The sequence below is a fragment of the Heloderma suspectum genome, chromosome 1 (assembly GCF_057233095.1).
Source record: "Heloderma suspectum isolate Gila_16-S chromosome 1, 16-S_ref, whole genome shotgun sequence".
Classification (NCBI taxonomy): Eukaryota; Metazoa; Chordata; class Lepidosauria; order Squamata; family Helodermatidae; genus Heloderma; species Heloderma suspectum.
The window spans coordinates 364362308-364650665 of record NC_139458.1 but is presented as its reverse complement, the minus strand read 5'-3'; the positions used below and the strand labels follow the sequence as shown (position 1 = coordinate 364650665).

The 288358-nt window shown below is 42.9% G+C and overlaps 1 protein-coding gene across 1 annotated transcript; it reads right to left on the bottom strand.

The window, feature by feature from the left end:
• Positions 1-79855: 79855 nt before the first annotated feature.
• DISC1 (DISC1 scaffold protein) lies at positions 79856-284740 on the bottom strand. Its single transcript, XM_084819275.1, is given in 14 exon segments — positions 79856-80132; positions 102254-102521; positions 121123-121183; positions 192260-192448; positions 198571-198673; positions 212942-212996; positions 220706-220941; positions 226383-226503; positions 232854-233001; positions 260401-260470; positions 261399-261999; positions 262001-262439; positions 263851-263953; positions 284726-284740. Coding segments are annotated over 14 exon segments (2553 nt in total). The 3' UTR covers positions 79856-79988.
• Between the last annotated feature and the right edge of the window lie 3618 nt (positions 284741-288358).

Here is a 288358-nt window from a genome sequence, read left to right as displayed (position 1 = left end):
TTTACATTGCAGAGTTTACACAGAAGTAAGACCTAGAATGTACTTTTCCCATGACATTGTTGCTTTCTGTCACCTGCATAATGTCCCCAAATTTCAGCCTCTTACCACTTACTTTCTGGAAAAAAAAACTTCCCACTGTGAGGCATGAAATATCCCCAGAATGTATAGATTTTGCCATTGGGGTGTCTTTATGTCCCCCAAAGCAAGCAATGTACCAGGATATAAAAATGTCCCATGGCTTTTCCAAAAGAAAACTGCTTTAGGGAAGCAGGCTTAAGTACTCTGGGTGTCAGTAGGTTGGAATGGAAACCATGGGATTCCATTGTGGGACATTTACCTTACCAGAAACAGATTTGTTATGGGCTTAGAAAAAATACCACACAAGACCAAAAATGTTAGTTAATCAAGTTTTACCCAAAGTTTTACTTTGACAGTTTATGATACCTTTCTAGTATTTTGAGTTTAAAACATACTTCTTCAAGCACCACAGACAGATTTCTCGTTGTGGGCATTTCACCACCCCAGGATACTCTAGAAAACGGCTTGGGGTAATAAAATGCTCCCCCCTCCAGCACATTTGCATATATTTTTGATGAGTTTGGGATGTGGGTAATACTTTCCACATTTATATCAGAAATCCTTTAAACAGCTCTGTATGGATATTCCAGAAGGGTAGCTGTGTCTGTCACAGAAGACAGCCCCCCCCCCCACACACAAAATGTTACAGACTAAGGGTGCAACCCTATGCATGTTTAGACAGAAAAAAAGTTCTACAACTCCCAGCATTCCACAGCCAGGGTGGCTAGGGAATGCTGAGAGTTGTAGGACTTTTTTCTAGGACTGTGCACTGCTTCGGCTTGAACCCTGAATCCCAAAGTTGATCGGAGTGCTTTGGGCCGAAGCAGAGTTCCGGAGCAGGTTGGGAGTGGCCCAAGGTGGCCCTAAGCAGGTTGGACCACTCCCGAAGCACTTCGGGCCACTTTGGCCTGATCCGAGCAGTCACGAGCCCAGACGCACGAGCCCCCTGCCCCTTACCTAGACCCATGGAGAGCACCCTCAGCCATCACCGTCTTGAAGGGAATCGCCATGGTGACTTCTTCTGCTAAATAAATGGTGTGTAGATTGTGGCCGTAAAGGGGCCGTCTATGCAATATTTAGGGATGTACGAAATTGGCCTTACCTGGCTCCACCGGGTTCCACTGGGGCAGGGAGGCGCTCCGTCCCTCCCCCCGGAATCCTGGCCGGCCGGCTGTGCTCCTCAGGGATTCTGTGGAGCCGCCGGCCGGCTCCACCAGCAGCCGGACATCCGGCCGCTGGCTAGCAGGGATGCAAATGGCGGCGGCTGTAGCCGCCGCCGTTTGCGTCCCTGTAGTCAGCCGTGATAGGCTACGTAAATCTTTACGTAGCCTATCACGTCTGACTTTTAAAAAAACCAAACACGCACGTACGCAAATGGCGGTGGCTACGGCCGCCGCCATTTGCGTTCCTTATTTTGGCCCGTCTTAGTCTACATAAATATTTACGTAGACTAAGATGGCGAAAATAAGGGGAATGCAAATATCGTAGCGGTTTTTTTTTTTAAAGTCAGACATGATAGGCTACGTAAAGATTTACGTAGCCTATCACTTTTTTTTTTTTAACCTAGCCGTGATAGGCTACGTAAATATTTACGTAGCCTATCATGTCTTTTTTTTTTTACACGGGAAATGGTGGCGGCGGCGGCCAGTCGGAAGACCGGCCGCTGCAGCTGCTGCCGCCAAACCGCCACCGGAGCCGCCACCGGAGCCACCACCACCCGGAAGATCTGCCCCAGGTAAGTCTCGTCCCGGGGGGATCTGCGGGGGGGCAGGCCGTTCTGCCACAGATTTCGGGGGGCCGAATGCACTGGCATTCGGCCTTCCTGAGATCCGTGGTGGAATTCTCTGCCATCCCTAGCAATATTACAGGCATAAATGGGCCATTTATGCCTGTAATATTGCGTAGATAGCCCCTTTACAGCTGCAGTCTGTGCAGTATTCACTTCACTTACCGGACGGGGAAGAGTCGCCATTTTTTAAAAAGGGGCGACTCCCTCCAAGATGGCAGCAGCTGTGGGCACTCCCCATGGGTCCAGGTAAGGAGGAGCAGGGGTCTGGCACAGCTGGGCATGAGTGGTTGCGGGGCTCATGAGGCTAGGCAGGGGGGTGCAGGGCTGACGCGGCTGGGTGAGTGTGGGTGCTCACATGACTGGGGGAGGGGAGCTTTGGCTGTCTGGATCATGCTTCAGATCCAGAGGCTGAAGCGGGTTGTCCCAGCTCCGGATCAGTCTGAGGCGGGTCAGGGCTAATTCAGAAGCCTCCAGAGCGGGTCAGGGGGTCCCTGTACAGCCCATTTTTTTCTGTCTAAACATGCATAGGATTGAACTCTAAGAGAATTATTAGAGCATGAGCTTTGATGCCCCCGGGGCCTCTGCATCAGATGCATAAGGTATTACATATATTATCCACACATAGGTATAGGAAAAAGGATTGAAAGAGAGGACCAAATGGTATAGTCTGTGACATTTCTATGCAAAGCTCAAATAGGGATGGGTGAACTTACCGCAGTCCAGGTTGCATGCTACTTGCCAGATCCCCACCAGCCAGCCAGCCCTGCTCGCTGTGCGCATCTTGCGTAAAAATGGCAGTTTGGCCTTTTTTGTAAAGGCCAATTTTATGCAAATGACAGCCATAAAGCAGCCATTTACGCAAGAGTACAGGCATAAATGGTCTTATGTAAATTATCATTTTATGGCCACCATTTGCGTAAAATCGGCCTTTATGAAAAAGGCTGAGCTCCCATTTTGCTGCTTGGTGTGGGATTGGAGGTCCCATGCTTACCTGATGCAGTGCCCTCTAAGTTGGGCAAGTGCGGGGATCTATAGACTGGCGTCCGGGGCCCAAGATGGCGATTTCTCACCGGGCCTCAAGCCCCACCAGGATGCCCATGATTTCCCTTAGCTCAAATCATAGAATCACAGAATAGTAGGGCTGGAAGGGGCCTACAAGACCATCAAGTCCAACTCCCTGCTCAATGCAGGAAGTTAATCACAATGACCATACAAACCGCGGAAATCGGTGATGAAACAATTTTCCTAGCTTTGCTAGGCTTATTAAACACCTGTAGTAGAGAAGAAAACCTTGGTCTCAGTTGAGTCCAAAATGAATAGAACCAAAATGTCTGATCATTCTACTTCAGTAATATTATGCAAGAGGCATTTCTCACATTGGTGGGGAAGGCAGGATGGCTGAGGCTTGCCTAGAACTACCAAGTTCACACATTTGAAATGGTGACTTTCTGGCACTCTTAGCTAGCTCTTTATACTAGCTCTCATATACCATGTATGTAGATGATAAATCCCTGCACTGTTTAAAAACTATGTAAACTAAAGCCCAACCCAAACTTGTATGCAGGGGTGTCACTTCTTTGAGTCTGAGGGCTGAATTCAGTTTCAGAGAAGCTCTTGAGGGCCGCATGCCAGTGGCGGGCGAGGCTGAAGGCAAAAGGAGCAGGGCCAAAGCCAAAGAGGCCACTGCCAAAATGACCAAAAAGACCAGCATATTTTAGCTTATAGCTCTTGCTGTCTAACGGAAGACAACTGCCAGTGTCATTTGCCGGACATTTGCTGAACTCATCAGATTGAAATGTGGGAGGAGTTGCATTGGGAGGAGGCACTGTGGTAAAGTGGATGGGCCCTGATGGTCCTCTTGTAAAAACACCCTGGAATAAATGACATAGTGAGACTTTGTTTTTTGTAATGCTGTTCTCCGACGTTCTTTAATAAAAAAAAAAAAATTAAGCTCTTACTATCAGTAACTAAGCATTAGGAGAGGCATTTTAACCCTTTTGAATGTGGAAAAAAACTGCAAAAGTCAGGAAACCACCAAACAATCAGCAGTCAGGAGAAAGGAGGTGGGGCCAGGGGAAGGGGGCGTAGCCATCTGGGGAACCTGAGGGCCAGCTTTGCAGGCCTGAGGTTCAGTATCCCTGTTTAGGGATGTCAGAGAAATCTACAAAGGATTCAAATGAGTTTGGATTTCTATGAATCCAGCCTGTGGATTCTGCACTGGACCAGCTTCTTCTGAAACGCACAGATTCCGCAGACTGGGTTTATTTTTACTTTGGAGGAGTATTTGCACAAATTGGCACTTGTGCTGATGCACATTAGCACTAATACGCATTAGCGCCAATGCTCATTAGTGGAAGTGTGCATTAGCGTTAATGCACATTAGTTCGAGAGTGCACTCATGCTAATGTGCGCTTGTGCTAATGTGCACTCGTGCAAATGGAACAAAATTCTCATACTTACCTTTAAAAAATCTGATTCTATCAGTGAGCGAACAATGAAATGAAACACCCCTGACAATCTATGAAACACAGACAATACAGATTTGATAAAATCTGTACATCCCTACCCCTGTTGTATATGGTCTAAAAGGACTCATAGTTAAACATAATATATTGTGCCTAGGATGGCTGTGGTTTTGGAGGTGCACAATGAAGCAGCTTTGCTGCAGATAAGAAGATCTAGGGATGGTCAGTACCTGGACAGGAGATTGCTGCAGGAAATCATACACATGCCACTCTGTGTTCTATCATTGAAAAAAGGCAAGATACAAACGTAATATATAAATCCACAAAGGAAACGTATCTGAGACTGAATGTAGGGTAGTAGCTGCCTCTTTTCCTTATCTGATGGTCTCTCTTTTAATGAGGGAAAATCTTTAGATAGCTGTGTACTTTTAGCAAAATTCTGGGATGTGAAGTTAAGAAACAGATGTGTTGTTTTAACTTTAAGGCCAACATGATGGGTCATTCTCATCTTCTATTTCATGCTCCGTCTCTTTTTCCTGAGTGATCTAATAATAACCAAGGTTTCCACTCCAAAAAGCACATCCATTTATCATTTGTTGTGTCACAATCTCCATACAATTATTGTCAACCAGAGGCTTGGAATTTACTTTAAAAGTAAATCTAATATAATGCCAAAGCGCCAAAGCTTAAAAGGAAATGGGTAACCGGACCACCACGGATGTTCCAACACAGAGTACACCCTGGGATATTGCTGAACATGATCAGTTCTCAAAGAAACAACTAATGCAATCAATTTCACTTTGCATTTTCCCTTGTCTTCAAAATTGAGTCATTAATCTTTAGGGCTGCTCTGTTGTCATCCATGGAATTCAATTAAAAGTGTTCATAGATGTTTTGTGTGCATTTACAAATGCAGGACAAAAAACCAAAAAAGAACATGTCCCCTCCTACACTACTACTAGGACCTTAGAGAGAGAGTAAGAGGATAAGAATGTATCCAGATGTTTGCTTTGTTGTCTGCTTTGTTGTCATTGAGCATGATCAGGGCCACTGAAAGTTAATGGGGTTTCAGGGCTGGCATCAAAAGTTGGTCACCTGCTAAGCGGCCACACCTGAGTAGGGGCCCACTAACAAGAGCTTCCTGGAGCTGCTCCTCCTCTTCACCATTGCAGCCTTCTTGTATACCTGCCTCTCACTCTGGCCCCGGCAGTGGTGGTGGTGGTGGTGGTGGGGAGGAGGAGGAGATCCCACTGGCTACTTGCTTACTGGCTCTCTGCCTGTCAAACAAGCAAGTGGTAGCAATAATAAGAAAGAAGATGAGGAGCAATAGCAGCTGGTGATAATGGTAGTGGGAAGGTAGACTCACTGAGGAAGGGGGGCCATTGAGGGAGTCTTGCCCAAAGGCCCAAAAAACATGGAGCCAGCCCTGGGGCTTTCCTCATCTATGACCTGAAGGGAGCATGTGTAGCATTCTGCATTTCTACATGGAGTTTCCTCTTGTTCATAAGAGCAGGGCCAGGACAATAGCTTTCCTTGGCCACATACTTCATTCCCTAGCACCAGGTTCTGCAACAAGCTTATTTATTGCATTTTATCCTGCCATTACTCCAAGGAAGATAACAGCAAGATACATAGTTCTCTGCTGTCCTTTATTCTCACAACAGCCCTGTGATGTAAGTTAGGCTGAAAGAGAGTGACTGGTCCAAGGTCAACCTTGCTTCATAGCTGAGTGGGCATTTGAATCCAGCCCTCCTTGCTTCTGGTCCAACACTCTAACCACAATACCATACTGGTTCTTGTTCCTAGTAGCCTTCATTCATGAGGGAATATTATGAAGTTGCAATGTAGCCGCATGCACTATGCCCACAATATCACATGGAATGATAGGAGAACATTCCTATTTACCATCTTTATCCGCCGAGTTCTTTGTCCCTTCCATAATCTAACTTCATAGGCTGGAGTTAGATGGTCCTCTAACATTTCCTTTGCTCTATTAGCATAGTTCCAAATGGATGAGAGGTGAAAGGTCCACCAAGAAATTTTTTAAATGCTCTTTAAAGAAGAATTATACTTCTTCAATGACCCAATAATTGAGGTTAAATTAGTGCCTAGGGTCCAGTTAAATTTTTTTTGGGGGGGGGGTTAGCCCTTGCACTATTCCTATAGTGTAACAATAAAAAAGTGCCTGTCCATTCCATGTTTTGTATTTCATTCAAATTTTGTTGAGTTATGAAACCTAGTATATCTCTGGGTTACAAAGGCAAAGAAGAATATGGCACTTATGGCAGTTCATGTGTTGATAGAGTGTGAGCAGTTAAGAGGGCTTATGGGAAACACTGAACCAATGAGATGATGGATACCGATCATCCTTTTAAAAGTCCAAATCATCTCACTTATTATAGGCATGGCTTCATTGTGCCACTTTGTATGGGAATCCTGACCCTTCCAATAGTATGCTATCTGAGTTTTTAAACTGTCTTGGGTTTTTTTGCTGCAATATATGGAGTACTCATCTGGCAAATGCAGCAATGCATTTTTAGAGAGCCTTCCTCCCGATGTACACAATGTCTGCTCCTGGTTCAGGGAAATTTTTATGAGGGGTCTGGAAAAGCCAGCAAAAATATTTGCAGACTTTTAAATCAGTTTCTGTTTCTTCATTCCCCACATGGTCATGGTAATTTCATTATAATTTACAGCTATTTTCAGTATTAATGGCAGTGGCATTTGGGAAATTGTCTGCTGCAGTTTTATTGTTACTATTTTAAACTTCATGTATAAAACAACCCATGCACATAAATTAAGAGTTAGGCCTCAAACACCCTTAACTTCATTTCAGGAGGGGGGCAGGGATCTTTTAAGAAACTCCAGGATGCCCCTGGCAGATACTAAGAGCTCTATCACACATTCACCCAGTGGGGAATCTTTCCTTCCTGGTGAAGCAGGCATGCATCCCTTTCCCACTGTACATGCAAAGTCATTGATGATGAGGGCACTGTTGTAGACCTTTTAGACATTAGTGCATGGAAAAATGAGTGCACAAAGGCAGGGAGTGACATTGCAGCGGCAGTAGGGTGGCCACGTATGCATTGCCAAAAAAAGAGGAATTGCACCACCCCAAAAGAGGTCAAAAGTGGACAGCAATTTGTATAACATTTGCATAGCTAACATTTTCATATGCAAATATATACACATATACAAATTTAGGAACAATAATTAGTGACGGGAGAACTTACCCCAGATGAATTCATTATTTCCTCCGAAAGTAACAAATTCACCCATGTTTGCTCAGCTGCAAGTTGCGCTTTAATACAAACTCTCATTCCGTGTGTACGCATTTTAATGCGTACACAATATCAAAGTGCATCTTGGGAGCTGTAGTTTGGAAACCCGAAGCGCAGCATGATGTCATGTGTCACCACATTATGTGCCTTCCTGATTGTTTTTTCCCATGCCCTTTCTACTTAATGTTTACTCGCTGTCTCTTACCGATCATGGAGGAAACAGAGAGAAGAATGGCACTGCATCCTTCTCCTCCTTGTGAAGCTAGAGCTGCAGTGGCAACAAGGAGGGAAACAGCACTAGATCATTCCAGAAGGATTCCTTGCTTGAGGACCCTGTCTGTTTCTTCAAACGTGATTAGTTGCGCTTAAAAATTACTTTTCACTTTAAGCAAGAAAAGGGTTAATCCAACCAAATCAACGCACGTGCAGAAATGGCATTGCTGAGATGCAGACTGCGCATGCTCTCAAGCTCATAATCAATTCCAAACTTAATAGCGAATTTGTAATATGCCGATCCAGGCTTGCCACAAAGGTGAGCATTGCAAACGGATGACTTTCAATCAAGCTAACCGCAAAATTTGGCAGCATCACTAAAGTTAACTACAACTTAAATACAAATACAGTACATCTTACCAGAGTTATGACCAGGAGACCTGTGAGTCTGTTCAGACTGTTGTCCAGGTTCTGATTGTGGATAGGCTACTTCCAGGCTCTCCCTCCTTATGTTTTTTTTCCCTTTAAACTGGACTTGGACTGGTCAGCCCTTCAGTTAGGGGACAGTTTCATATATACGGCATCTTCAAAGACAAGACTGTCCTCTGCCTGTTCTCCATAACAGAGGACTATCTTCTGTAAAGTTGGACACCTGGCCACCCTAACTGGCAGTTCCAGTCTGGACCAACATGTGCTTGTTTCTACATCTACAATTAGCCTAGGTGTACACCTGTTGACACACATTGGTCAGGCCTGGAGCTTGCCACAACACTGAGCTACGGCCCTTCCACACTTACGTGCAGGACCAATGATACTTCTAGCTGCTAAAGAAACAACAGTTCACCAATGTTCTTTCTTTCTTTCTTTCTTTCTTTCTTTCTTTCTTTCTTCATTTAGCAGTTTCAGAGCACACCAGGAGATAAATAGCTATGCCTAAAACATAGTAGTAAAATTACTACAATTGTGCATCCTGGTGATCATAATGTACATTAGTCAGGGACACCTTTCCTGAATTACCACCACGAGTATTTATTTATTTATTTATTCATTCATTCATTCAATTTTTAACCTACCTATATATGAATACTCTAGGCGGCATGCAAAGTTAAAAACAATTTAACAAAAAAAATCCAACAGTAAAAACAACACAGCATACAGTATACAAGAGTATACTGAAAACAGAATGCAAGAGTCAACAAACAGAACAAGAGGTCTAAAAAGGGAAGGCCTGCTGGAATGATAAGAGTCTTTAATTCCTGCTTAAAAACCCTCAAAGAGGTCAGCAGGCGCATTTCAACCAGCAGGTCATTCCACAACTGAGGGGCGGCAGTTGTGGGATTTAACAGCTGTGGGCAATTTAACTTCAATGGTCTTTAAGCAGTGTATGTTTGCATATACTGTGCTATTTCTTTTACGTCAGTAAAATGCAAATATATTGGGCCATCTACTACAGGAGTCATAAGTTCTATTCAAGCATTCTTTTTGTTGTACTATCAATGTGTGAGGAGAGGGAGGCTCTAACCCTCCCCCCTTCCCTGTGCATTTTCGTCAGGGTCCTGGATCACATGGAGAGCCTCCATGGATGCAGGAGGCTCTCCTGTTCAGACTGTTGCCCTCCATGAGCACAGGGTGATGGAAATGTGTGAGGAGGAGGGTGGGGGTAGAGCACTCCATCTCCTCACGTGTTGATTGTACACCAAAAAGAAGAATGCTTGAATAGGGCTATAGTATAATGTAACTGTATTTACAGTTCCAAAAGGAGTCTAAAGGGCAGTGACCATATGTGTATGGCCATCATTTACCAGTCTTTCAGGAATTCCAAGGAAGACATTCTGGAACATTCCAAGATGGCCACATAAAGCTGCTAGGCAAAGGGCCGTACGAGCATTCCAAGCAATGTCTTGGATCATCATGATTTTCAGGGTATCAGTGATGCAACAATGCCAGATATTCTGGGGGGCGCACCAGGGCTCATGCACTTTGGCCACTTAGAGCAACAAAATGATTGGGGACCAGCCTGGCCACTTGACTAGGCCTGAACTTTGTTTTAAAAAGCCTGAATACATCCTGTGCTAGACAGAAACAAATGAAGACACCAACTGAGCCTTTCAGAACTTCAAATTTACTTAGGAATCATTTCTGAAAGCTACATTTTCAGTCAGGGAAAGAGCAAATGTAAAACAGACTGTACGTGTTTCCTTGACAACTACTCTACTTGGTAAACAAGGTCAACAAGGGGTGAACATCCGCTGAAGCAAAGGGGAGTTATGATTATTTGCCACAAGTGTTCTGGTTACGTCCTGGAATTTTGTCCTTAAAAATATATGTGACAAATCCACATAAAGAAAGCAGTCATCTAAGTCATGCTGCGGACTGTTGAGTAGCAGAAATTACTACACTGCCTCATTATCAAGTAGTGTTCTGAGTGCAGACACTCACACATCCAAAAAACCCCAAGTTTTGTACATTTTGTAATCTAAATAAAATAGATTTATTTCTTAGCATATTTAGAACACAAAGCTACTGTAGCTGGACTTCCATTGTCATGCCTAGCCCTTGTTCCAAGCCTGAGGGTTTCACAAAACAGCCGGGAAGATTGTTCCAGCATCATTTGTTTTATGTTTGATTCGTCTATAATTCTAGTTTGCCAGATAATGGGAGAACAAGGAAACAACTGTGCCAAACATTTTTTTTTAAATGCCTCAACCCCCTCCAGCCTGGTGGAAAAATAAACCTCATGGTATTCTGTGAAGAAACAACACAGTTCTAATAATTAGATGCTTCTTTTGGGCCCAATGATTGAAAATAACAGGTTCTAAAGAAAAATAGGTGGGGGTTGTATACGTTAGCGATGAAAACCTCGTTATTGTAATTAAAGCTCTGCTTCTTGCAGGAAATGTGTGACTAATAAGGGCTGCATGCCATCTTGTTGTTGTTTTTCCCCCCTAGGCAATAACAACTTGTGTAAAGAGCCTTTAAATACAGCCAGGCAGCACACCAGTGATCCGGTCTCTTCTTTATTGCCTGGCAAAATGGATTGGATTTTGCAGTTACAAAATGTTGCACCGAGCGACTTGTTTGCCTGTACATGCAAACTTCAATTTAGCGACAGTGAATGGTGTCGCCTCTGGCTGACCTGGAAACCACCCAGAGCAGGATGTGAAATGACCTTTGGAGAGAGGCCATCTTAGCTACACAAGGGAGAAACCCATTTTCCTCTTGACCTTCGGAAAGCTCTTTATTATGTGTGTCCTCAGTGAACTCCAAGTGGTTACAGGAGTGCTAGTCTAGCCTTGTGGCTAAGGAATTGCAGAGCAAACTCCAGATATTCCCGGTTCAAATGTGGACTTACTAGGTGTCCTCAGGCAAGCTTCTAACCCTCAGCCTCAGTGCCCATCTACAATACAGGAAGAATCATATCTGCACACCTTACAACAGGGGTGTGGAACCTCTTCCAGCCCAAGAGCCAAATCCAAGTTCAAAAAAGCTCTTGGGGGCCACATTCCATTGGTGGGAGCGGCTAAAGAGAAAAGGGGAGAGGCTTAAAACACCAGCATAATTGAACTCAAAGCTCTTACTGTCAGTAACCAAGCCTTAGGGGAGGCATTTCAACCTTTTAGAATGGGGGGGAGGACTGCACAAAAGCCAGGAAACCACCAGACGATGAGTGGGTGGGGGAAAGGGTGCAGGGCCAGGGGAAGGGATGGGGCCTTCTGGGGAACCTCAGAAGGCAGGATTGGACCCCAGGAGGGCCAGATTTGGCCCCTGATCCTGAGTTTGCCCACCCCTGCCTTCAAAGATTGCTGTAAGGCTTCCTGAGAAATGTGTGAAGCACTTTGCATGCACTAAGCTAGGGTTCCCCAGCCTGTGGCCCTCCTGATGTATTGGACTGCAACTCCCATCATTCCCAGCATGGCTGATGGCACCAGCTTGGGGAAGGCTGCTCTAAGCACAACATAAATGCTGACTAGTATTAGTACTGCCATTTTAGAAACGGGTGATGCAGTGAATGCAGAATAGAGGAACAGAGTAATCCATCATATTATCCAGAAGTTGAAAAGTGGACATAGATGCCTTCATTGTATGCTATGAGCACAGCAGCATCACTGTTTGGTAATGAGTAGGGTTGGCGGAGAATTTCTCCCCGAAACTTCGGGGGGCTGAGCACCAACGTGTTCGGCCCCCCGAACAAGTTTCGGGGAGAAATCCTCCGAAACCCCCCGCCCCCCGCACCCCCCTGGGACGGGATTTACCTTCGCCGAATGTCCCTCCCGGCGGCGGGTCCGGGCGGCGGTTCGGCGGGTGTTCGAGCGGGGCGGGAGCGGCAGCCGGTCTTTTGACCGGCTGCCGCCGCCGCCATTGCAATGAAAGAAAAAAAAAAAAGAACGCCCCCTGATAGGCTACGTGACGATTAACGTAGCCTATCACGGCTAGATTTGCAAAGTCAGCCGTGATAGGCTACGTGAATCGTCACGTAGCCTATCACGGCTGACTTTGCAGATCTAGCCGTGATAGGCTACGTGAATCGTCACGTAGCCTATCAGGGGGCGTTGTTGTTTTTTTTTTTAACTTTCGCGTTCACGGCCGGGCGAGGCGGGAAGCCTCCCCCCCGGCCTGAATTTCGGCCGGGCCAAGGCGGGAAGCCTCCCCCCCCGGCCTGAACTTCGCGGGGGGACCAGCGAAGCGCCTCCCCCCCACCGCAAACGTCCTTCGAGGACAGGTAAGTGACTTTCGTCCACCCCTAGTAATGAGCATCCCAAATGAAGAAACCATTTCTAGAAAAGCTGGAGGCACACCCTGCCAAGATGGTTTAGGAAATACTGATTTCAAAATCTCCAGTTTCCTACAACCCAGAAAGCACATTTTTTTTCATACTCAGGTGCCATAGCTGTATACTTCTGTGGCTCACAAAACTTATGAGAAAATACTACAATACTCAGAATATTAGAAATTCAGGACATATTAACACAGTTGTGTAAGGTCTATTTACCAAAAAGGCAGTTAGGACAAATACTGGCTAGGGATTGCTGGGAGCTGTAGGACTCTTTTCTGCCTAAACATGCATAGGATTGTGCCCTAAGTCTGGGGTTTTTTGAGCCCCATAGCTCCAGTGTTAGATGCGAAGTCAAGGCATACTAGCAACTGATACACATAGTAAGATAATACACATGAAGCTGCCTTGCACTAAGGCTATTCTACACAAGGCTGTTAATTGGCTGTTAGATGGCTGTATCTATTTTTGGTTTCGTCGCAGAATTCAGATCCGAGCATGACACAAGGTGCATTTTCTTTCCTGCTTTTCTACTACATAACATCTAGCTGACACTGTGGTATAGCGGAATAGCACAAATACACAAGTGGAAACGTTTTCTTTCACCATCATAAATATTACCCTATCTTTCCTCCTCTAAAAAAAAACTCATGGAAAATGCTGTTTACAAACAGAAATAAAACTGGAGGATCACAACATCATCTGAGGAACCCATAAACAACTGTGAGTAGGGAATGACGAGCACACAATAAATGCCTCATGTAGAAAAGCTCCTCATCACACTATTGCTCCATCTAACCCACACAGACTGGCAGCAGCTCCCCAAGGACTCATGCAGAGGTCTTTCCAAACTGGTTACTTGAGATCCTTTCAAGTGCAGATACAGACAACAGAGCCTGAGGACCTTCTAGAAGCCAAGCATGCACTCTGCCACTGAGCTATGATGACTGTCCCTCTTAAATAGGGCCTGCCGGAGAAGGATTCCTGTACTTCCGCTTTACTGATCTGTGCACCAGCTTGCATGCAGGCCTGCTTTTAAAACCTCGGGACCAATGAATTCAGACAGCCTTCCCCAACCTGATGGCCTCCAGACATGTGGGACTGCACCTCCCAGTATTCCCAGCTGGCACGGCCAGTATTTAAATTAAGAAGATAAATAGGCAAAGCGGGAAACCTTTGGGAACCTAAAATCTTTTTGGCCTTTCTATGGGCTGTTTTATCCATCCTATCAGCTGTATTTTTCTCCCGGTGATCATGTAATGAAAATGATCTGGAAAAAGGTGGCAATTATCATGAAAATCCTATGTTCCCACATACTCTTGACATCCTCCTGTCATCCTAACACTTATTAACATTATAACACAGAATCTATGTCATAGACAGTCCTGTGAAGGATAAAGTGTGTGCTACCACTTGTATGAGCAAACTGTCCCTCATTCTTTGATTTTTTTTTAATGCAGTGGTTAAACGCTTAGTGGTTCCTTAATCCATAAGCTAAATATCAAAACAGCAGAGGAAATAACCATCTCCAAACCAAGTGTGTTTGCACTAGCAACATTTACCATGGGTTTGCGCTTCTCACTGTTTCCCAAGAGAAAAGAGCTGTCAAACAGGCAGTTTGGGAAAAGTGGACTTGCCGCCTTGCCTGTGATCTCATAGCACTAAGCAATCTGTCTCCTATTGGAACTGCACTTACATTTTAAAAGAATCCTCAGTTTTTCCCTCTTCAAGTCATGCAGCACATCTTAGTTCATAAGCAGTGCTTTACCAATTTAGGAAATGGGGGGTGGGTGGAGTAGTGTGTGGGTGCTTTGAAGGCTCTTATCGTTTGTGTGGGGCTGATCTATATATATGCAATTGCGTGGGTTTTTTAAGTAACTTGCAACAGGCCCTGAGATATCATGTGTTGAGCGTCATGCAAAAATCTACATGCTGAAATACTGAGAGATGGAACATACAGGATAGCAAGGAATAAGTAATTCTGAAAAACAAAACCATTAATGCACATCTTATTATCTGCCATCTCCACTCTTTTAAGTATGTTCCCTCTAATTTTTTCCACTTTTGCTCTCTCCTCTGCCCCAGCCCTTCCCATGAGAACCAGCTGAATGGACCGATGGATTTCTTGCTTCTGCTTTGCAGGGTTTGGTTCTTCAGTATACAATTGGGGCCATCTCTACACCAGCCTAAAATCCTGCATTTAAAATGGGGCTTTCTGCTTCCATTTTAAATGCAGGATCACGACGACTCCCTTTTCACCCGCTTCCTTTCCCCCCTCCCCCCTCCCCCCTCCTTTTGCCCGTATCTGAGTCTTCCATTATCTTTAATTGATCTCACTCCTCTTCTTGCCACTTTTACTCTTTTCACGGAGGAAATTGAAGCAGAACACAATGGGGTAATAATCTGATAGCTGATTTACAAACGGAACAAAGGGCATTTAGTGCAGGAGATGCCTTGAATGATCACAGCGTCATGTAAAGAGCCTGCAAAATTCCATGAAGGAGCAATCTCAATTGCAGGGTAACAGCACAGTGTGAAGGAGGAGCAGAGGCTGAAAAAGAGAGGTTATATCAAGCATGTTGTATTGTAGACAGTAGAGAAATGTTTGCTGTTTTGCCAGATGGATGGATGGCCTCAAACGTTCACCACCGAGGCTTTTGAAACCATTTCAGACTCTTACATAGGCATGCGACACCTGCATGAAGGGGGTCCCTCTCATTCCTCGCAAGAGTATCATAGTCCACAGTTCGTACATGGCTAGTGGCCTGATCTAAAGAGTTTGGCTTATAGCAATGATGTAGTGATAAGTCTGGAAGGAGTTAATCATGACACCTCCCCATAGGCATATGCCCAAGGAGAATCCATAGTGTGTGTGTTTTCCTGCTTTTCCAGAACAAACATGCAAACTAACTAGCTAACCACTGATAAAATTTCACAGTTACGTTTATGGGGCATGCCTGCAATCCCTTGCATAGTTACCTGGGAGTAAGCTCCGTCGAAGGTGTTGCCTGCTTCTTCCAACTGGATAGGTTTGACTTGTAAGGCGCACTGGGTTTTAACAAAAGATCTTCAGCCACCTGAAATGTAGCCTTTCCCTTTGAATTAGAAATGCAAACCATGTTGCAGAGAAGTGTTACTATTTAAACTGCTGGCATGAATTAGGAACTCCATCAAAGAAAAGGAAAGAAGGATCCAGTCTCTGCTTGATCGTTTTCCTCATTCTCTGACTTCCTCCATGCCAATCTGTCACAAAGAACTGGAAAACGTGAAAGCCTCATTATCACCTCATTCAGTTGCCAATGCAAGGAAGGTCCACCAATTACCCTGGTGCTCTCACAGATGATGTCATTGAAAAAAAAACACCTCCTAGCAGACAGCGCCAGCCCTAGATATTTTGCCACCTGAGGCAAAGGACAAGATGGAGCCCCCTCCCATTCCATGTACAAAAGCTAAGTAGACAGGCAGCTGAAAATTTCCTTACAATGATAATGGGACAACTTTCTTCTACTACACCAGAAGGCAACAGCCTAGCATTGGGGGTGCAGGGCAGGCTGCAATGGTCCACATCTCTCTCATTCAACACCTTGCTGCCACCTGATGCGACTGCTTCACTCTGCCTAATGGTAGAGCCTGCCTTGCCAGCAAAGCTGCATTCCTATGCATTCTCCCTCCACTGCATCTCTGGTTTGCAGTCTTGGATGTACCCCACCCCAAACCAGCTCCTCTGTTCTATTTGGTATAAGTATGTTTGTGTGCGTGCATGTTTTTTATAGTCTGGATTTGTACCTCATTTCTCATTAGTCCAGCCTTCCCCAACCTGGTGCCCTCCAGATGTGTTGGACTATAGCAGCCATCATTCCCAGCCAATGATCAGGAATTCTGGGAGTTATTGTTTAAAACATCTGGAGAGCACCAGGGTGGGGAATGCTGGATTGGCCCCTCCTGGGTCTTATGATGCTCTTGAATTTTTAGCAAACACATGGAAAGTCCAGTTCAGAAATAATGAGCGACAAAAGAGACCCAGGATGGGATTAATGTGCCACTTTAAACAAAAGCAGCTTGGGGTGTCATCTACACTGAGCCTCGAGTGTAGATTTACTTGCATGTGGATTTACACCCTGTCCAGATGTCGTAACACTGGGGGAAGGTTAGTATCACTTTAATGAGGCGCAGCTGGCATTCCCAGTACCCAGCCCAGAAGTGATGCCTTCGTCATGGGCCAGACCAGCAGCAAGCTGCCCCAGCTGTTCCCCAGATGCTCCAAGATGTATCCTGAGAAAATCAGGTGGTGAAAAACATATCCTCAAATCTATGCTGGTTCAATTTGGGTGGAGGGACCATTTTCACTGCTACCCATCCATTGTGCTGATATAGCCCTGCAATGTTTTATTATTATTTTATTTATTTTAAAGTGTGAGTGTGTGTGTGTGTGTGTGTGTGTGTGACCCTTCAGCCTAACAAAGCTCTCGGTATAGCTTCCAACAAAGAAAATTACCTCACAATTAAAATAATAATCAAAATCTAACATTCCGATAAGTGTTCAATCAGAACCTAACAATGATATAGAACTTGGCACAGATATAGCAGTCTTGGTCTAATAAGCCACGCAGGGCCATGGCTAGGCTTCACTGGGCCTGTGGCATTCATGGGCCCCCTCCCAGCACCAACCTGGGCCCCTACTTGGCACTGCTGCAGCCCCTACTGGAGACCCTGCCTGATACTGCTGGTATGTGCTGCTGTCACAAGGTTAGTCACCTCCCTCCCCTTGGACATGTTTCCCTGTGGGCTGTGGCATTTTTGAAGGACACCCATCCTGGTGCTCAGCCCTAATCTTCAGTGGCCGGCTGCCAGCTTAGATTGCCCCAAATGCACTGCCCAACATCACAGCTTGGAGCCAAGTGCTGGCTCAACCCCCTTTCAGCTGTGTTGCTGCTGCCCACTGGAGAAAGGCATCTGGGTGACGTGAGTGACTGGTGGTGGCAGCAGCACTGGCCAGTGGGCCCCAATGGGGCAGCAGAGGTAGCAGCAGTGCCAGGCAGAAACCCTGGTGGGAGTAACAGGGTTGGCAAGGGGACTTCTGACTGAGCCTTCGTGCTGTCGGCAGGGGCCTGGCCATCTCAGCCTCTGACACTGGCCCTAAAACTATGGTTTATTACAGGGATGCAGAACCTCTTCCGGCCTGTGATCAGACTTCAGTTTTGGGGAAGGTCTCAGGAGTGGTGGGCAGGGCCAAGGGCAAAACAGGACAGGGCCCAAGATACCCCAAACATCAGCATACTTTAGCTTAAACCTCATACTGCCGGTGAGTAAACCTTAGGACAGGCTCTTCAACCTTTTAGAATGGGAAAAAACTGCATAAAATGTAGGAAGCCACCAAATGATTGGTGGTTGGGAGAAAGGGGTGGGGCCATATGGGGAGCCCTGGAGGGCCAGATTGGGACCCCAGGTGACCTGAATTTCCCTCTGGGCCTGAAGTTCTGCACCCCTGGTTTTTAAGGTAGACAACCAGGCTTCTGCTCACATGGTCCCTCAGCGGTGGAGCTAGGCTGGTCCTCAGGGTCAAACTCGAGGGCCCTGCAACCCAGGACCCTCCCCAGCCCCAAATGACCAATAAGAGAGCGTCAGGTGATGGGGACTGCAGCAAACAGCCCCAGGGTCAACATCTGAGCTGGCATGACTGTGCCGGAGCCCACTAGGGCTCATGCTGCTCACCACAGCATCCTTTCTTTAAGGGGAAGAAAAGCACCTCACAGTCAGGAGGCAGCCAGCAAGGCAGGTATGTCGCTGCATATATTCACTGCATTACATTTTCTTTAAAATATATATTACCCCTTTCTACAGTTAAATAGTGCCGCTTATTCCCGAGTAAGTATGCTTAGCATTCCAGTAGTTTTGATGGAGTTATGACTCAAGTGAGCTTAAAATGTGAAACTGCGTATGCTCTGAATACTTAAAAAAAAAAAAAAAAATCAGGGTTGCCAAACTGCGGCTCTTTTGGCATGGGGGGGGCAGCAGGATGGGACTGTTGTGTATCATACCAAGAATGCAGAAGCAGTTCTAAAGCATGGAATGGTTGTGGAGAGGGGAGAAATGTTGGTTGTGCTTCACAACTGACTATGAATGGTCATCCCACCCCCACTCCCCATAAGACTGTTCAGTCCAAGGTCTAAAATTACTTAGCTGTACCACTGTGCTTCCTCCTCTGAGCCTCCCCTTCTCTTTTCTTGTGCATGCCATAATGGAAAATGTCTGGAAGTTCTGAAAACACCCTTTCCCATTACATCCAAACTGGGGAACAGTGCTTTAATCTCTGTTTTAAACCATTCCAAACAGCAATTGTATCTTTTGATTTTCCCTCCCTCAGTTCCTTGCATGCATGTTAAAGAACACTAAAATTTATTATCCTAATTTATTATCCTAGTCCCTGCAGTGAGATACTGTATTTTATGTTGTGCTGGCATGTTAATTAGTTTTATATTGTTGATTCTATTGTGATTTTATTTGTATTTTTATCATTATTATTGTAAAAGGCCTAGAGAAATTTATTTTATGAGGCATTTAATAAGTTTAATAACTAAAATGATTGATTGATAGATAGATAGATAGATAGATAGATAGATAGATAGATAGAGTGAGTTTTCTGTATGTAAAATTCCAGGCATGTTCCAGCGATTTCATTATTTCTACAAACCACTCTGTTACATTTCCCAATAGTTCAATGCAAGTAATTTGGAAGCTTCTAGTGTTTAACTCCCTTTTTATTGATTCAAACCATAATTGAGTATCCTGGATAGTACCGACACTAGCACCCACAGTTTCTCAGTCTGGTTGAAATGGGAATCTATGGTTAAAAGAGTCTTCCTGGTTTATTTGCAGCTGATGAGAAGGGAAGAGTGAAGGGGCTGCACATGGGGGCAAAAGGCTTGTTCATATCTCAGCTGATTAAGTCAAGATATGATCAACTGAATGTGGCCAAATACACACTTTACAATTAGTGTTGGATGTTTGCCTCTTTGGCGAGTCTCGACTATAAGCCAGTCCCAAGGCACAAGCAAGAATATTTATTTTATTTTTATATTCACCTTTATGGGGTCACGAAGAGTCGGACACGACTAAACGACCGAACAACAAATGTTCATCTCAGTGGTCAAAAGACTCCTCCACTCAGTCCTCACAACTTTACAACTGAAGTAACACACATGGCTGTCTAAAGGGTGTGTGGAAATGACAGTGGTGCAGCCATGTAATTTTAGACCCTGGATATAATGGTCTAATGGATGAGGCCCTGTGTATTGCTTCAGTTGTGAAGCACATAATTAACGGTTCTCTCCCCCCCCCCCCCCCGGCCATTCCATGTTTTAGAACTGCTTCTACATATGTTAGAATAATAACTGCAACGCAGCTATTTGCCAGCCCTGAAAAAAGCACTCTTGAGCATGTGCAGTTTGGCATTTTAAGCTAGCATATATCATAGCACCATCACGACTACAGGAATAAAATCGTTGTATAGGTAGAGGGAATGACAGTATGAATCAGCAGGCCTCAAACACAACTGTTATTTCACCACTTAGCAGAAGCTCCACCCACTGCTCCTACTCCCAGCTCTACAGAGCTGCCAAGGTTCCAAACAATAACCAAGCCGCAGTACCCACCCTAGGATACATAACAAAAATGGAGTTTGCTTCTGCTGCCTGACCACCAGCCATTCTCTGGGTAGTCATGGGGGGGGGCACTGCGGGGCCCTGGACTTTGGCCCCAAGGTCCAGCCCTAGCTGCACCACTGGGGGGGAGGGGCGGCATGAGACTGTTATGTCCACTGACTAAAATTACCTAGCGGCACTGTTGTTTCTCATGTCGGGATAACCAGAAAGGGCTGGATGCACCTGATCTCATCTGATCTTGGAAGCTAAGCAGGGTCAGTCCTGGTTAGTACTTGGATGGGGAACCGCTGGGAATCAGGCCCCCTGCCTTGAGCAGGGGGTTGGACTCGATGGCCTTGTAGGCCCTTTCCAGTCCTATGATTCTATGTGGCACCAGTTTACAAAGTTTGCAGCAGCCGATATTACACCAATGGCTTCACTTTGGACACAACTAGCAAGTCGACTCATGTTTAACATGCCATTGCAAGGCTTCTCCCAAACATTGGCAAAGGGGAAATGTGGGTTGTGGTTTCCCCCCATTGTAGTGAACCCTTTCCACCAGTGGAAGCTGGTGGCCCCGATGTCAGTGGGGTGATGAATCCACTCTGGCTTTCAGTCAGAACTCTAAAGAAGCTATCTAAGGTCTGGAAGCACCTCAGTAGCTCCTATAGAGTTCTGACTGGTTCTAACTGAGAACAGATTCACTGCCCCACTGACATTGGAGCCACCAGCCTCTGCTACTCCCCATGACCACTTTATCATGAGCAGCTCAAGACTGGCAAGGCAAGTGACAAAATACCCCCCCACACACACACACACACTCAAGAAACAAAGTGGCCGGGTATTGGAGCAATCAGACAGCCAATTTGCCGCATGGCCACCTGTGAGAGGCCTTGGGTTTGCTGTACGTCCCCCTGTCAAGGAGTCGTCTGTTTTAAGTTCTTGCAATTTGGGGCACTTTAGCAGAGCCTCCATTCTCCTCTCATTTCCAGCTGGTGTGAAATTAGGCTTGTGCCCCAATTCCTTTTTATTTTGAAATGTGAGATTGCCAACAAAGATACTTGTCGCTGAACCCTGAAGCTGTTTTTAATAAATTCAATCTGGGCTAGTCTAATCCTTTTGCCTTTGTAGTTCATTTAGATTGCAATGTGCTTTCAGTCAAGATCAAACCCTTTCCCAGCATTAAGACCTTTTAAAAAGCTTCGCTTGTATCTCATTTGAACTCTAGCGGGGCTTGTTTCTCGCTGCTACTTAGCATGATTTAAGCGTTGCCTTTGTGGCTGCTGCTTTTAATGTTCATTTTTGAAGTTGGCGGTTTTCACTGGGTGCTGTGGGCCTGGCCCTGCTCCCAGTGGGAAATGAGGAGCCTTCCGCTTGATTGCTGAAACTGATGTCATGGAGCAACTATATAAAAATATGTTCTGTTGTAAAGCGAGACATTGCAGCCATCTGTTTCAAAACTGCATCCAATGTAATTATTGAATGCTGTAGTGGAGAGGTGACTGGTTTGTCCAAATATTTAGAGAGAGAGAGACTTACACTTGATGGGAGGAAGGTGACATCCAAGCATCTAAGATTGGGGAAAGGCTTCTGCAGTGGATGGTCCTACATTTGGCTACTGCTGCAGTGTCTTTTGCTGGATTCCCATTTCTATTGGCCGTCTACTCTTTGGAATTGCTGCTGCAGAGTGGAGCTGTAGGTGGTCCTTCGAGAAGTGTGTCCCTGACCTGGCCTACCTGTGTAGCAGAACAGGGCAGTAGAAAAGGTAGTACCAGTTCAGGCTACAAGTGGGGGAGATCACTTCCATATAATATTCCCATTTCTACATGGGTTCACGTGTAGTTCATCTCCCAGTCTGTCTGCAGAGACAGGAACCAGAGAGATGCATCGAAATCTTAACAGAACAGTAACCTTTATTCCACGTGCAAGGTGGCTTAGAACAGTTTTCCCCAACCTGCTGCCCTCCACATGTGTTGGACTATAACTCCCATCCTCCCCAGCTGGTGTGATGGTAGTTGTGGTCCAGCACATCTGGAGGACACCAAGTTGGGAAAGGCTGGTCTAGAATATGGCTGAATTAAAGAGACACACATAGAAAGATTCAAGAGGAACAGCAAGTAGCCTTCTTAGAGCATTTCTACATGAGGCCTTTGTTGTGCCCTCATCATTCCTTATTCACAGTTGTTTATGGGTTCTTTAGATGACAGTGTGACCCTCCAGTTTTACTTCTATGTTTTAATAGCACTTTCCTGGTGTGTGTGTGTGTGTGTGGGGGGGGTAGAATGGGGAAAACGGAGTATTTATAAAAGCGAAAGAAAATGTATTTTCCTACTTGTGTAATTGCTGTTATTCTGCTACAGAACAGTGTCACCTAGAGGTTATGTAGCAGAAAAGCAGGAAAATAAAATCTCTGTGTGTAGAACTTGGATCTCAATTCTGCAACGAAACCAAAAATAGATACAGCAAATTAACAGCCTCGTGGAAAAAGCTCTCAGAGATAAGCTTGCATATATCATGTCATCTTAAATGTTTCCCTGTGCAAAAACAACAGCAACAAAAAAATCTCCCTGCTAGAGTATTTTTTATTTACCTCCAGGGAGATGTTTCCACTTTCACCCTGTTATGGTATTGTTTAAAATTTACCTACAGGGAGATGTTTTTATACGTGAGAAGCATTAAAAAATGACACGCACATCACAAAGTTGGAAATAGTAGGCCACCCTTCCCCAACCTGGTGCTCTCCAGATGTTTTGGATTTCAGCTCCTATCCGCCCCAACCAGCGTGGCTAATGGTCAGGAATGCTGGAAGTTGTAGTCCACAGTGGTGCCACCACTGAGAATGCCCTTCTCTTGTAGCCACCCACCTAGCTTTCTTTGGCAGGGGCACCCAGAGGAGGGCCTCTGAAGATGACCTAAGGGTCTGAGCAGGTACATGTGGGATGTGCATATAGATACTCTGGTCCCAAACTGTTTAGGGCTTTAAAGGTCAACACCAGCACTTTGAACTAGGCTTGGAACTGGACTGGGAGCCAGTAAAGCTGATGAAGTGCTTTGTGGCACACCAGGGATGAAGGCACAGCCACTTGAGTGCATACCTTTAATCTCTGAAACAATTAACTGGAATGTGTGATGGAGGAACCAATTTGGAGAGGAAAAGGAGGAGAAAGTGGGAGGGTGTCAAATTAATACATACTGTGAGGAAAATTTCAGCCATTTTCAAAGAATGCGTTTCCCACATGGCTATGCTCTTGCAGGAAGCCAAGGGAAGCTTAATTGGCATGTCCTGTTCATTAAGAAGACAGCTACACAGATGGGACTTGGAGCCCTAGCGAAAAGCTTTCATGAAGTGGCATGCCTTAAGGCAGCCTTCTCCAACCTGGTGCCCTCCAGATGGATTGGATTGCAGTCCAATCCATCTGGAGGGCACCAGGTTGGAGAAGGCTACCTTAAGCATGCCTGTTCCACTCTTGACCATGACCCATTGCTCATCTCAGAGAGGCAAGCTGGAGGCCTGGCTCTTAGACTGGTGTAAATCTCCGCCTTCGTAACCGAGTCAGGCGAGGGATTGCATTTCTTCATTTGTCTGATCTTGTCTGCCAGGCTTTGCTGAATGATCTCCCGGAAGTTTGAAAGGAAAGGGGGCTTCAATCATGTCTGAGGTGAATGAAGAGCAGACACAATTAAAGCATATTAAAGGAGGTGGGGAAATGTCAGCTGAGTGAAGTTGTTTTTGTTTAAAATTAACTGTCTCCCTTTTGACTGATTAGCTCATAGTTAGCTAATGAAATAATTGTTCTGAATATAACAGCATCTCAAGCCAAGTGCTGCATTTTGGTGGTGATTTTTTTTGGCTTTGTGACAGGCGTAAATGTCACAAGGGAAGCTGCCCCCATCACAACACCTCTATGTTAGCAAAGGCTTTACCTGCTGAATTTCTGGCTGTTGCACAGCTGTTAAAGGTACAAGAGCCCTGCACCTCCCAAAAAGCTGGCAACCCTAAATGGCTTCAGCACTGTGTACCTCTCCACTTAAATTGGGATCCTATAGAAATACCCATATCAATCTGCAATTAATTAGTTAATTGAGCAATCAAGTGGGTTAATGCCTGCTTAGGGAGCTATTCCAGATGGAAAATGCCCTACAGGCAAAGGAACCTGGAAATGAATGTGGATCACAGAAACTATGGATCTAAATTATGCTACTATATCTGTTTTCAAAGCAGTACATGTGGGGGCGTTTGCTTTTAGAACAAGTTCCATTCCCCTTATTTTACTACACCAGCCTTCCCCAACCTGGTGCCCTCCAGATGTGTTAGACTACAATTTCCATCACCCCAAGCTAGTACAAATCAAAACAGGACAAGAAAGTTCTTTCTTCCTGATCTTCAAGTAGTGAAATGATCCCTTTTCTCTCACTGCCCTGCATGTACACAGTACCAAGATGGTGCACTCTCGACAAAACAGCGAGAGATCTGTGATCAGACCTCCCATGGCATTGTTGTCTTTATAGGACAAATACAGCTGCAAGAGGACAGTCCAAACTGGGTCAACGCTGTGGTGCCAGGAAAGGGGGGGGGGCTTTTTCTTTTCAGGATCTAAATCACCACCAGTGGTACGGTATTAAATTTTGAAGTGCAGGTGCTCATCATGACAGCCCCCATATGAAAGAACCGCAGGAAAAGCTGCAGTGCTTCTGTTGGAATGTGTCATTTGTCACTGAGTGGACTTCTACATGAGTATTTTGGCTTTACTTTAATTACGAGTTAATGACGGGACAGGAAAGGCATGGCACAAGCATCATCGAAATCATGGGACAGGAGCCTAAGGTGCAATCCTATGCATGTTTAGATAGAAAGAAGTCCTACAACTCCCAGCATTCACCAGCCAGCCATGCTGCCTGAGGAATGCTGGGAGTTGTAGGACTTTTTTCTTTCTAAACATGTTTAAGATTGCACCTCTAATCTCCAGACCTCTGTATGGTTACTTGTGAGTAAGTCTTACTGGAATCCATAGGATTTACTTCAAAGTAAACATACTTCGGCTCAGGCTGTAAGGCTGCAGCCATAAGCATACGTATTAGGACAAGCTTTCCCTACTTGGTGCCCTCCAGATGTGTTGGACTGCAACTCCCAGAATTCCCTGCCAGCAAGGCCATTGGCTCTGTTGGCCATGTTGGCTAGGAATTCTGGGAGTTGTAGTCTAACACATCTGGAGAACACCAAGTTGAGGAAGGCTGTAATAAATCCTAACAAATGTATTAGGACTTATTTCTGAGGAATAAACCTGTTTGAGGGTGATGTGCAAAGCCTTCTCTTTGCGAAGTTCAAAAGATCCCAGGCATGATGTGTCTTCTTATCCTATGACTCCTTCTGAGAAAGGACATTTCCCCTACTTTTGTCATCAAGGTGGGGGAGACTGTGGGGAGTCATTTTTCCTGCATCAGAAAAAAAACAAAGCAACCACTTTGAACGTGTAAAAGTGTTGCATAAACAAAGAGCGTTCCTGAGGGAACAACACATCAAAAGGGAAAAACAAAAGCTGTGACCTGAAGCCAGTGGAGAAATAAAAGCCTGATATTTTGTTGAGCTTGACGGCTAAGTGGAGCTTAATTCCAATCTGCTTCTAGAGCCAGGTGACTTACTGAGTTTTTATACTGATGAATGCCGCCTCCTGCTCCGCATCAGCATCCTTCAGTCCCTCTGTGATTATGTTGGCTTCTCTTAGGTCTTGCTGCCTCTGCTGTAACCACCTCAATGTGCCATCATCCACCTTTGTTGTTAGCTTTAATGGGGGCCATACTCCTCATGAAAGAAGGGGAGAGCAGGAACAGACTGGGGGGGAGAAGGGAGATGCAGTTTGAATACGAAGTTGCAACAAAGATTCTTCCACGCCAGCTACAGAGAGGGGTGAATGGGAGGAATTGACAGAGAAGATGAAGAGCTGAAATGGGACCAGCCTGGCATATTATTAAGCAAACAAGGGCATTACACCTGGAGATGGAATCGGGAAGGTAGGAATTTAAAATGCTGCAAGCCAGAGTGAGTCAAATTCTCTCCTTTGGTTGGTGTGACCTAGCAGGCTGACTCAGGCCAAAATGTAAATACAAAGTGTAAAAAATATCCTTATATGTGTGTATGTGCACGCACGCGCGCGCGCACACACACACACACACACACACCTATTCTGGAATGGTTTGAGGGAAATCCCTAATGTTGCCAATGAAAGCGGTGTCCTTCTGACAAAATACAATCTGTATTTTGTATTCCGGTATGTGTCCCCCCCAGTACAAAGAATACAGTGGGAATCACCTCTCAGGGTATGTTGATTGTTGACACATGCATGTTCATCACTTGATGACTGCCACCTACAGTGATGACTTGCATAAGTGAATCAGGTACCATGCATCAAACACTATAGAGGAAACTCTGATACTGTCTGATGATGCCTGAGACATGATGATTTTCAGTGGACGACGGTCACAATTGAGTTGCAGGTCATTAATAAAGAGAAATGTGTGCATATTTGAACCATTTCTCAATCACTCGTTCTCATAGATGGCATTGCTCAGTGGCAGCTGGTGACTGCAGTTCCAGAGGGGTAGTGATTCCATTCAGGGTTTTAGTTACAACCAGCCAAAACTCAAAAGGTGCTATGCAAGGTGCTGAACCCATTTTTGGGAGAAGGTTCAGGACTTTGGGTAGCACCTTTAGAGTTTTGGCTGGTGGTAACTAAAACCCAGAATGGAAGCACTGCCCCTCCAGAACTGGAGTCACCAGCCATCACTGGCATCGCTGTAAGGGAAGATTGCGTTAACATTATCATGGCACACTGGAGGAGTTGTTGCTCAGTACATGAAAGAGAACATAATGTCAAGTAGACTAGAAAACCTAAAAGGGGCAGACTCCTCCACAGAAGCACTGTGGGTAACAATACCGGGTTCCAAAACTAATTTAGTACTAGGAACATTCTGTTGTCAGCCACACAGAACGCTCAGGGTGATCATGAGATGGAAAATGAAATCAGGGTGGCCTCCAGACGAGGAAGTGTTGTAATAATGGGTGACTGGATAAATCCATGTTCCACTCATGACAAAGAGGTTAAATTTCTCAATGCCCTAAACAACTGTGCCCTAGAACAGTTGGTCATGGAAGCAACCAAGGGGAGGCGACCTTGGATTTAATCCTAAATGGTGTCACCCAGGACCTAGTATGAGATGTGAGTGTTGTCAAACCAATTGGAAACAGTGACCACAGTGCTATCAGATTTTAATATATATTTAAGTGGAAAATTTCCAAGGAAGTCCAACACAGTCACATTTGACTTCAAAAGAGGACATTTTTCTAAAACAAGGAAATTGGTAAAAAGGGAGTTAGAAGGGGGGCAGTTAGAAGCATACCTTCAAATGCTTGGAGGTTAATCAAAACCACAATAATAGAAACTCAGCTAGAATGTATACCACAGGTTAGGAAAGGCAGCACCAAGTCTAAGAGGTTACCAGCATGGTTAATGAGCAGTATCAAGGAAGCTATTAGAGAAAAGAAGGCTTCCATCAGAAAATGGAAGTCTTGCCCAAACTAGAAAAACAAAAGGGAGCACAAGCTTGCACAAAGGAGATGCAAGCAGACAATAAGAAATGCAAAAAAGCATTGTGAGGAGCATATCACTTACAACATCAAGGCCAACAATAAAAAATTATTTAAATATATCAAAAGCAGGAAACTGGATAGGGAGGCAGTTGGACCGTTGGATGACAGTGGAGTTAAAGGAGTACTAAAGGAGGATAAGGAGATTACAGAGAAGCTGAACGAATTATTTTCATCTGTCTCCACTGCAGAAGATATAGGACAGACACCTGTGCCTGAACAGATGATTTCAGAAAGGGAATATGAGGAACTGAGGCAAACAGTGGTGACAAAAGTTCTAACCTTATTGACAAATTGAAAGTTAATAAATCACCAGGCTCAGATGGTATCCATCCTAGAGTTCTTAAAGAACTCAAATATGTAATTGCCAATCTTCTAACAAAAATATGTAACATGTCCCTAAGATCAGCCTCTGTACTAGAGGACTGGAGAATGGTCAATGTAACACCAATTTTTAAAAGGGATCCAGGGGGGATCTGGGAAATTACAGGCCAGTTAGCTTAACATCTGTTCCAGTTAAATTGGTTCAAAACATTATTAAAGATAAAATTAGTAAGCATATAGAAGGACAAGCCCTGCTGGGAAAAGAATCAACATGGCATCTGCAAAGGTAAGTCCTGTCTCACTAACCTTTTAAAGTTCTTTGAGAGTGTGAATAAACATATGGTCAGGAAAGCTCCAGTAGACATTGTTTACTTGGACTTCCAAAAGGCTTTTGACAAAGTTCCTCACCAAAGACTCCTGAGCAAACTTAGCCATCATGGAATAAGAGAACAAGTCTTCTTATGGATCAGTAACTGGTAAACAAACAGAAAGCAGAGAGTAGGAATAAATGATAAATTCTTCCAATGGAGGGATGTAAACAGTGGGGTCCCACAAGGATCTGTATTGGGACCAATGCTTTTCATAAAAGATCTGGAATTAGGAGTGAGCAGTGAAGTGGCCAAGTTTGCCATTGACATCAAATTATTTAGAGTGGTTAAAACAAAAAGGAATTGTGAGGAGCTCCAAAAGGATCGCTCTAAAACTGGGAAAATAGGTATCAAAATAGCAAATGCAGTTCAGTGTAAGCAAGTATAAAGTGATGCACACTGGGGCAAAAAATCCCAACTTCAAGTATAAGATGATAGGATCTCAGCTAGCAGTGACTGAACAAAAAAGAGATCTTGGGGTTGTGATGGACAGCTTGATGAAAATGTTAACCCAGTGTGTGGCTGCTGTGAAAAAGGCAAACTCCATGTTAAGCATAATTAGGAAAGGAGCTGAAAAAAAAACTGCCAAGATCATATTCCCCTTATACAAATCTATGGTGCAACTACACTTAGAATACTGTGTACAGTTCTGGTCACTGAACCTAAAAAGTTATTGTTGAGTTGGAAAAAGTACAGAAAAGGGCAACTATATGCGTCCGAGCCCAATTCAAAGTGCTGGTTTTGACCTATAAAGCCCTACACAGCTCAGAAACACAGTACCTGACGGAGCACCTCTCCTGCCATGAACCAACCCATACACTACACTCTGCATCTAAGGCCCTTCTCCGGGAGCCTCCTCTGAGGGAGGCTCGGAGGGCAGCAATAAGGGAGAGGGCCTTTTCGATGGCGGCTCCACATTTATGGAATAATCTCCCTGACAAGGCCCACCTGGCGCCAACATTGTCATCTTTTCGGCGCCAGGTTAAAACTGCCCTCTTCTCTCAGGCATTTGGCAGCATATGATGAGTCTCTTGATTGTCTCTGGCTGATTGTTTTAAATTGTTTTACATATATGTTGTTGTTGTGTGTTATTTGATTTATGTCGTTATGTGAATAGTTTTTATATTTTATATAATGTATTTTAATGGTTCTTCTTTTTTGTGAACCGCCCAGAGAGATTCAGCTACAGGGCGGTATAGAAATATCATGAATGAATGAATGAATGAATGAATGAACTAAAATGATCAAGGGGTTGGAGCAACTCCCTTATGAGGAAAAGTTATAACTGGAATTATTTAGCTTAGAAATGAAGCAAATAAGGGGAGACATAATAGAGGTGTACAAAATTATGCATAGCATGGAGAATGTGGATAGGGAGCCATTTTTCTCCCTCTCATAATACTAGAACCTGGGGTCATCCCATGAAGTTGATTGGTGGGAGATTCAGAACAGATAAAAGGAAGTACTTCTTCATACAGCGCATAGTTAAACTATGGAATTCACTTCCACAAGACATTGGGATGAATTTGAATGGCTTTAAAAGGGGATTGGACAAATTCATGGAGGATAAGTTTATCAGTGGCGGCTAGTCCTGATGGCTATGCGTTACCTCCACTTAGAGGGAGTATGCCTACCTGCAGCAGTTGCTGGGGAACATGGGCAAGAGGGTGCTGTTGCACTCATGTCCTGCTTCTGAGCTTCATGTGGGCAGCTGGTAAAACTGCGAACAGAATGCTGGACTAGATGGAGCCTTTGTCTGATCCAGCATGCCTCTTCATATGTTCTTAGGTTCTTACCTTCTTCCGGCAGGGGCTGAACCTCAGGCCTAATCCGGCCTACCTGGAATCCCAATCTGGCCCTCTGGGGTTCCCAAGATGGACACACCCTTTCCCTTGGCCCCAGGCCCTTTTCCCTGACCACTAATCATTTGGTGGTTTCCCGGCTTTGGTGCAGTTTTTTCCCCATTCTAAAAGGTTGAGTTGCCTCTTCTAAGGCTGAGTTACCGGCTGTAAGAGCTCCAAGCTACAATATGGTGGTATCTTTGGCCCCGCCTACTTCTGAAATGCGGCCCCCGAAGAGCTTCTTCAAAATGGAATTGGGCCTTCCGGCTGAAAGAGGTTCAACACCCCTGGTTTGCAGCTTTACAATGGGATAAAAGAGCATCACCATGTGGGTTTGTATAACTGCCTCTGCTTTTATTTCCTTTGAGATGGATGGAAGTTAGTGTAAATGTGTGTCATGCCCTTTTATTATATGTAACCATGGTGTTCTTATGAACAGCATTGCCCATAATTAACTGGGCTCAGAGTACTGTTTGCTGGAATGGCCATTTGCAGATGAATATTGTAGTGCACATTGTTCTAGGCATTTTATCACACAGCTGTGCTTGATAAATAGTAAAACAAAAACAAAAAACCATCCAACATCCCCAAATCCTCTTGGCAGGATGTTACAGATGATCTAGTTACCCTGGGATGAGAAAGCTCAGCCTTCTATGCCTTAGTGATATGACACAAAAGCAGGAAAATCTTGTTTAGAAAAGGGGGGAACTACAGAAAATTTCCAAGATCGATCTATATTTTTTGGCCACAATAATGAGATGTTTCTCTCCAATGTAGTGGGGCGGTGGAGACACCTTTTCCCCAGTGTGTGGGAAGTTAATTTTGCAATTCTGAAATCATAGCAACTGACACCCAAGGATAAACGTGCCTTTGTGTTGGAGGAACTATTGGCTCACTAGTAAGAATATGATAAAAACATTTACATTAAAGTCATAACCACAAAATCATGCTCTAATGTGCTGTTGGGGTTATGACCTTGGGCTTAAAATGACCTGAACATTTGTGAGGGGACTTCTGGATGATCTTTTAAAACCATAGCCTTAGTGCTAAGAAGGTATTTTAAAGTTTGCATACATTTAGGTGAATTAGCAAGGAATCATAGCTGTTCTTTCCTTTGTCTGATAGATGTGGTTAACAGGAGAGACATTTGTTCAGTTCACATTTTAAAGTTGTATGAGAGAAAGCTAGTAGTATGACCAGGGTAGACAGATGGGAAAAAAGAGGACAGGGCTCCTGCACTATTAATAGTTGTGTAAAGGAAGGAATTTCATCCTTTTAATGCCAATGTAGCTACTTTAACACTTTCAAACCAATACGTGACGCAAAACTCAGTTATCCTTCAAAATTAGCTCTTCTGCAATAGAGTTCTCCCATTTTAAAAAAGCATACAATAATGTGAATATGAGGAGAAAGTGCACACAAAAATGCATACATTCATGAAAATAAATTTGAAAATGCATTATATTAGGAAAATCACTTGCACAAAATGGGTACATTAGGCAAAATTGTATACAAAAAGGCATATATTAGAAATGCACCCAAAAATGTGTACAAATTTTCATGTGAACTCTAAAAAAACACCCTCCAAGTTCAGAATGAATCAAACATAAGATCAGAAAAATTAGAAACTGAGAGAAACTCAAAGTGACAAATTTGTCCATCCCTAGTTACCAATAAGTAAAAGGAATCTAATTTTTGAAATGGCATGCATTTTTCATGATTTCTACAGAAGAGCTTGCAGGAAATATCTGTCTCTTGAATCATGGCCTTTGTGACCTTAGCTTAGTGACCAAGAAGTGAGCCATGTACGAGCAGAAGGCACATTGACATTGGTCCCTGTGGCAGTTATCACTATGTGGAAAGCTCTTTGTATGCAGTGGTGCAATTTGGACTGGGACATTTTACACATTGGCACTGGAAGAGGTTTCTATAGAAGAATTCCCCTCAAATACACAATTCCCCAAGTCATAGAGTAAATCCCCCAGACACACCAATGGCTTTGGATGATGGAGGCCAATGCCACAGAAAGCCATTTAAAGTCCTTCCACGTGGGGGCTGTTCTTGGTGTACCAGGAAGGCCAAGCATCCCCAACTGAATAACCTCCAGATGCATTGGGACGCAACTCCCATAATTCCCAGACAGCATGGCCAATGGCTAGGAATTATGGAAGCTGTGGTCCCAAGATATCTGGAGGACCCCAGGTTGGGGAAGGCTGAGGTAATCCTTCTGTATTACCAGCTGATAGGTATGTACTTTCTTCACACTTCACTGTCCCTCATATTGATGCAGGAAGTTTTAGTGGCACCCCGGCTGTGGAATGAGCTCAGAGGTTTGCCTGGCACCTACGTTGTATTCCTTCCGGCGCCGGGTAAAGACCTTCTTATTTTCCCAGGTATTTTAGCTTCCTAGTCTTTTAGCTTTGGTGTTTGAAATCTGTATTTTAAATCTCTGCATTGCTGCTAGGTTTTATTCTGGTTGCATTGTTATATTGTGATTTTAATGTTTTTATATTTTATATTGTTTTACCCTGTGCTTTTTGGTTTTAATTTTTGTGAACCGCCCAGAGAGCTTCAGCTATTGGGCAGTAAAGAAATGAAAAAAAATAAAAATAGAATACAATAAATAAAGGAAGTTTTGTCTGTGTGCATGAAAGGGAAGGAAGTGTTTCTAAAAGGTACCCTGCTTGGAGATTTGGCTTCAGGAATATGACCAAGAACCAGCCCAGAATGAAGGCTCTAGTAGGGACCAAAGAACTAGAGCTATTTGATAGGCTTCCTTAGGATACTGAGAAAACAACACACTTATGGAGACCAAATGCAAAACAGTACATGTGTTATGTTCCTTGGCTTGATTTTACTTCCCAGAAGAAGCACATGCAGGAAAAGAAAGAAGAAACCTTTGTTCAAGGCTATGGTTAAATATCATTAGATATTTGCCCTATAAATTATATCATTTCCTCTGAAAGTTGTAAAGAAGGGGTAATATAGTGACTTAGGAGAGCCAGATGGAAAAGGAGAACAGGGCTCCTGCACTTTTAATAGTTGTGTAGAAGAGGAACAGGGATTTCAGCAGGTTTCATTTGTCATGCAAGGTACGCCTACTGAAATTCCCACTTCTTGTTGTTGTTCAGTCGTTCAGTCGTGTCCGACTCTTCGTGACCCCATGGACCATAGCACGCCAGGCCTTCCTGTCCTGCGCTCTCTCCCGGAGCGTGCTCAAGTTCATATTCATTGCATCCGTGATGCTATCTAGCCATCTCATCCTCTGCCGTCCCCTTCTCCTTTTGCCTTCAATCTTTCCCAGCATCAGGGTCTTTTCCAGGGAGTTTTCTCTTCGCATTAGGTGGCCAAAATATTGGAGCTTCAGCTTCATTATCTGTCCTTCCAATGAGCACTCAGGGTTGATTTCCTTTAGGATGGACTGATTTGACCTCCTTGCAGTCCAGGGGACTCGTAAGAGTCTTCTCCAGCACCACAGTTCGAAAGCATCAATTCTTCGGTGCTCAGCCTTCCTTATAGTCCAGCTCTCACAGCCATACATTACTACTGGGAAAACCATAGCTTTGATTAGACGGACCTTTGTCGGCAAGGTGATGTCTCTGCTTCTTACTATGCTGTCTAGGTTGGCCATAGCTTTCCTCCCAAGGAACAAGCGTCTTTTAATTTCATGGCTACAGTCACCGTCTGCGGTGATCTTGGAGCCCAAGAAAGTAAAATCTGTCACTGCTTCCATTTCTTCCCCTTCGATATGCCAGGAAGTGATGGGGCCAGATGACATGATCTTCGTTTTTTTAATGTTGAGTTTCAAACCAGCTTTTGCACTCTCCTCTTTCACCCTCAACAAGAGGCTCTTGAGATCCTCTTCGCTTTCTGCCATTAGGGTGGTATCGTCTGCATATCGGAGGTTGTTGATAATTCTCCCAGCAATCTTAATTCCGACCTCTGATTCATCCAACCCGGCATTTCTCATGATGTACTCTGCATATAAGTTAAATAAGCAGGGTGACATTATGCAGCCTTGTCGTACTCCTTTCCCAATTTTGAACCAATCGGTTGTTCCATGTCTGGTTCTTACTGTTGCTTCTTGACCCTCGTACAGGTTTCTCAGGAGACAGGTAAGGTGGTCTGGTACCCCCATCTCTTTCAGAATTTGCCACAGTTTGTTGTGATCCACACAATCAAAGGCTTTAGCATAGTCAATGAAGCAGAAATAGACGTTTTTCTGGAATTCTCTTGCTTTCTCCATGATCCAGTGAATGTCGGCGATTTGATCTCTAGTTCCTCTGCCTCTTCTAAACCCAGCTTGTACTTCCGGTAGTTCTCGGTTCGCATACTGCTGAAGCCTAGCTTGTAGGATTTTGAGCATCACCTTGCTGGCATGTGAAATGAGCGCAATGGTGCGGTAGTTTGAACACTCTTTGGCGTTGCCCTTCTTTGGAATTGGAATGTAAACTGACCTTTTCCAGCCTTGTGGCCACTGTTGAGTGTTCCAGATTTGTTGGCATATTGACTGCAGCACTTTAACAGCATCATCCTTTAGGATTTTAAATAGCTCGGCTGGAATACTGTCATCTCCGCTAGCTTTGTTGTTAGTAATGCTTCCTAAGGCCCACTTGACTTCACTCTCTAGGATGTCCGGCTCAAGTTCAGTGACCGCACTATCATGGCTATCAGGGACATTCAGATCTTTCCTGTATAGTTCTTCTGTGTATTCTTGCCACCTCTTCTTAATCTCATCTGCTTCTGTGAGGTCCCTGCCTTCTTTGTCCTTTATCATGCCCGTCTTTGCACAAAACGTTCCCTTGAGATCTCCGATTTTCTTGAAGAGATCTCTAGTCTTTCCCATTCTGTTGTTTTCCTCGATTTCTTTGCACTGTTCATTTAAGAAGGCCTTCTTGTCTCTCCTTGCTATTCTCTGGAACTCTGCATTCAGTTGGGTATATCTTCCCCTTTCTCCCTTGCTTTTCGCTTCCCTTCTTTCGTGAGCTACTTGTAAAGCCTCATCAGACAGCCACTTTGCTTTCTTGCATTTCTTTTTCTTTGGGATGGATTTCGTTGCTGCCTCCTGAACAATGTTACGGACCTCCGTCCATAGTTCCTCAGGCACTCTGTCTATCAGGTCTAATCCCTGAAATCTATTCCTCACCTCCACTGTATATTCATCAGGGATATGATTGAGGTCATACCTGAACGGTTTAGTGGTTTTCCCGACGTTCTTCAATTTAAGCCGAAATTTTGCAAGAAGCAGCTCATGATCTGAGCCACAGTCAGCTCCAGGTCTTGTTTTTACTGACTGTATGGAGCTTCTCCATCTTTGGCTGCAAAGGACATAATCAATCTGATTTCGATATTGACCATCTGGTGACGTCCATGTGTAGAGTCGCCTCTTGTGCTGTTGGAAAAGAGTGTTTGCTAAGATCAGCATGTTCTCTTGGCAAAACTCTATTAGCTTTTGTCCTGCTTCATTTTGTACACCAAGGCCATGCCTGCCTGTTATCCCGGTGATTTCTTGACTTCCTACTTTAGCATTCCAATCCCCTATGATGAAGAGGACATCTTTTTTTGGTGTTAGTTCTAGAAGGTGTTGTAGGTCTTCATAGAACCGATCAACCTCAGCTTCTTCGGCCTCAGTGGTTGGGGCATAGACTTGAATTACTGTGATGTTGAATTGTTTGCCTTGGATTCGTACTGAGATCATTCTATCATTTTTAAGATTGTACCCCAGTACTGCTTTTCCCACCCTTTTGTTGACTATGAGTGCTACTCCATTTCTTCTAAGGGATTCTTGCCCACAATAGTAGATATGATGGTCACCTGAATTAAATTCGCCCATGCCTGTCCATTTTAGTTCGCTGATTCCCAAGATGTCGATGTTCAATCTTGCCATCTCATGTTTGACCACCTCCAGCTTACCTTGATTCATTGATCTGACATTCCAGGTTCCTAAACAATATTGTTCTTTACAGCATCGGATTTTCTTTTCACCACCAAACACATCCACAGCTGAGTGTCCTTTCGGCTTTGGCCCAGCCGCTTCACTCTTTCTGGCGCTACTTGGAAATACCCTCTGCTGTTCCCCAGTAGAATATTGGACACCTTCTGACCTGAGGGGCTCATCTTCCGGCGTCATATCTTTTAGCCTTGTGATACGTTCCATGGGGTTTTCTTGGCAAGAATACTGGAGTGGGTTGCCATTTCCTTCTCCCACTTCTGCACAACAGTAAAAGGTGCAGCCAGAACTCTGTCCTCTTTTGTATCTGGCCACCCTATCCAAAGAACAAAGCATCCCTGCTGCTCATGCTTGCTCTATTTGTCGCTCCTGGGGTCAGGCAGAATCCCATACGCAGACTCTCTGATCAGAGGCGCCTCCGTTTTGAGGTGAGAGAGAAGCTGTTGTCACAGAGTTGAGGGAGAGGGAGTTCATGCAGCAGCCATTCAACAGGAGCTTTTCTAGACAGCTTCCAACCCCTCCCCAGCCCTTTCTTTGCCCCATCAAGCACAGGGAGTCAGGTGCTGTCTGGGGCTTTCCTCAGGGCTGGTTTGGAAACTGCATCTGCACCCCGCCCCCAACTAGTGGAGTCTGGTGGCTTCAATTTCGGTGGGGCTGTGAATCCATTCTGGATTTCAGTCAGAACCAGCCAGAACTCTAAATGGAAGCCACCAGCCTCTACTGCTCCTAATTGTGGGCCCGTTGTCCAAAGTATACTCCCTTCTATCTGGGTTTAAATCCCTGTATATTCAGCCCTCTTCGTGGTACTGAATTGCAGTTTCCAGCCTCTTTTTTCTAACAGGCTCCTCATCTTTAACAGCTTGGTACAGCTAGGCTGGCAGGTACAACACGGTCCTCTCCCTGCTGGGAATAATTGTATCTACTGCATTTGGCTGGGGCAGATGGGTGAGGATTTTATTTGGTTCGTGGTTTGATAAGACCGTACAAAATTCTCAAATGTCTTCATAAACTGGATGGGAAGAACTTGAGATTTAAACAAATTGAGAGGTGGGAGAAAGCCAAACTGAAAGCCAAATGTCCGTCCCTACCCCTTCCCCTACAGTTTTTCCCCATACAGAAAAATCACAGCTATCATTCTAAGAATCTGTATCGTGCTGACCAACTTGTTCCTTTCCCACAGAAGGAGAATTTATGTATGTCAGCATTTAACTTGAGGAGGCGCTGTATGTCTCTTCTCAGGCAACAATCATTCAAAAATATCTGGGGTCAAATACCAAGTTGCTCATTCAAGCAAAAGATTTCTCTAAAGTCCATGGGAGTCTCTCCTGAATGAGGCAAACGTCAGGACCGCCTAGTAGTTCAGGGCTGACCCTTCAAGTTATGGCATGCCCAATTTTGCTGTAAGTAACATGACACATGGCTTCTGGCACTCTGCAGAGTTTCGAAATGAACAAATATTCTATGGCTCAATCTCATTCTTTCCTGCATGCAAAACTGAGGCTGCACTGCTATGCATATTTACCTGGGTGTTAGTTCCATTGAATTCAGTGAAACTTACTTCTGAGTAGGGATGTTTAGATTGTGTAAAATCCATTCCGTATGTGTTTTGCAGATTGTCAGGCACCTTTCATTCCATCATCTGCCCATCACAGGAACCTGATTTTTTTCATTCCTGAATTTGTGCAAATTCTCATTTACTCAAGTGCACATTTGTACAATTTTGCATGTGTGAAAATGTGCAAATTCCCCCCAAATGCACATTTTCATGCTTTAGCCTATGTGCATTTTGGGCCAAAAAAAAATTATTTTGTGTATTTTCCTGTGATGAAATTTGTGCAAAATTCAGGAAGTTAGAAAATTGGTCCACACAAGTCTGCAGAATCTGCCCAACAGGGGAAAAGCCAGTCCACTGCAGAATCCATGGGTCAGAGTCATGAAGATCTGAACTCGTTTGGTTCTGTTGTGGATTTCTCTGATATCTCTACTTCTGAGTAGACATGCATAGGATTGCACTGCAAATATAGGAAGGATATTCAGTCTAGACTGCTTCAGTTCAGTATTTGTCTTCTTCCCTTCTAAATCCTGTTACAGTTTAGATGGGTTCCCAAATCAAATCCCTCTCTTTGATTCACAAACAGGATGAATGGATCCTGGGCTGCAAATGAGTGGAGACAATGTGTCAAGGAGTTCCACCCATTCAGAGGATGAAATCACCCTTTGTTACAGAAACTGGGAGTCTTCTTTTCATGTCCTCCCCCCACCCTACACACACACTAATTTATGAGATTTCCATTTTAGACACCATGCTAAGGAGGTTATTAGCACACACACCTCTTTCTATCTTCACTTGCATGCTTGTACCTGGATTTAGCAAGTGTGAGGAAATGCTGTTTTCTGATTTTAACTGGAAAATTCTGAAAATTATCAGATCAAAAAATACTCTGCAAAGCCCACCCTTCCCCATCCTTGTGCCCTCTGGATGTGTTGAGCTACTACTCCCATCATTTGTCTAGGTATGATGGGAGTCGTATTCCAACCTATCTTCAGGGCATTGGGTTGGGAATGCCTTGTGTAGTCTACAGCTTAGATAATTTCCTTTGACTTCTTTTGCAACGACAAAGGGTTGGAAGCGGTTTATAAAATAGGGCCACATGATGAAAAATGTAGAATGTGAGTGCTTTCCAAAATAATTACGCTTCACCCATGCAGTGGAGGGGTGAGGGTAATTCATATGGCATTCAAAATGCAGTTCAAGTTGTATGTGTCCTCTAAAAATGCTAGCCTTAGAGAGGTTTTTGGTTCAAAAAACTGCGAACCCAGTCAAAAAGGTGACCCTGATTCATCTTATCCTACCCATCAAGAAATGCTGCGGACAGTCCAGAAATCCTGTACATTACATAACTGAAATGTACGAGGGAGTATTCTGAAGAACCAGTCTTGAATTAAAAGGTATAAGGTCAACGATTCAATGAACTTTACCATAACAAAAGAATTATATATGCTACTCCTGGATTAATTTCCTTGCCTTTGCTATTGTATTTATTCCTCCAAACTGCATCAGCCCAGGGAGGTCTAATAAGCGTATCATAGTGACAGAATGCAAACACATTTCCCAGAACCACCGTCTGGACCAGCTTCTGGGACTCCATCTAGGGAGAATGGAAAATTTACCACAGTGGAAATTTATCACAATGGAAATTTACCAGATTCCAACACTTTCAGACTTTATTTATTTATTAGATTTATTAGCCACCCATCTGGCCGGCTACCCAGCCACTCTAGGCAGCGTCCAATACAAGTAACAGCACAGAATACAACAGATCAACTGAACAAAACAACATTACTCTAAAAAAAACCCTAAGCCACCCCAAATGCCCACCTGAACAGCCAGGTTTTCAAAGCCCAGCGGAAGTTCATCAAAGAGGGAGCATGGCGGAAGTCACTAGGGAGGGAGTTCCACAGAGTGGGGGCAACCACAGAAAAGGCCCTCTCCCAGGTCCTCACCAGACTAGCTGTCCTGGCTGATGGGACAGACAGAGAGAAGGCCTTCTGAGGCCAATCTCGTTAAGTGGCATCCCTGGTGTTGCTGTAGGCACTCCTTAAGATAGACTGGGCTGGAACCATATAGGATTTTAAAGGTCAATGCCAATACATTGAATTGGGCCTGGAAAACAACTGGTAACCAGTGCAACTGCTTCAGCACTGGAGTGATGTGGTCTTGCCGACAGCTCCCTTTAATCAGACGGGCCGCCACGTTCTGCACCAGAAGCCAGGCTTCTCTAGCCTGGGATGGAAGGACCAGGGATGCTCAAGATTCTCTGAACTCCACTTCAAAACTTGGTTCACCTCACTCCCATTTTCATTTCTGACCTGTTTTTCTTTCTGTTTGATTGAGAGATGTGCGCATTTCTCAATCAATTTCTTTGAGAGATGTGCGCATTTCTCAGGGTTGCATTTCTGCAACCCTGATACACACTTACCAACCCTGATACACACTTACCTGGGAGTAAGCATCATTGGAATCACTGGGACTTAAGTCAACATGTTTAGGATTGCCCTGCTAGCGGCAGTTCTAAGCCCTGTTTTGGAGACTATTCTGCAGCCTTCCTCTATCTGGTGCCCTTCAGATGTTTTGAACTACAACTCCCAGCATTCATGGCCATTGGCCATGCTGGCTGGGACTGAAGTCCAAAACATCTGGAGAGCTCCAGGCTGCTATACTGGATTCTGGAAATCCAGGATTCTGGATTCTGGAATTGGACCTCGGGGGGGGGGGAACCTGCAGTCAAAGTGACCTATTCTGCACCCCACCCATTTCTGCATAGATGTCTACAAGGTGGATTGATTTAAATAAAGGGCATTTAAAAATCACCAAGGAAAAGAGCCAATTTAAAATAAGTAATTGAAATTCGTTCTTGTTCATGCTTGTTTGCAACTTTCTTCTATCCTAAACAAGCCTGCATACTCATTAGTTGCTATAACAACTAAAATACATATTTGCAATGCCTTTATATAACTCTGGAGCATGAACTAACCCCATTCATATTACCTCCAGTTATATATCCAACATCCCTTTTGTACTATAGGGTTTGTATTTGCCTAGAGCAGGTGTGGGTAGACTTTGATCTTGTGGATCTACTTTGCTTTTTACTAGAACCTTGAAATCTACCAACCATAGTCAAGTGCAGAATTAGAATTAAAGAATCCTGAGCTCAAAAATGTGTTTCAAGTACCAGAACTGAACTGAGCTCACAGTCCTTCCATGCAAAAATCCACTCCTGGTTACCCCAAGCTTTCATCATTTGAACAGTATAATTTAGGAGTCTCATTTTGTTGTTGCTCGCTCTTGTTGAACAATTGGAAGTCGGCCTTGCTAATCTATACCAGATCACACAGAAATCTACCAGTAGATCCAGATCTATCTTCTGCCCACTCCTAGCTTCTGTGTGGCAATCTAGATACCCGTGAAAGGACACTTTGCAAAATCACTTACCTGACTAGGTGCCAGGAACTTTCCAGAAGCAAGGACAGAACACTATGATATGAAAAATAAGCATCCTTGCTGTTGAGATGAGAGAGTAAATATTCATAATCTCCGCAGTGCTAAATAAAACACATGACCTATTTGTTGTATTTATAATGCTTAACCTCAGAACTCACATATTTTTGCTCCTAGTTAGTTCTTTTCCAGAGAAAACTATACTTTTGAACTTAATGCATTTGATAGAGGGTTGCATATATAGTTTTAAGAGATTATACCTTTAGAATTGGATATGTGCATGTTTGTATTACATTCAGCTATTTTAGAGTAGGTTATTTTTAAGGGATCCTCGTGAAAGTGTTTTTCATGTATTTTATCACCCCTGGAAGTCTACTAACATATTCAAATGTGTTCTATTCTGAACCTTTATTTACAACCCTCTTCCTTTCCATTCATAGGAAAGATCTTTCCATTTCAAGCACATACGTTTTGATGGGCAAATTACTGGCCATGTCTTTGTGCTTCCTGTTAGAGTTCCACTGCTGAACCAGCAACAAAGGAAAATTAAATTAGAAGTCCCAACAAAGGCAGGATGACATATTTGTGTATATACACCAGTTTCAGACTGGACATTTAAAGGATTGAATTTGAAAGCCCCTTGCTTGACTTACCCCTACCATGTGTCAGTTTGGGACTGCTTTGTGTTTTGTAGTTTGTTTTTCTTGTTTGTGTGAGATTGATTTCAGCCATTCACTTTGTACTTGAAAAGGATCTTCAAAGGCTGACATCTGCTCTGAAGTTTGGATTTAAAGCTATTTTTATAGTAGCTTAACATCATGGTGTGCTCCAGTAGATTATCTGCATCCAGCTGTGGCCTAACATTTCTAGCAGTCATGTAGTGTCGGAAGGTTTATGGAGGCAGTCCATCTTAATCCAACTTTTTGCAGGTTTTCTCATAAGCAAAAACAAAACAAAAACAAAGCATTGTAAAATTCAAAAGCCTTTAGGGCTTGGTTATACATGGTGCTTCTAAAACAAAGAGCACTAGCCACTGAATGTGCTTAGCTTATTAAAAGAAAAGACCGGTGTAAACATAAGGAATTCAATGAATAATTACTCTAAACGTGCAACTTCCTGTAAATTATGCGGCACAAGTTTTACATTTATCTTTTAGTCACTTCCTACCTATTTACACATGAGATAATTTAGAGGTAGGCTGCTACATACTGCAAGATCCAGTGTCAGATCTTCCAGTCCCAGCCCTGCCATTAGTCAGAGTGAGGCAGCCTGCCTGAATGTTCAGTGGCAGATGCTCAGGACAGGGGAGGAGACAGCAGTGGCACTCCCCCAGGCCATTCCCTATGAGGCCTTTGGCCATTCCCTTCTGCTGGAGGACAGAGATGTATGTGCCACATGGCCTGTCCAGCACCCCATCAACTAGGCTACTGACCTCAGGTACAGTGGAGATAGCTGTCCTGTTGCCAGTGTCGAAGAAAGATTGAACTGCCAGTTGGGTTGTACATGGAAGGTGAGGGTGGGGATTCCATCTTGTCCTTTGCTGCAGGCAGAAAAATACCTTGGGCCAGCCCTGGCTAGAATTCATGAACAATTCCAAATCTGTCAGAAAGCCTATAGCTTGTTTGGTTTTGTATGGGCAAATTCTGATATAATGATTTGCTCAGTGGGTGTGCATTGTGCATGATCTTTAGAAGAAAAGAATACCCATGTGAAATGGTGCACCAGAATTATGCCCTGCTGTCACGCCTGGCTCTGGCCCAAGCCAGGAGGAGTCCTCTTCAGACAAGGACCCAGATACCCCAGAGGCAGGAGAACCTATGTGGCAAACGGCATCCCTCAACTCCAGCACTGACCAAGAAGATCCCAGTATCCAGCAGGCCTGTCTCCACAGGATGCCCTGGAAAGACCTTCGGCCGGAAGAACCCCTTTCCAATTCAGAAGAGGGAGTCCAATCTGTCTCCCTGGTCCCAGAAAATCTTTGAATTATAGTGATATAGCAGAAAGCAGAGGAAAACCTTCTGATACTAGTTTTAGTCTCCGATGGAAAGAAAGAGAAACGTCATCCCCATCTCTGGGATAAAAGATGAGATTGGGCTGCACTTATAGCTTTGAAGCATTTGACCATGCTGCTAGCCTGGCACTTCAAGTGGAAAAGGGCACTTCTGCTAGAAGAAGTCATGGAACACTCTGACTCTGCTAGATGGACTTAGCGCACAGTTGATTCAGCACTGATATACTTTAACAAAGAAAAATTATCTAGCACTGATATCATCAGCTCTTAGAGGCCTGCGGTAGGCTGAGGGCAAAAGTTGTTTGGGGAAGGGGAACTGCCTCCCTTCAGGAGACTGACAGCCAAACTAGATGTAACATCAATTGTGTGAATGTAATTGATGTACGGAGCAGCCTTAGAACCCCAAGTGGGATGGGGAAGGAGAGTTTAACAAACGTCCCAACAAAATTAGTATGACTACATTTATAGCCCACCTTTCTGCCCTCCAAAAAAGGCACTCAAATCAGCTTACCCAAGTAAAATTGTAATAAAAACAGAAATACAATTAAAACATAAAAACCAGTTTAAAATACAATTAAAACACATCAATAAAAAGAAATGACACTATCCAACCAGTTAGAAGAACCCCCTTGAATAGCAACCCCACTTAAATGCCAAACTTCCCTTTCTTCCAGCCTCTCCCCTCCCCATATTCCAGGCATTCCCCCTTCCTTAAGTTGCCCCTCAGAAGCTCACATTTGCACCAGTGGGGCTTCCCTCCATAGGCAAATAGCAGCTAGCTGGGGGGTGGGGGGAGAAGGGGGAGGTTGTCAAAACCACAGTGGAGAGGAGGATGAAAATGTCCTTCCCCACACCTCTGCAGCCCCGCTGCTACCCAGGCTCCCTTGCAGCTGTTACTTACATTTTTTACTAATGTGCACATCACTTGCATCCACGTGATCACCCTCCAGTCTAGCTTGGCCTTAAGGGTGAATTCAAATATTGCATACTCAGGTAATAATCACATCAGGCGATCATGAAACAGCCATCCCAAACCAAAAGCCACAAACATCAGAGTGTTGTCTGTCTCACATGGCCTCAAACACAACGAGCCAGTTCTCGTGACAGGCTAGCAGTGTGGCTGCTGTAAAGGATACAAAACAGGTGGGCTCCTAACCGCACAGGGCAAATTGTTTATGCAAAGTAGCGAGCTTTGAGGGATGGCTCCCTCAAAATCAAATCCAGGAATAATCTGGGGTAAGAGTAGAGATGGGAAGGCTTAGGGGGAAACTGCAAGGGGGAAATTTTCCCCCATTTTTTTTCCCAAAGGTCCCTTAGAGAAAATGGGGGGAAACCTCCCCCCACACACACACACACTCCATTTTTCCTCCAGGCCTTCATATCTCAAAGTAAGATTTTGGATTGGTCCCCTGAGCCCTGGTGGTATGCCAAAGCTTGGAGGTTGATAGAAGTTCATATTAGAAATGGGCATCTCCCTCTTATTAATGTTCATACAACATGCTAACCCACACCCAGTGGTTGAATGTGGGCTGTTGTTGAACTGTGGGTTAGTGTGTTGTCTGAACCCAGGATATATTTCACAGGGTGGCTTGTTAACCACCTTGAACAACCCAATAACAAACCATGGGTTCTCAAGGCTTCTTCAAGAAAAATAAGCCACACTGCATCTTTAACAAGTCACGCTGTGGAAAATGTCCTGGGTTCAGACAACACAGTTCAACAAACAACCCACTATTCAACAACCCACATTCAACCACTGAGTGTGGGTTAGTGTGTTGTGCAAACCCAGTCACTCACTGGAGTTGCGGGGGGCGGGGGTGGATGGCTGAGTGTGCTGTTTATGTTGTGAATGCTTTGCCACATATATAATGCATCCAGGTAGGATAGGAACCACTGGAATCCATCTTGTTCAGCTCAAGCAGAGGAGCTCTTAGCTGTAATGAGGGAGTTCTTAGCAGCTGAAACTTGATGGCAAATTCTGGGTTCATTTCTACAGAAAAATAATTTTTGTACATTTTTAGTTACTCAATAGCAATAGATACATTTCAGTGCTTTCCTTTAACCTACCCCCCTTTTCATATGAAAAGATTTATGCAGTTATACATTTTCAGTGAAAGTTTAAAAAGCCTTTCCTTGCATTAATAAACAAGATATTTATTTGTGACATTTGTATACCAGTGACTATAATAAAATCCCTCAGCAGTTCACAATAAATATTAAAATACATTTAAATACAATATTAAAAACATAACATTAAAAGCACAATTGAAACAACTACAGTAAAAACAATTCAAGGAACAGCAAAATGGAGCAGCATGATTAATTTACTTACAGTCCAGGGAAAGCCTGGGTGAAAAGGTTTGTTATCAGGAGGCGTTTAAAAGATGTTACATTTTCTGCCTCCCAAACTGCATGAGGGAGGGTTTTCCAGAGGGTGGGTGCCACTGCAGAGAAGGCCCGCCATCAAGGTTCTTCATGGCGACATTCCGTTTGTTTTGGAATGACCAGCAAGACCTCCTTGGCTGATCTTAAAGGTCCCCTTGGCATGTGCAAGGGAAGGCGGTCTGCTAGTTATCCTTGTCCCAAGTTGTTTAGGGCTTTATATTATGATAACATAACCTTGTACGTGGCCTGATAGGCAGCCAGTACAGTTCTTTTAACACAGGTGTTATGTGACCACAGCTAGGTGTCCTAGTAAGCACCCTAGCTGTTGCATTCTGTGCTAGCTGCAGCTTCTGAGCAAGGGTAGCCCCACATAGAGCACATTGCAGTAGTCTAATCATGAGATTACCAATGCATGGATCACTGTAACTAGGCTATCCCTATCCAGGAACAGGCGTAGTTGGTGCACCAGCCAAAGTTGGTAATGGGCACTCTGGGCCACCGAGGCCACCTGGACCTCCAGTGACAAAGATGGATCCAGAATCACCCCCAAACTATGGACCTGCTCCTTCAGAGGGAGTGCAACCCCATCCACAACAGGCAAACACCCCAGTTCCCGGACCTGGGAACCACCAACCATAGGGTCTCTGTCTTATTGGGATTCAGCATCAGTATACTGGGCCTCATCTAGACCATAACTGCATCCAGGCACTGGTTCAGAATGTGCGCGGCCTCTCCCAGTTCAGATGTCACAGAGAAATAGAGCTGGGTTTCATCAGCACACTGGTGACACTTTGCCCCAAATCTCCTGATGACTGTTCCCAACAGCTTCCTATAGATATTAAATAGCATTGGGACAGGATGGTACCCTGTGGTACCCCACAGTTCAGAGGCCATGGGGCTGAGGCGAAGTCACCCAGTCTTATTCTCTGGCACCAACCCTGCAAGTATGCTAGTTACCACTGTAGAACAGTGCCTCTAACTCCCATCTCATGGAGGCAGTCCAGGAGGGTACCATGGTTAATGTTAGGATAATGTTATTAAAAGCCACTGAGATATCAAGAAGTAACAGGGTCACACTCCCCCTGTCCCTCTCCTGAAGAAGGTTATCCATCAGGGCAACTAAGGCCAATCCCATTCCAAAACTGGGCCTGAATCCAGACTGGAATGGATCCAAATAATCAGTTTCATTCAAGCGCGCTTGCAGCTAAGACGCCACCACTCTCTTGAGCACCTTGCTCAAGAACAAAGTATTTGTGACCAGACAATAGTTAGCATAGATCTCTGGATCCAGGGGGGATTTTTTTCAGGAGTGGTCGCACTACTGCTTCCTTCAAGGCAATAGGGACCAGCCCATCATGCAGTGATGGGTTCAAAATTATGAAGAGTTCTATATAATAGGCATGAAAAATACATGTGCAGTGTGTGTGTGTGTGTGTGTGTGTGAGAGAGAGAGAGAGAGAGAGAGAGAGAGAGAGAGAGAATGTGTGACATCTGGGAGAGGGGATCTATCCTAAGTAACAAATTATGGCAAGGAGGGAGGGGACAGGGCCAGTCCTACCATTAGGCAGAGTGAGGCTGTCACTTCAGGCAGCAGATGCTGGGAGGCAGCAGCAAGGTGTTGGAGGAGAGCAGTGTGTGCCCTGTGCCCCGCAAGCTAGCTTGCTCTCACACTTTCCGTGTTGAAGGCAGATTCATCTACCAGTCCAGTCGCCTTTTGCACCTGAAATGGGATGGGAGCCACCTTGTCCTTTGCCTCAGGCAGCAAAACATCTTGGACTAGCCCTGGGGTGGGGTGAGAGGCTAAAAGACTTTTTAAATGTGACATTTTATGGCTGGTCCTAGAGGCTGAGCTAAGTTGCGTATCCACACTTGGTACCAAAGTGTTGCTTTTCCAAGCTACTACGCTTAGTAAGACACATGTGAAACTGGCATAGGTGGTGGTGGTGGGGAGTGATCAGTTTAATATCTGAACAACTTCTTATATACCTGCTGTCATCTTCTCTGAATATTTTCTGTTACCCTTTCCCATGTCTGTCCCTATGAAAGTAAAGGGGAGACAGTGCTCTGACCTTCATTTCGCATTGTCCATGAGCTAGACTGAGTGTAATTCCTCACAGATAAAAAGTATCAAATGTTGTCCTCAGCAAAGCCCGCAGTGATATTGTCTGCAAAGATCAGAATAATGGGATTAGAGGCATGATCATACTACTGCGTGGAGCTAATGTGCAGAGATTTCAAGAGACCCATACAGATGGATAATTCCATTTATATGGATTAGTATAATCCATGAACTTGTGACCCCCTGGGACCAGGTCCACCAGGGCTAAGGAAACACAGGTTTTTTCCTTCTGCTTTTTCTGAAGATTCCAAGGGTTATTTTAAGCGCTGTGGTGAAAATGAAAGTAAAGTTTATGTGTTTATTTCTGTGCTCTTCTCTGTAATTAACCAATTTGTTTCTTCCTTTGGAGGGTAATATTGTTGTAAGTTCTATTAAAATATTTTCTGTTCGTTCTACACATGAGATCCTGTGTTCTTGCATGAGAACCTTGCATGGATAGAAATATGCTACCAGGGCACCATTTAGGGATGAGAGAGGGTAGTTTCCCCTGGGTTTTCTTGGGGTGGCCAGGTGTCCTACTTTACAGTCCTCTATTTGAAGGGTCAGTCCTCTATTTGAACCTGGACAGCAGACTGAGGCCCCATGGTCCTGGTCTTCCCCACTATCCTGAGATCTATAGTATTTGTATTTAAATTATAGTAATTATTTCTAAATGTTCCAACAGCACAAGAGGCAACTCTACACATGGACATCACCAGATGGTCAATATCGAAATCAGATTGGTTATGTACTTTGCAGCCAAAGATGGAGAAGCTCTATACAGTCAGTAAAAACAAGACCTGGACCTCAGATCATGAGCTTCTTGTTGCAAAATTTCGGCTTAAATTGAAGTACGTAGGGAAAACCACTAAACCATTCAGGTATGACCTAAATCATATCCCTTATGAATATACAGTGGAGGTGAGGAATAGATTTCAGGGATTAGACCTGATAGACAGAGTGTCTGAGGAACTATGGACGGAGGTCCGTAACATTGTTCAGGAGGCAGCAACTCAATCCATCCCAAAGAAAAAGAAATGCAAGAAAGCAAAGTGGCTGTCTGATGAGGCTTTACAAGTAGCTGAGGAAAGAAGGGAAGCGAAAAGCAAGGGAGAAAGGGGAAGATATATGCAACTGAATGCAGAGTTCCAGAGAATAGCAAGGAGAGACAAGAAAGCCTTCTTAAATGAACAATGCAAGGAAATCGAGGAAAACAACAGAATGGGAAAGACTAGAGATCTCTTCAAGAAAATCGGAGATCTCAAGGGAACGTTTTGTGCAAAGACGGGCATGATAAAGGACAAAGAAGGCAGGGACCTCACAGAAGCAGATGAGATTAAGAAGAGGTGGAAAGAATACACAGAAGAACTATACAGGAAAGATCTGAATGTCCCTGAGAGCCATGATAGTGCGGTCACTGAACTTGAGCCGGACATCCTCGAGAGTGAAGTCAAGTGGGCCTTAGGAAGCATTACTAACAACAAAGCTAGCAGAGATGACAGTATTCCAGCTGAGCTATTTAAGTTCCTAAAAGATGATGCTGTTAAAGTGCTGCACTCAATATGCCAACACATTTGGAACACTCATCAGTGGCCACAAGACTGGAAAAGGTCAGTTTACATTCCAATTCCAAAGAAGGGCAATGCCAAAGAGTGTTCAAACTACCATACAATTGTGCTCATTTCACATGGCAGCAAGGTGATGCTCAAAATCCTACAAGCTAGGCTTTAGCAGGTTGTGAACCGAGAACTACCGGAAGTACAAGCTGGGTTTCGAAGAGGCAGAGGAACTAGAGATCAATTTGCCAACATTCGCTGGATCATAGAGAAAGCAAGAGAATTCCAGAAAAACGTCTATTTCTGCTTCATTGACTACACCTTTGATTGTGTGGATCACAACAAACTGTGGCAAATTCTGAAAGAGATGGGAGTAGCAGACCACCTTACCTGCCTCCTGAGAAACCTGTACGAGGGTCAAGAAGCAACAGTAAGAACCAGACATGGAACAACCGATTGGTTCAAAATTGGGAAAGGAGTACGACAAGGCTGCATATTGTCGCTCTGCTTAATTAACTTATATGCAGAGTACATCATGAGAAATGCCGGGTTGGATGAATCACAGGTCGGAATTAAGATTGCCGGGGGAATTATCAACAACCTCAGATACGCAGACGATACCACCCTAATGGCAGAAAGCGAAGAGGATCTAAAGAGCCTCTTGTTGAGGATGAAAGTGGAGAGTGCAAAAGCTGGTTTGAAACTCAACATGAAAAAAACAAAGATCATGTCATCTGGCCCCATCACTTCCTGGCATATAGAAGGGGAAGAAATGGAAGCAGTGACAGGCTTTATTTCCTTGGGCTCCAAGATCACCGCAGACAGTAACTGTAGCCATGAAATTAAAAGACGCTTGCTCCTTGGGTGGAAAGCTATGGCAAACCTAGACAGCATAGTAAGAAGCAGAGACATCACCTTGCCGACAAAGGTCTGTCTAATCAAAGCTATGGTTTTCCCAGTAGTAACGTATGGCTGTGAGAGCTGGACTATAAGGAAGGCTGAGCACAGAAGAATTGATGCTTTCGAACTGTGGTGTTGGAGAAGACTCTTACGAGTCCCTTGGACTGCAAGGAGGTCAAATCAGTCCATCCTAAAGGAAATCAACCCTGAGTGCTCATTGGAAGGACAGATACTGAAGCTGAAGCTCCAATATTTTGGCCACCTAATGCGAAGAGAAAACTCCCTGGAAAAGACCCTGATGCTGGGAAAGACTGAAGGCAAAAGGAGAAGGGGACGGCAGAGGAGGAGATGGCTAGATAGCATCACCGATGCAATGAATATGAACTTGCTCCGGGAGAGAGCGCAGGACAGGAAGGCCTGGCGTGCTATGGTCCATGGGGTCACGAAGAATCAGACACGACTTAATGAGTGAACAACAATTATTTCTAAATGTGCACCTATACATATATATTGCCATATACAAATGCTATGCAAATCCTCTTTTGCCCTCTTTTTTAGAGATGTGTTTCCTCTTTTGGGGCAATGCATAAGTGGCCACTGTACTATCTAACCGTTTGTGATGACTGGAGCCCTGGCCAGAATCAGCTCCTGATTCTATACACTGAGAGTCAAACTAACTATGAAGTTGTTCATGTTGCTTGCCCTTATGTGTTTTAAACAAAGAGCTGGTTCGAGGTGGGTGGGGCAAGCCAGATGGGGACTGTGGCATGCTGCATTAACCATTCACCACCACCCCCCCAGGCCTCAATGAGAATTGGGCCTTCTTGTACCTGCAGCGGAAGGAAAATTTTCATTGGCATCAGTGGGAGCGTTCCTCCATTGGAAATAGCAGCACAAGTTCTCATTGCGACCATGGCAGGCACAGAGGCAGTGGAGGCTGGTGGCTCCGATGTCAGTGGGGCAGTGAATCCGCACTGGGTTTCAGGCAGAACTCCAAAGGAGCCATCCAAGATGCTGGTTCTGAGTGAAACCTGAAGCGGATTCACTGCCCCACTGACATCGGAGCCACCAGCATCCACTGGGCAAAGGGTGGAAGTGTCACTGCGCCCACGCCATGGACCCAGTCTGCCCTCCTGCATGCTGCCTATTTGCTAAAATAAAACTCGCATGCCAGGTTGGGTCGGCCTTGAGTCACTGCTTTGGCCCTGTGTGACTTGCTATAAATGTTTAGACAGGTCTGTGCCAACAGCCTGCCTGGCAAAAGCACGCCTCCCTCAGTTTTAGGAAAATGGTGCCCATATGGCCTGTGTTGACAATATTGATATAGTGACAGTGAAGCCAAAGATGGTAACCATTAAAAATGCTCTTAAACAGACTGGTTTCATTTTTTTTTTAAAAAAAATTGCAATTGCTCTTGAAGATGTTTATGCGCAAGCATTGGACCCTTTCTGTCAATCCTGCTCCTGCAGTGAGAAAACTGCTTTGTCTCCCCAGTCCTCCGAAAAGGTGCTTCTGAATGCCACTTTAAAAACAAAACAAAAAACACCCTTTCATCTCCCTTACATGGCAAGTAACCCTGCACCGGCGATGCTGAAGTGAAAACGGAACTGCAAGGCTGCTTGTCCACTGGCACCTCTAGACACAACCCGTCATGGGCACCCATATAGCTTCCTCAGGGAGGATTCTGTCCACCCCATTTCCCTGGGGAGGGGCTGCCCCATAGCAGGGGAGAGGGGCAGTGGCATGGCTCTGTCCCCGCCCCACTTCGAACTGTACCAGCTGGTTAGAGAAGTCTGCCACCTAGTAAGTGAAAGTGCTACTACAGCCTTCAAGCACAGAGACACATTAATATTAATTAAAATTAATCTGTTTTAAAAATGGGAAAACCCTGAGATGAACACTCCTAGGGTCCTTAGTATGCATGCCAAGTTTCAGGTGTCTCGATTTCACCGTCTTGGCACGATAGCACTGACAGACAGATACACATCCTCTTTTCACGTTATAGAGTATATTATTATGTTGTTGTTGTTAGCTGCCTTAGGCACTCTAGTGAGAAGGTGGGATACAAATGCTTCAAAGAAATAAGTAAGCAGATCCAGCTAGTAGTTCCTGGGGGTGAAGAACAAGTTGCAGGGGGTTTTCCCTATTGGGAGGTGGGTGGGGTGACAGCGGTCCCACGGTTATACATTTGGCAATATTAGGAGCAATATAAGGGTGCTACTTTGTGTTAGGTTCTTCTTCATTTCATTCCTGCAATCTAAAACTCTGTGATTAACAATGCTGTACTTTAACATGCTTCCAATTAACTGGTTAATGTAAAAATGCTTAGGACCCCTTCCCCCCGCTATTCTTATAAATGAAAATGGAACTTATCTGTTTCAAGTTAATGGTAGTAATTGGAAATGTGTTGAAATTCAAAAGTTATTATAAGCTATAACTTGTAATAGCCTGTGTATTATGTAAGCCTTGCTTGATTTCTTACCTCCCCAACTTGTTATAAACAAGCAAATTGGTGGGGGAGTTTACCTTTATCGCCAACATGATATAGATCATAGAATCATCGAATAGTAGGGTTGGAAGGGGCCTACAAGGCCATCGAGTCCAACCCCCTGATCAATGCAGGAATCCAAGTCAGAGCATCCCTGACAGATGGCTGTCCAGCCTCGTCTTGAACGCCTCCAGTGTGGCAGATCCCACCACCTCCCCAGGTAATTGGTTCCATTGTCGTATTGCTCTAATAATCAGGAGGTTTTTCCTGATGTTCAGCCGGAATCTGGCTTCCTGTCACTTGAGCCCATTATTCCGTGTCCTGCACTCTGGGATGATCAAGAAGAGATGCTGGCCTTCCTCTCTGTGACAACCTTTCAAGTACTTGAAGAGCACTATCATATCTCTCCTCAGTCTTCTCTTCTCAAGGCTAAACATGCCCAGTTCTTTCAGTCTCTCTTCATAGGGCTTTGTTTCCAGTCCCCTGATCATCTTTGTTGCCCTCCTCTGAACCCTCTCCAGTTTGTCTGCAATCTTAAAGTGTGGTGCCCAGAACTGGACACAGTACTCCAGATGAGGCCTAACCAGTGCTGAGTAGAGGGGAACTAGTACTTCCCGGGATTTGGAAGCGATGCTTCTATTAATGCAGCCCAAAATGGCATTGGCCTTTTTTGCAGCCACATCACATTGTTGGCTCATATTCAGCTTGTGATCGACAACAATTCCAAGATCCTTCTCGCTTGTAGTGTTGTTGAGCCACGTATCCCCCCTCTTGTAACTGTGCATTTGGTTTCTTTTTCCTAGGTTCAGAACTTGGCATTTATCCCTATTAAATGTCATTCTGTTGTTTTCTGCCCAGCGCTCCAGTCTGTCCAGATCACTTTGAATTTTGTTTCTGTCTTCCAGGGCATTAGCTATCCCGCCCAATTTTGTGTCATCCGCAAATCTGATCAGCATTCCCTGCACCTCCTCCTCCAAGTCATTAATACAAATGTTGAAGAGCACTGGGCCCAGGACTGAGCCCTGCGGTATCCCACTCGTTACCTCTCCCCAGTTTGAGAAGGTCCCATTGACATATTAACATCATTATCATTGATATTGATGTTAATATGTCCTATCATATTTTCCTGTTTTGTGGCAAACCTTCTTCATGAGACGGTGGTTACTACATGGAAGATATTGCAACTGTGGTCTCCACCCAGGGACAAGTCTGTCACAGCAGCAGCATCGGGAGGGTGCTCTGCTGTTCTGTGCAAAGTAGTAGACCAGGTAACAAAAAGGTGACAGAAGGTAGCTGGCGGATGGAAACTGCAGCAGGAAGTCACCTGGAGGCCATCAGCAAGCGGGCAAGGCGGCAGGGGGCCGAGGGGAGCCACTCGCCAAACTCACAGATGCGAACAGCACCTGTCGGAATTTGCACTCCGTCTGTGATCTGTGTCAAGGAAGGCTCTTCCTTCATGCTCATCGAATTCCATATCATGTTTCTGCAGTAGAGAAAATACAAGAAGAAATGCCTGCAAACAGTGTCTGCAGGTTCAGGCTTCAAATTCGGTGCCTCCGCCTTACCATCACATTATCTAGCAGCAATGATGGAGGCTCACTGCTGAATTAGACGCTGCTGTTACCTTGTGGATGGTGTGACGCTTCTGTACACTGTTGGTCTGCCATGATGCTCCGGTGAAAGGCACGGCAGCGCTCCGCAGCAGTTCAGAGGAACACAGGAGGTGACATGTTGTGGAGACAGGCAATTGCTCCATCTCCAGGGTTTCAGGCAGGACTTTCCCAGTCCTAGCTAGAAATGCTAGGAATTGAACCTGGGACCTCCTGCAGTGAAAGCCTGCACTCTGTGGGCAAGCCAGCGCTATTCATCCTTTTCTGCCCTCCTCTGTGGTTTCGCTGCACTTTTCATAAGCACATTTCATACCCCACTGTTCACAGTGCAAAAGTCACGGTGTGTTATGCTTTATGTGACTGCTTTGGACTAAAGGCAGGGTACAAATATTTCAGACAAACAAACAAATGGTGCCGCAGATAAAGCAGATCTTGTATATACACAACGTGACCCCTTCAAAATGGTGAATTAGCCTGCTCTGGAGAACAATACCTTAAAACTTGTTTTTATGGGGAATTATGCCTTGATGGAATGGTACTTCTAGGACGCAATCCTATGCATGTTTAGACAGAAAAAAGGCCTACAATTCCCAGCAAGGCTGGCTGGGGCTTGCTGGGAGTTGTAGGCCTTTCCTCTGTGTAAACATGCATAGGATTGTGCCCTTAGACTTGCAGCCTGAGCCTCGGCACGTTCGCTTCAAAGCAGGCCCATTGAATTCAGCGGGATGTCCTCTCTGAGGAGGATGTGTGGTGTTGTGGTCTTCTTGTCCAGTTGCTGCTCTTTCAGCTCGTTCTGCTCCTGCAGTATTTCCTGCATCTATAGAGACATTTTCGGGGAAGCCATAAATCTCAGGCATTGGAGTAATTGCGCCGGCTGCCCGAGCAGAGCTGCTAGGGTAGCATGAAACACAGCAGGATCCCGCCTGTGTCATGTGTGCCACCCGCTGTCAGTAAACAGTGACCGGAGGAAGCAGCAGCGCCACAGATGGCCATGGCCTTGCACTCGCAGATGGGACTGCTGTGTGGGCTGCCCCCGAGGCATGGGGCTTTGTACCTGATTTGCTAACCAGCTGCTAGACATACGGCCAAACTATTTTACGCCCTGCAAGCATTTTTAGTGAGGCAGAGCGCGGCATGAATGAAATGGTCAGTACAAGCATTGGCTCTGCAAAAAAGAGCGCAGCTGCTGCCTTTCAAGGGGTTGCTTCCCTTGGCACCCAGAGTTTAAAAAGCACCTTTTTGACACCTTCCTTCATTTCAGCACAAGGCTGGTCCGCCCAATTGGCTGTGCCAAGCTCAGGGGTCTGCGTATGTAGCCTGGCTAGCCAAGAGCTGTGCTTGCCAAAGACTTTATCCCTCCCCTAACCCAACCTCCCCCAACCTGGCCCTCCCCAGATGCTTTGGACTACAACTCCCAGCATTCCTGATCATTGGCCATGCTGGCTGGGGCTGGTGGGTGTTGTCGTCCAAAACGTCTGGAGGGCACCAGGTGAGGGAAAGATGCACTAGGCGAAGAGGTGCCCAGAGTGTCTCTGAGGCTCAGCGCTTGGAGGGCAGCATGGCTGCGGGTGCCAGCCCAGCCCCCAAGGAATCACAGCCTGGTCTTACTAGCTTCAGAGACACTCAGACCAGTACCAGATTTCACTGTTTTCGGAGTGCCTCTAAGGCCCACTGTGATGTTGAGGGAATGTCCCCACCATTTCCTAGAGTTGGACCCTGCAGCCAGCCAGCCCTGTGTCCTACTTCGCAGAAGACGGTCCTCTATTGGAAGGTGTCCTTTGTTTGAATGACATTGCAAGGACCCTCAGGCAGGAGAGCAGGGGGCCCTTGAAGTTGCCCATCAATAGTTGGCCCCTGGACAACAGACCCGGGTCCCCTGAGCACCGTCTTCCCCCACTATGGCGAGATATATTGTCTAATTCTATTCAAATTATAGTCATTATTTCTAAATGGGCATCTAGACAGATAAATAAGCATAAGCAAATTTTATTCAAATCTGTGCCATCTTTTGTCCTCTCTTTTTTAGCGATGTACATCTCACCATAGTGGGCAAGACTAGGGGTTCCTGAGAAATCTGCAATGGATTGAAATGAGTTTGGATTTCTATGTATCCGACCTCCAGATTCTGCAGCAGGACGGTATTTTCCAAGTTGCACAGAACTGCAGACCATTTTTTTATTTATTTAGGGAGCAATTTGTGCAAATTTGTGCTTGTGCTAATGCACAGTAGTGGAAGTACACAGTAGCACTAATGCATTTTAATGCTAATGTGCACTTCGGCTAATGCATATTAACACTAATGCACACTTCCGTTAATGTGCATTAGTGCTAATGTGCACTTGAACAAGTGGAACTAAATTCTCGTATGTCCTTAAACTATCTGATTCCGTCAATGAGTGGACAAACAGAATGAAAGACACCTGACAATCCACAAAGTACAGATGCAAAAGATTTAGCAAAATCTGTACATCCCTAGTGAGGGATGGGATATTTAAAGAGAGGTCACTGCGGGCGTGGGAACCCAGCTTCATCCTTGCCTCACAATTTGCACAACAGGCATCCTATATATTGAAAACAAACTCATTCTCAGAGTGTGGATACTTATATAGTCAAAACGCCACTATCGGCACACAGGAGGGAGGTGCTGGGCTTGAGAGAACCCTGACGTACAAAAAATCTTTAGAAAAAAACTCTTAAGTTTGTGGGGGGGGAGGGGGACACATATAAACAGCACAGTGAGAACTGACTGAGCATGCTCATTAAGCACAGAATGCTGATTGAAAGTGAAGATCAGAAAACCAGAGCGGGGGCAGGAAGAGGGAATGGAATGGAGTATCCTGCAAAAGGACATGGCTGACTGGCTGGCTGGCTGGCTGGAATCCTGAAGGGAGCACCTGTACGTTCCCACCTGTACACTCTTTCATCAAATGCTGGTCAGCCATCAGTCTTCCAAGACATCAGGTGCACACTGCCTGCCACTTTTTGAAAGCACCACACGTACATCGATCTATTGATATTTTTGTCCATGCCCTCTTTTCTTGAAAAGAAGAAGAAAAGAAATGGTAACGCTTTGAAAACAGTTGCAAAATTCGAGGACTTGGTCTTAGTAATGCAGCCTTCCCCCAACCTGGCACCGTCCAGATGTGTTGGACTACAACTCCCAGCATGTTGGCTGGAGATGCTGGGAGTTGTAGTCCAACACATCTGGAGGGCACCAGGTTGGAGAAGGCTGTAGCAATGTCTTGGGCATTATCCAATAGTACCATTGCCACTGGCATTTGTTGCACACTGGCAGAAGCACTTTTTCTATGGAGCCTTTCTACTCTATGCACACTTGTGATTTCATTGTGCGCTTGTGATTGCTCACTCACCATAGGCTATGGGTCCTTTACACGATGTTGTGATCCTCCAGGGCCTCTCCTGTGCTTTTATCATAGGTTTTTCTTTCTAACAAGGAAAGTCTGGTATATCCTGATTGGTGCCATGAAATCCTCTTTGGAATTGTGCAATTCCACTCTACCACAGCATCATCTCATGGCTGTATAATGAAACATAGAGAAGGGCAAAGAAAGGAAAAACACCTGTAAAAAAGCATGTGTAAAAGAGCCAACCTTAATCCCGCAAAGAATCCGGAAAAAAGCCTCATGTAGAAAATGCCCATGCTCAACCCTGGAGAGACAAAGGTATGTTAATACTGAATGAAGTCAGGGTGGGGGGATTTCCAAAGTGCCCTTGCTCTGTTCAACCAACATTACATCTGTCACCCTGATTACAGTTTACCAGCAACAGTGAAGGCTGGGTGGATTTGGTCTGTGATAACAGAGTGGTTTCTTGTACCATAGATATCCTGCCAAGAACATCTGTAGGAAAAATTATAAAGAGTTGACGCCACTGGATATTGGCATCTCACCTCAATAGATCTTCTACATACTATTCAAACCTCTGGTCAGTTTGTGGATTAAAACGGCATAGGAGCCAGGGCTAATGAGAAACCGTGATCAATCCATCATCCAGAAGGCAATATCAGCCTTTTGTTTCTTCCACTACATAAATTCAATGTTATATTTAAAGGGGTTATTAAATACTGACATCCTAGCAGAATGGATCGATACTGCATTTCCTACTGTATGCTGCTAAAAAGCTCATGTGAAACGGTGGCAAGAAGCAGCAGCTGAGGGAGACCCCTCTGTTGCCTGGATGCCCAGTTTCCATGACACGGCAGCATTATTACAGTGTCCTTGTTTCTGTTTATTGGGATACTGCCCTGGGAACATAGGAGATGAAATCCCAAGTGGGTCAGTCGATTTACTACAACTATGGTCTGTGTGCTTGCAAGGAGAAAGGAGGAGGACCGGGGTGGTGGTGGAATGCAGTGATCTCAGTTCCAATAGAGAGATGGAGCGTTTGTTGCTGCAACAGTATGAATGGCTTGTTAACCACCCTGAACAACCCAACAACAAACCATGGGTTCTGAAGGTGGCTTGTTTGAGAAAAATAAGCCATATGCATGATTAACAAACCACCTCGTGGAAAATATCCTGGGTTCAGACGACACACTAACCCACAGTTCAACAGCAACCCACGCTCAACCACTGAGCGTGGCTTAGCATGCTGTGTGAACCCAGTCATTGGCTACATTTGCATAGCATGATAAGCCTTCTGAAAGGTTTGTGAATGGGGCAACTCTGCCTGATCACTCCTGCTGCAAGTGGTAGCAACTAAACAAACAATCTGTGGTTTGTTTATCCTGACATGCCAGCCAAGAACTGTGGCTTGTCTCTTCCCAGACAAGCCAGTTTCATAAACCATGGCTTGTTATTGGCTTATGACTTTAGCTTGTCTAGGAAGAGACAAGCCACAGTTCCTGGTTCACACGTCACAACAAACGAAGCACAGACAGAAGGTCCATGGTTTGTTTAGCCACTTCTCCTTGCAAGAGGAGCCAAGTGGGAGCAACTGAGCAGCATGCACCAGCTCACTGGCTTATTATGCCATGCAAACTTAGGGTAGGTTTCTGTCACATGCGCCACTTAGATGTCTGTCTGTTTGTCTGTCTGTCCTCCTTTCATAGTCAAAGCAATACTATATAGGGCTGTCAAACTCAGATAATGACATGATTTTGATGTCTGCAGTAAGGACCCTGCAGGATTAAAAAAAAAGTGGCTCCCTGCCCATGAAAAAACAGCCAGCTGTTATTTGGAAGCTTTTGCTCCTCAGTGGAATATGCGAGTACGCTGAAGCTGCTAACCTCAATGTGTAGGAGAGATGGCATCAACCTTTTTGCTTTCGTTTAAAATGCAGGCCTTGAAGGTTTCCCCTTTCCTCTGTCAACCAGAATCATCTATTAAACCGGAACCTTTCTCCGACTGGTGGATTTGCAGCCCTGAAACCTGTCCTACACACCACACTGTTTAAGTCATACCACTGTCTTAAAGGGGATCTCTGCCTTTTGCTGGCCAGTCCACATGGGACTTCAAGTACAATTAGAAGCTATGTCAAAAATGGTTTTCTTGGCGTTCCGTCCTCATCTGTGTGCCAATGTTTGTGTATTTGATATTCTTCCCTGCAAATCCCAACATGGCTCCTTCATGATAACTTGCTTATTATTTTGTTTTGCCCTTTGATATCTTGCTCCCCTCCCCATCTCCCACAAGCCATTATTTATTCAGTGTTTGTAGTGGTATCGTGCCTAATCAAGAATTAGCTTTTTATAATTGATCTAATCCAATTCCATACCACTCGCTCCCGATCTCTTGCACTGTACAGCATTTTGGCTGAACAGAATGCGGCCTCATAAGAACAGACTTTTGCTTAATTGGAGACTTGTGATGTTTAGAATTTCATAGCAGATTTTCCCAAAGGGAAGGTTTGGGACTGACTAGCTTGTCAATGGGGAGAGCATGTTTCTAATCCTCCATCTTTCATCCCTGTGGTGTTGGGTTTTAAAAAAAAATCTATCTCCCTTGACAGTGCAGGAAAAAAATCCCCATCTCTCTGCACACATTTCAGAGCTCCTTTTAGTAAATACTAATCTCTGAGACTAAACATCTTCAGGTCCCACTCTCACTTTTAATAGGATAGTAAACTAAGAGGATACACAAGGATTATTCTAATCCAGCCCAGTAGTTCCTCCCAAGAATTGTGGTATCTTTAGGTAGCCATTATATAGGGGCCTTCTCGATCCTCTCCAGAAAAGAGGTGCTTATCTTGATTTAACAAGCAAGGAAGTAAAATACTGAGTTGCCAAGTCCTAGCAAAACAGAATTAGCTAATTGATTGAGAACAAAAATGTCAGGATAGATCACAAGTATCCTCATGCAGGTTTATCCTCTCTCCTCTGTCGCTCAAAGCAAACAATTTATTCACAGTGTTTCTAATCTGTTTGATAGGAGCCCTTCAATGTGTTTTCCCCTTTTTTGGTAACTGTCTGTTAAAGTGATTAAGAATTTATAAACCAAACATGTAGTTGCAATCACAACTTACATACACTTGAAGACCTATTTTACTGAGGTGGCGGATGGAAGGAGAATTTGGGAGAGGGAAAGTGGAATTTTTCTTCAATGGAGATCAAAGTTCTCATTGGAGATCTGGAGGATCAGACTACATGCTTTGCTTCCTGCATAGTCTGATTAGCTATGTCTTTTCTTTTTCTTAAATTTATTACAGGCACTGGGCGGGGGATTTGTGGGGAGTATCACAGTGCAATGAGAGAAGTTTAGCTCTTCCTTTCTCAGCCATGACCTATCCTACAACTTGGCCCCCTCTGCAGCTTTGGGTGATAGTAAAAGAAAGAGAGAAAAAGAACCCATTGGCACCATTGGATTTTTTAAAATTGTTGATCATAATAATTGGGGGGAGGGATTTAATCAGTGAGACTGGGAGGGGTAGTTTAATCAGCAGAGGGAAGCCTCCAATGGGCTTCCATTCACTCCACTGAGGCTTCACTCCCAAAGAAAATAGCAACTTGTGGGGCAATGTTGGTCAGGACCACAGCAAGGGTGGGAGAGAGGAATGAACTCCCCTCTGCTACTCGGGCCCTCCTGCAGCTGTACTTACAATTGTTAAAATGCATGTATTAATTACATGCATTGGAATTCATGTCACATCTAGTTTGGTGCTTGGCCAAAGGGTTCAGTAACTCTGAGGTGAACAGGTTATCAATATCACCTTTCAGCCTCCATTCTTTTATCTAGATATAGTGCGTAGTTTAGGCTTTGATAAGGACCTTTGCTACCTAGAGCCTTTTTCTGTGTCTTCTTGATGCATCATGGCACCCACTGACTCTCAATCATTTTTGGGTCCCCTCAAGTACTGTATGTTGGAACAGAGTTTTTGTGAAGCGCCCAGAGAGCTTTGGCTATTGAGCAGTATAGAAATGTAACAAACAAACAAACCAATAAATAAAACACATGGTCATGTCACAGAACATAATTAGACCTCAGCTCTGCGCTTTTCTGTAATCCTAAGAACTCAAACGGCAGACTTTCCACTAGACCACCTAAAGTGTAGACAATGTAGCCTGAAAGCAATGTGGACCATAGCAATGAATGTGTGCAGTGAGGACAAACTCAAACATAAACATTTTGATCAGGCATCATCTCCCTTTAGGATATAAATACTGAGCAACTCTATTTTTGTTCTCTACCTTGAGGGGGGGTATACAGGAGGCCTGTTTTTCAAATTCCTTTCTCTGTATCTATAAAAATTATGAAACCTTTTCATAAAGACAACTGAAGTATATGAAAAATGGACTGTCTCCAGTAAATATTAATCTGTAATCAAATGTACTGTTATCCCCAAGTGAACATGTCAATTTATTGTTGTTGCTGTTGTTAGTATTGAGTTTTTTTAACCTGCTTTCAGGGCACACTGCCCTCACAAAGCAGCTTACAGTACTACAAAACAATGAGCATACAGTTACAACTAAACACATATATGCTGACACATCAGTAGTAGTAGTAGCAGCTGTTGCTGCTGCTAATGGTTTTTAAGCTCCAAGTGCAGCCTGGAACAAATGACTCTTTGGGGTTGTGTTTCATTTTAAAAGTCAGTGATGAAGCCGTACGTATCTCCTTGGGCACGGAGTTCCAAAGGTATGGGGCCACCACTTAGAAAGCCGTTTCCTTAGTATCCACCACCCTAATGGCTCTTGCTGGTGGGCCAGAGAGTAGGGCCTCTGACACTGATCGTAATGCTTGGGCAGGCTCATACAGGTGTAGGTGATCCTTCAGTGAACATGCTCCCAAACAGGCCAAAACCAGCACCTTGAATTGGGCCTGGAAACTAAGAGGCAGCCTATATACGATACAGAATCAGAATGATACGATCCAAGCACCTAGGCCCCACAAGCGTTCTAGCTGCTGCATTCTGTACCAGCTGCAGCTTCCAAATCGTCTTCAAGGGCAGCCCCCCACACAGCGCATTGCAATAATCTAACACGGGCATAACCAAGGCATGTGTCACCGTTGCTTTCTCTAGATAGGGCTGCAGCTGCCAAACCAGCCTCAGGACAGAGTCCAGGCTCACTTCCAGACTGAGTACATGGCCCTTCACGGGGAGTCAGGTCTAGATCTCCATCCAGATTAGCAAATTAGCAAAAGAGCCAGTGTAGTGTAGTGGTGAGAGTGACGGACTGGGAGCCGGGAGATCTGGGTTCTAGTCCCCACTTGGCCATGGAAGCTCACTGGGTGACTTTGGGCCAGTCACAGACTCTCAGCCCAACCTACCTCACAGGGTTGTTGTTGTGAGGATACAACAGTGAGGAGGAGGATAATGTAAGCCGCCTTGAGTTCCTTGCGAGAGGGAGAAAGGCGGGGTATAAATGCAATAAATAAATAAATAAAAATAAATAAATTTCCCAACCCAGATTTCCAATTAATTTGAGGCATGGGGCCTCCAACTCAGCACTAGGCCACCCACTGCAATGCTTCTCAGCCCCATGGCCCCTTGACTCAGCATTGCCTCCCATGCCTTCCTGTTGCCAACAAAGGAAAGAGACATGAGGCAAGGAGCACCTTGGTGACCGCAATGGCAGGGGTGGCCCTTAGACATGTATCACTTCAAAAACATGGAAGGTTTATGATGAGGCTGGCAGTTGACAGGTTGTAGTCCCTCCAGGGTGTCAGGTGAGACAGGACCTTAACGAGAATGGACATATGAACCAGATACTGATGGACAGCCACATACATAAAGCTGTGGACATAACGACAGAGAGAGAGAGAGAGAGAGAGAATACTTTATCAGCTGATGCCTCTCTTGCACAATGCCAGGCTTAAGTCTTTGCTCAGAAAGATTTCCTGTAACTAGCTCTTTTCAGTAGCACACCTCCTGAGATTTGTGGGGTTTAATTTATGCATCTGAAGTCTGTTTATACATGTATTATAGTATTTAAAAATATTCTCTTTTATAGAAGATATATAGTACTGTATAGCTCTCGTATCCTGAATCAGCCCAAGGATGCATTTAAGACTTTTACAAAGCATCAGTTTTTATATTTTCTTTTTTAAAAAAAGAATCAAACTATATCTGACATAAGCAATATTTTAAAATAGGATGGGGATATACCTCTGAACTCTTTAGCCACAATTTAGCCTCCCCAAGTACTTACTCCCCATAATAACAAATACTTATGAAAACAGTTACATCACTTTTTTAATTTAAAACAGCAGCAGCAAAGTGTAGGTTGTACAGAGTACAAGAAAAACAACTGAAAGGTAATAAAGAATATGAATTTTATTACTTTTAGTATTTGGAGGGTTAGAAAAAGAAATACTTCTGGTTTGGGTGTTAACTCATTCGATAAACAGGAAAGGAAATGGAAAAATAAAGGGAAGATGTCAATTTCATAAATTAACAACTCAGAAAAGAGAATGTTACATAGGAGTAATGTATCAACTGATATTAATTTTAACTTCTAGAAACCAGTATTTCAGCACAGTGGTGTAATAATACATTTAGCACTGAAATAATAAGTAGCAACACAAACCAACAGGGTTTTTTTCCCCTCATGAGTTAATCCTGGCCATCTGCCTGATCCCCAGCTCTTAGCAACCCTGGATCAAGATGCCTGTATGTCAGCAGTTGCTTGGGAACTTGAGCCATTATTAAGGTATACTGGCATTTTTGCAAGAACTCTTCAGTGCTTTTTCGGCGGCCTCTGCATGGGATCCTTCTGTGTTCTCTCTGTTGGCGCTCCCATTGGAGGATGGCAATTAGTGTCATGCTTTGGAGGCCTAGCCCTGCATTCTCATTGGGCCAGGGTTAGAAAACTTGTGGCCCCGCCAGATATTTTGGCCTAGAATTCCCAACTGGCTTAGTGAGGGAGAATGAGAGTTGTAGGGCAAACATCTGGAGGGCCACAAGTTGCCCACCCCTGCATTAGACACTTGTGTTGTGCCAGGATGTTATTCCTCCATGGCTGATAGCAGCTTCAGAGGAACCATTTGGATTGGTGCCCTGGCACAGGAGGAAGGGTTAGACCTCCCATCCAACAGTACAGTGGGCAGGAGTGAAATCAGGGGCTTCCATGACTATTTTTAGCAAAACAAAAGGATGTCGGGAGAACTTCCTGCATTCAGTTCAGTTGGTCCCTGGCCTCCAAGGTGGGCTCGCATTCACTCACCCCTGAGCCCCTGAGTTAGGGATGTACGAAAGTCACTTACCTTTTCGCAGCTTGGTTTCACGGTGGGGGGGAGGCGCTTTGCTTCTCCCCCCGAAGTTCAGGCGAGGGGGGGGAGGTGTCCCGCCTCGCCCGGCCGAAATTCAGGCCGGGGAGAAGCGCCCCGTCTCCCCGGCCGCGAAACAAAAAGTAAAAAAAAAAAAAAAAGACCCCGTGATAGGCTACGTGACAATTTACGTAGCCTATCATGGCTAGATTTCCAAAGTCAGCTGTGATAGGCTACGTAAATCGTCACGTAGCCTATCACGGCTGACTTTGGAAATCTAGCCGTGATAGGCTACGTAAATTGTTACGTAGCCTATCACAGGGTCTTTTTTTTTTTTTACTTTAGGGGTTTTTTTTTGCAATGGCGGCGGCGGCAGCCGGTCAGGAGACCGGCCGCTGCCCCCACCCGCAACGAACTGCCGCCAAACCACTGCTGGGACCCGCCGCCGAGTGGGACATTCGCCGAAGGTAAGTCCCGTCCCGGGGGGTGGGCGGAGAGCCGGCGGAGAATTTCCCAACCAACTTCGGGGGGCCGAATGCGTCGGCGCTCGGCCTCCCGAAGATTCGGGGAGAAATTCTCTGCCATCCCTACCCTGAGTTCCCTACATCAAATAGTTCTGTAGATCAGATTTACCCAGTGCTTAGTCAGAAAAGGAAGTCTGATGATTAAGGCTGCAATCGTTTTGAGAGTCAATTCTATTAAACCCAGCCAGACTTTCTCCCAGGAAAACATGCAAAGGCATTGGCTGCAACAGCCTCAGTTTGGCTATGGATGATAGTTATCAGTAACAAACTGCAGTTCCAAACGTTGCCATGTTTGGCTTTTGATTCTTGGCTTATAATTTGGTCTGTGCAGCTCAAGAGCCTCTTAGCCTTTATCTATAGGCAGGCCGTAATCTACCTTTCTGAATATGGCTGGATGTCAGCAACATACTAAAATAAGGTTTTGTCCACACTAACGAAGAAAGTGGATCGCAAGAAGGAGCTGTTGCCACTGTCCTGGAGGTGCTCCGATTATAAGAGTGCTGGAAGTTTGGGCAATGGCACCTTAATTTAAGCAGAGTTCATGCACCAATTTTTTCATCAAGTAACAACATTGCCCACACTAGCCTTCCTCAGCCTGGTGTCCTCCAGACATTTTGGACTTCAACTCCCATCAGCCCTAGCCAGCATGGTCAATGGTCAGGAATCCTGGGAGATTCAATTAAAAGCCTCTGGAAGGTACCAGGTTGGAGAAGGCTGGCCTACATTTAGGGGGGGGGGTGAGTTTTACCAAAGAAACTTCACCCCATCTTACCTTGTTTTTCCTTTCTAATGTAGACTGAATCCCTCTCTGAGAGAACATCAGATACGATGCTGCCTTCTCTGCTACGCTGCAGCACAGACTGCAGACCATGAAGGTGTCAGGATCAATTCAGTCAGCACTAGCTGAGATGGATCTGGATGCCCCAGTGCTCTGAATGTCCTATGGAGCTTTGGGGTTCAATAGGGTTCCAGAATCAATAGGCAAAACTACTCTCAAGCTGGGTCCCAAGAGCCATAGGAACAGCAATGTTGTTGTGATGAACTTAGCAATAGATGGACACCTGTGTTTAGCACACTGTGGGTGGCACTAAATAAGTGTCTGGAGGTAATCAGGTGTCACCACTGAGCTCATTGGAAGAGTAATGAAAGCAGAGGAAGCAGGATAAAGAAACCGAAATGTGGAGAGGAAGGAGTGTGGGAGAAAAGAAGACAGCAGCAGCAGCAGCATAAACAGGCCTCAGAAGGAACATTTGCTAAAAGCTTGGGTGTAAGATGTGAAGAGGACATGGGGCTCATGCAAGGCTCTGTGCCAAGATTCCCAGCCATAACATATTTTTCAGAGATAAAAGCCAGTCATATTATAGGGCTTTAATTCCACTCAGTGGAACGGATGACTACACAAACCACTTGAGCTTTGCCCTTACGATCTGACATCCCCAGTTGGAACAGTAACTCTCCCTCAGCACAGCTTCCTGGCATTATTCCCAATCAATGCTTCGAGGTAGAAAATTTAGTGCTAGATTTCAGCTACAGATCAAAGGAGTGGCAATAACAAACCTTGGTCCCCTCTGTGACTTGCAATGCAGCAGTTAATACAGCAGGAACAAGCATCCCATATTTGTGAAGCAAGCGATGACAGTGCACAAGTAGAAGTGACTTTCCCCAAAATGAATGAAATAAAATAAAATGTAAAATACTAGAGATTTCAAATAAATTATATATCACCACTATAAATACTTTCTTTCAACTAATGATTTAAAGATAGGCTGAGCAAGTTTGAAACCTCTCAATTTTTAGAAGTTTTCCACTTCTATGGAAGTCCAGAGATTAATTATGATCTCATTAAAAATGATATATAAAGGAATGTCAAGTACACGTAGGAACGTTTCCAACTCAGAGTGCATCACTTACTGAATAGCAGTCCATTTTTCAAACTCCTCCACTATTGCAAGCACATTCAAGAGAGCTGACTTGGGAACAGTATTTTGAGACTCAAGAGAATCTCAGCATAGCACTGTCTTATACAATCTTAGTTCACTGGAACATGGTTTCTGCTGGATTCCTGTGCAAGCTTCTTCAAACCCTCAACTGCTCCCCCCTCAATTTAAATTTACCATATCACACCTTGCTTTCCCATGTACGGTTTGCAAAATATTCCCCCACTTTTTTTTTTTTTTGGTCATGATCACCTGTTTAACTGGTTTAAAGCTCTCAAGAACATTTCTTGTTCCCAAGAGAAATGGCTTTACTAATTTTCTAACTATTCCAATGGAACATATTTGATAGGCTTCCCTGGGGAGAGCAGTGCAAAAAATGGAACATGCCGCCACCAAGACACCTGTTTTCTGGTGCAAGGCAGAAATCTTGCTGCAGATGGCGGTGGGACTCAAAGTAGGTCCCCGCTTGTGGATGTCAACTCACCAGAGGGCTCATGGGAGAGTGAGTGCTCCCTGATGTACCCCTAAACCCTGTCTATTTAGAGCAGGGATAGGCAGCATGTGGCCCTCCAGATGTTGTTGGACTGCAACTCCCATTAACCATAGCCAACACAGCCAAGAGTGTGGGAGTTGAAGACCATCTAAAGAAGTTGCCTAGCCCTAATTTAGAGGTCCCCCACCTCTTAGAATTTTAAAGGCCTTTTTTTAAGCAAGTTTTTCAGAAACTGACAACTCCTGCAGCTCACTGTTGCTTTCCTGAGATGGGTACCAGACAGAAGCCACGCTGCCACATTCTGAAGCCACTTAAATTCCTGATCTGTCTTTAAAGGTACCACTCTGTAGAGTGAATTATGGTAATTTGACCAAGACATGCGAGACCCTGGCTACGGGCATCTCTACACCAGCCTAAAATCCTGCATTTAAAACAGGGCTTTCTGCTTCTGTTTTAAATGCAGGATCACAACAACTCCCTTTTTCACACGCTTCCTTTCCCTTTCCCCTTCCCCCTCCCCTTCCCCCTCCTTCTCCCTGGATCTGAGTTTTCCATCATCTTTCATGAATCTCACTCCTCTTCTTGCTGCTTTTCCTCTTTTCATGGAGGGAACTCAAGCGGAACACAACGGGGTAATTTGATAGCTCATTATCTGTGATCTATTAAAAACAGAACAAAGGGCATTTAGTGCAGGAGACACCTTGGATGGTCACAGCATCATGTAAAGAGCCCACAAACGTCCGTGAAGGAGCAATTTCAATCGCTGGATGAAAGCTCAGTGTGAAGGAGCCCTACATCTTTCTCCTTCTGCTTTTTAAAGGCTAGATGGCATTTTGGTCACTTCCTGCTAATTGGCCCTATACATTTTGATTTGATGATACGTGAGTGAAAATACACCCAATTTAACATACCATCAGCTTCTTCTTTTTTAAATATACCATTTGTAGAAAACTTCAGAAGAATAGCACTATTGAATACCAGTTTTTATATAAAAAGCACTAAAGCGTTTGTGCAGTTTTTAATTACACTAAGCGTCATTAGAAGTTTCAAGTATTCATTTTTTCTTTTTAAGAAAAAAATCATTGGTTATTGCTTTAAATACTTTTTGCCCTTAACAAGCATTTGCTCTCACTTTGCAACACTAAATGAAAATAATTGAAAAGCGATTATGCTCTCCTTTGATGTTAATTATCACTGTTATATTGAATGCCAATGGGTACGTGCGGTCTTCATTTCATTTACTGAAACTTGGTTAGTAGCTTCAACTTCAGCTTAATAGTTTCCCTTTTTCTCTCCTTCTCTCTCCAACATAAAATGGAGAGAAGCAATATTTTACCAAGAGATACAACAGAGCACATTTTACCTACATTTTTAAGGGCTTTCCCAGATAGTGCTGTTTGTATGTGGGGAATACATTGACATCCGGCTAGCTCGAGCCCCCGTTCTTGGGAACTCAACCATTTCCTTGCATTCAAGGAGCAGCATAGTGTTGCTGGGAAAATGCAATGACACCTATCCCTCCCTTCGGACTATTATCATAATAAATGACACCTGGATAAGTGTTTGCGCAAGTGTCACAAGCATCTATTGGCTGTGAGCATGAACATACATCGTTCCTCACGCACTCACTCGCTCTGGGAGTTTAAAATGCCCTGACATAGAATTACCTTGTTTTCCTCCATTTCCAGAGGGTAGCCATGTTAGTCTGTTGCAACAAGAACAACACAGAGTCGTGTGCCACCTTAAAGACTAATACATTGATTCTGGCATACACTTTTGTGGACTATAACCCACTTCATTGTGCCAGAATCAATGTATTAGTCTTCAAGGTGGCACACGACTCTGTGTTGTTCTTGATTTCTTCATTCGTTGCCCCGCTTCCCTTTTCCTAAGTTACGTATTCCTGTTTGCCGGTGCTGGTGTGCCTATCACCCTCAAAATGCAACCCTGCCCCTAAACAAAAGGTCAGTCTCCTGGCAGCCCTATCTGGGTGCCATGGGCACGGAATCAGGCCTAGGACTCCTTTAGCACCTGCAAGAGCCACTGGACAGGTTCTCGTGACTTCTGCACACACGGATTTCCATGTTACATTCGCCCTGAGAAAGCCTGGTCTGTGACTGCGCAGAGAGTTCTACTCATGGTCAAGCGAACCTGAGTAGAATTCCCTTTCAGACCTTGCCAATTCAACACGTCCAGGTCTGAACGGAGGGAGGTGGGCCCAGCCCTCCACCCACTGCCAGCCTTCACACGTTCAGGCAAAGGCCTGCCCTGAACGGGGCTATTGTCAGGTGTGGGGGGAACACCAGAGCACCGAGTTCACAAGCAGATCGTCATGGCTTTGTTATAAAAACCGCAGCGCGAGGCATCACTTCAAATGTATGACTTTGGAACTGCCACACTTCGGAGCAGCTTTGAAAGCTGTTTCCAGATCTGGGCCAGCAAATGTGCAACTGACAATCCTTGTCAGGCGAGACCTCCAGGCTCCATTTTTTTCTATAATTGATTTAGTTGTTATTAGTTATGCAGAGATGAGAGGGATCCTCGAGCAACATTCCATTCTTGAAAGCAACCCCTGTGAATTCAGCTTCTCCCCGCCGCCTTCCTCCTCATTATTCCTTGCTTAAGCCTTGCTTTCCCGGACACCAGCTGTCACCACAGAAGTCTGCGACAGTGGCAGCATCTTCTTCTGCCTTCTTATCTGGTTGGAGCTGCACCAGCATGGCCTGGAGAGTTTCCTTCACCATCTGGATCTCTCTCTGTAGAGACTGTATATGGTTTATTCAGGAATAAATTGAAAGGTAATTGGCAGCTCCTTTCCCCTCTCCAAGTTATTTAATAAGTTGTTGTTGTACTGTGCACAACAGATGGGCATTGCTAGCTAATTGCAGCATCAAGTTCATCCAAATTGCTTGGATTAAATATTAATACGTATTTCACACTTTCTTTCCTCCCCCACCCCCTCCCCGCCCGCCTGCCCGCCCCCACCAGTCTTGTTGGGCCTGTAGGCAACAAACAGCTTTATGTCCTGTTTTTGCTTGAGGTTATAAAATGAGCAGCATATTTATTTATTTATTTGTTGTGTGTATATGTAAGTGTAAGTGGCTGTAGTAAATCCCAATGTGTTATACAAAGAGAATATTGCAGTCACTATTCAGAGGAAATAATCTTAGATCTCAGCTTGAGAGGAATATAAATGAATATAAAGGGCTGGTTTTGTCACTGTGTCAAACCTTCAGGTCATGGATGGTAATTCTCACTAACATGAGAACAGATCACCTCTCTGAGTTCACATATATAGTGCCCTCCCATCTATATGAGGCTAGGAGATTCTCTGTGTGTGTCTCTCTCACACACACAGCTTTCCCCATACACTGTAAGATCATTCCAAGACTTTTATCTATAGGAAGAAAAAGCAGAACATAGGCTTGCACTTTGGTCCTATTTACCCAAATGTAAACTAATTTCAATAGAACTTACCCCCAGTTAAGAGCACTGAGTCTTGAAGACTGATTTGGGAATCACTTCTTCTACAGACCCAGCCCTGCAGCCGGATCAACATGTACATAACAACTTATCTTAATACCAACACATTTCATTATGGAACAACAAAATGCAAACTGAACCCCAAAGCAACCCTAATTAGTTCCGTACGGGAACAGTCAAATAATGGCTATTTCACATTTCAAACATGGATTATTATTAATAATGATAACACTAATAATATGAGACTGTACTTCACAGAAAATCAAAATGGCTTCACTTGGAACCAAATCTTTAAAAATTCCCTATACTGAGTGAGGATAAAGTAGTAGGCACTGCTGTGCTTCCCTGCTTTTTACCTTTCTTCAAGCTCCTGATCCACTAGCGAATGCTGCCGTACCCATGAATAATGTCAAGATGATGTTAAGACATCCTTAGGTTATGAAGCAGATAAAGCAACATCAACACGCTTTTCTTTAACTATAGGGAAAGTAACTGTAGGGAAACGTGGGAAAGTTATTCAAATATCATCAGTGCCAGACTATCATACTTCACACATACCAACTTGAAAAGCCCTTTGGCAGCTTTTGATTCTATTAAGACTTCATCAAGATTTTTTTCCCTCTAATTTATATACATTTGCTGTAATGTTTCACTCTTTCTCTTTTTACTTGAAGGGAAGCTAATACTTGTAAAAACCATATATAATAAATAGCCCTAATTTTTAGACAGCCTTCTCAGTCTAGAGGCAAGAGACAGAGAAGCTGCTGAACAAACATCTGTGTGCTAAGCTCTTAAAGCTCCATACAAAGTATGAATAAATGAACCCTTCCTGACACCTGAGAGGCAGCGAAATGGGTATAACACTGTATTAGGGCTCCCCTGATACACAAAGCTGTAGTATAATCATCAAGTTTGGCTGAAATCATGAGCAGCAAGAACAGACCTTTCAGCAGTGTATGAACATGCAAGTACCTCCTGAGGTTTAATTACCCTTGATATACACTCTGAGATTATGTGCTACATCACTTGTGGGTGTGTAATCTGCTAAGTGATTACCCCCTCCCCCAAAACGGGTATTTAGCTACAAAAGGGAAAATTATAGCAAGAAAGGAACAAAACAGAACTAACCTTTGTTTAGCATCAGTTAAATGGAAGGGAAACAAATTACAAATTGTGTGTGTGTCTGTTTGTACGTGTGTGTATGTAACTCACAATGTAATCCTATACATATCTATTCAGTAAGTCTCACTGAGTTCACCCAGGCTTACTCCCCAGGTAAGTGGACTGCAGCCTCAGAGTTGCTGATGGAGACCCACTTTTGGGGAACGAGTAATGAACTCAATTCACTGCTGGCTCAAGGTTTTGGTGGGCCATTGGGCAAGATGTCATCAATGGTTCACCTTCCTCCTCACTGCTGTTGCCGCTGCGCATTCACTTGCCCTTTCTCTGGGCCCAACCCAGAGGAGGGACAGGGCAAGGGCTGTTGTTCAGTGGTGGAGCAGCTGCTTTGCATGAGGCAGGCAGGTCCCAGGTTCAATTCCCAGCATATCCAGGTAGGGCTGGAAAAACTCCTGCCTGAAACCCCAGAGAGCCATTGCAGCAAGTCAGTGTCGACAATATTGGGCTAGATGGACCAATGATCTGACTCAGTATGAGGCAGTGTCAAGATTCCCTTAGCCCCCACTTCACTTCAATGCCCAAACATACGCAGATGAGAGGCTTCAGTCTACAGCTTTTAATCCATTACTTCACAGGGTCAAACAGATGCAAATTCTCAGAGAAACTCTCCACCTGCAAGGAATGCTTTCAGGGGATCCAAATGGAATTTACTAGAGTTGTCCCCCATTTTAAGAGAGAAGTGGTCTCGCTAGCCTAACTTAAGGGGAGGAGGTCCCTCTCTTGTCGTGAAGCCTCTAGCGCAGCTTCTCATGCAAGGCCAATCAGGTACAGTCTAAGTTCCGCCCCTGCCTTCTCCCTCTTTGCTCTGTGCCTGCGCCTGGCATCTATTAGGTCAACCTCTTGTTCGCTGCCTCTCACGGGGGGGAGGGTGAGGAGGGACCCTCAAGCTCAGCCATCTGTACGTTTGTAACCTGAGAAGCAGGCCTACTCATATCTGGACTAGCCTGGGAAAACATCTCCCCCATGTCTGATGGTTCTCCTTCAGAACCTGAACTGCTATCCCACTCTCTGCACTCAGAAACACCCCTGACAAGCAGCTTCCTAGGCTGCTGCTGCTTCTCCTTCCTGTCACTGCTCACTCACTAAGAGAGGGCAGGTGAACAGGCAGTGACAGCAAGGAGGATGAGCAGCATGGCCAAGGGTTTGGGGGGTGGGGTTAACAGTGGGCCTCCTGCTGGACTTGGGCCCTGAGGGATGCCTGATGGTTCCAACCTCTGACACCAGCCCTGACTCAGTTGATAATGTGGAAGAACCTCTCTGGAGAAACAGGGAGGAGATGAAATGCACCTCTTGCTTGCTTATCTCTCCATTGGCATTTCAAATGGACTATTGAATGCTTCAGCATCATTAATGGAAGCTTGTTTTTAGCACAGGGTAGAAAAGAAAGGACTATTTTATGCATGCAGAATTAAATGGCCAACCCATTTCTTGCAACAAAAAGGCATTTTATCTCAGACAAACTATTACAGGCACTCAAATTGTCTGTCAAAACCATAACTGCTAATTAAGACCCAAAATTACTGTGAAATTGCAATATAAAATCTATTTAATTTTACTGGGAATGCTGGGGCTTTCCTCTCAGTGAAGTAACACCTCTCATCAACTCCTCACACACCAGCAATGCATCACCTCTTGTCTTTGGTTCTTCCAATTAACAATTCAGAGTACTTTCATATGCTTGCCATTGATTAATAGTCCTTGGATCTTTTGTGGGTTTGATTCACAATGCTAGCTCTTTATCCAACAAATTCATCAGATGCAGAGATACACAACTTTCACCATTGCAGTGCAATCCAGTATATGCCTACTCAGAAGTCCCATTAAGCTCAATGGGGCTTACACCCAGGTAAGTGGGTATAGGACTGCAGCTTTAATTTGGTTGTTTGCCAACCAGACATCCATCCACCAAATGCAAAACCTACTGCTTAATATTTGCTTTGAGAAGCTACAATATTAAATAGAAATCCCTAGTGGGTCTGTGTAAATATTCAGTGCTAAGTATTAGTGCTGGCTTCTGGCTTCATTTGTGTTGTGTGTTATTCATCTCCTACTAGCAGGCTGGTTGATTCCAGTATTCTGTGCCATAAAAATGTATAATGAGAAACAATGACATCTGGGATTTATTTCTTCTAATAGAAGTTTAATTATTAATCAAAGCCACAATGTGTGTTTAAATATTGGCAGAAGTGCTTCCTTGATAGCACCAGGAAGTTAGATCTCTCAGAAGGAACCTTTTAATCTCTCTCTCTCATATTAAAGACATAATGGCTGCAAGTAGCCATAGCTACACTTACAAGGATTTGGAAGCTCGTGTTCTTGGGCACCTTCTCTTTGCCTCCAATTAGGGTGTGCCTACTTTGATGGGTGATTTAGATATGAAAATACCTAGGAATTATTTTAAGTCACACCAGAAATGTTCTTGGCAGTTCATATTGCCTCACTTTAAAGAGCAAGCGACTGCTCTTGCTGAGAGCCAGTTTGGACATTATTTTTGCCAGCTCTTCTGTACATTTTACTGCTCACGCAAGTCATCTCTTGGTGTGAGCAATGTAGCCCTGGCAGATGGCACTATGCAGATCAGTTTCCAAGGCCAGGTTGTGCTCTGAAAAAGGAAACTCCTGCTCATGGAAACTGATCTGTTGAATTCTGAGCCCCCTCTTCCTAGGTTACATTGTTCAGACAGAGATAGGTGAAAATAACATCTGAAACACTTTTAAGACTTAACACAGCATAAACATGTGTGGAGGCCGTCTGTTTCCCCATTCCTACTTCTTCACACAGCACATAATTAAAATTATGAAATTTACTAACCCAAGATGTGGTGATGGCCACCAATTTGGATTAGACAAATCTCTGGATAATAAATCTGTCAATGGCTGCTATTGCACTCGTGTCCTACTTGTGGGCTTCCCACACACGCAGTTGGATGGCCACTGTGTGAACAAGAGTGATCCAGCAGGGCTCTTCTTATGTTCTTATGAGCGGACTTTATCATCAGCCACGGTGGCTGTCCTACACAATCCAGTACTATCTTCTCCTTCTGTCCTCTCCTGCAAGTGTCCATCCCATCAGAACAAAAAGGAGATTTTGCCTAGATGAGCCCATTTGCCCCCAGATTTCAGGGTGTTGTGTTTTGGGTGCTCTTAACAAAACTGTGAAAATCCTATTCATTTGGCCAAGGAATGGTCTGAGGGCAGATGCTGCTGCTATGTTATTATGGTGTCTGAACAGGAGACTGCCCGGGGATGGGGTGGTGGATGGCAGCAGCTCTGAGCTTCTCAAAGGAAGAGCAGGATGTATAAATGTAATAAATGAAATGTGCAGCATGTGCACTGTTTCAGCATCACAATTTAATTCTGTTAGATGTGGCTGGAGTTTCTACCAGGGTATTTTGGGGACTACTAGAAATTACAAAAGACATGGAGTCACTGCTGCTCCCTGTGTCTGTCTGTCTGTCTTTCTCTCTCTCTCCCTGTAACATCTAGTTTTGCAGTCAATGATTTAAGGCAGGGGAAACACACCGCGCAACAATGCCACAGCACACGTTATGCAAAGCGAGACATTGCTGGGGAAAGAGGAGACACAGAGAAGTGGCAGCTAGACCTTTAGAAGTCCTATTAGTAGGGTTGTTTTTGTGTTTCTGGCTTTTAAAATATTGCAATCTGCCCTGAGCCTTTCAAATAGGATTTGATTACAGATTAAAATTGCCTTTTCTTGCTCACTTTCCTGACTATGTTCTTCCCTGTCCTTTTTTCTTCTCGTCTTGTCTGACACGTCTAGCTCTACATTTCTGTATGCATCCAATTTTAAAAGGCTCTGTCCTTAAGGGCACAATGTATGTGAAGAAGAATTTCGGAAGAAAAAGGCAACAGTGATTCCCCCATTTTTAATGTTCCACCTTTCCATTTATGTAGGCACAACAGGTGAAGATTCCGCAAGCTTTCCCTAGATGCCAGCAGATTTCTGTTTTCTCATTCAAAGGATTTCATTTGGAAGAGAACCAAATGGCTGTCCTGCTCTGGCTAGTTGCACTATACAGCATTGTCTGCAGAAAAATTATGCTACAAGATGTAGTCACTGAACATTTTAAGGGGAAAATATGTTGTCAAGATATGCATTCTGTGATTTGGCTGTAAATTATAATTCACTAACAGTGCAGTCCTATACATGCCTACTTAGAAGTAGGACCCGTTGAGTTCAATGGGAATTACTCCGAATGTGAATAGGACGGCAGCTAAAGTTTGGCCAGGTGGATTACGTTTGTTAGTGCACATTTCTGGATGTATGGTACATATAACACTTTTCACACATTCATCTGAACATGTGAAGGGAGAAGTGGGATCACATGCACTGTCCACCCCACTCCTCTCATTCAGCTGAATGTATGCATAGATCCTACTACATGCATAGGGATCTTACCATGTGACTGGGAACCATTGAAAAGCAGCATTCCCAGCTGCATGGCAAGAGCCATACATGTGTAACACCTACGTGCATGCTCAGCTGAACAAATGAAGGTCAGGAATGGAATGTGTGCCCCTGTTCCCCTCCATTCACATGTTCAGCTGGAAGCGTGAAAAGTGATCATGTCCCCCTAGATGTCTCCTGTAGTGAAGGTACTATAAACAGGATAGCTGAGGATGAGGATAGATTTCAGGATAGATGAGATTACAGGATAGATGATAGATGATAGATGATAGATGATAGTTTTAGCACGTGTGGGGTTAAAACAAACAAACAAACAAACATATTTGCATCAGCCTAAATTGAATGCAAAAATTACAATACATTATCAAAAATGTACCTTCAATTCCCATTCTTAATTTTCTCCTGTATTACCATGTGACACAGCTAGCACAAAAGTGGCTCAAATGCATTTTTCATGGCACGTATGAAAAACGTCTTAGACATCTGTTCAGTCTGACCTAATCTGGGATCAAGTCAATGACAAGGCTCCTCTTAGTTTCAGCAAGTGCACGATAAATGGCTGTTCTCCGAGGCCTCGCCTGCACAGGAGTGTTCTTTGATACCTGTTTGGTAATTTAGCACTAAATTGGATGCCTAAATTGGATACCTGAAAAAATATATAGGTGCAGTATGCCAAGCTATAGCTGCAATATGCCAAGTTGGTGCAGCTCGGACTAGCCGCACACTCAGGGAGTACCAAGATCTATATCAACGGAGCACATAGTACACCAAGCTGCCATTTTAAGGGGGATATTTAATAAAACACCATCTTTTCCTTTTTTTTTTCTTTGCCCTTAAGATGGCAACATGGACCTTTTTCAGGCTCTGAGGCCCCAGCGGAGGAGTAGAAAAAGGGCTCCTTCCCTATCTGTCTCTGTGGTGTAAGCAGCCAGAGCATTTGCATGGATGTCTGCCTGGTTCTCCGGTGGAGGAGCTTGGTGGTAGCAAGCTGGAGGCCACTGCTGACTGGACAGCGGCTATCCCGTTCAGATGTCATGCCTTGTTTGCTCTTGAAGTCCCACCCTGTTAAGCAGAGACAGTGGAACAGACTGCTGGACTGCCGTCGTACAGGTTCAGTCTGCCTTTACAAAGAGCTCTGGCCAGGCCTGGCTGAACGAGGGAGGGGTCAGAGGGAGTTGAGTATCGGAGGTATAACTTATCTGAAGGGGGATTGGGACTGTTGGGGCTCTCACACTTTCTCTGCCTTGTACTGAAGTTTTTTGCCTTGAGTAACCCGCTTGTCTCTCAGCTCATTCACTTGCTTCAGTAAAATGGATGTTGCAGAAGCAAATGTCACAGGAGTGATGTCGGGTTTGGGGCTCGGGCCTGGCCGCTGCTTTGCGCTCCGTTTGTGACCTTGGGCAAGCCACTTGTCTCTGTCTAGTTCCGCACTCAGAAGTCTTCCAAACGCCTCTGGGAAGGTGACAAGCAGGGCATGAGGGCAAAAGCATTGGCCTGTGATATATGTTGCCTCCGGGCAGGGCTATTTCACTTAGCTATTGTGGCTGAGAGGAGGCACTTCCACTGGTGAAGTTGGGGTGGAACAGATAGGAAGAGCCTAGGGAGGATGGAGGCAAACAAAAGGCGTGGTGAGAACAGTGTTGTAGAGTAGATGGGACCTGGAGTTCACGCGGCCTTTTTGGAAGCACCTCCGGTAGAGGACCCATAGGGCTTGGGCTAAGCATATTGCGCAGTGCCCCCAATCTGGATGGTTGGGGAGCAGGGTGGTTGTAACTCTTTTTCTCCACTATGGGTCTGATCCAGATCATGTGCTTGCAATTTATATTGGAAAACAGTGATCCATTTACTCATTATTTTGCAATATAAATTGAAGGCAAGGGAGCCCTGATTTGGGCCCAGCCCAGCCCACAGCAAGGGGGGAAAAGGTTAAAGCTCCCCCTCCACCCTCCCTACTAAGGTCCCAATCCAGATTAGGCCACTGTGTTTATTATTATTATTTATTAAATTTCTATACCACCCCATAGCTGAAGCTCTCCATTTCACACTACAGTAAAAATGGTGGTGGGGGAAGATAGCTGCTACATCTTTAAGGGATCAGTCCTATGCAATAGGCAGCTGCCTCCGAACTCAGAGGCAACTGCCTATCCAGTGCAGGGCAGGAAAAGCACAGAGGGGATCACTCCCTCCATGCTTCTCCTGCCCTGCATTTTCAACTAGACAGTCGATTGCGGCTGTCTAGCCACGGGAGGGCTGAGCAGGGGAGGAGACTGCCATATGACACATTGGATACCCCCTGAATGCCCCCTGGGAATGGCCCATTTTGGCCGCTCCGTGCTCCTCCTGCGAGCGTAGAGCACGGGGCTTTTCCGTGCTTCCTGCAAGGCAGCGTGGAAGTGGGGCAAGATCACTTCTCCAGGAACCGACCTCAGAGCGCGAGCTCTGAGGTCGGTTCAAAGAAAACCAGATATCCTATGGCTGTCTAGCCGCTGTCCAGCGGCCATGGGATTGCTCCCTCCAGTAACGTCTACTTTGACCCTCAATCTGTAACATACAGTGTAAGCCAGGCTTCCCCAGCCTGTTGCCCTCCAGATGTCTTGGACTACAATTCCCATAATCTCTGACTATTGGCCATGCTGTCTGTGGCTGATGGGAGTTGTAATCCAAAACATACATTTGGTGTAAGCAGCTTGGTCCACCTTCCACAAGGATTTCAATAAATGACTGTTAAATCAACTTTCACTGTTGCTGAGTTATTACTTTATTAGTGTAGTTTTCTAGAGAACAATGCTCTGTAACATACCTCTCTTAAGCAGGATTGACACAATGCCAGTTTTACCTAGCCAATGACACCCAGACCTTTAGCTGGAGCATCTAACACAGCATATCAAAAAGGATATGAGCAAGGCCTTCGTCAGAGCTGCAGATGGCTACGTAAAGTTGATCTTCCAGGTGCATCAGCTTCTCACTTATTTTCTCACACTTTTCTTTGAGTTCTGTAGAAAGTATATGGAATTCCTACAGATAAATAAAAATAAATAAAAAGAAAGTGTGCATGCTTTTGCTTGCCATTAGCATGACTGAAGGTCAAACTGAGCAACAATAGCTGTTTTAATAATATTTCTTTACTTGGGGGCAAAGTCAACATGATGGCAGCAGATCTGTCTCTCCGGATGCAGTTCTGCCACAGTCATGTATAAAGTGGGGTCCGAGGGGCCTATTTTAAGGACAAAAGTGATCCCGCACCAAAAGAAACTCACAGCATACATCCTCGCAGAATAATTTTTCTCTCAGCTGGGCTCCAATGTCGGTCCACCTGGAAAGAAGTGCCTAGGCCAGCAGTTTCAAGGAGTTAAACTGTGGGGTGAGAGGAACAGCCCTTTCACTCTTAAAATTAGGCCTACCACTCACACTTCGTCCATGATTGGGCAGAGGGTTCTCACTGAGGTGGCAAACCTGGATCTGAGCTGTACCACTGGATCACCCTTCCCAAGCTGGTGCCCTCCATATGTGTTGCACTGCAACTCCCATCATTCCCAGCCAGCAAGGGGATGATCAGAGTTGCAGTCCAACGCATCTTGCTTGGGGAAGGCAACCGTTTGGTAATTTACAAGCCAATACTCTATCTCAGACTTTGGCTACTACAGCAAAAAGCATTACCGCAAATTCAATTCCATGCTTGTCAAATGAAATTATTTTGATAGCTCTGCTTGTTGGAACTGTTGAGAGATCTTCCACACATGTGTTGGGGCTGGAAGGTAATTTGTGGTTTGGGAAAAGATGTCAAGCAAAGAGCCAGGCTCACACATGGTGCTGTCTGTGAATTGTCATTTGTTAACTTGGTGCTTAATTACACTCTGGGCCCTAAATAATATATGTGTGTGGCTTGGATTCAATGAGCTGCCTCAGTTGCTAAAAACTGACGTTTTGAGCTTGGAAATCCCACTCTCCACCTGACTCTGGGCAGAATCCAATGGGACGCTTACACCCCCGCTGATTCCTTTCCACCCCGATTCCCTTCTGCAAGTGGGTGGTCCCACCAATTCTGTTGCGCAAGAGGGACCCACCGCTTATGCAAGGGGGATTTAGCACTTCCTAGGGGAAGTCCTGAAATGAGCGGAAATACCTTACACAAGTTTAATGACATATGGGATGCCATTCTGGGGAGCTTTGACTACAGTACTGCCCCCAAACAGCAACTGTTGTGATCTGATAGTCCTAGCTGACACACAGAAACTTAATCTCCCTCCCTATCTCTCATTGTCCTTTTATCTTTTCCCATCTTTTTCTGATCTTCCCACTTATCTCACTGTCAATAAAGGTTTTCAATAATTCCACAGAGGTTCAAGACTGTAACAACAGGGCCATAAAATAATTATTAGAAGCCCCTTCTGTTCCCAATAGTTTGTACCCACCAAACCTGTTGTTCATTCTCCTTTCATGTCTATCATTGTTTATTGTTACTAATAATAAAAAATCTCAACTATGGATAATGAACAGTTATGAAATGCACTGCACTGGATAGCACTGGGAAAAATTCAACACTTGCATATTAGGGGACAAAGATGGAAGGGCAGGACATCTTCAAGCACCAATGGACAGAAAAGTAAACCTTTCACCATTCCCAAGAATGGGTTCCACAGAATTTGACAATAAGCACATTTGACTGAATGTCTCATTGCAAAACTCTACTGAAAATAATAACTTTACATCAAGGATCAATATGGCATAAGCTTTTAAAACCATGGACAGTCAAATTGAAGAGGTGGGGGAGGACCTCCATATATTGGCTGTAAATGTCCTTGTGTCTGTATGGGGTGAAAGAAGGCAACAAAGAACAACTCATCCATCAAGCTGTTAAATTGTTATTCAATACCCAGCAGGACCCTGCATATTTTAGGGAGAGAGAGAAAAACACACCTGAGCAATTTGCAAGATTGGAAAGCTATTAGAAAACACCTTTGTGACTGGCATTAAGAGATGGCTGCATTGTAAGCAAACTTCGCTGTCTTGCAGGCTTGCAAGGCGATCAATCGTGAAATCATTTATTCTCTTCGCTCTGAAAATACCAGATTACCAAGTGGATTACTGATTACCAGCTGGAGTGCTCATCTCAGAATAGCAATTTTATTTAAGTTGCTCACTATTCATTTACAAAGTTAGATTCGGATAGAGCTATCTTCTTATGTGTGTGTGAACTTTGCTTCATGCTACAAAATAACAAGAGTGCTTAGGAAAATGGTTCTATCCAGGTCTATTCTTTTAAGTGAGTAGCTGATTTTAGAGAAATCTTTGCAGGGAAAGCTTTCAAAGGCAGCACAAATGTTCATACATGCTGGTCTGTTTTGACAAATGAAAGCTATGAAAGAAGGTTCTCCAAATCTAGCCATTGTTCTGCAAACTTCTGCAGAGTAGAACAATTACAATTCAAAACATGCAAGGGGATGTTTTTGTTTGTTGCAAGCAAAACACCAAAAACAACAAACTCTGGCGGGTTGATTTATTGAGTAGTTTAGCTGAATCTGACTTAATTGCACTGCTGTAATTAAGGGCTATTAAGATATTAGGTTTTAGGTCACACTCCTGCTGCGACCAGCCATCAGACTTCCAAGGCAGATTTGAAAACATTAGCTGGTGCACATGAGTTCCAAATTATTGTGAAAATTCAGGGATTTGAAATCCTCTGCTATCCTCAGCAATAAAACTCATACAGAAAACAAAAACCCAATCAACAGTATTTGAGAATAGTGTTTATATCTGAGACTAATACAAGAAATGCAGGCATTTGATCTGTCACTTTCAAAGAGTTATTCAGATATTCTAGAACTGCTGCCCATACCCCTTTTCTTGTAGCTGCTCGCTCCTTCTCCCCACAGCTTTCTACTTCTACACAAAGCATTTTCAGGTTCACAACCTTAGGGCCATTTCTAACATTACATTTGGCTACTTGTATTACGAAAACAGCCCAAGATGCAAATCTTTGTAACGTAGAAGCAGTTGAGGATTCATCTAAGAAGTGCAAATGGTTGAGAATATCCTGAGAATTTTTCTGGACATCCATACAGCTTGGGCCTGTGGCATTTATCAGAGCTAAAGGAAACAATACCTGATAAGAAATTGACATGGTGCAGGGTTTAGCAAATTGGTATCATGTGTTTTGACATGTGAGCTGTGACAGTCATACAGTGCAAATGCACTCATTAATGGAGCAGAGTTTATTTTGTAAAAAAAAAAAAATCACCTTCAGGGAGTAACTACTGAGCTTTAGCAAAGTTGTGCAAATCTCCCTGAAAGTTAAAAAACTAAACAAAACTAAGTTACATTGCACAAATATCCTTGAAGGTGGAAAAACGTTAACTATGCATTTAACGAATTTCCCGAAGGTGAAAAAAATACTAAATTTGGGTAAATCGCCCTGAAGTTGAAAAAAAAAATGTTGCTGCCTAGGGAGGCAATGATGTGGAGGAGTAAACCAACTAGTGTCATTGCAAGGCATAATAGAGGCTTCTGCAGTCGTGCAGGCACCATGTTGGGGACCCCTTTGCGGGCACCATTGGAAGTGCCTGTGGGAGCTGCATTGGGGTAAATAAAAAGTTTACAATTTTGTCTTTAAAAGATCTGCAGACCAGATAAATTGCCCCCCTACCCCGCCCCCCCACACCCCGAACCTTTAGTTTGGCTACGAACCTGGCACAGAACTGATGTAAGGAAAAAATGCTAGTCTGAGCTCAGGGACCTGTACTGGTTTTCTGTTGAACTCCCTCCCTCCTGGCTGTATTTTGCTCCTGAAAGTGCAGTTCAAATAGCATTGTCGAGGGCAAAAAGCAACCAAGTAGGGGGGAATGCTGAGCAGAAAATTGGCACGAGCCTCTTATTTGGTTCACGAACACATTTCAGACTGGCTGTTTTTTTTTCTGAAACAGAAGTGGCCAGATTAAGCAAGCTCATTTGAACATGTGACTAACATCACATGTCGTTTGGGACTCAGAGGAGGGCCCTATCCCTTCTTTCTCATGTAGGAGGGAATGCCTCTTTTAAGACAAACACATGCATCATTTAAAACAGACAGTGAAGCCTTGTTTCCCCTTCCAAACTACTGGTTGATTCATGCACAGTTTTACATAGATTTAATCAAGTAAGAGCGCAATCCTATGCATGTTTAGTCAGCCAGCATGGCTGGCTAGGGAATGCTTGGAGTTGTAGAAATTTTCTGTCTGAACATGCATAGGACTGCGCATTAACTGATTGATCAGTTAAAATTCATACAATTGACCAGGTAAAAGCTTTAATAAAAAGGTTGTTTCACTTTTTGTGTGCCATATCAGAAACCCCACAACTCTCTCTTTCTCAAAAAACAAACAAACCTAGAAAAGGATAATGGCTCATTTTAACTTTTAAAAAGATGGAGAAAAAATGCCTCTCAGCATCTTCCATGCCTACTAACGTCACCGCTAATATTTTTATCTGACACATATATGGAAACAGGGAAAACGCTACCAGTGACACAGAAACTGTTTAAACACTTCCTGGTTGGAATGCTGCTTGACAGACACTGAGAAACACTGAGCATGTATCTGAGAACGAACGAGAGAAAGCTCCCTGCCTCCAGCTCAGTGCATTAACCAGACCGCCATTCTGAAGCTGGCAGGTTGGCCCAGTGCTACAAGCAACTATCTGTCGCTCCGGAATCCCTTCCAGTCTTGTTTGGTTCATTAAAAACAATATTTTTGTACTGACAGAAGTTTGAGAAAGCAGAATGCTACTTGCTAGGGGGAGCCAGATGTGTCAGGAGAAAGCAGAATGTTTGTTTTTATAAGGGAGTCAAGCTTCTGATGGTCTCGATTTGACAAAGTATTTCCCCTTGTAGTGTAAAGTGCAGACAACCATTGGAAGGTTTTGTTGACGGCAAAAAAAGATGCTCTCAGCTTTCCACTGTGAAGTGGGCATTCCCATCTTCCTTCTTGACATGCAGCATATGTTGCTTCTGATGAGAAACTATCTTAATGGTCTCCACTATACTTTCTAAAAATGACTATTTGTGAACCACCACAGGCAAATATCAGGACACTCATTTGCTTTGTGTGCAGATTATCCAGAGCCTTCCTTTTTTGCCCTGGATTCTTTCTTCTTCAGCTTTTTATGCCCAAACTCATCTTTAGACAATATTATTCATTTATTTTTTATTACAAACATTTTTTATACCACCATTCATTGGATCAGAACTCAGGGCTGTATGCAATAAAACAGTAACATTAATAACATAATAAGAGGCACAAAAGAAAAACCACAAAAACAATGCTAATTGTATCTATATAATATATAATGCCTGGGTGAATTAAAAAAATGTCTTAACCTGGCATCTGAAGGCTTGCAAAGAAGGTGCACCTCCCTAAGAAGGGCATTCCAAAGCCAGGAATGCTGGCTTTGGAATTCCAAACACACACAGGATTGTGCCCTAAGTTGCATTAGGCAAGCCACAATAGCATCAGTCCTTATCTTCAATACAGGCCTATCTCAAGGTGGGGTTTTAAACATTACTAAGATAATGTGAGGCATTAATGCTTAATATTGTTAGCATTACCTGGTTTTACTCTGCAACAATAAGACCTAGAACCTATGTGTGTTGTTGTTGTTTTTATAAAAATGTTGAATTTCTCAAGCTGCTGATGTTACCAGATTCAATGCTTGCATGGTGATCATGCATTCAAACAACATATTCTGTGGTTCATATTAAGACTTGTCAGTACTAAATGTCATACATCTTTTTATTTATTGTGATAATTCATATGATATAGATCTGTTATTTCATTATTTGAGATCATTTATACGCTATCCCATATTTTGTTGTGGCCTGTTGCTAATACAGAAATAAAATTGAATTTATATTGATATTGGTGAAAGTCATGCAAGTATAAGTGAAGTCCATTCTGCCAGACATTTCTATGCGTGCTGAATCACAAATGGGGTTGCATCTGATTCCAAAATAACTTTTTAGTGGCAGGATTTTATTCCCCACCCCGCTTTCAGATTCTGCTTCATTTTGTAGAATGTTATGACTTGATTTATCAAAGAAACTGAGTTTGAAATGCTGAGAGTTCTGTGTACCTGCCCATTCATCTGTCAAGTGAAATGGGGGGGGGGGCACACACATATTTTTCTATCAGAAAGTATATGCCAAAACTATAACTATGCCCTAAACCACAAGGACAGTTAAAGAACAAGAAGCAGAGTCTAGGAATAAATGGGCGGGTCTTGCAATGGAGGAATGTAAACAGGGAGGACTCCCAAGAATCTTTGTTGGGACTGGTGCTTTTTAACTTGTTCATAAATGACCTGGGCTGAGGGGTGAGCAGTGAGGTGGCCCAGTTTGCTGATGACACCAAGTCACTTAGGGTGGTAAAAACAAAAAAGAATTGCAAAGAGCTTCAAAAGGTTCTCTCCGAAATGGGTGAATGATCAGTAAAATGGCAAACATGGTTCCATGTAGTTAAGTGTAAGGTGATGCACAGTGGGGCAAAAAACACAACTTCACATATACACTGATAGGGTCTGAACTATCCTTTTCCTGGAGGGTGTTTCCATGATAACAGAAGGAGATGTGAATGGAGGAGTACGGGATATTTTAAAAAGGAATCAGCTTTGCTGCGCTTTGGTCCATGCAGGGTTCCACGAGTGAGTGCTCCGCACCAGTAGGGATGGCAGAGAATTCCGCCACGGATTCCAGTGAGGCCGGATTCTAAAGAATCCGCCCCCCCCCCGGAATCTGTGGCGGAACAGCCTCCTGCCCCCCGCCCCCCCGCAGAATTCCCCCAGGAAGGCACTTACCTGGGGCGGATGCGGCAGATTCGGCGGCGGCAGTGGTGGCAGCGGTGGCGGCTCCAGCAGCTGGTCTCCTGGCCGGCCGCGGCAGGGCTGCTACCGCCGCCATTGCCATCCTTGCAGCCGTGATAGGCTACATAAGAATTTACGTAGACTATCACGGCTAAAAAAAAAAAGGTAAAGGTGTCCCCAACCAGTCATCTCCGACTCTAGGGTGCGGTGCTCATCCCCGTTTCTAAGCCGAACCCCCCCCAAAACACACAGCATATGCAAATGGCGGTGGCTACGGCAGCCATTTGCGTATTATTTACGTAAGATAACCGTAGAGTAGTGGACGTAGCCTATCACGGCTAACCCCCCCCAAAAAAACATGCAGCATACGCAAATGGCGGTGGCTATGGCGGCCGCCATTTGCGTTCTTTTATTTTTCGCTGATTTATCTTACGTAAATATTTACGTAAGATAACTCGGCGAAAAAAAGGGAACGCAAATAGCGTCCACTACGCTATTTGCGTTCCCCTTTTTTTCGCTGAGTTATCTTACGTAAATATTGACATAAGATAAATTGGCGAAAAATAGGGAATGCAAATGGCGGCCGCTGTAGCCGCTGCCATTTGCGTACGCTGCGTGTTTTTTTTGGGGGGGGTGTTAGCCGAGATAGGCTATGTAAATTCTTACGTAGCCTATCATGGCTCCCTGGCTGGACACAAATGGCGGCTGCTACGGTGGCCACCATTTGCATCCGCACCAGCGAGTCCGCGGCCGGAAATCCAGCTGCAGACAGCCCTGGCCCGGCCGGCTGCACCACGGAGCTGCTGTGGAGTAGAGCCGGCCATCGAGGAATCCGGGGGGGAGGAATGGATCGCCTCCCCCTCTGTCAAGGATTCTGGGGGGAGGGACGGAGCGCCTCCCCCCCCATGAACACAATCCGCGAAAAGGTGACTTTCGTACATCCCTACGCACCAGTAAAAATCGCTTCACAGAACATACTTCCGGGTGGGGATTGGAGTGAACGTCTTCTTACTGGCAGGGGCTGCTCAACCAATAAGAGAGGCTCCCCCTCCTTCCTCCTTTCCCCTGAAGGTCTAGATGCACCTGCATTTCAGGAGCAAGCCTCATTGAGCACAATTGGGGTTACATCCAAGAAGACACACATCTGTTTAGGTTGGGAAAGGGATGGGGGAAAACACAGGGATGGGGAACCAGCTCCCTTTCTAACCAAACCGATACTGTGCAAGATCTCTATAATGAAGCTGTGAAGTAGTTACTTCCTAAGGCAATAAACCAAACAACGGAGAATCGGAGCCTCAAGATTGCGCTTTACCACAATTAGGGAATTGGGCTTTAAACTATGCCATCTCAATTGAGGGAAATCTCTGTACATTCTGATGTGGGCATTCAGAGGACAAGCCTCGTTGAGCACAAATAGACACTAATTGGTTTGTGCAGGGACGAGAAACATACAGGAAACACCCCTTGACTGGGGTCACAGCGAAAGGCACACCCCTGGGCAGGGCTAGCATACCCGAGGTCAATGCAGGGCTTGGGGCACACAGCAGCTATACCAGGGAGAACCCGACTTGAGGAAAAGAATCTGACTTTAAGCAGTCTCAGGAAACCTGGGTTTTCCCTGTTAAGCTCCGGGGTGGCTGCTGAATGGTCATAACATCACGTATCCCTAACTACCTCAACACGCAGCCAGCTCGGAGTAAATCGCTGGTTGGTCACAGCTAGCTCAGACCGATCCGTGTATATATGAAACATAAACACTTTATTTTACCACATATTATTTACAGAAAGAAAATGATTCCTTAGTATAAGCCGAACCCCCCCAAAACACGCAGCATATGCAAATGGCGGTGGCTACGGCACTGGCTGGTGCTCCCTAGCACTGGACCAGCAGACTGGTGGGAAATGTTAACCCAGTGGGTGGTAGCTGTGACAAATGTGAATCCCATGCTCGGGATCATTAGAAAAGGGGCTGGAAATAAAACTGCCAATATTGTAATGCCTTTATACAAATCTGTGGTATGACCTGCCAGGATTCATGGGATAAAGTCGTCCTGCTTGTCTTGCTGAAAACACCCAGGCAGCAGGGGCTGAGCATGAAGGTGAAAGGGAGCCCTGCCTGTGGGTGGCTCCAGCCAGTCAGGGACGGGCGCCACAGCTGTGGGAGAGTGAAGCCTCAGCAGCAACAACTGGGTGTCGTCAAGCTGCTAAAGAATCCGCCCCCCCGGAATCTGTGGTGGAACGGCCTCCTGCCCCCTGCCCCCCCGCAGAATTCCCCCGGGACGGCACTTACCTGGGGCGGATGCGGCAGATTCGGCGGCGGCAGTGGTGGCAGTGGTGGCGGCTGGTCTCCTGGCCGGCCGCGGCAGGGCTGCTGCCGCCGCCATTGCCATCCTTGCAGCCATGATAGGCTACGTAAGAATTTACGTAGCCTATCACGGCTAAAAAAAAAAAAAGGTAAAGGTGTCCCCAACCAATCGTCTCTGACTCTAGGGTGCGGTGCTCATCCCCGTTTCTAAGCCGAACCCCCCCCCCCAAAACACGCAGCATATGCAAATGGCGGTGGCTACGGTTCATTCAAGAAATCAGCTAATTCACACTCGCAAGCCAAGAAATAAGAAACAAAACCCTTTTCCTTTCCATCTAGATTTTGCGCTGTATCTAGGAGCTGTCTTCTGTACATGGAAGGGCTCCACTCATGGAAGGTGCCTCTGCCTGACTTTTGGGACCCTCCTACACCATCACTCACCCCATTCAGCAGAACCCCCCAACCTTCTGTGTAACATTTTCAGCTGACTGGAGCAGTGCTGTGGGAAGTCTGGGGAAGTCTGTTTCTGCCAGCCCAGTTGCATCCACCTAAATCTGGATCCAAACCCTTTTCTTTACCGGTTGCCAATCTCAAGGGTACACTAGCAGCATAAGAATTGGTCAGGCTATGTTGTGGTTCAGACCTAACTGTAAGAAGGCCTCTTTGATTATGAGGAAAAGTGCTCTGGATGTCAGATGCTCCTTGTGGAGGAAGAGATCAGGACATTTCTAAAAGGTGTGATGACCCTCTCTTCTACACTGCTGAAATTTACTTTAATGCCTCATGTGCTGCAGTTTGACAGTTTGGTTTGCTTTGTGGTGGGGTGATTTGAGGAGTTCCTCTCGGCTCCTGAGCTGTCCTGCTGTTTTCTGTGAGCATCACAGATGGGTACTAGTTTGCTGGACAGGTTTGACGTTCTTTGTCTCGGAGACCATATGCTTCCTCCCCTGTTACCTTACACAGCACATGCTCCCTTGGCAACTGCCAGTGGCTGATGGCCAGACACCATCCATGAACAGTTATCATTCTTTTCTGACAATACGTGTTTCCATTATCTTGATGCCTATGGGACTGTGGAGACTTGTCTTCACCTTGTGCTTCGTGGGCATCTTTATGTCTTCACATGAGCAAGACATGCTATTGGTTCCTTTTGCATTCATTTTCTGATATGACTGCAATACTCTCACCTCAAGAACATTACTGTTCATATTACATCTTTCCACGTTGTATGTGGATGAGTTTCCCTTAGCTTGGGTAGTCTATTGGATTGAAGAATGAGAAGTTGTGACTTTACATCCTGCCAATGAGCTAAAATTTATATTGGTCCCTAGAGTTATTTCACACTGATGTTCCTGTTTGTACATGACACCAGCAATCAGTGAAATGAATATTATCTCAATAGGGAAACGATCAACTCAGCATTAAATGCTTTTTTAGCATTTGTGTATTTAGTTAACAAGAGCTGCATTCATTCACACTGAAGGTAGAGGGATTTAAGCAGCCTCTGTGTAGGGTTTATTTATTAATTTAAACGAATTTTAAATCTGCCTCTGCATGGCTCAAGGCGGCTTTATGGCATATTAAAATTTACAGTAAAAAATCATTTAACAAACCAATAAACCAAGGGTGGAGAACACAGGGCCCTCTGAATGATGAGTACAACTCTCACATAATCATACAATTCCCACATGTATTTTAATGTTTTCTCTTTGTAAACCGCTTAGAGATTTTTTTTTTAAATATGGTAAGTGGCACATAAATTTCGTAAATCACCATCATCATCCCAGACCATTGGGCGTGATGACTGGGGGTGATGGGAACTGGAGTCCAACAACATCTATAGGGTCATAGGTTCCCCACCCCTGCAATAAACAAACACAACAGATTAATACAATTAGTAGTATCAACAATTACAGTTAAGGGATGAGTCTTGAACTAGCAAAATAAATACTTTTGGTGGATATAAAATATCATATGCATACACTCCTCAACTCCTTGACCTAAATTATCCATAGTCCAAGCTTTGGCCCGCTGGGCCTCAATATGCAGTTAGATTCACAGCAAATTGGTTTTATTCTTACATTTTAAATCCAATAATCCAATTCATAAAACAGAATATGCCTCACTTAAGGAAAATTTGTATCTATCTACTTTCTTATTTCAGTTCTATTTCAGGGTTTTTTTCATAGGCCTGGGCTGATCTTTTCAACCACTTACTCGAAATCAATTTTAGCATCAATAGGACAATGTTGGAATAAGTGATGAGTGAACTATGGCTGCAGTTTTCAAGATCTGATCTCTTTGCTTATGAAAACACCTTATAGAATCAATATATATTAACTTGTTCCATACAGATATCATGCAGATAACTAAAATGGCATGGGGACCACAACAAAACAAATCTAGGGATGGGGACCATTCTTACAGTATTATTCTTAACGAGACATGAAAGGCACTTTCAGAGAATCAGCTTTATGTCTGATTATCATCTGAGTTTTCTAGATGTGACTTCCAGCAACACAACTGGCGCCAAACTGGAATTGATGATGGTGGGGAGAAGGGGTACCACCAGGAAAGTAACTGGCGCAGGCAGGGGTTTGGAACTACTGTTACTGATTTGGGACAATAACTGTGGTGCCACTCATGTAGATCTTGCTAATCCATCCAGACCACCAAGGATCAATGTTCACGGCGCAGTTTGACACCTTGTGTTTGTGTGTTATTCCTTGCAGTTAGGGTAATGTCACAATCCTGTACCTACTCTAGAGAAGCTGAGTAGATGAGACAAGAAGAAAGTACAGAACAATGGAAGAGGAGGAGAAGAAAAGAATTAGGAACCAGTTCTAGTGACAATTCCAGATTATCTTTTTTTATGGATGATCATCACGCATTTGTTAACACCTTCTACCCATTGACACATATGTCAGGGTTTGTAACCATCTTTTTTACCATTTTAAAACTGCATTTGAATTTCCAGGTGCATTTGCCAGGCCTAATAGGCTCATTTCAAACCAAATCATACATTTATTCTGCTAACAAGAACTCTTTCTCAACAGCCACCACCAAGGATATAGGTGGTTATATCTTTAATTCCACCAAGGATATAGGTACCCCTGGATACAACGAATGTTCCCTGATTCATTGCTTGGTTTGATGGCAGTACCAAGTCAGGGCCCAAGACTTCTATACATGTTCCAAAAATTATTTGATAAAAGCCATGTCAGAGTCTCCTGGATGGCTTGGATCACACAGCTTCTGGTCTCTCCAGCCCAGCCATAGGTCCTCCAGCAGGCATATGGTAGAATGAGGGAGAAATGAGGGAGATCCCCAGCCTTTCCTCTTTGTAAAAAACTATACCATTCCTTATTGGGCAAAGGGTGTCTACACACCTTTGTGACGTCAACCTCTCAATAACTGAAAGAGGCAGAATTTGTGAAAAGCCAGTCAGGGAAGCCCACTTTCATAACAGGATCACACATATCTGGGTAAATTAGAGCTGGGCAAGGCATGGATGATATTGTTGAAACCTAATTCTGCTTGCAAATAAACTGATTAAATTGGAATTCCAGAAGTGGAGACAGAGAGACAGAAAGACATTACACAAACCCTTATTCCAGTTATGACTGTCTGGCTTCCAGACAGCAGTCCTTTCTAGTTCCTAAAATGGAATTTGGGCTAAATAAGATGGCAGAGCCATGTCAAATGATTGCAGGACAAATAGACTGTATACAGTCTATTTGGCTGGCTTCCCAATGCTAGCCTGGGAACTTCTTGAGAGAAAATTTCCCTGTATTTCTCGGGATGCTTCAGGCCATAAGACTTCCATGAGCCACATTCATGCCCAAGTATGAGTCCCTCTGATTACTTCCACCGTGCCAAGGAGTACTGTTGCTCATGTAACCAGGACAAGTGGGAGCCCTGGAATATAGAACTTGTATCTTTAGACCAGCCTTTACCAATCCGGTGCCCTCCTGAAGTGTTGGCCAACAACTCCCACTGTCCCCAGCCAGCCTAGTCTATGACTGGGGTAGGTGGGATGATGGGACTTGTAGTCCTCTAGGGCAAGGGAGCCTGCTTTAGACCAAATGTCAGGTACCTGTGGCCCTCCAGGCATTGAACTACAACATCCATCATCACTCACCATGCAGATTGGGGCTGATGGGAAATTGGAGTCAAACAATATATGGAAGAGCTCAGGTTCTCCACCCCTGCTTTAGACCTTCAGCTAAATGAGTTCAAAACTCCCCATGTTTAATTAAGGAACAACAGAAACTTTTGTATTTCAGGTGGCTTAAAGTGTTTACACTAGAGTTAAGTTTTTAATACTTTTTGCTTCCCATATTAATTTTTAACACAAGTGGCAGAGGTGAATCAAGAAAATTAATACTAATACTAATACTAATAAGAAAAATAATATCATCATCATCTCCCAAGGATAAAATTGAAAAGGTACAGTGGTGCTGGTAGTAGCTGGCACCCAGCAGGTTTTCTGTATAGCGAGAACAAGTAACAATGATAACATTCTAAGTATGACTGTGATGTAATTCAGAGAGCATTTTGGCTTTCGAGTGGCTCTCAGACCATTGTAAACAAGCCAAGCACCTTCTTACCAAAGCCCTTTACAATACAGGGTTAGTGTATTGAAATCATATTTAGATACTGACCTTCACTAGTGCGCAATGTGGATGTCTAAGAAATAAAGACATGCAGAGCCTCAACACAATTATTTGGTGTTCTATAAATATGAAATTTAATTAAAGTAAAAATAAAAGCACATGGATTTCTTAAATGCTTTGCCCTTTATATCCTGTGTATCAAATCCCAGGACTAAGGGCTATTTTAATCTATAGGAATGTGCTGTAGTCTGCTGACAAAAGCACTACAGCTAGCTAATAACTACTAAGTACTGCAAGAGACGACACAGTTTTCTTTGCAGAGAGGAATGAAAGTCATGTCAAAACCTTTACAGATTCCAGGCCTATTTGAGCCCATCTCCTTTTCCAGGGGATGAAAATTCATTTCCCACCATGAGATGCATTCTGCCCTACAAAGCCAACTGAGTTGTTTTTACTGTTTTTCTTTATTCTGTAGCATGTGACTTCATTTGCTTCCTTAAGTTGTCAGAAAATGTGCTTTAGACTGGCAGAAATGTGAAAAGTTATGTGATGTATAATAATGTGAAAATAAAAAATGGCCATCTTCTATCAAACAGGAAACTCCATCAAACAGGTTGAGAGGTTAAAAAGCCACACTGATAAATCCTACAGATCGGCAACATTTTTGGCACTGGATAGCTACACTGCTGTTGTGTAAATTGCACAAGTTATAATGACTATATTGTAATTAAGAAGCAGTTTTCAAAGTAGGCTTGGACACAAAACTATTGGAATAAAGGGTGTGCAAGACTATGGCCCAGTTCACACATTACAATAACCCAGACATTTTTGAATGAGTTTGTTCCTGGTTATTTTTTGGCTTGTTGGGGAGAGACAAGCCAGACTTCCTAGTCCACATGTAACGCTATCCAAACCACAGAGAGAAGGTCTGTGGTTTGTTTAGCTGCTCCTGCTTGCGCTAGCATGCTGCCTCTTTCATAATAACCCAGAGTTTTAAAACATTCTGGGTTATTGTGATGTGTGAACTGGGTCTCTAAATCAACACTAAGCAGTAACAGGCAGCATTGTGCAGTCTCAAATTAACAATAGAAAAAGTGTGCATAGTTATATCGTGCATTGAAGATACTGACAGAGATTAATTAAAGGAAAGATCTCATGAAGTAGTATGGATCATTAAAGTATCTTATGCTCAAAATAATCTTTGGTTTAGGAGTAGAGGCTCTTATAAATTCACTCATGCAAGAAAAATGTGGGATGTGTAAGTTAAGGCTCCCATCTTAATTTCCATGCCATCAAGCAGTAAAGATGTTGGACAGTCTCACATATTACATTTGGTTACAACATAGGCTCCGTGCATCCATACTTTGTCATGGTCTTGTATCCCCAGTCCTTTTCCTTGGTAGGTTGGTAGCAACCTCCAATTTTCCCCCAAAGGATGAGATGGGGGAGTTTGCCCCCCCCCCCATGCTGCAGAGACATCTTCTGGTCTGGATCAGAGAAGCTCTGATCCAGCCTCTGCCACAGTTCTGTAGGGGTTTAAGTCCTCCCTCTCTCCATACTGTACCAGGCTGGCTTTGTGGTTGGGTGTTCAGTAAACTGTGCATCCAACCAAAAGCCTGTGCTGGGACTGGAATTGAGGCCTCTTCCCCCACTGAACATTGGAAGGAGGAGCTCTGCTCAGGGGATGCACACCCATTGGCAGACAATGCCCAAGTCCAATTTCTTCCAAAATACCCCATCAGACTCAAGGGAAGCAATGCCATTTCTCCTTCCTTGACCTGGCTTCAGTTATAAAGTGGGGCATTTGCTGGATAATGAGTCCTTACTTCTCTGTCCACTTAGTAAAATGGGAATTTTTAAATTTCGGAACTAACTAATCAACCCATCTTCACCAAAGCAGCAAACGGTGTAAATGTATTTTAAAAATAATTTCAACTTCCAAAAAGATGACTGTAAGGTACCTTATTTCTTGGTTTTAAAGAAAGTGTCAGAAATATCATATTTCTCCTTTGGCTGCCTTCCCAATTTCATTCTCTATCTCAAGATACCAAAAAAGTTTTGGTCAAAAGGTCAAGTGGACAATAGTATGTTCCCAGTACTAAATCACTTCTCAGCCTAGTATTTCCACTCATAGAGGTTCTATAGAGGGGTTTATTCTTCTTAAATTTTCTAGTTTTGGGGGGTGGGGGTTAGATTCTATGACCTTATAGACATATACAGCAGCACTATTCCCACTATGTCCTTCCTTACCCTTTCTATAATTTTTATACCCAGAGATAACTGCATCCCATGGATTATCTCTGTTTTACTGCAGCTTTCATGGACAGTCCCTTTAGTAAGTATTTACATTTAAAATAACAACAGGATGACAACTTTATGTCACCATGGTATATGTATTCATTTTCTCATAATCTTTTTCACAATCACTTTATGAATTTATCAAAATGGACACGTTGCTTTTAATTTCTCAGAGATTTCTTGGAGTGCAGGGTGGCAGTGGTGAGGAAGAGTCAAAACATTTCTCACTAGACTGTAAAATATTTAGACAAAACATGAATACTTAATGCCCATGAAATCATGTTGTGCAGATTCTTGGAAACATCCACTTATAGCCTCATTAATGAAAAGCCAAGCAGAATATCAAGCACTTTTGCAACAGGGATAGTTAATTGTATAGAATATATTTAGGTTATCAATTCATGGAACCAGGGAAAACTTAGCATGCGCTAGCTATCATTTATATTAGACATTTTGTGCTCAGAAACAGATTCCTCAGTACAAAACTGCATTGGTTATGGAGAGTTTCCTCATGTATACATTGCAGCTTTCCCTTTCAAAACATACATGGGGATCTTCTGGTGCACATTTTGAAATACAAAGTTGTGATTTATATATGTGACCACCCCTCATAACAAACATGATGCCTGTATATTTTTGTAAAGTAGTATAAACATGTCTGCCTTTTGAATTTGGGGAGATTTGGATCAACACCTCAAAAACGATGTTATGTCAACAGTAGAGGAAGCAAGAATATTGTGGTCATAACTGAAGCAAGAAAATCATAATAGAAACAATAATTCTATGAACAAATGAATAATGTATAAATATATTGCTATAAAAGGTATTTTGACCATACAGTTATTAAACAATGAGAAAACGGTATATAAGGAGGGGGAAAAAACCAAATCCTAGTAATGATTGTACAGTGAATGTAGGACCAGGTTGTTCCATTTGATCAAATTATTCTCAGAAGATGTGAAGGTATTCAGTTGTTACCATATAATCTTGATTCGGAAAATAATTTCAGCGCTATTACCAGTAGCTGATTTGATACCAGAGGATTTTTTTTAAGCTCAGCACTTAATTTTGTATAGGAAGGATGAAATATAGCCATGTCACAGTTGCCACCACCACCAACAGGCAGAGACACGGATGGGTGGCTTGAGGGGTTTTTTGCTGTTTCTGTTCATGCAAGCTACATTATGTATAGTGGAGTTACGCTTTAAGTAAGCTAGAGGGAAATGGAATAGTAATATGGGAGATACTGAGCACTCAGTATAAGCAGAACGAAAAGGATTACGGTCTGTGCAAGTAATATGGTCTTATATACCGATACGAGACAAATGTTACATGATAAATATATGTATTCACACAGAACGTTAAAGTAACTGCACTTTGTGAACTGCACGGGACCCATACTGGAAAGCTTAAGTTTTCAGAGAAGGCATCATATAAATTCAGGGTGGGATATAAATTCAGTCAGTCTAATCTAAAACTAAAATTCTGTAACCTAAAAGAAACAGCAACAACAACATAATAATAGGTAGCTGCTGATAAGACACCAGCTCCATTAGCAGAAGGAGAATATTTGAAATTCCAATATCTATATATCCATATCTACAGCTATCTATGTATCGGAATTTGAAATATCCTTCTTTTCCTATATGTCTTAATTCTTTCTAAATAAGGAAAATTAAAATTCAGTCAAACTTCAACAGAAATTTAATTTCATGTGTATTCCTCTTAAAATTGATTGCCCTGAAACTAGGCTCCACCTTACCATGGGTTGGATCTGGAATGTTATTTTGCTGGAAGGAGGATCCCTGAACGGAGCTCTGCTCAGAATAATCCCATTGGCAGAAATGGGAGGGGAGGGGATTTTTGCTGATTCCACCTCCCTCCCTTCTCCCAGTACTCCCTCCCCATTATGCCAGAGGGTCCACAATCCTCTGGAGCATAATTCTGGAAGACAAGGAGACTGCAGGGGAAAGGAGGAATCAATGAAGATCACCTCCCCCATTCAGCCAGTGGGGAAGCTATGCCATCTGCGGGCAGCTTTTGCTGGGTCCAATCCAAAGTTTGCTCCAGGTAATGAAGTAAATGTCTGCACATTTAAAGTATTTTAAGTAGTCATGGAAACTATAATTAAAGTACCCAATTCTTAAAAAGAGATAAATTCCAGCACTTCATGTGAATATGAACAATTGTCAATATCTCCATCAACAAGTGTTAGCATGTAGCCTGAAATATACACAGGCCAATTTCCTTTATGATGTTTAGAGCGAATAATTCTACAGGCTCAAAACAGAGGTTTCCTTTTCTCTCTTACCTATTCATATTGGTTCATCTTTGACAAAACTAATGATACATACATCACATCAATATATCAACAGTGCGGGGAAAATATAGCTCTTGTTAAACACTTCTTAAGGAATCAAGTCAAATACATGTTATTGTTGTATGATCTTCAGTTACCACCACTGTGATCTAAAAGATTTGTAAATTTGATCCTAAATACTTGCCTTCAATAGCACCATAACGCTAACAGAAACTCACATGGCTATTTCTGTGTTTTCCGCCATGGAGCTAGTAGCAGTTTTGAAGGGGTGTTTTAGAATAGAGAAACAGCACAGAGGTAAAAGGTTAAACCCCGGTCCTTCTGCATCACTCTCGACTTTGTAATTAGCAGCTACTAGTTATTAAAACAAAGCAAAAATACCCTGTAGGAGATCCTGAACACAGATCTCCCATGTCATATCTAGTTTGGCCCTTAGTATCAGGATATAAATATTTAGCTTTGCATTGCTTGACCATGGTAAATTATAATCCCATCCTGTTATACAATGAGTTCCTTGTACAGCAATGAATTCATAACCATGGATAGTGCCATATGCTTGCTCAGTAATAACGATCATTAAAATTATTCATAACCGAAATCTCATTGTAATAAAATATGAAGCTATTGATTTTGTTTGGATGTCACAGTACGCCAGAGGTTGGCTGAACAGGCAAGTGTGCTGATGCATACTGCTCATTCGCTCTCACTTGGCTCCTTCTGCCAAAAGCCAGGGACTCTCCATCTATGGTATGTTTAGCATGGTGCCTGAAATGGGAACGCTGGCTTCATTTATCCTGGGTGATCTTTCCCTCTTTCTGTTTGATACCAACAAACCAGAAAGGAGTGCAGCATGAACAGTATTAAACAAGTACCTGAAACATGTTTCAGGACTCAGAGGGCTTACTTGTGTCATTCAAAGAACTGTTGCTTCTTAGTGCACCAGTACCACCAAGACACACAAATGTTTCCCAGAAGAAGATCTGTGAAGCCAGGGCAAAGGCCATGGCCCAAAACCTCATGAGCCAGCTCCCACAGAAGCCTGCTTTGGAAGGAGAGGGTAGGGTCCAGGGCAGGATCCAGTGAGGACCTACCACTGGTGGCAAGTACTGCACGGCTCCTGGTGTGCGTACAGCCCCTTCCGCCGGTGGCAGTGATGTAGCACTTCCGGGGGCAAACAACCAGAAACACATGTGTCTGGAAGGCATGACCTGCCCGTTCCAGAAACTTGCATTTCTGGTTGTTTGGAGGCTTGCCCCCAGAGGCGCTACATCGCTGCTGCTGCTGCTGCTGCTGCTGGGAGTAGCTGCGCCCACCAGGAATGGGCGGTGCTCACCACCAGTGGTAGGTCCCCGTGGGATCCTACCCAGAGTGTTGTGGCAAGTGCTGTAAGGAAGTGTAAATGTTCAGACAGCAAACACAAAAGGGCCAGGGATAACAGACTGCAGTGTTAGACAACTTTCATGATGCTCTTATTTGTTGAATGAGAAAAGAAGATGCATTTACTGTGAATTCTTCTTCTACTCAGTACTGGGAGAGCAGTCACTCTCTTTCATGCTCAGCACCAAAGGCAGGTATATCAGTTCTACCCCTCTCCCTGTAGGCAACAAGGACTGCTTGGCGATGATCCTCTAGCTCTACCCATTATTTACCTTATTACATTATTAACCTTATGCTGCTTCTTTGACATTGTCACTGTTTTTGCCTTTGGTTACGAACAGATGATTGCTAATGTTTTTGTGTGCAGAAGGCTGGCTAGATGAAGTATATTCCAAGAACGGTTTGCTCTCCCATCACAGAACTGCAAGGACAGTTTTCTTATATTTTCTGCCTGTTCAAAAGCCCCCTGCCAGTAACTCTATCACTGCTGTGCCAATGAATGTTTCTAAGGGCACAACCCTATGCATGTTTAAACAGAAAAAAGTCCTACAACTCCCAGCTTTTCCCAGCCAGCCATGCTGGCTGGGGGATGCTGGGAGTTGTAGGACTCTTTTTTTGTCTAAACATGCATAGGGTGGCATCCTAAGTGTTGGAATGGCTCGAAGGATGGCTGGATGGCAAAGGCTAATGTTTAGGCCTCAAACAGAGCTGACATGGCTTCCCAGAGGCAATTAAAGTCATGTCCATGGCAGACAGCCTGAGTTAAAGCCAGCAGCTCTGGCTCAAATGAAGCCCTAGTCATGCAGCACAGCAACAAGAAGGCATAAAAAGGTACCGACCATTATACTTTTCTGCTGAATTACTAGCTATAGTTCATATGTTCACACAAACACATGGGCAAGTAGCTGGAGGGGGAGGGAATGATGCTGATTCTGATGTAGGGTCATATAAGTAAGGCATAATCTATTTCCTGTCCCAACTAATCCTGGAGCTTTACTTAGGCCTAAGGGTCATTACAACAATTATCTGAACTTTTGTTCCCTGTCAAGATGCGAAGCGATATTGTTACTAGCACCATCTTTGCAGGTGTGAGAAGAGTAGCAGGTAGAAACAAGATGCAATGTACCACAAGGCCATCTATGCCAAACTCATTTGCCAGAAGCACAGTTACTTTTCCCAGAAGCTTCCCACACATTGACTAATGCAATAGGAATCACAATAAAATGTGATCTACTGCCTATGCAACCAGTTTTCTCCTGCTGCTATATTTTAAGAGTTTCTCCCTTACTAGTTTTTCACTGCTTAATTAATCTTCTCATTCTTAAGAAAACAGGTGTGTACTGATCCTTGGCAACTCCACTTCAAAGAGATAGTACGAATGCATCCACCCCACTGACAGGCAGGGTGCTATGGAACATTTATCTTACCCATTAAACGGCAGCTCCTGCTGACCTTGTCCCTTTCCTTTCCCCAAACCATACCACCAAGCAGCAATGAGGGTGACACGAAGGGGAGCTCTGTGCCTTGGGCCATCATTAGGCCTGGCCTAAACTTACCAACAGGAACTTCACAGTGCATCGATTCTTCGAAACTATAGCTTGATGGCAGGGTTTCTCAAGGAAGCTGGGAGCCTTACTGGCAGCAGGTTTCCTCCTCCCCTGCCCGTGTGCAAGGCAAATTTGGAGAACAGGAATTGGAAGATTGGGGATAATGGAGGGTGGCATGGAAGCACTTGGAATGGCCCCCAGCTTTTTCCAAGCATTCCCTGGACAAATTTGAAAAGGCTGAGCCCATTCTGAATTGAGATGGTGGCTGGCTGGCTGGCCCAGGTCTACACAAAAGCTGACATAGTGTATTGTGCTCTTCAGCACGAAAAGAGCTACCGCTATTTATAGTGATATGCCAAGGGCCACTTCATACGTTACCCAATTCCTACACAGAAGCTGCTTCCTATCTGTGGCAAATCACTGCACATGAGGCTGGTTACATGTAAGGTGGATTGTCCCATGCACTGTGATCTGTACATGGGTGACACGTTATTTCCAACGTGGAAGTGACTTCCATACAATTTAATTGCTTTTAGCTGTTTTAAATTGTTTTAAATCTTTGTCTGTTTTAACCCCTGCTACAAGACGCCTCGACTTTTTTTTTTTTTTTTTTAAGAGAAAGGCATCTAATAAATTTAAAAAATGAAATGAAAATATAGGAATTTGGTCATGTGTGACGCAGCCCCCTTTGGCTTCACCATCTGATTCCAAGAGTAAACCTCAGTCTTTAGTGAGGGCCGCTAACTTTTAAGCCCAGGCGCAACCTTCGTGTCAAAGCTGAAAAGAATGACGTCAGGGGAAAACAAACTGAGAAGCAAAGCAAAGCAAAAGAAAAACCTTGATACCTCTTTCAGTTCCCAGTGTGTACTTTGGTGTTTGCTTTGGATAACAGGGCACTGGAGAGCACTCCACTTGGAGTCTTTAATTGGAATGTGTTTTGATTGTTCCCACTTCGTGCTCAGAGAGGCATCAGCAGTATCCTCCACTTCATCTGTTTGGCTCTCTTCTCCCTCAGAAACACAACCACCTTCTTTCAGCTGAAACCCTCGGATCAACAGCTGACAGGCCTCTAAGTCAACTTCCCACACTCTTTCGAGAAGCTGGCTCCCACAGCTGAAATAAAAGCCAAAAAAAGAAAATAAGAATTCTGTTCAGAGAGAAGGGTTCATAACTTATGTAATGCTTTGGGCCTCTCGTTTTGTTTTGTTTTTGACTAAGACAAAGATGATAGTTCTCATAAAGTCTATCCACCCCCCACCCCCAATAGTAACTGCAACCTGAGTTATACTAAAATGGTTTATTACCAGTTGGATATCAGTGGAGATATCCAACTGGTAATGTTTCTATTAGAGACAATAGGATGTCTCTGTTAGGATGTTGTTGTCTGCTGCTTATTAGGTTACGGAGGGCTTGACTTGTCCTCCAAATTCTACAGCTATTTCAAGACTTCTATGCCTCATTCATTCATAATAGGCAATTAGTTGCACAGTAGTCTAAAATGACCCAACATAATTTCATCCTGCTCATGCAATGGCTATGAGCTAATGCTCTTCGGGACTTTGATGTGCAGAAAGAGCTCCACAAAAGCAAGCTTCCATTTTCACGTCAGTGAAGGATATTGCATGTGAAGCATGGGTCAGGCCCTACTTGTATGGAGCTCTATATGTACACTGGAGCTCCTCTGTGCATGTTGCACCTGCTGATTCAGGTATAAACCCAGAGTTCTCTACACAGTTATGTCTTGTGTGCTATGGTTTTCAGGCTTCTTGGAGCCAGTGGGCAGAAGGACTCAGCCATCTTGATCCCAAAAGGACTTAGGGAAGCCTAAGAGTGCATGGAATTGCAGCCAAAACTTGTTACATATAATATAGCTTAATTTCAACCAGCAATGAACAAAAACTGCTTTAAAACACAGGAGCACAAGTATATGCCTGCTATGAAACAGTGTTTGTTTAAACATCTTATTTTTGGGGGATATGCCTAATAAAGCGCTGATCTTACAAATCCTTTTCTGAACTGAAGTGTATATAGATAAAACTATGTCACCAAGAAAAAATCAGGCTGTGCTATTTTGGGCGTGCATGTGTGAATACCTATAATTCAGTTAAGAACCACTGCATTCTACTGTTAATCTATACAGCTCCTCTTTTAAAGTTGGTATGTAGCTTGAGACCTCCAAATTGCTGCCTGAATCCCAGTGGGATCAGAACAGTGCTACACAGAAATGGGAACATTCTTGAGCCATATTAGTAGCCTGTATTCCAGAGGGTAAATAGACTAGCCATATTGAAATGACAATAAAGAACCCATAGTCCATGTGCCATTCATATAATAAAAATGCGTACAGCATTTTTAACTGTGCAAAGTGTGTTAGATTCCTCATTTAGGTTATCCATTTTTGGGAAAGGAAAGAACTTCTCACTCATTGGACTATTCAGTGACACTGGCAAACTTTGACAGCTGTGTAAAGGTATAGCTCAGCTCACTTGCTCGAGTCACCTACAGCAGGGGTGGGTAGAAAGTAGATCTTCAGATGTTTTGGTCTTCAACTCCCAGCATTCCTGACCATTGGCCTTGCTGGCAGGGGCTTCTGGTAACTGAAGTCCAAAACAACTGGAGATCTACCTTCTGCCAACCTTTGATCTACAGCTATCTGATCTGCTACTGCGCTGGACCTACTATCTTTTTTTTTTTTTTTTGCATAACTCTTTCCAACTCTGTGCAATAATCCTATATAATATGATTTATTATTCATAGCGAAATTCCTCTCAAAGTATATGCTTTTCATCCAATATTCATTATAGGTTAAATATTTCCTCCACAAAATTGAAATTATATTTGAATGAAAAGTGGTGCATCAAACACTTTTTATTGTACTTCACAACTGTTTTTGATTAGATCTAAATTACACAACACACATTCATCTTAAAAATGGTTTATTTGTCAGAACTTTTAATTGGATTCTTTTATAATCTTGTAATAAGCTTTGTGATATCAGTGTATATGAAGGGTGACATACATAAATGGTAGTACAAAAGTATGCAGTAGGGGAAAAATAGATTAACCCAGCATATTCTTTAGTATAATGAGATTAACTTCTGGAGGCAAAGGACTTGCACAGTACTACTGTTATAAATGTATTTCATAACTGTGTTACAATTAAATATTGATTTTCAAAGGAATGTTCTAAATTGCTGGACTCATCAGTTGATAAAACATTGTGAAAGTAGTAAATAGAATGCAGTTCCTTGGCTGTGTGTTATAGATTTATGGTTACTACAATCTGACAGAGCCTATGGGATTTTTTCGGTTGAAAATTTATCTTTATTATTCAGAAAAAGGCAAAGATGACACTGGCAATAACTGGAATGTAAAACAAGCATAACATTTATGTGAGCAGATTTCAACGTTCAGATGTTAATGTTACAGTAGCCATTCATATTTTGACTGCCAATTGGAAATTTTGATGACCTTCTATGGACGTGGTTTATTTTATTTTATTTTAAAAACAGCTTTGTTTCCCTCTTGTATAATTGGTTTCCAACGTTGCCTAACCTCAACTTCTAAAGTCACTAACATTCAGCAAGCAGAAAAGTGCCAAGCACTATGACATGCTTAAGGCACAACCTTATGCATGTTTAGTCAGAAAAAAGTCTGTCTAAACATGCATAAGAATGTGCCCTTATATAACTTCTGCTATAAAAGTCAATAGGCACAATTGACTAGAAGGTGAGAAAGTAAGACTGCAATCCTACACACATTTACCTGGGAGTAAGTCCCATTGAACTCAGTGCCTAAGCAGACATATATAGGGGGCTACAGTGGACTACAATGAGCTACAATCAGGAACACACTAGAGAAGTGGCTTTTATTCCTATATTTACTCGACAGTGAAAAACAGTTTTGTGGAGCCTTCCTGAAACTGGTGCCCTCCAAATGTGTTTGACTACAACTCCCATCAGATGATGAGAGTTGCAGTCTAACCCATCTGGAGAGCAACAGCTTGGGGAAGCCTGCCTTAGAGTTACACATTTAATATCGCATAAGCTTTTGTGGACTCAAGTCCATTTCATCAGCTGCACGAACTGTTACCCTGCATCACAGGTGTGTGTATATATATATATATATATATATATATATATATATATATACATATACATTGGCGTGTGGGGTGTAGGTGGGGAATTGTAAATATGGAGGTCAGAGGGAAATGAAATGCAGAGAGTGCAGTCAGTGACAATTATGTTATGAACAGTGGCCATTCACAAGAGTTGTGGTGATAAGATAGAAATCCTGCAGTGTGATTAAAAACAACAACACCCAATTTTATCCTGATTCAAGCCACAGGAGAGACAACCGAATCTCTTACTCAATTGTAATTCAGCAGTTGTATGTTGTAGTCTGGATGATCATCATCATGGCGATCACTCGTGACCAAGTAAGATTGTCTTCCAAGTTGTTGTTCAGTCATTCAGTTGTGTCCGACTCTTCGTGACCCCATGGACCATAGCACGCCAGGCCTTCCTGTCCTCCGCTCTCTCCCTGACTGTGCTCAGGTTCATATTCATTGCATCGGTGATGCTATCTAGCCATCTCATCCTCTGCTGTCCCCTTCTCCTTTTGCCTTCAGTCTTTCCCAGCATCAGGGTCTTTTCCAGGGATTTTTCTCTTCACATTAGGTGGCCAAAATATTTGAGCTTCAGCTTCAGTATCTGTCCTTCCAATGAGCAGTCAGGGTTGATTTCCTTTAGGATGGACTGATCGGACCTCCTTGCAGTCCAGGGGACTCGTAAGAGTCTCCTCCAGCATGTCTTCCAAGAGTAGAGTCTTAACAGTGGGTCTGCAGGTGGCTGTGAAGGCCAATTCTGGATCCACACAGCCTCCCACAGTGAGGACATCGGTTTCCAGGTGGAAGGCGGTCACGGTGAGGGTTTGCTTGACGTGCCTTCCGCTGAGCTCGTTTCTCCCTTTCGCCCTGTGCTCGTGCTTCTTCAAAGTCCATAGCACCTTTAATATAGGCTGACCTCCAGGTGGAACGCTCATGGGTTAGAGCTTCCCAGTTCTCAGTGCTTATGTTACATTTTTTTGCATTAGCTTTGAGAACATCTTTAAATCTCTTTTGCTGTCCACCAATATTCCGTTTTCCATTCATAAGATGGGAATAAAGTAGCTGCTTTGGGAGACGATGATCAGGCATTCGAACAACATGGCCGGTCCAGTGAAGTTGATGTTGGAGAATCATTGTTTCAATGCTGGTGATCTTTGCTTCTTCCAGTATGCTGACATTAGTCCGTCTGTTGTCCCAAGTAATTTGCAGAATTTTTCGGAGGCAGCGTTGATGGAATCTTTCAAGAAGTTGGAAGTGGCGTTTATAGATGGTCCATGTTTCACAGGCATACAGCAAGGTCGGTAGTACAATGGCTTTGTAAACAATCATTTTAGTCTCCCTGCAAATATCCCGATCCTCGAACATAGCAGACAAAGTATACAGGATTAAAAGAATGGAGACAGTGAACAAGCCGTTTCTCAGATCTTTATAAAATAAAGTCAGTTCCATTGAAATTAGTGGGTCTTACTTCTATAGCCTGACAGTGCCGTGGAGCCCATTCACACCTCAGGCTTTCTGCTCCCCTTGAACTTGATGGAAAGCCTTTGTCCAAGAGGGGCTGGGCACATGAATCTGAGTAGTTAGTTCACATCTAGTCATCCTGCTGCAATTTGTTGTGGGCACAGGGCCTCTAATGCACATTTGAAGCTGTCCCACCCACCAGAGTTTCCATATATTCCTCAAAGGATGGAAAAGGAAAAGGAGGCTTGCAGAGAGCTGCCATTTCCACTAAAGTGAATGGGAGGGAGTGGTACTGCAGAATCACCACATAGATCGGGGCAACACACTGAGGATCAGAGTGTGCCATTGCAAACTCTCATCAAAATCAGAAGTTTTCATATGCATGTAAATGGCAGAGGCGGTGCGTGTCTCTACAGGAGCGATTCATTGCACGCTTGTGATTGGTCACTCATGGAATTTTGCAGGTCCTTTACAAGACGTCGTCAACCTCCAGGACGCCTTGTGCACATTTTCCTCTTTATTGCACTTTCAAAAAGATCTGAGATTAACTAGTAATAAAAGATAATGGTGCCATATCAACAGTGTGTAATGCCGGCTTAGCACCATGCATGTGCTGAGGAAGGATTTTCCTTGATTCAAACCACGTGTCTCTCAATTGCTGATCGGAGGGAGAAGAGAGTAAAATGTCTCCCTGCAAAAAAGGGAGACAGATCTGATCCCCAACCCCACCAAGCTCAGAATCAATGTCCTCTGTTGATTCAGAGCACCCCATTAAGTTCAATGGGGCTCACCCCCAAGTAAGTGTGCCAAGGATTGCAGACTTACAGCGTGATCTTATGACTACTCAGAAGTAAGTCCCATTGACTTCAATAGGGCTTACTCCCAAGTAAGTGTGCTGAGGGCTGTGGGGAAAGAGTACAGCACAAGTTAAGCAATGAAAGCAAGACTCCCCCCCCCCATTCCTTTGCACACATGCCAGGGAGGGAGGGAGGGATTTCCTCTATGCAAACCCCATGTCTGCTGTGTAAAGAAGCCCATCCTAATCCCACAAAGAAAGCGAAAGCAGAAAGCTCCATAAAGGATGCAGGGCTTTTTGCTTAATGTAGTGACATCCTGTATGTGAATCCCAACAATGGAACAGTATTTTATTGTGAAAGCAGTTTTCTAATTTTGCTTTCAAAACATGCATCACACAGTTGATTCTGGATGTCTGACCATGTCTTCTTCCCTTAGTAAATATTAAACATATCAACAATTAGTATCCTCAGTTTCCTAGCCTATCATAAAAGGCAACTTCTGCACCCACAGAGTACAATAAAGAAGCACTGAAATCTAAATTGAAATCTAAAAATAGCCTGACAAAATCTTTTCTTTCTTTCTTTCTTTCTTTCTTTCCTTCTTTCTTTGTTTCTCTTGCCCTCAAAAGAATGAAAAACAAAACAAAACCCTGACATCAATATCTCGAGGGCAGAGCAGACTCCTTGGATTTTATGTGAGAGTACAGATTATGTAACCACTCTTTATGCTCTGCGAGGACATTTGAGAAAATAAAGGGGAAAGAACAATTTTTCTATTGCTGAAAACCAATAATGGATGTTTGATTATGGTTATTAAAAACAACATACCACATAATACTGGGCAATAACAGTCATAAAAAAGCATTTGAGCAAGAATCAGGGATGGGAATTAGGAGGGGGGTGTTGTATTCTTTTCATCTGCCAGACATTCATTTCATCTAGGACAAAACTTTAATCACAGCCTGTCATTTTCCTATCAATGTTCAATGTCAATGTGTTATAGTTAAATTATCTCCATGGGAAACACAAAATGACAGGCTGCAGTAGCTGATTGTTTTTCCTTTGATTTCTTTCTAAGGTGACGAAGATAAGCTTGCAGAGTCGACTTGTCAAAGACAGGAAATTAACTAATTTACAAGGAAATCAGCAAGGAATCTTGTAAGAGCTTACTATCTAATTGGTTTAGTTGATATATACTGTATCTTTTTAAAAGGATATTATCTAATGTATAACGTACAAAATTTATTGCATAGAGAGTTATTTTCTAATCCTCTCATAAAAATATAGAAAAATGCAAGTGAGACCTGCAACAGAATGAGCCAGCCAGGCAGCTAGCTAGTCCTGTTTCCAGGATATGCCATTCCATTCCACCAGCAGCCCCTACATTTTCCATCAATCCCCCATCTGCAGTGTTCTTTGGCCCCTGACCATGCTCTGTCCCCAACTGGGCTGTTTTGGGTGCCCCTCCCCACACTTAGAATTTTTTCCTAATTTTTTTGGTACTTTTGCAGATCTTGGGGTTCTCCCAAGCCCACTGCGACCTTCCTCTTGTGCAGGGATGGGCAACTTGTAGCATTCCAGATGTTTTGGACTACAACTCCCACCATCCCTCACCATTGTCTCTGCTGGCTAGGGCTGCTGGGAGTTGTAGGCCAAAACATCTCGAGGGCCAAAAGTAGCCCACCCCTGCTCTTCTGCATGGATGATGCCATTTTTGGCTACATAAGGATCAGCACTCAAGAAATGAGTTTACTATTATTATATATACTAATTAGTATATTAGTAAGGCACTTTTCTCCCCAGAAAAGCTTGTGCTACAAATATATTTTCAATGAAATGATTCTCTTAGGATTTTGGTTGGGGATGATTAACATGCGATCATTTTCACACCTTTGTTTTACAAGAGTTCCACCGACACTGTCCCTTTCAGTTTAGCACCAACTCAGAAGGCTCCATTTCACTTGATTTGGTTCCTGCAATGAAGGTGTGCAGGATAATATCAAACAGTAAATGTTATTGGGGTCAGATTCACTATAATACTGCACTGCGGTATACTATACAGACACCTATAAATGACATTCACAAGTTGCTTGGGCTGCTCTTTCTAGTGTTGCTGCTGTGACTAGGGGCTTCTCCACACCAGGCTTTTTATCACACAACTTAACTGGGCTTCTGCATCTAGATTCTTTGCGGAATTAAGACCAGCTCCTTACACAGGCTGACACAGGGTTTTTTTCCGGGGACCTCCTTTGTTTGCAAGTTCTACATTTTTCACTATAAACCCACTAGCTGGCGCTGTGGTAGAGTGGAATTGTGTAATTACACATAGCCATTAAAGCAAATTAACTTTTATTACCACATTATCCCTGTTCTTTTAAAAACCGGGATAAAGGTCAGAAAGTGTGGGAAATGCTCTGGAGGTTAATGACATCATGTTAAGGACCTGCAAACTTCCATGAGTGACCAATCATGAGCACGTAATAAAAGCCTCATGTAGAAATGCCCTATGTGACTGTTCCAATGCCCCCTTCCTAGAAGTCACAAGCTCTGGGAACTCTATTTCTTGACTTTGACTGGGTGCTGCTATATCTTGGTTGGATACGTTTTATACTTCAACTCTGTGCAATTTCCTCTTCACATTTTCCAGAAGCAGAATGCATCATTTGCTCTACCTGTGGAAACATGTAAGCGGGTTGGATAACCTCCCCTATCCTTATTTCTCCTTTAACTCACAATTGCTGCATGCTGTAAAAATGTGCCCTCCCGCCCAGAACTATTGTGCTGCAGAAACAAGAATGATCATTTCTCACATGAGGAGGGGATATGTCAGCTGCCACTCCACAGCGCTTTGGATTTTGTCAATGACATAAGAAAAAAATATTTGGATTTCACAAATTAGAATAAAGTCACATCCCAAACCACTATGTCTTAAGCAATCAGTATTTCTTGGGAGATCAAAAAGCAGAGATAAAAGACAACAAAAGTCAATTCAGTAGCCTGAATAAAGCTAACCTTGGACCAGTTTTGAAAAATACAGAGTTAAGTAAGCACTGGGTGGCTGTGCTTTGCTACTTTATAAACTTCAGAGGGCACAGTCAAGGGCAACCCATCCAAAACTGTGACCTACTTCTTGTATTGATTTAAAAAAAAACTGTATCATTGCCAAGAACGTATAAGCAGTATGGATTTTCTAGCTCTGAGCTGCTTTAGTGCTCTTTCTTTATTTTCCAAATAATCAGTGATGCCAGTCTGGTATTCATGAATTTGGGACACCGCGGGAACAAACATCCGAGGTAGATTTTTAAAAGGGGGAGCTTGTAGCGGGGGGGGGGGGCGCTTCTGCATTAAATGCTGACAGGGAGGGGGATGATTGCAGGGGCTGGGGAGAGGCAGTGCCATCCATCTGCCTCGCTCGGAGGCAAGAGCAGACTGCTGAAAGGTAGTCAGGTCTCAAGATTTCTGAGAAGCCTCCCAGCCACTGAGACCTTGAGCAAGGAAATCTCATGAACGCCTTTCCCTGAGACACCTCTAGCCCATCCCTCTAGTGACCAAGCATGGGTCTGGGAACCCTGCAGCCTTTGAATGAGAGGTTAGAGTTGCCAATTTGTCACCTATGATTTTTGGGCTCAAGCCTGTTTCCTGAAGGAAAACAGAGTACCTTAACATTTCCAAAGACTGGACTAGCCAGTCCAGGACTACATTCTACTGTTCTGAAAGTTCCCAAACACCTGAAAGTTCCTGACATAGGTGGAATGTGTGGATGGGGCCAAAGACAAGCAGATGTCCCTTTCCACCGCTATCTGCCAAGATGCCACAGCTCCTGAGCCACCGATACAGGATCCCTGCTGGGCTCCAGCACCAATTCTGAGAACCTGTGGAGCCGAGAGACAATGCATTCACTATCTCATTCTCTAAGCCAAGAATGTGTCTTGCCATGAATAGAACAAGTTCTATTCTTGATCTCTGAGCCAAGGATGCCTTGCCAAGACAAAATACCACACTAATTTCATTACTTGAGCATTTCTTTGATGATTGAGAGTCCCCCACATGTACTATGGCCTAACTGTTGCTCCAGAACAATCCTGCCTTGTTATGAAAATTTTCCTTCCCCGCATGTAAATGGCTACTAGGATAGGAAGAATTCCAAAAATGTCAGCTGCTGTGCAACCGTGGAATCCTCCCAATCCTGTGGCCAAGGCTCTCCAGAACAGGCCACAGCCCAATGCTCCCCCACCCCCCCGGTCGCTGTGTCAGACTGGATTTGCAGCTTGGCTTCTAGCCACGCAGACTCCCCCCAGAATGAACCTCCATTAGGGTTTGTAAGCAATGATCCCCATACGCCAACTCTTCCTTCACCCTTTTTGTTACACAGATGAAGTGTGGGTGTTCCAGACCTGTCCTAAGGCTCTTAGTACAGGGACAGAGAGAGCTCCCTGGGGCTGAGACATGTGGGGCGAAGGAACCACACAGCAGGTCTTGTTGGCTGCTGAGGATGGGACCAGCTTGTAGCCTAGCTATGATATGGCTTGGCCTATGGCTTCACCATCGTCAGATGGCTCAGTCTTGAGTGTGGCACCCAGGGGACGTTTGTGACTGGGTTCTGATTAAGCAATAAAGCTGTGGCTAAAGTTTAAACCCAAATATTGATGTTTACTTATTCCTTGCTAACCACAATTGTTGTTTGCCTTTTAGTTTATTCTGAAGTTTTGAAACAAAATGGTGGCTTTCTATCTGGTTCAAGAGATAAAGAGAGTCATGGGGCGGGCATGGTTGGGGGGCGCTGACACTCTGAAGAAAGGGCTTGGCACTAAGTAATTTAAAAAGCCAAATTGGGGAGCTCCTGGTTAAGCCAAATTTGTTCCAAACTAATAAAATTACACTCATCTCCTTAAAGCCCAAGTGATACAAGGAATCACCATATGCTCAGATACTGAAATGGACTATCTAACCCACTATCATCAATGCTGATGAGGCTCTCTAGGGGCTTAAGCAGATGTCTTTTCTAATTCTGCTACCTAGGATCCATTAACAGGGGATCCTAGACATCAAATCAGGGGTCTCAGTCCAGTCATTTAGCCACAGTCCCTTTAATCATATGAAGATATACAAGATTTGGGAAAAGATACTCTGCAACCTACATTAGTGCTCCTTTGGTAAATCTGGATGTAAGCTCTCTTGAAAAGATACACACCTTTTATGCCTTATAAAGTACACATGCACACGCTGTTTTGTTTCAAAACTGAACAGTGTTGTTACAGACTGAAGAATTGACAAGTACGCTAGTTAAATTAAATAAAGATAAAGCTGAACAGATATAATGAAGACGAATAGTGAGGAAAACAGTTAAAAGAGGGAGGATTTATATTCATTTGCAAAGCTACAGGCTACTGAATCACTGTCAGCCTTTGGCAGCAATGCCAATGTATATCACAGTGTTGGAGCATCTGAGAACCCATAGGCATTCATTCTCCCACTTTCCAAATTCTAAAATGGAATATCTAAGTAAGGCACCATTGTGCATTGACACTACTTATCATCCTTCAGTGTAATTTATCCCCTAAATAAATGCATGATTTCTATCTGGGAATTAAGAAGTGCAGCTAAATATACCCCTCCCCTCCGCCGCCTCCTTTATTTCTTTTCTTTTTCTTTTTCCAATGAATGGAAGCCAAAAAATAATCTTTTTGAGATTTGGGGTAGAGTATAGTCACATTACATTTCTTCAGCCAAAAAAAATGTGATATTCATGTTGACTGATACAAATAAAAAGTAGTTTGGAGCCTGAGGCAACTGTGATAAGGGATTTAGGACCGATCACCATGTGGCCCACGAGATATAATAGAATGAATGCTGTTACAGCATATAGAGTGGACACTGATCTCTGTTTTGTGTCTAATACTCTCAGTGCTGTCATCTGGTTAGGAATGGTTCAGATGTGATCTTTGTTGTTATTATTACTGTTTTTATGATGTTGGTTGTGAGCAGCCTTGAGAGGGCTTTTTTTCGCAAAGAAATAGTGTTATCAATTAGGATTTTTACCCACATTATTTTAAAGACTTAGGGTGGGTAACAGTTAGGGCAGCATTTAATTAGGCTGGCAACAGGTAAAATGGAGAGGAGGGAAAGAAAAATTGAAATAGGTACAAATATATGGAATAATAATGGGTTGTATTACCCTATGTTCAATACACATTCAACCATATATAAATTTAATGCCAAGGATGAAGATCAGTTTATGACTGGGCATGCATGCGTGCATGAATAAATAAATAAATAAATAAATAAATAAATAACCATAATTGTAAACCTTAAGGGTTGGATCCAGCAGAAGCCTCCCATCGATGTCTGTCAGCAAGAGGCTTTTGATCCACGTTCCCCCCAAAATCTGCTCTGGAGTTGGGATACACCCCAGAAAAGTGGGGCAGGTGGCACTGGGGGCTGCAGCGGGCAGGGGAATCGATAAGAATCATCTTTCTTTCCGCCACTGAGAACCAAGAATGCAACAGAAACCCTACCAGCATAGCCTCACCCTCTATCTACAAAACTCTGACCTGGGCTGCCCCATTTCTGACTATGGTGCTAGAGTATGCTGGAACCCTGGAACTATATAGAGGCAGTGTGGTGTAGTGGTTAGAGTGCTGGACTGGGTCTCGGGAGATCTGGGTTCTAGTCCTCACTCAGCTATGAAGCTCTCTGGGTGATTTTGGACTAGTCACTGACTCTCGGCCTAACTGCCCTCACAGGGCTTTGTGGGTACAACACGGAGAGGAGGAGGACCGTGTAAGCTGCCTTGGGTTCCTTGCAGGATGAGGAAAAAGCGGGGTATAGAAGTAATAATAATAAGGCGGGATATAAAATAATATTGATGAGACTGTTTGTCAAAAGCTCCCTTTTTGTTTCTCTCTGCAATTCTCTATTTCCTTTCATGATGACGCTTTCATAAATATACATTGTGCAATCCAGGACTGCCAGGATTCCTCTGTTGCCAGCTCTGTCTGTGATTCTTTGTCTTCCATGGCAGATGATGGAATCTGGCTATGTGCACAGTTTCATCAATGAAATAACTTTAAAGCAACTTGTGATTCCCCACAACCCAAATACAGCCCAACAACCTAGCAGTGCGTCCTGCCAGGTGCTTGACAGCAAACTACCTCCTGAACTACCATCTACACAGTCTGAGCATTCTCTGGGACTTGGCCCTGTCTGTGCAGGTGCAGGTGCCTTTGGCGGCTAGAGGTGCCTTTAACCAGCTTAGGCCAGTTCACAGATCTCGCCTCCATTACACACGTGTTCTAGCTACATCCAGACTAGACTACTGTAATGCACGATGTGGGTTGCCTTTAAAGATGGGTAGGAAATAGCAACTGGTACAGAAGGTAGCTGCTAGAATGCTTATGGGGGCCAGGCACTCAAAACGTATTACACCAATACTGTACCAGCTACGCTGGCTCCAAAATTATTTCCTGGCACCATTTCAGCCGCTGATTCTGACCTTTAAAGCTTGAAATAGTTTCGGGTCAGATTATTTTGGACTCGATGGTCTTATAGGCCCCTTCCAACCCTACTATTCTATGATTCTATTTGAACCCCAAACCACCTGAACCCATACAGGCCTTAAGATTGGCCTTAAGAGGCTGTGCTCTCAGGCCCAGTGTCAAGGCTTACCAGGCTGGCAGGCAATAGAGACAGTGACGTGGTTCACACATATGGGAAGCCACCATGGATGAACTTCCTCATGTGGCTTCTTGTAGCAGTGGTGGCTGCCATTTTGAATATTCGAGACATGGCTGGGGCATGCCATTGCTTTTTGTTATGTGCGAACCTGGCAAGGGTAGTTGTTGGGGTGGTTAACAAGCCACCCAGAACCCATGGCCTGTTTTAGCATTGCGGGTGGCTTGTTAACAACCCCAACAGCCCACCGTTGCCAGATTCACATGTAACAAATTACACCGTGCCCCTGCCAGAGCTTGAGTATACAAAATGGTGACCACAACGAGAAGCCCCATGGGGAAATTCACCCACAGTGGCTTCTCAGTACATGTGAACCCGCCCAGTGACCCAATTTGCACAACCACTGCAGCCGACAGTGAGTTGCGGTGCATGCCGGCATGTACCAGGTGCTTTTGCGTATTCAAGTCACATATTCAACCCTAAAAGAGCCATGGGTTATGGGCGGTTTGTTAATCATGCCAACAACCCATCCTCACTGGGTTCACATGACATGATAAGCCACAGTTGTGGCTTGAATATGCAAAATGGCTGCCCACCCGCACCACTAATCTCTGGGCGTTAATTAAGCCGCTGTGGCTTAGTGTGATGTGTGAACTGGCAGAAGTCCTTTTTAGTAGGGGGCCCATATCTGTGGAACTCTCTCCTGAAGGAAGTATGTATAGCCCCATCTTTTCAAGCTGTTAATCAGACTTAAAAGCTTGTTTTGGTTTTAGATTGTATTTTAGTAAAAGTGTTGTGCTGGACTTCTAAACTGCTGCTGTTTTTAGTTTTCTAATTGGATTGTTTTTTACAGCATTTTTTTGTGTTTTAATTATAATTGTAAGCCACCTTAGAAGGGCTTTGCCCAGAAACACAGCATATAAATTTATTAATTAATAGCATATAAATTTATTAATTAATAATAAATAACATTTTACAAATAGAGCATAGAAAGTGACTAAAAGAAGAAATCAAATGAGTTGCTTGCACAATAATCTTACAGTTGAGAAACCAACTTGTTTATTTTACTATATATATTTCTTCATAGACTTTTACTTTCCACTCCTACAACTTTTACTTCTGACTCACATGGCATATTCAAGCACGTAATTTATGTGTATCAGATGTGCCACATGTATGTTTTAGGAGCTGATAATTGCCATTAGCACCTTTGATTAGTCATGCTTAGAGTGGCAAGGGAAGTGAATAACATTCACACATAGCAGATTACCATGAAATCTAGGTTGAGGTATATTTGATCCATGAAAGAATTGCAACCAACAGATATCACTCTCAGGATTTGTAAATGCATGAATGAAAAGTGCTAAATTTATTTTTTAAGTGGTGGGAGTGTATATATCCAGAGCTTTAAACAGTGGTGCCATCCTGGTCATCAACACTCATATGGGTGTTTAAGATAAACAGCTAAGCCTGTTGATTATTCAGAGGTTTTACATTATGCAAAAATAATCACATTTGAGAGACAGATACCAACAATTTTACACATGCAGCAGACAATAAAACCAGGGTGGTGTGGATCCACAGACTTTTAAAATAAGGTGTAAAAAAAAAAAAAAAGGATTAAATGAACAACTCTTTGGGAAAAGATTGATACAAATGATCTCAAAGTTTAATTCTTGTGAAACATTTCCTTAATTTTTAGTTTTTGTTATTTATTTGATTGATTGATTGATTGATTGTTTGATGCCTTGTCTTTCTTCCAAAAAATGACATTCAAGGTGGCTCCCAGTACTGGCTGAGGAATGCTGAGAATTATAGGACTTTTTTCTGCCTAGAATTGCACCCTTAGGCCCCTTCTGATGTTATCACAGGGGATCTCTACACCTCAAGTTTATTGAGCATTCATGGTTGCTCGCTCACTGAATTGTGCGGGTCCATTACATGACGTCGTCGTTGTCCAGCCATTATTCCACTATTTCCTCCCACCTATCCCATGTTTTCCACAAATGGAAAAATTGGGTATTTTTCCAGATATGCACAAATGGAGCGCCACGTCCTCCCTGTGTATTTCTCCCCTAGCGTGAATGAAGCGCTGAGAGTGGTTGTTGGGGGCGTGGTCATGATGTCGAAGGTGGTGGCGAAGGTCTGACGGGCGTTCAGCCTTCCCACTCCCGCGCCATTTTGGCTCCTTGCCATTTTCAGCCTGCCTGTTCAAAACAGAGCGGCAGAATGGCAGCGAGGGGGGGGGGCGACACAGCGGAGGAGCAGCAGAGGGGCTGAGTGGCAAGGACTGGCCAAAAGCAGTCCCCATCCACCAGTAATGTGCAAGGGGAGGGAAAGGGGCAGGAACCCAGGAGCAAGTATCGCTGAACCTGGGGCGTGTGTAATGCCTCTTCACGGAAACATAACTCTATGGGAATGGCCATCTGCAGAGAAGGAAGCGTGTGTAAAGGGAATCAGTTGTGATCCTGCATTTAAAACGGGAGCAGAAAGCCCCGTTCTAAATGCAGGATTTTAGGCTGGTGTAGAAATCCACTTGGTGAGGTGGAAGCTGCTGCACCACCTGCAGAATATTGACTAAAGTGCAAAGTACCTATAGTCCCCATGCACAGGTGCCCAGTGTCATGCTGATCTATTTAAAGCTTTAACACCAACACATATTCCCAAGGGCAAATTTGCTTCTCACCAAACTGCTGTATTTTTTCAGGGCAGTAATACTACCCTCATATAACATACCAGCTATACAGATAGCCCTAGTCAGACATGGATTAGTAGTAACCCTTGCTACATATTTAGCATAGACAAACCAGAAATAGTTTGGCCTCCCCAAAGGTGTGTGAACACTTATCCCTTTACTGTTAAAAACGTAGTTTCATTACAGAGTCTAGTCCCTTCCAAAATATAACCTGTAGCATCTGAGGAACTTTTACAAAATGTAAATACCTAGAATAGATTATCCTGTTATAAAAGCAACACAACACCAAGTGTTAAGCCTTTTAAGAGGCAAGCAAGGCCTTGAGGGAAGCAACAGAGCTCTTCAAAGCTCTTCAAGATTAAACATTAATCTTGGCAGTAGCTCAAAAAGAAAAAGAAAAAGCAGTGTTCTGAATAAGGATTAAACAATAACATTGTTTTCTTCATTTCTATATTTGGAACTGGAATACGAAGACAAGAATTCTTCATGATCTCCAGAGTTCTTCAGAATTAAATGGAGAATTACTTAATGTTATGATACAACCAATAAGCCATGGAAAAGTTTGTCTGAAATATGCTGAGTATAAGACTAATGGTAAGGAGACCTGGCAGATTTTCCAGTGCCCCAAGTTATGTGGATATTTTAGGCCCCCATCTAGTTCCTTCCCAAAAAGCAAATCAGGCATTTAAACTTTCCGCTAGTGTGACATTGGTCTGCCATCATGGACCTCAACATGGCCCTGAAGCACAGCTGCTCTGACCTTTCCCATGTCAACACTGGCACTGTCCTGAAAGGGTTAACAGCAGCAGCAGCAGATGGTACAGCCACATCCCAACAGGCCCACCAATCTGTACAGGAAGGCAGATGCACTACACTAGGGGTGTTGAACCTCCTTCAGCCCGAAGGCCGAATTCCATTTCGGAGAAGTTCTCAGGGAGCTGCATTCCGGTGGTAGGAGGAGCCAAAGGCAAAAGAGGCAGGGCCCAAACACCAAAAATGCCAGCACATTTCAGCTTAGAGCTTTTCCTGCCGGTAACTCAGCCTTAGGAGAGGCGTTTCAACCTTTCAGGATGGGGAAAAAGCTGCACAAAAGCCAGGGGACCCCCAAATAGTCGGTGGTTGAAGGTAAAGGGATAGGGGAAGAGGGCAAGGCCAGGTGGGAACCCTGGAGGGCTGGATTGAGATCCCAAGAGGACCAGATTATATAATGGCACTGATCGCAGCAGCACCAGGCAGGCTAACCGCTCATGTAAACTGGTGGAGTGATGTGAACCAGAAGATTTCTTCCATACCTATCCATTTTCTTAAGCAGCCAGAAGACTGGTTTAACAAAGATGCTTTGGTGTGGTGTCAAATGGAAACTCACCAACAGCAGTCCAGAACCCTTCACCAGGAGCTACAGACCAACAACAGGAGCAGGAGAAGCCCAAGAAACAAGCTGCTAACTGCTTCCTGGATGCTGTGGACCAGAATAATTTCTACCCTGTTTTTTCTCACCTTGGTACTGAACACATCCACTGTTGGCTCTCTGGTTTTGTGTGGGAAATGCCTTGCACCCCATCAGGTCTTGAATAGTTAATACAATCTTTAAGCCTCCCTAAGGTAAGTGAATGCCAAGAGAAAACTGAAGATAAGGAAATAAAAGGAAAAGGAGAGAGTAGGACCACCGGGTAGGCCTGCAGCATTCTTTAAGGTCCAGAAGGGAATGGCAAGTTCATCTACATAGTCTCTACTTCTTGGCCAACTCAACACAGAGAGAATAATAGCTGTAGGGAATTTAGGAAGGAGGTTGTTCTTCTTCTCCTATAAACTTTCCAGATCTCTCCAAGGAGACCTCTCTCACTCTTTGGAGACTTCTACATTGCAGAATCTTGAGACTTTTGACCTTTCAGTACAGTTTTTGAAAATAAAGTTTTGTTTTGTCATATTTGAAATTGAGACCTTAAATAAAATCAACATACAATAATAAGGCATGTTGTCTCCAACCTGTTTAAGAGCATTATAAGTCTAAACCACTTCTGTGAATTAAACCCAGGCCCCATCTACACCAGGCTTTTACTCCGGAGTGGGTATGAGTCGAGGTCCGTCATGACAGATGACACAGTTGCGACTTCACAACCATTCATGGTTTTTGCCCGGAAAAAGTGGAGTCCCAAGGAGTCATTTTACTACGATTTTTTGTGTTTGCTGCGGGTTTCCCCGCGGTTGCGGGCCGTCTGTTTCTTCCCTGAACTGACTTCGCATCTTACAGTGGGCATGTTGTAGGCATGCATAGTGCCTGCGTCACTCTGTGATGCCCCTTTACTCCCCCATCCCTTCGCAGCTACGCAGTTACCGAGGCACAGAGGGGCGTTTTCATTTATTTAATCACAGATTTGCACGGTTTTGCGGGTTCGTATCTTCACAATGGTTGTGGACTGAGTACCCAAGGGCCAGGGGGGCGGGGTCTTGAGGAAAGACCAGCATCGTTCTGTCCACCATTTCGGAGCAATGGCTAGGGACATAGTGTTCATGCTTGTGAGTGCAAATGATCGCAAGAGTCTCGGGCTGGGGAACTGACAAACTGATGGTGCAGAAATGAAGGAGCACAAAACACTCACTTTTTACCTAAAAAGGGATGGAAAGACACAGCAGAGCCCCTCAAATACAAAACAGCCTCTCAAGTGCTGCACCCTCACACTCACAGGACTGCATAGCTGTGCATTTCAGTAAAATGGCCAAAAAAAGGGCACAGTGAGTTTGTAAAGGAAGCACGCAGTACATCGCAGGTGTATCGCACGGCATGGTGATTCGAAGCCGCATTGCTGTGCAGTTGCAATGGGGTGGGGGGTCAAAGTGATGCCATATAGATGGGGCCCCAGAAGACCAAAAGTAGATGGTACACACAGTAGAGTATAACTGAATCCAAGGAATACTGTGTAAGGTAACACACTAAAACTAACACATTTTCTAAACATTTTGAGGATCCTATGATGCCTTTACCTTTGCAGTTCTTCCTCCAGCACTTCCATATATCTGAGAGTATTTTCCTTCAACTTCTTCTCTATAAGACAAAATTCAATTTTTTTTAAATTAAGAAAAGAGACAGATCTTATAGAAATTACTTTGAAGAGAGAATTTTGCTAATTTTTACATCACAGATAAGCAAAAGTTTTATTGGATTTTCTCCCTTTTAGGTTTCAGACCTAAAGTTAAATAAATGTATTTATTTAATAAAGCTCTGTTTCAAAAACAACCAGCTGCTGAACACTATAGATGAAATAGGAGAGTGAAAGGGGAAGGTGTCCATTTGTTGAGTAAGAAAGAGGCAATGGGCCAATTCGCATGATCATCACAGCCCACCATGATATATCAGCAGGGGGTTGTCATGGTTTGCTGTGTTGTCGAAACCTGGGCAGCAGGAGTTGTTTGAGTTGTTTGCACCATGGTTAAATAAACCATGGTGGGCTGCAGTGATTGTGTGAACCCGGTCAAAGAGACAGAGACAAAGAGAAAGGGAGGGGAGAGAAGAGAAGAGAAGAGAAGAGAAGAGAAGAGAAAAGAGTGCATAAGCCAAGATCATTCTTCAGTTTTAAATATTTCAGCTTTACATAGTAGTCTAGCAGGAGAGCCCAACAATTATCTTTAGAATGACTTGAAAAAAATTGACTGCATCTGTCCTAGGTTACCACAATCTTGAATAGAATGAAAGCATTCCAGAGATTTAATTAATCCACATAATGTCTAAGAATTTGTTACACTAACTAGTCCCTGAAAAGTTTTTTAAAACTACCAATCCATTCCCAAGCAATTTACATTATTATCATTAGCAAAATTTATAAACAACTCTACATCTAAAAAAGATTCCTGAGCAGAGAACAGTGAAGGAAGAAAAAAATCGAAATACAAAATAATACAAATATTTACAATAAAATTATATCAGTAAAACCGTGGCTGGTCATTCAAGAAAAGCTTATTTAAATAAAAATGACTTCAGCAGACACATTGGCACCTGCTTGACATCATCTGACAGGGAATTCCACAGAGAGGGAGCAAGTATACTCAAGTGAGTACATATGAATGGAGTATGCTGCATTCTGCACTAGCTGCAGCTTCTGGAACAACCTTAGGGGCAGCTCCACATAGAGCAAATTGCAGTAATCTAGCCTTGAGACTACTAAGAATGTAAGAACATAAGAACAGCCATGCTGGATAGTCCAGCGTTCTGTTCACACAGTGGCCAGCCAGCTGCCTGTGGGAAACCCACAAGTAGGACATGTGGGTTTCCCAAAGGCAGCTGGGAATCGCACCCTCTCAGTCACGTTCACCAGCAGCTGGTGTACATAGGCATACTGCCTCTGATATTGGAGGTAGCAGATAGCCACCAGGACTAATAGCCATTGTTCACCTTATCCACCATGAAGTTGTCCAATCCCCTTTTAAAGCCATCTAAGTTGGTGGCCATCATTGCATCTTGTGGTAGTGAATTCCATTTTATTTATTTTATTTATTTCATTTCTATACTGCCCAATAGCCGAAGCTCTCTGGGTGGTTCACAAAAATTAAAACCAAACAGCACACAATAAAACAATTTAAAATATATAGAACATTAAAACCACAATATAACAATACAATCACAATAAAACCTAGCAGCAGTGCAGGAGTTTAAAATACAGATTTAAAACAGCAAAGCTAAAAGTTTAGAATGCTAAAATGCCTGGGAAAATAAAAAGGTCTTCACTTGGCGCCGAAATGAATACAATGTAGGTAGGTGCCAGGCGAACCTCACTAGGGAGCTCATTCTAGAGCCGGGGTGCCACAGCAGAAAAAGCCCTCCACCTAGTAGCCACCCGCCTCACTTCCTTTGGCAGGGGCTCACGGAGAAGGGCTGCTGACGATGATCTTAAGGTCCAGGCAGGCAAATATGGGAGGAGGCGATCCTTCAGGTAACCTGGCCCCAAGCCGTTAAGGGCTTTAAATGTTAATACCAGCACTTTGAATCGGGCCTGGAAATGGACTGGCAGCCAGTGCAGCTGAAAAAGTACTGGCTTAATATGAGCTCGCAGGCCAGTCCCTGTTAACTTTACAGCTCTCCCCTCTTCTGGTTCTTCCCCCAACCATAATCTAACTATGCGCTGTATGAAGAAGTACTTCCTTTTATCTGTCCTGAATCTCCCAACAATGAGCTTCATAGGATGACCCTGGGTTCTAGTATTATGAAAGAGGGAGAAAAATGTCTACTAATGGTTGTATCACTGTGCCCAAGGTATCCCTGTCTAGGAAAGGCCATAGCTGGCATACCAGCCGAAGGCACTCTAAGTCACCATGGCCACTTTGGCCAACAGCAAAAGACAGATCCAGGAGTACCCTAAGACTCCAGACCAGTTCTTTCAGAGGAAGTGTAACCTCACCCAGAACAAGCCTATTTCCCAGACTCGGGAACCGCTCACCCACAGGGCCTCTGTCTTGCCAGGATTCAGCTTCAGTGTACTGATCCTCATCTAGACCATCAATGAGTTCAGACACCGATCCAGACCTTGCACAGACTCCCTTGATTCAGATCTCACAGGGAGATAGAGCTGTGTATTATCAGCATATTGATAGCATGCTGCTCCAAACCCTACTGACCTCTTCCAGCAGCTTCATATAGAAACTGAATAACATTGGGGACAAGATGCAGAACCCCACAGCTCAATTGCCAAGGAGCTAAGGAATAGCTACTCTAAAATCAACCCCACAGGTAGGACAGGAACCACTTAACGAAGTGCCTCTAACGCCCAGCTCACAAAGCAGTTCAGGAGGATACCATGGTTGATGGTACCACATGCCAATGAGAGACTGAGCAGAATGAATAAGGTCGCATGCCCCCTGTCCCTATCTTGATAAAAGGTCACACAAGGGGGCACATGGTCAGTCACATTGCTGCCAGCACCTTGACTACATCATCAGGCCACAACAACTGAAACTAATCTCACACAATCAGGCACATGGTGGTGTCAGACATCTCCACTAGAACTGCACTAACAGTATATGCTTGGTTGTCATCCCTTAAAGCCTTATGCCATTTGCATTCTAGCCAACATCCAGCCTATTTCATTGTCTGCAGCGCCCCAGCATACCAAGGAGCAGAGTGGCCACTACAGTGCCAGAGAGGGTACGTGGGTGTGATCAAGTCGACAGTCCATTGTATCCAACCTTTCTACAGCAAAACTAGGGCCTCAGCTGCATCACCATTTCTCTCCACTGGAAAATCCCCAAGAGCATTCAGAAATCCATTGGATTCCATCAATCTTCTGGGGGTCCAAATGGCCTTAATTCTTCTAAACATTTATCATTCTATCTTTCACAGGATTGAAACTGCAAGGACATGGCAAGAATATAATCACATTCTTGAATCACATGATATTCTTATATAAAAGTAATTAATCAATTTGTCAGCCTATACTTATGTGTCAGATGCAAACACTTTCACTTAAACATGTGATAAGTTCTTTGATAATAGGTAGATTTATGCTCCTGCCTTTGTTGCTGTTCAACCGGATCCCATTATTATACAGCCTTGGAACATTACACATTCTAGCTCAAGAGTTTCTCTCATCCTGATATAAAATGTCAATAGATATTAATAATTGGAGGGGAAGGGATGGAAACTCTTTCACACTTACTTTGTTTCCAACTAATACCACAGTGTATTATGTTACATGAATGATAAACCCTAGTTCCAGTTTCTCCTGCTGTGCTAGCTAGATTTTAATTGGATATTATCTGATACAGTAATTCTCACTTTTCACAGTTGTATCCTATTCCCTACGTGAAACAACGCCCTTGAAGCACATAGCTTAATAAATCAGCAGTGTTCAATGACAAAAAAGTAACAGGTAAGAGACCACCGCTAGGCAAAAGTAGGTCAGCTATAAATTCTCTGGGAAACACAGGTAGAACATACACACATCTCCAGCAAACATTTTAACTAGATTAAAACGACTAAGAATATCATGTAATTCTCTCTACTCACAGGGAATATTTGTTGCCACCCTTAAGTTCCAGTATATGTAACTGGGCACTTTCATTTAAAACTTCTCCAAAATCCTAATAGTTTTACTTTCCCACCAACACTTTGGACAAAAGAGCCCTGGATTTTTCTCAAGCCACTGTTATGAAGATTTAACTGTAAACCCATACCTGCTGCTTAGGGAAAAGGACGGGCTACAGCACAAACCTCCTAAATCTAGCCAAGAAAGAATCATGTAAAGGTGGTAGGACTTAGGTTGGGGAGAATTATACAGCTGCGTTCTGTAAACATGTCAAAGGCTTTATTTTTAAATAGAAACTGTATCTGTTTTTTCCTGTTCCTATCTCCCCAGGTATATGTGTTCAGCTCTTATTAGTACAGAAGGGAGTTATCCATATAAATATGATTAATATTGGTGGAAGAAGAGCTCTCAGTGCATTTGATGAAATAAATAAATAAATAAATATATTCGTCTGTCACGAAGTCATAATTGGGGAGGGGGAATATGTGTGTTTACTTCTGCTGTTTCACCTACTACTTTTATTTCTGTTGTTATACTGGAGAAAGCCAAGCTGGATAGCTTCAATGGTTACAATGAAACAATATTGTGAGACAGAAGGTCATGGTTAATTTACTTAATTTTGTTACACATAAATATAAATTTATGCATGATATGGCTTCACCATTTATTTGTGGTGACTTTTATAGTGTTTATTTTTCCGGAAACAATACTGCAATACTGAGAGTAGCTTCAGATAGTAAGGAAGAAAGACAACCAGACCAGAATATGGTCACTTCTTTATTGGGTGGTGGCACTTGTCCACAGGGAATACTACACACATTCTAGCTTATTCTACACACATTCTAGCGTAATACTACATTTGTTCTAGCTTAATACTACATACATTCTGCATACATACATTCTACATACTACATACATTCTAGCGTATCCAAGTTCTCCTTTAAGTAAGACAAACATGTACCACCAGCCAGATGTGGAGGTGGCTGAACTCATTCATCATGTCCTGGCTGCTGAGCAGTAAGACATGTCAATTCTGATTATCTGAATGTTCCAACTAACTGGACTGAACCCCAGACTTTCTATGTAATCATGACTTAGCTCCTTTAATGTATGACATAGGTGCTATGGTCTAGGGTAAATCTCAAAGCTATTTGGTTGTGTGCTAAGGCCCTGTCATGTGCTTTAAACCATGCCTACCAGAAACTCCATCAACATCTATGAACTATTTATTGATTAAATGTCAATAACATTTCAGCCTTATGCAAAATGATTACTTATGCAGGTGACTTAGGTACTAGCAACAAACCAAATGAACTGCACGGGACCCATCCAAATGTCTGTGGTGTAGCTAGAGTAACGCACCAAAATCCTGATTATTTCTCCAGTTTATAGTGCTTCTGAGCCCTTTTTGGCTGCTCAGTTCTGATTCTCCGATAACTCCTGGGGTTTGTGGATATGATAATGAGAACACTCATCTATCTGTTGCACCTCCTGTTTCCTTAAATGTATTATAATGGCACTGAGAGCTACTCTATGATATGAAATTAGCCAGTTCATTGAGATATCATGTGTGCCTCATGTCATGCCTCACAATACAAACATAAGGAGATAGCAAGAGTCCTGCAGTATCAAAATAAAGGCCTATTGAGACCTGCTTACTGTTACCAATCTAGGCCCCCAGGTTCCAGGGAGGCACTGGCTGTCACTCCAGTGAGGCAGGGGCATGGCTCAAATCTGGAGTGGGCAGATTCCAGAAAAGGCCAACAAGGATTCGAGGGACCAGAGGCAGGTGCGCAATCAAGGTCAAGAGAACAGAAAATCAGGAGGACCACAAGCAGGTAGGTATCTCATTCTCTTAATCAGCCTTCCCCAACCTGGTGCCGTCCACATCTGGAGGACACCAGGTTGGGGGAAGGCTGCTCTAAGTACTCAAAGGTCCCTTTAGAATCAGCCACCCATTGGAGTAGTCTTAAATGGTCAGTATGAAGGACATCAATTCAAATAGACGTGTGTGGGTGAGAAGCACATGATTTTGATGTTTTTGGTGCAGCTGAGCCCACTGCTGAAAACGCATCCTGCTCTTCAATTTATAAGGTGGCTTGCCTCTTCAGCTATCATAGCTGAAGAGAACGTTTTCATAACTTAACCAATGGCAACCTTGGAACCTTTTCATGCAACACCTGCATAAATATTCTATTCATAACTGTTCAAGGTACTTGTTGCTGTATCAGCTGTGTTTGTGGAACAAGGTGCCTGAGTGCCATTTTGGTTTAAATCCTGGATTACACCATTACACATGAATGACTGTACAACAGTCTTCTTGTTAAATACAAGTCACAGTCAGAAACATCCCCTCCAGAAATTCACTCAAATGAAAAAGTCAACTGTCAGAGTCTCATGCCAAGTTTTCTTTTCCCCCTCTTGAGACTTGTACTGCTGTTTAGTGGCTGGCTACTCTTGTTTATGCATTTGGGGAGATTCCAGGCCCTAAGAGGCTCCTTTTCATTCAAGAGAACAACGTGCAATTTTGTGCTGGAACATTACTCATCCAGAAGATCTGAATTCATTACTGAGTCATGTCAGGAATGATGACGCCAATAAGAAGTGTGAAGGAAACAGATCATTCCCTGCTTTTCAAATCCTAGCTATTCAAGGAGATATTGAAGAACATGAGCCCAAGTGTAGCATATGAGGAACTGATAAAGGCAAGGCTGTCACTGTCAACTAGCAAAAGACACTGACGCATACTTGTCCTTGCCCAAGGACAGAAAATGGCAGCAAAAACACTGTCTCTTGACGTTACTTGAAATGAGTAGAATCTCTCCGAGATGTTTCCTGAAGGTTAAAAGTAATATGAATTGTGAAGAGCTACATCTCTAAAAAGCTGTAAGGAAAATGACATTATATATTGCTAATTACTGGGGACAGGAAGGGGAATCCTTGAGATAACATCAAACCAGTGCTTGAATTATGGGGTGGTCAGAGGGGCTCCACTCCCCTTATCATTTGTGATGGCCCCCTTAGCTTCCATTTTTAGAAAGTTACAGGGAACCATGGATTGGTTAAAATTGGAGAGAGTTGGGAAGGAGGCTGTGGAATTTATTAACATTTCCTACCTTCTCCCCTATAATTTGAGCACTGAATCAACCACAGCAAAGATGTTCATGACCTTAACTAAAAGCCCATTGCTATTTATTTATTTATTTATTTACTATGTAAAACATACATTTCCCACCGTCCAGCCTCAAATGTCCACAAGGCAGCTCACAACAGTTAAAACACAAAATCAGCACGAAGCAAATATATAAGCCTATAAAGAATTTAATAACCATAAAAGAGAACTGGATAAAACCATCTCAAACTAGCAGGTGAAGAAACTCAATTTGGCTATTACATTTCTGCAATAATTTCTCCCAAAGGATCCAAGAAATATAAATAAAATTGTCCAAATCCATTCACCCGTTTCTGTGGTGCATGGCTGTGAACAATCAGCACCTACCACTAGGCAGTATTATGGGTGAATGGAATGCAAACTGACAGCCAAATGTAATTGAATAAGTTTCAATATTTTTCAAGTGACATTTTTCGAAACAGCTTGTGAGATGTTACTAGCATCACTGGCCACTTTATGCTTTGTGCTGTTACCAGTTTTACTGCCTGTACAAGGAGCAACAATTTATGCTGGATGAGATTAAAACAAACCTGAATTTTCCTATCTTTCTGAAATTCCACCCAAATGCAGAAACAATTGTGTACGGAACTTGTCCATATACATTGTAATGAAGGTGATCCTTCCTTCATATGGAGGTTGGGCAATGCAGGTGCAAAGTGGTACCTAACAGTCCTTTGTTTTTCCATGCCAGGGCGAGGATCTTTAGACCTGATCAGGCTGTGCGTTAACACGGAGCTGAACGAGGGGTAGGTTATGCAAATATTAAAATGCTCTTCACAACGCACCCCCCATTCTTGGCAATTATTTTGTAGAACACTTGAAAGGCATCAAAATGTTTGGGAGGAAGATTTTTTGTTTAAAATCCAGATACAGCAACATGACTCTAAGAAGTCTATTGGCGCACAGCAATATACTTTTAGAAAACCCAACAAGATTTCAGTCACGCACTTGTCTTCAAAGTCAGGTGTTTATGAGCATCATAAAAAAAGCCTTTTACTGTGCCTCAGCATGTTTATCAGCTCACAGCAATGGGGCTGGAAAAAAGAGTGCAGGCAATGTCCTTTCACACACACACACACACACAATCAATCACACATAAAATGGCAATACGGCTACAGCAGATTGGGACAACAACCGCTGGAAACAGATGTGAAAAAACATGTGAAAGAATAGAAGGGGGAGGACTTTTTTCCTACGGACCTTTTAGCATGCTTCAAAATGGCAGTTTTCACATAAAAAAAACCTCCTGAACATTCAGTACGTGTGTACAATCAGGGTGCATCCCATGGGCTGAGAAGGTGGCAGGTAGGCCAACACCAAATGGCCTCTGAATCCTCTTCCTGACACAGGAACCCGATTGCTGCTCCCAAGGAACAAATGTTGGTGAAGGTAGTGCTGCACACCCAGCCTTTCCTCCCTTTCCAGGTCCTTTGTGTAAATAAGAAGCTCCATTCCTACACTTTTGTGCCACTGCCAGGGGCTGGAAGTGCCCAATGTCAAATCAACCAGAATGGCATTCTGTATGTATGGAACTCCAGATATGCAGAGTTCCCGGTTAAACATCTATTAAACAGAAATAGATGGTAGAAGCGCTCTATGTTCCTGCACCTGAGATAAGATCGGTAATGTACCAATAATTTAATATGTCCTGGGAAGCTCTTCTTGTGTGGATGTGGTAAGGTCTGATTATTATTGCTAACTGTATGGGTGGGTGCTATCACTAGAACATTTTGCCATGTTGATATTGAAAATGTAAACCTTGCCGTATCAAAGATGGCTCTATAAACCAACAAATCTGTTGCTCAAAGGTAAGTAAGAAGTGTTAATAAAAACAACAAAGTAGCAGCCACTGTTATTGCTGTATCCTCTAGTGTGACTGCTGCTGTGAATGGGTAACTCTGTTCTTACCTCATATACACTTGTCTCTGCGTAGAAATGTGATAGGCCAACTGCTTCCTTTTTCATTTTGTGGCCTTTTGTCTCCACTGAACAGACTTGTTTTCTATGAACCAATGCATATAAAATTTCCTGCCAAAGGGGGCAAGTCTTCATGCATCTGAAGTGGGCTCTAGATCACATTGCATCTGAAGTGGGCTCTAGATCACATTGTATACTACAATACATCTGTATCTCTTTAATATGCCTCAAGATTCTTTGTTGTTTTTGCTACAATGCTAATGGTGACTACCCTTTGGGAAGAAGTGTTAATGAGACCTAAAATTTGCTAATTGTATTCATGCTTCTCAATAACATAAATAATGGATTTATAAGCCAGAGTTCACATACAAAAGTATTTAGCATACAAACTGCTTTTCAAACATACCCATGCATGTTCAATAATCAGCTAATTTAAAAAACCAATACTCTAAACATATTCGTAACATACTTTTAATTATGTACCTATAGATTGAAGCTGCTTTAATATGAAACAGTTTAAAGTGGTTTCTTATAAGACCATAACATGTATTTAAGAAAGGAAACCTAGATACCATACTCAGCCTGTGTAATAAAACAAAGTAGTTTTAATGAAAGACAGAACTAGTGAACTAGACACTTGTAATTACATATAGTTTCAACCTGGATTGTTCAATGGAGGAATGTGGAGTCATCCCGTCTTGATACACAGAGGTAAGTTTGCAGTTTTCCCTTATCATGGGGGATAAAATATTTAAACTGCTTGGTTTAAATATTTGACCTTTGCTTGGTTTGACCTTTTTGACCAAAAAAGAAAAAAAAGGAAGGTAATAATATTTGGGTTTAAAGAGATAATGAAAGAAGAAATCCTCTTCCATGTTTTTTTTAAAAAAATCTTCCTCTGGATTGTAATGGACAGTTTCAGGGCTAGCCAAAAATAATTTATTTGAATTACACCACAAAAGCTCTCTTACAGTAATATCCAGGAGCCGAACAAATCCAGGAAAGAAAGGAAACAGAGACTGGAAAATGAAACCCTGTCCTTAATATTGTGTCAAGGGCAGCCAGTGAATTGTGGTAGATAAAGTCACTTGCTGTTATGAAATCTCTCCACATATTATCAACAGTTCTGTTTCTTCTGCACACTTCCAACATTTGTGAAGATATTGAACCTGAGTAACTCACATTGTTGCTGTCAAAATAGTTCCTCATGCTTATTTCCTTCTACATAAGTCTTGACCCTGGTTTGTCTTTTGAAAGACTTTATCATTTTGATTTCTTTGTATATATTTGAAGGGTACTTCTCAAGAAACCTTTAATTCAGTTAAACTTTAACTATCAGACAGAGCACTCATATTCTGTATTCTTTAGGGCTTTTGTCCTTTGATTTGGGGTAAACATTCAAGCCTAAATCAAGATTGACAGTGACTGGGTTTGCACAATTACCACAGCCCGCTGTGGCTTATTTAAGCCACAGTGGGTTGCAGTGTATGCCAGCTGCCATTTTGAATATTCAAGCCATGGTAGGCAGTCACTGGATCTTTTCATGTTATGTGAATCTGGTGAGGGTGGCTTATGCAAGGGTTAAACAACTCTAAAATATGGACAGTTTTAGGGTTATGTGAAGGTTATTTAACCCTCGCATAAGCCACCCTCACTGGGTTTCCACGACATGACAAGCCATGGAGCTGAATCAAGAATGGATGTGTATATACAAGAACGATGCATATTTTACTGTTTCTTGCAAATATGGGAGCTATTACAGTGCCTGTATACATGGGGAGAGACACTGTGAGGCAGTGTTCACATGGCACACTAAACTATGGGGCTGAGCAGAAACAAAGTGCAGCATGCCTTGGACTTGCACACTCTCCCCTTCAGTCAAGAGGAGGAGTTGGAAGGTTTTGCCTCTGCTTTTGCTTAACCCTGGTCTGGTCTGTCATGCTATCTGGGCTGGAAAACTGTGGTTAACATTTACTATGGTTAGTTTAAAGCAAGCCAACTTCAGTTATTGAAGCTGGCTTGTTTAAACAAAGTTCTGGGTCCCAACAACATGGCAAGCAGTACGTAAGCAAAAGGGGAAGTGAAAGATTCTAAACTCCTCCCAGCCACTCGTGAGAGTGAGTGAGCTCGAGCCTCACTAGCCCTGTTCAGATGCACATTGAGGAAGGGTGGTTAGGCTAACCATGATGCACGGTGGTTACCACGAACTACTGCAAGTGCTGCTGCCACACATGCAAGTAACCATGTTCCACAATGTGGTTAGACTGATCATTCTCTAACCTCCCTCCCTCCCACAGGAACCACAGTCCTCTTGATGGGCAGCCATGCATCCCAGCAGCCTTTGTGCTGTCAGCCATTTTGGTGCTTGGTCCTGCCAGCCATTTTAGCACTCAGCAGTCCAACAGCCTGCTGCCCCTTGTGCCATGGCACATGGCCCTCGGTACATTCCACAGCATGGACTCACATGGTCTGAGATCTGTCTTTCCCGTTCCAGAGAAATTAACACTCTCTGGAATTAACACTCACCATTAATTAAAGTTAACATTAATTAACACTCACCAGCATAATCTGCCACCCTGATGCACAGCACATTCAAGCGTCCCCTGCAGCACAAACGGGCACAGGCAGCCATCAGAAATCACCTTCAGTCATTTCTGTCAACCGTTTATGCCACTGCAGGTACAGTACTGGAGTCCATGCTGCCCCTGCGGTCACATTATAACAGGCGCCATCGCACATGGTGGTGCTTTGCTGTGCCCATAGCAGTAGCAGCACAAGTAGCCATGAGCTGCAGCTCTATGCTCACTTCTCTGCTGGTGTGTAGTGGGCTGTTGCCAGGGGCACTGCATCGGTGGGCTTGCAGCAGCTGTGTCCCTTGTTGCTAGGCAGATCATGACCATAGAGATCTGCCACTCAAGCATGAGCAGCCACTCCTTCTTTGGCTGTTTTTTCTGCAGACCTCTATGGCCACTGTCAATTAATCATGGAGACTGTTCAGACATCATGCTGAGCCATGGTACAGCCCACTAACCACCTTGCAGCAAATGGTTAATGAGCATAGTTAGCCCATGATTAATAAACCACCATGTGTCAGGGTGGACACTGAGCCCATAGAATCCCAGAGTAGTTCTGATTCTGAGGAAGAGGAGTCGCTCCTGGGAGAGGAGCGCGCTCCCCTTCGCCAGGGCCAACAGCTGATGGAGATTCCTCCCACCGGCATTCCTAGCTTAGATAGCAGTCCCGGGAGTGACAGAGCGTGGGAAGCAGACTTGCTGGACGTGTGACGCTGACGCAGAGAGCAGCGCCAAATGGAGGGCGCAGAAAGGAGGCGCAGTGCCCGGTTGGCGCGCAAACAACGGCTGCGCCCAGAGGATCCAAGGGAAAAGGGGAGGGACTCTCCCTAGTCCTTAAGTTCAGGGGTCTGCCAGTAATTCCCTTTCAAACGGGGACCAACTGTTCCAACGTAGGGCATAGGTACTCTGCTGCTCATATCTAGTTGCTAACGGTAGAGTTGTTAAGTTGTAAAAGAGGAATAAAGCTTTGAAAAGAATCCCTTTGTCTGTGTCTGGACTTGGCTACTGGATTAGACTGAGAGAGGCCTCCAAGGAGCCCTTGACACCATGGTTGAGACAGCCAACATAGTTCAAAACTCCTAACCATTATGGCTTAGTGTGATGTCTGGACATGGCCACTGAAACTTGTTTCTACTCACTCATGACTCAGGGAATCACTGCCTGAGATTCAGAAACATACAGGTCTATGGCCCCTTCCTTCCCGACCACCTGCTCCCATCGGTAGTACATGCCCTGGTCTCCTCTCGTTTAGACTACTGTAATGCGCTCTCCGTGGGGTTACCCTTGAAGACGGTTCGGAAGCTGCAGCTGGTACAGAATGCAGCGGCTCGCCTGATTAAAGGCAGCCGCCAGCGAGATCACATCACTCCAGTGCTGAAGGAGTTGCACTGGTTACCAGTTGTTTTCCGGGCCAAATTCAAGGTGTTGGTTTTGACCTTTAAAACCCTATATGGTTCTGGCCCAGCCTGTCTTAAGGAGCGCCTCCAGCAGCACCAGACAGGCCGCTTAACAAGATCAGCCTTGGATGGCCTTCTCTCTGTCCCATCAGCCAGGACAGCTAGACTGGTGGGATCGAGGGAGAGGGCCTTTTCTGTAGTGGCCCCCACTCTGTGGAACTCCCTCCCTAGGGAACTCCGTCCCGTCTTTAATGAGCTTCTGTTGCGCATTAAAAACGTGGCTGTTCAGGCAGGCATTTGGGGTGGGTTAGGCTATTTTAGAAAATGTTTTTATTGTAGAATTTTATTGTTTTATTGTATGTTGTACATCGCCCAGAGTGGCTGGGTGACCAGCCAGATGGGCGATTAATAAATTAAATAATAAATAAATAATAAATAATAAATGGCTACTTTACACTGCACATTTTTAGGTGGTGTATTCCTAATGTTTTACATATATATACCTAAAAATGTATAGAATGATCTCAGTACAAATCCAAGGCAAACCATTCAGCATCACAGTAATTCAAGTCTATGCCCCAACCACTGATGCCGAAGAAGCTGAGGTCAATCGGTTCTATGAAGACCTACAACATCTTCTAGAAGTAACACCAAAAAAAGATGTCCTCTTCATCATAGAGTATTGGAATGCTAAAGTAGGAAGTCAAGAAATCACCGGGATAACAGGCAAGCATTGTCAAGGGCTCCTTGGTGGCCTCTTTCACTCTAATCCAGTCGCCAAGTCCAGACACAGACAAAGGGATTCTTTTCAAAGCTTTATTCCTTTTTTACAACTTAACAACTCTACTATTAGCGACTAGCTATGAGCAGCAGAGTACCTATGCCCTCAGTTGGAACAGTTGGTCCCCGTTTGAAGGAGAATCACTGGCAGACCCTGAAAGTATGGGCTAGGGAGAGTCCCTCCCCTTTTCCTTTGGATCCCCTGGGCGCAACCATTGTTTGCGCGCCAACCGAGCACTACGCCTCCTTTCTGCGCCCTCCATTTGGCGCCGCTCCCTGCATCGGTGTGGCGCGTCCAGCAAGTCCTCTTCCCGCACTCTCTCACTCCCGGGACCACTATCTATGTCAGGAATGCCGGTGGGAGGAATCTCTGCCAGCTGTTGGCCCTGGGAAGAATGAGCACGCTCCTCTCCCAGGAGCAGCTGCTCCACCTCAGAATCAGAACTACTCTGGGATTCTATGAGCTCAGTGTCCACCCGGACAAGCATGGCCTTGGTGTACAAAATAAAGCAGGTCAAAGGCTAATAGAGTTTTGCCAAGAGAACATGCTGATCATAGCAAACACTCCTTTCCAATAGCACAAGAGGTGACTCTACACATGGACATCACCAGATGGTCAATATCGAAATCAGATTGATTATGTCCTTTGCAGCCAAAGATGGAGAAGCTCCATACAGTCAGTCAAAACAAGACCTGGAGCTGACTGTGGCTCAGATCATGAGCTGCTTCTTGCAAAATGTCAGCTTAAATTGAAGAACGTAGGGAAAACCACTAAACCATTCAGGTATGACCTCAATCATATCCCTTATGAATATACAGTGGAGGTGACGAATGGATTTAAGGGATTAGATGTGATAGACAGAGTGCCTGAGGAACTATAGATGGCGGTCTGTAACATTGTTCAGGAGGCAGCAACTAAATCCACCCCAAAGAAAAAGAAATGGAAGAAAGCCAAGTGGCTGTCTGAGGAGGCTTTACAAGTAGCTGAGGAAAGAAGGGAAGCGAAAAGCAAGGGAGAAAGGGGAAGATATACCCAACTGAATGCAGAGTTCCAGAGAATAGCAAGGAGAGACAAGAAGGCCTTCTTAAATGAACAATGCAAAGAAATAAAAGAAAACAATAGAATGGGAAAGACTAGAGATCTCTTCAAGAAAATCATTGATCTCAAGGGAATGTTTTGTGCAAAAACAAAGTTTGCTGTATGTCATGAAGGTCTACTGTTCAAAGGGTAAAAAAAATAAATCCACTGGTTTAGCACAGTTCTACTGCATGAGCCTAGGCAGCTTTTTGGACCCCAGCCCAAATGCCCAGAACTTTCCCAAAGCAGGGTCAGGTAATTACTGGCATAACATTGTTTCTCCATCAATTGGAAAATACATGTCCATCCTGTTTGGGTGGTTAAATCAGAAATGTTCATTCAATAATAAATGCAATATATGATCATATTCTATTTATCATAAGAAGGACCTTATAATATTCAGCACTGGTGCCAGAGTTTTCTTGTTTTCCTTTATCTTCCCATTCCCTTTTCCTTTTTGTGTCGAGTCTTTTGAGATACTAAGCCTGAGGACAGGGACTGTTTTGTTTCTGTTGATCTGTTAGCCACTCTGGGAGCCTATCTGGCTGAAGAGTGGGGTATAAATACTTTACATACATACATACATGCATACATAAGTAATGTTTGACCTCATCTCAGAAATTACAGAGGGAGAGAGCGAGATTACACAGAGGGGAAGGAGAGAGAGAGAGAGAGAGGGAGAGAGAACATCTCTACACCAGCCTAAAATCACACATTTAAAGCAGGGCTTTCTGCTTCCGTCTTAAATACAGGATCACGACGGACTCCCTTTACATGTGCTTCCTCCCCCCCCCTTTCCCCCTTATCTGAGTCTTTGATATGTTTCATCATACAGCCACTAGATGGCGTTGTGATCTAGCTCCTCTTATTGTAGGTTTTCGTCTTTTCACGAGGGAACTCAAGCGGAACTCAAGCGCTGTAATTTGATAGCTCATTATCTCCAATCTTTTTTTAAAAAATGGAATAGAGATCATTTAGTGTGGGAGTCATCATTTAAAGGACCTGCAAACTTCCATGAGTGATGTATAGAAGCTCAGAGATTGCTCTTGTACACAGAAGAACAAGGTTTGACTCAATGGCCCAATTCTGACGTGACACTCTTGGGCCAATAAACCATGGTTTATTGGCCAAACAACAAGCCGTGTCCTGGCATGCTTCCTCCCCTCCTTCTCCTCTGTATGCCCACGTTAATACCTTCAGACTAACCAGAATATGAAACCAGAACCCAAGGCTGGTTTCATATCCTGGTTAGTAAGCAGGGATTAAACCACACAAGCATATGGCCTGAGATTATTATGTCTGAACTGGGCTATAAGTTTGAAAGACAGTCATGGCTTGGCTTTAATTCAAAAGAGTTCAAGTGTAGATTTTAACAAATTATGTGAAATTCAGATTTCAGTTTTAACCAGGCTATTTAAGGTAACTGACATCATAAAAAAATCAGGAATCCAATTCTTAATTATTATTTTTTATTTGTTTTACACACCATGGTACATAGTGCTAACTCACTAGAAATGCATGCATTTCAAGATAAGCATGTGAATTATAGCTGTGAAATTCCAAGTATACTCAAATGTCCTAATATGGCTAAATCCCCAATGAGCCATTCAGAAATGTAACTTATATTTAAGGGACTATTACAGAGCAGCATTTTTAAAGAATTTTCATTGTAACATTACAGATCTGATTGTATGCAAGAAGAGGAATAGTTATGGAGAAATTATATGCTTGGTAGCAATATTTTTATCCAATTAAATTGGCAGCTTTATCTTGTATGTACATATATATTCATACCCTCTCCATCCCAAAGGATCATATATATTAAACACAAGTTAAGCCTGCTAGGATTTAATCTATGTTGATTTGATGTTTCTTATGGGGCTTACTCTACTATTTTGCTTAATTATTTTTCTCCTCCACTCATCTGCAATATTAAATGGCAGTAATAATGAACTCAAATCATTGTACAAACCCCAATAGTAACTATTCATCGTTTGCTAATAAGACATTATATTTGCATTAGAATGTTCTGTTCAAAGCACAGTGCATAAATTAGTTCAGAGGGTTACAACCACAAATCTGAAACTAGAACATCGGGTCAATTAGCAGCTAAGCCAAAAAGAGTTGAAGGAGAAAAGAAATGTATAGTGATTAAAATTCAAATGAGTGTTCTCGGAGCCAAATCAGACATGAAGGCAACATCTGTATGTTTAAACGTGGGCCTGTCATATTCCCATAGAAAGGGGCAGGGGAGATGTGTTTATAAGGAGCATGCAAGGGAGAAATGCAGAAATCTTTCAACATCAGCAGCTTATCTGAGAGCCACTGTGGTGCAGTGGTCAGAGTGCTGGGCATTCTCTACATGGCTCTAGCCCCGCCCCTCTCATCGCATTTGTCACCCTCTGCTTGTGGAGGGCAACAGTCTGAAGAGGAACCTCCTCTATATATAGAGGCTCTCTATGTGAGCCAGAATGCAAATTTTCCAGCGTTCTGGCTCATGTGGAATCTTTCCATGGATAGAGGAGTCTCTGACAGTCTGAAGAGGACTGTCACCCTTCATAAGCTGAGGGTGACAAATGTAATGAGGGAGCTGCTCCCTCTCGTGCGTGTTTGATTTATCCAGATATAGAACACCTGAATAGGGCTATAGATGCAGGGAAATAAGTTTTCATAAATACGCTCAAATATGTTAAGGCATGATCTACAATTTAGCCTCATTTTTTTTCCTCATGGTAATGAGGCTGCAGCCTGGACTGGGGGCCTGTGGCAGGGCCAGCCCTACCATTAGACGAAGTGAGGTGGTTGCTTCAGGCGGCAGATGCTGGGAGGTGGCAGCAAAGTGTTTGAGGAAAGAGCTATGTGTGCCACACAGCCTGCTCTGCACCTCCTAAGTTAGCCGGCTGCCTTCAGGTGCAGTGGAGCTTGCCAACCCATTGGTAGTGTTGAAGTAAGATTCAACTGCTAGCCAGTCGGGTTTTGTACATGGAAAGGGTACCATCTTGTCCTTTGCCTCAGGCAGCAAAATAGCTTGGGCCAGCCCTGCCCCGTGGACCTCTGGTCCCAGTAAAGCATAACCATTTTGTTTTCCATGTTTAGTAAATGACATGGGGGAGGGGGGGTGAATCATGTATGAACCTTGAGCTTTTTGAAGAAAGGGTAGCCTGAATTTCTCCCCCTGGGAGCTGCCCAGCCCCTCAGAGGAATACCTGTGTCTGTGAAGGAAACTTCCTTCATCTTCGCATGAATAGCAGAGACAACATCAGCCTAGTTACGCCAGGAAGTCCAAAGTGTGGCCCTCATCCCTCCCCCACCCCAATCTGTAAACTGAGGATCCTTATAAGCCAGAGCTAGTAAGTCAGTTTCATGTTTCATTTTATTTTTAAAGCAACTGACTACTTCCAAAAGTCCCTCTGCTGGGTTCGTATAGAATGGTAACTGAGTTGACTGGATTATTTTGCCTAGCCTGGAAGTTAGCCTATTCATGCACTGGACTGCTTGGAAAATACGCTAGCCTGGTTGTTAAGGAGGTTAAAGCAAGCTCTGAAAAAGGGGTCTGTTCCTTCTCCATGTGAAAAAGCAGAGCTGGATATGTCATCCACATATTGATAACACCACACCCTAAGTCCTTGGATGACCTCACCAAGCCTCATGTAGATGCAGAACAGCATGGGGATAGGAGAGAACCCTGTGGGACCCCAAAGCATACATTTCATTAAATCGAGCAGCACCACAGCTATCCAGTTATGAGCAGAATCACTGAAAAGCAGTATCACTGACAACTAACTCGGTCAACCTCTCCAGGAGGGTGCCAGGGCTAACGATATCGAAAGCCACTCAAGAGGACCACGAGAAACAACAGGGCCACACTCCTCCTTGTCTCTCTTCTGGCAAAATTCATCCCACAGAGTGACCAAGGCAATTTTAGTACCCAAACCAGACCTAAATCCAGATTGAAATAGAGTGCCTGGCCTTTGCTGGCAACCACTTGTTCGAGGACCATGCCCAGGAAAGGGATGTTAGCCACTGGCCTATAGTTGTTCACATCTTCTAGATCCAAAGTAGGTGTTTTTTTTCAGGAGCAGCCCTACCATAATCTCCTTTAAGGAATCCTGCAACTTCCCTCTCTCTCAGTGAGGCATTTACCATCTCCTGGTGGTTTACAGTGGCAGCCTTGCATTTTTGATCTGCCCTTAACTTTTATAATTTCAAGAAACAGGTTTTTTTCTCTGCTGGTTGAAACCTGTATATTTATTCATTTCATTTATTATATTTCTATACCACCCCATAGCCGAAGCTCTCTGGGCAGTTCACAAAAATAAAATAAAAACATTAAAATACATTATATAAAGTATAAAACTATTCATGTAATGACATAGAACAAATAGCACACACAACAACATATATGTAAAACAATTTAAAACCATCAGCCAAAGACAGTCAAAGAGACTCCTTATATGCTACCAAATGCCCGAGAGGAGAGCATTTTTCATGTTGAACCAATGGCACTAATCTTATTGAGAGAACAGTGTTACAGTAACACATATTATGTAATATTTCTTTAATCTGAATAGTGTATTTTCTGTGTTTGCAATAATAACACAAGAAATGTGGTTGTGCAATTTTATTTTCAAGTGCAAGTAGCATTACCATTTAATCATCCAGAAAATGAAGTCAAAGACAAAAAAGAACCTGAGGTAAGGAAAGCTCTGTTGTAGCTTTCAAGTTAGTAAGTAAGATTTAACACCATTTCTCTCAAAACTAATAGCGCAGATGTGTTTCACGTAGCCAATACTAATACCTTTTACAAATAAATTAGGAGGAAAATCTGCCTTGGCTAATCTCTTGATGATCATTTGTTTTAATCAGCTGTGATGCTTGTAACAAGAACACTCTAAGAAAAACAAAATCCATGAGTTGTTAAACACACGGCTGTGTGTGTGAGATGCAGAAATTAAATCAGGTTTTTTTTTTCCCCAAAAAAGAAACTGGATTAAATCAAAACATCAGTACAAACATTTCTAATCATTTATACAATAAAAAGTCCATTACAACTTGAGAGGAGGTGGAGGCGTTGGAGGTTGCCTCTCAGATCAAGAGGCCACTGCAGTCTACGCAGCCTTTTCCAGTAGTTTTGAGAAGACAGAAGTGCCATGGGGATTCATAAAGATGTCTAACAAATGTAGAATTGCCCCCTTCATCCATCTCTAAAGCTTTTCAAGCACAGGCATTACTTAATTTAAAGAGATTGGTGGATAGTTCCAATGAGCAACTAATGAATGGGATGCATTATCCCCCATTAAAGGTACTAGAGTCATGAATCTATAATTTCCAGGCGGTTGCCATTTTATTCTCTGGCAGCAAAAGTAACCAACAGTCTTGTGCCACCTTAAAGATGAATGAATTTATTTTGGCATAAGCTTGTGCCAGAATGAATTTAGTATTCTTTAAGGTTCCACAAGACTCTTCATTGTTTTTCAGAAATGGCTTTCATTATTTTTTCAGTTGTACTGATCATACTGTTTCAGTTATGTATCCAGTCCTGTTAACATGGAATATTGTAGTAAACTGATAATGATATAATAACTATGTAATTTGCCATTCACCTGGACCCTACAGGAAGTAGCAATTGCTCCCCAAGACAAGCAGCAAAATGTACCTATACCTGCCCATTCCCAGGTAGCAGGGCTGGGACATTGGAAAACTGCTGCCAGTTGGTGTAGATAGTTGCTTTACCTTCATGCTTGTTAACATTCTTAAATAATTCTAAATGGGTAGCAAGGCAGGGCTTTCCTTTTCAAAGGCCATGCTAATTCTTCCTCAGCAAGTCTTGTTCTTCTTTATGTTTAAAAATTGTAGCTCTAATAATGCTTTCTAACAATTTACCAAGGTCAGATAGTCTTGGCCCCTTCCTTGATACCTTTTTAAAAAAATGCTGCTATGTTGATTACTTTGCATAGTGTGGGCATAGGGGCACATTCATTCTTCTATATTTATAGAAGTTGCCCAACATGAAAGACAGCCCTGAAAGAAGGAATAAGCAACCTGCAGCCCTCATTCTAATTTGATGCAAGTGGGAGAGTTCAGATGGAGAGAAGAAGGGTGGGAAGGCAAAATGGGGGGGGGGGAGCCAAACAGACAGAGTGATGCCCTCTGTAGGTTCAGATCTTCAGCAAGAAGGGGGTATTGCGGGGAGCCAAAATAGATGTAAAGGCGGGGGGCGGGAGAATGAGAGAGAGAGAGAGAGAGAGAGAGAGAGAGAGAAGGGGTTTGGCAGAGAGAGAGAGAAAGTAGGTTCACATGATCACAGAGGGAAAATAACAGGTTGTTGTGTCGTCTGAACTCGGCAAGGGTAGAGTGGTTTACAAACCTGAAGGGGTCAAACTAATTGTTATTTCTAATAATTTGCATGCAGCTATGGCTGTTTAAAAGTAAATTATCCAATCCAGATTGGGACCTAGCAAGGGGATAGAGACCCAATCCAGATTGGGACCTAGCAAGGGGATAGAGAGGCACTAACCCTTTTGCCCGGTGCAGTGGTCCCAGTCTGGAACATCCCACCCTGCACCTGCAATTTGCATAGGGAAAAAAGCCTCCATTCATTTCAAACTGAAGGCACTGCGGACCACAGAGTGGGCAGAGGGTTAAAGCCCCTCCATCTCAATGCGGATAGGGTCACCCATGGTATTTGTCAGCACGAACAGCCATAGCTGCATGCTCCGTATCAAACATGTACTTTGGTTCTAAGAGCCAGCTCTCAAGGATGAACAGAATTCATGTGATTCTTCCTGAATGCCCCTCCAAAAAGGGCACACATGAAGAAGTGTGTTGTATGAATAGCACTCCATGGATATACTCTTGCTGCAATTTCCATGACTGCAGCAGCACTTTTTGAAGCCACTGTAACCAAGGGTATATCCCTGGACTGCCATTTCAGGAACAGAATGAAGGGAGCATGTGGAACAGTTAGTCAAAAGGGCACATATAGAGCCTTTCTACATGAGGCATTTATTGGGCACTCATGATTCTTCACTCCCAGCAGTTTGTGGATACTTTACACAACATCGTCATGCTCCAGGGCCTCTCCCATGCTTTGTGTCAAGGGCTCCTTGGAGGCCTCTCTCAGTCTAATCCAGTAGCCAAGTCCAGACACAGACAAAGGGATTCTTTTCAAAGCTTTATTCCTCTTTTACAACTTAACAACCCTACTGTTAGCAACTAGATATGAGCAGCAGAGTACCTATGCCCTCAGTTGGAACAGTTGGTCCCCGTTTGAAGGAGAATCACTGGCAGACCCTGAACTTATGGGCTAGGGAGAGTCCCTCCCCTTTTCCCTTGGATCCTCTGGGTGCAACCGTTGTTTGCGCGCCAACCGAGCACTACGCCTCCTTTCCGTGCCCTCCATTTGGCGTCGCTCCCTGCGTCGGCGTCACGCATCCAGCAAGTCCGCTTCCCGCGCTCTGTCACTCCCGGGACTGCTATCTATGCTAGGAATGCTGGTGGGAGGAATCTCTGCCAGCTGTTGGCCCTGGGAAGGATGAGCGTGCTCCTCTCCCAGGAGCGGCTGCTCTTCCTCAGAATCAGAACTACTCTGGGATTCTATGGGCTCAGTGTCCATCCTGACACTTTGCACCATTTAGCGGGTTTTTTTCCAACAAGGAAAGTCTGGTATACCCTGAATGGCACCACGAAACCCTCTGTGTATTTGCACAATTCTGCTATACTATTGCACCACGTAGTGGTTGTGTAAAGGAACATAAAGAAAGGCCAAGAAATAAAACCTCCAGAAAAAAACAGGAAAGGGTGGAGCAGGAGAGATTTAAAGAGGAATAGGTATGGCATGCAAAAGTTGATATAGGAAACATATAAAGGTACAGTCATTGTGACCTCATGGCTACAGATGATTTTGCTTTTCCTGACAAGTGAATCAGAACTCTCTAAGGCAAAGCGCACAATTTGACTAGAAAATCTCCCCCCCGCCCCGCTCCTCTGGTGCAGCCACAAGGAGGAGATCAGAAGCATCAGCTTCTGTTTTCACCTAACTGCAGTTTGTTGTTATATCCGAACTGGGAAGTGCAGTTAGTGTTAATCATGGTTAATTGAAACAAGTTATGAACCATGGTTTGTAGGTGGCTTGTTTCAATAAAACCACAGTAAACATTAACCATAGTTTGTCCAGATTCAGACAAACTATTTTGTTGAAAACAGAAGCAAATGCTTTCAAACTCCTCCTTTTGAGCACACCAGAAGGGGGTCGGGGTCACACAAACCTCAGGCTAAGCTATCGTTTCATGTTACATGCAAACTGTATTGTCTATGAATTCTAGAGTCCATGTATCAACCCGTGTTTTTCACTCAAGTCTTTTCTGTCTGCACATTTGCTCCCAGGGCCCTTTAAAAGACTTTATGTGGCCATGGTGTTCTTTGTTCTGCCATTTGGGGGCAAGGGCTGAGAAGCAGAGTGAGCTCTGTTGTCTTTGTTACATCTTAGGGTGCATCCAGATGGTTGTTTTGAAACAGAACGTGTGCATGTCCATCTCCTACCATGTGCACACAACTTTAAAATACTAAAGTATCATGCAAAAACACATGGCATCAATATTTTTTTTCATACTTCATTTGATACTTTATTATAAAGGCTTCAGCAAAAACGATGGAGATTTCTGATGTAGATGTCGGCTTAAATAATCAATCTCATCCAATGGGTAAAACGAGCCATTTTTACCTGATAGGTCAGGCATATTTTTTGCTGGAGGAAGAAGAGTCTTCAATAAACATAACAAGCAATGTCGGGGGGGGGGGATTTAACAGTTTGCATTATAGTTTTTGCTGCATTTATGGGTGGTTTGAAGTTCATGTGAAATTCTAATCCCCACAATGGGAATAATTAAAATATCTGCTTCTACTCTTGTTCCAGTTGCTTGAAGATAATATTACAAAAATATATATATTAATATTACAAATATATATATATATATATATATATATATATAAATAAATAAAAGAACTGGGGCTATTTAAAACAACAAATTAAAAGTGACTACAAAAGATGAAATATGCTGGGTGCAGAATGATGACAGCAGCCCAGATATGGAGATTACATAATGAACTTCTGCAAAAAGGAAAAGAAAAGAGAATAGAGAATTCATTGCAAGAGAAAAGAACTTCAGATAATATAAATTTGCTGAAGGCTGGAAAAAAGACTACGGAAGACTAGAAAGATACAGTCAGCACATTGTATGCAAAAGTAATGACCAAGACTTAGTCCAAAGACATTTTTTTTCCATTCAGCAAGAAACGGTCACTATTACCTACAACAGGAGAATTAAGGCTAAAAACATAAGAATGCTAGCAACACCCACAAACACACATGCACATATACATACACATCAAAACAAGAAATAATGATAAATAATAATACATTGGTTGGTATATAAATTGAAACTTGCTAAAGTGCAATAAAACAACTTCCCCCATGCATAACTTGTTTTAGCATTAACAATTCACAGCACAATCCTGCATATTTACAATTGTGTTCAGGGGGGCTTATTTACACAGATAAGGGCACAATCGTATGCATATTTAGACAGAATATAGTCTAAATAATTCCCATAAATAATTATACGTCCATTAAAATAATTATAAGTCCTATAATTCCCAGCATGGCTGGCTGGGGAATGCTGGCAGTTGTACGGCTTCTTTTCTACCTAAATATGCGTAGTATTGCGTCCAAGTGTGTATAGGATTTCAGTATTCGTATCCTTTGAGCAATGTTGCAAACTTTGCTTTATGGGAAATGCAAACTAGAATGATGATATTGATTAAATAAAAGTATATGCCAATCTTAAGGGTAAAGTCCTTCCAAGGCATCATACAAACACAATTAAAACTAGATATAAATAGATGAATAGTATGCCTTTTAGGAAGGAAAGCCAAGTAGATTCACGCTTTTTTTAAGTTTTAAATTTTAGGAAATTGCTGGGTTCAGTGGAAGTGTACAACAAAATAATTAAGGCTGCAGTTCTATACCTACTTTCCTGGGAGTAAGCCCCATTCAATGGGACTTACTTCTGAGTAGATATTTATAGGATTGCACTGTAAATGTGATTAACTTGAAACTCCAAGAAATCATAACATCTTAGAAACTTCTGCACTCTGAACAGAATGGGAACTCTTGGCACTCTTTGTCCTGAACAGAGCAATCTTTATAGGATGTAATACATTATAATAATTTCAATAAGAAGGTAATGATGTGACCTTTTACTTCTACGTTTCATTTTCAACTTAGCATAACTTCAACCAGCACAGGAGGGTGACCTTATCCCAAGTGAGAGTGGGAAAGATGGCAAGTAGGTGGTGAGAATGTGGATAAATTAGCTTCTGGGATGCACCATTTTAATGATAATTGGATGATGACAATATACTACCCCCTTCATGGATCACTGCCTTGTTGTGGCGAAGGGGCTTGCGTAACTCAGTGAAGCCATAAGCTATGCCGTGCAGGGCCACCCAAGACGGACAGGTCATGGCAGAGGGTTCTGACAAAATGTGGTCCACTGGAGAAGGAAATGGCAACCCACTCCAGTATTCTTGCCAAGAAAACCCCATGGAACGTATCACAAGGCTAAAAGAGATGACGCCGGAAGATGAGCCCCTCAGGTCGGAAGGTGTCCAATATGCTACTGGGGAAGAGCAGAGGGTATTTCCAAGTAGCGCCAGAAAGAGTGAAGCGGCTGGGCCAAACCCGAAAGGACACTCAGCTGTGGATGTGTCTGGCGGTGAAAAGAAAATCCGATGCTGTAAAGAACAATATTGTTTAGGAACCTGGAATGTCAGATCAATGAATCAAGGTAAGCTGGAGGTGGTCAAACATGAGATGGCAAGATTGAACATCGACATCTTGGGAATCAGCGAACTCAAATGGACAGGCATGGGCGAATTTAATTCAGGTGACCATCATATCTACTATTGTGGCCAAGAATCCCTTAGAAGAAATGGAGTAGCACTCATAGTCAACAAAAGGGTGGGAAAAGCAGTACTGGGGTACAATCTTAAAAATGATAGAATGATCTCAGTACGAATCCAAGGCAAACCATTCAACATCACAGTAATTCAAGTCTATGCCACAACCACTGAGGCCGAAGAAGCTGAGGTTGATCGGTTCTACAACACCTTCTAGAACTAACACCAAAAAAAGATGTCCTCTTCATCATAGGGGATTGGAATGCTAAAGTAGGAAGTCAAGAAATCACCGGGATAACAGGCAGGCATGGCCTTGGTGTACAAAATGAAGCAGGACAAAAGCTAATAGAGTTTTGCCAAGAGAACATGCTGATCATAGCAAACACTCTTTTCCAACAGCACAAGAGGCGACTCTACACATGGACGTCACCAGATGGTCAATATCGAAATCAGATTGATTATGTCCTTTGCAGCCAAAGATGGAGAAGCTCCATACAGTCAGTCAAAACAAGACCTGGAGCTGACTGTGGCTCAGATCATGAGCTGCTTCTTGCAAAATTTCGGCTTAAATTGAAGAACGTCGGGAAAACCACTAAACCGTTCAGGTATGACCTCAGTCATATCCCTTCTGAATATACAGTGGAGGTGAGGAATAGATTTCAGGGATTAGACCTGATAGACAGAGTGCCTGAGGAACTATGGACGGAGGTCCGTAACATTGTTCAGGAGGCAGCAACAAAATCCACCCCAAAGAAAAAGAAATGCAAGAAAGCCAAGTGGCTGTCTGATGAGGCTTTACAAGTAGCTCACGAAAGAAGGGAAGCGAAAAGCAAGGGAAAAAGGGGAAGATATACCCAACTGAATGCAGAGTTCCAGAGAATAGCAAGGAGACACAAGAAGGCCTTCTTAAATGAACAATGCAAAGAAATCGAGGAAAACAACAGAATGGGAAAGACTAGAGATCTCTTCAAGAAAATTGGAGATCTCAAGGGAACGTTTTGTGCAAAGACGGGCATGATAAAGGACAAAGAAGGCAGGGACCTAACAGAGGCAGATGAGATTAAGAAGAGGTGGCAAGAATACACAGAAGAACTATACAGGAAAGATCTGAATGTCCCTGATAGCCATGATAGTGCGGTCACTGAACTTGAGCCGGACATCCTCGAGAGTGAAGTCAAGTGGGCCTTAGGAAGCATTAGTAACAACAAAGCTAGCGGAGATGACAGTATTCCAGCTGAGCTATTTAAAATCCTAAAAGATGATGCTGTTAAAGTGCTGCATTCAATATACCAACAAATCTGGAACACTCAACAGTGGCCACAAGACTGGAAAAGGTCAGTTTACATTCCAATTCCAAAGAAGGGCAACGCCAAAGGGTGTTCAAACTACCGTACAGTTGCGCTCATTTCACATGCCAGCAAGGTGATGCTCAAAATCCTACAAGCTAGGCTTCAGCAGTATGCGAACCGAGAACTACCGGAAGTACAAGCTGGGTTTCGAAGAGGCAGAGGAACTAGAGATCAAATCGCCAACATTCGCTGCATCATGGAGAAAGCAAGAGAATTCCAGAAAAACGTCTATTTCTGCTTCATTGACTACGCTAAAGCCTTTGATTGTGTGGATCACAACAAACTGTGGCAAATTCTGAAAGTGATGGGAGTACCAGACCACCTTACCCGTCTCCTGAGAAACCTGTACGATGGTCAAGAAGCAACAGTAAGAACCAGACATGGAACAACCGATTGGTTCAAAATTGGGAAAGGAGTACGACAAGGCTGCATATTGTCACCCTGCTTATTTAACTTATATGCAGAGTACATCATGAGAAATGCCGGGTTGGATGAATCACAGGTCGGAATTAAGATTGCCGGGAGAATTATCAACAACCTCCGATATGCAGACGATACCACCCTAATGGCAGAAAGTGAAGAGGATCTCAAGAGCCTCTTGTTGAGGGTGAAAGAGGAGAGTGCAAAAGCTGGTTTGAAACTCAACATTAAAAAAACGAAGATCATGTCATCTGGCCCTATCACTTCCTGGCATATAGAAGGGGAAGAAATGGAAGCAGTGACAGATTTTACTTTCTTGGGCTCCAAGATCACGGCAGACGGTGACTATAGCCATGAAATTAAAAGACGCTTGCTCCTTGGGAGGAAAGCTATGGCAAACCTAGACAGCATAGTAAGAAGCAGAGACATCACCTTGCCGACAAAGGTCCGTCTAATCAAAGCTATCGTTTTCCCAGTAGTAATGTATGGCTGTGAGAGCTGGACTATAAGGAAGGCTGAGCGCCGAAGAATTGATGCTTTCGAACTGTGGTGCTGGAGAAGACTCTTACGAGTCCCCTGGACTGCAAGGAGGTCAAATCAGTCCATTCTAAAGGAAATCAACCCTGAGTGCTCATTGGAAGGACAGATAATGAAGCTGAAGCTCCAATATTTTGGCCACCTAATTCGAAGAGAAAACTCCCTGGAAAAGACCCTGATGCTGGGAAAGACTGAAGGCAAAAGGAGAAGGGGACGGCAGAGGATGAGATGGCTAGATAGCATCACGGATGCAATGAATATGAACTTGAGCACGCTCCGGGAGAGAGCGCAGGACAGGAAGGCCTGGTGTGCTATGGTCCATGGGGTCACGAAGAGTCGGACACGACTGAACGACTGAACAACAACAACAAATATACTACTAGATAGATGCCATTAGACGTGGCTGAGCTCACATGCATGCATAGACAATAATCTGTCTTTTAGATGGATAGACTGTGCAAATGAAATATGCTGAGCATATGTTAAGCATGCTCAACACAATGCTATAGTTATTCTCATTTAACTGAGCAAGAACTAAGGATGAAAAATAGGTGTGCCATCTAGCAGCTCCATGGTTGAGGTGCAATGGGAGTTTGTACACTGGGATCCAAAAATGAAAAGTAATCATAACTTCAGTCAAAAAGGGAAAAGTAATTATAATCAGCAATAGAAATGCTGGATATTTTAACTATATGAATCAAGAAATAGCAGTATTTCATGAAAATGACATTTATGAAAAATGTTTAAATTTCTGAAGAAAAGTTTAAAATAATCTGATCTGCATTATATTTTGCCATGAAGGTAATTTTTTTGCTTCTTACAAACACTAACAAATGAACAAAGTTATTTTGTCTAGAGAAAATAAAAATATTCACAAATATTATTTAAAACAATAAAATATAAAATAATTGATTAAAAAAATCCACTACATGCTCAGTTAAAAACATTTATACACATCCAAGCATATGAAGTAGCAATGAATGAACTCATCTCATCTGGATTTAGAATTTTGGTGAACCGCCAGGAAGAGCTCACCTGTATTTTGAGAATCTCTCCTGGGTCATAGTGCTGGCATGTGTACACTGATAGGACAGTGATGAGACACATGCACTTTATCATATTACTCCCTTGGAATTATAATGTCATTTTACTTGTCCAGCACCCACCCCCATGACACTAGCCATGATGGAGAGCCACCTGGAAATTCAACCCTCCACCCCACCACATACACACAGAGGAAGAAGATATGGATGTGTTTGCAAATCATGATCAAGAGAAGCTGTTAACCCAAAGAGAGCAGCTACAAAAGAAAAGATTGCATGGTTGGATGCAGGCCCGGCACTGGCATGATACATACTTGGAAAAAGCTGCCACTGCTGCTGATGTGGCTCAGCTGGGTAGCAATGGGGACTGGGGGAACAGCCAGACCAACCAAAAGTGGTGAGCAGAATTCCAAGGCCACATGATGGCCCCAGTCCAGCTCCCAACATAAATAGGATGACAGCACTTCATCCAAGCTGAGGCACGATGGCTCCAGGCTTGAGTACCTGAACTTGCTAAGATTATCTTAATATACTGATGGACCTCTGTTGGGGCAGAACAGGCATAATTAAGATGGAGGTGCTGGTGAATGCAGGTGCACTGCACAGGCTTGGACCACCAGGCACAGCCACTATAGGCAGGCAGCTTTCCTGCCAACTAGAAAGCTGGGTGGGGTGGGTGCCAGGTGCCAGTGGAGAGAGCCGACCAAGGGCAGCTTGCCCACAGGACCTCAAGACCTGGAGTTGGGCCTGGTCTAGTTCACATCAACCGATGAAAATTACACTGAAAGTAAAGAACCTGGATACCTGGTTTGTAGAATGCTGACTGCATGAGCTCAGAAACTTGCTTGCCATTCTGAGTTGGGAAAAATGTCTCCTGGAAATGGTCCTCTATTTGTAACAAAACTGAGTCTTAGAAGATAGTTGTATCTTCCAAGTGAATTTTGGCAACATCTCTAATATGAAGCAACTGTATCAATGTTTCCTGTCTTCATGGGTTAGCAAAAATTTGATATTTTGCTGATTTGACCAATAGTCCATACGAAGGAGGTGTTCCACGCATAGGTTGTGCCAAGGGGAGGTAGGGTCTCCCCCAGACAAGGAGCTTCCCCCTACATACACACACACACACACACACACACACACACACACACACTTTCAAGCAATCTAACATGTGGGACAAAGTACACCACAGCCAGCAATGCACTTTGCCCCTAATGTGCCTCCCAGTCTTTTTTCTGATGCTGCCACTGGTACAAGTGTTAATGGAAAATATTAATATAAATTAAGTCTTTGTTTCTTTGTAATGCATCAATAGGTGTTGCTTATTAAAACTATTGTGCCAAATTTCCGATTCAATAGATCATACAGGCCTGGTTCAAACTATTTTGCTGCCCTAAACAAAAATTAACTCCACCTTCTTCCCTGAACCTACATCTTGTTTCATGTAGCTGGGTGGGGGATTATGTTTTCTTCTTGAGGATCTTCCTCATGACAACCCTTTCCCCCAGGGGCACTGCTACTGGGAAAAATAAAAGAGGGAGAGAACTGTGTCTTCCCTTGAAATATTTTCTTGATTACAGCCCCTTTCAACTGCTCCTGTGGGGAGGAATGTTCCCCTTTGAAGTTTTTATTGATTTTTATTAATAAAATAAATCTATTTTGTTTTATTCGCCTCATGCCCCTGGAATTCTGCTACCCCAGGCAGCTGCCTATTGGGTTGGATATGAAGGTAACTTCTGTCAGCAAAACGTTTTCCCAATCAGTGAGAACAATTACTTTGTCATAGGAATGACAGCAAGTGATGCACCTCATAACAAAACAGAAAGAAGGAATGCCTGAGGAATTTGTTCCCTGATGGACTGACCTGATCTGCACCTCCTGGACTAATGTGCAGATTGGGACCCAACCATTATTTGGATTTTGCACTTCTCCGAATTCGGCAATGCAGTTCTCAGCTCAAAATAAGTATCAAAATATAATAATGCTTATTTTAGAAATGCATATTTCATGATAAAATACATTCAAAAGCAATCACTGAAATAAAAAAAAATTGCACAATTTTTTTGTGCAAATTTTAAGAAAAAATGTAGTTTGCATAAATTGATCAGAACAGATTTATGAAAGAATACACACAAAATGGCTATAGACCAGAAAAGAGACTGATCTATTCATCCCTACCTCCAAGGCATCATTCTGTATATGACAACAAGTATATCAAATTGCATGCATCAGTTACTGTGGAGGCAGACCTGTCTCTGCAGAGAATGTTTTTCCATTTTTTCCATGATCTACCAAGGGTGTGGGGAGACAGAGGTGTTGAAATTGCCCTTGCAGCATATAGCCTCATAGGATGAATCACTGGGCAACAAAGAAATACTGCTATGAGAACTGCAATGGAGACATAAAATGCTGAGCATAGCATCCATAGAAAATCTAGGATAATCCCTGGGGGGGTGGGGGGAGACATATTAGCAAGTGCAGCTCACTAGAAAGTCATCCAAAGATAGCAGTGAATAAACACTGTGCATTCCAACAACGTTGTTTTATTCTGCAAATATATATATATATATATATATATATATATATATATATACACACACACACTATTTCCCACTTTTTATTTTTATACAACTATAATCTTTTCCTGCCTAGTTGTAATACTTTTGCCTTCTATAATCTCTGATCTAAATTCTTAGATTCAGCCATTTGCTGCTTCTGGGATACAACTAACATCTTTGCTGGGGAATGAAATTCGATCCTGGTGTTCTCGTATTCAAGCTGTGTTGCATTCGGAATAATCAGGCAAGAATTCATTCCAACTGACCCACATATAGATGGCTTTCAGAGATGTGCTGTATTAAACGTTACCAGTTGGTCTTTTAAGGATTACCATCTATCAAACAAAGTCCTACAGTATAAGCTAACTGAACAAGGCATTTTTTAAAAAATCATGAAGTGTTAAGTCTAAATTATTACTGTTCACTTCAAACATATTTTAGTATATGTGCATTTAATTTGTCTCTACAACTACCCTGTGTAATAGGCTAGATTGAAAGTTAATAGCTTGTCCAGCCCAACCAGTGAGCTTCATAGCTTAGTAGAAATTTGTACCTTGGCCTCCACTGTCCAAAAGTAAAACATCCACTAGTCTACATATATATAACAATTTTTAATTATCTTATTGCATTTGTATTCTGTGCACTTGCTAGATATCAGTGTAATTTAAGACTGACATAAGCAAACAATTCAAAATCATTGATAATTTAAACATCTGTATCCAAAATTTGTAGAAGTTTTAGAAATTTAAGTGGAAAGTAATGCAAACCAATCTTCTGTAATGATGTTCCAGATATCTTCTAGTCTATCTGCATGTTTTGCCAAGACTGGGAGGATTTACACCATGGGCACAGAATCAAAATGGGGGATGACCTCCCCAATGCTATCAACCCCCCACTCCCCAATAAGTTTCGGATGGAAGTCTGGTGGCAGAGAGATCTGGCAGTTAGGAGCTTTGAATGGTGTAGTGTTGAGCCCATTACAACTGGAGCCTGAAGCTAAGAAGTGTCTGAGCCTGATCTATAGTGCGCTATGGAGGCCAAATCCATGAGTTCATTATTCCACCCTCGCTATTACAACACTTGGGACCATAACTAGCTATTATGCCATTCCCCATACTCATCCTAGGCTTATATGCATGTCTATTAACCAGCATATCTCACACTAAATGAGCTGACAATCTGGAGACACAGCAACGATCAATTCAGCCAGAAGCTAGTCATCACTGGATAGGCAGGCTGGGGACACAAAGCAAAGAAGGTTCTGGGCAGGTCTCTAGTGGATTCATAGGTGAGCAGACACAGGCAGTCTGTTAGGACTTGGACTTTCATGCTCAAGTTACTCAGATTGAGGAGCCAGGCCAGAGACAGAAGTTTTACTGGATCAAAGTAATCTGCATTGGCCTCGTGTGTCACTCAACTACTCAGTCAGTAGATGCAGTATATCATTCTGGCCAGTTGTACTGATGGCCAGAAAGAAAGGCACTGAGCGCAGCCTCCTGCATTCAAGACCCCAAGTGCATTATACACAATTTATCAGGTATAAATTGTGACATTATGATTTCAACGGGTGAGACATAATTGCATTTGGGAACAAAAAATGGAGCTGCAGAATTTGTCTTTCTTAAGAGTTCACTGCAACTCTTTGTCCAATGTGTTCCTTTCTGGATTCAGTTCCTGACTTCCTGAGTTTTTTATACTGAGCATAATGCTGTTGAATCATGATATGGTATTTTTCAGGCCTGAAAAATGGTTTGTATTTTGCCTGTGGTGTTAACCAATCCCTGAATGGAATGGATGTTTTGTGAGACTACACCTTTAGCAACCATCCTTCTATTCCTATCAGATAAATATGAACAGGGAAAGACTTGGGAAGAAGCATTGTTTATGACCATGAAGTGTGGCCAAAGAGGGCAGAGGTTCCAGAACTGTGGTAGTATTTTTTAAATTTTGTGATTTATCATTTCTTGTGTTCTCTTTGCTCTTCTCCTCCATTCCCTTTCCTTCCAGTACTAAAAACATCCAAAAAATACACAGAAGTAAAGCTTTAAACCCTATGGAAGTGCGGACATAGGGACCAATGTATAAATCTTGGAATATCAAGACTCCTTAGAAACATTAATTTGCTTTCTGTAGTAGGCCATTAACTGCAATTTATTACCATTGATGAAATGTAGTATTGTAATTTGTCCAATGGCATTAGGACACCAACACAGCTGATTCTAATCATATATTCAGAAAGAAAAAAAATGCATGGGCATGAGGACATAATTCACATAACTGGACTACTGATAATGGGAATTCTGCTATATCAGAACTGACTGTGTACTCAGAATACTTAGTCTGACAGACCATCTGTCTGCCTTATTAAAGCTATTTCTGTATTTATTATCTACAGACTTTCATGCTTATAAATAGGGCCATGAACCCAAACAGTTTAGTTATTCTTTGTGGGAATACACTTCAGTTTATGTTCACAAACTCCACACTGACTGTCATACTCACAATACACTACTGACATTTAGCCATTTAAAATACACAGCACTGTTGCTCTGCCTAAATTTCTATGGCTCCAAAACATTTAAAGAACAGTCTGTTTCACAAGCATTCATGTGAATTCACATTTGCATGGACATTTGTGTGGCACTAGCATAGCCACAAAAATATTTCAGACCTTTCTTAGAGGTTTTGTTCATGAAAATAAGAGAGATACGAATGCAAAAATTACAATCTAGCTTTAAAACTCAGATTTATGTACTGGGTTTTGCTTTTTGTCATGGCCTGCTATGAGACCCAGTGTCTCACATAAAACCCAGTTTCATTAACTTGTCATGGCTTGCTATGAACGTTAAGGGTTCTCAGGGTACAAGATGGGCTTCCTGTAAGAAATTGCAGATAGGGTGGCTATGTGTCCTATTTTTATAGAGGACAGTCCTCTATTTGGAAGGCTGCCAGAGAACAATTCTCTATTTGAAGGTGTCCTATAACTGAAGGGCTATCCAGTCCAAATCCAATTTAAAGATAAAAAACCATCAGAAGGGAGAGCAGGGGGGCCTTGAAGTTACCTATCAACAGTTACCACCTGGACGGTAGGCTGAGCTACCACACAAGTTACCTGGTCACAATCTTCCCCACTAAGGGGCAATGCACTGTGTTTTTATTTAGAATACAGTAATTAATTGCACATATGCATATATACAAATAAATGTTTTATTTGGGGGTTGGACTCAGTGGTCTTATAGGGCCCTTCCAACCCTACTATTCTATGAAATTGGCATAGATAAATTTTATTCAAATCTCTGTCCTCTTTTGTCTGCTTTTTTGATGATGTATAAGTAGCCACCAGGACATTGGGTAAATAAATGCTCATTCCTGATCACTCACCCTGCCACCTCAACTTTCATGTACATCCTGATAGGGCTACAAGAATCCCCAAGGGCAACTAATGGGAACTGAAGCCAAATCATCTGGAAGACACCATGTTGGAGAAGGCAGTATTAGTGGTAGAGAACTTGCTTTGCATATGTAAGACCCCCATGTTCAATCCTCCTTATCTCTATTTTGGGTTGTGTGTGTTTTTAAGGATCTCCAGTAATAAGGCTGTGAAAACCAATCAGAATACACAGGATTAGATGGATCAGTAGCCTAACAAATATTATGCAACATCTTCTAATAACTAGCAATCCTGAGCTAAAAATGCTGATGGAAACACATCCCAATTTCTGGGATCAGAAACTGTGAATTCTAAAACTGGAATGGTTCATGCATAAATACTTAATTTGCAACCTCTGCTCGAATTGCAAAATCTTTGGTAATATTTAGCAAAATGCATTGGCACCAATGGAACTACTATAATTCTTAAGTAATATTCCTCTTATAATAGGAAAAAGGTTTTCAAAGGCTTACAAAGGCTTCTTGAGAAAGAGGCATCAGTTTATAATATAGATAATGTGTAACATCTAGTGTTTTTTCAAAATTATTCCAGAGGAGCAAAGATATCATTTTTAACTTTTTAACTTTAAATCTTGGTGCCCAGAATATACACTAAACTCGATTATAATTGTTTGGTGTTGTCAAGACTAAGGGCTAGGCACTCCTTAAATTTCTTGCAATAAATATATGTCAAGAACTCTTTCAAGAGAAGAAAGTTAATTATATTTCAAATTCCAGAGGTCTCTGCAAATAGTTTCACAGCCTTAATCTCATCACTATTTGACAGGAAGGCAATAACAACATAGAATTTCTCCTAAGAACCTGACAGTAAAACGGAACAACCGGTAAAGGCCACATGACACTGCTATGAAAATTCTTTGTATCTTTTTGTTTAACTTCGCTGCGCTTTTCTGATGATTAAATAGTTTCATGAAAAAAGAGAAAATGCCAGAAATGTCTGCTTATATGAGGGGAGGGGAGAGGGACAGAGAAACTAGACACAGTAAAAGAGATTATCAGCTGGAAAACGTACGGAAGAGTTCCTATTTCTACAACACAGTTATACTAAGCGGCTGATTAAGGGAGAGAATCTTTGTATGTGTTCGGTGTCAATATAGACACTACGGGAGGTGGTTTTAAGCATAGTGGACTGAAAGTGAGAATGAGCAGTCATTTCAGAGCAGGAGACTTCAGATGGTGGAGGATGGGAGAACTGGAGGAGTGAAGGCTATCATTACATAAACAATGGGAAAAAACAGGACGTTCTTAAAACTCATAAGAACATAAGAAGAGCCATGACCCCAGATTCTATGAAGCTGATTGGTGGGAGAGTCAGGTCAGATAAAAGGAAGTACATCTTCACACAGCGCATAGTTAAACTATGGAATTTGCTACACAGGATGTAGTGATAGCCACCAATTTGGATGGCTTTAAAAGGAGGTTGGGCAAATTCCTGGAGGAAAAAGCTATCAGTGGCTTCTAGTCCTGATGACTATGAGCTACCACCAGCATCAGAGGCAGTGAGCCTATGAACACCAGTTGTTGGGGAACATGAGTGGGAGGGTGCTATTGCGCTCATGCCCTGCTTGTGGGTTCCTGGTCAAGAGCTGGTTGGCCACCGTGTGAACAGAATGCTGGACTAGATGGGCCCTTGGTCTGATCCAGCAGGGCTCTTCTTATATTCTTATGAGTTTTAAGAATGTCCTGTTATTTCCCATTGTTTACGTAATGATGGCCTTCACTCTTCCAGTTCTACCAGCCTCCACCATTTGAAGTCTCCTGCTCTGAAATGACTGCTCATTTTCACTTTCAGTCCACTGTGCTTGAAACCACTTCCCAAAGTGTCTACACTGTGCCACTGCAGCATATCTCTTGACTTCTCATAAGAAGATAAGAGCAGCTGTGGTGGATCAAACTAAAGGTCTATTTAGTGCAGCATTCTGTTCCCACAATGGCCAGCCGGATTCCTATGGGAAGCCCTTTGGAGTATTATTTCTGAAAGTAAAAGAAAATGTATTTTTCAGTTGTGTAATTGTATTATTCTGCTATAACAGAGTGCCATCGAGGCGTTACACAGCAGAACAGCAGGAAAGGAAAAGGTCTTTGTGTAAAGCTCGGATCTCAGTTCTGTGACAAAACCGAAAGTAGAGATAGCAGATTAACAGCCTTACGTAGGAAACCTTAATACTCCATTTTCCCCGCTCTAAAAAAAATGAACAGGAAAGTGCTCTTAAAAGCTGCAACAAAACTGGAGGGTCACGTTGTTGTCTAAAGAATCCGTAAACAACCGTGAGTAAGGAATAAGTATACAATAAATACGTCATGTAAAAAAGCTCTAAGTGACACTCTGTGCAATACACTGGATAGTCCCCACAGACATGCTATCTTTCTACCTTTAAGCTATGTTTTCTTTATTGAGTTTGTTTCTCTATGTTCCATTCTCAAAACCTAACTTTTCTGTGAAGCCTAAGCCTACCCCTTAGTTCTCATTCCCAAGCAAAATAACGCCTATTTGACAAACTGTGTTGATCGTTGTCTTAAAGTCAGGGTCAGCCCAAGTTATTTTGTTTCCTGAGGCTTAGGCCAAGATGGCACCTCCCTCATTCCATATACAAAAGCAGACCAGACTAGCACTTGAATTTAACTCCAACACTTGTGATGGCACAGGGCAGGCCACGTGGCACACACAGTTCTGTTGACTTCTTGCTCCTCAGAATCTGCTGCCTGCCCTGAATAAAATCATAGCTTGTTTTACTCCCAGGTAAATGTTGGTCTGTCTGGTCTTCCTGCTCCCACTGTGAGCTCATATAGGCAGACAATTGTAATATATGAATTGCCCCTAAACTACAACGTTTTTTCTATTAGTGCAGTTTTTTCTGCATCTTTTGGAAGCTAGCTATGAATAATATATTACCATATATCTCTGGGTGACAGATACTCCAGTAGTTACAGTGATTGATTTTACAGAGCATTTCTATCAGTTAAGCAACAGAAACGTAAAAACTGTCTTACTACAATACATCAAAAGGTCCATATGTCCAGTAGCCAGATACCAGTGGAAAGTTCAGAAGTAGGGTATGATTGTGACAGCCATTTTTTCTTGTTTGGTGATCAGAGGTGTACTGCGTATCAATATCCTTCATGGGTTTGGCTAATCATTTCTAAAAAAAACCACAGAGTGGTAGGCGGCAGCATTGAAACTGAAACTCTCCCCACAACCTGAGTTCGATCCCAGCGGAAGCCAGGTCTCAGGTAGCCAGCTCAGGTCGACTCAGCCCTCCATCCTTCCGAGGTCGGTAAAATGAGTACCCAGCTTGCTGGGGGAAAGGTAGTCATGACTGGGGAAGGCAATGGCAAACCACCCTGCTACAGTCTGCCATGAAAATGCCAGCGAAAGCGGCGTCCCTCTAGGAGTCAGCAATGACTCGGTGCTTTCCTTTCCACCTCCATAGCTTGTGGCCATGAATGCCATAAGTCAATCATGCATTACAGAAAGATATACTTCCTTTCAGGGTGGGAAGGGCTGAACCTGTCTACTACCAACCAATGTCATTGGCTGACCCTGAGTTCCAGTATTCTGAGAGAGAGAGTAGTTACTGTCTATTCTCTCTGTCCAGATAGTTTAGAATTTTGTAAGCCTTTTTCAGAGAAACATTTAGAAACACCACTGTAGCCTGTGCAAAAAGTCAGAAAATGAAAGATCAAACAAAAAAGAGCACGCTAAAATAACCTTAAAATATCTATTGGGGTGGATTAGGGTAGATTATACATTTTAACAACAAACTCCTGTACTTCATTCTGTATCAGCTGCAGAAAGAGCTCTCTTATAAGTCAAAGTCGAGAAAGAATAAGATAAGAATCAGAGTATTATATAATACTATAATTATGTATTATAGTCCTTTCTGGCTTGCAAGAAGGGACTATAATACATAACACTGAATCAATGGCTGACATTTGCAAAGCTCTGATACAGTAAAATCAATAAAGTGGATTTGAAAATATATGAAAGAATAGCTGTACAATAAGGACTAATATGACACTTTTTCATTACTAACAAACAAAATGAAGAATCATACTGTGAGGATAAATAGATGTATAATTCCACATATTGTGCCAAATAAGTTTTGAAATAAATGATTGTCCAAGATATTTGTACTGATTCTCACAGACAATAATACTTCATCTAAAACATATTTCATATAATACATACAGATCAAGGGAGGTCATGAATCAGTTGCCAAGTCTTCAAGCCACACGTGTAGACTGTATAAATGTCTCAAGTTCAGAAACTAGGAGACCAGCATATGTCAGGCAGATAGAATCTAGATTAATCCCAAGAGCATGTTTCTTCCTTTCATACTGACATGATGGCTGGAACAGTTTGAATAATTCTTTAATTAAGTTTATCTGTCTTACTATGACAAAACTTTCCCAGATGTACTTCTCCAGAAATTCTGGACAATATTAATCATTTTAATAGTGTCATTCTTCTCCCTTTTATGTTTAATCCTAATGCTATGGAACAGGCTACTAGAGTAAACATAAGAACAACATAAACGCATCTATATTTGCTGATCATAGATACTATATTTCACAAATATTAAGGCACAGCCAATGAGAGAGTGGAATAGTTAAAAAGGAACCTGAGTGACCACTAAAGCAGCAGAAGTGTAAATTTTGAAGGTGTGCAGTAATATCATGTGTCCAAGTTGCTGTTGCAATCTATAAGGGTCACCTGAAGTAGAAGATGAAAGAAGTTGCTCAGATTTATTTTAAAGGTACACATGACGTCTTCATTGCTACCTCCAACAAAGGATAAAACGGGCAGGTGAATAACCATGCATACTGCCCTGAACTCCTTGGATCAAGTGCAGAATTATGACGATGATGATTGATTAATGGCATACAGATGCTCCTCTTAATAATTTGCTTCTCCTTCACCCAACACAATTGCTTTCATTTTTTAAAATGAAACACATACCAAAATCATATGTGACAAGTGACAGTGCAGTAATATTCCGACTTGGGGGCTCCTCTATACCACAGTCTGTAACAAAGCACCCATTTTAATTTTTTTCTTACATGTGAGTCCTTCTCCTTCTCTCTCTAAGGTGACCTCATGGAAAGGAAAGCAGGGCTCCTATACTTTTAATAGTTGTGCAGAAGGCAGAATTTTGCACCCTTGTCAGGCAGGGGTGGAAAAACCACACCTGCTGATAGCTGACACACAACTATTAAAAGGTACTTGAACCCTGTCTTTCTTTGCATCTAATAATCTCTCCTCTCTCTTCCCCCTTCCCCACTTCTCTTCATTTAAAAAACTAAACAAAACGACAAAAAGAAAAACGTTGTGTGTCCCCTGATAAAATCCCCCCTTAGGCTAACCCATGACCCACTTGCAGGTTTCAGTCCACCAGTCAAAGACCAACATGGTTGTGAATCCCTGTGGATCCAGTCACACATCACTACGGTCAGAGCAGCACGATGATGCATCAGATTTTTGAATTAATAGAGGCTTCTTCCCTTCACCATCTCAGATTTTCTATACTGCAGTAGTTTCCAGTATGTCACTCAATATAATAACTTGATTTTAAATTGGTCATTTCCTTTCCTGAAATTGCGCAAGTGCTGTGGATGGAGCTGCAGGTGGATACCATACGAATTTAAGGATTTAAATAGAACACCCTCTATTACCATTCTTAATTCTTATCTATTATTGTTAAGACGACAGTATTACAGCAAGGTGGGTATTAAAGCAGAACCAACACCAAAATACACTGTAATTTGAAACAAAAGATCATTGTTCTGAAAACATGCCTTCAAGAGAGAGAAACAGTCTTACTATCAGAGAAGAATGTAATTGTGAAGATGTATCTGTTCTTTCTTTTCCCTCCCCCCTTATATTTTTCAGGAATCAAAGCTAGCTATGAGAACTTAATAAATGAGCAGCTACTTTGAAGTTTCATATGATAAGCCCATCTCAAATCCCCAAATCATTTTAAAATTTAAGTCTGCATCTATAGTGCTACAACAGTGCCCCCTGGTGCACCTCTGAAGGCAATGACATTTCTCTCTTTTACTCTGAAAACTTATTAATGCTTTAATTACAGAGTCATTACTACCTTCCAGCAAGGTCAGGCAGAGTATTTCTAGAGACCAAAAAGGTTATGATGAGATGAAAGCTCTACAGTTCAAAACTCTCTAAAAACTTTAAAAAATGCAAATCTCCATTTTTCGCTCTGGTGAAGAAAAAAATCTAATGTGTGTATAATTTCATATTATGCTGTACTGAGAAATAATGTGTGAATGCCCCCGCAGTAATAATTTTTTAATGCACCAAGAACTTCATTACAAGTATGATCATTATCATGCTACATTTAAGAAATTACTTCCAGAATGTGTATGCAACCGGGCAAAATATTACCAAAAGGCAAACATGCATGGGCTATGTAGAACAACATCACATTCCAAACTTGTTCTGTTTTGCCTAAAGGTAATGTTTATCACTGTCATAATCCATAACTGTCTTTGTTAAAAAAAATATTTCCACTGCCATAAAACTCCAGGATGTACAAATGTAGTAACATACATGTACCTCTAACCACAAATGGGGCTGTAGTGTATATACGAAGTGCAGGACATGCATAGGCTCGCTCTCTCCCAATTTTTTAAAGAAAATGAAACAGGGCATGAACATAAGCCAAAGCTCTGCAGAAGGTTTAGCTCTTCAAAATCATCAAAGCATACAAAATAAAAGAACGTGCAAAATACTAAAGATCAAGAAACCCAACTTCCAGTCACCAACATAAGCCATGCTGGTTCACACAACCAAAGTGAGGGAAATAAGCCATGGTGGCTTATTTTCCCTGCCATGCATGCCGGTCATATGCTGGCCAGATTTCCCTAATTACTTTCACTGGTGTGGCTTGCCATATGGTCAGAATATGGCTTGTTTGTGGGGGGCAGCAACCCTCGAATAACCCAACAACAGCTCATGGGTTATTTGGGGGTTGCTGCCCCCTCAAACAAGCCATGCTGCCCGAGTTTGGATGACATGATAAGCCACGCCAGCGAGGGTAATTAAGGAAATTTGGCCAGCACGTGCGGTGAGATTAACCCAGGGCTGTGTGAACCAGGTCACTAAGTTGTATGCTATTAGAAGCAAAAGAATGCTAAAACTCTAAATTACTGATACTTTCAGTAGCAAAGTGGCATCATATCAGCATTAAAATCAATCCCATCTGGAGTAGTGAATTTTGACTAGCAAAGAGTTGAATCAAATTTTCCTCAGTAAAATCTCACCTTGGCAAAGTTATTCTTGGACAGAGACCAAATCTCCAAAATATTATTTTTGCCTCCTTTATTTATATAAACCCTTTAACAGCAACTATTGGAGTAACCCCGTTGAATACTTCACAGAATGGGACAGAAAACTGAATTTCTTCTAACAATTTTTTTTTCTTATGAAAGTGAAACTAACATTATTTCCTGAAATATTTCCTGGGAATACAAGTTCCATCAAGCAACAACTGAGATTTTATTAAAATTCTATAAACTAAAACCAAAATTAAATAAAAGAATGAGGTTATCATTATATAATCATCATCGTCATATCTGAATGTATATATTATGTTTCTGCATATACCACCCAAGACAGAACTGCAATTATAATAAAAATGCAATAAAACCATTTTAAAAGTTAATGGCAATAAAATATAAAAGTAGATAAAACTAATCCAAGACACCAATGGAGGCCAAATTAAAACACACTGATACAAGCCATTAATTAAAAAGTCAAGTCAGCTTGAGATCCTGTCTAAATAAAACAGTCTTTACTTGACAGCAGAAGGATATCAGACAGGGGTCTAAGCAGGTCTTTCTAGGGAGAGAATTTCACATCTTGGGCATAGCAACCAGGCAGGTCCTTTCTCGTGTCCCTGGCAAACATTTCTAAGATGTGCCTCAGATACTAACAGTACTGAGAGATGGAATGCTGCATCCATACTGTTGACTAAGGGTGGTTATAGGAACCATGTTACTCCCATGTTACAAGGGCACTCACTCCCAGTTCATTTCCAAGCACAATTCAAAGCGCTGGTTATGACTTACCAAGTCCTAAATGGCTTGCAACCAGGTTACCTGATGGACCACCTTCTCCTCTAACAGCCTGCCCAAGGCAGTGGTCCTCCAAGTAACCTAGTCACAAGCAATTTAGGACTCTGCAGGTTATAACCAACACCTTGAATTATGCCTGGAAATGAACTGGGAGCCTGTGCTACTGCTGTAACGTGGGAGTCACACGCTCCCTAAAACTGGCTCCAGTCAACACTATGGCTGCAGCATTCCAATGTAACTTTGCTGATATTCCCTACAATTTATCCATGAAAAGACAGTATTCCCCTACAGATTATAGACAGCTGACTGTTTACCAAACATATAAAATATATAGAAACAAATCAAGAATTCTCTTTCTGTGATCCAGTGAGGAGGGAAATGGACTAAACTTAGTTAAAATATGCTTTAAAAATATCTTGTAAAAGGCCGTTGTGATCTCATATCACATGCCATTCAACAAATCCATTATTGTTATTAACGGTTTACTGGAAAGGTACAATAAAAGCTAAAACATATCATGCTCTTGTAATTCTCAGAACACTCTTGTAAGCCTGTCCCTGCATACTTCTCAAACAAATAATCCATCTTTACATCTGGAGAAGGGGTGGTGCTAAAAGCTGTAAGGAGTTATGCCACAAGTATTTTACATGGGTCCAATCATGGCTAAAATGCTGAAGGGACAATACAGTTAGATTAATGGAGTCCTGCTGCAAGAACGGGGCTTCCCACTCTCCTCCTCTCAGATTTAGCTTCCTTTGTACACACACACACAGCCATTGACTAAGCATCTGGTGACCCTTGAGAAAAATGTGAGATGTGATGAGAGGGGCTGTCATCAGAGCGGGAAAGTGGCAGAAATCGTGTGTGTGTCCCCAACCCCGCCCTTGCATGAGCAGAAATGCCTGAGCAGAAATTTATGCTAGGGACCATTTGGATCCAAGCTATAGTATTTAGAGAATGAATCGCTGCTTTATTTCTGTTGAAACTTGTTACATTCTCTGCACAGGATAGAGTTCCTAGAGATATCTCACTCTTCTGCCTGGAACGAAGCAGAAGCACAATTAAAAAATAGTCAGTATTTGACAGAAAGTATGCAGCACTGGAAAGCCTGCAGTGGTACTGGTGCGGACTCTGCTTCATGCCACATGTCATAATAATTTTCCTACTGGGGGGCAAGAGTTAGGGAAGTTAGGATGGTCAGATGCACCTCAGAGTAGACCTACTATAGATATGAATCTCTTATGTGTCTGGTGCAGATGCACACCAGGACAGCAACAACTCAACCGATAAAAGTATTTGTCCCCCGTTCCAACACACACACATTTGCACACACTCTTGAAAAAAATTACACAAGAGTGTTTAACTGCAAGTTACAGGTTTACTGGAGGGTTGTTTCCCCATCAAACAAGTTCAGGCAACGTGACACGCTGCACCTGGGCAGCGATTATAGAAATCACACCTGACAATCACGGAATTTAAATAAGTCGCGGTGGCTTATTTTGATTGTGCAAACCAGCCCATTCTGTATACAAAGAAGTTACTAACAGAATGCATCCAAATGGCCTTCGGCTGCAATCTAGCACTCAGATACACATGAAGTAATTAATTCTGCTCACTTCAAAGGGATCAAGAAGGCATGACTGGGTGAAAAACTGTAGCTCCATAATGCAATTCACAGAAAGTTAAGCACAGTTAAGTCCCATGGAAACCATTAAAAGGAAAAGTCTGCCAGCAGGTAGATATAAGCAACAAAATTTTAAATCATGATTATGTTAGCAAGGACTCAGAAGCAACAAGATCCAGAAAAGAGAAAGTTGGCAGGACAAAGTTGGATATGTATATATGCACATATATGCAGTAGCAATGTAAACTCAGGCCATCATAGGCAACTTGTCCATACAGCTGTGATCCATGCTTTCAAGTTCAGCACTTCTTAGCTGAACTAGAAATATGAGAAGTGGGCCAAAGGCAGTATCTCAAAAACAAAACAAAACCAGGTACCCTTTATCATATGCTGGTGGCACAGCTCCTGCAAAAATATTTTTTTTAATTCTTGAAATAATAGGAGATTTGATAATAGCAGGTGTTGTCTTTCTGCTGCTTGCACAGTCTACAAAAACATTAAAAGTCGGTCATTTTGTTAGCTATATCGTAGAACACAAGAGCTTTCTTCTAAAACTTCAGGCACCAGATATTCTTACACAATCCACTGAGAAGCATGAAAACCACCCAACTGTTTATTATGGTTACAGGCCAGTAACAGCAAGAGAAGGTATCTTCTATGGATAATGTTAACCTTATACACTTTAGCAAGCCCTGACCTATGTCTACCTTTACTCAACTGAATCTTTAACATCTGAAATACTAGGCCATTCCTTTGGGGAAGTTGGGGGAGGGGGCAGGCTTTAAGCATGTAGATGGTCCCAGGAAATGTGGCGATCTCCTGGGACTCTAGCCCATTTGCAGATAGTGATGAAGACCACCCTGTAAGCCTCCAGGCACCTCTGGTTTAATGCATTCCAGTGGGTTCAGCCATTTGGAGACGGTTATGTAAGCAACCACTTGGAAGAACTGTTATGTAAGCAACCATTTGGAATTGCTCCCTAAAGACCACTCTGTAAAGCAACTATTTTCATTTGCAGATGGTCCCTAAACACAACAAACAATTTCCTATGGCCATTCAGAAGGAACCAATGCATTGCAATGGTCCTTTTTAGTACATCCCATTTAATATGCATATCAAAGCAAATGTTAGAGCTGTGCTGAATGTTCATTGCTGAAAATGTTTGGATTAAAAGAGGAGTTGGAGGACGAAATGTTCTGCAACAGGCCCTCATTAACTTGGTCAGAATCCCAATTGGCAGCTGCTTCAGTTATCTTTTTTATTTTAATTTGATAATTGAATTATTCAATTAAATAATTGAATTATTTAATTCAAATTGGTCGTCTTTTTTTCTGGGACCAGTTACATTATCATTTAGGTCATAAGATTTGGCTATGTGATGATGTCACCAGGAAGAAGACTGGTTTGCATAAAGAATTGGTCCTGAAGCAGCAGCCAGTCAGGGCTGTGTGAAGAGGCTCACTCTGGAGCACTGCCACCGCTGCTCGAACACGTCATACTGGGGTGGGTGACAATGCCCGAACGTGTGTAAACAGAGGCGCATAGGCATGGCTGTGCTGCTACGCTGCAAACACTTCCACACCTTTCTTGCCTTCCCAAAGCACTGAAAAGGATGGAAGAAAATGGTCATGAAATGAACCCATCCCTACTTTGTGTTAATATTTTCATATAATCAGTACAAATCATATGAATGCTTTTGTTCTGTGGTATTATAATTCCATGCCTTTCTATTCTAAGTAACGATTCAAGCACATATATAAAGTAGCATATGAAGAAGGCAAAACAGCATAGCTGGTAAAATGTCCTATCAGGCAAGGGGATTTAGTGAACTTTAAATGCCATTCACAACAATCATGTCTATGATAATACCCAATAACAGAAAAGTACTGTGAAATTAGTTGTGAATTAAACCATAATTCAGAAAAATGCTTCACTACCAGGTTTATATGTATTTATATTATGGCTATTGGTCTAATGGTGATGGGACATCCAGGTTCAAGTCATTATTGGTCTTCAAAGAAATCACTGGGGCTGTTCGTATGACATGACAGCCTTAACCCACAGCAAGGCTGCGGCGCGTGCAGGGTTTATGAAGCTGCCATTCTGAATGTGCAACCTCCATTTGGGGGTTGACATATTGTGCAAACCCAGGAAGTGTGGGTTATGCGAAGGTTAAACAACCCTCACATAACCTATGGTTTGTTTTAGGGTAATGCGCGAGTGTTTTAACTTAGAGAGTGAAGGCAAGTGTGCCTTAGGAAGCATTATTAACAACAAAGCTAGCGGAGATGACAGTATTCCAGCTGAGCTATTTAAAATCCTAAAAGATGACGCTGTGAAAGTGCTCCACTCAATATGCCAACAAATTTGGAACACTCAACAGTGGCCACAAGACTGAAAAAGGTCAGTTTACATTCCAATTCCAAAGAAGAGCAATGCCAAAGAGTGTTCAAACTACCGTACAATTGCGCTCATTTCACATGCCAGCAAGGTGATGCTCAAAATCCTACAAGCTAGGCTTCAGCAGTATGCGAACCGAGAACTACCGGAAGTACAAGCTGGGTTTCGAAGAGGCAGAGGAACTAGAGATCAAATCGCCAACTTTCGCTGGATCATGGAGAAAGCAAGAGAATTCCAGAAAAACATCTATTTCTGCTTCATTGGCTATGCTAAAGCCTTTGATTGTGTGGATCACAACAAACTGCAGCAAATTCTTAAAGAGATGGGCGTACCAGACCACCTTACCTGTCTCCTGAGAAACCTGTACGAGGGCCAAGAAGCAACAGTAAGAACCAGACATGGAACAACCGAGTGGTTCAAAATTGGGAAAGGAGTACAACAAGGCTGCATATTGTCACCCTGCTTATTTAACTTATATGTAGAGTATGTCATGAGAAACGCCGAGTTGGATGAATCACAGGTCGGAATAAAGATTGCCGGGAGAATTATCAACAACCTCAGATACGTGGACAATACCACCCTAATGGCAGAAAGTGAAGAGGATCTAAAGAGCCTCTTGTTGAGGGTGAAAGTGGAGAGTGCAAAAGCTAGTTTGAAACTCAACATTAAAAAAACCAAGATCATGGCATCTGGCCCCATCACTTCCTGGCATATAGAAGGGGAAGAAATGGAAGCAGTGACAGATTTTATTTTCTTGGGCTCCAAGATCACTGCAGACGGTGACTGTAGCCATGAAATTAAAAGACGCTTGCTCCTTGGGAGGAAAGCTATGGCAAACCTAGACAGCATAGTAAGAAGCAGAGACATCACCTTGCTGACAAAGGTCCGTCTAATCAACGCTATGGTTTTCCCAGTAGCAATGTATGGCTGTGAGAGCTGGACTATAAGGAAGGTTGAGTGCTGAAGAATTGATGGTTTCGAACTGTGGTGCTGGAGAAGACTCTTACGAGTCGCATGGACTGCAAGGAGATCTGATCAGTCAATCCTAAAGGAAATCAACCTTGACTGCTCATTGGAAGGTCAGATACTGAAGCTGAAGCTCAAATATTTTGGCCACCTAATGCAAAGAGAAAACTCACTGGAAAAGACCCTGATGCTAGGAAAGATTGAAGGCAAAAGGAGAAGGGGATGGCAGAGGATGCGATGGCTAGACAGCATCACCGATGCAATGAATATGAACCTGAGCACACTCCGGGAGAGAGCGGAGGACAGGAGGGCCTGGCGTGCTATGGTCCATGGGGTCACGAAGAGTCGGACACGACTTAACGACTGAACAACAACAACTTAAAAAGAACTCCACATCAGAAAAAGCAATGCTCATAACCACATACATTTGTTACAATGTAAACACGTATCAAGGCAGACCAAGGCAAGCAGTTGCAGGTTGTGGGAAACAGGATCCAAATGCACTGCTAGACTCAGAAACCAGAAGGCACATAACAAAACAGTGGATACTCTTCTAGTTTATAAAGTCATGTGATTTAATGCCCAACAAGTGTTTGATGCCCAACACGTGAGGGGAAAGCAGGGTACTCATTGGCCCAACCCTCTCTATAGCATTCCCATCACCTGGTGCAGTCATCTTCAACTCACTGGAGGGCAAAAGTCTGCAGGGGGTGATCTTGTTATATGCATTTAGGCTCCCCAGGGAATTTGAAATCTGATCCTGCAGGGTTCTAAATTGTGCTGGGAGTCTCTACACACAGAGCAGGTTCACTGCTGCAGACTCCAGCCCACCAGTGTATGGAGGGCAACAGGACCGGGGGATGCGGGTGGGGCCAGCGAGTGCAGTTCTGCTCCTCCCTTCACACCATAGCTGTTGCATGAAGGCAAAATGCCTGATTAGGGTTTAAAGAAAATTAGAAACCCGGAGTTTAACGGGTTTCAGTCTGTTGAAACTCCTATGAACCTGTAGCTCTAGTAGCCAATTTGCCATCATAAAATCTGGCAAAACCTCTATTTCATTTAGACTGGTTTCCGATGAAAGCAAGAAAACACCCCTCCTTGATCAATCCAATTGATCAATTTTGATCATTTCTTCTGCATGGCAAGGGAAATGCAAGTGAACAGCCTCTTTCAAATTAAAAGTGGACAAAGAATGTGACTAAAGGCCTCAGGACCAGCCTTAGGAGAGGGTGGGTAGGACGATTGCCTGGGGTGCCGAGCTGAGGAGGGAGCCAAGTTGAACTGAGGGGGGATGCCAAGCTGAGCTGAAAGGACTCCAAGCTGAGCTCAGTGGCTGTGACTTTTGGATGTGCTGTCTGCAGTGAGCTAGGGTGACAAAAAGCAAGTGTCTGTAATCTTTCTTTCAAGGTTCTATAAGTTGTTTGGGTAGTAACTACAAAAATGATTTTTCTTCAGTTAGCTTTAAAGTATGTTTCTTTTTCAATTTCCACTTCAGTGTCTTTTGCACTAGGTAAAAATCGGTGGAAAACAGCTTTACTTTGAGGCAGCGTTACCGAGCACTTCACACTTCGAATACTGTAAACACTATATGCACTATATAAATAATAATAAAATGAAGCCGTAAGCTGTACGAGGTCAGCTGGGTACCTTTTTTATTTATACCTTTTTTACTTATTATTTTCGTACATAAATAATGAATATTCTAAACTAAAAAGGCGTACCAAAATATAGAAACTTCTACAAAACAAAAAAGAGAAGTAAAACTTGTGATAGTTCTGCAGTGTTGCATAGTACACTGCCGCTGGTCAGAATGCGGCTTTTCGAACTTTGGCTTGTGCAAACTGTAGCACAGTGGCTGAGAGATAAAGGTTTTGAGCAATGTTGTTCTCAGTGGACATCACACCGGCACCAGACCCCATAAATCCTCTGGGTGGCCCTGCAAAACTGACTATGGCGGGCAGGCACCAGAGGCACTCCTTGCCCAGGGTGCTCTTTATCCTAGGGCCAGCCCTGAAAGACCTTCAGATGGAAACCCATCGGTTATGTGTCCTATGTGACTTTGTTTTACTTATTTATTTAGGCAGATGCAATCAGATTTATAATCATTTAAGTTTAGATCAGATAGCTCCTGTCAAACAGAAAATAAAATCTAGGAAATGAAGATGTGCTGCTAACCATGGGCAGATGCTAAAACATATACAAGCCACTCTCAGTCAGTGAGAATCCACATATAAATCAATAACGCTACCCTTGAGTTATATTCACCACAGTGTGATAAACCTAGCTTCAAACATTGAAACTTCAATAGCTCATATTTGTTTAGCTTCAAAAGAAGCTTCAGATATTAAAACACAGCTCATATTTGTTTTCTTAAATAATTTTGACAACATTGGAAACTATACAAGGATTCAAAACAAGGATGTGTATTTAAAGGCAAGAAACCAGGTATGACACCTAAAGCCCTGTCACTTTTATATCTATGATCAGATCAGCCTGTCAGTTTCACACATTCATTCATAAATCTCTTCCATCCCATTTCCGCATTAATCTGCAAATTATGAATGTATTTTCTCACAAAATACACATTTCCAAACATCTTTTATCTCAATATATACATTTTAAATCACATTTGATATTTCTTTGAGCTAAGAACTGCACTACAAAATTTGGAGATATGTGAAATCTAAAGGATAACTGCATTCTGATCTGCACATTCATCCAGGAGATGCAGATCAGGCTAGTTCATATCGAAATTCACAAAAAATGAATTTCTCAAGCATCCCTTTTAAAGTCCTATTACGATGTCTGGGCATCTTTCATAAGTATGGCAAACCTTCTATTTAGAATGGCTTGGGGGAGCAAGATTAATCCAGAAGGCAGGGTAAAAGTACCTGCCTGTCTCCAGATACTTCCAACTCTACCAATTTTTTGCTGAATATGTAGCTCTGCCATAGGCTGCAGTCCTGAACCCCAATACTATATGTACACAGAGGTCCCATTCCCATCAATGAAATGGCAATGAGCAGTGTGCACGGGGGAAACTGTCATTGTCCATAGCTAACTGTGGAAAAATCCTTGTTGCAGTTACAGTTCCTCTTTACTGGAGTGCAGCCTAAGTCTATATACACCAGCTAGTTTCATCCTAGTTAAAACAGATTGTTTCATGCTATGCATATCAGCAGTGAAAGCACATCACACATTCAAACACAAAGAAGAGACCTGTGTCACCTCAAAGACTAACAGCTTTATTGGGTGGCATAAGCTGTTGTGGACTACAGCCCTCTTCCTCCATTAGATGCATGAAGTGTTACTATCGGTTGCCATACATATGTAAATAGGTATAAAGGGGAGAAATGTAAACTGTGGGCTCAATGAAGTCCTAAATCAATAAACTAAAATCTCATAATAAATTCTAGTTCAGCAGTTTCACACTGGAGTTTCCTTTTGAAGATTTTTTGTTGGAGAAAAGGTGACTTTCTGTTTAGCAGCACAGTGTCCTGGGAGACTGACATAGGATTGTCTTAATTGCCATCTGCTAATTTTAGTTTTCTTGAGATCTTACTGCTGCTTTTGATTCTTTGGTTTTGATGTGGTTTTGATGTTTTATTGCTGATATTTTATTTTTATGCTATTTTCAACTGATGTTAGCTGTTTTGAACCCCTCCATTTGTGGAGGGGGAGAGCAGGATATAAACCTAAATATAAATAAACAAATGCAATGGTACAGCCTGGCCATTTTAGACCCTGGACGTAATGGTTACAGACCACCCCATTTAGAGTCTAGACAGCCATGTGTATTACTTCAGTTGTGAAGCACACAACCAACATTTCTATATTCAGATACGTTAGAACAACAACAAAAAACCCGTTTGCCAGCTCTGAGATTTATTTATTTATTAAAGGAATACGCTGTATAACCTTCAGTTGTTGCTCCCAGCATTCTTAGAAGAATGGTAAATCTAGCATAAATGTGTTTGCCGGCACTGGGTAGGGTTATTATCCTTCCCCCCGCCTTTCTAGAACCAACTGTTGGAGAATGCTCAGTAAGTACTCTTCTGGGAGGGCAGGCTTGAGAGGATTCCAGCTGTTGCTCAGGAAGAGAAAGCTGCTGCAGTGGGAAGGCCTGCAGACTCTATGTTATTCACAGGCCTGCTTTACTTGTTTATAGGTATGTGTTGGGACCAAATTACTTATTAGGGATCAAAGATTATTTGTGGGAATGGTTAGTTTTGGTAGGATTAATATAGTAGACTTTAATAGCAGAGTCATAATTTGGTAATATTGTAAAACAAGTATCTGCCTATATTAGAAGACATAGTTAAGTATTGTTAGATAAATAGAATCATAGAATCATAGAATAGTAGGGTTGGAAGGGACCTACTAGGCCATCGAGTCCAACCCCCTGCTCAATGCAGGAATCCAAGTCAGAGCATCCCTGACAGATGGCTGTCCAGCCTCGTCTTGAATGCCTCCAGTGTGGGAGAGCCCACCACCTCCATGGGTAATTGGTTCCATTGTCGTATTGCTCTAACAGTCAGGAAGTTTTTCCTGATGTTCAGCTGGAATCTGGCTTCCTGTAACTTGAGCCCATTATTCTGTGTCCTGCACTCTGGTATGATCAAGAAGAGATCCTGGCCTTCTTCTCTGTGACAACCTTTCAAGTACTTGAAGAGTGCTATTATATCTCCCCTCAGTCTTCTCTTCTCAAGGCTAAACATGCCCAGTTCTTTCAGTCTCTCTTCATAGGGCTTTGTTTCCAGTCCTCTGATCATCTTTGTTGCCCTCCTCTGAACCCTCTCCAGTTTGTCTGCATCCTTCTTAAAGTGTGGTGCCCACACTTATATATAATTGAATTATGTATGTAAGGAGAAGATTCCAGCAGTCCAGCCTTGCTCAAGCAGAGAATGCTGCTCAGGAGGGAAGGCCTATAGATGCTAAGTTATTCACAGGCCTGCTTTACTTGTTTTTAGGATATAAGCAACTAAGGGCACAATCCTATCAAGATAGGTGGCCGCCTCCGAACTCAGAGGCAACCGCCTATCCAAAGCAGGGCAGGAGAAGCACAGAGGGGATCATTCCCTGCCCTGATTTTTCTGCTAGACAGCTGATTGTGGCTGTCTAGCCGCATGAGCACGGAGCGGGGAAGGAGGCTGCTGTATGATCTCCCCACCCCGGAATGCCTCCCAGCCACGCCCCTTTCCGGCCCCTCTGCACTCCTCTTGTGAGCGCGGAGCATGGGGCTGTTCTATGCTCCCTCCAAGGCAGTGCGGAAGTGGGGGGAGGTCAGTTTCCTGCATGGGCTCCGAGGTCGGTTCCTGGAAAACGGCAAATCCTATGGCCATCTAGCCACTGTCTAGAGGCCATAGGATTGCTCCCTCTGAATGAAGATTTAGATTCCTGTGTTAATAGCTGAAGGAAACTGTGACTTCTTTGCTGCTATGGGGCAGTAGCAACCAGACTGTCAATAATATCTAGGGTATTACTATCACTTGACTGTCTGGGTATCAATGAGAATTATATCAATGAGAAAACGTATACTTCAATATACGTTTAAGTTTGATCTCTGCTATTGTTTCTTTTCTTTGCTATTGCAAATATGGATGGGAATCATACTGTCAGAGAAGACTGAACCTGCCCACTTCTCCTATCTAATGCAGAGATATTATGGGTTATATCTGCACATGTGCAGTTGTGCATATTAAATTACCTTAAATCATAGTTCCATCATGAGTAGAGGAATAAAATGGCATATGCTTCTGCTGATGCTAAATTCATTTACTTGGAAATAAGCACCATTCTGTTGTAGAAAAGAATAATGAATTTTTAACATAAAAACTTAAACCATATGCCTGCCCAGCTGACTCACCTGACTATAAAATGTTTTTTTTGTTTTTTAAAAGAGAAAAGATGAGCAACAGTAGCCCCAGTGGTCCACCATCATGCCCGTTCATCATTACCCCCATCACCTGCTACTCTCTGGATAGTCATCTAGGTCCCCTTGAACTTTGCACCTAAGTACCAGCCCTAGCTGCACCATTGAACAAATGCCCTCCAACTGGTTCATGAATATTGCCACACTTGGCTCAACAATACTACAAGTGAGAAGGATCTTGGAATTGTTGTAGATCACAAGCTGAATATGAGCCAACGATGTGATGTGGCTGCAAAAAAGGCAAATGCTCTTTTGGGCTGCATTCATAGAAGCATAGCTTCCAAATCCTGGGAAGTACTAGTTCCCCTCTACTCAGCACTGGTTAGGCCTCATCTGGAGTACTATGTCCAGTTCTGGGCACCACACTTTAAGAAGGATGGAGACAAACTGGAGAGGGTCAGAGGAGGGCAACAAAGATGATCAGGGGACTGGAAATAAAGCCCTATGAGGAGAGACTGAAATAAGTGTTTAGCCTTGTTTAGTCTTGAGAAGAGAAGACTGAGGGGAGATATGTTAGCTCTCTTCAAGTACTTGAAAGGTTGTCACAGAGAGGAAGGCCAGGATCTCTTTTCGATCTTCCCAGAGTGCAGGACACGGAATAACGGGCTCAAGTTACAGGAAACCAGATTCCAGCTGAACATCAGGAAAACCTTCCTGACTGTTACAGCAATATGAAAATGGAACCAATTACCTAGGGAGGCAGTGGGCTCTCCCACACTGGAAGCATTCAAGATGAAGCTGGACAGCCATCTGTCAGGGATGCTTTGACTTAAGATTCCTGCATTAAGCAGGGGGTTGGACTCGATGGTCTTATAGGCCCCTTCCAACCCTACTATTCTATGATTCTGTGACATACTGCTGACGTGACAAGTCATCCTCCTCCAGCAAAGGACCATGTATATGTGCATACATTTGCCAAGTGAGTATAACACTGATTAACTTTCCTCTAGTCCACAAAAGTTTATGCCACAATAAATCTGTAAGGGCACAATCCAATGCATGTTTAGACGGAAAAAACAACTCAGCATGCCCCAACTATGCTGGGAGCTGAAGGACTTTTTTTTGTCTAAACATGCATAAGATTGCATCCTTTGTCTCTTAAGGTGCCACAAGATTCTTTTTCTGTGTTTACTGCAACAGAGTAACATAGATATCTCTCTGAAATTTTTGAAAAGAACATGGATTAAGTGAAAAGTCCAAACAGGTTTCCATTCTGTACTGAAATAACTGAACTGGATTGTACCCAAAGTTCATAGTTATACTTGTGTGCATCAATAGGCACAATACAGAAGAAATGTATCTTTTGCAAGCCCTTTGAAATGAAAACAGTGCACATTCTTTTAGTGGGACTTGTGCAACAGAAATGCTTGCTTGCTTGTGCACAATCAGATGTGTACATTTGACTATGCATTTATACTGGTTGATTCCTGTATCTTTAAATCACGAGTTGGTGCCATACTTCAAAAGGAAGTAAAATACTTCAAAATATCACAGGTTATTTTCTACAATGCATATACAAATTAGAGGGCAAACATTTTTGCAAAGCCACATCTCTGCACCTCTGCTTCTGCAACCTTTTATACATAGCAGCTGGCAACAAGAGAAAAAACTCATTAACATGTTAATGATGTGTCCCATTTAAAATTCCAGCCCTGATTATTATGTGATTAAATCTCTACCCTTGACTTCAGCTTCCTTCTATCTGAGTAACAGTAAGGCATCAACAACAGAAAAGAAGAAAGCCTGGTCACATATACACACACCTATTCGCCACCATTTTAAATAGAGAGAGGCAACTCCCTCTGTTAAAATCAAACAGTGATTTGGAATATTTTATGGACACCTCAAATTAATATGTTCTTTTAATATATTTATTCCATTTCAGTGACACTTCGAGGCCTTGGTTTGCTCCCAATCATATTATCAAAGTGCAATGGAGCCTAAAGGGTGCCCTACAGCCTGAATCTGCCTGGATCATCCGCCATCTCACCTTATCCGAAATTACAATGAGGACTAACAAGGCCTCCTTGAGGCTTTGGATATTGCCATATGTTTGTAGCATATGACACTTGAAACCACAGGAACCGTTGTTCCTATAATTCCTGGTGTCCCCAGAGACTGCAGTGTGTGCATGGCGGAATCGTATGATGCTGGGTATCACAAGAAATGGTATCTCATTTTTGTCCTGCATAAACGCCCAGTGTATATGGGATTATTCAGTGTTATCATTGCAACCCTGTATGGACACAGCCCTAAAGATCAGGCTTAGAGAGTGACTGGCTCAAGACTTTGCCCACTGACATTCACACAGCTGAGCAGAGATTTGAACCCCACACGTTATGGATGGGAGGGGGATGGTCAAGCCCTACTATACAAAGGTTCCCCAAAATAAGAATATCTGACAGGCTGCCATCAGTCAGGCTGAACTTCTTGGCACACCTTAGTTTGTCCAGATGGGGGGTTCTGAGCCCCTCTGCCAAGGAGCCCTCTTTCCTAGATCAGCCCAGATCTAGGAAAAAATACATGAAGAGAAAGGTGCTTTGGGTTTTCTTGCCCTAAAGCCCAGAAACACAGAACTTAACGGAGAACAAAAGTGGTAGCTTTGTAACCACGCTGTCCCTCATATACTGAAGAGTGCTGGACCGGGACTTGGGAGACCCAGGTTCAAATTCCCACTTGCCATGAAGCTCCCTGGGTGACTTTGGGCCAGCCACTGACTCTCAGCCCAACCTATCTCACAAGGTTGTTGTGAAGGTAAAATGGAGACGAGGAGGGTCATTTAGACCCAGTTTGGGTTCTTTGGAGGAACCCAAACCCAAACCATTAATTTTTAAAAATATGAGGAAAGGGTTTAAGCGATAAATTCCTTTTTAAAACAATGTAGCCAAATGGCCAAATACAACAAAGGAAATTATTTGAGGGGGAGGGGAGGGGAGGAAAAAGGGGGAAACAATGGAAGGCAACAATTACACACACAGAATTCCAAATAAAACCAGTAAAACTACATAACTAGTTACATGTTATTATTTATTATTATTGCATTTATATCCCGCCTTTTTTCCTCTTGCAAGGAACCCAAGGCGGCTTACATTATACTCCTCCTTCTCCTCTCCGTTTTATCCTCACAACAGCCCTGTGAGGTAGGTTAGGCTGCAAGTCAATAACTGGCCCAACATCACTCAATGAGCTTCATGGCAGAATGGGACTACAACCCAGATCTCCTGAATCCCAGTCCAAGACAGTCTAACCACTACATCACACTGGCTCTCCACTGGAGTTGAATCTTTGGTTTCAGAGCCTATGCAGAGTTCCTTGGAGGCAGGACTATCTGAGAGACAGAATCTAGGTCTCTGATTAGAAGTTATTAGAAACATGAGGGGGGTGAGCAACCTCTCAGTTTTATGGGATTCTGAGCTCAGTCAAAGCTGGCCCCTTAGCAGAAACTGACTGTTATTTTGTCCATTAGAGCGATTTCTGATGTCAGTGGCCTAACAAGCAAATCAGGAAATTACTTACTGGCTGGACTTTGTAATGCCTCCACACTTGAATTATAAAAGACTGACCAGTTTTAAATGAGTAAATCATTGTGCAGAAGAGCCTACATTTTTGTGTACTGGGGAACAAAAAGTGAGATCTAGTGTATTCAGCCGTCGCAGCAACTTACTAGAAGCTTTAGGAGGCACTGTTGAATTACATCAGAAGTAGGGGTCTGTCCGTCACACCAGGTCCCCCAGTCTTAAGTGCAACATTCTATCCACTACTTAATCATGTATCTACAAACCTTGCATCTATTGAAAGGTGCAAATTATTTCAATGCATCTTTTCAAAAGAACAGCTTTATGTTATTATTACCCAGTTTTCTGCTTTAGAAAAATTGAAGTGATACTTTGCTTATTCTCTGATCAGGCTGTGAAAGGTTTTATTAAAATAAAATGGAAAGAATTCTTTTGAAAAATTGCTTTTTGCAGCAACTAAAATGCATTGAATAATACGTTTTTATATATTCTTGGTTCCCTGTCACCTATGGAATTTTTTTTAGCATTTCTGAAATACTAGTAGTTTTGGAGCAGTGTTTTTTGTGCTTCTGCTTCATAAAATAATTAGCCAGTCAACCCCATTTAAGACTCATTAAAAAGAATGGAGGTTATCCTGTAAAAGTGTTTGAAGCCCAAGTTCAACATCTGAAGACTGATTCACACAACCATTTTCCCTCCAAAGAGTGTCACGTTTGGCAGTTGCTTCCTGGCACATGAATGACTTTTAATCCTTGATTGGCATATGGTAGAAAGGCAGATAGATACACAATAAACCTATTTGCCACACACAGTTTTACATGCATCTCTACCGTGAAATAACTGCCAAAAACATGTGTGAAAAAATGGTTATGTGAAACACCCGCTTGCTAATTCTTGTGACTAGCTGAAGTTTTAGAGCTATCTGATTCCTGATCTCCTTATACAAATTATTGTAACTCCAATGATATAATTTGGACACTGAAAATTTTTTAAATTTCTATTCCTCCTTGTGTAATATTTGTCATGCTAATATGTATTGTCCTATTCTCAATATTTCTGCTTATAATTATTCAAAAAGACTGTACAGAATGGAAGTATAATAACCTACTTATCAACAAAGACTGAACTATACAAGATTGGGCTTGCTTACTAGTCCCTTATATAACGTGGAAGAGATGGAGAGAAGCTATGCCTTTCCACTGTAAAGATAGTTCTACTGTCTCTCTAACAGGAATCTGGTTGGCCACTGTGGGAACAGAACGCTGGGCTAGATAGGCCCTTGATCTGATCCACCACGGTTATTCTTATGTTCTTAATTAACTGGTCCTGTGTGCAAGGAACACATTTCTGTCTTGTTGAAACCAATTAAAGATCTTCTCTGTTGTTCATGCTGCTAATCCATTTTACTGATTAAAGCCTATACAAAAGTCCTGTCAACAGTTTGGGCAACAAGACCATGAAAAATTCTTCCTTCTAGTATCCATCCAGATCAGGCGGAGTTCATTACTGGTAGAAAGGGCTCTGATACCTTCCCAAGGAAGTGCCTAAGATGTATCAGTGATTGAACGCAGAGATGGCCTGCTTTTGGCTCATTTACCTGATGAGAGAAGGCATTTGATCAAATCTATCAGAGTTTTCTATGAAGTGTTTTAGCAACATTTCTTTTTCAATTGATTGGATTAAGTTTAAATAAAAACATCCCACTTCTAGGGTTTGTGTAAATGGGACCTTTTCAGATTTTCTTTTGGAGAGAGAGATACAGGCTTCTTTCACCTCTGTTGTTTGATCGTGTAAGTGGAACCTTTAGCTTGCATAGACAGCATGGAGATATTGAGGAGACCACAGTTTGAAGAGGACATGAACACAAGATGATTCTGTATGCAGATGACGCTCTCGGGGCGAAGGGTTCCTTTGAATCATCAGTTCCAATACCATTGTGTTTGATTAAAACAATTTGGGGAACTCCCCCTGGGTTTGGAATCAAGTGGAGCAAAATTCATACACCGAGGATGAAAATCTTATCAGCTACAGGAAGACTGGAAATTTACATGGATCTCTTCTCACATTTGGCTTTTTCATCCCCAAGACCTTCATGAAATAGCTAGAGTTAGGGTGCAATCCTATACCCATTTGAACTCCAATGAGCTCAAATAAAGTTACTTCTGAGGCGACATGTATAGGACTGTATTGTAAACGGCACTGCTTAGTTCAAATTTCAGCTGATTCAATGAAGAGTCATGAACAGCCTTCCCCAACCTTGGGCCTTCCAGGTGTGTTGGGCTACAACTCCCAGCATCCCCAGCCAGCCAGCTGGGGGATGCTGGGAGTTTAGTCCAATACCTCTGGAGGGCACCAGATTGGAGAAGCCTGCCTTAAAAACCTAAGAAGAGCTGTGCTGGATCACCCTAGCATTCTGTTCCCACAGCGGCCAACCAGATGCCTATAGAAAGCCCACAAGCAGGATATGAGTGCCACAGCACCCTCCCACTCATGTTCCCCAGGAACTGGTACTGAGAGACATATTACCTCCGATACTGGAAAATGGATGCCATACTATACAAACAGATGCCATACCAAGGATTTTATCAGGGGGCAGGCGGGAAACTTCCAGTTTCTATTCCTCAAAAGTATTTTACAAGAAATTTTGAGATCTTACTTTACGGCTAACCCCCCCCACCACCACCACCACCACCAAAAGGAGTACATTAAATAACTCCCACTAGATGGAGGATTGATCCTTCTAAATTTACACATTTACCAGAACGTGTTCTGATTATCAAATGTAGAAAACTGGAATTTAAAGGAAACTTCTATGTTTCCAGGTTGGATCAACTTAGAATTAGTACAATGACTTGCATTCAATGGATGGGCAGTCTTACTTCCATTACATCTAAATTTCTGAAATACCTCTAATCTTGTCAAATACTAATAGTTAGGTAAGCTAAGCAATCAAATAGTCACTCTTCTCTGTTCTGATTCTTTATACTCATGTTAATCTCTCATTATGTAAACATGCAGAGATCCAAATTGGCCACAGGCAAATCTTTTGGAAGAATTTGATAGAGGGTGTATTCAGATGCTATCACATCTAATTGACCCTCACAATAAGCTATATTCTTTGATGAGTTGTAGAGATTTTATCAACTGTCTAAATCTGTTGAAAGGCAACATCTCTGACTGTGTCACCATTTATTAATGAAATCTGGTGCTGAGACACTCAAAAATCTCCAGAAATTTTGGCTCTTTTTAATGAACCAGAAATTGTACTATATAAACACTGTTTAAATAGTGTGAAACCAGAACTGGATCATTTAACAGTCCAATGCATCCAGGAGCTGTGTAAAATACTGCATATTCACAATTGAAAACAGCACTTAAAAGGTGTAATCCTAAGCATGTTAAGACATAAAAAAAGGCTGACAACTCCCAGCATGCCCCAACTAGCATGTCTGGCTGGGGTACACTGGGAGTTGTAGGTCTTTTTTCTGTCTAAACATGCATAGGATTGGACCCTAGGTCAATTACATTTGCCTCAGTAGATTTACAACTCCAGCTTTTATTGACTTTTGTTGTTGTTGTTGTTCAGTCGTTCAGTCGTGTCCGACTCTTCGTGACCCCATGGACCATAGCACGCCAGGCCTTCCTGTCCTGCGCTCTCTCCCGGAGCGTGCTCAAGTTCATATTCATTGCATCCGTGATGCTATCTAGCCATCTCATCCTCTGCCGTCCCCTTCTCCTTTTGCCTTCAGTCTTTCCCAGCATCAGGGTCTTTTCCAGGGAGTTTTCTCTTCGCATTAGGTGGCCAAAATATTGGAGCTTCAGCTTCAGTATCTGTCCTTCCAATGAGCAGTCAGGGTTGATTTCCTTTAGGATGGACTGATTTGACCTCCTTGCAGTCCAGGGGACTCGTAAGAGTCTTCTCCAGCACCACAGTTCGAAACCATCAATTCTTCGGCGCTCAGCCTTCCTTATAGTCCAGCTCTCACAGCCATACATTACTACTGGGAAAACCATAGCTTTGATTACACGGACCTTTGTCGGCAAGGTGATGTCTCTGCTTCTTACTATGCTGTCTAGGTTGGCCATAGCTTTCCTCCCAAGGAGCAAGCGTCTTTTAATTTCATGGCTACAGTCACCGTCTGTGGTGATCTTGGAGCCCAAGAAAGTAAAATCTGTCACTGCTTCCATTTCTTCCCCTTCTATATGCCAGGAAGTGATAGGGCCAGATGACATGATCTTAGTTTTTTTAATGTTGAGTTTCAAACCAGCTTTTGCACTCTCCTCTTTCACCCTCAACAAGAGGCTCTTTAGATCCTCTTGGTTTTCTGCCATTAGGGTGGTATCGTCTGCATATCGGAGGTTGTTGATAATTCTCCCGGCAATCTTAATTCCGACCTCTGATTCATCCAACCCGGCATTTCTCATGATGTACTCTGCATATAAGTTAAATAAGCAGGGCGACAATATGCAGCCTTGTCGTACTCCTTTCCCAATTTTGAACCAATCGGTTGTTCCATGTCTGGTTCTTACTGTTGCTTCTTGACCCTCGTACAGGTTTCTCAGGAGACAGGTAAGGTGGTCTGGTACTCCCATCACTTTCAGAATTTGCCACAGTTTGTTGTGATCCACACAATCAAAGGCTTTAGCGTAGTCAATGAAGCAGAAATAGACGTTTTTCTGGAATTCTCTTGCTTTCTCCATGATGCAGCGAATGTTGGCGATTTGATCTCTAGTTCCTCTGCCTCTTCGAAACCCAGCTTGTACTTCCGGTAGTTCTCGGTTCGCATACTGCTGAAGCCTAGCTTGTAGGATTTTGAGCATCACCTTGCTGGCATGTGAAATGAGCGCAATTGTGCGGTAGTTTGAACACTCTTTGGCGTTGCCCTTCTTTGGAATTGGAATGTAAACTGACCTTTTCCAGTCTTGTGGCCACTGTTGAGTGTTCCAGATTTGTTGGCATATTGAATGCAGCACTTTAACAGCATCATCTTTTAGGATTTTAAATAGCTCGGCTGGAATACTGTCATCTCCGCTAGCTTTGTTGTTACTAATGCTTCCTAAGGCCCACTTGACTTCACTCTCGAGGATGTCCGGCTCAAGTTCAGTAACTGTACTATCATGGCTATCAGGGACATTCAGATCTTTCCTGTATAGTTCTTCTGTGTATTCTTGCCACCTCTTCTTAATCTCATCTGCTTCTGTTAGGTCCCTGCCTTCTTTGTCCTTTATCATGCCCGTCTTTGCACAAAACGTTCCCTTGAGATCTCCAATTTTCTTGAAGAGATCTCTAGTCTTTCCCATTCTGTTGTTTTCCTCGATTTCTTTGCATTGTTCATTTAAGAAGGCCTTCTTGTCTCTCCTTGCGATTCTCTGGAACTCTGCATTCAGTTGGGTATATCTTCCCCTTTCTCCCTTGCTTTTCGCTTCCCTTCTTTCGTGAGCTACTTGTAAAGCCTCATCAGAGAGCCACTTGGCTTTCTTGCATTTCTTTTTCTTTGAGACGGATTTCGTTGCTGCCTCCTGAACAATGTTACGGACCTCCGTCCATAGTTCCTCAGGCACTCTGTCTATCAGGTCTAATCCCTGAAATCTATTCCTCACCTCCACTGTATATTCATCAGGGATATGATTTAGGTCATACCTGAACGGTTTAGTGGTTTTCCCGACGTTCTTCAATTTAAGCCGAAATTTTGCAAGAAGCAGCTCATGATCTGAGCCACAGTCAGCTCCAGGTCTTGTTTTTACTGACTGTATGGAGCTTCTCCATCTTTGGCTGCAAAGGACATAATCAATCTGATTTCGATATTGACCATCTGGTGACGTCCATGTGTAGAGTCGCCTCTTGTGCTGTTGGAAAAGAGTGTTTGCTATGATCAGCATGTTCTCTTGGCAAAACTCTATTAGCTTTTGTCCTGCTTCATTTTGTACACCAAGGCCATGCCTGCCTGTTATCCCGGTGATTTCTTGACTTCCTACTTTAGCATTCCAATCCCCTATGATGAAGAGGACATCTTTTGTTGGTGTTAGTTCTAGAAGGTGTTGTAGGTCTTCATAGAACCTATCAACCTCAGCTTCCTCGGCCTCAGTGGTTGGGGCATAGACTTGAATTACTGTGATGTTGAATGGTTTGCCTTGGATTCGTACTGAGATCATTCTATCATTTTTAAGATTGTACCCCAGTACTGCTTTTCCCACCCTTTTGTTGACTATGAGTGCTACTCCATTTCTTCTAAGGGATTCTTGCCCACAATAGTAGATATGATGGTCACCTGAATTAAATTCGCCCATGCCTGTCCATTTGAGTTCGCTGATTCCCAAGATGTCGATGTTCAATCTTGCCATCTCATGTTTGACCACCTCCAGCTTACCTTGATTCATTGATCTGACATTCCAGGTTCCTAAACAATATTGTTCTTTACAGCATCGGATTTTCTTTTCACCGCCAGACACATCCACAGCTGAGTGTCCTTTCGGATTTGGCCCAGCCGCTTCACTCTTTCTGGCGCTACTTGGAAATACCCTCTGCTCTTCCCCAGTAGCATATTGGACACCTTCCGACCTGAGGGGCTCATCTTCCGGCGTCATCTCTTTTAGCCTTGTGATACGTTCCATGGGGTTTTCTTGGCAAGAATACTGGAGTGGGTTGCCATTTCCTTCTCCAGTGGACCACATTTTGTCAGAACTCTCTGCCATGACCTGTCCGTCTTGGGTGGCCCTGCACGGCATAGCTTATGGCTTCACTGAGTTACGCAAGCCCCTTCGCCACAACAAGGCAGTGATCCATGAAGGGGTTTATTGACTTAGCCAGTCATAAATTTACCAAAGCAGATGAAATCGACTTAAAAGCTGTTATTCAGAGAAATTGAATCTAATTTGGTAATAATTCCTAGAGGTATACATAAATTGAGATATCTGAATGTTCTTTAGCTCATCAATTATATGTGGGGCTGCTCCTTTTTTTCTGTGCTTTTTAATTAAAAATGGAGGAAAGGAGGGTTATGATCACAGGAGTTGGCATTATTATTCTTTTGTTTATGTATGTTTTAATATTTATTTTATTTACTCCTGCATTTTATTAAATTTACAGATACAAATAAGGACACCAAGACTGCTATTGACATCCCTACCAATCCACCATTGATTGAGCTGCAGGCCAGCACCAGCCCACTGGGTTTTGCTAAAACTTCCAAATAAATGTTTCCATTTTCATGACATGAAGTTTAACTTTAATCGCTTTTATAAAAAAAGCATTTGGTAGAATTACTAAGTTTGTTACACCCATCAAATGATTAATGTAATGATATTAAATAAATAATTTTATATAATTTACTGTTAATTTGAAAATTATGTTGATTTAATAGGATCATGTTTTATTTAATTTCTGGCCTTTTGGAAAGGCATTGACTATATCTTGTAAATAAAGACAACACATTATTCTTCCATTAACAACTTTTCTAACAGTGCAGTCCTATCCATGTTTACTTGGAAAGAAGTCCAACTGCGTTCAGCGGGGCTTACACCTAGGTATGCTTAGAAAGGATTGCAGTGTAGATATATGTAATCATAGGCTATAGCTAATGACACTCGATATATTGTCCCTGTGTTTAATCCCTTTTGCCTTTTCCTTCTAGACATGTTTCTGAACAAAGAACTTGCCTCTACATCTGAGGTTTGACATTTCATACGCCGTGACTACGACTTGTGTTAAATAGGTACATGCAGAAATCACCTGGAGAACTGTAGGGGAAAGCGACCATGTTGTACTTGAGTTCTTGGTTCTAAGGGAAGCAAAAGCCAAGTGTAGTAAAACGCGTACGCTGGATTTTAGGAAAGCTGATTTTAATAAACTCAGAACAATGATCAGTAAGGTCCCATGGCAAGCGATGCTAACGAGAAAAGGAGTCCAAGATGGGTGGGAGCTTTTAAAAAAGGAAATTCTCAAGGCACAATTACAAACAATTCCAACAAGACAAAAAGGTGGAAGACAATAGAAGAAGCCAATGTGGCTTCACAAAAAGCTTAGGGATGACCTGAAAACAAAAAAGGACACATATAGGAAATGGAAAGAAGACCAAGTAACAAAGGAAGAGTACAGGCAGGTAGCGCAGAATTGCAGGGATGGCGTCAGGAAGGCTAAAGCTGAGAACGAGCTGAGATTAGCGAGGGATGCTAAAAGCAACAAAAAGGCTTTCTTCGGCTATGTGCACAGTAAAAGACAGAGGAAACAAATGGTGGTTCAGCTATTAAATAAGGATGGCAAAATGATAACAGATAACAAAGAAAAGGCAGAAGGGCTCAATTCCTACTTTGGCTCAGTCTTCTCCCAAAAGAGGGTCTATGACCCCCCTGGCAAAGGCGAAGTACAGGCTGAAGGGGCAGGATTGCAGCTTGAGATCGATAGGCATATGGTCAAGGAACACCTAATTACTTTGAATGAGTTCAAATCTCAAGGGCCAGATGAACTGCATCCTAGAGTAATAAAGGAACTGGCAGAAGAACTCTCAGAACCGCTGTCTATTCTCTTTGAGAAATCATGGAGGACGGGGGAAGTGCCAGATGACTGGAGGAGGGCTAATGTTGTCCCTATCTTCAAAAAGGGTAAAAAGGAGGAACCTGGCAACTACAGACCAGTCAGTCTGACATCAATCCCAGGGAAAATTCTGGAGCAGATGATAAAGCAATCCATCTGTAAGCACCTTGAGAACAATGCAGTGATTACTCGAAGCCAACATGGATTTGTCAAAAACAAGTCCTGCCAGACAAGTCTGATCTCATTTTTTGATCAAGGAACCTCCCTTGTGGACTGTGGGAATGCTGTAGACATCATATACCTCGACTTCAGCAAAGCTTTCGACAAAGTACCCCATGATATCCTGATGAGCAAACTAGCTCAAAGTGGGCTAGATGAAACAATGATCCAGTGGATCCACAGTTGGCTACAGAATCGGACTCAAAGAGTGCTTATCAATGGGACCTTCTCAAACTGGGGAGAGGTAACGAGTGGGGTACCGCAGGGCTCAGTCCTGGGCCCAGTGCTCTTCAACATTTTTATGAATGACTTGGTGGAGGAGGTGCAGGGAATGCTGATCATATTTGCAGATGACACAAAATTGGGCGGGATAGCTAATACTTTGGAAGACAGAAACAAAATTCAAAGTGATCTGGATAGACTGGAGCGCTGGGCAGAAATCAACAGAATGACATTTAATAGGGATAAATGCCAAGTTCTGCACCTAGGAAAAAGAAACCAGATGCACAGTTACAAGATGGGGGATACGTGGCTCAACAACACTACAAGCGAAAAAGATCTTGGAATTGTTGTCGATCACAAGCTGAATATGAGCCAACAATGTGATGTGGCTGCAAAAAAGGCAAATGCTCTTTTGGGCTGCATTCATAGAAGCATCGCTTCCAAATCCCGGGAAGTACTAGTTCCCCTACTGGTTAGGCCTCATCTGGAATACTGTGTCCAGTTCTGGGCACCACACTTGAAGAAGGATGCAGACAAACTGGAGAGGGTTCAGAGGAGAGCAACAAAGATGATCAGGGGACTGGAAACAAAGCCCTGTGAAGAGAGACTGAAAGAACTGGGCATGTTTAGCCTTGAGAAGAGAAGCCTGAGGGGAGATATGATAGCACTCTTCAAGTACTTGAAAGGTTGTCACAGAGAGGAAGGCCAGGATCTCTTCTTGATCATCCCAGAGTGCAGGACACGGAATAATGGGCTCAAGTGACAGGAAGCCAGATTCCGGCTGAACATTAGGAAAAACTTCCTGATTGTTAGAGCAATACGACAATGGAACCAATTACCTAGGGAGGTGGTGGGCTCTCCCACACTGGAGGCATTCAAGACGAGGCTGGACAGCCATCTGTCAGGGATGCTCTGACTTGGATTCCTGCATTGAGCAGGGTGTTGGACTCGATGGCCTTGTAGGCCCCTTCCAACCCTACTATTCTATGATTCTATGATCAGGTCATCCCCAGCACTGATTGGTCAGACTGAATTTCCCTCTCTGGGAGTTGCCCAACCCCACTGAAACACCATTTTGGGGTGAAATCTCCCTTTGTCTCTGAGCAGCTGGCAAGGGGTTAAGACTAAGCCACACTGCTGAGTCCCAGGTGGGCCACATCCCTCTCCAACCTGCAAGCTGCTTTGGTGAGTTAAGTATGTTTTAGTTAGCTAATTCTATGTTTTGTTTTAAAATTCACTATTTCTGAACATCTCTCTGCTGGGTTCTTGAAAAAAAATATACTCAGAAACTGGAATTGATTTTGGTTCTTTTGTCTAGCCTGAAGGTTGGCCACTTGGCCAACATCCTAATCTGGGTTGCAAGTAGTTTAAATGAAGCCCTAGAAAAGGGGCCTATCCTTTTCCCTAAGTATAAAAGCCAGGATTCTCATATGGCCAGGATATAAGAGTTATTAACCATGCAACTGGTGGCAGTCAACTTCTCAAAGATACAATAAAGGGGGTCTTGCTGCCTGTCCTACCTTGCCCATTCCATTTGTCATAGTCGCAAGACACAAAGCCACAAATTACTCAACCTGCTAGAAATAAATATCGGCAAATGACGGTATTAGAATAAACAATATTGCAGTATTCTAATTCAGTATATGCCTAAAACTGTTAAACAGGAAGGACCTAGTTCAGATCTTATTATGAACTCGCTAGGCGGTTCAAATCTCATGATGAACTCAAATCTCATTACTCACTATACTAAATGTTTTTTTCAGTTGACCCAAAAATAATCTTTGTAAATGGGGAAACAACTCTGGCCTACCATTCAGGGTTGTTGTAAGGATTATGGATCACTGACGTGAAGTACTTTGAACACTATGAAGTACTATTAACTATCAAAACCAATGAACAGTCACCTATGAAGCTATAACACACCATACCAATTACACATCCATATGATATAGTGGCCAATTAATAAAATAAAACTTATTAACAACAACTCTTTCCTCCAACTAAATCTTTATATTTTTCTTTAAAAAATAAAATACATTTTTTGGTGTGTTGTGTAAAAGAAAAACTTTTAACAGGAAAAAATCAATGACATTAACATAAAATTACAATATTGTACATAATCTCATATTTAAGAATACTTAAATGATACCATAGGTTTGTTTTCAACTGAATTTGTTACACCCATCATATGCTTAATGTAATCAGACCTAAACAAATTACCATAGCCTAAAGAGAGACATGCTGTAGATGACAGAGGAAGCAAAGGGACGGTGGGGGAGGAAATCACACATTTTAATTATTTATACTGCTTGGAGCAATTTGTGCTTCACTGGGCTTTATTATACAGGAGGGAATACTTTCTATAGTCATTCTTTGAGAATCACAAAAAATTGAAGGTTCATCTTTACATACATACACAAAAATGTAACAGATATGTTGTGTATTCTATAATTTGTTTAAAACCCTAACCAACAAGTGATAAGACTTCAATAAAAGCAAACTGAATATGATCCAAACTGGCCCGCATGCTGTAACCCAAAATTTGCCGAGTTTTTTACTCTCAGAAGGCAAATCTCCCAGTTTTATAAATTCCCCTGAGTTAAAAAAAAACCGGTTTGGGAATGTGCACCACAGCTTTTGCAGGGAAAACTGGGCTAGCATGTGCTTGTTTCCTCTGAAAAAATATTTCACACCAAATCAGTTTAAAGAGTGATTTGGAAGAGGTAAACTCTCCGAAAACTGAGAATCCATCTGTTGAAAGTACCCTTTCGAAAATTTTACAGAACATTATTTTTCTTTTACAGAAAGTATCTAGCAACAATAGGGGTATCATCAAAGACCACGCTTTCAAGCCAAACTAATTGTTATATTCTGAAAGATTGCTACTAAAACAGTGGTTCTACTGTTCTTTATCATTACATTTTTCAAGTATGTTTCTCTACAAAAGCAGAAAGCATTTAACTTCAAGTATTGAACAGAAAGTGTGTGAGTGTCTGTGTCACTGTGTATTGCGCATAATGTATTATTTATTTTAATGAATCAGAGGCGGCAGCAACTGACTGTATATATACAAAAATCAAAAGGACGGTCATATTACAACTTTTTAATAATCAGCAGAACTGCCTTTGTCTTGACTGGTCACTTAGAAAACATCTTAGCAAACTTCATAGAGAACCATCCTTTCCCTATATAATCTGCATTTTAAAAAATTGAGAAGAAATTTAGATTCCCAAGCCACTTCAAGACTTGAGGCTACCTGAATGCATGAAACAGACCTATTGGCCATGTTGTGTCCAGTCGTTGTGTCCAACGTTGTGTCCAAGAGAACCCCATGCATCAAGACTGCTAGACACGTAGTACAAATGAGTCCCGGTTGAAGTCCCACATAATGGTTGATTGGATCATGGCCATTTAACAAGCCATAATCGCACAGAAGGAGGAATTGGCCATAGCAGCAACGTTTTCTTCACTCATTAATATTTAAAACATCAGATAGTGTCAGACCAGTGCAACAGCCAGGTTCTTGGCTATCAACGCCTTAACAAGTAGATCTTTACCCTTTGATTCCAGTTACCGCTCTTCCCCTGTGAATGGTTCAGTTGTGCTCACTTCCCGCTACCTTGGCCTTATTGCTTGCCTCTCAGTGACCTGTTCTGGCATAACAACCCTGGCTACCTCACAGATGACGCCTTCTGAAGCACCAAGTAAAAACATAGAAGAGATTTTCTGCTTCACAACTTGCCCTCTTCATATGATTATAGATTTAAAAAATATCCTTAACACTGTCGACATTTTAAAGACAGTTCTTTTCACTAAACTGATTAAATCCACCTTAATCTTTCATGTAAATAAAGACTTACTGCTTTCAAAACATTATGCATGCTGTGGATTACATCCTTACACAACACGCTTAGAGAACAAAACCCCAATGGTGCTAGAGGCTTCTTGTTGGGCTTTCTATTATTGCATGCATCTTGTACTTCCTATGGATTAAAGGATGTGTGATCACATGTACAGAGTGCTGTTATAGTATGCAAAAGCTCTGAATGCACGGGACATTCTCAGCGTCAGGCAGCAGGCTCCACCACAGGTGGCCATGCGAAAATGAGCCAAAGGAGATCAAGCATGCGACATCATCAACATATACAAAGCCAGGAAGAAATGCCGTTCGGGAATGACAAAGACTAAGGCTGACAGCATATTCAACATAGTATACATCAAAGGTTCTGCCAGAATTGCCCATCAAAGAACATTTTTTAATGTCATATAAATTAGATGGCTGCTCATCAAATCAGAATGCTGCATGACACACAGCACAGAAAATGCCAGGCTTCTGTCACCCCTCAACAGCTGACAAACTGTTCTACTTACTAAAGGCAGATTCCCCTTGATCCATTTCTTCCTTCAGCCTCTTGTGACCTTCTTTCATTCTTTCTAAGTTTTGGACATTTTGGGCACTCAGCAAGGACCATTCATTGAGAAGTCCCTCCAGCTGTTCTCTTTCAGCCGTTAAGGATTGAATTTCATCTACAAGGCCTTTAGCAGCACAGAAATCACCTCCTGTGGATTCATTAGAGGAACATTATAAAGAGAGGAAGACAGAAACAAAACACTGAAACCTCAAAGTAGGTTATTAATGAAAATAAATACCTAATCATTTGTACAAAAAACACAACCTGAACAATGAAAATTAAGGAAAATCTATCTCCACTGACTTCCATTATTTAAAACCTATATAATGACTATAACGTAATTTTGTTATTTTTTGCTCATTCAGATTACCAACTTCCCTACTTTCTTTTTAAAAAGTGATGGTGAGCTGCAGGGTAATGAGATGGTTAGTATGCAATTTTTAAAAATTAAGTAACAAATAATTGCATACTGGCTGGATCATCACCCTGTAGTCCATCACATTATTTTGCTACAAGTAGTTATTTACATGGATACCTTTGAATCCTTTGCACACTGTGCTACGCATATATTTTACACACACACACACACACACACACACACACGTTCTTAAAATTAGTGAGAGTGGTCCAGAGAGTCAGTGGCACTCATGTAGCTCTTGCTCCCCCCATCCCCCTGCCCACAAGCAACTGAAAACTGAGGTAGCCACTTAAGAACATACAGTAAGTGCACTGGAGAATGCTGTCCTGTCATTGTAACCCCTATAGTCTGGATAGTTTCGTCCTTTAGGGGTGCAGTCCTCACTCAGAGGGAGGGCTAAGAGGAAAAAAAAACTAAGGGGGCAATCCTATGAATATTTAGACAGAAAAAATTCCTACAACTCCCAGCATGCCCCAGCACATTGGCTGGGTTGGGGCATGCTAGGAGTTGTAGGGCTTTTTTCTGTCTAAATATGCATAGGATTGTGCCCTGAGATCAGCTTGTTCTGCTGGGAAGCTGAATGCTAGAGAACTGATTTATGATTATGGGCCCTTATCACCTTGTATAAGGGTGAATACTTTGAACTACAATGTATAAGCTACCAATTGTGGATTGTCCTGTGGTTAAAGTATCTAAGTTTAACCTAAAGTTAAAGTATCTACAAAAAGACTACTGAAATGTCCACCATCTTATGAAACCAAAGACACTTCAGGACTGGCCTACAGTAAAGTTGCAAGCAAGAACTCCATATTTTTGTTTGGACTCGGAATGACTTTGTTACATTTATTTGTACTAGGAAATTGTTTCATGTTTTGTATAATTTTAATTCTTACTAAAGACATGTTTGTTCAGTTATATCTTTACAAGTTTTATTCTAATTAAGTCCCATAGGGCCCACACAAGTTGAAGTTATATCACCACTGCTAAAGTAAGATTCAACTGCCAGTCTAGTTGGCTTCTGTACATGGAATTGGGGAGTGGGGAATCTTACCATTTGCCTCATGCACCAAAATGTCTTTGGCTGTTCCTGGCAAACCCTAGTCCCACCTACACACCCTTGTCTCCTACTCCTCTATACCTCCCTCTCTGCCTGCCCCTCTCCATCAGCAGTTGGCAGCAGCATGGCATCTCTAGGATTTCCCCTCCTGCCACTTCCCTGAAGGATCCTGGAGAGGTTAGATGCAGCAAAATCTTCTCCAGAAGTATCCTGTCCAGCAGCTGCTAGTAATGCCTCAGGGGAAGAAAGCTATGCTTGTGTTTCCTCAGCCATACAATCTCCTCCCTCAGCAAAACTGGGGATGCCACCTGTGTGCTCCCTTCTACTGCTGGGATTATTCCTCCCTAGGCCCTTCAAAAATTAATTCTTAATTAGAAGTTGCAGCCTAATCATTATTCTTCTTTTTAAAGATAGGAAGAAGATGCTATCCTATCTATTAACATTTTATGCTTACTGAATGATTACTAATTCCCAGAGGGAAGGTTAATACCAAAACCTGAAGCTATGATGAAATAAGCACCGTATTTCAGTTAATAATTCATAAGCATTTTTTCCTCTAATATATGCCCAGGAGGCAAATCTGCCCTATGTACCCTTATTTTTTCTTGACTAAGAGAATGTGATTTCATCTGAGATGAAATATCAAGAACTCAGCACACACCACTCTCTTAAAGTGCCAGCGGTGAACTCCTGACCTCAATCACAGTAATTTAAATTGGCACTTTCTAAATGCCACATGAGGATTGCATTTTAAAAGATACATAAATCTGTCTCACTGTCAAAAAATCACGAAATAATAATGGTGTTCTAGATTTTAAAATATATATATTGACAACGGTAATTTTTGGTAGATGAAAATATATTCTTCATGGAAAATGTCTAGTTAATAAAATTTAATTACTACAATTTTTCATTTCCATGACAGATTCATGTTTTATGTAAACAGCACACTGTAATTTATTCTTGACTTGCTTGTTTCAACAACTCTACACTGTATCAACACAATTGCTGTGTCAGATCTTGCAAGGTAAGCACTCACCCTTTCCCAACATTTGAAAAGAAAATACCTTCCACAAAACGGAAAAAGCTGATGAAATAAAGCTCAGTATAATTTTTAAAATGACAATTTTTAAAATGGCAAAAACTAGTTTTGAGAAAAACAAGCTTCAAGCTTCCTTTATCAATACTCCTTTCGCATTTGTACAAGAATGGACAGTAACCACTATCAATCTGAACAAATTCCAGTTAAAATATCTACATAAAAGTGACCTGCAATTTAACTTTTGCTCTACCATTCTTCATTTTGTGAGAAACAATCATCTGTCTGTCTGTCCAAATGTTGACAGGAACTAACTAAATATATCTGTATCTATGGATATACATATACACAGGTACATACATATAGGGTTAGTTCATGTTCAGATTTTGTAGAAACACAGTGGGATAATCAATGTGATGGCACCAGTTTCCATGAATATATATATATCTAGATGTATTTAGTTCCAAGCTACTGATCATGCAGTAAAAAACAATCCTCTCCACATCTATGCCCTCAGGATTACATCCACCAGAACTCAACTACACTGCAGGACTGTGCTGTTTTACTGTCGAAAGTATTGTATATGGGCATTCTAGGACCAGGAGATCTCAAAAGAAATGTCCCCAAGGAAATGTCCCCCAAAATGTGCATACATTTTTCATAGGGAAAGGGTAAAATTTGGTTTTGTTGTTGTTGTTCAGTCGTTAAGTCCTGTGCCCAGTGTTAAAAAGTAAATGTTAGGTAAAACTATGTGCTTTGTATTATATCAACTGCAGAAAAGGCCGAACTGATGTATTTAATTTTTATTAAAGCTACTCCAAAATATGACTTGAAAACCAAGTATACTTCCATAGTGTTTTAGAAATTAAAACAAACCCCCTCTTAAAGTCCATTTTATTCACATATAAGTACCAAGCGAGAGGGAAATTAGCTCTCATAGTTGCTGGGTTGCTGTTGTTAACAATGCTTGTTCTTCTATTTGTTGGAACATATATTCTCAGTACATTTTTAAAAAACAAACAAAATAAACACACATTTCAATCTCCTGAAGCAGTCTTCCCAGTATTGTAACTGACAGTCTGATACAGAAAGGTACTGTGCTTCTAAAGGGTGCAATCCTATGCATATTTAGACACAAAAAGTCCTATAATTCCCAGCATGCTAAATCACTATCCTTATTATCCTATAAAATAAAGATGACCTTTTAGTTATCCAGAGTCATCTACATTTAGACAAACATTCTAACATTCCAAACATTTTACTTTTCTAAATGGTGCAGAAAGCTTAAGAGGTTATACTTTAAAAACATTATTGTAAATTTCAGGACTCTTTGGAGAGTTAGCAACCACCATCAGGTGTCACCTGAGCGTATAAATAAAGCAACACTATCAGAAATCTACACTCATATTTACAAAGTGTAAAGCTATACAAAAATGATTCTTTCATTGTTAATTACTCCATATTACCTTTTAATCTGCATAGAAGATGCTGCTACTAATACAATATTGTAGGGATGCACAAATTTTAGAATACTCTCCCCAGAGCAATCCATCTGGTGTTCTCCTCCTCTCTTTTAGACAACAAATGAAAACAATTTTGCTTGGATGTACTTCAGGGGGAGGGGAATAAACAGCTCCAGGAATTTTTTCCCCCAGCTTTTTGTATTTTAACTGATATTTTATTTGTTCTTTTCGTGATTTCAAATGTTTTTAGTGTTTGGAATTGATTAGTTAGCCATCTTGGATACCTTTTTTAATGAAATGTAGATATAAATAATTTTCAATAAAACAAATAATGAATAAATGAAATAAAAAACAGCCTGAGAATTTGATGGATAGGAGAGTACACTAGGATATAGGGGGCTTGGGCCCAAAGTCTTGTCCATGGCCAACCCAAAGACAGGTAAGTCACCATCAATCAGCTATCAGTCAATGTGGACTCTGAGCCATTCAAAGCAAGACACCAGTCTGGGACCAGATACAAACTGCATGATGAAGACCTACATAATTCTGCTGAAGTAAACTATTACATATAGTTCAGCCATGCAATTCACCACTTGGCAGGTTGCCTGGAATAAATAGCAGCTGCCCTTAGGCAAGCAGCTGAATGATAAACTGCTTTCTGACTGCCTCCACCCCTTATTAGCCATCCATTTGTAATAATGAGAATTTTAAATATATATATATATATATGTGTGGCACCTAAAACATCTGGTGCACAATATACTTTATAAACAATAGATAGATAGATAGATAGATAGATAGATAGATAGATAGACAGACACTGCTAACTGACATAAAAGAAAATAATGTAAAATATTTTAATAGAGATTTTATACTAAATTATACTAGAGAAACCAGAAGTGATCCCTCCTAATTGCATGCAGAAAATACAAGTGTAAAGATAAGAAGGAAAATACACAAATATCCAGGAGTAAATCTCAAATATAACTGTCCTATGCAATTCAGACCATGAACTAACAGCAAAATCTTCACTTTATCCACCACCCTATAGGCAGCCAATGCCCCCCAAAACAAAAACCATCTTTCAGAGTGCCTGTAATGTGATCACCATGGCCTAGATCTAGAATCAGCCAGACTTGTACACAGCAGAAGCCAGTGTAAGAAGGAATTGCAAAAGTCAAGCCCTGTGGTAACCGTAGCAAATGCGTGTGTAGTTCTTGCAAATTAAACCACACAGGATACTGACATCTCATAAAAAGAGCATAGTCACAGATCAGTCTTAAGTCTCTGAGCCTCAGACCCATCTGCAAAATGGGGATAATAATACAGGTCTGCTTTACAGAACCATTGGACTGAGGGCCAAACATACTACATTAAGTGGATGTTTTCTGTGGTGTGTGTTTAGGATTAGCGTTGCAACTATCAATCCAAATCCCCTCTGAGAGATGCAAGAGCCTCTCTCCAGAGACAAAGTTCACTTGAGAGGAAAGGAAAGGTGTCATTGTCCAGGAAGTGGGTTGGCTGTGGGAAGAGGCCTGGTGGGCAGCAGGTGAGAGACAGCAGAGAAGGAGTAGAAGCCTAAGTAAGTGGTGAGATTGTAGGTGAAGAGCCACTCCAAAATGATTTTCAAGGTTGATGGTGTAGCTCCTCATTTCATTTCAAAATTACAAAGCACTATTGCACAATGCTACATAAGCTGGCTAGTACAAAAAGCACAGGCTATATGTACCCCCTTGGGAAGCATAAAATACATCATAACACTGTTACTTGGTGGAAGACTTCTTGAACCACACACCCATTCATGGTGCTGGCTCTTTGCCTAATGGAGAGATGTTCTGCTTGTCAGCTCTGCAAATTGTAAAACACAGCTCTGCATAATTCTAAAAAAGTTTTTTTTTTTTTAAAGCAGGGGAGCATAGAAACTGAAAGTTCATGGCAAAAAAGCTGTTATGCATAAAAAATCATAACTTATTATGCCACAAACTTCATATTCACATATCAGTATTTTGCTTATGAACAATGTACCGGCACTCTCAAGACAAATAGCTCTTTTGCTGCCAAAGTAGCTGTTTATCGATCTGAATAAATAGAAGCTGCCAACACCTGTATTCTACTGAGAAGTGTCATTTAAACCAGATACATGTTAATTCACGTACGCCTTTGTGTTCGTTTATGAAACAGTGCCATTGTAAACTACAAGAATTCACTCCTGATTTCTTTACACATTTTGGTTATGATGAAGAATTCACAGCCATAAAACGTTATTGCATCTTCTTATTCCATCAAAAATTACCTGATGCAGCAAGCATTTTGGCTTCAAGAAGAGCTGGTAGTTGAGTCTCGATATCACTCACTTTCCTCCTTAAAGTGCTGCATAGCTTCTGACTGGTACATACCTAGATTGAGGAAGACAGCCATCATATATAATTCATTCATGTAAAAATATAAGGAAATATAAAAGGCACCTCAAATTTTTTTGGTTTACAGACATGACATATCATTACACAGCAAGACAACAAAGGCTAATAAAAAGTGATGTGTGATATTGCTGCAAGACAACAATATTCTACAATTCAGTGGGTTCGCCACACAATTCACGGAAAAAAAGCGACTCTGTTAGCAGTTGCCTAAATATGAAAAAAGTAATCACGAACAAAGCAGAGGGGCAGATACTCTGGGACTGCATTTCAGGCAAAAGGCCAGGGCTGGCAAACCAGTGCAGATGTTTGATCTTTGTTTAAATATCTTGTTGACAGACAGTAAGTGCTGAAGTTCAAAATAAAAAAAGATTTGATTCACATTAACAACCGAACTATACTCTCTACTTTAGCTGCCACACAATGGAACAGCTAAAATAGCATCTTACCATAAGACATATGGGGCAAAGCCATGCAGGTTGGGCTTACATTCCTTGAAAAAGCTCAATTCTCTTACTAGCACAAATATTTGCCGATGCTAGGGAACTGGGATGTTCGAATGGCTCATGAGATGCAGTATAAGATGCTTGCAGAGTTGGGAACCAAGCGCAGAATCAGAATGCAAGAAACACATAACATTTCATGTACGAAAGAGAATGTTTTCCATCCTTTCTCATCTGGGGACACCAATGTGCCCCCCACACACCTTTCTTGGCACCCACTGAGGTGCCCTATCCTTCCTCCTTTTTTTATTAAGAAATTTGCTTACTGGCAGCTGGGATTCCTACAACGCAAAGTGAGGGCCTCTGCCATCTGCCATCTTCAGCCACTGCCATCTTCATGTCCCATGAATGCCTCTAGGCTGCATGTGAGGCTCAGAAACATTCTTAGGAAATGGAAGATGGCAACAGCATCCCTAACTACCAAGAAAAAGAAGGGGGGAAAGAAAAGGGGAGCCCTTTAATCTGTCAGGTATGCTCGGAAGATTAAAGAGAGCAGTGGGGGTCCTAGTAAGGGCAGCAGGAAGCTGTCAGGAGCGCCCTTGCTGCCTCCTGAAATCCTCAGGTAGCCAGAATCAACACGCAGACGGATAGGGCTCTTTTCCAAAGCTTTATTTCCATTCAACCTAATGACGCTTACAGATGCTAATTGCCTGAGCCTAAGAGGGAAACTTAAGAGAGCTGCCTACCAGAGGGTTCTAGCCTTAGTGAATCAGTTGGTCTCCGTTTGGAGGGGAAGGCAGGAAACCTCTGAACTTAAGAGCTAGGAGGAGAGAGTCCACCCCTTTCCCATGGGGCATCGGGGCGCAGCTGTTACCGTTGCGCCAAGCAGGCTGAGCGCCTCCTCTCGGCGCCCTCCATCTCCCGCTTGTCCCTGCGCCAGTGCCGTGCATCCAGAAGCTCCGGTTGTCCCTCCCTCTCCCTGCCAGGGTCACTTTCACTCTCAGGAATGTGGTCAGGGAGGGGGTCTCCCTCTGGTGGCGCCTCTGAACAGCGTGCGGGTTCCTCTCCCACGGTTTCTATCTCTTCCTCAGAATCAGAACTGCTTTGGGGCTCTCTGGGCTCTGATCCAGCCCTGACAGAAGCCAGCAAGGAGAGGGGTAAGGAGAGCAGTAGGAAGCCAGCAAGGACTGGGGGACCCAACCCAAAGCAACTGGGGCGGGGGAACCTTGTACATCTGCATGGTTACATATGTGTGAGAAAAAGGGTTGAGAGAAAGGGTTTGGGGGCATTTTGGAGGGATCCTGAAAAATAGTGAGTGTTGTTTTTGTATGCTTGCAGTGTGGCACAGGGAGGGATGTGTATATATGCATGCATGGATGATGGAAACATGAGGTGCTTGTGTGTCGGGTTGAATGGATGGTGTTGTGGTGGGTGGGAGGGAGGGAGGGAGGGAGGGAGGGAACACGGGTCTATGGTGGTGATTCAGAGTGCGAGAGAGAAAGAGATGGGGGAATGAGTTGGCTCACAGAGGGGGTGGGGAGAAAAAAGAGCTTGCCTTCCGTGAAATAGGTTTCTGTTGGTGCTGAAAACTAGGTTCACAGGAGTTTAGTGAGCTGAGGTTCAAATCCTACCTTGGCCTTGTACTCAGTCTTTTGGACAGGTTACTTGTCTTTTCTGACTAGCTATGCCTCCCATATCAGCCATTTTGTGGTGGTGCCCAGAACAGTTTCTCAAAATGGTGAATGTGCCTATTGGCCCCAAAATGTTGCCTACCCCTGAAATAGAACAAGGATGTTCAAACCGGTAGGTTGAAACCCACAAGTGGATCATGCCCTGGTTTTTTATTATGTGTTTGATTTTTTCCCCCCTAGTGTTTAAAAAAAAAAAAATTAAGAGAAGGAGATGAAAGAGAGGCGGAGACAGGAGCCCAATCATCCTTTACATATGATCACCTTCATGATGGTAAAGGGAAGACATGTATCATTAAAAATTAAATGCTGCAGGTTGGGATTAAACATTAATCACAGAATGAAAAAAGTTTACTATAGTATTTCCAATGAAAGACTTCTAGATGAAAGAAGGAAAGAAAATGGTAAAGATATGCAAATCTCAGGAAAACGGGTAACGTGTTTGTAGAGGACAAACATTATATGAAAATAAATATAAAAACAAGACATATTCTGAGTACATTGCATTTTATATGAAATACAAATGACACTGTTCTGGATTCCTGAAATAATCTGTAACCATTCCAGAGTGCACCATCTTCTATATAATTCTGAACTTGGATGAAGAGTTTTCTACTCTGTCAAAAAATAGTACTCTGCAAAAATTTAGGCTAGCATTTGATGGCTAGTATTAGGTGGAGTAAGATAAAAAATACAAGTAAATCTCTGAAGGCCAGACCCAAAATGAAATTTCAAAGAAAATTCCAGGTTTGATATTCGTTTAGTCAATGAATCTATCCTTCAAGCTGTCATTGTTAACTGTATAACCAGATCTTAAATCTTCTTATTTAATTGTGATGCTGAATGTTATTGAACTTTCAGTTTCTAGATACTCAGCTCTGGTTTTTGCTGAAGAATTTTCTATCTAAATATCCCAGTAATTGTTGTCGTCATGATAGGGCCATAAAATGAGCTCGAGTAAGCATTAAGAAACTGAAGATGGGTGGTTTTTTTCTCTCTTCAAGTCACCAACCACTGTCCTCTTGTATGCAGACTGGCTATCTAGAGAAACTAAAGAAAGTCTTGCTAAGACCAGGCCTACCATAGGCAGAGTAAATAGATACCACTAAGGGCACTTGAGAGAGAGAATACTAGTCTGTGTTGTGATCAGATGATCATAAAGTACTTATTTTAAAGATCTTTCCAAATCAAGGTGTACTCAGTTGAATTCACATAATTTAAGGTTTACAGCAGTGGCCCCTTGCCAATGACACCCATGAAGCTCTCCCCTCCCTGCACCTTAAATTTTTTTTTAAAGAAAACCCTTGGAAAATGGTAGGGCAGTCTTCTTTCTTGCCTCTAGCCTTGCCCTTGCTCTTTCTCTCCCTTCTACCCCTTTGCCTTGCTATTTCCCCCTCCCTCCCTCCCTCTAGCCTCTCTATTTCTCTCCCCCTGACACAGCTCTTTGGCTCACTTTTGACTAGCCAGGTCCCCACATTAGGTGACTAGCAAAATCCACTGTAGAAACCATTTTGAGGTGGTGTCCATAGCAGTTTTTCAAATTCCCAAATGCACCCATGTGTCCGAAAAAGGTTGGGAACCCCTGGTTTACTGGATCAAGTCCAATGAGAGTAAAATCTGATGCAGTATTTACACCATTATATATAGCCATTTCGGTAAGGTAAGGGTAATTTAAGAGCATGAGACTGCTTCAGGAGAATAACAGATATTTAAGTTAAGTTGTCCACATTATTGCTGTTGCTCCAACACCGTTACCAACTGCCCTCTTTCACATTACTGCCACCATCTTGACATTTAAAGAAGACAATCAGAGAAGGACACTTAGTGTTCTAAGCCTAGTGAGACAGGCTCAGTACACTGTCTTATCTGTCTGTGAAGTTAATCAACGGTGGCAGAAATAGAGAAGGCAGTAGTGTGGATTAGACTACTAAAATTAACTCCTTCAAAATGCCATGCTACTTCCAATATTTGCTGTAACCATCTCTTAGAAAAATCAAAGAGATGGAAGCTGTCTGCGCTGCCCATCCAAGTGAGGCACAGAAGCATTACTACTTTGCATTAGACCAGGCATTGCTTTATTCTTAAGAGGATGGAGTAGTTCAGTTTATTAGCATACAGTACAAGGCTTCACTCAAATTGATACAGCGTAAATAGTGAAGATTTCCTGTCCCTGTGTAGAAGAGAAAGGCTTAACTAGTTACTTATTTGAGGGGGGCACTTTTAAAAAAACAAAGGTTTTAAATTCTTAGTTTGTAACATTTTTTAGTTCTTCTGTCATTAGTACATTTAGGACAGCCTCACACAATACAAAGTAGTGAATCTACTGTGTTTTTACCATGTTTTCAAATTAGAGTTCGTTACTGACCCTAGTCTGTGGGGTGACATTTTACGAGTGTCATCCAGTGGGGTTTTCTGGATGGTTAGAAGCTTGTTGCAATCTGGCATTGGGAAAGATAAGGTGGCACACTGATAGCACACTGTGACAAATCTGTGAGACACAGGGCTCTGTTTTATCCTCCATGCTGTTTAAAATCTACATGAAATTACTGGGGGAGGTCATCTGGAGATGTGGACTGGAGTGTAACCAATATGTGGATGACACCTGGCTCTACCTCTCCTTTTAATCTAATCCAGGTGAGCCAGTGGTAACGGATTCAATGAGGCCAATAAACTGAGAATTAACTTACGATGGAAGTTCTGTTAGTGGGTGGTTCATCTCCCTAGCTAGGGGATGTTCAATCTGTTCGGGGAGGGGGGGATGGACTCTCCCTAAAGCAGGAGTGGGCAACTTGTGCCCCTCCAGATATTCTGCCCTTCAACTCCCATCATAAGAACATAAGAAGAGCCATGCTGGATCAGACCAAGCGTCCATCTAGTCGAGTATTCTGTCCACACAGTGGCCAACCAGTTGCCCACGGGAAACCCACAAGCAAGACATGAGTGCAACAGCACACTCCTGCCCATGTTCCCCAGCAACTGGTATATACAGTCATACTGCCTCTGATGCTAGACGCAACATAGAGCATCAGGACTAGTAGCCATTGATAGCCTTCTCCTCCATAAATTTGTTCAATCCCCTTTTAAAGCCATCTAAATTGGTGGCCATCACTACATTTTGTGGAAGTGAATTCCATATGCGCTGTGTGAAGAAGTACTTCCTTTTATGTGTCCTGAATCTCCCATCTATCAGCTTCATGGGATGGCCCCAGGTTCTAGTATTCTGAGGGAGGGAGAAAAATGTCTCCCTATCCACTTTCCCCACACCATGCATAATTTGTACATTTTGTACATTGTGTGGGGGGGCATCTATTATGTCCCCTCTTACTCACCTTCTTTCTAAGCTAAACAATCCCACCTGTTGCAACCTTTCCTCATAGGGGAGTTGCTCCAAGCCCCTTGATCATTTTAGTTGCCCTTTTCTGCATTTTTCTATCTCCACAATATCCTTTTCTGGGTGCAGTGACCAAAACTCTACACAGTATTCTAAGTGTGTTTGCACCATAGATTTGTATAAGGGGAGTATGATCTTGGCAGTTTTCTTTTCAATTACTTTTCTAGTTATACCTAATATGGAACTTGGCTTTTTCGCAGCCGCTGCACACTGGGTTGACATTTTCACTGAACTGTCTACCACAACCCCAAGATCTCTTTCTTGGTTAATCACTGCTAGCTCAGATCCCAACAGCTTATACCTGAAGTTTGGATTTTTTACCCCAGTGTGAATCACTTTGCATTTGCTCACATTTGCATTTGGATGCCCATTCTCCCAGCTTGGAGAGATCCTTTTGCAGCTCCTCACAATCCTGTTTTGTTTTAACCACCCTAAATAATTTGGTGCCATTGGCAAACTTGGCCACCTAATTCCAGATCATTTATGAATAAGTTGAAAAGCACTGGTCCCAATACAGATCCCTGTGGGACCCCACTGATTACATCCCTCCATTGGGAGAATTTTCCATTCTCCAGTCCTCTGGTACAGAGGCTGATCTTAGGGACATGTTACGTACTTTTGTTAGAAGATCAGCAATTTCTTATTTGAGTTCTTTAAGAACTCTAGGATGGATATTATATGGGCCCAGTGATTTATTAACTTTCAATCTGTCAATAAGACTGAGTGGTGAAATCTTTTGTCACCAATATTTGCCTCAGTTCCTCAGACTTCCTTCCTGAAAACATCCATTCAGGCACAGGTATCTATCCCTATATCTTCTGCAGTGAAGACAGATGAAAAGAATTCATTCAGCTTCTCTGCAATCTCCTTGTCCTCCTTCAGTACTCCTTTAATTCCATTATCATCCAATGGTCCAACTGCCTCCCTAGCTGGTTTCCTGCTTCTGATATATTTAAAGAATTCTTTATTGTTGGCCTTGATGTTAGTGATATCCTCCTCAAAATGCTTTTTTGCATCTCTTATTGTCTGCTTGCATCTCCTTTGTGCAAGCTTTGCTCCCTTTTGTTTTCCTCATCCCTCCTCGTTGGCTATGCTGGCTAAGGCTGATGGGAGTTGTAGACCAAAACATCTGGAGGGCCACAAGTTGACCACTCCTGCCCTAAAGGATCAGGTTCACAGTTCCAAAGTGCTCTTCAATCCATTCTCATTGGAGGCACAAGTGGCTTCCATGGCTAAGAACACTTTTTATCAGCTTAGGCTGATATATCAGTTGAGACCCTATCTGGACAGTTGCTACAGTTATACACATTCTGGTAACCTCCTGGTTGGATTACTGCAATCCATTATATGTGGGCTGCCTTTGAAAACAGTCTAGAAACTTCAGCTAGTCCAGAACAGGGCAACACGACTGTTAAGTGGGACTGGATGCTATGTTCGTATTACTCCAGTGCTTTGTAATCTGCGCTGGCTTCCAGTCAATTTACAGGCCCAATTCAAAGTACTGGTATTAACTTTTAAAGCCCTAAGCTGCTTTGGGTCAGCTTACCTGATGGAGCATTTCCCCTACATATACTAACTGGACTCTTAATGCCATCTTCTCAGGCCCTTCTCGGGTTCCCCCATTAAATTAGGCAGGGCAGCTGGATATTAGAGAGGGCTTTTTCAGTTGTGGTGCCCTGGGTATGGAATGCCCTTCCCAGAGAGGCTCACCTAGCACCTACATATCAGTCTTTTTGGTACCAGGTGAAGACCTTGTTGTTCTCCCAGGCGTTTTAGTATGAAAGTATTAAAAACACATTAGTGCTTTTTAGATCCTTGCCCTGCTGCTGTCCTCTACTACTGGTTTTACTTTGGTTTTATTCTGTGGGTGTTTTAATTTGTTCTAGATTTTACATTGTTATGTGTTATTATAGTTATGTATTTTGTAGTTTTAACCTTTGTTTTGTGAACCGCTCCAAAAGCTTGGGATATTGGGTGGTATAGAAATACAGCAAATAAATAAATAAAAACATCCTCCCTGCTCTTGTGAAGGAGTGGAGTGCAGGATTGGGCCCAGGACTCCCAGAACTCATGCAGAAATGGTCTTGCCTCAGTAGAGGGAGCCAGGCCTACCTACTACACTATGGCAATAGCAGATATTGGTGCTATTGTTCCAATGCTCTGAGAAAGCTCTAACACGGTGGAGTAGGAGTGCGCAAAGGTGATTTTCTCAGGTGGGGAGAAGACGGAAAGAGTGGAGGGCCACTGCCTTTCCCTTTTCAATCTACCCTAAAGGCTGCTAGCGCTCCTAATACGAGAACAGTTTTGTACCAGTTAGGAGCTGTAGCAATTGCACCCACTGTATTTACTAGGGCCCCATCTACATAGGGGATTTACTCCGGAACTACTGCACCTCACAAACAGTCGTGGCACATGCATACCCCTCTCCACAGCAAAAGCATTTTTCCTACCGTAACAGTCACATTTTCAGAAAGACTTTTGTGTCATATTTTCCCTTTAATGTGGCTTCTGTGCAGTTCTGTTTGAGTGTGCCCTGAATTCCTGAAGTAAATGTGTGTTAGTGGGCATGGCTAGGGGTGTGCCTGTGCCCTGATGTTGTGTCACCAAAAGCGGACTGTCCTTTTTTTTACACACACACCCCAGTCCTGCACTTCTCCGCTTTGCCCATTCGCAGCGGCTGCACCTTCAGCGAGGTTCAGTGAGCAACGGCTACAGCATCTGCGTAGCCACCCCTCTGCAGCCCGTGTTCGCCATTTATCGTTTCCCGAGAGTTCCTTCCTATGGCTTGACCTAAGGTGACACACACACACACCCATGTCAGGAGATCAACAATTTCTGAAATTGCAACTGTCGTCATACGAAGCTGCGGAGGAGCGGAGGATGGGGGAGGAATTTAAAAAATCACATTGTCTTCAGCTACGCTTACTCAGCACAGGAGAAAGGGGCTGGAATGGGAAATTGCTTTGGGATGACTTTTCAACCCCCCCCCCCCCCAGTGTGGATAGTTTCTGTAGGACACATCTACTCGGAAGTAAATCACATTGGCTTTAACTGCAATTACTCCCCCTCCCATAAGGTGACTCTCATCAATGCTCTGATGCAGACCCAGGAGAGCCACACAGAAATGCCGCGTGCGGCGGCTTCCTGGGAGGAGACAGAGCCACCAAAGCGGTGGTTGGTGCCTGCACTTCCCTTCCCAGCCAGTGACGGCAGTGGAGGTGCATCACTGTAATCTTTTGGGGTGCGCTACGTTGGAGGGAGGGGGGATGCACTTTTCCTTTAATTTGAGAGTGAAATGGCTGGGCGGGAGGGGTGGCTGTAGGAAAAGAGAGAGGATGTTGGAAAGAAAGAAATGCAGCTCAAATAGGATCCTTTGGGCTACATTTACTGCCTGCACAGTATGCCCAATTGTATCACTGGAAGCTACGTGCTCCTGTTTTAAAACCCAGCAAATCCAACCTAACACACAAAGACCCAACGTGCCACTCCTTCCAACACTGAGAAGCAATGCTGGGGTTGTGAATGGCTTTGCCTTTAATCTACGGAGGAGGATGCCTGCGTATAAGGGGTGGGGGTTGTGAATGGCTGTGTCTTTAATCTCCGCTTATCTGAGGAACGTGCCTGCGTATGGGGGTGGGGTGGGGGTTGTGTTGCCTTTTGTTTCTGCATCTTTGTTGTTCAGTCGTTCAGTCGTGTCCGACTCTTCGTGACCCCATGGACCATAGCACGCCAGGCCTTCCTGTCCTGCACTCTCTCCCGGAGCATGCTCAAGTCCATATTCATTGCATCAGTGATGCTATCTAGCCATCTCATCCTCTGCAATCCCCTTCTCCTTTTGCCCTCAGTCTTTCCCAGCATCAGGGTCTTTTCCAGAGAGTTTTCTCTTCGCATTAGGTGGCCAAAATATTTGAGCTTCAGCTTCAGTATCTGTCCTTCCAATGAGCACTCAAGGTTGATTTCCTTTAGGATTGACTGATTTGACCTCCTTGCAGTCCAGGGGACTCGTAAGAGTCTTCTCCAGCACCACGGTTCGAAAGCATCAATTCTTCGGCACTCAGCCTTCCTTATAGTCCAGCTCTCACGTTACTACTGGGAAAACCATAGCTTTGATTAGACGGACCTTTGTCGGCAAGGTGATGTCTCTGCTTCTTACTATGCTGTCTAGGTTTGCCATAGCTTTCCTCCCAAGGAGCAAGCCTCTTTTAATTTCATGGCTACAGTCACCGTCTGCCGTGATCTTGGAGCCCAAGAAAATAAAATCTGTCACTGCTTCCATTTCTTCCCCTTCCATATGCCAGGAAGTGATGGGGCCACATGCCATGATCTTCGTTTTTTTAATGTTGAGTTTCAAACCAGCTTTTGCACTCTCCACTTTCACCCTCAACAAGAGGCTCTTGAGATCCTCTTCGCTTTCTGCCATTAGGGTGGTATCGTCTGCGTATCTGAGGTTGTTGATAATTCTCTGGCAATCGTAATTCCAAGCTGTGATTCATCCAACCTGGAGTTTCTCATGATGTACTCTGCATATAAGTTAAATAAGCAGGGCGACAATATGCAGCCTTGTTGTACTCCTTTCCCAATTTTGAACCAATCGGTTGTTCCATGTCTGGTTCTTACTGTTGCTTCATGACCCTCGTACAGGTTTCTCAGGAGACAGGTAAGGTGGTCTGGTACTCCCATCTCTTTCAGAATTTGCCAGAGTTTGTTGTAATCTACACAATCAAAGGCTTTAGCGTAGTCAATGAAGCAGAAATAGACGTTTTTCTGGAATTCTCTTGCTTTCTCCATGATCCAGCGAATGTTGGCGATTTGATCTCTAGTTCCTCTGCCTCTTCGAAACCCAGCTTGTACTTCCGGTAGTTCTCGGTTCGCATATTGCTGAAGCCTAGCTTGTAGGATTTTGAGCATCACCTTGCTGGCATGTGAAATGAGCGCAACTGTACGGTAGTTTGAACACCCTTTGGCGTTGCCCTTCTTTGGAACTGGAATGTAAACTGACCTTTTCCAGTCTTGTGGCCACTGTTGAGTGTTCCAAATTTGTTAGCATATTGAGTGCAGCACTTTAACAGCATCGTCTTTTAGGATCTTAAATAGCTCAGCTGGAATACTGTCATCTCCGCTAGCTTTGTTGTTAGTAATGCTTCCTAAGGCCCACTTGACTTCACTCTCGAGGATGTCCGGCACAAGTTCAGTGACCGCACTATCATGGCTATCAGGGACATTCAGATCTTTCCTGTATAGTTCTTCTGTGTATTCTTTCCACCTCTTCTTAATCTCATCTGCTTCTGTCAGGTCCCTGCCTTCTTTGACCTTTATCATGCCCGTCTTTGCACCAAACGTTCCCTTGAGATCTCCGATTTCCTTGAAGAGATCTCTAGTCTTTCCCATTCTGTTGTTTTCCTCGATTTCTTTGCATTGTTCATTTAAGAAGGCCTTCTTGTCTCTCCTTGCTATTCTCTGGAACTCTGCATTCAGTTGCATATATTTTCCCCTTTCTCCCTTGCTTTTTGCTTCCCTTCTTTCCTCAGCTAATTGTAAAGCCTCATCAGACAGACACTTTGCTTTCTTGCATTTCTTTTTCTTTGGGATGGATTGAGTTGCTGCCTCCTGAACAATGTTACGGACCTCCGTCCGTAGTTCCTCAGGCACTCTGTCTATCAGGTGTAATCCCTGAAATCTATTCCTCACCTCCACTGTATATTCATAAGGGATATGATTTAGGTCATACTTGAACGATTTAGTGGTTTTCCCTACATTCTTCAATTTAAGCCGAAATGTTGCAAGAAGAAGCTCATGATCTGAGCAACAGTCAGCTCCAGGTCTTGTTTTTACTGACTGTATGGAGCTTCTCCATCTTTGGCTGTAAAGGACATAATCAATCTGATTTCGATATTGACCATCTGGTGATGTCCATGTGTAGAGTCGCCTCTTGTGCTGTTGGAAAAGAGTGTTTGCTATGATCAGCATGTTCTCTTGGCAAAACTCTATTAGCCTTTGTCCTGCTTCATTTTGTACACCAAGGCCATGCTTGCCTGTTATCCCGTTGATTTCTTGCCTTCCTACTTTAGCGTTCCAATCCCCTAAGATGAAGAGGACATCTTTTTTTGGTGTTAGTTCTAGAAGGTGTTGTAGGTCTTCATAGAACCGATCAACCTCAGCTTCTTCGGCATCAGTGGTTGGGGCACAGGCTTGAATTACTGTGATGTTGAATGGTTTGCCTTGGATTCGTACTGAGATCATTCTATCGTTTTTAAGATTGTACCCCAGTACTGCTTTTCCCACCCTTTTGTTGACTATGAGTGCTACTCCATTTCTTCTAAGGGATTCTTGCCCACAGTAGTAGATATGATGGTCACCTGAATTAAATTCGCCCATGCTTGTCCATTTTAGTTTGCCGATTCCCAAGATGTCGATGTTCAGTCTTGCCATCTCATGTTTGACCACCTCCAGCTTACCTTGATTCATTGATCTGACATTCCACGTTCCAAAATAATATTGTGCTTTACAGCTTCAGATTTTCTTTTCACCACCAGACACATCCACAGCTGAGTGTCCTTTCGGCTTTGGCCCAGCCGCTTCACTCTTTCTGGTGCTACTTGGAAATTCCCTCTGCTCTTCCCCAGTAGTATATTGGACACCTTCCGACCTGAGGGGCTTATCTTCCGGCGTCATATCTTTTAGCCTTGTGATACGTTCCATGGGGTTTTCTTGGCAAGAATACTGGAGTGGGTTGCCATTTCCTTCTCCAGTGGACCACATTTTGTCAGAACTCTCTGCCATGACCTGTCCGTCTTGGGTGGCACTGCACGGCATAGCTTATGGCTTCACTGAGTTACGCAAGCCCCTTCGCCACAACAAGGCAGTGATCCATGAAGGGGTAGTTCTGCATCTACTCAGACGTAAATCACATTGTCTTACTCAGCACTGAAGTGAGGGAAGGAGAATTGGGAATTGTGCTGGGGATACTCTCCACTCTCCTACTGCACCATACCTACGCAGTTGATGACGCTTCGTTCTCCTTATGGGTGTCCACCCACCCAACCCCAAACTCATTCGGTTTCAGGTGCCATTTGCCCCATGAAAGCAGGTTTTTCCCAATGTATACACCGCATTAATGGCACCGTGTGCCACAGTTGGAACAAATTCACATTCAGGAAAAACTGGTTTTAAACGAAATTGCATCTGTGTAGATGGGGCCTAGCATTTGAGACCAAGCTATTCAGCTGTGCTTGCTATGAACAATATTATATTAACTATTGCTACCATGGCTTCAATCAGGGATAGGAGCAATGTAAAAGCCAGTGATTTCTGACCAGAGCCTATAATTCCATGTAGCTGCAGCAGAGGCAGATGACAGAGCCAGGCCCACTCCATCAGTTCATCTGAGAGACCAGCTCCATTTGGCTCTTCTTCTCCGCACAGTATTTGTTTCCACTCAGCTTTTGTAACTTTCAGAATTGGTGCCTGGCTTAACTTGTTTTCCTCCTCCCTTCCCATCCCATTTTCCATTCATCTTATGTCTTTGAGACTGTAAGCTTGTAGGCAAGCATTATCTTGTTTGTCATTATTTTTATTGATCTTATGTAAATTGTTCTGGGAGCCTTTTCAGTTGGACATAGGGATGTCAGAGAATTCTGCGACGGATCTCAGTGAGGCTGAATGCCAGTGCATTCGGCCCCCTGAAATCCATCGCGGAACGGCCTGCCCCCCCCGCCCCCCGTGGATCCCCCCCGGAACGAGACTTACCTGGGGTGGATGTTCCGGACGGCGGCGGCTCCAGCAGCGGCTTCGGCAGCGGCAGCTGATCTTCTGAACGGCTGCCACTGCCGCCATTTGCAGTCTGTGTCTTTCCCCCCGCCCCCCATAGACATGATAGGCTACGTAAAGACTTACGTAGCCTATCACGTCTGGGTTTAAAAAAAAAAAACAAAACGCGTATGCAAATGGCGGCGGCTACGGCCGCCGCCATTTGCGTCCCTTATTTTTTGCCATCTTAGTCTATGTCAATATTTACGTAGACTAAGACGAAGAAAAGAAAGGGGAACGCAAATAGTGCCCACTACGCTATTTGCGTCCCCCTTTCTTTTCTTTGTCTTAGTCTACGTAAATATTGATGTAGACTAAGACGGCGAAAAATAAGGAACGCAAATGGCGGCGGCTGTAGCCGCCATTTGCGTACGCGTTTTTGTTGTTGTTGTTCTTACCCAGAGCCCTCCGCAGCCGGAAATCCAGCTGCGGACAGCCCTGGCCTGGGCCTGGCCGGCTGCTCCATGGAGCCGCCGCGGAGCACAGCCGGCCGTCGAGGATTCCGGGGGGAGGGACAGAACGCCTGCCCCCCACCATGAACAGAATCCGCGAAAAGGTAAGTCACTTTCATACATCCCTAGTTGGACAGCAGGGTAAGATTGCTTTAAATAAACACTTCCATTTCATAGAACTGAGAATATTTCAACTTGAAGCTCACTGATTAGCTCTCCTTCTTAGCATGAGCCAAGAAATTGATATTTAATGCAACACTCCACCCTCTTTCCAGCTGATGCATTTCACTTTTAAGACACTGACCAGATTAGCATAATGCCAATGTTTCCATAATCATTGAATATTATATTAAAAACAAGATTTTTAGAAGGCCATTCACAGTCTGCCTTCTTACACTGATGTAACTAATTGCCTCATTAGTGCCTTAAATTTACAGGAAAAAGTATAGCAGTTAAAGTACACTTACTTTGGCAGCAGTATCTTTAATAGACATATTGAGCAACTGCTCTTTTTCTTGAAGCCTAGAAAGATTAAATTAATATTAAAAGGTTAGCATAATCTGATGATCAAGTTCTGTTAAACAGTACATAAACCAAAATAAATATCCCAGTTTGTTTGTCCCAAAACATGTATCTCAGACATCTGGAATAAATCTGCTTCAGCTGTTACACCAAAGTTCCCATTAATTTGTTTTAATATCTAAGGCACAATTCATCCAAACTGAGTACTTTTAAATTTTATTGATGTACAAAATTATTTATATGTTGCCCTTTCGCCCTAAAAAGAGCCACACAAAGCACATTGATTTATATGGAAGATATAAGCATGTGCTTAATTTATTTCCCTTTTGAACTTAAAAGTCCTTAAGACTGGGTTGCCTGTGCTTAAAGTGCCTCAGTTCGCATGCAGTGGTAACCCAGGGTGTTTTAAAACTCTGGGTTACTGTAAACCAGTCAGCATGCTAGTTCACGCAGCTCAATCGCTCCCACTTGATTTCTCCTGCCAGTGGGAGTGGCTAAACAAACCAGGGATACTCCATCCCCTGGGTTGTTTAGTGTGATGTCTGAACATGGAACTCTGGCTTGTCTCTCCCCTGACAAGCCAGAACTGGAACTCAATAATAAACCTCTGGGTTCAAATGTCACGCTGAACAAGCGTCCCTCGTTTGTTTAGCTGCTCACACAGGCAGGAAGAGCCAAGCAGGAGCGATCAAGCCACAGTGGCTAGCATGCTGGCCCGATCAAGGTAACCCAGGGTATAAAAAACCCATGGGTTACCATTGTGTGCGAACTGGGCTACTATTTTACATTTTAAGGAGTATATTATTTACATTACTTTAACTGGATATTTAAGTGTTCCTTTCCATCCAGAGCCTTTGGGTTGGAGAAGGCTAGAATTTTAAACAAACCAATCTTTAAAAAAATTGTTAGCATTATTCCTTCAAAAAAATAATTTCCAATTGAACTCTGTTTAGGGACACCAGTGGGTGGGTATTGCTTAGCCAAGCTAGAATGGACAAGAAGAAACATAAATATATCAATTATGAGGATTCATGAAAACAGATGTTAAAGTTAAGGATACTGGGGAGCCACCACATGGCAGTATTTTGGGGTGGCTTCTACATGCAGATGCAACGTTTAGCCTGAAAACTGTTAAGAGTAGGAAGTCTGAGACGCATGTTGCCTGTACCCACATCCTAAGAGTCTTAAGAGTTTAATGCTATACACATTTATTCAGAAGTAAGTCTCACCAACTTCAATAGAACTTATTTCAATGTTAAGTGAGGACTTAACTGTCAGAAGCTTTAGGATCTTAATTACTGGTTGAGTTCCTTTTTAAAGCTAAGCAGATCTGGGCTTGGTAGAGACACAACCTGGTAACCTCTTCTATACAGCTCCGAGCTCTTCCGGGGAAGATTAGAATACCAATTTAGTAATAACAACGAAAACCCCATGATAATTCACCATTGTGGGACAAATATAGAAAGGAGACTCTTCATTTCTGCACTTGCCCTTCCCAGATAATGGAGCAACTCAACCACCATCTTCGCAAGTGCTGGTCAATTACAACAATCTTCCTGCTTCCCCTGCTGCCCCTCCTCCCTGCTGCCCCACCCAACAACTAGGAGTAGCTGGTGAACAGAAGGAAACCAGGTGTAGATGACTGATGAGGGGATTGGATTTTACTTGCTCACGGAGACTCTAAATAGGAATGTGCACAGGTTAGACAAAGATGTTTGATATAGCTCCACAAATGGCATTTTGAACGCCATGACCTTCAAAATAGATCTAATCCAACTCCTTTGAAAGAAGACAAGTGCAATACTCTAGGGGATTCTATCTGCTGAAGCTTACACCAATGGAAAATATATAACAAAATTCTATTAAAAGTTTGAAATAGAGTGATTTCCTTGGCTTTCAGTGAAGTCTGCACAATATGAATCCGTCAGGGAATCAATAATTCCTTGACACTGTTATAGTTCCTGTCTGTGAGTCTCTGTGCTATTTTGCTCACCTTTTAGCAAACAAACGGACAACTGCTCATTACAGTTCAAATTATATTTTGAACTTAGGTACTGTTCGGTGTACTTTTGTACATCATAGGTTAGACCAAAAAGAGTGCTTCTTGAACAAATTTTGTATTGTGAAAAAGCTGTAAGAATGAAGTAAAAACATACTGGACTCTGTGCAGCTATTTTCACTAACTCAACTAATCATTTTAGTCTTTGAAAAAGTTACTCTTTGATCCAAATAGCATTATTGTGGCCCTACACACACACACACACACACACACACACACACGAAATGAAATGAAATGAAAAACAGCACACACAAAAGCACGAGGGCTCTGGAATATTAGCAAGATTCAGTCAGTCAATCAATATATATTTCTAAAATGGCACTGGGAGCTAATGTAAGTAACTGACAAAACAGAGACCAGCATAAAATTATGATGTTACATGTTTCTGTTTCAGACATTGACAGTAACACAGACTTACTAGATCTCTAAATGGCACTTGGAGCCAATGTGACGGTTCTTAGAATTCCAAAATTGAAAAGAATTCTCAGGAAGATGACATGTTTAGAATAGAATTAAAGCATAGGTAATAGTTTATGTATTACTCTCCAAGTTAAGGTCATAGGGTGTTATGACTGTTTGAACTATATATCTCGAAGTTTTCGCTTACAGAACAGGGTGGCTTTTCTATGGGAAACACGTCCAAGTCTGTAAGTTTGTGGGTATCTAAATGGAAATGTCTGGCAACATACGACCACCGAAGCAAAGACCTGTCATGGTTTTACCAACATGTGGCATCCAGGGCAGTCAACATGGTATAACATATATAAACAAACTATACTGGATTTACAGCTATTTAATATAGTAGGTCTTGCCCATTATTCTGCTGTTGAAGTCAACCATTTCCCTAAGATAAGTACCAGTGATAGATTACTTGATTCACAATTATGCCATCCAGAAATGATAGTAAGTGGTTTCCAGTTCAGTTCTTGCAAGTAATTTACATAGGTTTTGCTGGTGGCAAAAAGAGTGAATTGTAAAGCTCCTTAATCACAAGGTGATAATTAGGAGATGCTGGATGGAAGTCAAAATGCATATGGTGATCCTTGTTAGTATCTTTCTCACTGTGGGATTCACTAGATATGACAGATGCCCAATGAATGCCCAGAGGAGAATATCCTCTATGGAGAAGGTGCTTTTTAAATGTGTTGGTTCTTTTGAGTTAACTTTCATAGTTGTTGTAGGTAAGTTTAATTCTGACTACAGATGACGTTCTTGAAACGTTCAAGATGGCAGGAATTCTGTTTAAGTAAACATGAACACCAGCAGTTTCACTGCACAACTCCATTTTTAAAATTTATTTTTATTTTATTTTTTGCTTGAGGGTTTTGAGAACATCAAGGAAAGGAATGCATGAATTTTTGATGGCATTCTTGCATGCAAATTTTGATTGTAGGATAGTGTTAATATAGTTATTTAGTTGTTCCAGATTTGTAATATCACTGATACCATAAAAATAATCAAATCCACACTGACACAATGTTCATTTTACTGTTTTTGTTAGAAAGAAAAGAAATACAGTGTTTGGAGTAAAATGTTTTTAATATTCTGCATTTTTCACTTACAGTTTAGGATATTCTGGACTTTTGTAAAACCTCATGGAAACTTCTCAACTGTCTGAAAGGATAGTTCCTTGAACCACCTAAAATACAATTATCCATGCTCCTCCCATTTGGACTACTGCAATGTGTTATATGTGGGGCTGCCTTTAAAAACAGGCTGGAAACTGCAGTGGGTCCACAATACAGCCAGTAGATCACTGACTGGAACTGAGCCATTTCACCATATTATACCTGTGCTTTGTCAGTTGCATTGTCTCCCAGTCCATTTTTCTGGGTCCAGTTCAAAGTGCTGTTTTTAACTTTAAAAGCCTTAAATGTATTGGGACCACTTTCTTCCATATCTAGCTACCTGAACCTTAAGATCTTCTTCAGAGTCCCTACTCCAAGTGCTCCTGCTGAATGAAGCGAGGTGAGCAACTACCAGCGAAAGGGCCTTTTCTGTAGTGGCATCAAATAGAACAGCTTTCCCAGAGAAGCTTGCCTGGCATCATCCCTGAGGTCTTTTCCAAATGAAGCACCAGATGAAGACCTTTCTGTTCACCCAGGTCTTTTAAATAACTCATGTAGTCTGGCCCTCTCGGTTTTAAAATCTCTGTGCTTAATTCGGGGGTGCTACAAGTTTTGTTTGCTTGTATTTTATGTTGCTTTTAATTATATGGTTTTATGTTCTAAGTTGTTGTTATTACTACTACTACTACTACTATAATTAATAATAGTAATATTACTATTATTGTTGTATGCCACCCAGAGAACTTTGTTCTGGGACAGTATACAAATGTTGTATGTAGGTAGATAAATAAATAAATATTCTTAGCCATTGGCAATAGATAATGGCTCAGTCAGTGAAATATAAAAATGAAGTGAAGTGAAAGACCAGCTGCAATATTGTGAACCTTGTTTGCTTGCTGTTTAATTGACTGAAAATGCCATTGGCCAGTCTTTAGATCTTTCAGATGCTGTGCTTCTGTATGTGAGGGCAAAGGCAAGAAAAATGACCTTTTAAAACTAATGCACTATGGTTAACAGTGTAAGGCTGTCACCTACTGTAATGCTATTTAATACTGGTCCACCCAATATTGGTGCACAATTCCATACTTGATGTTAGTAAATTTCATTATTCTTAAAATTCTAAAGCTTCTATAAGCTGAGAGGAAACAAAAATATTTGCTTATATACGACAATGCAAATTTATCATCTGTCAGCAATGATTCTGAGCATGTGTAGATAGTTAACAGCTCAGACTCAGAATGAGAACAGCCAGAACTGGGGGAGGTTTCCTACCTAGTGTGCTCAGATATGGATAGGTGTTATTCTCAGGAACTTGGCTCACAGATGGCTTGACCTGAAGGCCATGACCTTTCCTCCCCCATGAGAATTTATTTATTTATTTATTTATTTATTTCATTTCTATACCGCCCAATAGCCGAAGCTCTCTAGGTCTCGGAGGAGGAGGAGGAAGAGGGTGCAGGGTATAACCTGAAGGGTGCTAGAATCTGGCGCAGAGTGAAGTGGGAAAAGTTAGAGGTGGAGCTCAGACGTTCCACCCGGTTGGCTATGCATGATAGCCTATGTAGGGGGACACAACTGTAAGGGAAGGACATCCCCCCCTAAGTTATTCTGGCTGGCAAGTTCTTGTTCAAACTGCCGGCAACGTCTCTGATTCCTACTTGTCTCCTCTATTGATGTTCATAATTGTGTGGAGTAGCTGTTTTCCTTTGTAGCCTGAGATTCTCTGAGGATTTGTATTTGTAAAGGACCTGGCAGCTAACTAATAAAGTAGTGAGTCTGAAGCCTGATGCCTTGGAGTGTGTGATTGAGAATTGAGAGGACCAAGGAACTTGACATCATCTTCTATGAGAGGGATAAATCATGCATGCAAGTCATGCATCAAAGTCATGAAATGACTGCAAATGCAATAAAAAATAAAGCATTCAAAAGTAGAACAAAGGGAGCCAGGAAAGTCACCTAAGATGCTCCTCACCAGCAAGGGATGGGCATGTGGCCTTAGTCTGTCCCTGGATGGAGAGTAAAAGTACGCTAGGAGGAGGCAGAATACTAAGCCTAACTGTGCTTCCTCAGCAGCTGGGGAAGAGAGAATCAAGTAAGGCCCAAAGGTGAGTTACCAGAGAAAGTTGCAGCACAGCCTTACGAAGCCAAGTACAGAAGTGAGAGCAATCCAGTAAGTGAAACAGCTACCAGAGAAGTATTCCAGGCAGAGAAAAGTGGAACCCTGAACACCACTCTAACTGACAGCCCCATATGAAGTCTGAATATTCCAAGTGTGGGCAGCCAGCATGTCAACTGTAAGTCCCAGAGTGAAAGTCCCTATGCTTCTTCACAACTGCAGGGTGAAGAACCATAGGTGAATCCCCTTATAGCTTACACATTTTGCTGTACACAGCTGTGCCCAAATCTGAGTGAAACCAAAGTGCCTGTATATTTCAAGCAACAATAAGCTCTATGGAAACAAAACACTCCTACTGACACGCCATATATTTATTCCGAGCAAGCCAAATGGCACTTCTGTTTTCATAGGGCTAATGAACATATTGAACAATCATGGTTCTCTCTCCATTCTAATAACCTCAAGCAGCTCTTCTTAAAACAAAAACAAAAAATGTTTTGGGCTCAAGCTGGCCCTATCTCCAACGAGAATTGTTAAGTGGCTGAACAATATTCTTGCAAATAAGCCTTTAAGACCCTGAGCATTTAAGCTTCTATTTGAATTAAGCTCTATCAGACAGGTCCACAAGTGCAACTGCAGCTGAATGGACTGGTTACTGGAAACATCTAGACAAATCCTTCTGCCAATGACAATATTAATCCAGATTGCCAAAAAAAATGTTCATAAGGAAGGCATTTCACACTGTGCAAACAGTTTTTACCAGCAAAAGCTTAGCTTAAGATAAATGAGGAAATGAAAGCAGACTGTTCAAATCCTTTAAAAATGATGGCCCTGATCCAGCCCTCAAGGCACCCTTTTAGAACTGGCATTTAGATTCCCAACTCCAACCCAAAGTCAGAGTTTTGGCACTCATTTTGGGTATAATACAAGGAAAAACAAGCAAGAGCAAAGCAGAATACATTTAATGAGAGAAATGTGAAACCTAAGCAAGACATATACAGATAAGCAAAGTGAGAGATAGTCACCATTTATTTTACACGTGTAACCTTCTTAATAGAAACATTCCCTTGCTAATGACTGCAAGTATTTTCATCATGAAATGAAAAAAAGATGTCCTCCTAAGTAAATTGACTTGTATCAGTAACAAACACAGTGGCAACCACAGCAATTGACTAATCCAAAGGCTATCACTTCATTTACTGATTTTGTTATTAAAATTGATAAACAGCAGCCAGAATTATTTAAAAAATCATCAATATAATATGCAACTGATTTATCTGAACCTGAAGTCCATTCTATTTTTTAAAAAGAAATCCTATTTCTCCACTTCTCTGCATGGTGGGCAGAAAGATCTAGAAAAGGGATTACCGTATCAAGATGAAAGACCTGCACTGAAATAGACTGTCGGTATGTTTAGCTATATAAAGAAGCCCCTGGCATGGCACATGGGGAAAGCACCAGCAGGGATGAAAAGGGCACAAAAGACAGATGTGTTGCTTCTAACTTAGCACAGGGAGAGGCAAGAGAACAAAAAGACTGCCTGTTAGTGCTGTCCCTACACTACATAAATTTTCCCCTACATATAATATGGGAACCTCTTGAAAACACAACCACATGAAGGCTACTCCATGTGGGAAGGTGTTCATATGAAGTAACTTCCCCTACCACTGGCAATTTTCACTATGTCATCACAACTGCATCTAATTAATTAATGGCTTATGGGACTACTGTTTTAGCTACAGAAACTTCGGCTCCTATTAAAATATGATGTTGCACCTACATCGCTCCAATGCATTAAAACAGCTTTTTTGAAATCAGGCTGTAAAACAAATAACTATATTTTTCCTATAAAGGTTTCTGTATGAGCAGAGGTGCCCTCTAAGCGTACAAGGAAAGCTATATCAGACGCAAAGCAATAAATCAGAGTTTATAAAAATATTTCAAAGTGTCACCCAATAATAAATACCTTTTTATGGACCCTGGAAAATCTAAACTGTTTGGAATTTTATGTGATGCTTCTGAAGTGTCAACCAAAGCTTTGCCTATTGCTTGCAGTTCTCGAAGTGACACCCAGCTGAGCAAGGTAGACAACTCACAATCCTCTGCCTGAATGAGCTGCTCTTGCTCTTGAATTTCTATCTTCAACTGTTGATCTTTAGCTTCCAGAGCAACCAGCCTTGCTCTAAGAACTTCAATTTCTTTCTGCATAAAGTAGAGACAGAAGGTATTGTATATCCTTATTTTTAAACGTGTACAATTAATGATACGAAATGGCCAAGATCCTGCGAAACTCAATCGCTTGCACACACGCACACGCACCCCCCCCCCGAGTCAAATGAGAGCCACTTCTCCGTGGTACTATCCCACACAGCAATAATGCATTTATGAATATCATGGGTCAAGCCAATCAACCAAGTCTTTTCCATGAAATAACCCCACAGACATGGGTGTGATGTGTAGGATGTACTTTCTTAAAAGTGGGGCCAATATGATTAAATAAATACAAGCTAACACCACGACTTCAAAGAATCCACTGTCAGTTACTTTGTAGAAGCATATTTCTGAAGATATGCCAAACGTTTAAAGCTAATTTAACTTCCTAGTTATATTTTGAACTGGAAGACTTGGTCCAAGAAATTCAATTTACACTGATGTTGCCTGAAAGATATGCTATTCATTGTATAGCTCCCCCTGCTTTAAGATTCAGCAGAAAGAGAATGGAGGAGGGGGGGAATGTTTCAACACACAGGGATCTGTCAAAAGAGATAACAAAGGTCTTCAGGACAACATCAGGTCTGTTACTCTGAGTATAAAATCAGGCTCGCAGCACAAACAATTCATTCTCTGTACTACTGATTTGGGAATACTGCCAGATATTCAATAGTCTTCAATTAACAAGTGGTACATCTCCAAATTGTACTGTGCTAATTACCATGAGCTGAAAAAGTGGAAGAAAGAAAGAAAGAAAGAAAGAAAGAAAGAAAGAAAGGGTGCACATTATTTTTTGTATCAAGCAATAAAACATTTGATAGTCACTGCCAATGCAGAGGGAGTGGAGGAGCAAACTCCAAAATTACAGTCCTGTGATGCAATATAGAAGTACATGCAGTAACCATTTCGTTGTTATTTCAGCTCTACAAAAATCCAATGGCCTGGACATAGCATGTCTTCAGGTATGTCTCTCTCATATGGGTCTTCCCATCCTGTAAGAAGCTCTTTGTAAATCCAGATTCAAATCCTGCTTAACAGTGGAGCCTGGTTAGCACCAAAGTTTTAATACTGATTAGGAGAGGATAGTGGGAATTTATGTTGGAAAGGGAAGGGAGCACACAATACCATGGCTCACTCCCAATCCTTTAGCCATGGTGGACCACGCTACATCTGCACTGACAGACGATCAGGTAACTCTGCTGATTTGTTGTGGTTTGGTCATCTTTCTTCAATAAGAATAAGAACTAAATTAATGATCAATGAAGAACTTGGGCCTATTTTGAAAACCTATTACACCATAAGCCACATCATGAGTGAACATTTCCAGTTTACATTTACTAGACATGACCATAGAGATACTACCAGAAGAGGAAGAAAAAAACTACCAGAAGAAGAAGAAAAACTGGGAGATGTTAAGAGTGTATTAGAAATAGTGCTGATAAAACAACATATTGACTGGGTTCAGACAACACAATAATCCAGACTAAAGGGTTGAGTATGGGTTGAGTGGGCATTGTTGTTGAACCATAGGTTGCTGTTGAAATGTGGATTATTGTGTTGTCTGAACCCAACTATACTAGCAAACCATGATTTACCATGAACAACCCATGAAGAGAACCCATGGTTTGTTGTTGGGTTTTGAACTGTGGGTTGTTGTTGGTTAACAAACTATGGTTTGTTATCGCATCTGGGTTCAGACAATACAATAACCCACATTTCAGCAACAACCCATGGTTCAATGACAACCCACACTGAACCCTTGAGCGTGGGTTATTGTGTTGTCTGAACCCAGCCACTAACAGTAATCATTGCATGCCAAACTTTTAAATAACCATTTCCAGAACTTAGATCATGAAGCCGGTAGATCAAATCCAACAAAAATCCAATCAAGCAAAAACGATCTTCTAAACAAAACTCTCTCTCAACTAATTTCTAGATAAATTTAGAGAAAGTAAATAACACCAGTGAACATAAAGAGCATATTTGAAAAATAATAAGAAAAGTAAAATATATGCAAGAAAAACAGAATCTTCAATAATGTCCTACCTTTCATGAGACTTACATGACTGCTGTGGTAACAATTCTCAATTTATTTATTTTTTGGGATTATCAGTTGGGGCTATGTATTGTTGTTGTTGTTCAGTCGTTCAGTCATGTCCGACTCTTCGTGACCCCATGGACTATAGCACGCCAGGCCTTCCTGTCCTGCACTCTCTCCCGGAGCGTGCTCAAGTCCATATTCATTGCATCAGTGATGCTATCTAGCCATTTATCCTCTGCCGTCCCCTTCTCCTTTTGCCCTCAGTCTTTCCCAGCATCAGGGTCTTTTCCAAAGAGTTTTGTCTTCGCATTAGGTGGCCAAAATATTTGAGCTTCAGCTTCAGTATCTGTGCTTCCAATGAGCACTCAGGGTTGATTTCCTTTAGGATGGACTGATATGACCTCCTTGCAGTCCAGGGGACTCGTAAGAGTCTTCTCCAGCACCACAGTTCGAAACCATCAATTCTTTGGCGCTCAGCCTTCCTTCTAGTCCAGCTCTCACAGCCATATGTTGCTACTGGGAAAACCATAGCTTTGATTATGCGGACCTTTGTCAGCAAGGTGATGTCTCTGCTTCTTACTATGCTGTCTAGGTTTGCCATAGCTTTCCTCCCAAGGAGCAAGCGTCTTTTAATTTCATGGCTACAGTCACCGTCTGCCGTGATCTTGGAGCCCAAGAAAATAAAATCTGTCACTGCTTCCATTTCTTCCCCTTCCATATGCCAGGAAGTGATGGGGCCACATGCCATGATCTTCGTTTTTTTAATGTTGAGTTTCAAACCAGCTTTTGCACTCTCCACTTTCACCCTCAACAAGAGGCTCTTGAGATCCTCTTCGCTTTCTGCCATTAGGGTGGTATCGTCTGCGTATCTGAGGTTGTTGATAATTCTCCCGGCAATCTTAATTCTGAACTGTGATTCATCCAACCCGGCGTTTCTCATGGTGTACTCTGCATATAAGTTAAATAAGCAGGGCGACAATATGCAGCCTTGTCGTACTCCTTTCCCAATTTTGAACCAATCAGTTGTTCCATGTCTGATTCTTACTGTTGCTTCTTGACCTTCATACAGGTTTCTCAGGAGACAGGTAAGGTGGTCTGGTACTCCCATCTCTTTCAGAATTTGCCAGAGTTTGTTGTGATCCACACAATCAAAGGTTTTAGCGTAGTCAATGAAGCAGAAATAGACGTTTTTCTGGAATTCTCTTGCTTTCTCCATGATCCAGCGAATGTTGGCGATTTGATCTCTAGTTCCTCTGCCTCTTCAAAACCCAGCTTGTACTTCCGGTAGTTCTCGGTTCACATACTGCTGAAGCCTAGCTTGTAGGATTTTGAGCATAACCTCACTACCATGTGAAATGAGCGCAATTGTACAGTAGTTTGAACACTCTTTGGCATTGTCCTTCTTTGGAATTGAAATGTAAACTGACCTTTTCCAGTCTTGTGGCCACTGTTGAGTGTTCCAAATTTGTTGGCATATTGAGTGCAGCACTTTCACAGCATCATCTTTTAGGATTTTAAATAGCTGAGCTGGAATACTGTCATCTCCGCTAGCTTTGTTGTTAATAATGCTTCCTAAGGCCCACTTGCCTTCACTCTCTAGGATGTCTGTCAAGTTCAGTGACCACACTATCATGGCTATCAGGGACATTCAGATCTTTCCTGTATAGTTCTTCTGCGTATTCTTTCCACCTCTTCTGAATCTCATCTGCTTCTGTTAGGTCCCTGCCTTCTTTCTCCTTTATCATGCCCGTCTTTGCACCAAACGTTCCCTTGAGATCTCCGATTTTCTTGAAGAGATCTCTAGTCTTTCCCATTCTGTTGTTTTCCTCGATTTCTTTGCATTGTTCATTTAAAAAGGCCTTCTTGTCTCTCCTTGCTATTCTCTGGAACTCTGCATTCAGTTGCATATATCTTCCCCTTTCTCCCTTGCTTTTTGCTTCCCTTCTTTCCTCAGCTACTTGTAAAGCCTCATCAGACAGCCACTTTGCTTTCTTGCATTTCTTTTTCTTTGGGATGGATTAAGTTGCTGCCTCCTGAACAATGTTACGGACCTCCATCTATAGTTCCTCAGGCACTCTGTCTATCAGGTGTAATCACTTAAATCTATTCCTCACCTCCACTGTATATTCATAAGGGATATGATTTAGGTCATACCTGAATGGTTTCGTGGTTTTCCCTACGTTCTTCAATTTAAGCCGAAATTTTGCAACAAGAAGCTCATGATCTGAGCCACAGTCAGCTCCAAGTCTTGTTTTTACTGACTGTATAGAGCTTCTCCATCTTTGGCTGTAAAGGACATAATCAATCTGATTTCGATATTGACCATCTGGTGATGTCCATGTGTACAGTCGCCTCTTGTGCTGTTGGAAAAGAGTGTTTGCTATGATCAGCATGTTCTCTTGGCAAAACTCTATTAGCCTTTGTCCTGCTTCATTTTGTACAACAAGGCCATGCCTGCCTGTTATCCCGGTGATTTCTTGACTTCCTACTTTAGCATTCCAATCCCCTATGATGAAGAGGACATCTTTTTTTGGTGTTAGTTCTAGAAGGTGTTGTAGGTCTTCATAGAACCGATCAACCTCAGCTTCTTCGGCATCAGTGGTTAGGGCAGAGATTTGAATTACTGTGATGTTGAATGGTTTGCCTTGGATTCGGACTGAGATCATTCTATCGTTTTTAAGATTGTACCCCAGTACTGCTTTTCCCACCCTTTTGTTGACTATGAGTGCTACTCCATTTCTTCTAAGGGATTTTTGCCCACAGTAGTAGATATGATGGTCACCTGAATTAAATTCGCCCGTGCTTGTCCATTTTAGTTCGCTGATTCCCAAGATGTCAATGTTCAATCTTTCCATCTCATGTTTGACCACCTCCAGCTTACCTTGATTCATTGATCTGACATTCCAGGTTCCTAAACAATATTGTTCCTTACAGCATCGGATTTTCTTTTCACCACCAGACACATCCACAGCTGAGTGTCCTTTCGGTTTGGCCCAGCCGCTTCACGCTTTCTGGTGCTACTTGGAAATTCCCTCTGCTCTTCCCCAGTAGTATATTGGACACTTTCCGACCTGAGGGGCTCATCTTCCAGCGTCATCTCTTTTAGCCTTGTGATACGTTCCATGGGGTTTTCTTGGCAAGAATACTGGAGTGGGTTGCCATTTCCTTCTCCAGTGGACCACATTTTGTCAGAACTCTCTGCCATTACCTGTCCGTCTTGGGTGGCCCTGCACGGCATAGCTTATGGCTTCACTGAGTTACGCAAGCCCCTTCGCCACAACAAGGCAGTGATCCATGAAGCGGGGGGGGGGGTATGTATTACACAGCAGCAAATCAACTTTACCCTACTTCCCATTTGTTTCCACATACTGGTGTATCATGTTCTTCTTACCTGTATCCACTCCTTTTCTTCAAGCAGCTGAACTCGTTTCATGGTTGAAACATGTATATTTTCATAAGGAAGACTTAAAACCTTCTGTTCACTTTTCTGCTGTGTGTCTTCTCTGTTAAACCTTTCAAAAATGACAGTAATTACAAACACTGACATTTGCTATATTAACGAACTTGCAGTTATTTCCTAAACATCTAGCATGCCAGTCCTCAGTGTTTATGCTGATATATCCATCTGCCTGTCATGCAACAATAATTTATTGTCTCCTCAAAGGTAGCAGAATGCCATGTTGTGAGGACGTGCTGAAGGGTTGTTCCACAATACCAAGAAGTCACTTTTGAAAGTAAGGTTACAAAACTGTATTTAGTGGCTTGCATACAAGCTTAACTGACGTTAATGGTACTTACATGTGGGTTACTGATACCAGAGTTGCACACTGAAATGTTTTTGCCTTTTTAATTGAGAGAAGCCCATCTTGCCAACAAGTACTTGACGCAAGCAAGAACATTAGCCTAATTTAAAACAGCCAGACTGGATAATCTTCCCAATTTATTCTTTACACCAGCCTTCCCCAATCCAGTGCCCTCCAGATGTTTTGGGTTTCAACTCCCATCAGCCCTTGTCCACATGGCCAATGATCGGGAATCTTGGGGGTTGTAGTCCAAAACATCTGGAGGGCACTAAGTTGGGGAAGGCTGCTTTACACACTGTAGGGTACTGAAATCATACCATCTGAGTCTCACTGGATATTCACACGAGCACAATGTTTGAATATAGCATACTTGTTTAAAATCCAGCACATGTAGGCCTGTACAGGATGGTCAATATCTCAGATACAATCCAGGAAGCACTCACATGATTCAAGCACTTCGCCAAAACATCAGTGTCCAGAGATCTCTGGAACATGTTGAGCAGACCAAGTAGGTAGGACAGGAATGCACAATCTAGGTCCTCCATCACACAAAGGGAGAAGATAATCTAATCCAGTCCATTACCTATACTTTCCCACCACCACTACCCAAATCCTAAACATATGGAGCAGCCAGATTGAAGTATATTATAATCTCCATATTCAATCAGTAACAGTCTTGATGGTTCATTTCACAAGTGCAAAATATATGGGCACACACTCAGTAGCAGATCCCCAGTTTTCTCGCAATGACCAACAAAGCACAACTATCTGCCTGTAAATATCCATTTTTTAAAAAATTAAGCATTTAGTGGCCAGGATGAGAATTTCTGGAAATGATAAGGCCATAGAAAAAAAAAAATTTTTTTCCAGAAAATTGGAAATTTTGGAAAATTGAAAAATAAGCAGTACTTATTTTTAGTACTCTTTACATATCTAAAGTCACTTTGTTGCTTTAAGACATCCTTCCCCAACCTGGTGCCCTCCAGATATTTGGGACTTCAGGTCCCATCAGCCTCAGGCAGCATGGTCAATGGTCAGGAATGCTGAGCACTGCAGTCCAAAACATCCAGAGGGCACCAGGGGCGTGTCTCCATGAGCGATTTACTCCGAGCTGGCTACGTTTGGAGGTCATTAGGGATATATGACGTTGTGGCCATCCAGCAGCCACTCCAGAGCTTATCAGGGAAAAACCGGATTTCCTGAGACTGCTTAAAAGTCCGATTCTTTCCCTTAAGTCGGGTTCTCCCCAGTATAGCTGTTGTGTGCCCCAACCCCTGCATGTACCTCAGGTATGCTAGCCCCGCCCAGGGGTGTGCCTTTCACAGTGACCCCGGACAAGGGGTGTTTCCTGTCCCAGTGTTTCCCAGCACAAACCAATTAGTGTCTACCCAGAAGTAACTCCCGTTGTGCTCAATGAGGCTTGTCCCCTGAATGGGACACCACAGATCCCCCTCAACTGAAATAACACATTTTAAAGCACCAGGTGAGGCAGTGGCTGTTCTGAATCAGTGCCTGGACATGGTAATGGACTGGATGAGGGCCAATAAACTGAAATTCAATCCAGACAAGACAGAGATACTGTTAGTGGGTGGTTCGTCTGCCCAGCTAAGTGATATTCAACCTGTTGTGGAGGGGGTTGCACTCCCCCTAAAGGATCAGCTTCGTAGTTTTGGGGTACTCTTGAACCCAGAACGGTCACTTGAGGCACAGGTGGACTTAGTGGCACAGAGCTCCTTATATCACCTTAGGCTGGTATACCAACTACACCCTTATCTGGACAGAGATAGCCTAGCTACAGTTATCCATGCTCTGATAACTTCTCGTCTGGATTAGTGCAATGCATTATACATGGAACTGCCTTTAAAAATGGTCCTGCAACTTCAGCTGGTCCAAAACAGGGCAGCAAGATTGTTAACAGGGACTGGCCAACAAGCTCATATTACACCAGTACTTTTCTAGCTGCACTGGCTGCCAGTCCATTTCCGGACCTGATTCAAGTGCTGGAATTAACATTCAAAGCCCTTAATGGCTTGGGGCCAGGTTATCTGAAGGATCGTCTCCTCCCATATGTGCCTGCCTGGACCTTAAGATCATCCTCAGCGGTCCTTCTCTGTGAGCCCCTGCCAAAGGAAGTGAGGTGGGTGGCTACCCTAGTGAGGTTTGCCTGGCACCTACATTGTATTCCTTTTGGCACCAAGTGAAGACCTTTTTGCTCACGCCTTTTAGCTTTCTAGTCTTTTAGCTTTGGTGTTTTAAATCTGTATTTTAAATCTCTGCATTGCTGCTAGGTTTTATTCTGGTTGTACTGTTATATTGTGGTTTCAATGCTTTTATATTTTATATTGTTTTACTGTATGCTTTCTGGTTTTAATTTTTGTGAACCGCGCAAAGAGCTTCAGCTATTGGACGTTATAGAAATAAATAAATAAATAATAAAATAAATAAAATAAAATAAAGGCTCTAAAGCGCTTTCCCCAAGCTGCAATTCTCCATTATTTGGTTTATTGCCTTTGGAAATAACTAATTCACCTTCGTTCCTGCGCAGCATTGGGTTAGAAAGGGGGCTGGTTTCCCCTCCCTTTGTTTCCCCTCCATCTTTCCCAGCACAAACATATGTGTGTCTATTCAGAAGTAATGCCCATTGTGCTCAATGAGGCTTGTCCCCTGAATGCGGGGCAGCCTCTTTTATTCTAAAAAGAGAAAGTGGGGGAGAGCCTGGGGGGGGAGCCTCTCTTATTGGTTGTGCAGTAAGATGATGTTAACTCCACACACACACCCAACCCGGAAGTATGTTCTGTGAAGCAACTTTTACTGGTGCGATACACTTGCTTGGAGAGCCCTGCGCAGACCAAAGCCGGCTCCTTGAAAAATCCGGGTAAGCCACGATTGGCTTCTCCTTCCATCTCCTTCCATTGTCGTGGAGATGCCCCCCAGGTTGGGGAGAGCTGATTTAGGAACATAAAGCAGCCTTTCTATTACTAAAGTTATTTTATGTATGATTTAGTTTGCTCATAAAATTATCATTATATTTTAAAACTTTTAAAAGTAAACTCAGTTAGTAAATTTTTAATTATTGTCTGAATGGATTAGAACTAAATTAAATGACTGCTACAGCATCAAAAACACAGGACTCAATAGAACAAAGTGCAAGCTGTCAAAACTACACATTTACTGTCAAGAATGCACAATGGGGACTCTACTCACATGTTGGGAAACTGAGCATAAATGTCTATCAGTAAAATGTACTTTAGGTCAATATTTTTAATAAGGAATGAAAGAACTAACTATGCTGGGAATCTTACAGAGAAGATTAAAAATATATATATTTTTCCCATGGCTTCGTATTTCCAGACATTTTACATTTCTAGCCTTTCTATAAAAGTGTTCTTATTACATAGTTTTTAGAAATCATTTTGGAGAGAGTAAAGGCTGGGTAACAATATACAAATATTTTGTCTTAAATTCTAAAATAAAATATTTCATAATCCAAAGCTGTTCAATTTTTCAGGAAAAAAAAAATAACAGTCCTTGGAAAAAAACAGGAAAAAAACAGTTTTCCCCAAATTTTTCCAGCTTTTTTCTGGGCCTTCACATCTCTAGAAGGGTGTATCTAAGGAAAGTGAACAGACAGATTACACCTGTTTTCATGCTGAATCCCAGCTTTCCTGAATCCACTGATTACAACTAAAGGTGTTTCCAGACAAGACTTTTCTTGTTCAATCACCCTGTCTCACTCATGGAATTGAAGTGTAGTCCAGATGACAATGCCTTCTATTTGTAACCCTCCCATGTTTTCCCACCACTTCTTTTGTCTTTTTTCTTACCACAGAAAATCTGTTAAGGAGGGAAAGGTGGAATAGCTACACCATGTCTTTTGAATGGTAGTGCTAGGAGCCATCCATCTGGATGCATCCTAAATCTTTTTGTCACAATTTTATGAAAAACCTGCATTTCCAACATTGCTGTAAGGTAACAAGAGCATCTTCCTACACAACAGGCACAAAGTCCACAAAAACACCACAATCACCTGTGCGCGGCTTTTTCCAAAGTGTCAACCCTGTGTGAACCCTGTGTGAGCCTAACACAAAGCAATTATGAAACACTATCTCACTGCCAGCCAATGATGACCCAGGAGTCCCCAAAGCTCTTCTGTGATTGGATTTTTGAAGCTTAAACAACTTTCAAAAAGATAAGATAGGCTGCAATCCTATGCACATTTCTCAGAGAGCAATTCCCATTGAACTCAATGGGACTTATTTCTGAGCAGACATGCATCGAATTGCACTATTAGTCAAACTGTTTGGTGAGGACTTGTGTCCTGTTTCTAGGAAACACACTACACAGTAACAAGGCCTATTCCTGACAGAAAAAACAATTAACTAGGAAGATTTTAAAGCTGACATTTTTCTAGCTATTTACTACCTTATGAAACCGCTACTTATTTAATGCAGAAAAGGTCCCAGAAAAACAAAAACAAACTCAAAGTAGTTGTCTGACCCCCTTGGGTCAGACAACTTGACAGCCAGTTTTCTGTTGCATGGGGGTGAGGTGGGGAGGTCTTTTCCATTATTAGCATGTGAAAAATAAGAAGAACCCTGAAAACATGTTTATTCATACAAACTTTAATACATATTACTTCTGGTGTTCTTTAATTTCTCCTAAAAGGCAACTAGAATTAATTCCAGTTACTGTTTCAAAGTTCAGTCATATGCAAGTAACTTATGAAAGCCACATGGAACTTGATTAGTTTGCAAACCAGCAAAATCAAGGTTTCTTAGAGTGGAGTGTTTGACATGCTGAGATGAAATGAGAATACAACATGGGAAGCAGGGGTGTGGACAAACAAAAAGAGGTTGCTATTGCATGCCTTTCCCACTGAAGCTATGAATCTTGCTAAATTAATGTGGAGAAGCTGTAGCAGTCATACAGAGCTACAAGGTAGGAGACTTGAAGACACAAAGGCCTAGTTCACATATAAGGGAAACCCAGAGTATGGGTTGAGTATAGGTTGTTGAATCATGGGTTGTTACGTGCAAAACCTGTGCTATGGCTTAACTATGGGTTGTTAACCACAAACAACCCAGGAAGAGAACCCATGGTTTGTTGTTGGGTAGTGAACTCTGGGTTGTTCATGGTTAACAATCTGTAGTTAAATCACAGTGCAAGGTTCATATGTAACAACAACCCACAATGGAACAACCCACAATTCAAAGACATACTCTGGGCTGTCACGATTCAAAGACATACTCTGGGCTGTCATTATGTGCAAACCAGGCCATGAGATAAAACCATTTGCATACTAGAATATAATGAGATAAAACCATTTGCATACTAGAATATAAGACAATTTTGCACAATCAAGAATAAAAATCCAGGACCTGTTAAATGCCTGGCAGTAGAGGAAGATTTTAACCTGGAGCCAGAAAGATAACAATGTTGGCGCCAGGTAGACCTCACTGGGGAGAGCATAATTCAGGGGCCACCACCTAGAAGGCCCTCTTCCTTGTTGCCACTCTCCAAACCACCCTCATAGGAAACACATGGAGTAGGGCCTCAGATGAAGATGTTCTGAGATCCCACTGGGATGTTCTCCTATGCAAGCCACAGTGAAATATATGGGACCTGTGCATGTGCCTCAGTAGCGCTTGCAAAGAAAAACCTCATGTCCAACTGTTTACCCCAAACAGTAATTATCATCATCAAATGCTCAGGATTTATACAGAATTTTTTGAGTATTCAAAACAGTTAACGTACATTATCAATCAATCATAGGTTTGTATTATTATCCCAAATTGCAGATGAGGGAGCTGAAGCCAAAAGAGAGTGGCTTGCTTGCCTTAAGGTCATCCAGTGAATTCATGGCAGAGGAAAGACATGAACAACAAGCATTCTCGTTCACAGCTCAGCCTCTTAGCCACCCACTATGCTGCACGAGCTCTCTTTGTTCTTGTTTTTCTAAGAGTGCAAGTCAGGATTCATTGATTTCAATTGCTGGGTAACATCTCACGTTCACAACTTCTAATATATTTTTTCAGAAAGCCATAAGGAGTCAAACTTACCTATGAACATCCCCATATAATGTCACTTGAACTTGTGCTCTGAATCTATCCAAAAAGCTGCTAATTGAAGGATGGTGTGAAGGAAGCTGAAATGTTAGTGAACCTTTCTCTTTCTCAAGCTCTTCACGTTTTCTTCTAAATTTGTCAGCTGGAAAAATAAGGGGAACAGCACATCATCAAATGATACTGCGGGTGTTTCAGACAAGGCTTTTATTGTGCAATCACACTGCCTCATTCAGTCCTATGTTCAGGCAACATAGTCTTCAGTTTGTAGCCTACCCATGTTTTCCTTCTGTTTCTTCTGCCTTTTTCTTACCTGAAAAAATCATTGAGAAAGAAAAGATGAAATAGCTGCACAATGCCTTTTGAGTGTTACCACTAGGAGCCCTCTGTCTGGAAGCACCCTGGGCTATACATTCATCTGAAAGGAAGTCTGGTGAAAAAACAAAGAGCAATATTATAGAGGAAAAATGTTCCTCTCACGGAATATTTTAATTGATGGTGACATTATTAAAAGTACAGCTGAAGTACATGAAAGTTAAGCTACTTTATCCTGTAAAAAAACAAAAAATAATCAACAACTGGCAGCTTTCCTTTAAAACTTGCTTAGTTTGTTGAAAATCGGAATACTAATTGTAAAACTTTGCATAAAATAAGAAACTTTGTTTCACACGTATCAATAGACAAACTCTTAACGAGAAAAATTAGATACGACATTAATCGTATGATTGGCCCTTGTGTGTTTGTTTTTTCTTTATTAAATAACACCTACGGGGTGTTAGAGGGAAATCTAAATCAGGATCTGCAGCATAGGGAAAGCTGGTCCCAGTCCAGATCAGGATGTCCACAACTGTTGCAAATAAGAAAGTTGCTACTGGACCTCCGACAACCCCCCACCCTAGAACATAACATGCAGGGCAAGCTCCAGAGGGCAACAAGACATTTAATGGAACCATACCTCTAGCAAAAAGCTCACAGCGCAGTTCTTTGCACCTATGAAGGTCAGGAGCAGTGAAAGAATTCTTAGGCTGCATGTCCTGCCTCTTCCAGGTTAAGGGGACCACATGGAAGCTGCCTTGCCCAAGGATCCTCCAAACCCAGCACAAGCAACATGGGCCCTAGTGCCATTAGAACCCATGTAACCTACACCAGAGCCTGATGAGCAGCACTTATTTTTGTAGTTTGGGACCTGGCAGCCCAAACTGGAGACCAGCCTTCCCCAATCTGGTGCCTTCCAGATGTTTTGGACTACAATCCCCCACATTCCTGGCCACTGGCCATGCTGGCTGATAGGAGTTAAAGTCCAAAACATCTGGAGAACACCAGGGCTGTGTTTCCACAACAATGGAGAGAGAAGGTAATGGAGGAGTATCAGATTTTTTTAAAGGAATTGGCTTTGCTGTGAGCAGGGTTCCACGAGCAGATTCTTTGGACTAGTAAAAATAGCTTCACAGAACATACTTCCTGGTGGAGGCTGGAGTGAACGTCATCCGACTGGCAGGGGCTGCTCAACCAATAAGAGAGGCTACCCCTCTCCCCCCTCCTTTCTCCTCCCCCCCCCCCGAAAGTCCAGATGCACCTGCATTTCAGGAGCAAGCCTCACTGAGCACAACTTCCGAGAAGACACACATATGCTTGGGTGGGGGAAGGGGCGGATGACGACACAAAGACAGAAACCAGCCTCCATTTTAACCCACAGGACTTCATTGACCACAATGGGAGTTACTTCTGAGGAGACGCTAATGCGTTTGTTGTGGGAAAGATGGAAACCAGACCACACTTTAATACACAGGATCTCTATAAGGAAGCTGTGAAGTAGTTACTTCCAAATGCCTGGAGATCGAGCTTAATCGCACTTAAGGAATTGGACTTTAAAATGTGCCATGTCAGTTGAGGGGCTTCTCTGTAATTTATGTGGGCATTCAGATGGCAAGCCTCATTCAGCACAATGGGAAGAAACACCCCCTGACCAGGGTCATGGTGAAAGACACACCCCTGGGCAGGGCTAGCATACCCGAGCTAAATGCGGGGGTTGGGGCACACAACACCTATACCGGGGAGAACCCGACTTAAGGGAAAAAATCAGACTTTAAGCAGTCTCAGGAAATCTGGTTTTTCCCTGATACTCTCCGGGGCGGCTGCTGGATGGCCACAGCGTCATCTGTCCCTAACGACCTCAACATGCAGCCAGCTTGAAGTAAATCGCTGGTGGAGACACCCCCCAGGAAGGCTGCTGTAGCCTAACAACCTACAGTTATTGATATTGCAGTAACAAATGTGAAGTTTTAAGAGTCTGGTAGTTTGTGTAACTGAACTGAACTATTCCACCAGTTTGTCCTCTATGGCTATATCCCCTGTGATCTGTTCTCAGTCCTGACCCTCTTCTAACTATATCAACTCACTCTGGGTAAGTCAACTCTAAATTCTCCATCTGAATACTTATCATTTATGCACTCAATTAACATTGGTGAAACTTTGAGAAAGTGGATCAAAGGCATATCTGAAAAGAATATTCATATACCATTGTATAAAGAAAGTGCCTATTTTCCTTTAGCGACCAATACTTTAAAAAGTTTGTGTCCTTTTTGTTCTTTTATAGAGGCTTTATGTTTTTATACTGCTTTTTAATATACTCCCTTCAAACACAAGTAAAACTAATTTCTTTTTCCTCTTTGAGCAACAAAAGACGTTCTAACTCTTTTATCATATACAACCACAATCATTCCTTTTTCGTTTTGATAATATGCTTATCAGCTCAGCAGCATAGCTAAACTCAGAACTATTGTTGCTTTCTTAAGAGGCGAATCTGGCCAGGTGCTCTGTGGAAATGAAGACATCTGAACTAGGGGTGATCTGAAGGGGGGAGCCCAAGTTTTGTGAGCATTTTCATCTGATGCAAAAAGTACCCCCAATTTTGAGGACGGCTCCGAAAAGATCACAATGTAGATGCCAGGCAAGCCTCTCTAGGGAGGGCGTTCCACAATGAGTATGCCACCACTGAAAAGTCCCTCTTCTTAAATCATTTGGTGGGGGCACCTGGAGGAGGGTCCAGGAGAAAACAATCCCTCAGCTAACTGAGCAGTTCTTTGCACCTATGAAGGTCAGGAGCAATGAGAGAATTCTTAGGTTGCATGTCCTGCCTCTTACAGGTTAAGGGGACCGCATGGAGGCTGCCTTGCCCAAGCCATTTAGGACAGGGGTGGAACCTCAGGCCTAAGAGCCAAATCTGGATCTTCTGGGTTCCCCAGATGGCAACACCCACTTCCCTTGGCCCCACCTTCTTTGCCCCAGTCACCATTCATTTGATGGTTTCCTGGCTTTTGTGTAGTTTTTTCCCCAGTCTAAAAGGTTGAAATCTCTCTCCTAAGATTGAGTTACTGGCAGGAAGGGCTTTATGCTAAAATATGCTGGTTGGTTGGTAGGAACTTTTGGACCTGCCCCTTTTGCCTTCAGCCCCACTACCTCTGCCTTCAGCCTCGCCCACCACTGGAACGTGGCCCCTGAGAGCTCTTTGAAACGGAATTCAGTCCTTGGACTGAAAGAGGTTCCCTATCCCTTGTTTTAAAAGGGCTTTAAAAGTTCATACCAGCTCTCTGAATTGGGCCCAAAAATGGACTGGAAGCCAGTGCAGATTGCAAAGCATAGGCATAATATGATTATATCAGCCAGTCCCCGTTAACAATCTTGCTCCCCTATTTGGACTAGCTAAGGTTTACAGAAGTAAATCCAAATGGGTTTTATTTCCAAGTAAACCTGCATAGGGTTTGCCTGTTAGGCTGCAACTCTATGAACACTTACCTGGGTGTAAGTTCCACTGAACTCAGTGGCAGGCAAATTCAGAATAAAAACAAATTCCACATATTTTTTTAATGCAAACGACAAAATACAGCAATTCAGCATAAAACATCAGCAGTAATAAGTAGCTTAAATTTATTTTTAATCAATTATGTATTATCTTTCTTCTCTGTTTATTTAGAGTATTTATACCCAACCTACTAACATAAGTTTAATAAAATAGATATGAATAGAGGGGGGCAAAGATATACAAAGAAGTTTCACCCCGGTCCTCAGATGCTCCAACTGCCACTCTGCTTCTTAATCTCTGGACCTTAATCTCTTAACCTCAGAGAAAATGGTTGCTGGAGCCAGGGCTGGTGAAAACCCCAGTGGGTCCCTGGCACAGAGCTTCTGATGGGCTCCCAGCTTGCACATCAGCCAGCCCCCCACCCACCACCACTTCTGCCATGCTAGTTAGCCCTCCTTCTTCTTTTTTCACCTGCCCCCTCCCCGCCACTGCCAACAATACTGCCCTGCCAGGTAGCCCTCCCTCTTTTTTTTAACCTGATGGTGGTGGTGGCCCCTTCTCCTTTTCACTGAGCTGGCCCTGCTTCAAACGAAGTGCTTCAGCAGCCAGTCAGCTGAGCCTGCAGCCCCCACCCCCTGGATGCCATTTAAAAAGAAAACCTTAAAGAAAAAAGTATGTCTTTAATAGCAGCGATCTGAACTAGCTGCCTTTGGGGGGGCACAGCCAATGAGGGCACAGGAACAACGTAAAGAGAGGAGGAGCCACAGCAGCGCCAGCCATAGCGATCCGGTCCTGGCAGCGCCACTGGTGAGGGTGGCAGTTGCGGCAGGCTTCATGTCAGCAGGGCAGGGATGGGCCCTTCTCAGCCTCCAGGCCCACGGCTGCTGCCCAGCCACGACGACCCCTGATGCCAGGCCTGGCTGGAGCAGCCAGATGTTAGTCCCTCACAGGATAAGGCTTCCTCACCAATGCTGCTGCTATCTCTCACAGCCCAAAAATCCTACTGAAAAAGCCCAGTTTGAATTTGGTGTCTAAGAGCCGAGAGGGACAAAGCAAGCGTTCACAATCTCGATGCCACTATTGAAAACGCCCACTCTTGCATAGCCACCCATCTCACCTCAGTTAGTAACAGTGGGGGAAGCAAAGCAGGACCTTGAAGATGACTTTAGTATGCACGTAACTGAAAATGCCATGTGTAAGGTACCCTGGTTGCAGGCCATTTAGCCCTTTAAAAGTCAGAACTGGCACCTTGAATTGATACCATAAACCAACTGGGGAGCCAGTGAATTTGCCACAGAATCAGAGGAATTTGCACTGAGTAGCCATAGAAAGGCACTATCAAACATATTCTAGGAAACAATTACCGAGGTCCAATTAAAAAAGAGAGAGAACTTGTTAATTAAAATAAAATGTCTCACAACAGTACATCTAGTCCCCATTTCTGTGCCATCAATCCCCTTGTAATGACTGCTGCATAAAAGGCTTGCCATGCTATAGCTACGGGGTCCACATTTCAACACATATATCCTTCCAAACAATAAGCTTCTGTCAGGTTAACATTCCATCAAATCTGTCAATTACATCTTGTTTTTTGTGCTATGGGACAAGATGACACATTGTGTAAAGGTCAAGTGGAAAAATGTCCCTTCCACTACATCCTCCTCTTCAGCTGGTAAAGGTCATTCCGCCCAATAGCTGCTGCTACAGAAAACAAACATCTGCATGATGAGGAAACTATCCAATACCTTTTGTTTCATCCAAATGTTTGTTCAGGACCAAGCCAACATTCCCATTTCTTTTCCTACATAGTTATTTATAGAACTAAGTCTGTGTAGAATGGATCGCATCTACGGTATGTAATATTTCAACAAGTACGGTTCATTAGGATATCAAAGGTTTCCTCTACTTAATTAATTTATTAATTTATTAAATTTATTAATCGCCCATCTGGCTGGTCACCCAGCTACTCTGGGCGATGTACAGCATATAATAAAACAGTTTAAAACAATAAAATTCTACAATAAAAACATTTTCTAAAATACCCTAACCCACCCCAAATGCCTGCCTGAACAACCACATTTTTAATGCATGGTGGAAGCTCATTAAAGATAAATATAATTATCTCATATATAGAGAAACACATGTACTGCTGGACACTCGGAGGACAATTCAGTCCCTCCTCTACACATGGCAATATGCATACACAGTTCTGGTATGTACTCAGTGCTCTGGGTGCAAAAGGTGTGTGAGGGGTGAGGGGGTCACCAGTATGGGAATCTGTTGTTGCTGTTATAAGAGTACTGCCAATGGAATGCCAAGTAGGGGCATTCTGGAAATATTCCTGGGGTGGCCTGAATCGACCAGATCCAAGGCCCCACAGTCTCCTGAGAGGCCCAAGAGTGGACCTGGTAACTATGCCACCCTGGAGCTGGCATAATTAATCTCCCATTGTTTTCCATAGGAAGTTGGGAGGGAAACAAAAAAAACTACAGATCTGCCAGGCATATATTCAGGGAAAACCTGTACCCCCTCCTACCTTGGCTAGTGCAAATAACCAGGGGTTTGGACACAGTGAATCATCCATCACTTCACTCCCCCTCCTAATCCTTTTTGGATTGCTCTGTAAGTCTTTTAGATACATTACTTCTTCCCGCAATACACAAAGAACTGAGAATTAGTTAGCATAATCAAGTTCATATTTCCAGATCTTTGGAAATATTTTTTGACGAAACTATAGAACCCTACCCCATTCTTCTTTCATGGGCTTTTATCAGAAAAACAAGAGCCATATACGCAGAACAAATGGTACGAGAAAAATACAGAATTTTCCCCAAAGGTCAGACTCAGCACAGCCATTAGACATTTGTGATTGCAGGGGATTTGGCCCTCTGACATCTGCTTATCGTTAGGTACAGTTAATTACGCATTCAAAGATTCTCATTCATAGCAACACCGATGTGCTGTCAAGCTAGGAACTGTTAAAAAGAAGCTGCCGTTTCCCACTGTCTCTGACAGCCCAGTGGATTTGTTCACTTGATTAGACCGCAAAGTATCCTGCATGCAGGCCCAACATCTGTGAGATTAAAACACTTTTTCTTTCTTCCTTCAAGATAGCAAGGCAGGACAGGGAATGGAATTTTCATGAAAAACACTCAGATTTTTAGGATCTCTTATAACTGCATTTGCAAAATTTCCCCAGAGATGCGGTAGTGGCAGGGGAGCAGGTTATAACAGCAGTATTGCCTCTACAGAAAACCACTATTCCTTATTCTGGCTAGATAATCAAAATTTACTTGGGAACAAAATTAAATACAATACGTTTTCAAATAAAGAAAATTTCCCTTGGGGCAACATTTTCAAATGTAGATACTCCAAGGTGGATACGTACTATAATACCTAATTAGACATTTCTCTTTAACTATGTATAGTTGGTGAATACATAAGGTTTCCAGTGAATTCAAAAGGTAGTTCAGGTGCCCAGCTAAGATTTGAGAATCTAAATACTGATAAAGCTGTATCTTTCACACACTTTTTAAAGAGCACTATACGTCAAGAACTTTGCAGACACAAAAATGAGTGCTAGTTTTATTTAAGAACTCAAGTATCGTTCATTTTAGTGAGGTTTAAGCAATGTACAACTCCAAAATTCTTTATGACTACAAAACAGAGTAAGGCCATCAGAACTGCAAGTGCAATCACTTTTTTCATCCATTAAGTATGGTTCATTTCATCACTGCATAAGAACACACTAGGGTATGTGTAAGTATTTATACAAGGGCAAGATCACAACACCCTAGCCTTAAAAGGACAGGATGTGCCATTCCAAATCAGATTACGGTTCACTCTAGTTCGGTATCCTGCCTAAAGCAGTAGTAAGTTCTGAATGTTCAATACTTCAAAAGAAAAGCAAGGAAAACCATGCCAGCTATTAAACTACCCTGCTTGTGTGATATGTTACATGGTGCTAGTAGTGGGAATTTCATTCTAAAACCCTTCAGGCTCTTACTTGACGTCCTAAATTATGAGCTGCAAATACTGTAAAACTGATCAAAGAATCCAAGCAATCTGCAAGGGGGTGGGGGAGGAACCAACACATGTAGGCCAAAGCAATCAACTTCCCATGGTAATGTGGTCCAAAACATAACAAAGCAATAAATCATGTTCAGATCCTGCTGTTATCTGGCTAGGTGTTGGTACCAGCTCCAAGGTTACAACTTTATAGTCTTTCCAGAAGATTTTTTTTCCACATGCCTGGGCCCTGCTATTTCCCTTGCTCACAGTCCACAGTTACTGAGAGAAATTTGATGTTTACCTAACAGTGCAATTCTATACAAGGGTAATATCCAGTGCTGCCTGTCTGCAAGTTGGGCCCGCCACTGCTTCTGTTCCACGAGCGGCCAGCCCCGCCAATTCCCTTTCGCAAGCGCTGCCCACTGCTTGTGGAACAGAGATGTAGCGCTTGCAAGGGAAGAAATGCTAGTTTCTGGAACAGGGCAGGTCGGCAGCATTCCCTCTGCCAGCCTGCCCCATTCCAGAAACAAGCATTTCCACGCATTTCCAGTTGTCCCTGGAAGCACTAAATCTCCTTTCCGCAAGTGGTGGGTGCCACTTGCAAATGGGACTTGGCGGGGCAGGCCACTTGCGAGTGGTCTCCACTAGATACTGCCCCATGTCTACAAAGAAGTAAGAGCATAAAAAGAACCGTGCAAAGTCATACCAAAGGCCTATCCAGTCCAGCATTCTGTTTCCTGCAGTGGCCAACAAGATACCTCTGGAAAGCCCACAAGCAAGTCATAAGTTCAAGGGGGCTTACTTCCAGGTAAGTGGGTATAGCATTGTAGCCTAAGTGAGCATTCTTTCACAGACTTAGTTGTAAATATTTAAAAATATTTGTAAGGAGCTATGGAACTGATTAAGTACTTTTTACTTGATGAATCACCTGCCTTTTAACTGGTTACTCTTCGCATGTTACGACGGCATTCAGCAGCAAATCATAGGTTAATTCATCCACAATTTGCAGGGACGTGCACCACGTGCAAGCCAGTCCAAATTTTTGTTAACAACCTATGATCAGCTTGTTCGTAGATTGTTAGTGTGATGTCCAAACCCAGACACTTCGGTTATTCATGGGTTAAGCAACCTGAAGTTAATCTAAGAACAAACCATAGGTTTACTTTGGGTTGTTTAACCCATGAACAACTCAAAGTGTCTGGGTTCAGACGTTACACAAACAGCCTACAAATGAGCCGAATGCAGACTGCTGTTTGAACGCAGAACTGGCGCACACACGCATGAAACAGCATGCCTGCTCTCTTTTGCTCATCCACGACAACCCATGGGTTGTTGTTACAGGTGAACCAGGTCATTGACTCAGTTGCAGGCAATTAGCAGAGCAATTGGGGGTGGGAGTAGTATCCATGATGGAGGAATGATGGGAGCTGCAGTCCAGCACATCTGGTGGGCACCAGGTTGGGGAAGGTTGCTCTAACTCATGGACCCACGTATTAAAATCTGTTCTTACTTCTTAAGTCATCTCAATGCTGAGGTAATTAATTTACTGGTTTAATCAATTAAAGCATACAGTCCTGACTTTTGTGCTACAAGAAGTTATCCTATTAACCACCTGCTTGATCAGGTTAACAAATATAAATACCTAGGAGTGACATTTCAAAGTTCAGGATCTTGGTCGGAGCACTTGAAAGCAATACCCCTGACAACTAATGCAACTAGTAATGCCATTCTTCGTTTTGCTGCTGGATCAGGTGGTAAGATGGTGGCCCCTTTAATAGAGCTATACAAGGGCAAATTACTTCCTCAAATATTATATGGGGCACCTGCCTGGACCCATGCTAACATTGCTTCATTGGAGTCAGTGCAGCATAAATTTCTATCCAGAGTACTCAGGGTTCCCAGATCCACTTCTAAGGCCATTGTCCGACTAGAAACAGCTTGTCACTCAGTGGGAATGCTTGTCCAAAAAGCTGCCACTTTCTTCTGGTTAAAGATAATGTTCCAACTGGCCTCCCCCTTGGTCTTATTAGCAAATGAAGCTATGGGAAAGGGCTCATGGGCAGACAAGATAACCACATCTATCTCTGAGTTGGGCTTTTCACAATCATATTTGCTTGCGAGGGGCTATGATAGAGCTAGGGATGAGATTTCAAAGAGGTTACAAGATGCTGATATTCAAACAACAATGGCTGTTGCTGCTGAAAGTCGCTCTAACAAGATCTATAAAAGCATCATGACCTCTCCGGGGAAGGCTCCCCCATACTTGATTTCCATCACCTCACATGAATTGAGGTGGCTCATGACTAGGTGTAGACTGAACTCACTCCAATTGATGGAGGTGAAAGCACGTTATAGGATCCATCATGGCATGACTGCAGATTGCCCAGCTGGATGCCCCAAGGTAGAGGGCATGGTACACTTTCTAGCAGAATGCTCATTGTATATTGATTTGAGGAAGCAATACCTTGAGCCCCTATTAGTTGTGCTTGAGGATACTTCTGGTGCAAGCATAACTCGATTATTATTAACTGGAACAGATCACTATGCATCATATAGGACTGATAAATTTGTCAGTCGAGCCCTGGAGAGGCGAAAGTCATTGACTGTTATAAAAAAATGAAATCCATAAACATGGTAATAACATTCTGGCAGATATAGTTTTAGGATTTTAAAATGTTTTTAACTTGCTCTTGTTAGTTATTTTATTAATAATTTGTACTTCGGTCTCCCTTTTGGGTTGATGTGAGAATTCTATTTGTTTTGTGTGTGGATGGCCTGATTGGCTAAAAAGCAATAAACTGTAGTAGTAACTGTAGTAGTTATCCTATGGCCTACTTGACTTGGGAACTGCTTACTTTCTAGCACAGTCTTGATGTCCAACTTGATGATATCCTTCATGCATTAACTACAACAGATTTGTCACACACTGTTTACCTGTGATGAATAGCAACTGCTCCCAGGTGAGCAGGACAATGGCAAATTGCATCCCCAGCAAGAAAGAGTAGCTTGCTCCTATCCCATCTGCCTGTCTCAGCCATTTAAAATTAGGAAAAGCAGCTAGAACAACCCCAGGTTATTCTTTCCAGCCAAAGGACAATGCCAGTATTGCTTTCTCTCTTACCTTTTAAGGCTCCCTATAAAATTTTGTGAGATATTCCATCCACCCATATTGAACTGTTGTAACGTATTAAAATTCTATGCCTATCGATAAAAATCAGAGGCAGTACTAACTACTAGAATCATGCTGAAAGTATAGAGAGAAAGATGCCACTGGCAACCTATAGACTATAATTGTTATGATAAGGTAGAGGAGGAGGGTTTATCAGTGGGATGCTAAATATTCCGCAAGGCCTTTTCTAAGAAAGAAAAGGTAATTAGATCTCTAATTTCCTGGATTTGATTCCTAACAAGACTCAAGTGACTGGCTGAGAACTTCACTTGTCAGTATTCTTCACTACACCTTCTTTAACAGTAAATTTTTATCTATACATCACAGTGCTTCAGGTAATCCTTTATCTATAGCGTGAAAGACTTTAATCCAGTTCTTTATTCATGATTCCTTTGAGCCACAATTTAGACTGTTCATTTCTTTCCAGCTCATATAAAAAATCTGCAAAGTGATCCCCTTTCACTAGTACTGAGCCCAAGTACACCTTATCTACTAAGAACCTAAGTTTTCAGTGTAACCCATTATCCTTGTAAAACACCACATCTACTATTTTTAACTCCCAATAGGGTGAGCAAATGCTCCTGCTTTTGATGCTTAGTTGCCCTTTGCATCTGCTCACGCCAGTTCCCAGGTAAGGGCTGTACATGATGTTTTACAGGTTTTGTATAAAACAAAGCCAAGGGAGCAGGGCATGTGTAACTTTTGGCCACTTTCTTCAGTTAAAGGAGAGGTCTTAATCAGGTAGAGCTGTGTAATCTGTGAGCCAGGAGCTCATATCCATCAGGTGAGGCAGCCCTATTTTATCTAATTACCTTATACAGATTTATATCCTGCCCTTCTGCAACAAGTATTTCTACGGCAGCTAAGAATAACAAAATGAAAACCAATAAAACAATAAAATCATAACAAAAAATAAATAAAATTACACAAGAATAAAAGAGCAGATCCATTTACAGGATAAAACCAAAGATTTGTTGCTACAATTTCTCATCATAAAAGCAAAGTACCCAGCAGGAAAAGGGAAGCTGGGATATTTATTATTATCATCAACATCATCATCATTATTAATAATAATAATTACATTTATATCCCACCTTTTTTCCTCCTTAAGGAACCCAAGGCAGTGTACATAATCCTCCTCCTCTCCATTTTATCCCAACAACAGCCTTGTGAGGTGGGTTGGGCTGAGAGTCTGTGACTGGCCCAGTCACCCAGTGAGCTTCCATGGCCAAGTAGGACTAGAGCCCAGATCTCCCAACTCCCAGTCCAACACTCTCACCACTACACCACACTGGCTCTCAGTTCCATTTACTCTGGAATACAACTTCAGCAGGCAGGATCATCCATTAGAAAGTTATATGGATTGCCCATTGCGGTCAAACATGTTCATGGGTATGCTTTAAATGTCTAAATATTACATCAGAACTAGTACTGAGTTATGTTCAAGATCTCATTATGGCAGGGGTAGACAACGTGTGGCCCTCCAGATGTTTTGGTGTACAAATCCCATTAGCCCTAGCCAGAATAGACAACAGTGATGGATGATGGGAGTTGTAGGCCAAAACATCTGGAGGGCCAAAGAAATTGTCCATGCCTGGATAAGGGCAAGAGGTGCGATAGAGTTCTTTTTATTTTGTGCATTCCTTCAAGGGTGGTTTTTGCATCTTTGCTAAATTTATTGGAATGTATGCTGGCAAATTCTCATAAATAGAAGCTGTGGGCACTAGGCTACTTTCCCAGACGATTTAGCAAACTCTTACATGCCTCACGTGTAGTCTGTGAAGTACAGCTTCACCACATAAATATAACTAATGCCCCACAAGAGTCAATAGCAGAGAATGGAAACCTCAGGCCTGGAGGCCCAAATCCTTGGGACCCAAGGAACCTCAGGCTCCTGAGAATGTGGTCCTCTGGAGGTCCCCAGATAGCCACGCCCCTCTCCCATGCCCCATCCCCTTTCCCCTGGCCACCCAGCATTTGGTAGTTTACTGGCTTTTGTGCAGCCTTTTTTCACTTTGTAAAAGGTCAGAATGCCTCTTTAAGCTACAACATGCTGGTATTTTTTGTATTTTTGGCCCCACCACTTTTGCCTTCAGCCCCACCCACCACTGGAATACAGCCCCTGAATGTTTCTCCAAAACTGAATTCGGCCCTCAGGCTGAGAGAGATTCCCAACTCCTGGTCTGTAGCTACAGTGGTGCAGAGCACCGCCAAGTCTGCTGCATATTTCCTCATTTCTGAGTGTTCATAAATGGTGCCATCAGCTGCACACGACTTGAAGAATTCAAGCAACTTGTTAATTTGTCATGTTTATCCTCATCACTTTTATCTGATTGCTTTGTGGATAGGATGGAAAAAAATGCCAAAGAATTATAAAATCTGCTATCTAAAAATATACCATTCCAAAGGTCCTGTGAACACACAAACGCAAACACACACACACTTTTAAAGAAGCCACCCGCCAGCCAGGATGCACCATGCCGAGTGGATTGCAGCTAACTAATCACTACTCCTACTGAAATACTAGTGGAGAAGACATTTTGTTAGCTAGAGAAAATTATGATTTTGCTTTAGGTTTTAAACTGGCAGCACACATCATTTTATGCTACACAGCTAGCATTACTGAATCCAAAGGAGGGATCCAAGAATGGAACAACCAATCCAATCATGGCAGACAGACCATGAGCAATGAGGGCTCTAGAGCTGCCCAGGAAACTGTGAATCCCAACACTTTGCAAATTAAGTACTGTTTTATCTGTATGTCTTGAGAAGAAAGAAAAAAACATTTTCTTTACTGCAAAGATATTCCTTCAATGTGTCAATTATGGATCATAGATCACTTTTTGTGGATAATTAGATTTCACTTTAAGGCTGCAATCCTATACCCCACTTACCTGGAAGTAATCCCCACTGACCTCAGTGGGACTTACTTCTGAGTAGACATGTATAGGATTGTGCGGTAATCATAGAATCATAGAATAGTAGGGTTGGAAGGGGCCTACAAGGCCATCGAGTCCAACCCCCTGCTCGATGCAGGAATCCAAGTCAGAGCATTCCTGACAGATGGCTGTCCAGCCTCGTCTTGAACGCCTCCAGTGTGGGAGAGCCCACTATCTCCCTAGGTAATTGGTTCCATTGTTGTATTGCTCTAACAGTCAGGAAGTTTTTCCTGATGTTCAGAAGTTTTTCCTGAAATCAGAAGTTTTTCCTGATGTTCAGCCGGAATCTGGCTTCCTGTAACTTGAGCCCATTATTCCATGTCCTGCACTCTGAGATGATCGAGAAGAGATCCTGGCCTTCTTCTCTGTGACAACCTTTCAAGGACTCAAAGAGCGCTATCACATCTCCCCTCAGTCTTCTCTTCTCAAGGCTAAACATGTCCAGTTCTTTCAGTCTCTCTTCATAGGGCTTTGTTTCCAGTCCCCTAATCATCTTTGTTGCCCTCCTTTGAACCCTCTCCAGTTTGTCTGCATCCTTCTTCAAGTGTGGTGCCCAGAACTGGACACAGTACTCCAGATGAGGCCTAACCAGTGCTGAGTAGAGGGGAACTAGTACTTCCTGGGATTTGGAAGCTATGCTTCTATGAATGCAGCCCAAAAGAGCATTGGCCTTTTTTGCAGCTGCATCACATTGTTGGCTCATATTCAGCTTGTGATCAACAACAATTCCAAGATTCTTCTTGCTTGTAGTGTTGTTGAGCCATGTATCCCCCATCTTGTAACTGTGCATTTGGTTTCTTTTTCCTAGGTGCAGAACTTGGCATTTATCCCTATTACATGTCATTCTGCTGTTTTCTGTCCAGCGCTCCAGTCTATCCAGATCACTTTGAATTTTGTTTCTGTCTTCCAAAGTATTAGCTATCCCACCCAATTTTGTGTCATCTGCAAATTTGATCAGCATTCCCTGCACCTTCTCCTCCAAGTCATTAATACAAATGTTGAAGAGCACTGGGCCCAGGACTGAGCCCTGCGGTACCCCACTCGTTACCTCTCCCCAGTTTGAGAAGGTCCCATTGATAAGCACTCTTTGAGTCCGATTCTGTAGCCAACTGTGGATCCACCGGATCGTTGTTTCATCTAGCCCACTTTGAGGTAGTTTGCCTATACAATGGGCATCATAGGCTAAAATACAATGTTAGCCTATGAACTGCCTACAGAATTTTACAGCAATTAAAATGTACAATTTGGATCTTAACTAGGCATACATGAACTGAAGGAGCCCTTCCATTCACAGACAGACCAAGATCTAGCAGAGTATCCCACTGGTGAAAGGAAGGGAAGGCAATTGTGCCGATTCCCCCCTCTCCCTGTAGCCCCTCCTTGCTATTCCAGAGGGGCCCAGCCTTCCCAAGAAAATTTCAGGGGCACAAGAAGCCGCAAGGGGAATGGGGGCGGGGTAATAAGTGAAAGTTGCATTTCCCCTTTGCAATGGTGGGAGTGTCTACGAGCGGAGCTCTGCTGAGGGGATGCTCCCACCAGCAGGAGCATACTCTGGAACCCGGCAATTATGTCACTTTTTGCATATTTTTTTCTACAGTTAAATAGTCAAATGAACTTCTTATGTGATTCACAAAAACCTTTTACACTGGAAGAGAAACTATAAATGACCATGCATTTTCTCATATCCACTTGCAACAACAGGGAGCTTCAGCTATGGGGCAGTATAGAAATATAATAAATGAAATGAAATGAAACAGAGAATTGTTCTGTGTTGTTAAAGCATCTGTTTTGAGAAATCCATTCTCTCAATAGATCCTGGGCCCTGCAGGATAAGTCAGCAACCTTATCAAGTCAACAAGCAATTTCTAAAATTTCATCCATGAGGAGACATTTATATTTTAACCTACAATACCATCACTTCATTTATGTAGATAGCTTGGGAAACATCTCAAAAAATGCACATAGTCAGAAATGTGGATAGACAGAAACTATGATTCCACAGTACTGCACTGACATGAAGTCTACCTGACAAATACATATCAAAATCTGTTAACAGGAAGATCAGAGATAAATGAATGTTCTAAAGAATTTATATACAACATCAAATGTTTATGTATTGTGTGGCTGCTCTAACTATATATTAATAAACATATAGCAAATGCCTTTATTCTGGAACTTAAGATATCACTCTCTCTGCTCTCATTACCAGCAATCACATAAGGCATTCAGTGTTACCTGTAGTTGTAATAGCCTGGATACAAAATGCAGCGATGTTTCTACAAGCTTCCATTAGAAATCCAATTAGAATGAGTCTCTCGTGCCTTCTTTCTTAATTCAAACCACAGCTGTCCCTAAGCACTTAGCAGAAATTTCTTCCGCTCATCTCTAACAATATATATTCTCCAACAGAAACTTCTCTCTCTCTTTCTCTCTGTTAACTGGGCCAAGCAACTACTGTGACTTTACTGTAGCTCCCTGTTGAATACCTAGCACCTATTACTTCTTCTGTAATAAGAGTAAGTTCCTTTTAACGTAATATAAGCTACTTGCTGGAGTCAGATTCTCTGAATCTTGTTTTGATGTGAACAAGATCCAGCCCTTATAAATGGGGTCCAGGTGATGCAAGTGTGTTTACTGGTGCACTAGTCCCTATGCCAGAACAGCCCACGGAGGAGGAGAGACCACAGGGATAGAGGGTCCACCAAGCCTCCTGTACTTGCTTGGCTGACAGGGACAAGGAAATAGCTGACCAAACCAGCATGTTCTGGACCCAAAGGCCTGATCACATGACTCCAGTCACCTTTTTAAGGAGGCCTAGTAAGGTCTAGAGAGACCCCACCATAAAAATACGCAGCTGCTCCCCAATACACCAGCTGGGGGTGGGGGGCTTTGACCCAACATAATCTTCCAGTAGATATTGGAAGAAGTAGCATGATTCTTTTCAGAGAAAGAAATGTGGAACTCACATTTTGCCAAGAGCCAACATGAAAGAAATGTTCTCCCTGCCCCCTTGCACTCTTATTCAAAATATCAGGGGCAAACTATGGCTTTCTTCACACGGAGCTTTTATCCTGCGATTGAGATTGCTCCTTCATGGAAGTTTGCAGGCTCTTTACATGACACCGTGTCCCTCCAGTGCATCTCCTGCACTAAATGCCCTTTGTTCTGTTTTTAAAAAGATCGCAGATAACGAGCTATCAAATTACGAGCTATCAAATTACCCCGTTGTGTTCCACTTAAGTTCCCTCCGTGAAAAGAGGAAAAGCGGCAAGAAGAGAAGCAAGTTCAATGACAGATAATGGAAGAGATGGAAAGAAGGAGGGGGAAGGGGAGGGAGGAAAGGAAGCTGGTGAAAAAGGGAGTAGTGATTCTGCATTTAAAACAGAAGCAGAAAGACCCGTTTTAAATGCAGGATTTTAGGCTGGTGTAGAGATACCCTATATGTTACATGCAAATGCATACAATTAACCCAAACTTTTAAAAAAATCAGCCACAGAAGGTTGTGATTTTGAACAGAAGATGTGGAGGGATGGTGTATTTTATACTTTCCCTGTCAAACATTTTTCTGTTCAAAATTGCCCACCCCACCCTCGGCTGCTTTTCCCCATGTAGAGTTCCAGCTGCACGTTTCCCCACAAGAAGAAAGCAGCACAGGGGAGCACTTTTGACTGAGGGAAAAACTATTCACTTTTGTGCCCTTCTCTGTTCAAAATCACAGCATCCTGTCCCAACACTGATTTTCATTTAAAAAACTACTCGGGCTTCATTCATATGCATGAATGGGCAAATTAGAAAGTTGTAAGTAAAAGTTGGTTAGAGGAGGAAAAATAATGATGGGAATGGAGTATGCCTTCACATTTTTGTGTAGAGTGACTTTGTCATGTTAATAGGTTTGCTGACGGACATGTATTCTTGGCCAAGGATTTCAACCGTCTTCATGAATCCTGTTTTAGATAGACCAAATCCCATTATAGGAGGACCACTAAACTCAGCAAAATCCCCTAAATACTTTAAACAAGTTAGAAGACTCCTGGAGTCTTCTATTGTATATCACTATTATAGTATATTACTATTAATATTCGTATTTTATTATTATAGCTACCAGTAATAGTGTATTACTATTATAGTAATATAACAGACTCCTGGAGAAGCCATAATATAGGAACAAAAAATTACAAAATCGGGTTCACATGATCATGGGGGCAAAGGACCATCATGGGTTCTTTCGCCGGCCCTGTGCAACGAGGTGTGGGTCGCGTGACCCCATTTGCAAAGTTACCTACAATGAAGCACGGGTTGCCGTGTCGCCTGGCAGGGATGGCTTTGTACCCACCCCACAACCCCTACTGCATGTTGTGGGTTGTAGGGTGAGTATGAAGCCTCCCCTGCCATGCCACGTGCTGGCTTCAGACGACACAGGAACCTGTGCTGCATCACAGATAATTATGCAAATAGCGGTCATGCAACCAGCATGCACGGGGGCAGGGGAAGAACCCAGGATGGGTCCTTTCGCCCCCATGATTGTCCATACCCAGTCTACAAGTTTTTCTTTTGCCCTCTAGTCTGATTCTAGGATTGATACCTTCTCTTGTTTACTATCACAAAATTGATTTGTTAAAAAATGTATGAAGATCATACAATTTGTCCAAAAACGTATAAAGACCATGTTCCATTTATGGCTCAAGAGATAACAGGACATCTTATCTTTAATGGACTGTCTTGGAAGGTGGATGTTTTTATTTAGAAAATCCATTCTTGAAGCATATGATAAAAAGGGGCCAAATCTTTATTTTTTTCTCAAAATCTGAGCCATACAAATGATATCCCAGTTAAAATTGTCTGGGATAAATACAAGGGGCAGTATCCAATATTGTCACTGTTTTTCTGCTCATTCCGTTGCACCAGCAGGACCCGCCGCTAGTACAACAAAAAGTGAGTGCTGCTTAAAGCAATCCCAGAAGTGAGCAAAAACTGTCATTTCCAGAACAGGAAAGGTCAGCAGAGCTCCCTTCTGCAAGCTCTGCTGACATACCCCATTCCGGAAACATTTTTGCTAGTTTCTGATTGCGCGAAGAACTGCTTCTTCTTCCCTGTTGCACCAACAGTTGGCCCCACTTCCACACAGGCAGCATTGGACACACCTTGATTAGTCATATCTCTTATCTGAAAAGGAAAAAAAGGAGAGAAAGAGACAAAACAATACAAAATATTAGGGCTGTGTGAAACAAACAAGCAAACAAAAACACCACAGTTTGGTTTGTATTTGTTTACCTGTTTGGAAAGCTGTTTTGTTTTGTTTTGTTACTTCATGAGCATAGTTTGCTTCATTTTGCTCTTGCTTCATAGGATTGCTTTGTTTTGTAAATGGTAAATAATGGACCATGCTTCCTGGTATTCATAATCTACTGTGTTCTATAAAATCTAATTGGCACCCCAGCACCTAAATTATACCCCTTCTACATCTACATACTGCTAGAGACCCTAATAAAAATAAAACATCTTAAAATGTTTATGCCCTCCAAAAATCCTATACAAACATCCAAGTTGCTACAAAAATACAAGCTACCCTTCCCATCTACCTCCCACAGATATCCTACTTAAAAAGAAAATCTCAGCAGTGAATTTAACCTTGGAGCTGTCAAGTTCTGTCACGAATAATGAGCCATGACAACACTCCAACATCCTTGGACAACAGAAAAAATTCTCTTCTATGCTATGCAAAGCAAAAGTGTTGTTTTCATGTTCCCATAGCATTCTACCTGCTAGGAAAATGTATGGTAATGTGGCCATCAAGAGGAGATTGCAAGTAAATGCAAAGACAAATGAGACATTTCATTATGTTTCATCACACAGACTGTAAATTAAGTAATAAACTGTGTAATAAATCCTAACACCTAAAACGTTATATATAAAACTAAAGCAAGGAGTGGAAAAATCCATTCCCCTAATATGCAGTCAACCACATATACGGGGGGGGGGGGGGGAATCTGCATATGAAAACATATAACTACATTCAAAAGAAGGAAAACAATTTGACAGTGTTATACATATTAGTGATAATGAGTCCATGGGCACCATCCAGCATGCGCAATTCCCATTCATTTCAATGAGGCCTGCCAAGACAAAGCCTCTGGCAATATGGACTCTGCGTGTTTGCTGAAAATAAGAACATTTATATTTATTTAAAATATATGAGTTAGAGAATTCCTATTTAATTCAAATTCTGATGACTATATAAACCCCCTTAACTGTTTTAAATATTCACAGCATTCATGTAAATTCAATCAATAAGAACTGTAATTAAAGGAGCAAGTATGAAGCAGGAATTATCACTCTTGTGAAGCTCCTGATAATGTACGTTTCCTATAAAATCCAATTAACTTGTGATCGTTTAGTTGGGATGGAATTCATCACTTCAGTGGGGCTTGCAAGTCCATGGATTACATCCTAAATTAACTCTTCCAGCTCATTAATTTAGACAAAACAAGGGGCTGCCCTTAAACTACTGCAAGTTTTCTAGAACCCAGTTCGCATGTTGCCAACAACCCATTGTTAACAAACCGTGGGTTGTTGAAAATGCAGTGGGAGCTAGTTCCCCCACATGCGGCTACTTCCACTGCAATAAACAACCCAAGGACACCCCATCTCTGTGTTATTTATGTGAGGTCCGAACCCAGAACCATGGGTTATTTGTCCCCCAACAACCCATAGTTCCAGGTTTAGATGTCATATAAACAACCCAGGGATACAGTGTCCCTCGGTTGTTTATCACAGCAGAAGTGGGCAAGCACATGGGAACCAAAATGCACACTCAGTGCCACTGCATTTTCTGCAACCCCAAAACAGGGTCTGTATTCCTTTCTATGGCCTCACCATCTCCATTTCGCAAAAAACTGTGAATAAAAATAGCACAATAGCTTAAGGAATTAACATAGTCTGTACCTAATCTTTCCACTGAGTGATGGTCCTTGACCAGTCTTCCTGCTAGGCTTGTACACCAAAAAAAGAGAATAGTTAGTACTTCATTTAAAAAATACAAATTCACCCATGATTAAAGGGTTGTGTGGACTAGAAGAAAAGCCTTCATGGCTCACAGGCCTAATGTTATTTACCCAACTCACCCCATTACAGCTCAGGCAACTAATGTCACCAAAATAAATCAGTCCCATATTGCCACATGGGGCTATCACCATTCCATCAACATTACCTGGGGAACTACTTCAATTTACATCAGCTGCAATTAATTAATAATTCATTACCATGGGATCTTATTACCAATACCTCAGTAACAGCAAAGAAAACAAAGCTCCATTAAACTCACCAAGGGAGCGAGGGACAATGATGGGAGAAGGGGGAGAGAAAAAAACTAAATCCATTGCCTTTTGTTACAGCAGAAATATCCTAGGCATGGAATGGCATCATAGACTCCAAAATGAATATAATGTTGCTCAGAGGGAAATATCACCCCAAATCCACAATAACAAAGCATACCGTTACTGTCCAGGAAAATACTTAACAAGCCATATAATACCTGGGAGATCCCTGCTTGCTAATTAGAAACAGTAATACAAATCCATCAGAATGTATTTACTCCTCTGCTGCTAAGAAGCTGAATCTCTAAGCAATCTGCACTAACTACTCCCCAAATCTATTAGCCTGTAAAAACCTCTTCCAGAAAGGTTAGTAATTAATCAGTCCCTTCAAATACAAATACAAACACTTCTAACAGGCTGGGAACAATGGAAGGGTCTCCCCAGTGTTGTCCAGGTGAAAACAATCTCAATTGTTTAATTTTAATTTGCTCTTCTCAAGAAAACCATACCAAGATATGTTACTTTATACCTTTGGGAGACAATGATTGTGTGCATCTGGATTAGGGAGTTATCCATATACAGGAAGGTCCAATATTCAATATGACAGCATTATATAGATAATTGAGAGAGGATAATGAAAATAACCACATTACCCAGAGAGATTTCCAGATGTCCATCAGTTATAGAGAATAAATACCTATTTTGAGGCAGGAATTATTCTCCATGGTATCACTAAAAATAAATAAATTTTAAATTAAGGCACCATGAATACTTATAAATCAGCTCTTGCAATAATTAGCCATTAAATACAGAATCAAGCAGATGTGACCTGAATTGGGCCTTGTGATTAAGAGGAGATTCTCAGTTAATCATTTATTTTAAAAATCCATTTCTAAAAAGCAGAATTATTTTATCTGAAATCAGATTTCACACTGATTTATCACACTGATCCAGTAATAATTATAGCTAAAGCAACTAATTGTCCTAATTCAGTACATCATAAAAAGTTCTACTGATAAGTCTATCCTTCTTTTGCCATGATTCTCCTTCCCTAATTAAATACTGAAATAGTGGTTTCCATACTAATTAATCATACTAAAGCTACAATCCTGTACACTCTTACCTGGTGATAAGTTCCATTGAACTCAATGACGCTTATTTCTGAGTAGACATGGATTGCACTGTAAAGCAGCGGTAACTCCATTAACAAGCAGAATGTTCTCTCTTATTGCACGTTGTCATGTTTTCTATGTGTGGCAAGGACAGGGTTCACACAACACGACAACCCATCGTAGCTTGTCATGTAAAACAAGCAACGGTGAGTTGTCGTGTCATCCAAACCTGGACCGCTTCCCCCAGGTGGCTTATTTATGGTCAACAAGCCACTTTAACAACCCCCAGCTTGTTCTACGGGTTGTTTTACCCATGGTGGGTTGGCATGTCATTCAAACCTGGCAGAGCTAACCCACAATGGGTTGTGGCAATCAAATACAGAACCATTCAGCATGAGCAGCAAAAAACCCTGCTGCTTTTCCTGATCATGCCCGCCTGAGCCACCTCAAGCCTCCCTCACCAGTGATAGCCCCTCCAACAATGCCCAAATGAACTGACACTTGTGGTCACCTGCTTCCATTCCACACTTCCCGAGTCTCCAGCAAGTCCTTATAAGAGAGATCTAGGGCCCCCTACTTTTCACAGCTCCCATTCGCAGTAACTGCCCCAAATGGGAGCCACAAAAAGGGGGTGGACCCTAAATCTCTCTTATAAGGACTTGCTGGAGGCTCGGGAAGTGTGGAAAGGAAGCAGGGATCCCACAAGTGTCAGTGCAACACTTAAAACGTTGGGGATCACCTTGATAAGTGAGCAATCTTGTCCCTTTTCCTTGACCTGTCACTGTCAATGACTGTCAGATTAGCCTGTATGCAGTCTTGTCTTGTCAGTTCCTTTGTACGTTTCATACTGAACCTGAACTTTGTTCCCTTTGACAGCTGAAACAATACCATGGCATTGGCAAGGCTATATATACAGTTGGCCTCTGTACACCACCACATTGAAGTTGAAAGGAAACACACCCAGATGGGAGCCAAGTCAGGACTTTCAGCTATAATTCATGGGGTGTGACAAAAGTGGGGCACTAACCATTCAGGAAGGACAGCCAGTGGCATACACATACACCCATCATTGGTGGCTCATAAGTAATGGAACAAACAAACATCATTTCAAACTTAAGGATCGCCTTTAATACCTGGATGAAAATCCTTTGCAGTCAATGACTGCCTGAAGTCTGGAACCCGTGGACATGACCAAATGCTGAATTTCCTCCCTCAAGATGCTTTGCCAGGCCTTTACTGCAGCTGCCCTCAGCTCCTGCTTGTTTGTGGGTGTTTCTGCCTTCAGTCTTGTCTTCAGTAAGTGAAAAGCATGCTCTACTGGGTTGAGATCAGGTGACTGACTTGGCCATTGAAGAGCATCCCACTTCTTTGCCTTGGGAAACTCTTGGGTAGCTTTTGCTGTATGTTTTGGGTCATTATCCATCTGCAATATGAAGAGGCGTCCTATCAGTTTGGCAGCATTTGACTGAATCTGAGCAGAAAGTATAGCCCTATACACTTCAGAATTCATCCTGCTGCTTTTCTCAGCAGTCAGGTCATCAATAAACACCAGTTACCGGTTCCATTGGCAACCATACATGCCCATGCCATAACACTGCCTCCACCATGTTTGACAGATGATGTGGTATGCTTTGGATCATGAGCTGTTCCTTTCCTTCTCCACACTTTTTTCTTCCCATTATTCTGGTACAAGTTAATCTTGGTTTCATCAGTCCAAAGAATCTTATTCCAGAACTGGGCAGGCTTTTTAAGGTGTTTACTGGCAAAGGCTAATCTGGCCTGTCTGTTCTTGAGCATTACCAGTTTTTTGCACCTTGTTGTGAAGCCTCTGTATTTACATTCATAAAGCCGTCTCTTGACTGTAGATGTTGACAGTGACATGCCTACCTCCGCAAGAGTGTTCTTGACCTGGCTAGATGTTGTGAAAGGGTTCCTCTTCATCATGAGCAGAATTCTGCGGTCATCCGCTTTAGTTGTCTTCCGTGGTCTTCCAGGCCTTTTGCTGTTGCTGAGCTTGCCAGTTAATTCCTTCTTTTTCAGGATGTTCCAAACTGTTGTATTGGCCACTCCCAATGTTCTTGCTATCTCTCTGATGGGTTTATTTCATTTCCTCAGCCTAATGATGGTCTCCTTCACTCGCATGGACACCTCTTTGGACCTCATGTTGGGGGTTCCAGTGAACAGCTACCAAATGCAAATGTAACACTCAGAACCACCTCCAGGCCTTTTATCTGCTTGATTGGTCATGGGGTACCTAGGAAACAGGCCACATCTGGCCATGCAGCTGCTTGTCAGCCATTCGTTCCATTACTTATGAGCCACCAATGATGGGTGTGTGTGTATGCCGCTGGCTGTCCTTCCTGAATGGTTAGTGCCCCACTTTTGTCAAACCCCTTGAATTACAGCTGAAAGTCCTGACTTCACTCCCATCTGGGTGTGTTTCCTTTCAACTTCAATGTGGTGGTGTACAGAGGCCAACTGCCAAAACAGTTATCCTTGTTCCAATATTTCTGGCCCTGACTGTATTTGATAGCCATAAGTGCGCACTTGCACAACTGCGAAAGACCAACAAAAATAATAATTTAAAAATTATGAACAGGTCACGATCAGAGCAGGGAGGGGGATGGGATAGGACTGAATGGGCAGACAAGATGAATTCTGCCATGCAGGACCCTGGCATACCAGGTGGAGGACCAAGGTAGAGTGGGGGGGACCAATCCACGGTAAGCCCAATTGTCTGTCAGCTGCACCATGGGTTGTTCCAAAAATAACCCACACTGCATAGCTTATTCACAGGGTGGGTCTTCATGTTGTATGAACCCGCCCAATTAATCTAAAGACATAGTCCTAGTCTGACTTGCAAGTCACTAGGCAGTCAGATAATGATGGGCCCATTCTTTACAATACCTATGTTTTCCTAGAAGAATCAATGGGAAAGAGTAACTTCAGTCCAATAGTCTTGGCTACAGTCCAACAAGACATGTCTGGGGAAAGGTAGGTCAAGGTTGCTCAGGCAGGCATGCCCCTTGGAAGGTCATGCATGGAATGCCTTCCTAAGGCTGATATCTCTGCTGGCCCATAGTTAGGCTACCTTGCCTCTCTCTTCTTCCTCCCTGGAATTCGTTCTGTGTTCCAGGCATGTCCTGGGGCCCCAGTGTCAACACAACCACATCACTCCCAAGTACACCTAAAGACTCCCCAAAATATGCTCCAATGTTCTCCGTGTCATATGAGGCCTGCAAGTTCCCCCGATCCATTTCTGCCCTGCCCCATCATATGACCTATTCTACTCATCATAAAAGTATCTTTACAGATAATCCTCTATCTTGCAAACAAAGGCTGGCAACAAGTAGTCTTTCCATACTTTACTTAGCTTAAAAACGTAACTTTCCACCAGGTGTGACTTTGCTATTTCCACCAAACTATAAAGTAGCTTCTGCAAAGAGAGTTGGAACTATGACAGCAAAGGGAAAAGAAGGTCAGGGTTTCAATTCTTCATGCTGTTCTCAGCTTTCAAGATCATAAGCTTTCCCTGGAGATGAACAATGTGCATTTCACAAAAGATCTTGAGAAGTCTGCTCATATGACACACAATAATAAAAAGCAGTGCCCCCAAACCCGCCTGAAAATAGCATCAGGAGAAGGGAAAAGAGAGAAAGAAGTAGGTCAAGCAGCAAAAAGATGGAAAGAACTACATAATGTTGCTTCTGCAGCATTAAATGTTCCTCCTTACATGCATTCAGACAACATGATACATGAAACTGTAAAATCAGAACTATAATACATTCATCACTCCTGAAGACACAGGTAAAGCAAAATTCCGAAGTTAGCTTGGGAAATTGCACAATAAGATCCAGCATTACATTTTCATGGATCTTTAGGCACATGTAAGACTCCTTAGTGCAAACCACTGCCTTTCAAAACTTACACAAGTGGCATTCTCTCAGAATATGATGGCTTCTGGAGATAAATGGCCATGGAACCAGTTCTGGGGCATTACAAATGTTGATGACCTAACAGAGCATGAATGAAATAGCCACTCACGCCAAAACACAATAGTGTAATAGTGTAACATCAACATAATAGATAGATGCCATAGATTAGAATCCCATCTTCACCCACAACTATGCATTGAAAGGGTTAGGAAGGCACAGGCGAGGGAGGGAAATCTATCCTTTTTGAACTTCTCATTCTTCAGCTGTCTAGATTATGAGTGTGGCTAAAAGATGCCATTTAGAAGGTAATCAAAACCCAAGTGATCCCAAGCGTGTGAGCCTTTAGAGATTTGCCAGAGTATAGAATATGGTTCAGTGCTGGGCCCTCATATTCTTTAATCCTGCATTTTGGCTCTCCTGTAGCAACTAGGTAGAGAAGAAAACACACACACACAATGACTGGTTTGCAAAACATGGTAAGCCCCCAGGGGCTCTGTGCCACATGCTGCCTGCCATTTTGCATATGCAAGATGCAGCACAGGCTTATTGTGTTGTGCAAACCCAGTGAGAGTCGGTTGTTGGCATGGTTAACAAACCACCCACGACCCATGGTCGGTATTAGGGCTGTGGGTGCTTTGTTAACCATGCCAACAGCCCACCCTCGCCGGGTTTGCATGAGATGACAAGCTGTGGTGCATCCCCACCGTGGGCTGCATATGCAAAATGGCAGTCAGCATGTGTCACAGAACCCCTGGTGGTCTTAAAAAAAACCAAAAAAAACCAGCCACTTTGAGAGGGAGCAATTTGGAGCAAAGAAGTGATGGGCAAGGAAAGGCTGAAGCACTCCTTCTCCCCTGCCACTTCTCAGCTCTAAATTCCCCTCTCCCCAAAACGCTTTTCTTTCATAAGAATTTTTCACAAATCAAGACTCCACTACACACGTTTGCATATCACATATCATTAGCCCTATGTAGTAAAGCATATAATTGCTTTTTCACATGCTATTAATCTTCTTTCCTCTCAGCACATGGAAGATTGAGATTCAAATTCCTACTCAGTCATAAAGCTCAGCTGGGTGACCTTGGGCGTATCATTCTCTCTCTCCAACCTACTTCACAGGGTTGTTATGAAGATAAGAATTTATTGTAACCAATCCTGAGTTCCTGGCTAGAGGGGTGAGTAACTGAGACTTCACCATCCCTACAAAACTATAGCAGCAAATCATTGTCAAAAATATTCCTGTAGTAGAAAGGAAAAACTCACCTCTCTCATAGTCATCATCAGCTACTGCCTTCTCTTGAAGCCTTTGAAGCTTTCTTATTAAGGATTTTACCTGCATTAATTAGAAGGCAATTAACAATATTCCTATATGTTGTTCTGAATATTTACAGCAGCCTTACTCTGCTGCCCTCCAGACCTTTTGGACTTCAGCTCCAATCCACTCTAGCCCACATGGCCAATGGTCAGGAATGCTGGAAGCTGTAGTACAAAATATCTGAAGGGCACCAGGTTGGGGAAGGTTTTACACATTTACAGCATAAAAACCACATATCTAGTCATAACAGTTCAAATGTGTCGATTTCACACTTCACTCACAAATTTCTGATATTTATGTATTCTACAATAACCACAGTTTTCAAAAACAACAGAAGTACCAAGATAGAATACATTAGAAGAGCATATGTCAAACTCTAAAATTAGACAAGTTTCATGTTTTACATGTGTGACAATGCCCATTCACATGAAAATCTGAAAACATAGCACAAGCTGCTTGTTCTATGCGTCTCAACCCATTCATGCTTCAACCAAGAAATGTGAAGTCAGATATTAGTAATTCTTCCTTATTTTTAATTAGAGATAAAAGAATCAAGCATAACCAGTGAGCTAAGAAGCAAGGAGGGGAAAGGCCATTTGGAAAGTTGGATGGAAGAAGCATGGAGGAAACTATGAAGGAAATGAGTGAGGAAAAACCTAACATAGAGCCTAGAGGCAGAAGAGGGATATATGGAAGACAGGAGATTGTGTGCCAGGGAGTCAAGAGTCTAAGAAGGACGAGGAGGCAATAACAGGATAGCAATGAGACTGAATTTCACAGTTTGATTATACCTAACCAGCCACATTTTCATAACCATATTTTCTAATCCATGGTAGAAATGCCACCAATAAGTGTTTCGATGACTGCTTTTTGTCTTGCACTGCAACCTATGGACTGATTTGCTTAAAACCCTATAGCACAAAATAGGCATGAAGCAATCTCCAACCTTGATTATATTTTGGTTGCCCAGTAAGCAGTCCTGTAGCACTGGCTCATATTTCTTCATCAGCAAATCCCAGCTGTGATCACTAACAGTGTTACTACTTTCATAGCCCGAAGTCACGGAAGAACCAGCAGATGCTGCATCCAAAGAATCAGTGGAACAGGAAAATGCAGCATTTGCATGTAAAAATGAGAGCGTCTCACAATCCTGCCATTTATCATCCTCTGTAGATTCCCTTGGGCACTTGCAATCTTCGCTACGCATACAGTTAGATGAAGCCCGCAGTTCTTTCCTTGAAATTCTTCGTCCCTCCCCAGGCATGTGCAAATTAACATTTTCTGCTTTTCCTACTCCACACAGCTGTGGAACTTCTTTAGGCTTGGTACAATCTGATGGGCCTCCAACGTCATTCGTTTCCAAAGCTGAATTTAGTGAAAGCTGTATGAAGCTAAAACTTGAATTAAAGCAATCTTGAGGACTGGAAGAGCTACATGCAATTTCTTTGATTTCATATTCCTGGTTGTTGTTCACTTCCTTATGACCCAAAGCATACATTCTTTCCTTCTCCTGTGATCCACCAGTATGACTTGTCTCTTTCACAGTATAGCACATGGATCTGCCGTGAATATGAGCTGTAGGCAGGCAAGACATCACCTTTATGGACAGCAAACACAGGACAAACAGGTAGGATTAGCTTTTCTGATTTCTGCACTCTGAGTTCAGCCAGGCGTTTGAGACTTTCTGCTGTATTTCCAGCAGTAGGTGATCTGGTTGCCACATTTGGAGAAACTGGGGCACAGATTATACATGAGTTACAATGGAACAATCCCAACTCAGTTTTGCATTGTCTTTTCTGAGAACAGTTCTTACAACTTCTGTAGTGTGTTCTGCCATGATGCTCAAGCCGCTTTGGGCTGAATGGTTCACTGTCAGAAGGAGGCTGAAATTCAATCTGTCTCAGCACTTCTGTTCTCATGTATCCTGGCCTCTTTGCCACTTTCTTTTTGCGAAAAGAGCCTCCAGGCAGCAAGCAATACTGGGCCTCTACAATAAATACAAAGACAAAATGGTCACAAAAATATTTTGCCTCATAAGAGACCACCAGCTTCTGAAACAAATGACTGACCTGCAAAGATGTACACTGGCTTAGTTTTGAGCAATAGAATTCTGTTGAAAAGTAGAAACTACGTGGCTGACAAATGGAACAACACAAGTTTATGTGGCCCATATATTCTCCCATTCCATTCAATAAGGCTTTTTCAGGAGTTTCCCTGATGGATTGTGCCATGTTTCTCATCATATTCTTCTACCTTTCCCAGTTCTGACCACTGTTAATTTGCCCCACTTCATTTGTTCATTTGTTGATATATTTAAATTTATGCGCATTTTAAGTTGCTCCATATCAAGCACTGAAGCTGGAATATAGACTGAACAATGTAGCTAGCAGGGAAAGAACCAGTCAGGCTGGTTTTATATAGGCTAGACAGCAACCTTATTCTGATGGCATCTCAGCCTAGGTACAATAGATGCTGGTCTGCAAAATGTATATCTGAATTTTATTTTTTTTAAGGGATGGACTTAAAGTGATTGATATCCCTTTAATTATTTTGTTGACATTTTTGGATCAAAAAATCTCAGAATTACCCACATTATCTATATCCTTGTGTGTAAGGTATGGTATTAGTTGTAATAGGAAGCACAAAAGCATACTTAAAAGATTCTGAGCCCTTGAATGTTTTTCAAAAAGATGTGGACAGAGCACTATTATCAATATATATATATATATATATATATATATATATATATATATATATATATGTGGGCATATATATCATACTATGCTGAGCTTGCTATTGATACTTTACAAATAAATTCATGACCATGTGTAAAACACAGAGCCTGGCTTTATGTAGAATCATTATTGAAGATCATGCAACTTTATGACCTACGTGTGTGCTCCATACACCTCTTTGTATAAAAAACCAAAAAACTTTGTATGCCATACACTTTTTTGCATAAAAAAACAAAAAACTTTGTATGCCTTCACAAACTGTATCATCCTGCCCCAACTCATAAGGAATACATTATTCAGCTTCCTCAAGCACGCCCCCTTGCCAGCATTTTAGGGTCCATGCTTCCCCCAGCTCTCTGAACATATGAACATGAATCTGCCTTATACAGAATCAGACCATTCATTCACCTACCCCAGTATTGTGTGTTCTGAGTATCAGTCTCTCTCCAGGCAGGTATCTTTGCCAACTCCAGCAAGATCTTTCTGGATCTTGGGCCCCAGCCAACCTCAACTGCCTCAAACCCTAGTCATACAAATTACCAGCTATGCATGCCCAGGCAATCCCAGTTCTTCCTCATAACTCTAGATCCCAATCACCCCAACTCACCCCTCTTCTCTCTGGAGAGCCCCAGGGCAACTCCTCCCTCTAACTGTTCCACTTACCACCACTTTCCAGCCTTGCCTTTTCCTTGCCAGCTTGGACTAAACATCTGCAAGGAACAGTGAACAGCTGACAAAGACGGTATCTCCTCCGTTCTCCTCCATCCTAGAGTGGCTGTGACAGAAAAGAACAGTGCACTTTTTCTTTTTTTAAAGGATACAGCTACCCTTTCCTCACCTTTGCAAAGTCTTTCCTGGCTCTCAGCCATTCAAATGTCAGAGGAGGCTGAGGGCTCCAATTTCGGTGGGGCTGTGCATCCATTCCAGGTTTCAGTCAGAACCAGCCAGAACTTTAAAGGAGCTGTCCAAGCTGCTGAACCCCAGGCCCAAAATAGTTTCAGCACCTCAGATAGCTCCTTTAGAGTTCTGGCTGGTTCTGGCTGAAACTCAGAATGGATTTACAGCCCCACTGAAATCAGAGCCACCAGCCTCCACTGCTTAATGCTAAATAAAATTGAGACTGCCAAAATGAAAAATGTCCTTTACCGCGAGAAGCCATTGAGAGATTTGCAGGTTTCCCTGGCACAACCCATTGGGCAAGACAGATGTTCCACCTTAGGACAAAGGAAAGTGTGGTCTTCAAATATACATTGGCAAGTCCTCAAATATAAGACTACCCAATGAAGCTAAAGCTCCTGTTCAGAGATCACTGAACTAGACCAAGTCAGTCATAGAACAACCCAAGTCTTAATATTTATTTTTCAAAGGTATACCCAGCCTTGTTACAGGTCAGTACACAGGCGATGTTCCAAAGGCTGAAATAATAGCAGTTTGTTTTTTAAAAAAACCACACACAGAGCAAGAAATAAAACAATATGTAGCAGTGCTTTCCCCAGAGACTGTGAAATAGAAGAATCTATCACGTTATGATAGACTGAAAAATCCTTTGCTCCTGTCATTTGGGTTCCCTTGAACCATGTCTTTATGGTATACTACAGTAGTGCAGTACACATCCAGAAGGCAATGACACTGGACACATTTGAAACAGGAGGAACACCAGCTGGCAAGCAGCTTCCTGTTATTCAGATTACTCTAACTAGAGGAAAGATCCTTCTCGTAAATTTCCTATTCCCAGAAGATACCATCTGCTGTAATTAGCTTTGTTTTAAGCGAGCCAGTTAAACTGTTTTGGTGGTAGTGGTTGATTTAAGCCAGTGGGCTCATTTATCTTGCTGACCTGTACATACCTAAGGAGATTCAAGTTGTAGGACTTCAGCAGGAAAGTACATCTGTTGCAAAGAGTTGGCTTGCAACATTTTAGAGGCATCCATCCCATAATTATCTTTCGCCAATTCATTTTTCTGCTCCCAGTGCTTCCACAGAATTCAAGCATCACAGTACAATTTTGAAATCTCTGGAAACAAAGACAGGATTGCCAGAAATCCACTGTCAGTCGATGCGCCCTAAATATGGTGGTATGTAAAGCATCACCAGCACAGAGCATGGTCTGAAGGCCGATGGCACAACAGGTCTGGGTCTGGTTACTGCTTGGAACCCTGGGGAATCCTATATATTTTGCCTTGAGCTCCCTGGAAGAAGAGCACCATATAAATTAATGAATTAATGTCTGAATTAGTTCATAAACATACACACACACAGCTTTTGTACAGCCTCCCTTGCTTTTCAAATGAGGCCCTCGTTAGGCATAATTAGAAAAGGAAAAGCGCAGAATTGCAGGGATGGCGTCAGGAAGGCTAAAGCTGAGAACGAGCTGAGGTTAGCGAGGGATGCTAAAAACAACAAAAAGGCTTTCTTCAGCTACGTGCATAGTAAAAGGCAGAGGAAAGAAATGGTTGTTCAGCTATTAAGTAAGGATGGCAAAACGATAACAGATGACAAAGAAAAGGCAGAGGTGCTCAGTTCCTACTTTGGCTCAGTCTTCTCCCAAAAGAGGGTCTATGACCCCCCTGGCAAAGGCGAAGTACAGGCTGAAGGGGCAGGATTGCAGCTTGAGATCGATAGGCATATGGTCAAGGAACACCTCATTACTTTGAATGAGTTCAAATCTCCAGGGCCAGATGAACTGCATCCTAGAGTCATAAAGGAACTGGCAGAAGAACTCTCAGAACCACTGTCTATTCTCTTTGAGAAATCATGGAGGATGGGTGAAGTGCCAGATGACTGGAGGAGGGCTAATGTTGTCCCTATCTTCAAAAAGGGTAAAAAAAGAGGAACCTGGGAACTACAGACCAGTCAGTCTGACATCAATCCCAGGGAAAATTCTGGAGCAGATCATAAAGCAATCCATCTGGAAGCACCTTAAAAACAATGCCATGATTACTCGAAGCCAACATGGATTTGTCAAAAGCAAGTCCTGCCAGACAAGTCTGATCTCATTTTTTGATCAGGTAACCTCCCTTGTAGACCGTGGGAATGCTGTAGACATCATATACCTCGACTTCAGCAAAGCCTTCGACAAAGTGCCCCATGATATCCTGATGAGCAAACTAGCAAGTGGGCTCGATGAAACAACAATCCGGTGGATCCACAGTTGGCTACAGAATCGGACTCAAAGAGTGCTTATCAAAGGGACCTTCTCAAACTGGGGAGAGGTAACGAGTGGGGTACCGCAGGGCTCAGTCCTGGGCCCAGTGCTCTTCAACATTTGTATTAATGACTTGGAGGACGAGGTGCAGGGAATGCTGATCAGATTTGCAGATGACACAAAATTGGGTGGGATAGCTAATACTTTGGAAGACAGAAACAAAATTCAAAGTGATCTGGATAGACTAGAGCGCTGGGCAGAAAACAACAGAATGACATTTGATAGGGATAAATGCCAAGTTCTGCACCTAGGAAAAAGAAACCAAATGCACAGTTACAAGATGGGGGATATGTGGCTCAACAACACTACAAGCGAGAAGGATCTTGGAAATGTTGTCGATCACAAGCTGAATATGAGCCAACAATGTGATGTGGCTGCAAAAAAGGCCAATGCTCTTTTGGGCTGCATTCATAGAAGCATAGCTTCCAAATCCCAGGAAGTACTAGTTCCCCTCTACTCAGCACTGGTTAGGCCTCATCTGGAATACTGTGTCCAGTTCTGGGTGCCACACTTTAAGAAGGATGCAGACAAACTGGAGAGGGTTCAGAGGAGAGCAACAAAGATGATCAGGGGACTGGAAACAAAGTCCTATGAAGAGAGACTGAAAGAACTGGGCATGTTTAGCCTTGAGAAGAGAAGAATGAGGGGAGATATGATAGCACTCTTCAAGTACTTGAAAAGTTGTCACAGAGAAGAAGGCCAGGATCTCTTCTTGATCATCCCAGAGTGCAGGACACGGAATAATGGGCTCAAGTGACAGGATGCCAGACTCCGGCTGAACATCAGGAAAAACTTCCTGACAGAGGAATACGACAATGGAACCAATTACCTAGGGAGGTGGTGGGCTCTCCCACACTGGAGGCATTCAAGACGAGGCTGGACAGTCATCTGTCAGGGATGCTCTGACTTGGATTCCCGCATTGAGCAGGGGGTTGGACTCGATGGCCTTATAGGCCCCTTCCAACCCTACTATTCTATGATTCTATGAATTGAGAAGAAAACTGCCAATATCATACTGCCCCTATACAAATCTATGGTGCAGCCACACTTGGAATATTGTGTCCAGTTCTGTTCACACCTAAAAAAATATATTGTAGAGCTGGAAAAAGTGCAGAAAAGGGCAACTAAAATGATCAAGAGGTTGGAGCATCTCCCCTACGAGAGGTTACCACAGCTGGGATTGTTTAGCTTGGAAAAAGGAGGGTAAGGGGAGACATGATAGAGGTCTACAAAATTATACATGGTGTGGAGAATGTGGATAGGGAGACATTTTTCTCCTTCTCTCAAAATACTAGAACCTGGGGTCATCCTATGAAGCTGGTTGGTGGGAGAGTCAGGACACATAAATGGAAGGACTTCTTCACACAGCACATAGTTAAACTATGGAATTCACTACTACAGGATGTAGCTGTCAGGAGTGCCCTAGCTGCCTCTTGCAGTCCCCACCAATAGCCAACTCAGGACACAGACGACAAGGAATTCTTTCCAAAACTTTATTCCTTTATTACTTTATGACTCTTTCAGAATACTAGTCGCTAGCGCCAAAGCAAGGACCAGCACTGGGGAAAGATAGCAGAGTAGCCTAAGCTCTAGGTAAGGCAGTTGGTCCCCGTTTGAAGGAGAATCACGGGAAGACCCTGAACTTATGGGCTAGGGAGAGATCCTCCCTCTTTCCCTTGGGTCCTCGGGACACGACCGTTGTTTGCGCGCCAAACGAGCGCTACGCCTCCTTTCTGCACCCTCCATCTGTTGTCACTCCCTGCGTCTGCGCCGAGCGTCCAGCAAGCCCCTCTCCAGCGCTCTCTCACTGCCAGGGTCACTATCTATCCCAGGAATGCTGGCAGGAGGAATCTCTGCCAGATGCTGTGCTTGTGAGAGATGAGCGAGCTCCTCTCCCACGGATTGCTGTTCTTCCTCAGAATCAGAACTGCTCTGGGGCTCTCTGGGCTCAGTTTCCACCCTGACATCATCCCCACTCCCATGAGGCCCCCCCTCGTGCTCCTCCCCTGGGGTTCCGGGTTTGTGGGGGTACAGCTGGTGGAAGCGCCTCAGCAGCAATGGAGCATGCAAATTTTCCGCGGGTTCCCAGGACCGCTCATCTGGCCCGTACCCCTTCCAGTCCACCAGATATTGCAGGCGGACGCGAGAAAGGCGGGAGTCCAGAATCTCCGCGACCTCAAACTCTTCCTCCCCCTCCACCAGCACTGGCAGCGGGGGGGAGCTGGCCAAGCAATGAGGGGCACCAGAAACCAGGGGGGACAGCAAGGACCGATGAAAAACAGGATGGATCTTCATGGGGGGGGGAGCCAGGCGAAAAGCAACAGGGTTAATCTGGGCCATAATCTGGAAAGGCCCCGTGCGGTGAGGCGCGAGCTTCCTTGCGGGTGAGTGAGAGGGGAAGTATTGGGTGGACAACCAAACCCAGTCCCCTGGTTGCAGAGATGGACCTGGCTGGTGCTGTCGGTCCGCAGAGGCCTTGTAGGCTGTCTTGGCTTGCTCGAGGGAGTCCCGTAAGAGGTGGTGCACTGCTCGCAACTCCTCTAAAAAGTCATGGGCTGCTGGCACCGAAGAGGGACCTAGGGTGGACGGGAAATTTTGGTGGTAACCAAAATTGGCAAAAAAATGGAGTTTGGCGGGTGGACGCATGGCAGGCATTGTTATAAGCAAATTCTGCAAGAGGCAGCAAGGAAAACCAGTCATCTTGCTGGTAATTGACATAACAGCGCAAATATTGCTCCAGAGTCGCATTGGTGCTCTCGGTCTGACTGTCCGTCTGTGGATGGTGGGCGGAGGAAAGACGGAGCGTCACATGGAGAAACCCAAGTAGCCCCCTCCAGAAATGGGAGGTGAATTGGGCCCCCCTATCCGAAATGAGACCCTTGGGCCATCTGTGGAGCCGGAAAACATGCGCCAAAAAAAGGTCCGCCATCTCCTTGGCTGTGGGCAACCCAGAGCAGGGGATGAAATGGGCCATCTTAGAAAACAAATCCACCACCACCAGAATAGTGGTCTTACCGTGTGAGCGAGGCAAGTCAGTGATGAAGTCAAGGGAGAGCAGTTTCCAAGGTCCTGAGGGGGTAGGCAGGGGGTGAAGCAAGCCTGTGGGCTTGCCTGTGGGGGCCTTCGCCTGCTGGCAGGTTGGGCAGGAGGCGACATAGGTCTTGACGTCCCGACACACACGAGGCCACCAAAAATCCCTCGTCACTCTGTGCAGGGTCTTGGCAAAGCCAAAATGCCCAGCGGTGGGGGAGTCGTGGCACTGATGGAGGACCTTGTCGTGGAGGGGTCTAGAAGGCACATAGACCCGGCCAGAATGGTAAAGCAGGCCACCTCGCAAAGAGAAGAGAGTAGAGTGGGGGAGGCCAGAGGCTAGCCCCAATTCCTCCACTTTTGTGCCAACAAAAGCATCCTGAGCCTGTTCAGAGTGAATAAGTTCCACCTAAGAGCGAGGGACCGCAGCTGCCGCCAGGCTCTGGGGGGGAAGAATCAGAGAGGTGGGGATTTCCCTCACCCCCTGGCTGGAGGTCCGGCTTACGAGAAAGATCATCTGCTTGTAGGTTGTCAGAGGCCTTCACATGGCAAATCTTAAGGTGGAACCGGGGGGAAAAAAAGCGACCACCTAATCTGCCACTGGTTTAAGGCACAAGCTGTCTGAAGATGTTCGAGGTTGCGATGGTCGGTTCTAATTTCAACTGGGTGCTGTGCCCCCTCCAGAAAATGGCGCCAGGTCTCCAAAGCGGACTTGATGGCCAGCAGTTCCTTCTCCCAGATGGTATAATTCCTCTCAGACATGTTCAGCTTCCTGGAGTGGTAGGCGCAGGGTTGCAACCCGCCGCCCGCCTGATCTGGCTGAAAAAGCACCGCCCCCACCGCAAAGTCAGAGGCATCAGTTTGCACTACAAAAGGCTTCCTTGGGTTGGGATGTAACAGGATCAGCTCAGAACTAAAAAACTTCTGAAGTTCCTCAAAAGCCTGTTGGGCAGATGCTGTCCAATGAAAAGGAGATTTCCTGCCCTTCAGGAGGTCCGTGAGAGATGTCAGCCGAGCAAAGCTGGGCAGGAACTTTCTGTAAAAATTAGCAAACCCCAGAAAACGTTGCAAGTCCTTCTTGGTGGATGGAGCCTGCCAGGAGAGGACTGCCTGGACCTTTGCAGGATCCATCCTGATACCATCAGCTGAGATAATGTAGCTAAGATAGTCCAAAGAGGTTAGGTCAAATGCACATTTCTCCAGCTTGTCATAAAGGTGGTGCTCGCAGAGGCGCTGGAGGACAGTGGAGACATGGTGCTGATGGGCGTGGGGGTCCTCAGAAAATATAAGTAAATCATCGAGATACACAATGAGGAAAGTGTCCAAACAGTCCCGGAAGACGGCATTCATAAAACGCGAAAACGCGGGGGGGGCAAACAGCATCACTAGGTATTCATACGCTCTGTACCGGGTGCCGAAACAGGTCTTCCACTCATCCCCCTCCCGGATGCGAATCAGATTGTAGGCACCATGCAGGTCCAACTTTGTGAAAATCTTGGCTCGCCCCAGGCGCTCCAGCATCTCCGGTATGAGGGGGAAGGGGTACTTGTCGGGGATCGAGACTGAATTCAAAGCTCTGAAATCATGCACCGAGCGGAGTTCGCCCAATTTCTTGCGCACAAACATGGTAGGGGCACAGGCGGGGGAGGAGGAGGGGCGAATGAAGCCATGTCTGAGGTTTATGTCCAAAAACTCCCACAGAGCTCGAAGTTCCAGCTCCGACATCGAATACAGCCAGCCAGCGGGGATGGTCACCCCAGGAATGAGGTTAATGGCACAGTCAAAAGGGCGGGGGGGGGGAGCTGGTCAGCCTCCTTCTTGTTGAAAACATCCTGAAAAGCCGCATACTTCTCTGGGAGGATCACGGTAGCTGAAGAACTGCCAGAAGCAGACGAGGAGGGGGAGGAAAGGGTTAAGGCCTGGGCTGGGACTGGGGCCTCGGTCGGGAGGCTATGTTCCCGGCAGTAGGGAGACACAAACTCCACTTGTTGAAGCCCCCAAGAAATCTGAGGATTATGCTTAGAGAGCCAGGAAACACCTAGCACAATTGGGTATTGGGGAACCTTGGCCAAGTGAAACTGAATCTGCTCAACATGGGACTGGGCGCGCAGAGTGAGTGGAGCTGTAATCCGGGTCACCGCGCCCGAAGAAAGAGGATGCCCATCGATGGTCTCCACTGCCAAGGGGGCAGGAAGAGGCAGGGTAGGAATCTTGTGGAAGAGAGTGAATGTTTCATCCATGAAACTGGTCGTAGCCCCAGAGTCCACTAAAGCTAGGGCCTCCACCCCACCCCACTGGGAGGAGTGGAGGTGAACATGCAATAGCAGATGGGAGGGTGGGGGGGTTACGGAAGGCACCCACCTGGTGGGGAACCGACCCCCACACTGGAGACCCCCAACAGGCTTGGGGGGCAGTCTAGTCGGGCCTGGGGACGATTCCTGGAGGAGGAGGAGGAGGAGGAAGGAGAGGAGGGGGAGGCAGTGGGGCTGCGGGTCTAGCATGGCAGCTTTTGGTGAAATGTCCCAGCTTTCCACACTGAAAGCATCGGTGTTCCGCGTGCTGCCGCTCTAGTTCCTCTGGTGGCAGTGGGGCTCAGGTAGCTCCCAGCTGCATCGGGGTCTCCTCTGCCCCCACTGCAGGGGTGGGGGGTGGGGGAAGGGCAGGAAACATGGGGGAATGAGAAGAGGGAAATCTCAGCCCCCGGCTCCCCGCCGGGTCTGCCGGCACCCCTCCAGCCGACTATCTATCTGGAGGCAGGTCTGGATGAGGTCCTCCAAAGTAGGCGGCCTAGGCGTGTGTGCCAGCTCATCCAAGATCTCGTCGTTCAAACCGTCCAAAAACTGAGCCACCAGCGCGGCATCATTCGCACTGTAATGATGTAATGAAGGACTGTAAATCCTGCATCAGCAAGCGAAACGTTGTTGCGTAGCTGGAAACTGAGTCCTTGCCCTGTCTGAGGCGGCGAATCTCCCAAGAAGCCATCTGCATGCACAGGGTGTCACCGAAAAACCTGGCCATCGCTGTCATGAAACCTTGATAGTCCCCGAGCAGGGGGTCATTAGTGAGAAGAAGTCCCGAAGCCCATTTAGCTGCCACGCCTGAAAGTAGGTTAATGATGAAGCCCACACGAACCTGTTCTGTCAGGAAATCCTCAGGTCGTAGGCGCATGTACAGCTCCGATTGGGCCTGGAAAATCTGAAAAAGTCCTTTCTCACCAGAAAACTTCTCTGGCAGAGCCACCGGGCACTTGCGGGGGGGGGAATCGGAGGTGGTGGGGGTTGAACCACAGCGTGCAGACTCTGTACGGCAGTCGTCAGTTGAGCCACTTGATCACAAAGAGCCTGGTTCTCTTGCGCGAGAGCTTGCACCACCAGGTCCATGGCAGCCTCCAGAGGCAGTAGGAGCAGAGAGGAAAAAAAAAAAGAGGAACAGGGACCAAGCTGTCAGGAGCGCCCTAGCCGCCTCTTGCAGTCCCCATCAATAGCCAACTCAGGACACAGACGACAAGGAATTCTTTCCAAAACTTTATTCCTTTATTACTATATGACTCTTTCAGAATACTAGTCGCTAGCGCCAAAGCAAGGACCAGCACTGGGGAAAGATAGCAGAGTAGCCTAAGCTCCAGGTAAGGCAGTTGGTCCCCATTTGAAGGAGAATCACGGGAAGACCCTGAACTTATGGGCTAGGGAGAGATCCTCCCTCTTTCCCTTGGGTCCTCAGGACATGACCGTTGTTTGCGCGCCAAATGAGCGCTACGCCTCCTTTCTGTGCCCTCCATCTGTTGTCGCTCCCTGCATCTGCACCAAGCGTCCAGCAAGCCCCCCTCCAGCGCTCTCTCACTGCCAGGGTCACTATCTATCCCAGGAATGCTGGCAGGAGGAATCTCTGCCAGATGCTGTGCTTGTGAGAGATGAGCGAGCTCCTCTCCCACGGATTGCTGTTCTTCCTCAGAATCAGAACTGCTCTGAGGCTATATTGGCTCAGTTTCCACCCTGACAGTAGTGATGGCCACCAATTTGGATGGCTTTAAAAGGGGGTTAGGCAAATTCGTGGAAGAAAAGGCTATCAATGGCTACTAGTCCTGATGGCTATGTGCTACCTTCAGTACTAGAGGCAGTAAGCCTATGTACACCAGTTGCTGGGGAACATGGGTGGGAGGGTGCTGTTGCGCTCATGCCCTGCTTGTGGGTTTCTGGTCAACAGCTGGTTGGCCACTGTGTGAGCAGAATGCTGGACTAGATGGACCCTTGGTCTGATCCAGCATGGCTCTTCTTATGTTCTTATGTTAGTGTCCAGTACTGGGTAGATGGGGATGAAATACAAGAAAATATATGCAAATATGAAAAAATGCATCCTCAAAGAGACTGTGCCAGCAGCAATCCTGTACTAGAAATGGCTGCCCTTTATAGACTCTTAAAGCCTCTCCACTCCCCCAGTAGGGGATCTTTATTAGCATCACTGCTGGAACACACGGTGCCTGTTTCTGTGTAGAATCAGCTGAGAAGGGGAAGGGAATCAGAGCATCCACGTGCATGCAGCCCATGGGTTACCTGCTGTTGTTCTAGAGCCCTCTGTAAAAAAGGTGGGACAACTTCAGTCTTGTATGGTCTACTTTTTTATACTAGAATTTTTGCGGTCTGCCCATTTTCTTTACATTTTACAAATCAAGAGTGCATACGCAGGATCTCTGAACAGTTAACTATATTCTGTTAAGTAAAAGGGTGGGAGTATCCATGGGGTATCAGTTTTCAAATTAATAAATTAAATAAAAATGTTGTCCCCACCCCTCCTAACTTCTGCTCAACCAATGCTTATGGGAGCAACAACAGTGGGGTAAAGGTACGGTGGAACCGAGGAGGATTTCAGTGCCTGGTATGAAGGAACGGAGGATGAATGGCTAGGATGCAGGGATTTGGGCAGAAAAGTACAGGGTCAAGTCCTTGTCTGGAGTGATGTGTCAAAGGCTAGCAGCAACTCAGTGTGCCCTTTTCCATTTTTAATATCAGCAGTTGAACATTTCCAATATATTGTTGATTCAGAGGAGTTTCACATACTACAACTTATGTTGACAAACACAAGTGCAGTTGTCCTTACCATTTCCCAAAGCATGTCCTCATATCCGCACCCCACACCCCCAAAAGGAGCTTTTGTAGCCACAGAACAAACAAGAGTTACAGACTTTAAAATGGCAAACCTAGTATTCCTTCCTCATAAATAAGAACCACAAAAAGGTAAAGGAAGGAAGGAAGTATACTCAGATGTACCATACATAGGCTCCTTCTCCCTTCTCAGAATGCTAGAGGGTTGCCAGTTTTATTATTTTTAAACAAGATATTATTGCTGCAGGAAAAAAAGCCCAGAGCAAAATGCACACTTAGTCTTCTGGAAGGAAACACCAAAGAAATGGAACTACATTGATATAGAACTAGGGGCTTCACTTTTAGATTGTAGATGTCCAGATCTATGACTTGGATCTTTCAATTTCTCATTAAAAATATGCAGTAAAAATATTTCTGGTGTTGCTTTAATGCCAGGAGCCACCAGGACTAGGGCAGGAGCCTCAGCTCTGTGTACTGCTATCCTTTTAGTGAGCCACCAAGACTGCAGTTTAGGTCATTTCCCTGGACTGGACTCACTGATACTAACTAACCATTAGGCCCTGCTAGGCAGGAAGAGCTCTGAAAGCTTCCTGTTCGGGCTGGGTCTTTGCACGGGCAACAACAGTACTCCTGGCTCTATAGTGTTCTGGCTTGACTCCTGGCTTTGCTTCTTGGCTTTGACCCCTGGTATGATTCCCAACTCCCAGCTCCACCTTGACAGCTGCCTGTAAAATAATTTATTGTAGGTTTAATTTTCTACTTCATACATGGCCCCTGACCTTTAGAAGATCAGTCCTGTTTGAACAGTTACTTTATATCACTTTTCAATGTGTATATACCATTCAGCTCAAATCACTGCCTTGTTGTGGCGAAGGGGCTTGCGTAACTCAGTGAAGCCATAAGCTATGCCATGCAGCGCCACCCAAGACAGACAGGTCATGGCAGAGAGGTCCACTGGAGAAGGAAATGGCAACCCACTCCAGTATTCTTGCCAAGAAAACCCCATGGAACGTATCACAAGGCTAAAAGATATGACGCCGGAAGATGAGCCCCTCAGGTCGGAAGGTGTCCAATATACTACTGGGGAAGAGCAGAGGGTATTTCCAAGTAGCCCCAGAAAGAGTGAAGCGGCTGGGCCAAAGCCAAAAGGACACTCAGCTGTGGATGTGTCTGGTGGTGAAAAGAAAATCCCATGCTGTAAAGAACAATATTGTTTAGGAACCTGGAATGTAAGGTCAATGAATCTGGAGGTGGTCAAACATGAGATGGCAAGACTGAACATCAACATCTTGGGAATCAGCGAACTAAAATGGACAGGCATGGGCGAATTTAATTCAGGTGACCATCATATCTACTACTGTGGGCAAGAATCCCTTAGAAGAAATGGAGTGGCACTCATAGTCAACAAAAGGGTGGGAAAAGCAGTACTGGGGTACAATCTCAAAAACGATAGAATGATCTCAGTACGAATCCAAGGCAAACCATTCAACAGCACAGTAATTCAAGTCTATGCCCCAACCACTGAGGCCGAAGAAGCTGAGGTTGATCGGTTCTATGAAGACCTACAACACCTTCTAGAACTAACACCAAAAACAGATGTCCTCTTCATCATAGGGGATTGGAATGCTAAAGTAGGAAGTCAAGAAATCACCGGGATAACAGGCAGGCATGGCCTTGGTGTACAAAATGAAGCAGGACAAAAGCTAATAGAGTTTTGCCAAGAGAACACGCTGATCATAGCAAACACTCTTTTCCAACAGCACAAGAGGCGACTCTACACATGGACATCACCAGATGGTCAATATCGAAATCAGATTGATTATGTCCTTTGCAGCCAAAGATGGAGAAGCTCCATACAGTCAGTAAAAACAAGACCTGGAGCTGAGTGTGGCTCAGATCATGAGCTTCTTGTTGCAAAATTTCGGCTTAAATTGAAGAACGTAGGGAAAATCACTAAACCGTTCAGGTATGACCTAAATCATATCCCTTATGACTATACAGTGGAGGTGAGGAATAGATTTAAGGGATTAGACCTGATAGACAGAGTGCCTGAGGAACTATGGACGGAGGTCCGTAACATTGTTCAGGAGGCAGCAACTCAATCCATCCCAAAGAAAAAGAAATGCAAGAAAGTAAAGTGGCTGTCTGAGGAAGCTTTACAAGTAGCTGAGGAAAGAAGGGAAGCGAAAAGCAAGGGAGAAAGGGGAAGATATATGCAACTGAATGCAGAGTTCCAGAGAATAGCAAGGAGAGACAAGAAGGCCTTCTTAAATGACCAATGCAAAGAAATCGAGGAAAACAACAGAATGGGAAAGACTAGAGATCTCTTCAAGAAAATCGGAGATCTCAAGGGAACATTTGGTGCAAAGACGGGCATGATAAAGGAGAAAGAAGGCAGGGACCTAACAGAAGCAGATGAGATTAAGAAGAGGTGGCAAGAATACACAGAAGAACTATACAGGAAAGATCTGAATGTCCCTGATAGCCATGATAGTGCGGTCACTGAACTTGTGCCGGACATCCTAGAGAGTGAAGTCAAGTGGGCCTTAGGAAGCATTACTAACAACAAAGCTAGCAGAGATGACAGTATTCCAGCTGAGCTATTTAAAATCCTAAAAGATGATGCTGTTAAAGTGCTGCACTCAATATGCCAACACATTTGGAACACTCAACAGTGGCCGCAAGACTGGAAAAGGGCAGTTTACATTCCAATTTCAAAGAAGGGCAATGCCAAAGAGTGTTCAAACTTCCGCACAATTGCGCTCATTTCACATGCCAGCAAGGAGATGCTCAAAATCCTACAAGCTAGGCTTCAGCAGTATGCGAACCGAGAACTACCGGAAGTACAAGCTGAGTTTCGAAGAGGCAGAGGAACTAGAGATCAAATCGCCAACATTCGCTGGATCATGGAGAAAGCAAGAGAATTCCAGAAAAACGTCTATTTCTGCTTCATTGACTACGCTAAAACCTTTGATTGTGTGGATCACAACAAACTGTGGAAAATTCTTAAAGAGATGGGAGTACCAGACCACCTTACCTGTCTCCTGAGAAACCTGTATGCGGGTCAAGAAGCAACAGTAAGAACCGGACATGGAACAACCGACTGGTTCAAAATTGGGAAAGGAGTACGACAAGGCTGCATATTGTCATCCTGCTTATTTAACTTATATGCAGAGTACATCATAAGAAACTCCAGGTTGGATGAATCACAGGTCGGAATTAAGATTGCCGGGAGAATTATCAACAACCTCCGATATGCAGACGATACCACCCTAATGGCAGAAAGCGAAGAGGATCTAAAGAGCCTCTTGTTGAGGGTGAAAGTGGAGAGTGCAAAAGCTGGTTTGAAACTCAACATTAAAAAAACGAAGATAATGGCATCTGGCCCCATCACTTCCTGGCATATGGAAGGGGAAGAAATGGAAGCAGTGACAGATTTTATTTTCTTGGGCTCCAAGATCACAGCAGACGGTGACTGTAGCCATGAAATTAAAAGACGCTTGCTCCTTGGGAGGAAAGCTATGGCAAACCTAGACAGCATAGTAAGAAGCAGAGACATCACCTTGCTGACAAAGGTCCGTCTAATCAAAGCTATGGTTTTCCCAGTAGTAATGTATGACTGTGAGAGCTGGACTATAAGGAAGGCTGAGCGCCGAAGAATTGATGCTTTCGAACTGTGGTGCTGTGGTGCTGGAGCAGTCCCCTGGACTGCAAGGAGGTCCAATCAGTCCATCCTAAAGGAAATCAACCCTGACTGCTCATTGGAAGGACAGATTCTGAAGCTGGAGCTCAAATATTTTGGTCACCTAATGCGCAGAGAAAACTCTCTGGAAAAGACCCTGATGCTGGGAAAGACTGAAGGCAAAAGGAGAAGAGGACGGCAGAGGATGAGATGGCTAGATAGCATCACCGATGCAATGAATATGAACTTGAGCACGCTCCGGGAGAGAGCGCAGGACAGGAAGGCCTGGCGTGCTATGGTCCATGGGGTCACGAAGAGTCGGACACGACTGAACGACAACAACAATAAAAACAGATGGAGAGATTCCATCTTTTATATATACAATGCGCAATTATTTGTTTTCCATGCGTCAATGACAGTCCTAGGCAGAAGATGACCTGAAAAATGTGGGTCTCCAATTTATTTTAAAGACAGTTTTGTTAAGCTAATTCAAATCTGTTCCCAGTCACATTATACAAAAATAATAAAAATACATGTCTGAACAAATTACGTTGTTGAAGCTCAAAATGGACTTGTAACAATATTTTAAGTGGCAGCATTACCATGAATTTAAAAAAATCTACCTGGAAGAATGTAATGGTTTTTATATTTGCTCTTCTGAGATATTATTTAAAAAGCCACACACAACTCATTCTGTCTGCCAAGTGACACATCTTCAGCCCCAACACCACCTCCTTATGCTGTCAAAACACCTGATGAGTGCTCCAGTATAAGACTCATCAGGCAAATAAAGTGCAGTATGACAGCACAGCGACAGCAACCAATTTAAGAAGCAAGCACGGTTTGAGAGTTCCAGCTCAACTATTTGAATTTTTAATTTCACCAAGGGAGTATATTGCAAATTAAGTGTCTGACACACAGTCCATTTGGAACCACAATTGAGTTTACTGAAATAGAAAGTAATCTTCTCTTACCAACTCAATAGTGATTGCATATAATGAGAATAAGACAAACACAGCAGCCACCATTCACCAAGGACGATAAGTCAAACAGGTCTGAAGTTTGGCAGTTCAATTTAATAAAACATTTGTTGCCTATTCAAACTACTCTGCAGTGTCATCCATAAGTTCATGTGGTAGAATCAGTGTGTAATATCCAGACACTTAGAAGGAAAAGAGGGGCAAGGGGAGGAAACTACATGTTCACAAAATCATTTAGGATACATTACTTGCTCTTTAAAATGTTCAGACATGCCATGATCCACAACAGAAATTCCCAATAAATTGGGCCCATCTTTATGATAGTTAACTATCATAATTATGATATTTACTTATTTAACTATTTATTTATTTATGTATTTTTGGCATTTATATACCACTGAACATCACGAAATCTCTCAGCGGTTCACAATATTAAAATACAATATTAAAAGCACAACATTAAAACACAGCATTAAAAACACTTCCAACTACAGTAAAAAAAAAATCAAGGAACAGTAAAATGGAGCAGCATAATTAATTTACTTGCAGCCCAGGGAAAGCCTGGGTGAACAAGTGTGTTTTCAGAAGGCGATTGAAAGATGTCACATTTTCTGCCTCCTGAACTACACAAGGGAGGGCTACCTTCCAGAGGGTGGGTGCCGCTACAGAGATGGCCCGCCGACTGGGTATTTCAGAGTGACATTCTGTTCATTTTGGAATGACCAGCAAGGCCTCCCCTGCTGATCTCAAAGGTCCTCTTGGCATGTACAAGGGAAGGTGGTCTGTTAGGTATCCTGGTCCCAAGTTGTTTAGGGCTTTGTATGACAATAACATAGCCTTGTATGTGGCTCGGTAGCTAATAGGCAGCCAGTGCAGTTCTTTTAACACAGGTGTTATGTGGGCATAACTAGGTGTCCCAGTGAGCACCCTGGCTGCTGCATTCTGCACTAATTGCAGCTTCTGAACCACGCACGTGGGCAGCCCCACATAAAGCACACTGGAGTAGTCTAATCATGAGGTTACCAGTGCATGGTTCACCATGGTTAGGCTATCCCTAGCCAGGAACAGACATAGTTGGCATACCAACCAAAGTTGGTAATGGGTGTTTCAGGCCACTGAGGCTACCTAGGCCTCCAGTGACAAAGATGGATCTAGGCACACCCCCAAACTATGAACCTGCTCTTTCAGAAGGAGTGCAACCCTATCAAGAACAGGCAAACACCCCAATTCCTGGACCTGCCAACTGCCAACCCATAGGGTCTGTTTTATCGGGATTCAGCTTCAGTTTACTGGCCTTCATCCAAGCCATAACTACATCCAGGCACCAGTTCAATTCATCCATGACCTCTCCCAATTCCGATATCACAGAAAAATAGAGCTGGGTGTTGTAAGCATACTGGTGACACCTTGCCCCAAATCTCCTGATGACCGCTCCCAACTTCCCATCCCCTTCCCACCAAAATACAGGCACTCATCTTAAACATATTTAAAGCACTGTGTAATTATTCCAGTGTTAACTACTTGTGAGAGCTGGTTAAGGAAATTTACACTTAACAGATAAGCATACAGTTGTAAAACTGCTCCTAAGACATCCCAAAAAGGAGTTTTTAAAATGCAGAATTTTGGGCAACATATATTAAATAATTTTGAACACACACTCAAATGTGGAATGATTCTAATGTACTTCGGGGATTGTAAGAACTTGCCAACATTACCTTTCTGCATGTGTAGCTGGTTATAACAGTTGTTTCATTGTTCTGCTGAATTTTATTGGTCTGTCATGGCTTCAGGCTTCCCAAGATTTTAATACCGAATTTTACTGTAATTGTAATTTAACATGTATGCCACCCTGAAAGTTTACTATCAAAGGAAGGCATATGAATTCACTATAAATACCTAATGATGGAAATTAGGGACAGATATTTTCTATGCAATGAATCCATAAGTCTATTTGAATTCAGTGGGACTTATGCCTGAGTAAACATGCACAGGATTGCACTGTAAAAAGGTACCCAAAGGCATGCCTCAGTTCCTAGTCAATGCTGCACATGTTCTGGCCTCAAAACCAACTGTCTATGCTGTCCTAGCATTCACCGGCTGGTACAACAATCTATTTTCTTCCTCAGGGGAAAATCCACTCTTTCTTCCTGTCATTTACTAGTTTCCTTCCCCAGAACAATGTTGTGACATCCAACTTATTATACCACCTGCTCCTGACCTTTACATGTGTTCCAGCTGCCTGCAATATTGTACGGCGTTTCTTTGTTCCTTTATCCTTATGTGACCCAAAGACTTCCTAGGTCTTTTTTCTAACATGGAGACTTTGAGCCACCTCCTGAGAGCTGCCATGAACTAATGAGCTGGCCCATTAGCCTTTATGAACCAAGGCAAGACATGCCACTGGAGAGCCTTTGGCAGTAGACAAAGTCAGTGATTACTTCCTAAAGTTAGAGATTCAAGTCTGCCTGGAAGCCTCATCTTACCTTCTACGCGGGAAGCTCTGCTCTATATTCTCAGTTTAGAAGTAGGTTGTGCTTAGTTAAGAGTGCATTTAGGAATGGGGCCCAAGACACCAAGGGAGGCAGAACATCTCAGAGTCCACGCCAGCTGGATTGTGTGTCCCCCATCCCAACAGGGATATCTACCACGTACTGCCATGTGAGAAGGATCCCAGGGAAGAGAGGATAGTGCCTACTCCTGTTCCAGATGAGCTGTCCCCTCCCGCACAGATTGGGAGAGAAGCAAAGCCAGCTTGGGACTCAGCTGGCTCCTCAAAGTGTCAGCTGAGTGTGCTTCAATCCTCCCTCACCTTCCCTGATCGGGGAAGGGCAAGGGACAGCAAAGCCAGCTTGTGTCAGGGATGAGCCCAAGTCCCTTGAGATTTCAGATGATTCCAATTCTGAATCAGAGTTGGAACAGCTAGATCACAGCCTGGGGGAGGAACTTTCCCCAGAGTCCCAAAGCGCTGGGGGAGAGTCTTCCCAAGGCCTTGACAAATAGACAGCCCAAGCTGAGTCACTACCTCCCTACTCCATCATAAGAACTCAAGTTTCCAAGAAGGAGGAAGAGGGGCGTGACTTGAGAAATGCTAGAGAATGTTGCAAGTCGAAGTGGGAGGAGTTAGGGATGGGGCCAAGACACTCCACCAGGATAGCCACTCTTAGAAGCCAACATAGAAAGGAGCCACCCTAAGGGAGGCGTGTCACCATGAGGCAAGTTTGACCATGAGTGTTCACAGGCAAACTGTCAGCAACTTCACTAACCTCCGGATGGTCTCCCCTGATAGAGATCTCAGATTAGTCATTCAGAGCCTGGGAGCTTCCTTGAAACTGCATTGTAGAAAGGCTAGTCTTTAGCATAATAAAGCCATAATAGCTTGAAGCTTTGAGTCTCCGTGGTGTTGATTGCAGAGGGGGGAAGAACGATCAATCCTGACAGCTTGAGACTCAGCTAGCACTGTGAGAAGTGGTTCTTCGAGATGCTGGCTGAGTCCCATGTGTTTGCCTGGGAGATACATTCACACACATGTATGTGGCATGTATGCCTGTGTGACTATGTGCGCGCATGGGGGAAACAAGTGTTTTGGGGTGCATGCCAACAGTGGCTGTGGCCCCACCCATTTTGGGTCCTGATCACTGCTGGCATGTGACCCACAATGCACTTGTCTGCAGCCAATTTGCTGCTCGGGCCAAAATAGGTTACCCACCCCTGATCTACCACCAGCTGCCCTGTGAGAAGGATCCTGATGACTTGTTATATGTTGATATTGTTTACTGTGGTGTTTAAAATGTATTTTGATGTTACCGGTAAGCTGCCTTGAAAAGATGTGTAGCCTGAAAGGTGGGATATAAATAATTGTAATAAATACATAAAATAAATACATGATCTCAAGAACACTCTATTACTCCTCCACATTTAATAAAACTAGCTCCATGTACTGAAAGTATGTCTGGGGCTGAGCTCTGGTAAGCAGAGTCTCTTTTTGTCACTGGTGTTTGTGACTGGGATCCTGGACCCAATATTTGTTTTCCAATTATGGTCTCATCTTTCCTGACCTGCCGTTGTGCCTTTTGCACCCTCCTCAGCTTGTTGCCTGGATAGATTTTTGCTCAGAAAGAAGCTCCTAATTTTCTAGTGCCTGTGTTTAATTTCCAAGTTCTTTGCTATTTTGTCAATGAATGGATCAGCGCCATACTGACAGGAGGTCAGCAAGACTTAAGCAGCATAGCAGGATCCAAGGGGGATTAAAGAAGAAAAAACAATATTTTTTTATTTAAATCAGATCATTTTTATTTTTCTATTTTAATTATATTATACAGGCCTTTAAAAGTAACCTGGCTCAAAATTAAATCTGAATGTAAAACAAACAAAACCAATAGTCAGCTCTTAAAACTGAATACATGACCCTCAGTTGAAGCCTGCTTTTCTATGTAAAAGAATTAACCAGATGCAAAATTACATGACATTTGAAGTCAAGCAGTTTAAATACAATATGTAGCGTATTGCATTTATTATTGTGCACATTATGAGTTGCTAAATGAATTGACTCTGTCAACAAAATAGCAGGGGCATTTACTTTCCATGTCATTGAAAAACACTGCTGTGCCCAGAAACTATCTGCCCTCTGAACACCTAGCCTGGCTCCAAAGAACTTGGGCTTATGAAAGGGACTTTGTGGTGCCCCACTGGAATTTTTAACTTTTCCATTTGAATATGATTCACACACAGCAAACTCCTTCTGAACTCAGGGGAGTTTCAAAAGTAGCTTCCCACATGTCATGGGTGTCTGCTGCTTGAGGGAAAAAAACAATCCTAAAAGTCCCCTTGGACTCATGGAACTAGATTCAGGATGGCATTCTCTTGATCTGGTCTTCACTAAGAACTGCTCCATCTCTGATCTCTTTGCTATGGATGTCCAAATATCATCTTATCTCCTTCAGTACTGTGAAAATATGTCCCTTCCTCTCTGTTCCCTTGGCAAAAACTGCAGAGTCCTCGTACAACAGTAGCTCCAAGGAGGAGATAGGCCCACTCTGCAGTCCTTCCCGAGTGAATCCACCAGAATCCACACCCCTTCCCTTGAACCCTGAGGAGGCTCCTCTACCACCACACTTCAATGACTGGACTTCGGACTACTTAGAGGACCAGGAAAGATCTGAAGAGCTTCTCTCAAAGGAGTGCCCACAACCTGAAATTCTGCTGCTCCAAAGAAGCCAATAGCTGCATAAAAAGGCACCATTCCTTTAACTGGCTAGATACAGCCCACAGGAGGTGGGGTTTTCGTCTTAACTACCTAGCCCAGGCTATAAAGCTTTGGCAGTTGCTTCAGGTACGTGCAGAGACAACTTGCTCTTCTCAGCTGCAGTTCTAACTGTGGTCTGGAACCTACTGAGCTTTGAATCAGCACTCCAGTCCTTGTCCAGGGTCCTGACCTTGCCTTAGTATCCAGTCAGCCCTGGAGCCCCAGGCCTACCAGTCTCTGTCTTGCTTGGACTGTCCTCTCCTCTTGGCGGAAGAAGGCACAGGCCTGGTGATCTCTTACCTTGACTACTGTCATCTTCTCTCTGGTCTTCTGTTGACCCCTCACCTCTATTCATCACTGTTCTGCCAAAATTGTTCACCACTCTTGTCCCTCTGAACACATGATGTCCCATCTTAAATTCCTACACTGGCTACCTGTCTCTCCTGGGTCTCTCCTGCTCAAGCTTCTCATCTTTACCTTCAAAACCCTTCATGGTCCTGCCCCACCCTCTATTCTCTTCAGTCTTACATCCCCAAATATCCCTGCCTGTGAATTTTGCTAGTCTGATTCCACCACTTCCAGCTACTGTCTCCAGCTTCAAAAGACTCTGCTCTTTCTCCTTGCTGCATCTTGTGCCTGGAACTGACTCCCAGAATGCCCCTGGGAGGCCACCTCTCTTACTCCATTCAAATCCCTCCTGAAACCCACCCTTTACATTCAGACTTTGGCACAACCTCCTATGCTCAGTACCCTACTTTAGCTAAGCCCAATAATGCCTCATTGAAATAGAATATTCTTCCCCTGTTTACCTCTTCCTCCATTTCAATCCCCTTCATCTGTTTTCTCCCTTATGACCATTTCTAGATCATAAGACGCTTGGGGCAAGGACCCTGTCCTCTCATTCTTTATAAGTCACCATGTACATGGGTCATGCTATAAATGACAATGATTTTGTGATTCTTGGCTTTAATCTTGAAGTAATCTTAGACTTTGAGAGTTTATCAATCCCACCACTTGTCCCAGAATTCATGCAACACAGCCCTATAACCAGCAACCTATAACCAGTAGTGTGGTAGCCCAACCAGAGTACCCCTATGGCCTGGTTCACATGTAACGACAACCCAGTGTATGGGTTAAGTATGGGTTGTCATTGAATTGTAGGTTGCTGTTATGTGCCAATCCATAGTTAAACAATAAAGTTTAACTATGGGTTGTTAACCAATACAGTTTAACTATGGGTTGTTAACCACAAACAACCCAGGAAGAGAACCCATGGTTTGCTGTTGGATTGTTAACTCTGGGTTGTTCATGGTTAACGACACATAGTTCAACCATAGTGCAGGGTTCACACGTAACGACAACCCACGATTCAACAACAACCCATACTCTGGATTGTTGTTACGTGTGAACAAGGACTTTGTCTTAAACACTGAGTCATCATGTCCCACCAGAACTGTATGCACAAATGCACTTTCTGATTACCAGAAAAAGTGTGATTGCTGCATATCACAAATTCAAACCACAACCATGTGAAGCCCAGGTCAAACTAGTTTATAGCCATCAAAAATAACTAAAATAGCTAACTGAGAATGCACATAGGCATGGTTTTCTAGTTCATGTACATCATAAGGACTAGCCATTAGTCTAAATTAATAGTACAAAGGTTATGACAAAAGTGATGCATACAGACACATCTAGAAATTAAAAATGATGGAGAATGGAAAGCCTCTTACCTGCAAAAATATTTGCTTACAAAAAGTACTTGTGAAAAAAGCTGAATGCCTATTTTAAAAAATGGTATGGCATTTCAAGAATCATTAAAGAATTAAAGATATCCAATAGCCTCAAACTGAGGGAAAAGAAAAACAATATTTGAATAGTCCAATGGCAGCCTAATTATTTGTTTGCATCACACACACACAAAAGGAAGTAGCAGTCTCATCACAATGTCATCAGAAGAGAGGCAGCCCAAGACTGTACGCAGTTTCTCAAAAATTGCAAAAGCAACAGAGGGCCTGAGCCAAATATAGCAACAAGCTGACCAAGCTAATAAATGTTGATTGGATAAGCTATAACAAAAGTAAAGATGTTCAGTTTGGTACCTGCATCTAGAACTGGAATGAAAATTTTCATGTTTATTCATCCTGCCTTGGAACCACTTCACACATCAAGTTTTTAAGCATGTACAAGTTTATGAAAGATCTCCTCATAGATTAAAATAACCTTCCATCTCATTCTTGCCTCTGGCAGCACTGAAAAGCAATACTAAACGTCTCCTTTGGCACAACCCTTTGGCAGCACCTGCTATCTCTGCTTGTTCATCATGGTCTCTCCATTCAAAGATAGGATCATAGGATTCCCTGCTACCAGCCAGAGCTTTTCTCCCATTGAGAATAGCAGGTGTGGGAGGTGGGGCAATACTGCTCAGGACCACATCGGAAAAAAGGGTTAAAGCCCTCATCCTCCAACACTATGGTTCCAATTTGGTTCACCACCCCCATCCCCATCCCCCACCCCCACCCCACACAGGCTACATGTTTAACAAAAAATCAGCTACACAATGGCAAATTATGTGACAAATGTCACATCTAGTCTGGCCCTAACAGATTGTCCTCAGAAGGGACTGTGAGATACTGAGACTCTTGGCTAGATACACCTTGCATATTTTTCTATATACGTCTTCCCACTAAGAGCAATAGAATGCCAATTGCTGTAATCTGTGAGATATTTTGTATGGTTAGGAAATAGTTCATTAGGAATTTGTAATTATACTACTCGTTTTCTCTGGTAATCTAAACTAGCTTTCAACTCATGCTTCCAGAGTGTGATGCCACCATTTTATTTATTCAGAAAATTAAGTATCTCTTTGATTGAAAAGAAGTTTATACAAGTGGAGAATAAAATAGAGCAATAAAAACAACAACAATAAACAATGACATAATCACAATGAGAAACAAGGAAAAACATTCCAGAAGAAATTAGAATAGTGCCACAGGCAACTAAACCCTATTCAAGATAAAAAGGCTGACTACAAAAAGCACAATCCTATGCAGAAAAGGGTCCTACAATTCCCAGCATTCCCCAGTCAGGATGGGTGGCTGGGGATGCTAGGAGTTGTAGGACTTTTTTCTGTCTAAATCTGCACAGGATTGTGCCTTTAAGTGCACCTCTAAGTGGACTAATTTCTTTGATTTGGTGAATCTCAGGTGGGAAGGAATTCTACAGGCAGAGGGACATCTCTTGCCAACAGATAAAACCTGCAGTAGCATTTGTACTGGACCTTAGTGGATGTATAGCACTTTGGGGCTACAATTTGGAGAACTCCCTGAAAATAATTTTGCTTGTTATATTCTAGGCAGATTTTTAACACAGCTCATAACATGCTAGTAACTTGTGAAAGCCAGCATAGTCCAGTAGATGAAGTACTGGTCCTGGCTTCAACTCCCTGATCAACACAGCCTTTTCAAATGATATTATTTCCTATATAGAGGAGTAAAGGGGGTAGGGGCAGAGAGGAAGGGGACTGACACTGTTACTCATAACAATTACGCAAATATCGCTTTTGCCTTCTGGAGATATTTTGGGAAGCCATGCACCAAAACAGACAGTAATACAATGTTGACACATGATGATGTAAATGATTTTCTTCCTATACCCGTGAAGGCGCATAGTCTGTCATATGTGAAGTGGTTCTTCAGGTCTTATCTTAGAAGTCATAACGCTGCAGCCCCAGTTCTCTCTTTGTAAACATCAAATAAAAAAAGCCTACTCACAAGGTCATTATGAAGACAAAATAAGCTATAACGTTCTTTGGATCCTTTAAAGAAGACATGCACAACATACAGCTCAACAAGATGATCACAGCCTACCAGTCCTGCCCTGATAACAACACCTCATCGTTGCAATCCCACACATGCAGTAAAAACAGGAGAT